This window comes from Alosa sapidissima, chromosome 17 (assembly GCF_018492685.1).
Source record: "Alosa sapidissima isolate fAloSap1 chromosome 17, fAloSap1.pri, whole genome shotgun sequence".
NCBI lineage: Eukaryota > Metazoa > Chordata > Actinopteri > Clupeiformes > Clupeidae > Alosa > Alosa sapidissima.
In genome coordinates, this window is record NC_055973.1 from 14,250,932 (window position 1) to 14,516,769 (window position 265,838).

The 265,838-nt window shown below is 44.7% G+C and overlaps 9 protein-coding genes across 28 annotated transcripts in view; 4 read left to right on the forward strand and 5 right to left on the reverse strand.

The window, feature by feature from the left end:
- Window positions 1-6,385: 6,385 nt before the first annotated feature.
- Window positions 6,386-36,061, reverse strand: vipr2 (vasoactive intestinal peptide receptor 2). Its single transcript, XM_042068557.1, has 13 exons — window positions 35,760-36,061; window positions 31,894-31,996; window positions 24,692-24,799; window positions 22,534-22,625; window positions 14,170-14,267; window positions 13,331-13,463; window positions 12,883-13,033; window positions 11,259-11,319; window positions 10,889-10,958; window positions 9,834-9,925; window positions 9,145-9,283; window positions 8,711-8,752; window positions 6,386-8,022 (listed from the first exon to the last, which is right to left on the reverse strand). Exons 1-13 carry the CDS (start codon window positions 35,799-35,801, stop codon window positions 7,849-7,851), a joined length of 1,305 nt encoding a protein of 434 aa, XP_041924491.1. The 5' UTR covers window positions 35,802-36,061; the 3' UTR covers window positions 6,386-7,848.
- An 11,311-nt stretch (window positions 36,062-47,372) lies between these two features.
- zmynd11 (zinc finger, MYND-type containing 11) lies at window positions 47,373-62,443 on the forward strand. 2 transcript variants are annotated; one of them, XM_042067108.1, is made up of 16 exons: window positions 47,373-47,518; window positions 49,076-49,205; window positions 49,441-49,600; window positions 50,610-50,633; window positions 51,887-52,048; window positions 52,283-52,360; window positions 52,672-52,764; window positions 53,105-53,192; window positions 53,538-53,593; window positions 53,723-53,800; window positions 53,941-54,059; window positions 55,166-55,382; window positions 55,945-56,013; window positions 57,993-58,304; window positions 58,685-58,870; window positions 60,217-62,443. In XM_042067108.1, exons 2-16 carry the CDS (start codon window positions 49,090-49,092, stop codon window positions 60,337-60,339), a joined length of 1,881 nt encoding a protein of 626 aa, XP_041923042.1. In that variant the 5' UTR covers window positions 47,373-47,518; window positions 49,076-49,089; the 3' UTR covers window positions 60,340-62,443. The 2 variants fall into 2 exon arrangements, with proteins under 2 accessions (XP_041923042.1, XP_041923043.1); XM_042067109.1 differs by lacking the exon at window positions 50,610-50,633.
- A 1,430-nt stretch (window positions 62,444-63,873) lies between these two features.
- On the reverse strand, window positions 63,874-152,178 carry dip2ca (disco-interacting protein 2 homolog Ca). Of its 13 annotated transcripts, none has more exons than XM_042067097.1 (39): window positions 151,776-152,175; window positions 113,252-113,323; window positions 109,857-109,967; window positions 107,818-107,943; window positions 105,841-106,086; window positions 103,687-103,812; window positions 99,758-99,892; window positions 96,617-96,736; window positions 96,210-96,407; window positions 93,861-93,952; window positions 93,407-93,517; window positions 91,716-91,839; window positions 90,712-90,821; window positions 89,550-89,652; window positions 89,291-89,355; window positions 89,089-89,182; window positions 88,608-88,727; window positions 86,541-86,655; window positions 84,853-84,992; window positions 84,204-84,340; window positions 83,491-83,699; window positions 82,678-82,792; window positions 81,761-81,962; window positions 80,680-80,780; window positions 77,969-78,049; window positions 77,580-77,703; window positions 77,177-77,298; window positions 76,848-76,959; window positions 76,506-76,615; window positions 75,395-75,525; window positions 74,253-74,421; window positions 72,761-72,931; window positions 71,844-71,873; window positions 69,437-69,498; window positions 67,846-67,903; window positions 67,687-67,761; window positions 66,770-66,944; window positions 65,768-65,891; window positions 63,874-65,503 (listed from the first exon to the last, which is right to left on the reverse strand). In XM_042067097.1, exons 1-39 carry the CDS (start codon window positions 151,852-151,854, stop codon window positions 65,251-65,253), a joined length of 4,848 nt encoding a protein of 1,615 aa, XP_041923031.1. In that variant the 5' UTR covers window positions 151,855-152,175; the 3' UTR covers window positions 63,874-65,250. The 13 variants fall into 13 exon arrangements, 12 of the variants coding, with proteins under 12 accessions (XP_041923031.1, XP_041923029.1, XP_041923040.1 ...); XM_042067095.1 differs by having other exon boundaries at window positions 80,671-80,780; XM_042067106.1 differs by having other exon boundaries at window positions 105,841-106,050; window positions 151,776-152,174.
- A 1,157-nt stretch (window positions 152,179-153,335) lies between these two features.
- On the reverse strand, window positions 153,336-173,525 carry larp4b (La ribonucleoprotein 4B). 7 transcript variants are annotated; one of them, XM_042067347.1, is made up of 17 exons: window positions 173,432-173,525; window positions 169,918-170,054; window positions 164,840-164,987; window positions 164,454-164,579; window positions 164,181-164,262; window positions 162,821-162,957; window positions 162,573-162,676; window positions 162,311-162,421; window positions 162,051-162,104; window positions 161,728-161,937; window positions 161,501-161,610; window positions 159,889-160,173; window positions 157,184-157,229; window positions 156,879-157,064; window positions 156,614-156,741; window positions 156,367-156,478; window positions 153,336-156,047 (listed from the first exon to the last, which is right to left on the reverse strand). In XM_042067347.1, exons 2-17 carry the CDS (start codon window positions 169,999-170,001, stop codon window positions 155,793-155,795), a joined length of 2,178 nt encoding a protein of 725 aa, XP_041923281.1. In that variant the 5' UTR covers window positions 170,002-170,054; window positions 173,432-173,525; the 3' UTR covers window positions 153,336-155,792. The 7 variants fall into 7 exon arrangements, with proteins under 7 accessions (XP_041923281.1, XP_041923284.1, XP_041923286.1 ...); XM_042067350.1 differs by lacking the exon at window positions 173,432-173,525 and adding an exon at window positions 171,867-172,397 and having other exon boundaries at window positions 161,501-161,607; XM_042067352.1 differs by lacking the exon at window positions 173,432-173,525 and adding an exon at window positions 171,867-172,396 and having other exon boundaries at window positions 159,889-160,146; window positions 161,501-161,607.
- Window positions 172,784-197,756, forward strand: LOC121688035 (cohesin subunit SA-1-like). The gene is made up of 34 exons (XM_042067345.1): window positions 172,784-173,045; window positions 180,098-180,295; window positions 180,446-180,569; window positions 180,680-180,832; window positions 181,732-181,828; window positions 181,925-182,001; window positions 182,119-182,323; window positions 182,526-182,677; window positions 182,794-182,867; window positions 182,968-183,091; window positions 184,248-184,346; window positions 185,963-186,042; window positions 186,153-186,260; window positions 186,791-186,905; window positions 187,518-187,635; window positions 187,821-187,924; window positions 188,166-188,258; window positions 189,091-189,180; window positions 189,641-189,844; window positions 190,003-190,073; window positions 190,171-190,258; window positions 190,349-190,429; window positions 190,717-190,809; window positions 191,051-191,225; window positions 191,554-191,693; window positions 191,785-191,886; window positions 192,045-192,193; window positions 192,306-192,434; window positions 192,582-192,787; window positions 193,947-194,121; window positions 194,708-194,824; window positions 195,046-195,172; window positions 195,274-195,354; window positions 196,546-197,756. Exons 2-34 carry the CDS (start codon window positions 180,267-180,269, stop codon window positions 196,567-196,569), a joined length of 3,804 nt encoding a protein of 1,267 aa, XP_041923279.1. The 5' UTR covers window positions 172,784-173,045; window positions 180,098-180,266; the 3' UTR covers window positions 196,570-197,756.
- A 3,801-nt stretch (window positions 197,757-201,557) lies between these two features.
- Window positions 201,558-206,475, forward strand: msl2b (MSL complex subunit 2b). The gene is made up of 2 exons (XM_042068225.1): window positions 201,558-203,057; window positions 203,872-206,475. Exons 1-2 carry the CDS (start codon window positions 202,916-202,918, stop codon window positions 205,578-205,580), a joined length of 1,851 nt encoding a protein of 616 aa, XP_041924159.1. The 5' UTR covers window positions 201,558-202,915; the 3' UTR covers window positions 205,581-206,475.
- An 11,999-nt stretch (window positions 206,476-218,474) lies between these two features.
- tnfsf10 (TNF superfamily member 10) lies at window positions 218,475-222,556 on the reverse strand. Its single transcript, XM_042067884.1, has 5 exons — window positions 222,351-222,556; window positions 221,469-221,615; window positions 221,160-221,205; window positions 220,936-221,055; window positions 218,475-220,170 (listed from the first exon to the last, which is right to left on the reverse strand). Exons 1-5 carry the CDS (start codon window positions 222,471-222,473, stop codon window positions 219,707-219,709), a joined length of 900 nt encoding a protein of 299 aa, XP_041923818.1. The 5' UTR covers window positions 222,474-222,556; the 3' UTR covers window positions 218,475-219,706.
- Window positions 222,557-227,745: 5,189 nt separating this feature from the next.
- LOC121688366 (neutral cholesterol ester hydrolase 1) lies at window positions 227,746-232,590 on the reverse strand. The gene is made up of 5 exons (XM_042067883.1): window positions 232,012-232,590; window positions 231,215-231,446; window positions 230,802-230,871; window positions 230,360-230,531; window positions 227,746-230,026 (listed from the first exon to the last, which is right to left on the reverse strand). The coding sequence occupies exons 1-5, from the start codon at window positions 232,147-232,149 to the stop codon at window positions 229,406-229,408; spliced, it is 1,233 nt and encodes a 410-aa protein (XP_041923817.1). The 5' UTR covers window positions 232,150-232,590; the 3' UTR covers window positions 227,746-229,405.
- Window positions 232,591-234,700: 2,110 nt separating this feature from the next.
- Window positions 234,701-265,838, forward strand: part of fndc3bb (fibronectin type III domain containing 3Bb) — a 54,796-nt gene continuing 23,658 nt past the window's right edge. Inside the window, 7 exon segments of the mRNA XM_042067783.1 lie at window positions 234,701-234,819; window positions 243,548-243,686; window positions 243,793-243,868; window positions 256,131-256,207; window positions 258,446-258,677; window positions 259,121-259,477; window positions 263,422-263,480. Of these exon segments, the coding sequence (XP_041923717.1) occupies window positions 243,576-243,686; window positions 243,793-243,868; window positions 256,131-256,207; window positions 258,446-258,677; window positions 259,121-259,477; window positions 263,422-263,480 (912 nt within the window). The 5' untranslated portion in view covers window positions 234,701-234,819; window positions 243,548-243,575.

Below are 265,838 nucleotides of genomic sequence, written 5' to 3' on the forward strand. Positions count from 1 at the left end.
AGCACTCATTAACTTTAGATCTGGAAAAGTAGAGAGACCAATAAACTGCGTCGGAAGCCTGAGAGGGTCTTAGTGTTGACAGGCAGACATCCAAATGACGTCTACCACACATACTGGAGGTAAGTTACTGTCCCCAAGCACAGCTGGATATTTCCCCCACAGCACACTCTTTCCTCTCCTTTCAGAGATAACAGTAAGGGCTCTTGTCAAAACCCATGAGTGCCTTGTGTCGAGAGACCGCTGCTGCTGTGTCTTACCCTGTGTTCCGACACAGAGTGGAGGCATAATTAGTTTGTTTGCTCAGCTATATTCTTTGCTCTTCTTGCCCAATCGGGTGCTTACAAGTGCTCCGTAAATCAGCTGGTGAACAGACTGCAGTGGGGTGAGGGAAGTGGTGTGTTGATGTTTTTATATTCAATTAGACGGTGTTCAGTGTCAGTACCAGAGCTATGGACTCTGCCCTCGGTACAACATGACTGGGCTCATTCATGAGCGGACGGTCGAGAGTGATCATGTTCCTTACCACACACACACACACACACACACACACCTCATGACCGTGCCCCATGACCATGCCCATGGAGAGGACAGGATCTGTCATGAGGACAGATATGGAGGTAAACAGAGTAAGTGCTCTAACCAGCTCATGTCAATGGGCCATTTAGGGGAGGGGCTAGAAGGGGAAGAAGCTGGATTTAACTGTATCTTTTTGGAAAAAAGTATGAGTATGTCTTTTTTTTAAATGTATTCCCTTTTTCACAGTGCTTCACAGGCACAGTGCTTCATATTTAATCCCTTCTTTCTTTCAACTCTATTTCTTCAATAAATTTCCTGTCTATTCTAATCAAAGAACACATGTCTGTCAAAGGTAAAATCTCAGCAGAAAGCGATACTAATACAGATCTCCTGTTTGGTGAAAGTCTAAGGTATTCATTATTTACGCTTTCTTGCAAAGTGTAAGGAGGCATAAAAGCATTGAACCTAGATGTAGAGCTGTGTGTGCTGCTGGTTAGATAGTGAGAGAGGCATTCTACTGGGGCGAAGCATGGTTTGGTAAAGAGATGAAACATTCAGTAGTGAAAGAGAGAATCACAAAGAGGCCTGGCAAGGGAGGAGAATCTGGATGGAGAATGGGAGGGGGGGTGGTGGTTCAGATGACAGGGTAGATAGAGGAGGAGGGGGGGTCTCCAAGCCTGGCAGCTTTGCAGCTCACATTTCTCCCTTTCTCATGTCTCCAGCTTTTCGCCCTCACAGTCACACTGAGCGACATGAAAGGAGCTTTTCGATGACAGAACGAGATGCAGGCGGCGGACCTCTAGGGGGTCGCGGTGGCGAGGTTCTTTTTCACGGAAGCTCAGTTTGGTTTGGACGTGACCGGCAGGTTCGCATTCACATCTGTGCCCTGTGTCTGGCCCCAGCCTCCAGGCCAAGCTGGCAGAGAGAGCTGAGGACACATCAGGCCCACCAGGCTGGGGGCTACATGGAGGATTTCCACTGATGAGATGGGAGTCTGCCCCCCTAGGTCAACCCTTCTAGTCAATCCTGGGTAGTGGCTGTGTCTGTCCTCACATCAAAACCTCACTGAGCAGCACAGTCCTGACAAAGAGACAAACTGAAGATTGGGGTTTTAGCACTTATCTTAAAGGGAACTGTGTGACTCCCTCATTACGTATAGCGATATTGTGTTAAAGAGCACAGTCTCTCCCAGCCACGAAATCAAGAGCAGGATTTTTCCTCTGATTCATGCCATTGAGGTATAGGGATTGGTAGGACTTGGTGAAAATCTCTCCAACAGTTTGTCACAAGCCACTGTGTGGATCTCAGATACATCTGGGGGTGACCGAGGAAACTGGGAGCTACTAGTCCTACCAGTGCTGAAGACGGCTCATTTAAAAGGAATATGAAGCAGAGTATACTGGGGATGCACTCCACTCTCATTCAAACATTAGAACACATGTACGTGCAGCCCTGGTCACATTTGAGAGATACAAGATTGGCATGCATTTATTCAAAACAAAACCCGGAATAATATTACCACGGACAAATCTCGCCATTCCCATGGGAGCATTATAAATTGAAAAAAAAACAAAGGCTGTGCTTTAATTAGACCCTGACGCGTAGGAGTGAAACAGAGAGAAATATATCTGATCTTAATTGGCATGCCTGGAGCAACATTACTTTCTCCTCAATGACTCCAGTCGAGGGCAAAGCTCACTCTGAGGTGCCAATGTCGAAAAAACAAATCAAGTTAAGCGCATTCTGATTATTGAAACACTAATTTTGATCTATTTCAAAAAAAGAGAGATGTAGAGTTTAGTGATAAATGATCTCAGTAATGCCTCTGAAAGAGACCCAGCACATCAGGAAAAGCAGAGACAGATATTTGGCGTCTATCCTATAGCACTGACGAAGGAGTCCATCTCTGGCACACATGTCCATTCAGGTGTCCTCATTTGCAGATTTGCATCATGGGCCACTGTTCCTCCAGTGTCTTCGGCCAGCCATCTGCTCACAGAGGTCTGTTTATGGCTTGACTGCTTTCCCTGACCCACCTACAAATGAACTTGACCAGGAACAAAGGAGAGATATAATTAAACGGCATGCATATGCCCTGCATGAATCTAACTTGCCATTCAAAAGACATGGATGGAACTTGGAATTATTCTTACAGTACATTCATGAATCCAATCTGGAAGAGCTGGGAGCGTACGGCACGATTTATTTTGTCCTTTCAGGTCTTCTGAAGTTTGTATTTTATTCACACGTATTTTATTCACACTCCGACAAGTGCTGTCTAGAAGCATGTTTATGAAACGTCTATGGGGGTGAATGTTGTCCTGTTCTTATTTTCTATTTTTGTGTGGGTATTTTTGACTACCCTCTTGGGGGAGGGGGAGTGTGCGGGGAGGACAGTGTGAGCAGCGATTGCTCTCTCCCCCTCCTGGTTGGAACACTCATTATTCAAGGTGTGTAGAACTCCCATCTGCTGCCAGCGGGTCTGCTTTGGCCCAGTCCATCTGAGCCCGCCGGACCTCACACTTCGGCCCAAGGCACCCCAATCTCTCTCTCAGACACCAAACATGACAAAGTATTTTCTGAATCAAACAGGCAGGCAGCTTTTTTTAAAACTTTGCCAATGGAAGTCTATTTGTTTTTTCTGTCACAGCACCCACCAATGCAGTTTTTCTAACGTTTCTCTTGGATAGTGAAACTGGCTCCTTTATCAGTGAGGGGTCTAATTGCCATTTTTCTCTTGGAAACTCACCTTGTATTGATTTCTCACCCTGACCCAGACAGCGAGGAGAAAGCCTCTGTTGCCTGTCAATAAAAGCAGATGGACTTGATGTTGCTCTCACAACAGCAATGATAGCAAACAGCACCCATTATCCTGCAGTCACCGCAGGCTCTATTGATCACACTGGCCCTAACATGAACTGAAAGGCAGCGTGCTGTGAGTGGTAGGGCTTTAATGACCGTATTAGAGGAAGTGCTCGTTGCGATGTGCCAGCATGAGCAGGCTCTCTCTAAGTGAGGACTGCCAGGCGAAGTCACTCAGAACGGAGGTGATTCAGTTTCCATTGTCCTCCGCTGTGAATTGATGAGTAACAACAAACTGAAGACCTGGTCATTTTAGTGCTGGAGAAATGCATACAGGATGGTAAAACTCTGTAGGTACACCTGCCGTCACTCATTTGGACAATGCATATACATAGAAAAATAAAGAAATATACAAAAGGGAAAGAACACAATTAACAAAACTGAAATAGGGTCAAAGGGATTAAACTAGATGCAGCAATCCATGAAGCGGAGAAGGTCTGCATGTGTGTATGTATGTCTGGGGGTGGGGGGGGGGGTTGTATCCTGCATAAGGTGCCACCACATCAAGTCCCCTGAGCCTCATCCCTCACCACACTCTCTCTCTTTCTCCTTCACTCACCTGCTCTTCCTCTCTGCCTGAATGACCACCCCTCGCTGTGTCACAGACGCCCTCACAGACGCCCTCCCTGTTCTCTCACCCCGTCACACAAGACAACTCCTGTCACGCCGAGGTACAAGTGCATCAGCCCAGACCCCCACACTCCTCCACATGGTGTCAACAACTTTAAAATGGGAGCAGAGGTTAAAAGTATCAGTCAGAGTCACTGAAGACTTTCTGCCACTATAGTCTCTGAACACAGCATCAGCCTTCTGCTCACACCAAACATTTCAAATGAAACACAGGTAAGGCTATTCCAACCTGACAGTCAACAAAGTTTTTTTTTCTCCAAGCCTCAAACTTTCATTTTTATTAGGCCTACCCCTCAGTTTAAGACTGATTTCTGGACCTCTTTGTGGATGTGACACTTTGTTAAGGAAAGGAAATCACATTTCACAAAAAAAGGAAAAAAAGTCAAATTAATTTTGATTTGTTTGTCTGATTTGGAACATTCTCCACCCTATAAAGCAAATTGCGGTTAAATGTGATCATTTAGTCATACATTTTTTGTAGGCCTCTATAATATTTTCAGGATAGGTCAAATCCAGAGAATCTCCCTCTATACAGTGCTCTTTTCAGACAAAGCTTGACAAAAATGATGAAATTACTGACACAAACCTTTCTGTTAATCTTTTAACTGGTCTATTCAGGAACTGTCAGACATATTGTTGCCTGTGCCAAGGAAGGAAATTATTCAAAGAGCATAAAGCTGGCCATCTGTCTCTCATTCTAATACACATGGTCAAGGGCAGTCCTGACGCATCTGTCAGCTCAGGTTAGCGTTAGCGGTCCCCTAGCATCTCTTCAATCAGCACAGGGCCTGAGGGGGGAAAGTTAGCAGCTAATTAAAAAGAAGTGCAGCATTTAGCCACGTTCAGCTAATGAATAGATACAACTAGATAAACTTTGTCTACCGTGTGACATCACAGAGTGAGTCATGCGGACCCCTGGTCTACTGAACATTAAGCCCAAAACTGAACTCGGCCAAAGACATTGGCAAAAATACAGAAAGGAGACAAGGTGATGTACTGGTCCCAAATCTCATCTCACAGTCTTGTAGGACCCATTGCTTACATTCAAGTCAGGTAGCCCTTGCAGGTGGACACTGTAAAAACAGACAGTATTGTCAGGAGTGTGTGTGTTTTCCCAGCACACAAGTAAACAACCATCAGCAGGGATGTTGCGTGCACGCGAGCAGAAATTTACCTGCACTATTTATAAGGTGGAGCATCAAAGCAGCAGGGGAATTAACAGGCTTGAAACCTCCTGACATGAGTCCCTTAGTTTACTCTGTCGCTTAAAACCCCCCTGCCCGGCTGCACTGCCACTCTGAAGTACAAAGGAAGCATTGGGCAAAGCCATTCTCTGCCAAGAGACTTTCGTAAGCCTTCTTCTATGCCAGGTAGAATCCTTTTCCACAATCTGGGATGACATAAGGTCGTCGTCTGCTACTTGGTCTGAGAATAAAAGGGCCATAGTGAAGCACATCAAAGAAGTTTTCAATGCCCTGGGTACTGAAAGGGCAGCTGTTGCAGAGTTAAGCCATCACAATAGACCCTGACTGTCCTAAGGTTGCCACCCGGACAGCTGAAAGAGCCAACTGCCATCAGAAGAAAGCCCCTTCATTCTGTGACAAGACATTTATACAGCATAGAAAAACAAAATAGGTTGTATTTTTTGTAGTTCATGTTGAGGCTTGTTGGTCAAAAAAGAGAACTGCTTAACTGCCACATGCAACTTGTGTTTGCTGGCCAGACAGAATCTGTGTGGTGATATCACGCAGTGATCCGCACTCTCAAGCAGTCAAGTCTGATGATAGATACAGAATGATATCTGAACTGTTTATTTTCTTATCATATCAGGGTATTAAGGTTGGTAAGCCTTCAAATATCCTGTATTCATAGTTAGAGAGCTGAAACTTTTTTTACTCTACTGAAGCACTGGCACATTGCCATGTGGTATTTTCTTCACAGAGACAGCAAGTAAAGCACATTGTCAAGAATAGAAGTATGCAAAAAGCTGAAAAATTATACACAGTAGTGCATGCGACAAAGCTGTGTGCATACTGTGCAGATGATACTGACTGGCATTAAATATGTTGGTTTGATTTGCGACACATAGACCATATTTGATCAGCCAACCTTCCAAAGGACAACTTCTGACAAGAACGCAGCCTTAAAACTTTCCCCATCTTCATTTCACTGACTGACTGATATCCAAGCCCTTCCTCATGCTGAATAAAATCCCTAACTGAACATGTCAAAAATGCTGACATATTAAAAAAAATATGCATAATGACAAACTGGCTTTTGAAGAGGATACAGGTCTCTTTCTAAGCCTGAGATTTTGTCACTGTATCAGTATCAGAAAAATACATTTGGTTTTGAGACCAAACAGACACAAAATAAATACATAATGAATCAACTTTTATTTCATGGTTTCCCTTTGTCTTTTTGCTAATATTAAAAAAATTATATGGCACAAAGATTCATTTAGATGATATTAAGACTGAACTTCATAACACTGTAACAAATAAACAATGCCAGAACTCCATGTTCCATGTAAAAGACCTTAGAGAAATAAACAAGCCTCCTAGACAAGAACATTTCCTACTGTATATACAACTCTGTACACACAATTACAATAATATCTTTTCTACAGTATATCCATCCTGTTTAATTAGAACAAAAAAATACACATGTACAAAAAAATGAAAAATACAATCACATGCTGTGAAACATTATCATCGACTAATGACATTCATTCTGTGCCCTCCATGAAGTCTTTTCCCATGAACACTGAGTTTACAACAGCAACAAAATAGAGAGCAGAATTTGAAGTTAAACCTTAGCATGGCTTGCATTTTCAGTACACCTTTGAATAAAGGTCTACTCATATTGTGCTTTAATGTGGCATTTAGAAATTAAATCCACCAGAGTAGTAGAAACTCATAAAAACACCAGCTTGTTTTTTTTTGTAAGGAAAGGGGGCAAATTAGATAATAATGTAATGCTGATATATGGGAGAAAGAACTTGTTAAATTTGCAGCGCTATCACTAACACTGTTAATGTATTTCTAACGATGACTCTGTAATGGTGTTTACATACAAGACCACACCTCAACAAAGTCTGAACAGACTCTCAGCATAACATAAAGGCATCACCTACACCACAATGCATTGTGTTAAATACTTTAGAGAAGTGTAGAATCATCACAAACACTGCAAGAATGTCATGGACCAGGCCCATGTCAAATATGTACAATATAATGGGCCTATATATATATATATATAACTGTTGACCTGTGGTGTTACATATATGTCAGTGTGTACAGTATAAGATGCATGAAATGTCTTCATCACCACATCTCCATTTGTTTTCTTTACATTCATGTGTGAGTGAGCAATAAATGCCTTGCCCTTTTATTGTCAGACGCCCTTTCTTTAAGATTATCAGCACACTTGAATACCGTGTAAACCCTAGTAAATGAGCTGCCTTGTCCCCTGTGTGACTTTTGTCTTTGATTTGAGCATATATCTGTGATATACAATGACGCAAACTTAATTTGAACCTAAATGCCACCAAGCATCAAGCCAGTATCAAAGAGGTACTAAAATAACCATATTAATCAGATCATCAAGCTTCAAGCACAAAGCTACTGTGACAAATACCACAGCAGTTGTGATGTAAAAGTTTGACATTTAAGCATGACCCAGAAGACAACGTTAAGACCAAATTCTGGGATTTGAAAATGAAAACCAAATTAATAGCACAAGAAGGACTTCACACTTTAGTCGGTTGTACCCCCCAGTAGAAAGGTCAGAGTCAAATCTCCAGGAGATGTCCGTCCCACTGATCCCCAAAAGTCCAGGTCACACCACGGTGGTCTCCGTCTGCAGGAAGGACTGAGCCCGGGTGTTGCGGCGGAACTGCAACACGTTGTCCATGCCGTTGCGGGAGATGGATGAGCTGTGCTGACGGTAGTCCTGGCCAACATAGCGCTTAAGGCACACGCTTCGCCACTTCCGCTTCACCTCGCTCTGGACCTGGGGCACGTGGACAGTAGGATACAAAACTCAAGAGTTGCCTGCAATGCTCAGCACTGTAGCCATGTCCTCCAGTTAGAATATAATGTGTTCAGATTTTATTCGGCCCTGAAGCAGATGGGCATTTCTGTATAATGAAGGTCCACAGGCAACACAAAGAGCCTGTCAACTGATCTGGGGTCAACTCTGAGGATGACTGCTCTGAAGAATTGGAGCTAGTATTGTTAGTTTCATTGCAACATTTAATGGCTTTTAACACTATGCACTGTTTTAAACTACATTTTAATCATCCATTCCTCATGTAACTGACATATTAAATCCAGTTATGGAGTTATGGAGCAGTGACGGAATGCTTATTATGTATGCTCACTTGGCATCTAGTTCTTTTGCTGTTGCTATGGGAACCCAGCAAACACAATTTAGCATGTACAATCATTGCATTAGCATTTAAATAGTTTTAAAATATTTATATTGTGACAAGTTCCTGGATGAAGTATCCTGACTTATGAGTGTATGGGTGTTAATTTTTAAATATAAACATGCCAATCCTGTGCTTTTAAAGGACTGAAGGTATTGTAATCGGGTCTGTCTGTCTGTCTGTTTGTCTGCCTGTCTGTATCTGTCTGTCTGTAGCCTAAGTCGAAATGTATGATGGCATAAAAGGAGCCTGGGTGGAGGAAGGGCTTACCTCACTGTTCAAAAAGCAGTACAGGGTGGCAACAACAAGGCCCTAGAGACAACAAAATCATTTATTACATTCATTCACAACAGAAGGATGACTGGATCTGGAAGATAAGATAAGAGTTTTTGTGAAGTTCATATTTACAAGTAGCCTAAGTGCATTCTTTTGCACACTCATTTCTAAGGGCTCTTCTTGGATCAGTTCAGTCATGCTGGTGGATATGGTTGGTAAGTAAGAGAGGGTCTCACATACTCCAATCCAATCATTAAAAGCCAAAGAGGGTTCAGAGGACTTGACTTACGTGGTAACACAGTAATGCTCCCAGATTCTCTGTAGCCTAATCTTTCTTTTTTGGGACTGAGTGCTGATAACATATCTTCTCACAACACACCACTCTGAAGTTTACTGCTAGGTGCAAGATTAGCAAGCTTTATCCTTACCTGAAATGATCCGACGCACAAGTCAAAGAATATTTTGTATTTTTCTATGGCTTCACTGTTCTTCTCCATGATGTACACAAACACTACGTAATGTACTCCAAATAAGGGAATCAACAAAAGTGTTGATTTTGCCAGCCTCCTGAGCAAAAAAAAAGATAATACAACAATGTAGACAGACTGCATGTTGCATGATGGATATTGAACCAGAACTTAATGTAAAAAATAAGTCGAAATACTGTACATAAATATCGAAGATTGACTAATTGCCCAATCAAGCAATAACAAAAGGTGTAGAAGTAACATTTTCACTGTGTGAAATTACCCCATCTCATTTACTCTGCAAGAGCACAGAGAACAATAAACCAGATTGCAAGCACTCAAGCTGTTTAGATTAATAGTTTTCAAAGAACAGCACGCTCCCTCTGTCTAAGTCTGAATACATTCCTACCCATTTTGAGGCTTCCATGTCAATGAAACATAGACAAAAAATAATTTGGGAAATAGATCAGCCTAGAAACCAAAGTGCTCCACATGAATCAATGAATGACAACTGGCAGTTTCAGCTCTAGACTTTTGGCAGTTTCAATTCATATGAGGGCACTCTGCACTAACTTCTATTGTTTAATAGCATGTCTGCGTGTTGTGTCAGTTTAGCACTATTATCAGACATGTAAATGTGAGGGACTAACTTGTACTGAGACTGATCAGTTCCTCCAACATCTGGACATCTCAGCTTCTGCACCAAGATCCGTATGATGCTGATGAAGAGGATAAAATTGATCTAATAAAAGGAGAAAAAAGCACCATGTTTATCACAATATGTATCATTATTTTCCACAGGTGCCATAATACATACGCATAAATATATATTCCTGTAAACATACAAACAATTGGTTGCTGCTTTCATACTCTTTAAAAGCACTCCCTGCAGTTTGCACTATGATAGGGTTCAATCACACCATTATGTGTCTTGACTTTATCTGAATGGATTGATGCTCTGCTTTGTATCACGATCACTGTTAAAGCTTCTGAGAAGGCTGGCGGGTCAAATGCAGGCGTAGGCATTAATTAAAGCTCGGGGAGATAACGGAAAACAGAGCGTCAGCTCGGAGGCTTTTTGTGGGGCAACACGGAGAGTCTCTCTCTAAAGTGGCCCACATGGAGCTCAGCTTGACACATACCCACCCACACACCTGCATTTATCTATTGTTGTCTCATTTATGAAAACACTATGAGCGTGGGGATGTGATCAGCTGCGCTTCTGACACTACTTTCATAGAGACCGTCTATTTGTGGGGTTGGGGGGGGGGGACGAAGCTCATGTCAGTGGACAAGTGCTGAAGTGTTAAGCCCATTAACAGAAGCCAATGCATGGGGGTGCAAACAACCAAAAATGACAACCACGAGCTTAGCTAGGTCATGTGATACCTTTCCCACTCATAAGCTTACAGTAATGTCCACCCTCGGACCTCAGCTGGTCTTGACAACAACATTATCCATCCATCCTCCAAACACCGACATTTCTGCCCATACAGTATGCAATGGCCGTGAGTACTGTATATCAACAGCAATCGATCACTTGACAAAAAAAAAACCTAAAAGATGAATTCACCTGCCCCGAAAACTGTTCTGGCAGGTTTATGCGAATGATAAACAGACATAGCACTCATTCCTCACACGAGGCATTCTGTTTAACAGTTTTGAGATTGGGGGACATAAACAAGGAGATATGGAGCACACTTACTATAACAGACGCCATAATGGGCCAGTTGATCACCCTCCAAGGGATGACTGAGTCATTCCATTCCCAGCACCTAACAGAAGGGGAAAATATGTCCAATATGAGAATAATCCTTTGTTCTTTCACATTGCTTGATTTTTGTTTGAGAAGTGTCTGTCAAGGGAGTACACTGTCTCCAGGACTTGCTGACACATTGGATCAGAGTGTCGAATAATACAACATCCTAGATGATCACAAGAATGGTATGCATCATGCAATACATGGATCAAAGCAGAACGACTGTCCAACAAGATTTGTTCTCCCTTTGTCTGTTCCCTGGAGTACAAACTAGCAGCAAAATATGATGGCATAAATGCTGTGCTCAGATGCTCACCCTGTGTCCTCCAGGTAAACTCTGCTGATGATCCATGCTATCACAAACACTGTGGGGAACCCTGAGGAGAAGAGCGCCACATCAGAGAGATGACCCATCAACATACTGAGAAACAATGACACCATTACAGCAGAGGTTGTGATATCAGCAACAATCCCGCCATCGCAGAGAGTGGCATATCTCTTGTTTGCTAAATTTCAATGAAGAGCAAATGACTTCCTGCCCAGGCTCCTGAATAAAACATTTTAAGGATTTAAGTGAGTGTGGACTTTTTTTGATCTTAGATTACTTTCTGTATATTGACTTTCTACACTACTTGCAGCCAAAGCTCCTACAAACTAAAACTAAAAGACTCACCACTTTTTGCTCCATTTTTGAAAATGTCATGGCAAAACTGATTTAGTTAACATTGAGAAAGTCCTCTGTACATCCCAACTAGAGCACTGTAATGGCACAGATAAGGGTGAGATATGAAGTGGTTGGTTTAGCAGAGCGCTTCCTGAATGATGAAGTTGTCCAATACAGTGTCCTATTCACAGAAGTAAACTGTGATCATTTAAAGGATGGCTGTGAACACACACACACACACACACACACACACACACACACACACACACACACACACACACACACACACACACACACACACACACACACACAGCTTTAAATAAAAACTGGCCCTTAACTGTCGTCAAAAATAAACCTGGTGGGAAAACTGAGACAACTAAATGAGCGGGTCTTTTTATTATCACTGTCACCATGAAAGGGAATCTTAACGAGGTGTTGATTTGATGCTCCTGGTGAGCCAAAGTCCACGCCAGCCACAGCAACTCCAATAGAAGCACTAGGAGAGCATCCAAGACCCTCATTTCTCTCTTCCTCTGGCAAAAGATTTTTTCCAGGTTAGATCGACAGGGGAAATGCCCCAGTGTAAAAGTAAGTGGTTGCACGGTACATGGAAACGAGGATGAGAGCTGTGTGTTTCTTGTGTTCTCCTAAAGGACAACAATTCCCCAGTGTGGAGTGTAAAGCAGAATGTTATGCAGATAGCTCTGGCTTTGTAGAGTGATTAAATCTTAAGTTGAAAAGACAGGGACACTAAGAGAGAGGGAGAGAGAGAAGTTTGTATTTGTGTGTGTGTGTGTGTGTGTGTGTGTGTGTGTACAACCAACAAAAGCCGCATTTGATTAATGCCATTTGATTGTTGCTCCTATCAGGATGAAAGAGAGAGAATGTGGAGGGATAGCCATCAGGGTGTGCTTCACAGAACTGGTAAACATTCTTTCATCTACACATCCAACAAGGTTAAAAGTCAATGCAAAACCTTTCCTGACAGGTTGCGTTGCCAAGTACTGATCTTGAGTGCTCTAATGACTGTAAGTGCTTTCAGTTGAGAGGTGAGGGGTTCAAAAAAAAAATACATACTAAAGACGGGAAACAGATTCATGGCACATTCAGGAGCAGTCGCTCAGAGGAAGTGAAAGGAGTACTTTAGGAGATACAGCTCTGTGTTCCAGGCACAGGCCCAAAAACCTCTCCACCACATCCCATCTAACGCTCGTCACTGAGGACACAGCTCTTGGATGGATTGGCTGGAAGTAAAAGTGATTTGGGCCAGACCTACCCCATCCAATGAGGAGATAGACGATGAAGTGTCTGTTCTCGGAGAAGATGACCATGAGCAGGGTGTGAAGGTACAAGCCCTCCACCAGCAGCCAGAAGAAATTGGCCATTACGAAGTAATGGAAAAACACCAAGCTCACCTTGCACCCAATCTGCACAGATAATGGGGAAAGGGAGAGATGGGGCTGACTTGAGTCCTATCAACACACTGACAACTCATGTAAATACTTACTACTGAGCGCTACATACTCAATACAATGTTTCACCTAGAGAGAGGGAGATAAAGAGAGAGCGAGAGAGAGAGAGAGAGAGGGAGAGAGAGAGAGAGAGAGAGAGAGAGAGAGAGAGAGAGAGAGGAAGAGAGAGAATATCTGCTCCATGACCACCATGATCTGATTTTGTAACAGAGGCATGTGTAGTTGTTGCCTCTGCGGGTGTTGGGGACTTACAAAGGATGGTTGCTCTGAGCAGTTCTCGTCTTCTGTAAACAAAATGGTATCCTTGGTCAGCACTGCTATGGCTCTCAGAATGAAGGAGAGGAAGAGGTTCAGATGGATGTAGTTCCTTGTGCAGTGGAGCTTTCTATAGACACACACACACACACACACACACACACACACACATACTGTATGATGCGATCTGAGAAAACCCTTCACATGGTGCAATTTTACCAACTTATGATTCTGATACCATCCTAGCAACATCCAAGATTTTTGGAGGATGGTATCCTGGATTTTGCTAGGAGACCGAGTACAGAATGTTGCTAGGATGGTATCAGAATCTTAAATTGGCACCATGTGAGGGGTTTTCCTAGATAGCATCACATATTTACAAACACACAGAACCACACACACACACAGACAACCACTCATCCACAAAACATAATCATCTTGTTAATGAAAAATCCCCACACCATCTCAACCAAGCAATCCTATTCTGGAGCTGCAGAGCAAAATTAATGAAATACATCATTCATCAAAACGGTTTGTTCATTTATGTGAACCCTACTGTAGCAGTGCCTGGCGAGATAAATATTATCAAAACAAGATAGTGATGTTTAATTCACTGTCACCAAGGATAAATAGTGGTGGGATGTGTGGGATATCCAAAAATACCAACAGGCACAGCAAGGCCAAGTATTTAATGATCGCCATTAATATCTGTCAAAGGCTCTTTTACTGTAACACTCCACAATGTGTCTGTGTTTATGTGTGTGTGTGTGTGTGTGTGTGTGTGTGTGTGTGTGTGTGTGTGTGTACAGAAACCATCTTCTTGTCACCATTCTCACCGGAACAGACACAGGATGGCGCTGCCAGTGATGAGGGCGATGAGGGAGAGGCTGTGGCCCAGCGTGTAGAGCGTCTTCACCACCACATAAAACACCAGCTGCGCACATGCAAGGGACACAGAGCAGAGGCCATCACCGAGCACTCCCAATAGGAGCCCCAGAGCTCACATTCACATCTAGCCATTTACACATGCTGCTTTTAAATGAAAGTGTCCAATAGGCAGATTACGTCTCGGGATTTGTGCTTATAATAGGTCAGTTAACAACCTTGAAGGGTCTGACTGCATACTTGTGTCACAGTAACTTAATGCCTCTACATATAGTATGCACATATACAGTAATGGTATCCTCTGGTTATTTTCTACTAAATTTCTCATGCTTTATTCAGAGGATGATCTACGGCTGTGAGGAAACCTATCTGATGGAGAGGCAACGTTAGGCCACACTTTAGTGCACATTTATTATCTCTCTCCCCAGTTTTATATAACTCATCAATCAAGCACAGCCCTTAAACAGTTTGTTGTAAATAAACACACAGTCTTAGTGTCTTAGCTAAAAGTCCCATAGACAGAGCTAAGCCTCTTCTGCGTAGCCAGATAACAATCTCTGAGCGACACTTGTGAAAAATTCCTCTCCTTACATCCTTACAGCAGGAATGAAGGAGAGTGGAGAGGGGGAGGGCGCAAGGGTTGTGTGTCTCTGTGTGTGAGTGTGTGTATGTGTGTGTGTGTGTGTGGTGTGTGATGAAGCTGAGAAATGTGCATCCTTCATAAACAGCATTCTTTACCCCTGAGACCAAACCTGGCACGGCCGTGCGCCGGACAAATCCAGGGCCGCATGCTTCGAGCTCCGCCTCAGCTAAAGAGCGCAGCGCCTGACCGAGCCATTTGGCCGTCCAGCTGGGCGCACTCCAGATGGACATTTATTTGAATGTTGTTTCTCAGTGTGTGTGTGTGTGTGTGTGTGTGTGTGCGGATGTGTTACTCTGTGATACGTCTGTGATGCTTCCCAGACATCAAATGTTATGCCAAGAGCTGTAGGTGTCAGCTTGGGAGAGTTCTGAGAGAAGCAGATATTTGAGGCCCGATGGACCAATCTCATAAACATAGTAGCCAAAGGGCTCCCTTTCTTATGAGCTTTGAGGTATTGGTATTTAGATGTAATATACCACAATCTACATTTAGAATCTTCATCTACAAAAACTGTCTTTTCCGACCAGACAAAAACGCATTTCTCATTACCACATCTGTGCCGTCCACGAAGAATGCACTCGAAAAGGCATTGTTTACGGCCTAAAAGAATGCTTCATATTTGACACAGAGCAAGACTTAAGGAAAATATAAAGCCGTGCTAACTGATGGAGATTTACACGTATCATGGCTGTACTGTATGTCATTTTCAGGTTCACCCAACAACACATCAGCATAAGACAGAAGCCAGCGCCCATCCCCCCCCCCCCCCACACACCAATTTAACAGACAGGAAGGATTGGAGGGGAAGAAGAATCATTTCCTTTTCCAGACACACACTTATACACTGGCAGACAAGTATACGTGGAGCCTCTTTGGAATGTGCTTTCAGGGATGCCCATGGAAAGTACCTGGAGAGCCTCACAGACCACAGAAGGTGACATTAAAACTGTTCTTAGAACAGTGGGCATTCAGCCGAGCCCTATTAAAAATCAAAGAAATGTAGTCATATTCTGACAAATTCATCAGCTGCTATACATCACGTTGGGTCATGTCCTGCTCAGTTTATAGTGCGAGGGCGGGCTGACCAAAACACTTTGGTGAACGCATTTCCTCCAAACCTAAGCAGCTGTAGTTTGACAGTAAACAGTACATCACCCGCTTCTCATAGGCATGTCTCCAAAGCTCAGATTCATACCACACATACTGAAACATGAGACCTCTTCTTTCAGACTCACAACACCCCAGACACACACACACACACACACACACACACACCACACACACACACACACACAATCACAGCTTCAAATAAAAAATATGTCTCTTAACTGTCGTCAAATAAACCTAGTGGGAGTAAAATTGAGACATCTGAATATTTATTAACACAAGCAAGCCAACACACACTGAGCTGTTTTTTGCGATGTTACAAAAGCATTAGTCATAGAACTCATCTTCCTTTATATGACTTCAATAAACTGCATAGTGCCCCTCTTCTGACCTGAAAGCTCATAACTCACGCTTCCTTAAAAGACCCTGGATTTTGTCACATAAAATAAATACAGCAAGGTTATATTATCAAAGTCTAGACTCATCCGTCCCCGGGCCCAGAAACACTGTCGACAAAGCAGGCAGGTCCTCACACAGTCAAACTCAGAGGTGGACGCAGTCGTGAAAAAGCAGGTTTCTGACCAGTCCGGTCCAATGCAAGGTCAGCCCACACAGACAAGTCCCCCGGGAGGGGAATTTTGTGTCATCATCACCACTAATTCAAAGAGACAATTCCCGAACAGGCTTTTGTCGGGAATGACCTCAGCTACTGTTCGCCTTTCCCCTTCAGGAAATTGCTCAAATGTTTCATTTCCCCCCGCACACAGGTATGGAATGAAAAAACAACTGGCTGCCAGCTCTTTTGCAGATGAACATCAGAAAGTAACCTCGCGATGGTCCCAAAGTGGAGGCAGTGTTGTCTCTCTGTGATTAAGAGGTGAAGAGGCCACATGCTTATTAACCCATTTCTCTCTCCTAAAAACAACTCAGACCTCATTCCTATCCCTCTGTGGGACTGTTTGGTGGTCCACACCAAAAAAGCACTGAAGCACCCACAGAAGTAGGTTTGAAAGTTTGTCTGTGTGTGTGTATGTGTATGTGTGTGTGTGTGTGTGTGTGTGTGTGTGTGTGTGTGTGTGTGTGTGTGTGTGTGTGTGTGTGTGTGTGTCTGTGTCTGTGAGTGTGCCTGTGTGTGGAGGATATTTGAAAGTGACATCATATGATTCAGAATGTCGATATATACAGCAAGAAACATCCCCTGCCATACCTCACTCTCTCATATAACTGACAAAGTCAAACTACATCTATACAGGAACACAACCATAAAGTTCTGTTGCAGAAAAAAATGGGACAAACTTTGCTCCTGTGTTATCAGCTTCTTGTCAGACAGGCCTCAGGTGGTGAAAATTGGGCGCTGCAATCACCCTCAATACCAGTGCTCCCCAAGGATGTATAATGAGTCCCCTGCTTTACTCTCTATACACTCATGATTGCACAGCTATACACAGCTCCAAACATTGTAAAGCTTGCGGACGATACAGTGGTCATAGGACTCATCTCCAACAACAATGAGACTATCTGTATGACGTTGAGGTACTGATATCTTAGTGTAAGGAAAACAGCCTAGAACTGAATGTCTCTGAAGCCAAGCAATTACTGGTAGACTTCAGATGGGAGAAGCAGAGTACTACATTATACTCCACGGGAGATCTATTGTGACCCAGTAGAGAGAGTGGGCAGCTTCAGATACCTTGGTGTAAAACTAAAAAAAGGCCCTGTAGCAAACTGACACCTTGGATGAACGAAAATATCCATGATCTAAAAAGATCATGTAGGAAAGCTGAGAGAACATGGAGAAAAACTAAGTTACAGGTTCACCGTGCCATTCTAAAAGAAAAAATTGCAAATTATAATAGAGCTATTCGGAATGAGAGGAGGAACCACTTCTCTAAGGTAATTGCTGAAAACAGTGGAAACTCTAGGGTGTTGTTCTCTACCATTGATAGGCTATTGCATCAAACACCTTTTGATACACTCAGCCAGGCATCCTCTCTAAGATGCGAAGAATTTGCAGACTTCTTCAAAAACAAAGTCATTTCTATAAGGGAGGCTATTGGTAACACAAGTAATATGTTTGATAGTACACCCAAAAACAGCCCCCCAAAATTAAGGTCCTTTAGCACTATTACTCAATCTGAGCTTGGTAAAATTATAACTCAAACCGGCTCCTCAACATGTGTTTTAGATCCAATCCCTACTACATTCCTCAAAAAAGTATATGATAGCTTAGCTCCCTTTTTTCTCAAGGTAATAAATACCTCATTAGAAACAGGTATATTTCCAACTGCTTTTAAAACCGCTGTTGTGAAACCTTTACTTAAAAAGTCAAATCTTGACCATACCAATCTGAGCAACTACAGGCCTATATCAAATCTATCGTTTTTGAGCAAAGTACTTGAAAAAGTTGTTTGTAATCAGTTAAATACCTTCCTCAACGAAAACAGTATCCTTGAAAAATTCCAATCAGGTTTTAGATCAAATCACAGCACAGAAACGGCTCTAGTAAAAATAGTCAATGATCTCAGACTAGCTACCGACTCAAACAAAGTCTCAATCCTTATTCTTCTGGATTTGAGTGCGGCATTTGACACCATTGATCATAGCATCCTAATTCACCGCCTTGCGAAGTGGGTGGGTCTCTCTGATAATGCTCTAAACTGGTTTCAAACCTACATTACTGGCAGATATTTTTATATCAGTCTAGGAGATCATGTATCTGAAAAACATGACTTGCCTTTTGGTGTGGCCCAGGGGAGCTGCCTTGGTCCCCTGCTATTTTCTCTATATATGCTTCCATTGGGAAACGTCATAAGTCAGCATAATGTAAACTTCCACAGCTACGCAGATGATACCCAATTGTATATCTCTGTGGAGCCAACTAACCCAGATGGCCTTTGCTCCCTCACTGCATGCCTAACCTCCATTAATCAGTGGATGAGCAAAAACTTTTTGAAACTAAATGATGACAAAACAGAGGTACTTCTGGTTGGACCAAAACTAAAGCGAGATATTATTCTTAGTAATCTGGGGAACTTGGCACACCAGGTCAAATCAAAAGTAACAAGCCTCGGTGTCATCCTAGATGCAGAGTTAAGTTTTAAGCCCCATATCAGTAAAGTTACTCAGACAGCCTATTTCCACTTGAGAAACATTGCCAAAGTGCGGCCCTTCTTAACTCAACAAGATGCAGAAAAACTAATTCACGCCTTTATCACTAGCAGGTTAGACTACTGCAATGCACTTTTCACTGGTCTTCCCAAAAAACATCTAAAGAAATTGGCACTCATACAGAACTCTGCGGCTAGACTTTTAACTAAGACTAAGAAGAGAGAACACATCACCCCTGTGTTGGCTGAACTGCACTGGCTCCCTATTTCCTATAGAATTGATTTTAAGGTTATGTTAATTACTTACAAAGCTCTGAATGGCATAGCACCTTCATATATCTCTGAGCTTTTAATATCTTATCAACCACAAAGGAAACTTAGATCATCCAATTCTAATCTTTTAATCGTACCCAAAGTGCTCCACAAACAAAATGGAGAAGCTGCGTTTATCCATTATGCCCCCAAACTATGGAACACCCTGCCTCTGTACATCAAGCAGGCGAGTTCAGTAAATATTTTTAAAAAAGATCTGAAAACATACCTGTACAGGAAAGCTTTTAGTTAACTCATCTTATCCTGTAGACTACATTTTCAGATTATTCTACATCTGCTACTATTGGAGGGCGCAGCCAGCCAGAAGCAGAAGGCCCCCCCTATTAAGTCAGGTTCTGCTCAAGGTTTCTTCCTGGAATATGGGAGTTTTTCCTTGCCACAGTTGCCATATGGCGTGCTTGTGGGGGGTAAGAGTCTTATGACAGTCAGTCTTATGACATGTCATTTTCTATATTTTTGATATGTTGCTGAGTAGATCATAAACAGCAAAGAAAAGTGATTGATAATGACTGACTGACTATTATTGTGTTACATGCTTCAAATGTAAAGCACTTTGAGCTGCATTCTGTGTATGAAAGGTGCTATACAAATAAAGCTTATTATTATTATTATTATTATTATTATTATTATTATTATTATTAACCATCTCTGAGGATCTTTTTGAGGATTTTCAAGGATCACACATCTCCATCCAACTGAAGCAAAAGCAAGACAGCGTCTGTATCACGTCAGAAGGCTGAAGAAATTCAGAATATCCACAGAGCTGCAGAAGACCTTCTAGTCTGCTACGATAGAGTCTGTTTTTTCTGGGAACATAACAACTTGGTATGAAAAATAGCAACTCTCAGGATAAAATGGCCCTGCACAGAGTGATAAAATGTGCTGAGAGCATTGTCAGGACTAAACTACCTGGGTTACATGACGTTTTCACCTGGCGTTGCCAGTCAAGGGCAAAGAAAATCAAAGAAAAGGACTGTCATTATCCTGCCTCCAGTCCCTCAAAGCCAGAACTGAAAGATTAAGAAGGAGCTTCTTTCCCCAAGCCACATGAATGCATAACTGTCCCAGCACTTTTCCTTTTTTTTATAAACCCCTTAAAACATTTACTCATTTTTTTTAACTTATTTATTTTCCCCCCTGCTTTTTGTTACTGTGCAAATATGCAATTGACAAATAAATGCATTGAATCTCTTGAACTTTTACAAAGATATCGTAAACGTGCTAATTAGCCTACCAACCATTTCGTTCGAAAATTCTAAAACAACGATTTTTTTAATACTTCAAAATAACATTTGATAACATTTTTCAGTAGCCATTGGTGTGTAGATTTGAACAAAATCTAGTTTGGTTACCGGGGCTTTTACTGCCTGAAATATCCGATTTTGTTTACCACGCTCAGAGTTTAGTGCTGGGCTGGTGGGTGCCTATTCCCAACCTTTCTCACTAAATAGGTCAAACACCTGTGATGTTAGGACAACAGTAGCAGGTACTGTATGCTCTAATATCCCTCATGGAAGTTTGAAGGCTACAATGAAAAGGGTAGTGGCTGAAATGATGAGCACAATTTGCTTCCACGCTACAGATCACCAATCTATACAGTACATTCTCGACATAGCATATGCTAATCTAGCCATTCCCCGATTTGACTTCTGCTAACAATGCCACTGACCCCGTTTGACTTATGCTAATGCAGTCACTGGTTGACTTCTGTGAGAGAAGAGTGATCAAATCAGTTCTCTGTTGGTGGAGACTAATCTTTTCATGCGATTAGAAATAACACAAGTCCATCATGTGTGTTAAGATCAAAGTGCTTAGGATGCAGAGAATCTCATTCATTCTCTGCCCAAACACACGCACGCACACACACACCACCACCACCTCACAGGAACACATGGGTGTTTTCCCAGGTTCAGAGTTCAGATGTTCAGAGGTGTTTTCTGACTCTATAATATATCACTTATAAAAAGCATGCACCTCCATGCCAGTCTAGTGGCAGGGGTTTATGCCTCGGTGACTTCATGGCAGCATGGCCAAAACCCACCAGAGGATGAAACTTCTAATTTCATGGCCAAATGACATTTTTTGCCTAAAACTTGCGAATGCTGTAAGATAATCCACTGAAGTAGAGAACCTCTAAAAGTTAGAAGGGAGAATTTGAAACTTTGCAACTTTAGTCATTATTGGAAAAGTTCTTTCATTTAGGGCTCAGCAGTTTTTTTTCTGCCTCCATGTCTGCAGGAAAAACTCACTTTTTTTTTACTGATTGTCCTTGTAACTCGAATTGCTCGCCTCATTGTCTTTCCTGCAGACACTGCGAGAGCCGGAGAGCCGAAGTCAAGACCCATTCTCACAGATGGAAGGCCTCTAAAAGGATCCCAATATTTAATGTGAGATCATTATCCCTGCATCGCATCTCTCCCCACCTCGTTATCCTTGTTTTCTCTCTCTTGTTCGCCCTCCCACTTTCTGTCTTCTTTCACCCATTCTCTCTGCTGCCCTCAAATAAACATGCACACACATACAGTACATGCACACACACACACATACACAAATACACAAACGTGCAGACATAAACACACACACACACACACAGACACACACACACACGCACACAGACACACACGCACACTGACATCTGGAGAGAGACATAAGTTAAACATTTCCGTTGAACCCTCATGCCCCACCTCCCACCACAACCGCCACTCCTCATGTTCTGTTTCTCCCACTCTCCATCTCTCTCAAATAACAAACACCCCCACTCTAGAGCCAGCCGTGCAGATAGTGGCCCAGACCCAGCGTTCCCCAGCCCAGGGGCCCATCTGGCAGGCTGAGGCTAGAGGATGGAGGCGCGTGTGTCAGACAGACACCTGAGGCTCCGGTCGGAGCACGTGATTCACACCCATGACACACGAGATCATGAAGACAGGCCAGCCGTCACCACATCTATTCGTCCAAATCCCCTCCAGTCACTCTTGGTCTGTAACTTTAACGGACCACAAGACAAGCTCCCAGACAAGCCATACCTTTCTGTTCTTCAGTGCCTGGCCCTGTTCCCACAGAACAAACATGAATTTGAATTTGGATGCAAGGATTAGATGTATGATGTAATGTACCTGGGCTTTTACCTTGTTGGATCGTGGCTTGTCCCAGCAAACACTGTGGATGCCGGGGTAGACTTCTGACCATCCATCAGAAGAACAGTTCCTGCTGATGTTTCCTTAGATACATAGAAACGACACACACACAGACACAAGGTAAAGCAAGGATGTGAGTAACTTCTACAAGTTTTTTGAAAAAACTTTTACAACAAATTGATATCTGTGTAATAACCATAGGCCTAGAGAGACACAGTTGAAGGCCAACTTATCTTACAGTCCAACTTCTCTTACAATGGTGAATTCAAGATTTTGCTCATTTGGCTGTTAAAATAACATAAGTCTTGAACTACATGCGTTTACAGGCAGTTTCCACACTGCTCCCAACTACATGTCCCAGTGCAAAAGAAAAGAAAGAATTAGAAATAATTGTCATGCTTCGCTCAGCCATCCTCCGATGAAACGCATAAACTCCCATGTATATTTCAGGGACAAGGGCTAATAGAGCTGAATCTTTAATGGTTGTGGCTTTTCCTGCTCTTCTAGGACCACCAATATTCTACATTCATCACGCAGGAGACAAAAGAGCATAGAGGACTCAGAAGCTGAGCAGCTTCAAAAGGACATGAGAAAGGAAAGAGCCAACATGCACTCTCTCTCCATCTCTCTCTCTCTCACACACACACATACACACACACGCACGCACGCACACACTCTCTCTCTTGCTCTCTCTCTCTCAAACAGAAATGTTCCCATGCACCTCAAAGACATACATACTACATACTATGTACAATCATATCACACTGATGAAATAATTTTCAACTACTTCACATGCAATCTGAATAGGGGTCCTGATGACTAACAACAGGTAAGCCTAAGGGAAGCTAGGTGCTATCTATTATCATCACATCTGCCTGCTGATCCAACACACATTAGCCCAGACATAATCTGAAACAGCATGGTGCTATCTTGATGAAAGCGCTGTCATTGATGCTTCGAGTGATTTGTGTTGTGGCAACAGAGTTGCTTTCTGTCGCCGTGGCAATGCAAGGACTGGCAGGCCTGCTCCGTCTTATCAGCCAGAACTCTTCCTATGTGAAGTGACACGGGCTGCCAGACAGACCGTCCCTGTTTGTCTCCAGAGGCCACTGCACTTAGCACACAGGTGGAGATTGTGTCTCATATTTGAGGCATTCTGAGAAAGAGCTGAGAGAAAATGTTTGAGGCAGATATCACTTCCCACATAGCTATGGCTCGACTTTACGAGTAACTGCCAAGCATGTCCCAGAGTACTACTGAAACTCGATAACAAAATATTACATTACAGTACAGTACAGTACAAACTGCCAGTATGATCTGTTGTTGTAGCTGTTCACATGGCAACAACTTCAACTGCATTATCTTAATTGATACATTAGGTAAGTAGTCGGTCCAGATGTTGTTTGCTAATTGGCCTAATTAACACTTGACTCTTCCAACAGGATGTGAGCCCGCTCAGCATGAGCAGGTCAGGAGACATAAATAGAAAGGATGGGGGGAGGATGGGGAGAGGGGTGGGCAGGGGAGCGCAGGGGAGTAGAGGGGGGAATGGTGCAGTGGTTTGGATAGTTGGCTTGTGCTCACGGGTCAGTGAGCATAGTATAGGAGAAGGGATGAGTTGTGATTCAGCCAAGTCTCTCATTCCACCCCTCACACATTGCCCATAGCCCATATACCCCAAAGACAGCAAATAGTGGTACTCAAAATAGAACGGTGATATTCTAAAGGTCAAACATGAATGATGAATAACACTGCAATATTCAACAGAAACAAATGCACACTCATGCACATTTATGATGGCATTCCTTTGGCATCTCATGGGAAAATATTATATAAATGTATTTGTTCAAACAGTCATCAATTTGACTTTGTCTGTTCTAAGTACCTTATAATAATAGCATTGATAATTAACAATGATGCTGTGCATTCTGATAAAGATTTATGAGACAAAATGACAGCAAAGATTTATCCTCCAAATCCATATATGGAATTCAAACGCTGTGCGAGGTCAGCATGTGGCAGGCTTTGATTTGAAAAAGCTCTGAGGTCCATTCCTCACATCACTCGATGACGACTTTATCAGCAGCAGGGAGGTTTAAGAGGAGAGACAGAGAGAGAATGCAAAGAAGGACGGGGCGGGAGTGTGTACCGTTTGTGCCGAACAGGTTCCTGAGCACCTCTGGGCAGCTGATGGTGACCACTTCGTTGACCTGCGCGTGCTGCCAGCACGAGATGTTATCCCACATGCCCCGGCAACCTGAAGGAGAGCTCAGCCCACAGGGACAAACAATCAAACAACAGCATGGCCATTACAGTTCTAATCCACTGAATTAAACCTCATGGTTCCTGTAAAACATGCAATGAAATCATCAACATTTCTCAATAGATAGATAGATAGATAGATAGATACTGTATTGATCCCCAAGGGGAAATTCAAGGTCTCAGTAGCATACAGACATCACACACAACATGCACAACAGCAGAAAAAGTAATATAAGTATATAAATATAAAAAACTCCACTGCACAATAGAGACAGTAGAAGATAAAACAATTAGCCAGTTTTGGAAGTATGCAAAAGCAGCAACTTGTGTTATGAAAATATGTGCAGGACATACTGTATTCACAAACTTGCCATTCCTACAACACACTTTAAAATGGAAAGACAAGCCCTCACTTTGGCAACAATATCGCCAGGCTCTGCCAACTGAGCTATTGTTGATGTTTGTAAGTTTTGTATGCTTTTTGGGTAGTTACTTTGCTAGTTTCAAGGCCTGTGCACACCGCCAACGCCAACTGTAACTATAACTGAAAAAAATACCATTTAAATAGCACTCTAGCTAATAAGAACCACAGCACACACATCGTAACAACAACAACATGAAGAATTATATTGTTAGGGGTCACAGTCAGCGTGATTTTGTGAACGAGAGAAACACTGAAAGCCAATTAGAATCCAACAAATATTTGATATCACATTAATGAACATGAAGAATTTTCCTGAAAGGCTTTTCTTATCATTGGTCAGAATGGATGCTCATATCATAGTTACAGTAGTCTTCATAGTTATAGTTAGCAGTGTAGATGGGCCTTTGGACCAGTACTATAAACTATGTGCCAAACAGAGGACCTTTCACTGTACTTTAATCAAGCAGAGTCGATTACAACAGGTTAGAGCAGGACACCTAACCAATGTAACCAACACTGTTTAATGGGCAGCACTGCTCTCAGGGACCCACTACGGATACACTGTCCAGCCCAAAGGTCATTTCACCTGAAGCAAGCAGCTGGACACCTTTAATTGCCATACACCTGGTGAACCTCCTCAGCCTCTGTCATCCTGGGAATAGGCCTGGAAAGAGCTTGCCTTATTACAAAATGTACAGTACTATATACGGTATATGGATGGACACTACCATGCTACTCTTCGATACCTTTTTAGTTTTTTTGTGTAACCTTTTGTGCAACAAATTTTAGAGGAATTATTTTAAAGGAAAACTTAGACTTTTAAGAAGTCAAAAACAAGTAGCAAAAAAACATGGCAACGGTATAAATTACCATCATGTTGAATTACATTTTCATGCCTGTGGAGGATATATTCGTCTTTCATTAACTCACAAACTCACCACCTACTTTTAAATAAATGGTCTGAGTGGTTTCGGTGCTGTGCTCCAAACCACCAAACACAGGATCACTCTCGGCAGGATTTTAATGACCTATTCAACAGTGTACTTAGCGCTGGTGCCCATTCTCCATCATGGGAAACTAGCAACTGTCATAAGGTCACAGATAACCCTGGGTGATAAGGCCTTCATTCATTAACAGATGGGAGGAAATTAGTTGAGCACATCTGGTGAATGACAACAACAATCTCTCCTACTTCTAAAGAAATCTGTTAAAGGTGACCATTTTTCTTTTAGGTAGCCTATTTTTTCTGTGTATATTAAGAATACATCTGTTATATCTCATCTAAATGTACACTGGGGTCTGAGCACTCATAAAGGGCATAGACACAAAACAGCTGCCTTGCAGTAATGTCACACACTGTCATGGGACGTACACACAATACAACATAAAGATAAATCTATCGCACACTTGGACACACTTGTGTGTCTAGATGAATCCTGAATATCCTGTGTGTCTAGATGAATTCAAAATAATCCTGAATAGATAAATATACATGCACAGCATTGGGCAGTGTTTAAAGCCTAATCTAAGACTGTTTGACAACCTTATCATCAAGCAGCCGAAATGTTGACGTACAAAACCAGAATCTCCTGGGAGTCTATCCGATTTAAACACACGTGATCCACTCCAGGGTAGATGTTCTGTGGCAAACACACATGTTTTAGCGCTTTTCTTTTCAGTTGTATGAGACACAACAGCTGTAAGTCTTCTCTTGAGCACTCCTCTTAGACTGAAGATGGCACAGAAACTAACCCACGCATGCCAGCCATTCTCTTCATTGTTACAAGCTTAGGACAAACACTTCTTTAGATGGGATAAACAAATTACTTATCAGAGACTAGTCCTAGGTTTACAACATTCTCCCAAGGGGATGCAACAAACACACACACACACACACTCACAATGAGTCATTGCCTACTCGAGACTTTAGTGGTCTACAAAATATTTGGTTGTTTCTCTATTTTCAAACCAAATAAGGATTTACATGTCAATCAGCCATGGGCCACACAGACATCCAATGCAGTGACATTCTTTGTACTGGAGCTGCACAGCTTTTGTGTGTTGCATTTTGCATCACAAGGACACTCAAGGGACTGCACTCGAGAGAGGAGTCTTGACCTTAGTTCAGTACAGAAGCCGTCGCTTTATTGTGAACACCCACTTTTATCTTGATCCTCAAAGAGCACACATCACTTGTTTTGAATCAATGAGAGCACAGTCATTGAGAAAAAGCAAGGCCAATCGAAATATATAACAGTCCTGGAGTTGACAATTGTACAAGCTATTGTCTAACATTATTTTAGTAAATTAAGACATGACAAAGCTGTGGAGTATGTGCAACAGTCCACTGTCTGTGTGAGTTATTTTCCAGCATATTGGCTCAGAGTTTAATGATTAACCACATAGCTCTCAATACAAATTTCAAGTTTTTGCCTGAAATTGCACTGTCACTGTCAGACTATTTACAAGGGCATGGTTCGATACATAGATAGATAGATACTTTATTGATCCTCAAGGGGAAATTCAAGGTTCCCACCTTCCCACCCTACCATCAAATGTTGGACCTCTATAGAAAGCTGAGAACCTCTAGTTTTCGTAGGAAACAGTCAACATAACTGTGTGATGTACTCACACAGAGTTACAGAGGCTAGAATATAGTTTTTTCTTTCTGCCGGATTACAAGCATCTCTGAACTGACCACATTTCAGCCCTCTGGGTCACTTGATATCCCTTAGAAACACAACTGAACCCTAGCACCAGGTCTTGTGAGGCTGTGTGCAAAAGTAGATCAATATAGAATGAAAATATGAGTGCTTTAGACCATTATTTGCCAAGGTATGTTCATGCGTTTTGTAAAATGCCTATGGAAACTCCCCATAGGACTTTTTGTTATCCAAAATGCATACTGACACTCAAATGCTTACTGCACATGAACCACTTTGTGTAGAAGCATAATCCTGGTCTCAAATGAAAGGTAACACTTTGAGGTTTCTTGTGGACTATAGATTGTATGTCAGGTGTTCTGATATAGACTGGCTACACAAAATATGGAATAATTACAAAAAAAGTATCTATTATTGAATTTAATTTGTTGGTTCAATGAGTGTGTATAAGATAAACTATACATCTGTACAACTAATATTGGATAATACAACATGAAGATTCAATTTCTATGGATTCTTGTGAATATTTCAGTACCCAATCTGTTGCATCTACTTATGGTGCTGCAGCTACACTGCAGCCAGAAGTCAGGGTAGCACCAAATGCGGAGGAGGGGGAGGGGGGCATTTTGGATCAAATTGAATTGAGACAGAATCAAATGAATCTGAAAATGTAAAGCACTATACAGATTGTACATAAAAATAGTATTTTTGTAATAGATTGTACTATACAGAAAGTACAAAAAAAAGTTGTCATTTTTGGATTCCCAAGAGCCAAAGCTTTGAAATGGTGTATAACATTACTATGCTACATAGCAATATGGTGCATACAATTGATTTAGAATGTTGGGGGGAGGTGGGGGAGGGGGGTAACCGTCCCGCCGGCGGGTCATGAGGGTTAAACTGTTGATTAATACACACACATAAGCTTTGACTCAAAATGAAATGGGACTCTTCTTTTGGGCTTTGAAAAGACTGTCAGCTGTGCTTTTAAATTCTCTTTGTTTCTGCTGTCCAGATGACCACATCAGTCTTTGTGGAGCTGCTCTTCTTAAAAGGAAATTCCGGTTTTTAGCACTTTAAGGCCCTTTTCTGGTTTGTTTTGGATGAACTAGAGTGGTGGACACCGAAATTTTGACGATTGGTCCTGTCTCGACTTTTCTGACTCGTTTTGAATCGCCTTTGACTGCTCAGGGTGGCTGCCAACAGGCATACTGTAGGCTACTCAAACATGTCCTAAAACAACCCTTAACATTCGTTTTCAAAACTGTGCAACTCACCGAGTGGTTCGTTGACTATTAAAAGCAAATATATCGGCGCAATGTATGATTTCCAGCCGTCTTATTTGCTAGGCCTATTGTGGAACTATTTATTCAGACACCTCACAACCGTGTATAAACTTCCGCTCAATATTTGAACCTGAAGCATAGACAGTGGCGCAGTAATATCAACGTGCAATAAGTCTTCCAACAGAAATCAATAGGATTTTACAAAATGGCAAATAAAACATGACAGAAACTGTATTTCGCTACGCTACTTGTTTTGGAACATCCACAAACACCACTAACAACTCGGTGAGTTGCACAGTTTTGAAAACGAACGTTAAGGGTTGTTTTAGGACATGTTTGAGTAGCCTACTACAGTATGCCTGTTGGCAGCCACCCTGAGCAGTCAAAGGCGATTCAAAATGAGTCAGAAAGGTCGAGACAGGACGAATCGTGAAACAATGTCGGTGTCCACCACTCTAGTTCATCCAAAATATACCAGAAATTTGACTCAAAGTGCTAAATACCGAAATTTTCCTTTAATGTTCACATTATATTTTCAGCATTCACTTGTTCAATTTCTCAAGGTTTCACTCCATGTGTTATTCTCTGGATGGTAGTGAAATAATCATGTTTCTCTTGAATGTTCTGTTGAACTAACATTTTGAATGAATTTATCCAACAGAATCATGTAAGTGAAGGGCCTAGGCCAGTGGTTCTCAGAGTGGGGTCCGTAAGCCATAGCCAAAGGGTCCACAAAATGATTTGCTTTAAATGATAAAGCAAATAAAAGAGTATGTATGCATAGTGCGGCCTCTCTCCTACTTTTCTTGTATGTATAACTATCCAGGCCAGCACTCTTAAAGTTTAGAAATAGACAAATTGAGTGAAGCCTGCTCCTATCCTCACTGACTACCCTGTGTTTTATGTCATAACGTTATGAATTGTTGGTAATTCCCTTCGGTAAAGTCTGCATAAATGCCAACTTTAAGGAAAGGGCTCAGAAAGTCAGCGATCGAGCCCTCATGCACTTCACAATGTTACAGTGGGACAGCCTTAAGCCCTCACGAATTTACTGGGAACGAGCATCAAAGTCTGCTAGTCTTTGACTTTGAAGAAATCGACTGGGCCTTTGAGATATCAGTGGAATCAGAAGTTCCATGTCACTTGATTCCTACAATGAATGCTTCTGTATACTGTGGCACAACTTATTCAGAATGTGTTATTTGTGAGCCTACCACTTTCACCCAAGAATCCAGCTTTGATGAATTTCATATCTCTGGTACATATCTACATAATTACTCACTTATTTGAGGATATACCAAATACCAAAACTTAACATACACAAGAGCAGAGCCGGACAGTAACAGAGTACATTTACTTGAGTACAGTACTTAAGTACAATTTTGAGGGATCTGTACTTTACTCGAGTATCATTTTTGGGGAGTACTCATGACTTTACTCAAGTACATTTGAGAGGCAAATATTGTACTCTTTACTCCACTACATTTCTATTCATAACCGTGAGTACCCATTACTACTTCTAAAAAAAAGGAAAAAAGAAAAATCTCAGAAACCCTCAATTTGTTGTTTCCCTCTCAAACATGATTGGATTGTGCAGGCACCATTGATTGGGACAGCCTATCAGCAATCACCTTCAGCTTTCCGCCAAAGTCAACTCAATGGTCAGAAGTTAATGGTAGTTTTCGCTTCAAGTGTTTCAATTAAAAATAGTATTTTGTATTTGATATACATATTTTAAATACATGTATTAGAAATACTGCCCATCCCTGGCAACATGGTAAAAAGATGAAAATGACTTGATTTTACTTTCAATTCCTTTTACATTCTCCAAGGTATTACCATTAACATTTTTCATAACTCCATGTAGGACGTTTCTGTACATAAATGTAAGCACTGTGGCAGAAGTAATGCAATATTTAGAAAATGTAGGCTACTCTTGTACTCTTGATACTCAAGTACTTTTAAAAACAAGTACTTCAGTACTTTTACTTAAGTAGACATCTGACTGTTGTACTTTTACTTGTACTTGAGTAAAATTTAGCAAAGGGTATCTGTACTTTTACTTAAGTAATGAAGCTGTGTACTCTGTCCGCCTCTGCACAAGAGTGCAAAGTAAAAACTTTGCTTAGGTTTGTGAGCTGTCAAATAATACATTTCATATCCTTTAATCATTATTCAAATCATCATTCTCACAATCTAAGCCATAGATTTCATTGTTTTTATTGATTTTCAATCACCCAAAATGAAAGTCAAGACAAATTTAAGGTGCAGTAAAACCTCTTGGACACAATCTGTGCATTTCAATTATCTCTGAGTCAGAATAGCAATCTATTTTATTCTGGGTGAGAAAAAAGAAACATAATTTGAAGAGACAAATTGGTGTCATGAAGACAAATTGTCCTCCCCAAATTGATCTCTTGAAAATAGTCCTCTAAATCGTAATACAATGACAAACAGGCATCTTCTGAATGAGACACAAAAAGAAAACAGAGTGAGGGGGTATGCAAACTGAATGGCAATATACTCATTACTTGTTTTCCATAAACTTCTGTTGACAAACTACACAATGAGTCCAATGTGTGTCTTTTGAAATTACAATGTCAATAGTTTATACCATACTATATACTAGTACCAACTATATACCATACACATGAAATAATTAAGTCAGTGCATATCTGTTTGTTAGCAAGTTGCTTTGATGTTTGTCGGTGCTCACCTTGGAAATTGAGAGGTAGCTGCTCCCCCAGTCTTCCAATGCATGCTTTCCCTGCTCTCTGTATTTCAGACATGAAGTGACACATTGGATGCTTCCCATTCACCTGCAACAGAAAAGGTCAAATGTCAATGTCACATGTTACCCACTGAATTTCTACTCACAGTGTTCACAGTGTTTATGACTTTTGCCCTTTTTGACGCAGGTCTCTGGGGGGGGGGGGGGGGGGTCTCCACATGTGGTGCCAGTCTGGTTGCAGAACTGAACTCAGAGTCAATGCGAAGGATTGAGAGTGACAGTGTCTGCCGCAGATATGCAGTGATCAAAGCAGCAATGCTGGCTGACTAAGACCCAGAAGAGGTTTCTGTGACTTTTATGGGATATGTTATATGTCATGGCATGCAAGGAAAAGGACATTGCAAAGCGGCTTGAATGAGAGTGCCTACCCCGCCCCCCTCCAGTCCCCCCTTACTCCCCCCCACCGCCCCCCCTCCAGTCCACCCTTACTCCACCCCCCCCCCCCCCTCCAGACATGAGCAGCGGCAGCCCATTACATGTACAACAACTGACATAAAGACAAACAGCCACAGTCCTGCCCTCTCTTGTTTGAGGTCAGCTTTTGACTTTTGAAATCACTGTGACTTTGTCTTTGCCTCTTTGGGTGAGAAGAAGTGGAGCCTCTGCCAGCTCTCGTTTGTTTTGATTGCGTCTTGGCATTTATTCCACAAATTTCCATTTCCTCTGCCCCTGCTCGAATCACACGGTATGCACAGCGCTGCGCGGCAAATTATAATAATAACTTTCGCAGTTTTCGCTATTCCTCAATTAAAGGAAGCCCTTCATTACTGATCTTTTTTTCATCTAGGCCTAATTAGGATTAGACAATGATCTTTGAAAGAACTCCTCTTGTAAGTGTCATGTTCTCCAATTTGATCAAGTGTGTAATGGTGTACAGTATGAGAGGTCCATTTTAATTTGTGTGTACATGTTGTCCCTAAATGTCCTAAATGAGAGCTCTCAATTAAGATGTCTTTGGAGATTACCTTCAACTCCTCACACCGGTCTCAAGGTTAATCCACTGCCTGTCCTCCCTCATAGCTCTTAACACACACATCCTGAGTGTCCGCTTACCCCCAAATCCAGTTTCAAACACAAACTTCACAGTCAACTTAACAAACGACTTCACAGTCTTGCATTTACAGAACAGAACCCTTTGGATCCTCTACTGTAGGTGCCGAGTTGAACTAGTGAAGTAGTGGTTCTTGAGAGCTTCTCTACGTCAGCTGAAAGAGGCAATCCATCCTCAAGTTGTGCTGGATCTACCTATTTCATTCTAAATGTGGCTCTTAAAGGCTCAAAATTGGATATGGTGTGAGAGTGGGGATGAAGTTCAGATGTCTTAGTGTTTCCAGAGTGAAAACATGAGAAAGGGAGTAGTTGCCAAAATTCTCCAGACTGAATCCGCTGAAGTGCGAGCTTGACTAGGATTGAAATACTCTTTCCCAGTTGCTGCAGGTTAGCTGAAATAGAAGCCATTAACTGCTGTGCTGTACAGCTCATCTGACAATGGTGAAAGTCATATATTTTGTTGATTATCGTATTTCACAAAACTCTGCTGGCTTGTGAACAAAAGCTACAAAAACTCCAGACAAAAAAGTCCATCTGTGATGTGTCCTCTCTATCTTCCCATAACCACACAAAAAGTGCAGCCACAAAATCCATCTGCTTTCTACAGACTAACCTGTTCCTGAGAGACATTTTCAAAAAGCCCATAACCCAATAAGAGAGAAAAAAGATGGAGAAACAGATAAACTATATTCCAGAGCAAACTGCCCAGATGAAAAGCACCAAACACAAAAAGAGATCCTTTAAAGATAGCTTTCCAACTCCTTTGCATTACTTACTTAACAGCATGTCAAACAGTACCAAAATGAAACAGGAAGGTTAATACATAGGCTTAGATGGAGTTCTGACCACTATTTAATTCACATGACATCTGGTACTTGTTTCATTTCTTGGGGTTTTTTTTTTAGCACTGCATCAAACAGTGTGTGCCAATTAAGCAGTCCATGACCTCCAGAATCCTGCTCCACCTCAAGAGGCAAGGATACTGCTAAAGTCTTATTAAAATGGCGGTATCAGAGATTGGGTTGTAAGACTCTGAGGCAAGAGATCTCCGGGGAGTCCTTGATGAGGTTTGTTTGTGTTAGGTTGCTGCAGATGAGAATTTGCTGAGGATTCTCTTGCCAAGCACAGTAGGTAGGACAAGTGGGTTGGGTATTTCTCATTACCAAAACAGCCACGCAGGCTCAAAATGAATCCCCTTCCCACCCCTACTGTAAACAGCTCCATGAGACGTGCGTACCATTACAGTATGCATCATGAAGTATGATGACGATAAAGGTCGGCTGATGGCAGATGGGTATTTTATTGGATGGAAGTAGAGAGCTCATGTAATTTTGCGATGATTCTGTAAAGATTGACTGGGTATTACATTTTATTTTCTTAAACTGGTAGTGCGTTTAAAAATAATTAAGCACGGCAGACGGCTACTCAGACATGATGTAGTTACTCTTGTTGCTTTTGATGGGGATCCCATCACAACACATCTTATGGGTAAGAGGGGAGGTTTTGATCCAGGGATAGAAAACACAATTTTAAGGTATTTATGAGTCTGCTGTTAAAACAGGCAACATGCAGATGGGATTGTATCATGCATAGTTGTTTATGGTGGATTACTCTCTGGGATTCCACTGCAATATGTGTGGTGTGGTGTTGCAGTTACTGTGCGACTGGGAACAGAACAATGAGGCAGAGAAAGAATAATTTAACCCCCAGACACCTCTCAACTGATAAACCACTGCATTCAGAAAATACTCTATTATAGGCATGAAAAGTTATTGAATACTCATTTAAAGAAAACTTTAGACAGGGTTACAGTATGTTCCACTACGAGATTAAATAATTCCTGAAGATGAACTTTATCTGATTATGTTTTTCAACAATACAGGCCAGAAGGGACTACTCGAGACCAGTCAGTTTAGGGTCTTTACACACAGACAAGAATTTGTATGCTGCACATACTTGGGTTAGAATATATTGGGAACCCAGTGTAACCACCCTGCATCTACATGCAAAAATGAAAATGTTCCATAGTCATTTGTCAACTGATCGGAAAATGAACAAAACAAAACATCTAGTAGGTTACTACAAATAGCCACACTCTTGGGATATGAATCTGATTGTAATAATCGTATGCTTTCCTGACTTTCTCCAGAACAAGTCTAAAGTCTTACTGGACTGTCACAACACGTTGGCCCTGAGAAGGTCTAGTATGGTATCCGACGGGTGGGACGTCCCTCCGGCCGAACACCTGGGCACCCCACTCGCCAGATGCTCAGTTCTCCAAAAACAAACGAATGCAAGTCGTGATCAATCGCGCTACAGGACTCAACTACACTGCTCGTTTATACATTCTATGAAGTCTCTTTCCACACTCGATCAACTCTATTTTGAATATAGATGTATGTAGTATTGCTTGACCCGAACTTTAAAAACGCGTTCAGTTGTGAAAGTCCATTTGCGCCTCCCGTAAACGCACACCCACACACATCACATTGTTAACTCAAACCTTAGTTTAACGACCATAACATTCTGAACAGCACAAAATCATAGCTAATTCTGATCATATTTTACTATAAACTGACCAAATTCAATTCAGTTTGAAGCTCAGTTTCAGTTCTTTATGCACTACTGTCTACGTGCTACTAGGCTATAATCCAAACACATGTAGCCACAGTTGATAACTAATTAAATAATATCACGATGTCCTGAAAGTCCACACAGAGTTATTTGAGGTATTTACTCACCATGGAAAACATCCAAAGTGTTAACAACACCGAAAGAGGCATCTTTATCTTTCGTCGAACCCAGAGCCCTCCAAAAAGTCATAGATATCCAAGTAGACAAAAAACGACTTCCAGTTATGGGGCTACTTCATGTTGGTCTCTATCACTCCCGAGTATACGAGGGGGGAAAACGATTCAGAACATTAAACTGTAGGGGGAAGATTTCTAAGTGCGTCGCAAGGAAACGAGTGTCTTTCAGATGGAAGGTAGCCTAATCCCAGCGCAGTCTCTGGTTTATCTCCTCCCGCTCAATCGTCAATCGCTCTTATGCTGTGCACGTCAGTTTGGCACCCTTTTTTTTTTTTTTAACTATTAACATTTAAATCGTGACAGATACAATTTATAGACACTTTTATATGCGCATTAATTTGATTTGTATATTAGCCTTATCTTTTCATACTTTCTCCCTGGAAGCGATGTTTTGCTGTTGACGCCCTTAACACAATGTATTAGCCTACAAATTGTTATAATTTGTGTCTTAATTGTCCATTTAATCATATAATCATGATCTAATGTAATAATCTAATCTAATCTAATGTGTCGTGGGTCTCGAAATCTCGATTCGTCTGGCATGAAAATGACTTCAGAGACCTTTCAATCCTCGCTAAAAATGTAAGTGCCGCTGAAGGCGGGATATCAGTGCTCATTTCCTTCAAATTCCTTCCAATTACTAAAGCCGTGGAGAAACAGATAGACTATTGCTAGGGGAAATTATGGGATCTGAAACTTTTGTTCTGAAACTGGCTGACACTGACATGCTGCATTGTGCAATCATGGTGGCCCCGAGGTTTGACTACAAATCACTCCTCAGCAATACTGACTGATATTCTGCAATCTAGTTTAGCCTACTCCACCTGCTCAGTACACTGCCAGCATGAAAACGTTTACTGACATGGGATGGACATCACCATGTTATCTGTGATTAAATATGCCAGGTCAGATAGATCAGATTTTGTGTTGTTTTTCTCAGAAATGAGAAAATAAGTGTGTGTGTGTGCATAGTTCGAATTACAGGGGGTACTGGGGGTACTATACCCCCTAATGAAGACCCAGTACCCCCCAAAGAGACAGAAATATTAGTTTTGGGGGGGTCAGATCATTTTTCTGATATTGTGAAAAAATATCATTACAGTTACAATACAAGTTAACTCCTATTTTCACTGGAGGAACATTTTTAAGCACCGTGGCGCTAGAAGCAACGGACATAGAGAACAACTTCAACTTCTCAACGAAGTGTCAACGTTGAATGACAAAACGCTAGGTAAATTCCTCCAGTAGGCTAAATTCGGTTTGCTGCTGACGTGCATGGGTAAATGTAAGTTGCTAGCAAATGTCTTGCTTGTTGAAAATGTGTTATTTTACAACCTTCATTTATTAACGTGTTTTGTTCTTTCATAGCTCATGTCACATCTTCATACATTGAATTACCAGTTTTCAGTAATGCACTTCAAGCATAATACTTATAGGCCTACAATACAATTTACACCTTTTACACACATAGGCCTACATAACATATTCTATGTCAGATTTGAACAGGTCTAGAAATACAGTGCTAAATAACGTAAATACAATGTCTGGAAGAAGTGTAGGCCTATCTGTGTTTGTGCATGTGTATGTGACTCATTTGTAGGATACTGTAGTGTTGATGATAACCAGCTTGTTCTGACATAGGTTATTGGACTCTATTGGACTGTTATCGCTCTATAGTTCTTCTGTGGTAGTAGCCTATGGTTTTTCATAGTGTGCTCCTAAATCACATTAAAGATTGCTCAGGTTTCACATATCTCCAAGTAATTGTGTTGATTTGACACTGACTACCATAGACTATAATGGAACATAATGGAACATATTTCATGAAATAGGCAATAGGCTTTTTGTAAAGGTATTACTTTTAATAGTAATTAGAATGGTATTTCAGTGCACTTAACTTCTAACTTTTGGGAGTTGATCAAAACAGTTCTCTTTTGGATATATAATTACAATGAGATATTCTGTAGCCTACTGATTATCAGTTTGTCGCATGTTTAGACCTTGTATGTGTGTTGCACAACACATGTTGCACTTGCCGATCACGGTGGGGATTGATATGGTAGTGGACCATGATGGTCATAGAAGAAGTGAAGGAGCAGTACCCCCCAATTATGGTGGGGTAATTCGCACTCTGTGTGTGTGTGTGTGTGTTATGACAGAAACAATGTCAGCCTCAGAGGTCCTGGAAAGAACAAAATATGTTATGTACAACCATGGGCCTAGGCCTCCTAGTCACTTACATTTTCTTAAAAGCTATTAAAAACTCAATTTAAGTATGAAAATGCATGGCATGACATGTCAATGACATGTGCATAAGATAAGAGAAAGGCTCTACTATGGTTGATATTCCATTCGTATGCACAAGCTTGCTTGCAGTGAACACTGTGATTGGTTGATGAGCAACAGGTCTGTGCTGATGATAGAGCATGCACTAAATGACGAGGCTACCACAAAAACAAAGAAGACTACAAGCAGATGCACTACCAATTGACAGAGTAGGCTACTTTCACACTGTTTTTAAATGGCATCTTTATGATGACACCTACTATCTGGCACACAACTTCACTGTCTCTCACTTGAGAAGACCCCAAACTCTCTTCTTTTCTTGGATTTTGAAATAAGTATGGTGTTATTTGATAATATGGCTATTTTAGGTCATGTTCATGAAGAAGGTAATCTATCCATTATTGTAGCTAAGCATAGCATAGTGGCCGGAATGGTATTCATTTCAAATCAAGAAGTCATATTATCCCCTTCTTCCCAGTTCTATCTTTATTTAGGTTACTTTTTTCAGTCAGTCTCTGATAGGCTGTGGTTTATACAGTACAGGCTACGTGAATTAAGGTGTCAATATATCAGGCAGAAAGCAAGGTTATAGCTTAAATTAGTTTAGTCGATTATTCTTTGACAAGTAAAACATTCCATGCCATGTTTGAATTTGAACTTGTGAGCACTGTTGCATCTTGAAAAGATATGCATATTGTAAGTTACGTGCAGGTGTAAACTGCAAACTACAAAATGAACGGATTCCGTTATTAGTTGAACTTTAAATTTAATATCAAATTTAATGATCAAATTATATCATTAGGAGGAAGCAAAGAAGTTAGAGTGTTACGTGAGGTTAAGTGAGATCTGTTGATTGTCTGTGTCTCATGGTCAATGTGTGATGCTTGATATCCCTGCACTCATAGAACAGTTTGTGTCTCTGTGAACCTCACAGACAAAAACAATGCATTCAGAGCACAAAAGTTTAATTATCGGATTTTGTTTTGTTCTTGTCAGAAATCCCCACACCCACAGCCCACTGTAAATGTGTGACAAAGTGTGTGGATTAGTTATAACAAAGAATTTCAACCTAATCAAGCCACAGAGTGTCTGGAAACAATGAACCCTGTTATACCGGTTTTCCAAGCTTGTATATAAATGTTGACTGTTTACTTAGGCCTGTAGAATTTATTTTAGTTAACAAAAGTATAGTTTGTGATTACATCTGTAAGTGATTATTTTGGACAGCTGTGAGTGACAAGCTATTGTAGTATAACAAACATAACATTATTTATGTTTTTATATGGGTGGGGGGGGTATGTCCCCCTGAGCACAGTTGAATATTGGGGGGGGGGGGGGGGGGGGTATGTCCCCCTCAAAGTATATTATGATTATGGCCTTGGTTCATGGCAGTCAGTCAGTTGGCATGTGCCTTCTGACATCAGCTTGCAACATGCAGTGTTTGTCAGATGACTATAGACTACCTGCAAGTGAAGGTCATACACTACCTGAAATGCTGATGCTTTTAAGACGCTTTTTAGTCAATGCTCTTTTAGTCAATCCACACGTGGTGGTTCTGGTAAAGTCCCTAATTCCTTTACTGGGATACTAAGTACAGAAAATCATATAGCTCTAGCCTGTGACAGGGCTTTGGTCAATACCATTTTACATCAGGGTCCCTTGTTATGCCCGAACATTGGCTGGTCTCATGATGAGGTAAGCTGAACAACACATGGCAGGTGGGACCTGCTCTTCTGGTGTCAATGACTTTCTGCAACAGCATGATTTGTATAGACCCTTTCAAGAGAGTTCCATTATCAGCATCATAGTTGGCCCCACAAGACTTCCTTTTTAACATTCCATATGTTATCTTAATGCAGAGGAAGTAGATTGGAAACAAAATAGAACGTTCAAGCATTGTTTTTGTTTTTATTGTTGAAAGGGTCTATACAATCCTCGCCCCTCTCCACATATCTGTGACTGGGCATCTGGTGGATGATATGGATCCATCTGACTCATGCACAGTGTGTTCTAATCAGTGTCTTGCAGCAAACAAAATACATTGTTGCATGACTAGAGATATTTATTGCTCTGTGGTCAGTCACCAGTGACACGTCTTCAGTGCCTTTAATCTTTACATAGAGGAGTTTTGGGGATGTTATCCTCCCCGAGGATGCTGCATTGCCAGTCATCACTGTGGCAGTCAAGGTCCATTACAGGTCAATGGCGCAACACAATAAAATATCAATGGTATAGTGCAGACATCAGACAGACAGAGGATTGGAAGCTGGCCCTTTAATCATGCAGGCTTTTGAAGGAGTCTGTCACAGCTGCCTGTTTTGGCTTGCAAACAGCATTCTCTTCCCTCTCCTCAGAATCATTCATCCGCTTTCCTCTGCTGCTGTTGCCGAGCGCAAAATTATACTCGGGGTGTCAGAATCAGCTCCAGTCTACTTCAGTCAGGGCTGCACGGAGAGAGGCACAACCATGTGGATAAGCGTAAGCCCTCTTATTGATGCATGGAGCGTTAGCTCCTCTGCCTCCGATGCCGCAGTGTTTATCTGGGAGAGGCTTTGTCTGTAGCATATGAGCTGTGTGTCAGATGGAGAGGCAGCTCCTTCCGTTTCGTTGGTGGATTGGTGTTTTCCACACCTAAGCATGACACTGTAACATACTGTTTGCACAGCTCTACAGGGTGAGGTGTGCTAACACAAAGTTTTTCATTCCAATTTCTTCCTCAGCCTTTCCTGACTCCTGACTGAGGTGCAAAGTATCTCAGGGCCTACCTTCTTAGGAGTTCACATTCCTGCAGCTTCTTCAAAAAGGGCTGAATGTGAGCATGTTTGAGTTTAAACTGTGGATTCCGGAACTCAAAGCACCTCTTTTTCAAAGTGATGACAATTTTGCGGTGGAGAGAAAACCCCTCAGTGTCCTTCCATAACTTTTTTTACTTCTCTTATCATAATCTTTATCCTCTCGGCTGCTGACACTAAGTTGTAAGCTTGGGAGAAAATCTGTTATTTTGATGAGAAATAGCATCTTCAGTGTTTGTTTTTTTCTGACAGACAGGTGACATGTTGGTATACTATGTGACTCAGCATATCGCCATTAGACTGAAAAACAGCTGTGCAGGGTGATGGTACTTAGAGTGAATCCCAGGTCTAAGCCATCTTGAACACATAATATTACACATAATCTGTCACTGTGACATGAGCACCACTTGCCTGGTGTGCCACATTACCATCTACAGTTTCACTGTCAGTGTGAACGTTAAAGGTATTTTAAGCTGTTCTTATCCAGTATCTTTTACATCTTCCTCAAAATTAAATGATTTCAGAAATGTGTTTTTTTAATTGCAACTCATTTAGCAGAAACAAAAACCAGACCTGGTGGCTGACACCTGACCCCCTCACTTCCCCTGGAAGGAAGGGTGTGATGCACCTGACAGCATCTAAGGTGACAGTCTGAAGCCCTCAGTGACAAACTTCAAAGGGCAGTGCTCACAGATGCATTGACAATCAATAAACCACAGACCTGGAAGGAATAAGAGCAGTTTTGATTTGCCTGAGTAAGCACTTATCTCTCAAACCAGATGCCGCACAGAGAAAAGACAATAATAGTTCTGGCTCACTGAAAGTGTTTCAGCTGTCTCTTGAGTTTATGTGTCACTTCAGCTTTCCCCTAGACATTTCATGTTATGAGATTTTTTTTTATCTACCATCCAAATAGTAACCTTAATTATGTGCTTGGATGGACAGATTATCACAGACAAAAATGGTCACAGACTCTAATCTAATGAATATTTAGTTGTCAGTGCATAATTGGGTGTGTCTTCTCATAAATATTCATACACAAATGCAAGTCATTTCACTGCACATAATTTAATTACATAGGACTAAATTGTTTGTGTTTAAAAAGAAAATTATAATATCTGTGACCAGTGAAAAGAAAACCACTGTGATCAGAGCTGCATGATAGCATAGATGCCACTTTTGTGCAACAAACTAAGGAAAGGACTGAGATATTAAGTGTATAACAAATGATTAGAAAATAAACTTCTGACATTAAACAATATTTTAAAAGGTTTTTCTCTAAAGCAAAAGTGGGTGGCACAGAGCAATCTTATGTATGAGATAATAATATCTGAAATTAGTTATAGCTAGGATCACCACGGTAGTCCAACGTGGTGTGCACCTCAATAACATGCAATATGTGCCCTTATTCCTAAATAGGAACTCATCTGGACATCAAATCTCTGTTCCCCCAGTTCCACAGCAAAGGTTCTACAGGATCACACTGACCTCTACTGGTGACAATGTGGCTCTCGCTATTGCAGGAGCATGGTATTGCATGGCTCTGACAGTGTGTCATGTTTTGCATGAGTGTATGGAATTGTTTTGAATGTGAATACTTTAATCTAACATTCAAATATGAGCATGTTGATGTTGTTTTACAAGAGACAAAAGATGCCATATTCTTTCATATCATTTTGGAGAGCTATAAGAGAGGCAAAATGGACTAGATTTTGCATTAGGGGTCAATAATACTACTTGATTAAGATAAATTGTTCATATTGAAATATTTAAATAATATTAAATGTGTTAACATGTGTTAGCTTATAGACTTCATATCAACTTTAAGAACCTTACAATAACTGCAACTTTGTCTGAGAACGTTTCTTAATGAGCCTATACTGTATGCCACCTTTCAATTGTCCATTACATTTTGTGTTCAAAGACATTTTCATTGTGGCATCTGTTGAGCTACTGTATGATCACCATGCCCAGGCCAGACTGCTTCCAGAGTCCATAATGGCTTCAGAGCTTTTAGAGAAGGCCGCTGAGCTCAGAGCAACCCCACTATCAGCCTTATATGGGATATGTGTGTCGGCAGTGTTTACTCATTTATACTCTCGTGAAAATATGGGATCTCCAGACTGGGACCATGCTCTCCTCAATGTTATGACATAGTGATGGCAACAGATTCCAGTATATGATACCATACTTGAGAGTGGGGATTATTTTGTGTTAGGTTAGCCAACATGTCTTATTCACTAACAAAGATTCTAGTCTAGGCAAAAAAAATCACCCAACCCAAAACTAATTGCAACATTTTTTTTTTTTTTGCATTCAGTTCATGGCACCATTAAATGTTCCACTATAACTGAATTAAGCCTATATTTTGCATTGTATCTCCTGGAGCATTGAAAGTCCCCAAGAGCACTGTAGCCTCCATCATTCTCAAATGGAAAAGTGTAACCAAGGACAAAATGGTCACTATGAATTCAAAGTTCAAAGTTCAAAGGAACTCTGGATCTCATTCATAGTGACCATTGGGTCCTTGATTACCTGTCTGACAAGGCCCTTCATCCCAGATTACTTAGTTTGTCTGAGCGGCCAGATCTAGGAAGACTGTTGGTTGTTCCAAACTTTTCCATTGGAGAATGATGGAGGCTACCATGCTCTTGCACTTTCAATGATGCAGACATTTTCTTGTATCCTTCCGTATCTGTGTCTTCACACAACCCTGTCTCTCAGGTCTACGGACAACTCACTCGACCTCGTGGCTTGGTTTTCACTCTGACATAAACCATCAACTGTGAGATATAAAGAGATGTGTGCCTCTCCTAATATTTCAATTTAAATTTTGAATGTAATATCACTTATAAAGCACCAAAACATTGCACATGTCTCATGGCACTTTACAGAGTGTTAAACAGTGTTCAATGAAATTAATTAAACAATGTTAAATGAATTCATTTAGGCAGAGGTGGACTCTGTACTACTGTACAAGCATCTCAAGGACCATTGATAGAAGTTCAATTGCAAGTGTCATAACAAAGGGTCTGAATACTTATGTAAATGAAATATTTCAGTCTTTTATTTTTTATAAATTTACCAAACACTCCAAGCACCTGCTTTTTGTGGAGTGTTGGGGATGTGTAGATTGATGAGGGAAAAAATAATTTAATCCATTTTAAACTGAGTCTGAGACAAAACAAAATGCGGAAAACTTGAAAGGGTCTGACAACTTTCTGGTTGCACTGTATATGCCCATTGGCATCAATATAACCCCATTTAGCGCATACACAGTACCCAGCTAGTTAAAAACCAGCTAAAAGGGTCATGATCCTAACGGATCAACAGCTTTACTCAGTGCAATATCATTCTGGGCATGCAGTGACAGAGACTTTATTGATGTCAGAGATGTCGTTCTCAGTATTATTTGTCAGTGTACCATGAGTTTGAAGCTGTTACTAGAACTGCATTGGGTTGCTTTAAGCCCACATTCTGTGGCTCTCAGTAGATTCGGTGGTTAGTTTGTATCACTTGACAAGTTCAGTTGTGACTTCTTGAGTACATCTTTGATACTGTAGGTATGCTATAAGATGTTACAGGCAGGTCAGCATAGTTGATTTGTTGATTGCAGATTTAGCCCTTAGATTAGCCCCTCATGTAATGATAATTTTGTTCTTGACAAAGGCTGTCTCTTGCAAATGTTACCTTGGCCACATGGACAGACCTATAGTCTGGACATCACCAGCTGGTCCATAGCCTGCTCTGTGCTTTCAGCCTTGCGCATGTGAGAACTCTCCCACGCCAGCAAGCTGCTGCTGTTCACTGAGGACTACAATAACAATCAGATGTGTGCTTTACTATAGCATTCACAACATTGTTGGCTACATACGTTTAAAACACAGTGCCAGCGAGCTACCACTGTTCATTGACCCGCAGTCCTGAATGTGCTTGTCCGTATGCTTGTGCAACTGTCAGACATGTAGCAAATCACTGGTCCCTGTGTATCATTGAGTGATGATCTCTCCTCTTGTCACCGTACACTTGCCAATGTTGTACCAATGTTGTTGGCTCTATTGCCATGATATTCCTACATCTCTGCAGACTCGCCAAACTCTGCTCGTGCTGTACTGTTGACTCACTACCTAAGTGGATGACAACCTGCCATTTGCTTCATTACAATATGTGGATATTACAGGCTCAACCTGCTAATAATTCTCTCTGTCACTTCACACTTGTCAGTTCTGTTTGTTTGTGTATTGCCTTGTGCTGACTTACTCTAGAGGCGAATGTGTATACACTTTGCTAAAGGTTCTTGGTGAACTATGTGGCCACAGTCACAACGAGGGCTGTGGTATATGTGTAGCGCGCCAAGTGAACTCGACTGAAAGAGAAAGTATGGTTATGTATACGTATGGTCTGAAGGAGAACATGAGACATTAACCCTTTCTGCCACATTGACTGAATCTGGCCAGCCGGTCACTTCAGAATGTTGAAAGAGGAGGAATATTTCACAGACACTGCCTTATAGTGCAAAAATATTTCCCTAGACGGGTGATTGGAGATTGGTTCAAATCGATAGCATCATCAAAGATGGACTTTTCATTGGTTAACGTCTCATGTTCTTTAGCAAACAGAGGTTATACGTAATGTATGTTTGTACAGCTTTAACATTTTTAACATGTTTCCAACCTCAATGAATGCTTCTGAATACTGTGGCACAACATATTCAACATGTTTCATTTTAAAACTTCATCTTGAAGGCTTAAATAACAAAGCTATGTTCCTTTAACACTGATGGTGCAATACTAAGTACACCTGAAGGCCTACTCTCAGTACATGCCACCTGTATAAGTATAACACAATCATGTTGAAATTACATGAATATTTCATGTAGGCCTAAGCCTAATCAGTTTTGTTGGATTTACTTGATCAAATTGGGTTATCACAGCATAAATCAATTTTGTAAACCGAAATAGAAATGCTGGACTAATTCTAGACATTTCATTCATGTGCAACCAATGTACATTTCAGTGAATGTGTGTGTCTCAGTTTCAATTAATCTAAGGACTTGTACACGGTTTCAACATACTTTAATATAACATTACTTTAGAATCAGCCCCTGTGTTTCCTTTTTTCATCTGTGTACTTGACCGTTCGATAGCTATATCAGCATTATTTGCCATTTTGAGGAGCCTATCCAGTATTTCAAAAAGGATTTGCTTATACTGTAGCACATAGTTGAGGCTGCATGGAAGTGGGTTTGCAGAGAACAGACTGGTATGGCAACTCTGTGGTCTCTCCAGCAATGGCCTACCCACAGCATGTGCACTTGACCTATAGTTGGATTCTGTAGCTATATTACATTACATTACATTACATTTAGCAGACACTTCTTGACCAAAGTGACTTACATATGTCAGCTATATTACAAGGGATCACATTGTCCCCGGAGCAACTTGGGGTTAAGTGCCTTGCTCAAGGGCACAACGGTGGAAGCTGGGAATTGAACCGACAACTTTCAGGCTACTACACCACTACACTACCACCGCCCCTTATAAGTATATATACTCTTTTGATCCCGTGAGGAGGAGGACATTTGGTCTCTGCATTTATCCCAATCGGTGAATTAGTGAAACACACACAGCACACAGTGTACACACAGTGAAGTGAAGCACACACTAATCCTGGCGCAATGAGCTGCCTGCATCAAAAGCGGCGCTCAGGGAGCAGTGAGGGGTTAGGTGCCTTGCTCAAGGGCACTTCAGCCGTGCCTACTGGTCGGGGTTCGAACCGGCAACCCTCCGGTTACAGGTCCGAAGTGCTAACCAGTAGGCCACAGCTGCCCCTATATCAGTATTATTTGCCATTTTGAGGAGCCTATCCAGCATTGCAAAAAGGATGTGCTTATAGCACATAGTTGAGGCTGCATGGAAGTGGGGTTGCAGAGAACAGACTGGTATGGCAACTCTGTGGTCTCTCCAGGTGTCTTCAGCAATGGCCTACCCACAGCATGTGCACTTTATTAAGGCAAAGTCTACTGGGAGTCAAATATGCAAGCATGCCAATTAACAACATAATCTGATAATGTAATGGATTTGATTATCATTTATTATTCTTTTGGTGAAAACTCCCCATGGCAAACACAGAGTGAAGCTTCATGTTGAATGTAGGCTAAATAGAAAAGATTGATTAAGGCTTATCTGTACGAAAATGAACCAGGCTATTTTATTGCATTTCTATTTGCAGAAGGCATGGTCCTGTTCATTTTAATTACATGAATGGAAGGGATAGCCTATAGTCATACCCTAGGTGTTCAAACAAGCAAATGTCTCTCTTGGTGCTTAAAAGCATAATTTACCTTAATAACATCACAATTGTTCTTTAACACAGATAAAGCATAGGCTATTGTATTGTATAGCCTAACCCGCAACTCTGCGTCCTGCCACTAGAGTTCCCCATCTACAAAATCCAACCTGGCTTATGTTTACCCCCTTGAAGCGCTGAACTGTGGCCGTGCCTCAACCATTATTCTGACATATAACTCCCGGAAATACAAATGTAACCAGCCTTGTTTTGAGGACCTGAGCGAGAATATAAGGCGGGGCATTATTAATCTATAAGATTTCGGTAAGTGTGATCTTCAGTTCGACAATTCGCTTTGAGGGAAAGAAAATAGCTACAACCAAGTAGCTGGTCCTGTTTTCAACTGAGGGAAAGGAGTAGCAACATGGCGTCCCTTCTGCTAGCAAGAATGTGAGGCGATAAGGGATTTCCCTCCAATCGCGAACATTTTTTACATGTCGAAATAGAACGATTCTGCCACAATAAACAAATGCCGAGTACAAATGTGAATCTATAAATGTCTGTCACCTCATAAAAGACCCTGATTGTAACAGTTTTATGTACACGTCTTTGCGTTGTTGGCGACAGAGCATAGCACAGGGTAGGGTAGCCTACGAGAAAGATAGTATCCCTTTTGTGTTTCCAAGATCACTCAAATTGCATAATGAATCATTTGGACCGAGGCCCTTCTTTGCTCAGAAATGTGCACACATTGCTTAACTCTTAATCCGTGAACTGACCGAGCACATATTGTATATTTTGAGAACAATGATGTACAATTGGTCCTATGCATAGCCCTCAGTCAATGCACCATAATGCCTATTCCCAATCCATAGGCTACGTGCAGTAGCCAAGATTATATGTCTGGCCTTAGCTCCTGGTATATTCTTTGTTTCTTACACTCCGCCCTGCAACATTGTTTCAACTTGGGCTACAATGTAACTGTAAGTTCGAACGAAGCGTTATTGTCTCTTTCGGTTGTAAAAAAGTAGCTTTACATTCCAGTGGTATGAACATCCTCACTAACATTGCGTTTAACATTCTTAGCCCTGATATTTATGTAGAAGTAGGACTACAGCTAACAATACTGGATGTTAAGTTTAATGTAAAGGAAAGAGCGGCTCATTAATTTATTTTATTGTGTCATATGTAATGGATTTTGTGTCCTAATGGCCTTGCCTGATGGAATGATATTGGAAGCGTGGATGTAGTTTTTTTGAGAACCAGTAGTCTCTTCCGGCGAGACTGAGTGGGTTGTGACGCGAATGCTTGCTCAAGCCGCTCTTTTTCGTGGCCTTCGCTTAGTCAGAAACTGACATTGTTGCCTAATTCTTACGGTCTTTCTCACGCTCAGTGGTAGAGGAATATTAGAGTAGCCTAGAGGTTTTACTGAAATTTAGAAGACCAAACACAAAACTTGTAAAAAACAATGCCATATGTTCCCGGACTGTAGAGCACTTAGAACGGTTAGCTTCTCAAATAAACTACACTAACTTCAGACAGATGACTTGTTCCTCAGCATTCTTCTCCACATGTGATTACTCCATGCCATTATTAAAACCTTATGCAGAAGAGAGGAAATGTTCATTAATTATTTATTTGGCATGAAAGGGCTCTCAGTGAGAAGACAATTTGTAGGTCATAGAATATAGACAATAAAAAAGGTGTATTGCCTGGTGCTCCTTTTGGAAGTGGTCGTGTTCATGATTAACATGACAATGCAAAATATAATCTGTTAAAAGAACTGGGTTTTTTTTATTTGATCAGTTGTTTGTGTCAAATTCAATTATGTTATGAAAAGCTTACAGATGCAAATTGTTGCCTTCCTTTGTGTCTTTTCAGTGAGCTGAAAAGCAATGGCGCGGGTGGTGAAAAAAAGGGCGGCCGACCCCAAAGTTGTCCAGTTTGTGTGGTCGGCCATTGAGGTTATTCGCAACCAGAAGCAAATTGCAAATATGGACAGGATTTCAAAGTAAGTCACAAAATCTGTTTTGTAGCGTTATCTACATCATACATAATTTGCACCCTGCTCAAGAGATGACTTGATGGTGGTACATAGAAGTGCCACAGAAAAACCTAGTTACCTTATGACCATGATTTAAGTTTAAGTGAGTCTGTGGGTTAAAGAAAACATGGTTACATGGTCTACTATGTACATTTCCAATGTGTGGACAAAGAGTGGAGGACATTTTCCTTCTTTTTCGCAGGTACCTGAGCCGGGTGTATGGGATGCATCCCAAAGAGACGGCCAGGCAGCTAGTGCTGGCAGTGAAGGATGGGCTTGTGGTGGAAACCCTCACTGTGGGCTGCAAGGGCTCCAAGGCAGGCGTGGAGCAGGAAGGCTACTGGCTTCCAGGGGACGAAATGGTGAGGCACTATCCTACCCTTCAGCGCTCTCGTCCCTCTGTCCTCACTAATTGCATGTGGGCCTGCTGGTGTGTGTGTGTGGGTGCAGCTGAAACACCGGCATCATGGACATGTGGGCCTCTCCGGCTGAACACAAAATGTGTTTCAGCTGTACAGTTATGTTGGTGATATTTGACATCACCAAATTCATTTCAGACCAGCGTGGAGTAGGGATTTAGCAAGTGGTATGATATCCCAGTACAGAGATTCTGTTTGTTTCCATAACATGGTTTTCAGAATATGCTTTTTCCCCTGAGGAACCATTTTTTGTGTGCGCAGTGTCCGGCCCTCTACTTCCTTCCCCATTTTACAGACCTCTGTCCAAGTCACATTCAGAAAAATGTTCCACCTCTTCCGCAACATACACATGCAAGAATAGACACAATTTCCATGACACAGTTTTTCAACTAAAGACTTTTAAATACTATAAATAAAGACTCTACATCACACATTTGGAAAGATTTGGTGGCTGTCATAAGGAACAGTGTGAAACTGTAAAGTTAAAGGCAATGTACTCCACAGTTACCTTCTATCAGTGCCCAGGGAAATTCCTCCTTTACACGAGAGCCCTGTCTCTCAAGAGAAAAGAAGGGTCAATATTGAAAAATCAGAAGCCTTTAGGGGGAACCATGTATTTTCTGTTAGTTGATATGGAGCTCCACTTATGAAATGTTATGTTGTCAGGCCAGGTTTTTCTAGGCAGTCTTTCTTGTCTTTCTAGGCAGTCATGTGTGATTTATACCTTGATTTTAGTTTAGATATTCAAAACAAGATGATATCAATGATTTGTGTATGTGTTGTGTCTGAGTAGACATCATGAGCAGAGGGCGTGTTGTGTGTGGTAGTTTCACGAACTCGCAGCACGTTCCCCGCCGGTAAGCGACCGTGTGGTCGGCACAGGTGTGTCATGTCAGGTGCATTCAGAGATTAGGATTTAAAACACTGTCTTTTGGATCACTTGCTATCACAGGAGCAGATGTCTGAGGGAAGCAAGGTATGTTTGGATTTTAATTTTTGTCGTTTTTGTTTTTATCTTTGTTTTGTTTTTGTTTTTCTTTCTCTCTCCCTCTCTACACTAACAAGGCCATCCCAGTAGCTTTTAGTCTGTGTGGTCAATTTACGGCACAGTTTTGGATTCAATGGAGCTTTTTAAAAAGTCTATTCTATTATTTATTCTGTGCACTGTAAGTGGGTGCAATTTCCAAACAAATCACTAAAATAATTAACACTGACGCATTGTATCCTGAAATAAGGTCATGTTTAAAAAAAAAAAAAAAAAAAATGGACTCAAGTTTCATTGAATTTCATCGCTGTGCTTTATGGGATAATCTCAATGTGCCCTCAACTCCTTCTTGGTATTATTACAGCTCCTGAATACTGTTGTTGTTTTTATTACTGTAAATATAATGTCTTAGATATCAACTATTCTGCCTCTTTGCAGTTTCCTTCTCACATATACAAAAGACGCTTTTCTTTTTTTTTCATTGTAAAAGTACAGTGTGTCGAAATGTGCAGTACTTTCACCTTGTATGTGGTCACAGGAAAAATTGTAGACTGTAGACTGAGTGCGCAAAATTCCCTCTGTGATGGGCATACTGTAGTTGTGATCAGATGTGGTCTTACTAATGGTAGTAGTTTGGGATGCTGTTGAAGTGTGTGTTGTGTGCACCTTGCATGCTGATAGTGGGGGACGTGGATGGGAGAGAGGAGGAGGAGGAGGAGGAGATGGGTGGGGAGGGAGCTTGTGTGGCATGTGAGACATTTTTGCCCCCCAAATCACTGTTTTCTCTCCGCCATGTGTACACCTTAAAAGGTCAATGGAAAGAGGTACCCTGGAGTGACCGTTCACCCTACTGTTTCAGTGCTTTTCATACACCACAATTAATCATGAAGTCGTATAGCATTTGATCATGTTAAATTAGCATAGATAAACTAACATAGTCTCAGGTTTCACTGGACTGTCAGGAGACGTGTATTTAGGTCTTCTGTAGTCTCTTACATACAGTACATACATGCATCAAGCTGTAGCACAGAATACAGGACAGGCAGCACATACATTAGGGGAGTCTGTGTGTGTGTGTCTGTGTGTGAGTGTGTGTCTGTGTGTATCCGCAAGCCTGCGTGTGTGGGCTCAGACAAGTTTGAATGTGTGTGTGTGTGCGCCTATCCACTTAAGTCGGCCATGCCAGGGACGCAGGGCCCAGCTGGCGGGAGGGTGGTGTATTACCCTGAGGGTCTGTGTTGCAGGAGTGGGAGCCGGAGAGCCACGACTGGTACTGCTTCGAGTGCCACCTGCCCGGGGAGGTCATGGAGTGCGACGGCTGCTTCCGTGTCTACCACATGCGCTGTCTGTCGGAAGAACACCGGCCCAGGGACAGCAGCGCCCACTGGCAATGTGTGGTCTGCAGGGTAGGTCAAGGCGCTGGACAGGGGTGGGTGTGCGTGTGTCTGAGGGTGTTTAGATAGGGTGGCTAATGGTTAAAAGTTCAAGACCGCAAAACTTTTATTCAGAAAAATCAACTGAAATCAAATTAACAAGTAAAATTTGCGGATCAAGTGCCCGGTTGGGCCCAGTCGTGCATGTAGACGGTTATGGATCAGTGACTGTTTGTTTTGACTTTCTTGCTCTATTGTGTTCTGCAGGGTAGCAAGAAGAAGAACTGTTCCAAGCATGAAATGATCACATACCTGCAGTTTATTGTTGGGCGAATGAAAGAAAGGGTGAGTTTTATAAGGGGTTTTCATTTCTATCAGTAGTTAAGAAGTATGAAGAAAAGATCTTTATTACACTGTATAAAAATTGTCTGTCTAACTGAGGAGTCTAAAGGCTAAGGAAGAAGACAAAATGTTTTGTAATTTAACAATAAAACGTCTCAATTGTCAACTAAGCCAAGTTAGTGACTTGTCTTTAACACAGGTAAAATAAAGGAGATGCATTTTATAGGTACCTATAAAATGAAGGTAGCAGGGTCAGAGTTAAAGCTAATGTTTGTCTCATGTTGATTTTTGCTTTGACATTTACCTCTCCTTAGGCCGTTGACCTTAACAAAAAGGGCAAAGACACAAAGCAGCCCATGTACAGAAGACTCATCCACACGCAGATGGAGGTGGAAAACGTTCAGGAGGTGAGGAAGCTTGGAACGAGAGCGACCGAGAGAATGAGAGAGAGAGAGCTGTTAAACTAAACATGATCTTTTCCACAAGAGTATGATCATATAGAGTTGGGGAATCAAAGTAATGAAGATATGTCACTACAGAACCCAAAGTCAAGCTTTGAATATTTAGCTCCATGTACTGAGACTGTGTTAATGATTACCTTTGCCCACACCCTGTTTATTTATATTAACGGCTAGGTTGTAGAAGGTAAGTTGTATGAAGCCTCCATCACATCTCTAAACAAGGAGGTAGTGTTTTAATGCCCTTAAGAAGCATAAGATGTGAAGCTGTGTTTTATCTCTTCTGCAGAACATCACAGAGGGTAAATACAAGAACTTTGAGGAATTTAAGGCAGATGCTCAGCTCATTGTCCACAACACAGCCATCCTGTTTGGAGGTGAGGAGAAGCGGTTCATCAGCAAATGAAAACTCATTTGTTATTTGTGAATTTTCAATTATCACACCACACATGTCATAACTGATTGTTCATTTGTAAAGCGACATGTCTGTTTCTGTGCATCTTTTTTCCTATCCCTCCTTTCCACTTCTTAAAAATCCTCTTTTCTTCTTTATTCAGTGAGATTTTTGTTCCAATTTCACTGATAAACATGTACTGTAATGTCCTAAAATTCCACCTAAAGTTTCACGCCTCAAATACACCTGTTTTTATGAATAGTAACTTTAGAAACCTATTTTGTTCTTGTGTGAGGGTTTGATCTGAAGTGGTGACTTTTGTTTACAGGGCACAGTGATCAGACTGAAATTGCTAGAATGCTTTACAACGACACGTGTCACGAGGTACGTTGTGAGTGGGCACACGATAACCAAGTCAGATAGAGCATTTTACTGTGACTCTGTGTGATTTTTCAGCTGGCGAGGGTGTGCTCTCGAGTCCAAATCTCTCTGTGTGTCTGCTGTCTTTTCCAGTTAAATGAGTTGCTGTTGTGTAAAAACTGTTTCTACCTCTCCAATGCGCGGCCGGACAACTGGTTCTGCTACCCTTGTGTGAGTATCAGCACTGTGCTGTTGTCTGACCCACTGGCTGGAACACACATCCTCCTCCAGGCTTGTCTTATCTGTCTGTCTGTCTCTCTCTGTCTGTCTCGGTGTGCCTCTGAATAAATGAGGTCCCCTTTATCCTCCAGACTCCCACTCATGAGTTGGTGTGGGCCCGCATGAAAGGCTTTGGCTACTGGCCAGCAAAGGTCATGCAGAAAGATGGGAATCAAGTGGATGTCAGGTTCTTCGGCTATCAGCATCAGAGGTGAGTGGTGGAGGATGGGCAGTTCCGGTGTATCAACATTTATCAACATTTCTCGAGCACATTTCCTACGCCAATGTGGTTGTCTATCTATTAAAGGAAAATTCCGGTTTTTAGCACTTTAAGTGGTGGACACCGAAATTTTGACGATTGGTCCTCTCGACTTTTCTGACTCGTTTTGAATCGCCTTTTCACTTCTCAGGGTGGCTGGCAATGGGCATACTGTAGTAGGCTACTCAAACATGTCCTAAAACAACCCTTAACGTTCGTTTTCAAAACTGTGCAACTCACCGAGTGGTTAGTGGAGTTCGTTGACTATTAAAAGCAAATATATCGGCGCAATGTATGATTCGTATTTGAACCTGAAGCATAGACGGTGGCGCAGTAATATCAACGTGCAATGACAGAAATCAATGGGATTTTACAAAATGCCAAATAAAAGACGACAGAAACTGTATTTCACTACGCTACTTGTTTTGGAACATCAACGAACACCACTAACCACTCGGTGAGTTGCACAGTTTTGAAAACGAACGTTAAGGGTTGTTTTAGGACATGTTTGAGGCGATTCAAAACGAGTCAGAAAAGTCGAGACAGGACCAATCGTCAAAATTTCGGTGTCCACCACTCTAGTTCATCCAAAAAAAACAGAAAAGGGCCTTAAAGTGCTAAAAACCGGAATTTTCCTTTAATCATTGAATTCATCCAGACATGCAACCACATCCACACATATGTGTCAAACAGTCAAATACCCATTACATTACATGTCAACAGGTGGGTAAAGGCTGGGACAACGGTACTTAGGAAAGTGCTGAAGAATGAAAGAAGTTGACTCTGTGATCATTCTAAATGAATGGAGGGTTCATAGGTGGCAAACACATCTTTCATCTTTCCTGGACCCTGTAGAAATTGCCAGGATAATTAAGCCTGGAGATGAAATTACCAGGAGATGAGATTACCATGAGATAGATGTATAGCAAAAAAATGCTTATTATTCACCACTTATTATTATTCAACACTGCCTTTGATTTGAGCAGAAACCTAATTTTACTCTGACTTAATCACTCTCAAGTCCTTTGGATAAAGACATCTGTTGGCGTTTGCCCCAGGGCCTGGATCCCGGCAGACAACATCCAGCCGATCACGGTGAATGCGCAGCAGCTGCAGGTGAAGCGCAGCTCGAGCTGGAAGAAGGCCTGCGAGGAGCTGGAGATGCACCAGCGCTTCATGACCGAAGGCCGCTCCTGGAAGGGCCTGGGCGACGAGCGGCCAGAGGAGCGGCTAGACGAGGCAGAGTCCAGCATCTCCTCCACCAGCAACGAGCAGGTATGGGGGCCACAGGCTGCTGCTGCTGCTGTGGCAGACTCCTGTCTTGGGCGCCATCTGGTGGCTGCTCGGTGGAATTGCACACGTGTTGTCACCCTTTGTTTCTTATGCTGCCATTTAGAGAATGATTACAGCAATTACGGGGATCTGTGTTTCGGCTTTGGCTTGGGATAAAAATGGGTTTTCGGCAGACGGCATATCTCTCATATTGCGGTGTAATTACAGAGTCCCGATTTATGCGCGGAACAGGATGAATTTTTTTTTATTAACTGAAATGAAGGGGTCATTAGTCACGCCTCCTCTGACGACTCAGTCAGGAATTTCATAGGCTGATCACGCTTAATTAAGCCCGATTAGAAAGATACGTTAGCCAAGCACTGTCGTCATCCCCGTATCTGAAATACCCCTGAATCCTAAATGTGATGACTAGTCCCCAGTGTAAATATTGGGTTGAATAAAAGAAGATGTGTGGGTTAAAGATGGTGTGTAAATGTTGTATATAGCAGAGACTTGCAGCGAGTCGTGACTATTTTTTCTCATGTTTTTTTTATGTGCATCACAGCTGAAGATTAACCAGGAGCCCAAGGCCAAGAAGAGCCGTCGCAATCAACCTCCTGAGCCCAAAGAGGAGGTGTGTTTGTGTGTGTGTGTGTGTGTGTGTGTGTGTGTGTCTCTGTGTGTGTGTGTGTGTGTGTGTGTGTGTGTGTGCATGCATGTGCGTGTCTCTGTGTGTGTGTGTGTGTGTGCATGCATGTGCGTGTCTCTCTGTGTGTGTGTGTGTGTGTGTGTGTGTGCATGCATGTGCGTGTCTCTGTGTGTGTGTGTGTGTGCGTGTGAGAGAGAGAGAGAGAGTGTGTGTGTGAGAGAGAGAGAGAGACTGTGTGTGTGTCTAAATTCCCTGATTATAAATGCATGTTTGTTTGCAACATGAATCTTTGTTTGTGTGCGTGATTGCTGTGATTGAAAGCTTGGCATGTCCTTATAAAACACATAGTTGCCTGAAGCAGAGAAGAAAATAACAAGAGAGAGTGTAATTTGTGAACTTGTTAAAATGATTTACAAGACATTGAAATGAAACTTACTTTCCTCTGTAAAAACCTTCATATATATAGGCTACTATATATCACGCTAATGCACATTCAGAGTTGACACTACTGTGTCATATTTCAGTTAATTAGCATGACATCAGGGTGACATCAAAAGGATTATGAGCAGTGTTTCAATATCCTGTTCCACCTCTGCAAAACGATGTCCCAGTCCCACCCGCGCCTTTCACATTTTTGCCTGATTTCATCTGTAAAAATCCACAGGTGGATGTTTTCACAGGATGGGGTTTTCAGTCCCACTTGTCTGCTCTCATGAAAATGGGCATTGCGTAAAAAATCATTAATCTTGCATCTGTTTACGTAACACATGGGTTATTTCCTGCAGCTCTAGTGCAGACACAAACAACATTTAGTAGAATCTCCTTTTATATTTCTATGAATGTATATTTATATTTATAATTTACATTATATACATATATGTATACAGTATATGTATGTGTGTATATATGTATAATATATACATTCTGTATGCATATTAATATTTTACATGAGTCCTGTGAGTGTTCTCCCACAGCTGCAGACTCATCTGTTTTCTTGCCACTTGCATCCACACTCACAACGATTAACAAAACAAAAAAATCAGTTTTTTAGACATTGTATGGGTGTAACCATGCATTCTTTTAAGGGGTGTTCCCCTCAATACTGAGAAAATACCCAGCTGTCCCCCTCAATATTATTCTTTTTACTGTGGAAAAATATGTATCACCGTGTATCAGCTGTCTTTCTGAAGGCATGAGGAAATAAGAACGTCAATTAATAATGTTAACGTAACATTAATGCTTGCATAATGTCATAATGAATGAACCAGCTGTGATTAGAGTGACAAGTGAACAGGGAAATGCGGAGAGTAAAACTGTCAAACATCAATAGCAGTCAGTCATTCAGTTTTGCCAGGAAATAGCTTTTTTTGCCTTCCGTTATAACAATAGAACCTATTATGAGTTAGTTGGGCAAAGATCATTATTTTTGAGTGGAGTAGGCTACATTCTGACTCTCATCTCCAGCAACGCAGTGGAGGTAGTTTAAATTAGGTCAAAGTTGCAATGATATTACAGCAACTTCAAAACCCCTGGGGATCAATAAAGTATCTATCTATCTATCCATCCATCCATCCATCCATTGACTCAAGTTGAGTTAACAATTTCCTTTTTCACTGGCCTGCTGTGACATGGTATTATAACATTAGTTTTAAATTGTGATATGAATCACGATTGCATGAGCTTGGAAAGATACAGTGGTAGCGTCGTGGCTGTGCGGGCGACTAATTTGCCGACGGTGTGACTACCTGTAGCATTAATAGGTTCCCGCTCAGCGCATATTGATAATTAATTTAGTGTACTTCTATTGCACTAACGAGTGGCAGCCACTAGAAAAAAAAGTCATATTTTTCTCTGTAAAAGTGAATTTCAAATTCAATTGCCCCCCCCAATATATATAAGGTATAAGGCCCCTGTACCAGTCACTGCCTTTTTAGTTGAATTGTTGGGTGATTGTCTTCCTCCAGGAGCCTGAGCCTGAGATGGAGGCGGTCAGCTCCAGCCAGGAGATCCCCACGGCGACGCCCCACCAGCCCGAGCGCCTGTCTGTCTCCACGCAGACCCGCAAGACAGGGCCCTCGTCTTCCTCTTCCTCCACCTCCTCGGGCTCGTCGTCCGGGCCGCGCATGCAGCACCGCGGCACCCAGACGGTGAACGAGAGCAGCTGCCAGAACATGTGCCACGACAAATACACCAAGATCTTCAACGATGTCAAGGAGGTGATGAAGTCGGAGAACAAGCGCGAAACCGAGCGCCTGATCAAGGAGGCCACAGAGAAGGTGAGGGGAAAACCCTCCTGGACCCACACAGGCACAATAACGATTGACAATAATCTACCGTAATTTCCCAACTATTAGCCGCGGCAAGATTTCTTTACCTATGAGCTTAATACACGGGGGCAGTTAATGAAAACAGTGGTGATTTAATGTGAGGTGATGGATGATCTGGCCAGTTTTCTAACTGTGTGAAATTCTCTGGCACAAGAATCTGTTGCATGCTTGTAATACTTTTTCAATCTTGTTTAAAGTCACAAGTACAGACAAATGCCATGACATTTTAATAACTGCATCTGCCTGGTGAGGGCAGATTTAAGAGCTCAGTGTCGTCTGAGATTATTCAGTCAGGCGTCTCATGTGGCCTGTTCTCCCCCCGTGTGCAGCTGCGGGCGGAGATGGAGGAAGAGAAGAGGCAGGCGGTGCAGAAGGCAGTGGCCAGCGGCCAGGCGGAGATGGACAGGAAGTGCAAGCAGGTGAAGGAGAAGTGCAAAGAGGAGCTGATGGAGGAGATGAAGAAGATGGTGAACCAGCACAAGCAGCTCATCTCCCAGACCAAGAAGAAGCAGTGGGTGAGTCACAGAGAAAAACATGAGCATGGTGATCACTGTCTCTGTGACATACAATAGTTGTTTCTTATTTAAGTTTGTATTGTGGTATTAACATAGCCACAGAGAGGAGTCACATTTAGCTTTCATAATTCAGAGCAGGGCTGTAACCAGGGTTGAAAAATTGTGAGATTGTGGATATGTTGCCGTTTACAAGAAGCAACTATTATTTGTATCTTTAATGGGGGTGGTGGTAAGTTTTTTTAATTTTTTTATCATAATTAAGTTTCTAGCTGTAAAAATATCTGTAAAAATAAATAAAAAAAACATAATTATAAGCGAATGTTATTATACACTTATATTCATTTATACATTTGGTTTTGATATGTTTTGTAGGCCTGCTATTATTGATGGTGTTGCCTACAGCATCTGATTTATATTAGAGGTATTGTGGGAAACATTAATAATATGAAAGAAATGGTCTAGTCCTCATCATGGCCAGAGGATATTTAACATGTTTCATACAATTGCCCATTCTTCAGAAGCTGTAGTTTTCTGAACATTTCTCAAAGATAATGGCATACCCATCATTGCTTTGTCTCTCTGTTAGTTCATAACCAAGCCAGATGCTGCTGCTAACATGCATCTGATAACACCATTGCTATCAGTAATTCTGATGTGCCGATGGTTTTCACCACTGATTTTGTGGTTGCCTTAGCAATGGGCTATAGACATTAGGCAGTATAGATTGAGAGGCAGTTATGTCTAATGCACATATTTCCTGTCAGAGTTACTAGAAGTAAACATGTGCCTCTGCCTCTGTGTTCAAGAAACCGTTGAACTATTTTTGCCTCTGGTGGTATTATTGAGATCACTGCATAGATAAGATGTGTCTGGCTTTGAGTTTGTTATGACTTGTATTTTAAAGAGCCTTGCAATAAAGAGCCAGATTGGCAAAGCGATAAGTAATCCAGGACACTAGCACTAGTGTTTAAAAGTCTTTTAAAGGTTGATTCAGAATTCTTTACTATCTTTGGGGTAAGTGGGATAAAATTAATTTAAAGTAGCATTAAGGAGTTGTGGTGAAAAACTTAGTATCCTAAACTTTGCGAGAACCTTAGAAGCAGTGGCACAGCTGGCTCTGATAAAAGCTTGTTAGCATGCTAACGGGTGTGTCTTGTACACGCAGTTGACAATCTCATTTAATTTTTGTTAAATGAGTTGTAAGACTTAACACAGACTTACCAAGACTTATCACTGCCATAATGCATAGCATCAGCCCTTCACTGGAACTCAGAGTAGTTGACAAGATTCCTTAAATGAGTGAAATGTGAAATGTGACGTCTTGATGTTGTCTTTGACTGCCTTAGTGCTACAATTGTGAAGAGGAGGCCATGTACCACTGTTGCTGGAACACTTCCTACTGCTCCATCAAGTGTCAACAGGAACATTGGCACGCCGACCACAAGCGCACCTGCCGCAGGAAGAGATGAGCCGCGCCGACTGCCCCGCCCCCACCCCCCCCCCCCCATCAACATCTCCCACCCACCCCAGGCCCCAGCCCTCCCAACAGCCCCCAGCTTTGCACGCCTGAAGACTGTGAGACTCATGACTGGGCAATTTGGTTTGTTCCTTTCCCACCACAACTCAACGCTGGCGTCCCCAGGCCCTGGGAGGTGAAGCGGCTGTTTTTAAAACCGTTTTAAACAACTATGTTGCTTTCAAAGAAACCATGGTCACAGGAGCGAGGAAGACCTTTTAGACATTTGTGGCGAGTGTGGACAAGATAGGCGTGTGGAGCATGGGTGAAACGGGCTCCTGTCCCATTCTTTTAACAGTAATCATGAAAAGGTGCAAATTCAACATTCAACATCTCATTAACCCTGGCTAAATCCCTTTACTCAATCTAAACAAGTTTTTTTTTTTTTTTTTCCTTTGCGAAGAAAAGTCAAATGCCTTTTGCTTGCCATAAAAGTAGTCGGGGAAAATTCAGTGCAAGATGATCTTTGATCAAATGTATGTGGGGGATTTATTTTAATTTTGTTGTAGGGTGGGCAATGTTTGCCTCAAACATTGACTTTGATGTTTGTAAAAATAGTATTTTTCCTAAATGGTTTGTGATCTCACAGTTTTGGGAACAGGGTGATGATGGCAGGTTAGTTCACCTGCCTTTAAAAAAACAAGCTAAAACAATCTTCCATGTCTGAATATGCACATTTCATGTCCCCATTTAAACATGAATTTTTTTTATTTTTTTTTTAAATTTAATGAAAATACTCTCTTTTGGATTCCATGACTGGAAAGATGTTCCGAACTGTTTGCTGAGGTTGAGTGTACAGTGATTTTATTTTATTTTTTAGATTTGTATAATACATCCTAATTTTAGTGTTGCTTGTGTATTCTTCCTCTGCTTGTGAATCGAGATGGTTCTACAGTTCTTTTTCTGTTCTAATTTTTCCTGTCAGGTCATAAAGATAAAGTGTGATTTTTTTTTTTTTTCTTCTTTTTTTTCCATCATGTTTTTTAAAAACTCATTCACTGATTACAGATTAAATCATGACAAAGTAGCAGCAGGCTGCGGGTGGACCAGTGTAACTGACACCAACTAGTAAATGAATGATTTTTAAAAAAAAAGAATTGCCCGTTTTTCTTTCTTTTCTTTTGGTTAAACAGTTGAATTGAAATTGATGCAATTGGATCATGTATTGGGCTACACGGAGAGGACTATGGCATGTGGAAACTGATGATGGTCACTGCGGCTCATGAGTCAGTCCGTTGAGGCAGAGCCATTGGGGGGAGGGAGCCAAGATGCGGGAACACTTCGGCTTGTCCATCGATGTTGCACAGGCTCCTCCGCGGGTGTCTTTAGTTTCTGTCTCTGTGTGAAGCACTGGGTGTGTGTCCGCTGTGCCTGTAGACTGTACAGCCAAAGGTCCCCCCCTGCTCTATTGGTTTCACTCTGCCGCCCACCCAACCCCAGACCACCCCATCCCACCCCTTGCTCTCCCACCTCACCGTTGCACTACATGTAAATAAATGTTTGCCACTAAACGTGAACATTTGATGCCGTTTGCACGTTAGTAGCATATGTACATTTCATGAATGCATTAACTATGTATTTTATAAAAGTTCAATCTGTAAAAAAATGAGTTTGTGATTTTTAAGGTGGGGAACTCTTTGTATTCCCGTCTGCATGAAAAGTGGGTTGTATATCTTTCTTTTTCTTTAAACGTTTCTTACTTTGGCTTTCATTTTGTTTCACATTTCCTTGATGTTCCACTTTTAGTTTTTTCTCATCTTTTTTTTTATTAATATATATTTTTTAATTCCTTTGGATCCAATCCACTTTTTTAAAAACTTTAAACAGAATTTCGTTAATATTTATGTGGGGAAGAGAAATGACTACTGAAAAGAGTATTCACAACCCACCAGCCTGCGACATGGTAGTAGCGCCCCTTTTCTTCCCCTATATGCATCTGTCTGTACAGTCTTCCCCCTATCTGACATTTCGCTGTGAGATTCCCCCTCTTGCATTTACATATGTAATAGTACTCTATGTATATGTACAAGGTACAATAAACATATCATCCACAGGTATCAATGCGTTTGAAAATCTATTTTAGGGTGTCTCTGCACGAGGATACAACATCCCGTAGTTAAGTCAGTAGATTTGCATCTACATTGAACGAAAATCACAGTTTTTACCAATCAAAGCACTTTATTGCACCATATTTTGTGAAGGTTGGCCGAAGCAGGCTCCTATAAAAGTGTCATTGAATACTTTTTATGTGTACAAAACAGAATTTAAAACACACCTGCACCATACAAAATAAATCTTGTTCTTTTTTTTCTTAAGCTTTTTTCTTTTAAATGTAACCAACAATATTTACAGACACCATGCAGACTCTCTCACGTAGTAAGTCTAGATTTCCAACCAAAGAAGGAAATAACGTCACAGGTCGGAAATGATGTGCACCTTTTTTTTTCTCTTTTCAAAAACGGGAAAACATTTCTGTATTTTTTTTTGTATGGGAATGACAACACTAATGCTATCAAACACATATGTTAAGACTTTCGTTTGTTGTCTTTTTCAACAGAATGAAAGAAAACATTTGCATTTTGACCTTATGGTTAGGTCTCAATCCAGTTCCCATACTTAAAAACTTCCATCACACTAGAAAAAGGGGGAAAATAGGAAACAGGGTTTTGACATTTTTTCATTTTATAATTTAGCTCATCCCAATGGCGAAAGTCACTGACTGCAGCAAGATCCCAATAATCAACAATGCCACCATGTTAAGTCATCCACATACCACAGAAAAACAGAATCTGGTTCACGGGAGGGTGACCAGAAGAAATGACCACCAGGTGTCTGCAATTAATTGTTGTTCCCATGACTGATGTTGGCTATAAAAAACACAAACAAAATGAAACTGATGTAGCTACACATACATAAACATTAGTTTTGCCATTGTTATTTCTTTTAGTCTTACCGAGTAGCCTTAGCCTACTATTCATCTTTGGGAGAACTGCCCTCTGTAAAGTGGTTATTTCAGATATTTCTTTCTTTAAAAGCCTACTGCCAAAAAAACCCTATCAATGAGAGATCTGGAGAGCTTTTGACAAGTAAGACATTTCCATATAATCATTGGTGAATATAGACCATGTAGCTACAGCGACATTAGACAAGACGTTTACATGCCACATGTCACCTTGACTACTAGCACAGTGATTTTGGAGACAGACCTGTGTCATAAATATCTTGGAGCTGCTGTATCTTGGATCTAGTAAGAATTACAGCACCGCATAATTCTGACATCTTTAAAAGATGCTATCAGTTCAACTCTGTTTTTTCCTTTCCCAAATGATAATCTGTTAACAGAAGCTAATGAAACATTTAACAAAAATGTAAAAAATAAATAAGAAAAATTCCTGGAAAAGGAATATACATGAAATGAGATGGACGGCATAGTGAAATCAATGATGGTTAAAACAGAACAAAAAAAAATTACAATCAGCAACTCACAGCATATGAGGTTGTGATGCGAATTTGAATTATGTAAAGCAGAGTGTAAACAGAATTCCAGGCACATTTTTAAAGATTCTTTATCACTCGATAAGGGCATAATGATAGACTTTTTCATCTAAAAGAAACACACACACACACACATAGATATTTTGACCCCAGCAACACACATTTTCTGTCTGCATTCATCATACTTTTCACCTTTTTAAAACATCTGGTTTATCATATTTCTCCATATTCATTGTAATTGGAATCAGATTGATATTCATGTCTGTGTGTAACTCTCAAAACTCACTTTTGTCTGTGACACACACCATGCAAGTGGGAAGTACTGCATTTGAAACTTTTCATTGGTGATTCCTAGGTCTTATTTTGTATATATATTTATATAGATTTGTATATATATTTATATTTTTACATATACTTGATGTGATACTACTCACTCAAGATGATACAATGCTTTGTTTTTTTTTATATTAGCAATATTTAATGAGGAAAACATGTTCAAATGTCTTCTCTCACACACTTCTAAAAAGAACAAAATAAATAAGAACTATTTTCTGTACATAATTACACAATATCAACTGGACTTTGTGTTTACCCTAAGCTTTGTACAATGATATTAAACATGGAGGAATCGAAAATGCAGGGGTCTTTCGCACCCCAGCCAATTGGGGGAGGGACAAGTACATTTAAAGAGATCAAAAATCAGAATGTCAAATTTTGCAGATGAATGGTTTCAACATACATACAGATCCTTTTTTTCCGTACCTCCTCTTCCATGAAAGAACCAAATGGGTAAGTTTTGCTTTGTTACGTGTATACTTTCAACACGCTACTTCAAATAAAACTACCAAACATAAAGTTACACAGTTTGCCACGGTATGTCGATATATATATATATATATATATATATATCTTTTTTCTTTTCAAAAAATACCCTTCGCCATTGACTAAAAATGAGCGAACGCCAGCAGTTACATTACATGAAAACAGCCACACACAGTTTGTTTGTTTTTTTCTCTCAAAAAAATAAAATGCAATATTCAAAACAAGCAAAAAAGCAAGTTTTACAACGGGGGGTTGGGGAGAGAGTTCTTCTTCCACCATAGAGAGGAAAACAGGAGCAGCCTTTTCTTTCTTTTTTTTCAAAGCCATGCAGTTCCCATCCAAGACCTGTCTCCTTTGAATATTCAACATTGCCAATGATCCTCTGTTCCCATTAGTTTCTCTTTGATAGGGTTTCTCTCTTCCTTTTTCTCTGTCTCTCCCCTGAAGAAGACCCAAGAGGTCATTTGCAGTCTTGCGTAAATAAAAAATAAACATACACACACCTATACTCATTCACCACACACATACACACACATCCATACACAAGCTACATGTTATAGGCCACATAGATGGGGTCCAGTTGGTCGGCCAGGAAACCATCCCGCAGGTGCATGCGCTGCTTTTCGCCGCGCGAGTTGATGGGGATGACGCCAATGTCCACCACCACCACCACACCCACGATCAGATAGTGCTCCTCTAGGACGGCGTTGGTCACCAGTGGCACCAGGTCCAGGGCCTCCTGCTCCGAGCCCTCCAGTTCCACCACCACCACCAGCAGGTTGGTCCAGGGAAACACCGCGCTGTGGATACACAGGCACATTTGACACGGTCATTCAGAAAGCTGTGCAGTTATGAAGATGTTCCTTGAGCTAATGACAAAATGCAGGATAGGGTCATTGATGTGGATCTCTGTAGATAACTTCAGACCCATTCAAAGAGTGGTCATACATACACCTGATTTTAGCTTAGTTCTAGAAATGTAGAAACATCAACTTTCGTTTCACATAACATGCATGTAAACCCTGATTTAAAATGTAATTGATGCTTTTAATAGAGGAACCTACCATTCTGTGATGCTCTTGTGAGTGCGTATGACGGATGTCTCGATGTCGATGGGGTGATACCTCATACCCCGCAGCTCCATGGCCTCGTCCAGGGCCCCGACCACATACAGGGCATCATGCCTCTCTGAGGGACAAACAACAGAAGCACACGGTCAGACTACTGACCACAGCGGATTAATCGTCCAACTTTATACGGTTTGCCTCAGCAATACCAAATGCACTTATCATTTTATATCATGCTCCTGAAAATCATTTAATCAGCTATTAATAAGGAATCAGCTATTAATAAGGATTGATTATTCGCTACCAGTAAAGAATCCTACACAAAATCAGGTTTTCTGATTTGAACTGACTTTACTGAATTTTAATCCATCAATATTCAGTAATTCAGGCTACGTGTGACCATTTATACAGAAGTGTACATGTAAGAACTGAATGCAGGTTAACTAAGAGCTAAATATTTAAACAAACAATTACATATCCAAAACCAAACACTGAACTACCACTCCCATTTATGCAGTCACATGGTCTGAGCTATTTACTGTGTGGTTATTTTTAGGATGATTGTGCTCTCCAAAACAATAAGTCATATCATCTTAGGTAAAGAATATTGATATTTTATCATTTAATTATCAATGTTCTCATAATAGGTCTAGAACACAAATGTAATCAGTTGGTACAGTAAGTGAGGGGTTGGATGACTGGGTGGAGAGATATTAATCTTATAACATAAAGCAAATTTGTTTGAGTTCTACTTGTAAAATGTGAGTGGCCTGGCTCCCTCCCACCCTTCAAAGTGCCCTAATGCCTTAGACATTATTGCTTCACTTCAATATGGTGAAGAGGGTTCTCACTGTTGTGAACTGCTGTTGGTGCACCTGCCTTTTTGTAAGTAATCACATCAGCACCATTTGTTCTGAATATTTTGAGGCTATCCTGGTGTGGCCTAATGTCATATAACTGCATGTCTGTTTGTATTGAGAGCATCACGTGCTGTGGTACCTCCACTGGCGTCGGTCAGCTCGGTCCGGCGCAGGAAGCCCAGGTAGCCGGTGCGCGCCCACACCGTCTGAGTGTCCCCGAAGCTGAGCCGCGAGGTGAAGTGGTCTGACTGGAGCGCCTCGTCGCCGTACACGGTGAAGTAGCCACTGCCGTTGTGGGCACTGTGTACCCAAATCTGATGGATGTAGGGGGAATATTTATGAGCATTTGTGATTGCATCTGGTCCATTTGGCTTTCCTCCAAAGTGACAAAAGTCGACACATAAGGGCTTCCCTGGAGAGACGATGGAATCGCAGTTAAATAAAGACATAAAGCTTAAAATACGGGCGTACTCAAACAAAGTGGCAGCAGTGATGCCAAGGAATGAGTTACTTTTGTGACCACAGAACAATAATCAGAGCCAACCAGCATCTGGGGAAACCTCAAGACTGCTGGCCAAAAGCAATTTGGTCCAAAGACATGAACACTGGACTTTATGGTAAAATCTGTGCCATATTTGGAGAGGAGTCAACAAGGGCTTGGGGGTTTGATGGGTGTGTCGGAAAGCGGAATGTAGATTATGGTGGATCAGACTTGCACACTTGACAAATTTCAGCAGATTATCAGACCCAATTTGTCAGGAAGCTGAGCCAGCTCAAATGCCACACTGTAGGGTGCTAAAACTATTAGGAGCAGGATGCTTCACATCAGGAAGAGTGGAAAACTTTACCGCCCAAATGGAATCGAGGACCTGAACAGCAGTCAATGACCGTTGAGTATTGATAACAATGTACAGTATAATATAATACAATTGAAATATTTTCAATATTTTATTAGACAACCAGAGCTAAAGGACATTACACCTCCTGCATGATGACTACAATATTTCTAAGAGACTGTGTGGGTCTTCATGATGTCAGACGTAAGCGCCGACTCACCTCCCCCAGGTGTGAGTCACCCAAAGGCCCTTTCGTCTCAGGATTGGCAATAATGATCCGAACACCAGGCAGAATCTGTGTGAAAAAAAGACCTGTTCATTTCTGAGCTCTCTGTGTTACTTTCTGGATGCCAGAAAAGTTCTGTTTAAAATGACTCACCTTTCCGGATTCCATGAGCGGTAAGCTGTGAGGTGATCCCCTCTCAACAAGTCGAACTCTGGATGGGAGAGAAAAAATCATGAAATATGCATCATGAAAAGCTTCTTTCTAAGACATCATTCCAGAGAAAAAAAGAGAGAGTTAACCAGGGTAGGAATTTCACGGCGGCCACGACGGCCATGGCCGTCGTAGCCCCTTGCGTTGGCCGTGAGGCCCCTTTGAAAATCAGAGGTTTACAGGCCACGGTGGCCTTGGTGCCCCCTTCTTTCAATATTCTGCTTTGCGTCCTACTAATAGCGATTTTTATTTAGCCTGTGGCCTGTCAAAATAATCTTAGCATTCACAGCACAAATTAATTTAGTCATTTACGCAGTGGAGAAAGTGGCAGCGCAAGAAAGAAAGTGCGTCCAAATTCACCCATTCTCATGTTGAACTACTCGCGAAGTAGCCTATTCATCACACGTATCACATGAAAGAGCTTTTTCTCAGCTTTTAAACGATGTTAGCCGATAATTGCTGTGTTGAACGGTTCGCGAGAAAAGTAAATAATATAATTCAATTTAATCATACATTCTACTGAAGGTTTTGCGTCCCATGATCTCCATACCCATTCATCTCGGTGTAATAGGCTACTTTACGAACCCTTCTTTTAACACATGACAACCCATATATCAGAATAAACAGGAGACCTTACCTAACACAAAGGTGTAAAGCAGTCCCCTGTACAGTTAGCCGTTCCAGAGTAATCCAGTTTTGAATTTGCAGTGAAGTTCGACATACATGGATGTCTCCAAATTTGGGCTTTAAGTTTTACAATGTGTTTAAATTGTTCAATACATGATTTCATAACAGGCCAAATATAAAATAAATGTTATATATAGCCTAGATATCTGTAAATATTAGATAGTCAGATGATTTACAGTTCTATGTAATATGTCATGTTTTCATTTCATGTTTTTGTAATGTTTCATACAGTGATGCAGGTCTACTGCAGTGAATAGGCTAAATACAACTTTGATAATTTTGATAGCCTACTATAAAACTACTAGTTAACTTTGGCCTTGGTGCCCTGACATGTGGCCTTTGTACCCCCCACCAAATATGCCCAACTGAAGGCCAAGTGGCCTTGCCCCCAGAATGGTGAAATTCCAAGCCTGGAGTTAACCCAGTGTTATAGCTGCCCATGTGTTCTGTGAGCTCAAAGTGCCACTGACGTCATGCACAGATCAGAGCATGGATAAACAAACAACCCCACCAATACCTACACTAAGGCCATACCATGATTCTGTAGTTAATTAGTGAATCATGCTCCAACAAATCACTACACTGAGGTGGTAGTTTGTGCGCCTGTAGTTAGTGAATGATGCTCCAACAAATCACTACACTGAGGTGGTCGTTTGTGCGTCTGTAGTTAGTGAATGATGCTCCAACAAATCACTACACTGAGGTGGTCGTTTGTGCGTCTGTAGTTAGTGAATGATGCTCCAACAAATCACTACACTGAGATGGTCGTTTGTGCGTCTGTAGTTTGTGCGCCTGAAGTTAGTGAATGATCCCTCCGCGGAGTGGCCATGTGAGGGGCAGCACGCACCTGTCGTGTCGCAGGGCTCGCATGTCCACAAACACAGTAGTCGGGTCCGGTCCTGAGGTGCCCTACAAACCAAGAGCCGCATCAAGCCACACATTAATTTACCTTCAGTGATAAATGAGCTTTACAGATACACAGGGATTCAGCATTTGAGCACAACAGCTGGCATTCCCAAAGAGCCTGGACTTGTAAATGTTGATTTCTTACAAAATCTGGGCATCACTTCCTATGAATATCCCCTTCCTCGTAGTGCACTACTGCAATGCCTTACATTCAGTGAGTAAGTATTATGCTTTTGCATTTCCATCAAATAAATGCTGACATATTCTTTGCAACTGCTGTCTGACAAACATGAGTATTTATTAGACACATGAATAGATTGAGAGCAGCCTTTTGTTAGAATACCCTACTTCAATTCCATGGATACCGTGTCAGGCATTTTAAATTCAGCCATAATGCCTCACTTCAGAGATATTCATGTGAAATGTTACCCAGCATTGCTTCAGCCCTTCCACAACACACTAATCAGTAGTAGTCATTAGTAAGAGGGCTTACTCAGGATCATGGCCAAGCCCACTGATCAACATGGCCAAATCAGAATCATCACAGAGCAAGACCGAATCACCAAAGCAGTAGAACAAGCCAGATACCAGCACAGGGAAAATACACAGCACTATGCACTATATATCTAGCATAGACTAATATAGTGTATATACAATATACATAACAGTGCAATGGAGGATGGAATACTATGTGTGAGGGCAGTGAAGTCAGAGGAAGAAGAGACTCATTTCCCTATCCACCAATCCCACGAATGACGAGCACTTCCGTCATTTCTGTTGTCTGGCTGGTGCAGTAAAAATGTTGAGTGGCAGCTCCAGAAATGAGAGAAGTGCATTTCACTCATGGGTTAGAGACATGTTAGTCACCTCCATTAAAAATACAAGAGCTTTTGTCTGCTTTGCCAGATTTCCAGGCTTGGAGGGCCTTCTCGTCACGCTTGTGATGGCAGCGGTGAAGCAGTGCTGTTTAATGACACCGTTGTAAACGCATTTCCACACCGAACTGGTGACTCAGCTCCAAGAGTCACGCCAAAGTCACTTCCAGCAAAGCAGCAATTCAGGTGATTCCCAAATGACTGACATCATCAGGTTCGGACGCCTCCGGCACACTGCAGAAGTGTCCTTGAGTTAGCATTTGTCCACCCAGCGACCACAAAGCCCCCCCACCTCTCCACACCTTCACCACACTATGCACCACCAGAGAAGCCTGCATGCGCTTATCCTAATCCACCCAGCCCAGCTAGCGCTGCTAACCCAGCTACAAGCAGCACGGATGTGGACGCTGGCTCAGACCCGGGGCAGCACCGGGTCGAGGCCTTGGCTCCCAGTGGGGGAGCAGCCAGCAGAGGGCTCCCTCCTGCTCCCTTCCCTCCTCCAGACCTGCAGCAGCAGAAGGAGCCTTCCGGCCCCACTCCTCACCCAGGGCTCTCCATCAAAGCCCACACACACACACACACACACACACACACACACACACACACACACACACACACACACAGAGTGTTGGTCCCCTGCTCCAACACCAGCCACCTACACAGCTGAGATATTAACGACCGCCCGAGGAGAGGTGACGGAATGGGAGCGCTCTGGGTGAGGCTCAGGGACCACAGAGGAACAGGCTCAATAACAGTGTCGCACAGGGCAACAGGAACACGTGGGCGCAGTGTTGTTTTCCGTGCGACACCTTTGTGCTTGGCCCATTTGTTTTTGGAGCTGTGCGGCTCGCCCTGATTTGTGTGGGTCTTAATGAGCTAGGTGATTGAGAAGGGATTAAGTCGTCCACCTCCTGGTCTGCTGAGTCATAACACCACCAGCTCTCTTCTATCAGCTGAGTGTGTGGCACTCAGCTGGGGTAATGACCGAGGTCACAAACCTGTTATCGCGGAGGTAGAGCAGAGCTGGCTCCTTCCACTGGGAGAAGGCTAAGCTACACTCTTAAGGAAAAGTGAATGGGCTGAAGTTGGGTCTGAACACTTCTGAATGTAGTAGAACCCAGATGGGACATTTGGGGCCTATATATTTCTAATAATCATGAGTAGAGGAACGTTTCCTTAAGAGGGTAGAGCTACACTAAAGCAGACTACCAACAGAATTAGGGATATTCTTCTATTAGTCCATTAGTCTATCAGTTGATTAGTCCAGCAGCCATATCCCCTTTGGTAGAAAACAAAGGCTACTTAAACCACCAACACCGCTAACCCCAGTCGCATAGAATGCATCTCACAATGCACTACAGGGTTCAGGCTCCCTACAAGCCCCCCCTGCGCTGTGGACTGAAGCAAAGCTAGTCAGCGCCCCTCATCCCGTAGCTGGCGGCTGGCTGGGGAACACGGGCGAGGCCTCCCTACCTGATCAGCAAGCTTCCCCAGCCTGTGAGGCTGCATCAGCAAGAGATATGATGAGGTGGAGGAGGAGGAGGAGGAGGGAGAGAAAAGAGTGGATGAGGAGGAGAGGGAGGAGGAGGAGAGAGATGGGAGAGGGGAGAGGGTGGATGAGGAAGGAGGAGGGAGAGGGAGAGGGGTGAAGATGACAGATGAAAAGGAAACATGAAAGACAGCATGAGGGTGGGGAAAACAAAAGCCAACAAAAAAACACAATGAATCAAAGAATCACAGAAGGAATGTCACCGGATGTCAAACAATAACAAACAGGAAATGAGATGTTTGTTTCCTCTGTTGATGCTTAAACATGTTTAAGAATATAACACTTAAATCACCTTCTGGAAAACAGTTATCGGTATGCCACCCTCTCAATGTCCTACTTGTAATGTAATCCATCACTGGAACCACTGAAAATACGGCATTTGATCATAACAAAAACAGTTACTTTTGAAATAGTAGCGACTGTAGTTCTTCCCTCACCCTGACAGAAAATGTCACAGGCGCACTGGTTAATGCCCAGTTCACCTGCTTAAACTCCAAATACACACACTGTCTCTAAAACGTAAAAGCTCAAAACATTCCCGATTTAGCAACTGGAAAATCCATGGCGGAATACAGTAATCCGTCCAGTCCCACATACAAGTACAAACCATGTTAGCCAAGAGATTACATCCCAATCTGTCTCTCCGGCAGCCCGGGGACAAACTGAGCAACCAGGTTAGGAATTTTCAAATACACAGAAACGGAGGAAATGTCTTCGAAGGGAACACATCTGATTCAGTCTATGCTATAAGGAGATACATGTAACATTGGCCAACAAAACACAATGTGAACATTTACGCGCACACACACACACACACACAGAGAGAGAGCAGAGTGCTGACCTGCAGACAGATGGCCAGGTTGACCCTGCAGCCAAAGGAGGTGCTAACAGCGCGCGGGTGGAGGCCCAGGTCTTTGAAGAGCTTGGAGAAGGACTGGGTGAGCGCTATCCTGGGCCGCTCCTCCGCCACCACCACACACGTCCGCACCCGAGACAGGTCCAGGCCACGCGCCTGGGGGTGGGGGGGTGGGGGTGGGGGGGGGCAGAGAGACAGACAGACAGAGAACTGGGGTTAGCACTCAGCTAGCAGACAGACAGAGAGACAGACAGAGTTTTGGGGTTAGCACTCAGCTAGCAGACAGACAGAGAGATAGACAGAGTTTTGGGGTTAGCACTCAGCTAGCAGACAGATAGAGAGATAGACAGAGTTTTGGAGTTAGAATTCAGCTAGCAGACAGACAGAGAGATAGACAGAGTTTTGGGGTTAGCACTCAGCTAGCAGACAGACAGAGAGACAGACAGGGAGTTGGGGTTAGCACTCAGCTACAACTCTCACCGTCAGGAGAAGCTTTATGTTCTCCCAAAGGCACAAGGAGCAGGATGCCAAAGAAGATTGGAAATGTAAGGTTTCACATGTGTAGTCCAATGTGTAGTCCAATTCCATTCCATGAATTTATGAATTTGTATGAATTATATAGCATGGCTTAATTTAGCTCAGGCTCAGGCAACTGATGCAGGTTTATTGATACAAAAATGAGCACATGAGAGTGCGAGACTTTGGATCTTTTCATTACTTTTCTAATCATATTTTAGTTTGTGATAATATTTATAGGGATAGAAGATTTGAGCTAATGCAGAAATAATCAAAACTCTCTGCTCTGCCTTGCGTTCTTTTGAAAAACAATGGCAAAAATATGCAATAACATCCCCCCACTGTACAATAAAAAGTGGCAGAATTAATACAGTTTGGGGGTGTCTCCCTCTCCTCTCCATCGATTGGCTCTATGGTAATAAACTGCACTCGGCTCAATAGTCTGCCATTAGTAACTATGGCGATGTGAACAAACTGAATGAAAGTAAATAAAACACATTTTTACAAGGCTGTCTCGCCAGGAGGCACGCTCGGCCTTTCTCCTGCAGCACGGGCCAGTCATTGCGCACTCTCAACTCTCCCTCTGTCTCCACACCGAGACGCACACCAGCAAAGGAACTGCAGGTCTGTCAGCAGAAAGTTTACTGGCACCGTCTGAAGAATTTAGGTATGTGTGTGTGTGTGTGTGTGTGTGCAGAAGAGCATAAAGGTGTTTTAAAGGTGCTGAGTGTCCAGGCATTTAATGATGTGAGATTTAATAACCAATTGCACACCGTACAACTGAAAATTGCCATTTTATGACCCGATTAATAGTCATGCTTTACATAGTTACATAGGTCACTGTGTACGCCTATGCTTCGACATGTATACACAAACTAATGAAAATCTGTGCATATGCTTGTGTGTCAGTGTCTGCATTTGCATGCATGTGTGTGTGTGTGTGTGTGTTTGCATACGCTACCTTAAGAGACTCGGTCTGCAGGCCCAGGCCCTTGGTGCAGAGCTCCATGACTGAGTAGGAGCAGAAGGTGTCCCTGACACGGAACTGACTGACGGCCAGCAGCCACAGGGCGGGGTTCACCTCCAGCTCCGAGGGGGGGATCAGGATGGACTGGTGCCCTGAGTACACACTGCACACGCGCCAACAGAGAGAGGGAGAGAGAGAGGGAGAAAAGAGAGGATGAAGCATACATATGTCAGTGCATTTGTGTTCCTGCATGTGCATGTGTGCTGAGATTGAGTGTGTGTGTGTGTGTGTGTGTGTGTGTGTGTGTGTGTGTGTGTGTGTGTGTGTGTGTGTGTGAGTGTGTGTGTGAGTGTTGGTCAGAGAGCGGGCACTTTAGATGAGATGAGCACAGAAGCATGGCACATAAAGAGGATTGACCAAAGAGGCCCTCTTCACAAATTGGTTAATAGGACTACTCGGACGTAAAAGACTTATCATTGATTTCCCACTTGTCACACCGGGTAGATCGGCAGATCGGCAGGATCAATGACAGCAGAGGACGTTTCAGCCTTGCATGTCTATTTTCTAACCCTTCACTGCACTTTCAAAGAGCAAAGAGGCTCTTCAACTGGCCAAATGCTCGGCTGTCTAGCTGCTTACTTTAGATTTCCAAAATGTTTCACAACAAGCAGGTTTCAACTGAACTTTCTGCACTCTTGAGGAACCATGTCATTTTGCTGTCACATGTAAAGCCCAGCAATGCTATTCTGCTGACATGGGTCTCTTAGCAAAGCTACTTGTGGGCAACTTTAGGCCCCATACATACTATACAAAAATGCAGCACTACACAATGTGACATGATATGGATAACTGTATAGGGGGATGACTGTCTACATCAGATTGCTGACTTCAGCTGCTCTGACTTCAGCTTCTCTCACCACTCAGTGGTGAGTTTTGGGTGCCGAGATTGGAGACTACTTGTGGGCAACTTGCCTTTTGGTGAGTAAAACCCTCAGGCTCCATACATACAAAACACAAATGGATTCAGTATGACATGGATAATTGTATGGGGAATGACTGTCCAGATTGCTGACTCCGGCTGCGCTGAATGATGAGGTGTGGTCGGTGAGCTCTGGGTGCCGAGCGTGGAGACTGACCTGCAGAGGCACCAGAGGACGAAGCCCAGGCCGCAGTAAGGGTCCAGGCAGATGGCCACTTCTCGCGAGGGGTAGAGCTCACACTGGAGCTTGATTGAGCGGCAGAAGGCACTGGTGGCACTGTGAGACATCTGAGGAAGGAGAGAGAGAGAGAGAGACAGAGAGAGAGAGACAGAAAGAGAGAGAGGGGGGGAGAGAAAGATATATAAAGATGGAAGGAAGGGAAGAAAGGATAGCAAGAATTTAGTGAGGAGTTTGGAAATGGAGAAACAGAAGGTTAGAAGTTGTGTAAATCTCTTGTGGACCAAAACAGCACACAACACACTCATGTGTGTTTTTGTACAAATGTACCTGTGTCTGTGCAGGTCCTGAACTATTCTCCAAATCCACTTAGGGGCCATTGTGCAGGCAAACAGGATAACTATGTAAATGTCTAGTAAAGATTGGCCAATTTCTTTGAAACATATTCAATTTGGGGGACATGTAAAGCGCTCAGAGGACCAGCATTTGCCAAGAGGGCTGGAGAACAGAGGACAGAAGCTGGTTTTACAAGACAATAAAAGCTCCCTGTTTTAAGAGGGACACCGGGGTTGCACAATTACTCCCCCCCACCCCCCTGTGGATAGCTAATTCACCCACTGCAGCAGCAAAACCAGGCCGGACTATTCAAGCACTCTCCCACCAAAGAAGGATTATAATGGCCGTGAAATATAAAACAGTCTCCTGCTCCTTTGACACCTGATAGCAGATATCCTGCCCGCTAACCATGGCGAGGTGTCTTGAGTGGGCGAGGGCTTTTTAAAGCCTTTTAGTGCTAAAACTGGCGGTGTTTGCGGAGGAAGCTGAAAGATGATTTAGTGGGGCCCTCATTGATTCCTAAACAGACAGCCCAGAGGAGGACAACAGCGTACGGGCTGGGAGGCAAAAACTACTCCGAGCATCTTCCATCTGGCACGTACTGTACACACACACACACACACACACACACACAGAAACATACAGTAAACACAGACATACCACACCATGCATACTATGCTTTTGCTCTTGTTCATATTCTTCCTCTCTCTCTCTCTCTCTCTCACACACACACTCACACTGACCCCCAGCTCACCTTTACTCCTGCTAGCATCCCTGTGGTGGACACACTGAAGTCCAGGTAGGCCAGCGTGTCCGGATTGGAGGGCTTGTACAGCTGAGGGGGCTTCTTCTTTGGCAGATCATCTAAAGGTGTGAGAGGAGAGTAGAGAGCACGCAGTAGAGGAGGTGAGTGATTAATAAGGAATTAAAAAGTAAATGGGGAGGATAAAGACAGAGTGAAGAATCCTTCTTAAAGCCTTGATTAGTTCAAATCAAATCAAATTACATGAATCATCTATTGTAATTAGTCTGCAAGGCAGACTCGGAGAGTCTGGAGACTGAGTGTGCTCTGGGTGAGTGTGGTGGCACTTGTCACCTGTTTCTAGGACAGGAGGCCACGTCCTGACGTCCACCGCAGCGGACGCCTCTTTAGACTTCAGCAACTTGGAAATCACCAGTGTGGTCATCACGCAGGACGACCGGCTCACCTGCACACACACATGCAAACACGTACATTATGGTACTGCACATAATAATCCAGTACAGTAGGTTAAAATTCATGGCAACCATAATTATGACCCTCACTTGCCTTACTTCTTGTCTAATGGATTCTTTCAAGATTTACAATCTTTTCTTTCACAGTTAACTTCTTTATGTTCCCTTATGTTCATAGCTCCAGTCCCTTAAACCCCTAAACAAGCTCACCTCCACAATCATCTTCACAGTGGGCAGAGTGGTGGCGATGTTCTGGGGGTGGGGTGGTCTGACCGTGATGGGCACGCAGCCGGCATACAGGCATCCGTAGAAGGCCGCAATCAGGTCAATGCCTGTGGGGACACAGCCAGGTCAAGTATGGAGACAAGATAATGTAATTAACTCAGCAAGAACATGACAATTTTGTCTACTCTTGACCCGCCACCTCTAGCCGCTTATTTTAACATTAAGTGGCTATTTTCACATTAAAGCATTGGTGCACTAGGTCATAGTCTTCCATTTGTTTTTCCTGAGTCTTTCCTGAGGACCAGGCTGGTCTGAGATGAGCCTGAGAAAAAGAGAGAGAGAGAGATGCTGATTGGACCAGCAGACGGGGAGAATGAGGTGGACGTACCAGGTGGATAGACCAGCGCCACGTGATCGCCGTCCTGCAGGTGTCCTCGCTCCATAAGCATGGCCGCGATCTTCTCCGCCCGCTTGTGCAGCTGCACGCAGGTCAGCGAGCTCAAGATAGCCCCCTGTAGAAACACACACACACACACACACACACACACACACACACATGCGCGCACACACAGAGAGAGAGAGAGAGAGAGAAAAGAGAGAACTTGATAAGTGTGACACATGACAGCCCCAAAGCGACTATCACAGTGGCTGGTGCTTTGGAGTGTGTGTGTGAGTATGTGTGTGTGATTGTGTGTGTGTGTGTGTGTGTGTGTGTGTGTGTGTGTGTGTGTGTGTGTGAGAGAGAGAGAGATGAGCGTGGCGGTCGCTGGTGTTTACCCTGGAGCTGAGCAGAGTGAAGAGGACGTGGTCAGGAGTGGTCTGCGCTCTCCACTGCAACACCTCCGACAGGAAGAGGAACTACAGGTGCACAACGGGGACAAAGAAAATCTCCCATTCAATTATTAAGGAACTGTGAACAAGGCAGTCTGCAGCCGGAATTCTGCATCCTGTACAGAATCTACTGAGGAAACCATCAGACGGAAGGAACTCTAGTACTGAGCAAAGGAAAATACACAGCAGGTGCAAAGTATTATTAATAGTCCAGACTGAAAGCATATGAAACACGGTATTGTTCAATTACTATGGTGACAGTATTGCTTAAATGTCAGAATATAATGGGAATAGTTTTTTGGATTTATAATACCGACAAAATCACTTATTATGGTAACATTACCAGGTATTCACCACATGGCAAATAGAAAACAGAAATCCATCAGATACCTAAACACTTGAAGGTTCTGAATTCATAAGTGCCAACCCACAAATTAATTCAGCAGAACTGTTGATTACATTTGTGTGTGTAAACTCGTAAACTGGGCATTATTTCTTTAAGCTGACATGCAGAGATATTAGTAAAGAGGCATATCAATTCCCCACTGGCATGCATCCAAGATCAACATACACACATACAGAGGATTCCACCATCTGTTTTTCATCGTCATCATTTGCTGGGTTAAAATAAACAGAACGTTACAGGTAACCACGGCGCCTTGCAGAATTCTGTCTCAGGGAATATTGCAAGAAATCGGTCAACGTAGCTCTGCCTGGAAAACACGTTCGGTCATTGCGCTGGAGGAAGAGGCTAACAACCATCACCCATAGCATCACCAGCAGTAGCTAGCAGCAGCAGCAGCAGTAGTAGCAGCAGCGTTCCCACTCACACAGAGGGCCTGATTTTCATGAATGGCTCAGGATGGATGGAGCGATGGAGATAGATAGATAAATAGATAGATAGATAGATAGATAGATAGATAGATAGATAGATCGATAGACGGATAGATGGATGAAAGGTTGCGGATGAGCGCAGGAATCATTAAAAGAGCAGGCTGGCAGATGGAGCAGACCTTATCGTCCAATCATCCACCACTCACGCAAGAGAGAGCGCACGCGCACGCACACACACACACACACACACACACACACACACACACACACACACACACACACGAAGATGAGAATGAGTGAGGGAGGTGGAGGGAGAAAAGACGGCATGAAGCATGAGAAGAGGCATGCTTGTCATGCAGGCAGGAAGAAGGGAGAGAGATGGAGGTGGTGGGTGGAGAGGCGGAGGTGGGTGCAGTTATTCCTGAGGAGTGGCTTGGAGAGGGTAGCACCACATGCATGCACCAATGCACCGCATCAGCCTCAGACAGCCAAAGCTCTGATCCGACACAGTGGGCAAAGGTGTGGATGTAGAGGGACACGTCTCTGTCTCTCTCTCTCGCACTCTCCGCCTGTAGGCTATGCCAGTGTTGTACTGGCATGACAAACACGCGCGCACACACACACACGCACACACACACACACACACACACACACACACACACACACACACACACACACACACACACACACACACACAAACAAACACACACACACAGCAACCTGAAATGGTAATGGATGGCAACTTTCAGCCTGAGAGGACAGAGTAATGAATTCTGTCACGGGCAAAGTTGTCATGACTGACAGCGGTGGACGGCAAATAAATAACAAACTCTGCAACCCAACGCGCCAGCCTTCCCCAAAACCCAACAACGCAGAAACAGACATCTGTACAGAGTAATTACTCTGATGTGTGAGTTCTGGACGATTGACGAGGAGGAGGGGGGGGGGGGGGGGGAAACTTCATCAAATGTCAGCGCTGCTTGAAAAAGTTCTGAAAAGACTGAAAGTCATTTTACAAGAAGGTGACAGGGTGGGCCACACTTTTTTTTCTGTGCCTGAAAAAAGTTTTTGAAGGCATTAATGTCGGACGCCATGATCCGAAGCCAAACTCCCAAATTGCATTACCTCAGAGTCCAACCCTCCAACCATCTTAAAAGGGACCCGCGGATAAAACATTAAAGCCTCACAGTCTCCATCTCCCCTGCCATGCCTGGCTACTCGCGGGGGAACAGGGGCTACCTGCCTCCGGCCGCCTCTCTGCCCGCTCCGCAGTCTCGTGTAATGACAGCTATTGATCGCTAAGATTAATACGCTAGCGAGGATCAGGCTAATGAGGCCGTCTGCGTACTTTCAGAGCTGACATTTGGATTGCGAGCGCTCTCCCGCTATGTCTCTGTCTCCTGGATACAGCAGTGGAGCCGGGGGGGGGGGGGGGGGGGTTAAAAACCTCCACCTGATTCTGTCAGATTAGAGGAGGAGAAAAAAAAACAACGCCCTTAAACAATAATGAGCAGTCTCGTCTCGATAATCAGTTCTGAGCTTTTTAAGGGAAACCCAAACAAAAGCCAAGCATGACACAAACAACCCCGAAAAATGCCATCCATCCAAGACAAAAGCGTGACCATGGAATCAAATTACGTGGGGAGAAATGTCTTCTTCCCACGACCCCAGAGCTATGCGACACATGTGGGTTATTTGCTCTGTGCTAATGGAACGTGATGAATGGATGGGTGGGCGGATGGATAGATGGATGGATTGCGGTAGGCTGAGATGGATGAATGAAAATCAGGGCCCCCGAGGTGCCACACACACACCTTCCTTGCCTGATCATTGTCTTCGATTTGACCAAGGTCTCGGCCACTGGCCTGAGCGATGCGCTTCCCCGACACCAGGTTCCCCACCATCACAGAGGCAGGTCCGATCTCTGCAGAAAACACACACACACACACACACACACACACACACACGCACGCACACACAGACACACACGCGCGCACACACATACGCACACGCACACACAGAGATAAACAACCATTCATAACTTTAATGACATGCACACACAGGCCATGTGCAAATGTGTACTAACACCATTTACCAATAAACTCACACAGCAGCAAACACAAAGTCACTCGCACAAATGCAGACATCCACCCCACTCACAAACATCCAAACCACACAGGTCCACTGCATATTTGGACAGCAAGTGGAATAGACTGAGGTTTGGCCAGGGCTGTGTGAGGTTTTAGTTTGGTGTTTATAGTTCGGGAAAATGGAGCATAATTAAATTAAATGTGCACAAGTGGCTCAGAAAAACCTGTTATATCTTTATGCTCATGCCACTTAGTGCCACCCACTTATAACCGACGTGTCGGTTTTTCAACAAAATCACACGAGACAGCTCCACAATGCAATGTGTGTCTCAATGCACTTCAATGACTATGGATTTGAAGTTCCCCAGACTGGCTATAAATACTGTGGCCTTATAAGAGCCGTAAACTAAACTGCACACAAAACACAATGAAAAATAAAATATAAGCAAAGGTCAACGACTCTGAGGGACACAATCACATATACTTACAGGTTCCCAAAACCACACGCACACAAACCGTCAGACATAAATGTACACACACATTCATCCACTCACAAAAAGTCACATCTAGCTACACATGCACAAATACGACCACATACCGTAATTTCCCAACTATTAGCCGCAGCTAATACATTGATTTTGCAAAATTTCTTCATTTATGAGGTTAATGCCCGGGGGCAGTTAATATGGTATTAATATGGTTTTCTTTCTTTTAACTTGCATAAAACACTGTCCTGCGGCTTATACACAATGCGGCTAATACACCGAAATTACTGTACTTGCATAGAGTGAAAAGCACATCACACAGCACATACCTGGCTGTTTTTGCCGGGGCTTGGGGAGGTTGGTTACGCAGGTGTGGGGGCACATGAGCACGTTGCAGGGGTGCAGCGAGCCCTCCAGGAAGAGCTGCTTGGTCTCCGAAAGGTGGATGCCCCCCAGCGGCGTCTTGGGCAGCGTGTTGGCCGGCACCAGGGCCAGGCAGAACACCCCCACGCCATGGATGCTGTCTATGGCCTGCAGAAAAGGCCAACCAACCACAGAGAGAGAGAGAGAGAGAGAGAGAGGGAACGAGAGAGAGAGAGAGAAAGAGAAGGCAACAAAAAGCAAGGGAACAGAAGAGAAAGATGAGGAAAGTGGAATAATGAGAGCGGTACACAGAGGAGCGTTTAGACTCTAAACTTTAGAGAGCGCAGGGGGCTAGGTGTAGGCAGTGACCTTTAGAGCAAACATTGCATGCAGCACTTTCTGAGCGGTGGGGTGAGGGGTACAATCACATTTACAAGATTAATGACCTACAACTCCACAGCTAAGTCAAACCATATGGAGCGGGGAGAAAACACCAGGTCCTGTGCTTTCCTGGCGTGGCGGTTTATTTTTAAATTCCTGCTTTGACTCCGGAAAAAAAAAAAATGCTGATCCCAAAACCCTGAGCAGGTCACCCATAGCCTGTCTACTAATTGAATCTGCAAAGGGGAATTTACTCAGTGCTGAGTGTTGCGCCTGTCTAACAGAGAAGAGAGGGATAGAGAGAGAGAAAGAGAGAGAGAGCGAGAGAGAGAAGAGATAGAAAAAACAGAAAGAGGCAGTGATAAATAGGGAGGGGGGCTGTGGATGCTAAGAGAGGGGCCGTCTCTGTAAATATAAATAGCAACTAGGCTCGACCATGGATGCTGAGATTGTGCTGGTAGTGGTGGTGTGTGTGTGTGTGTGTGTGTGTGTGTGTGTGTACCTGCAGCACGCGGCTCATCCACTGAAAGCTGTCCTCCTCTGTGGAATCTGGCCTCTGCTCAGCCACCACCACAATCCTCTCATCGTGCAGCACGGTCACCGAAAACACCGCTATCCTGTGGGCACACAGACAGAGAGAGAGAAAGAGAGGAGGAGAGGGAACGAGGGATACAGAGAGAACATAGATATAAAAGAAAGAGTCAGAAAAAAGACAAAACAAAATATGTCTAAACCTCTACCTAACCTGCATACTAGCCTATTCTTGCTTTTCACACCTTTTTATTCTTGCGTTGCACTCCCTTTTAGACAGTATCCATTCATGCGTGGTGGACATACTACATTTCCCATAATTACCTCCTCATTCACCCAACCAGGGTGTGCACTGTCTGACTGTGCCAAGGTAACGGGCTGCGCTTGAACTCTTTTGACCAGTCCACCCGTGCTGCGTCAGGCCAGCATGTTAATTATCTAATGATCACCCAGACAGTTAGTGCTTGCTGTAGCATCTGGACTAGGACTGTGGCTAGCTAATGACTTAGTCAATAATACTGTACCTCATGGGACCGATGGCCTGGGCTAGAGGGGAAAAAGGGCTGCATTCACATTATGAACACACTAGAGGTGAAATTCCTGTTCATGAAACAGCTTTGGCCTTTCAGATAATGATAAATAATGTATATGATATTGCATGAAGGCTTGCTCCTGAAAACTAATTTAAAAACGAATTAAGCTTTTGCTAATGTGTATCAGTTGTGAGCTGCAGTTACAGTTAAATAAGGCTGACCCCAGGTCAGCTTTGTGTCTGCTCCATTACCTGCCCCTGTAGACAAACTTCATGGGCTCCACCGCCAGCGCCGTGGCAACGATGTCGTCGGCATTGTGCCGGCGTCCGCTCACCACCATCAGGCCGTCCATCTTGCCAGCGATGAAAACCAGGCCGCCGGGCCCCACGAAGCCCAGCAGGCCGGTGCGGGTGAAGGGGTACTCACTGACGGGGGCGCCAGCACCACTCATGGGGAACACCTTGAGAGGAGGAGGAAGAGGAGGAGTCGTGAGGAGAGGAAGGCCATGAATCTGTGTAGGTTAAGACCTTATCATCATCTTGCCCACTTAGTGGTGTTTGATCTGTATATATGATACATATTTCTATAAATTCATTAATTTCTGTACATTTCATCTTATTTCTATTTTGTATCTATTTGGTAAGTAGCTACAGCTAAGTAAAAACAGAAATGCTTGTTTTGAAACCAATGGTATGGTCTTGAAAAATCATGCTAGATTAATTTTAGCAATCTAATGCCAGGCTCTAAGAAAGGAACATTTTCTGGCTGAGCCGCATGGGAAGGCCTGTGGCACTGTGAACTCTGGGGGACCACTTAAGCTTGATATAGCATGCGTTTGTGTTTGCCTGTGTGTGTGTGTGTGTGTGTGTGTGTGTGTGTGTGTGTGTGTGTGTGTGTGTGTGTGTGTGTGTGTGTGTGTGTGTGCGCGTGCGAGGCAGGCAATTGGACATAAACATGCCCGCACCTCAAACGTGTTCTTCGTCATGCCAGAGAGGCCGTAGTAGGAGGTTCCCGTGGCGATGGAGCACACGCAAATCTCCCCGATCTCGTCCGTTCGACACAGCTGAGGAACTCCCTCCGGCTTCACCACACACATCATAGCTGCAACACAGTCACACACGTCACTATCAGTAAGCTGTTACTTGTACACACACACATTAATGCTCACACACACATGAATAAGTAAACGCACATAGAGCATTTATATAAACATCTATGCATTCATACACTTTTCTCTTTTCAGAAGAGCAGTGAATTTTCTCTGAAAGGAATGGCCTGTTTCATGGGTGGGAGTGTTGAGTACTACACGATTAGATGGCTGAACACAGCTTCCACCGTAGGGTGTGTATGATTTGTATGACTGTATGACTGCATCTCCCAAAGTGTGGTTGCGCCAGGCTATTTGTGTGTGCGTGTGTGTGTTTGTTTGTATGTACATGGATGTGAGGTTTTTCTATTTCAGTGTCTTTATTTAGTACTGAGGGCAGAGTGGGCAGTGTATGGCATGGTGGTGCATGTGTATGTGCTTGTTCTGAACCTGCACCTGTTCATGTGTCTGAGTGTGTTTTGAGTAGGAGTAGGAGCATTGCTGTATATGTAAACAGTGGCCTAACCTCCTGGCATCACAGTGCCCACGTCCTGGACAGTGAGGACGGACAGGCGCTCCTCAGAGTCCACGCGGATCACGCCGTGACTCAGCCCGTTCATGGACAGGACCCCTCGACCCGGGGGCTGGCTGCTGTCGTCCGTGGGCCTGCCAGACCAGAAAGACAAGAAAAGACGCCATCGATCGGAACCAGTCACTCAAGAAATAAGCACTGCAGGCAGCCTCCAGGCAACATCACAGACGTTCCAACCACATCAACAAACCACGTCAACACATGTTGAACTCTCCGAGCTTGGGCATATGTGTGTGTGTGTGTGTGTGTGTGTGTGTGTGTATGTGCGTGTGTGCGTGTGTGTGCGTGTGCGTGCCTGGGTGTGGGCGTATGTCTGTTTTTGTGTCTGTTTGTCACAACCTGGTGTGCATTAAGGTCAGCGTAAAAGAGAGTGAGAGCGAAAAGTTTGAGAGAGGCATCGAGAACGGGGCTAGAGAGAGATTAAAGGCACAACAAGCTGAACTGAGCGCATTACAAAATCAGCACTGCTTTCCAAACAATTTAATACAACTTAGGTTTCCAGTGTGAACTCATGAGTGTGAGCCAGTGGAGGGACCATAAACCGCCTATTTGCTACATTCTCAGATATAAAGTGAAATGATGTCATCGCTGATGACAGAAACAGCATTAGGCCACTTTTATTGTTGGCAAAGCATTCTGGGTCTCGGTTCTCCTGTTCCGTGCCACGAGGGCCATGTTGGCAGGCACGTCGAGAGACAGAGCATCTTTTAATTAATTTTTTGGGTCCAGTTTAGTTTGTGTACACAAATACATAAAAGGCGGTGACGTCTCACAAGAGTAGAGCAAAAAGAAAAAAGAAATGAAGGGGGGGAAGAGAAGGGAAGAAAGAAAAAAGAAAAGTATGGGACTTATAAAAGACTGGCCAGGGAGAGCGAGACAGGACTAATCCAGTGGAATGAAAACCAGACGCCACACTCCACGCACATGCGTTTGATATGGTCACACTGAAGATACGTCAGGCCTATGGAGACGTGTAATTATAGAACCAGCGTAAGAAAATATTATTTTCTTGTAAAGGCTTTCTGGGGGCTAAAAAAGAGTGGATACATGGTGCTCTGTTAAGCGCTAACCTTTTGAGTCATATTTCATTTTTTTAGTTCTTCTGTTGAGCTTTTTTTTATCTCCAAGCCGCTGTCCGCCTACCTGTGTCTGATAAATATCGAGCGCCTAAAAACAGCTCTATCGAGATGACACATCTGTGAGGGAGGGAGAACAGAGCGATCACTCACAAAGACGTGTTTGGAGAGAAGGGCCAAGCCAGGAGAGCTGGAGGGTCAATTTAGTATTTTTATTCCATTCAGGAGGCAGGAGATGGAGTTCATTAGGGAGGCTGTTCATTACAACCAAGAAAATGAGAGACCTGAGTGTCCATAACTAACTGGAGTCATTTGATGAGAAGACTCAATTCATAACTAATTTTGTGTGTGTGTGTGTGTGTGTGTATGTATGTATGTATGTATGTGTGTGTGTGTGTGTGTGTGTGTGTGTGCGTGTGTGCTTGTGTGTGCATGCGTGTACAGTGGTCTCTGAGTCGTGTATTCATGGAAAATGTGTAAAGCGACTGAACACGTGTGATTGTGTGTGTGTGTGTGTGTGTGTGTGTGTTGACAGTCAGGACCCACCTCCTGATGGCTACGGTCAGGGCCTCCGGGGAGCTGGCACAGGGGCAGATGACCTCCGGCCGTAGGCCTTTGCTCTGGAAGACGTTGAGGAATGCATCACAGGACGAGATGGACCCTGCCAGAGAGAACACAGACAAGTCAGAGAGGGAGAGATGCTGAATAAATCTACTACCGGGACCGGGAGAATGTATAAAATGAATTAAAAAAACAGACACTAAGCGTGAGAGAGAGAGAGAAAAAGAGAGAATGATAGAGAGAGACAGAGAGAGATGTGGGGGAGGAGTGTAGGGGTAGGGAAACAGTGCATCTTTTGTCACTGCGGCCTCTGGGACTTTCCCTGGGGGAGCTCTCCTTCTCTCTGTAGCACGGCCTTGAGAAGGAAAACAACATGCGCTGCATTCAATTGGCATTGAAATGTGGAATTGCCATCCATGTGCATGTATGCAGGGTTAAACGTGGCCACTGATGTATGTGCGCGGTTACATGAGCTGCCCATGCTACGTGTCCCTGCAGCGTGACAGCTAGAGCACAGCGCCCTGACCACCAAGGTCAGCGGTTCAACATCGCCTCCGAGCATAACATTAGAGAACACACACACACACACACACACACACACACACACACACACACACACACACACACACACACACACACACAGCCATATAGTAGAATACATAAAAGCTATTACACGGTTCAGTATACAAGGCAATGGCCATACCACAGGCTCCATGGCTGGCTAACATAGGTGTCCACAGGGACTGGGTTTAACTGGGAATGAGTGGGATGGTTTGCATCACATGGGTAACTACAGGAGCTGCCCTAAAGAGACATGTGCTGTTCCTATCTAAAGGAGCCACACATCCTACACACACACAAAACAGCAGGACACCTTTGTCCTTCAGTCCTGCGGTAACGGTTAACTCAGTGTGTTTCTCTGTGTGTGTGTGTGTGTGTGTGTGTGTGTGTGTGTTAGTGTGTGTGTAGGGGGGGTACAAGGTCTGAGCTCCTTCTGCAGGCACAATGCAAAATGGCCTCTGAGCGTCATCGATCCTGACTCATCACCTCCCCTCAGGCGTTCTCCCACTGGCCCCCAGCTCGGGTTATATATAGCGTGCGAGTGTGTGCATGTGACCACACAACACACACACAACGTATACACGCCACGGAGCACACACATGGCTCATGCATAATGCCCAGCCATGAGAGCTCTCTGGTTGGCTGCAGGAATGTGAACAGCTGTTGGGAATACGGCCTGCGTTTCTTCTTGTCAGAGACATGCATACAGAGAAAGAGAGACAGAGAGAGAGAAAGACAGGGAGAGATAGGAAAAGACAAGGTGGGGGAGAAGGATCAAGGGAGGGGGTGAGGAGGAGAGAGGGAATGGGAGAAGCAGAGGCATAGAGAGAGAGAGAGAGAGAGAGAGAGAGAGAGAGAGAGAGAGAGAGAGAGAGAGAGAGAGAGAGAGAGAGAGAGGGGGGAGAGGAAGCGGGGAAACAGGATAGGGATGCTGATGCTGATGCTGCTGCAGAGAAAAAAACACCCCAGCAGCAGAATCAGAGAGCTAGAATAGAGGGGATTAGGACAAAGCTAGCGGAGCAGGGGAATGGAGACAGCAATGGAGAGAGAGAGAGAGATAGAGAGGGAGGGAAGGAGGTAGGGAGACAATCGACAGAGGTTGGGAATGATCAGACAGAATAAAACAGAAATCTTCTGCATTCCTCTCCTCTTCTACAGTACCCTCTCCTCTTCTACAGTACCCTCTCCTCTTCTACAGTACCCTCTCCTCTTCTACAGTACCCTCTCTTTACTTGTGGTCCACTTTAAACTACCATTAGCCTTGTCATTTCCCCATTTCTGCAATGCAGCTGTGCTTACTCACTCTGCTCTGTAAATAGGCACAATGAGGAAAGTGAGGTGAAGTGTGAATGACAGGATTGGAGTACCACAACACAGAGGAGGACACAGAGTGAGATCACAAGCAAGACCAAAAAAGAAGGAAAAGGAATAAAAGAGAAAGAGGGAGAGAGGGAGAGAGAGAGAGAGAGACCAAATGAAAGAGATGCTTACATGGGTTGGAACCATCAGCTACCACCAGCATCCGTAGAGAGGTCAGGTTGATGTCCCTCTGGTCCCGATGGGCCACCAGGGCCCAGTGCATATCCCTGGACTTCACACACGCCACTTTAGCTACACACACACACACACACACACACACACACACACACACACACATTTAGTCAATATAAGAGACAAAGGGCTTTTCCAGGCTTTAGGCAACACTTTTATTAGAAAGATGCAAAATGTAGCTATTCTATTTCAGAAGATGAGGCCATTATATGAGGGGTGTTTTTAATATACATATATCATTTGAGGATCAGAATATACACTCCACCACTGATACGATGTTATACTAATAGTTGTTAAGTGATTGATTTTAACTGACAACCTGATTGACTAATTGATTGATTGATTGATTGATTGACTGATTTATTGATTGACTGACTGATTGATTTGACTAGTTTGTATGTTGATGAATTGTGTGTCAGACCTTTGTATTGGCACACTTTCTGGATCCAGGAGAGAGGGTTGACCTTCATCAGGGAGTAGGGGATGCTGATCACATGCATCATATTCATGACGCTCTGTGGGACAAACACACACACATTACGCAAAATTACGCAAAATGTTCAATATTCTCTCCCATCTCACCCCTCTATGAGATCATTTGAGGACAGTGAGCAGAAACGTACTGTGAGAATGCCGTGCCACAGTCCTACGTCCTTCTTGAAGTCTAATACATTCACTATGGTCTCCGCTGGAAGACAAAGGAACATAAACGTTAGTATCTAGCGCCCACATTACATCTGTTGGCTTATTTCTATGATATGATATGGACTGAAAGCATTTGGACACATACTCTAGATATGGACTGAAATCATTTGGACACATACTCTAGTATGAGGATAGTTGTGTATTTGGTGTGCGTGTATGTGTGTGTAAGTGTCCTACCTTCCGTGTATCCACAGGACTGTGTGAGGGCTTGGCAGTGTGTGAGCATGGCGATCCTCATCACCGTCACACCCAGAACACTCCCGTCCTTACAGGTCTTATACTGTCAATCACAACACACAAGAAGACACAGTTTCACTCCATAGTCCCACAAGCAACAAACTTCACTCACAACTTAGTCATTTTCTGTGTATTAGCTGCACCACATATAAACTGCATGAGCTGCACCACATATAAACTGCATGACTGTGTAAATCATGTATTAACCGCACCCAGGTATTAACCACGAATGAAAGAATGAAAAAAAGAAATGCATTTCACATGCATCGTCCCCCCACGTATTAACCTCATAGCTTATTTATCAAAATCAATATACCTCGGTTAATAGGCAGGAAATGAGGGTAATCTACAACAATTTTACAGGATCACTGAGACCATGTCTTCAAGAACTCTAATATGCCTCATGTCTTTTTCACTACGGCTGTCAATCGCAAGTGTACTAAGTGAGCACACATATCCTTGCTGTTCATGGCGGTGCATCAGAATCCCCGTGTGTCAGATGCTTCTGCTAAGAGTAAACTCGCGTCTGCATGGCACTCTCCATTTACACTCCATCGGTAATGGATGGCCAAGGAGGTGGCCCACGCACACGAGGATCAATGCACAGAAAATGTACACGACGCACCGCGGACCCAAATATATCTATATCTAAGCACTGGTCTGCATCAGTCTTACAATTAACCACATGCTAATCATTCCCCAGTTCCATTACCTACACAAGCCTCCCCCTAATGGAAGCTATAGTATGCATGCCTGCGTCGATGCTGATAGCAACTATTGATTTCTAGCCATTCTCTGGTGCTCTGCAATCTTAGACTATCCCTGACATGAAGAATCGTAATAGAATTAGGTGGGAAGAGAGCGTATAGAGAGAGTGGTTGCTCGTGGACTGTGACGCGCTTGTCGGTAAGTCCTGGCTCGACTACCATACTGTGAGCGAGAGGAAGGTTGTGACTCTTCCCGAAACTGCCACCCTGATTCTGTGTGCTTGTCTGCTGTCGGCGAATGAAAAACAGCGCAAGTTATTCCCTCCTCTGCCCGAGCGCCCGCTCCTATCCACGATCCGCTTCATTAGGCTCGCCGCCACACGGTGGCTGTGTACCTCGATGTAGGCCGTGTCGTTGTTGGCGTCCTTGATGTGGGGGAACCAGTCTCGCGGGGGCTTGGACAGGTGTTTGGACTCGGTGACGAACCACAGCAGCTTCGGCCATCCTGTGTGAGAGCAATGGGGGGGGGGGAGAGAAAAAAAGGACACAGATGCGCCGTGAGCACAAACAAACACACACCAGCACCATTATGAAGCCAACCACCCACCCAGCCAACCAGGCAGAGCCTGAGACCCAGAGCCAGGCGGCCAGACACTGCTAAACCCCCCAGCTATTCCTCCATCAGGCCCCCCCTCCTCATCAGCACTGATGATGGGCATCTCGGTGATGTGATTACGTGGGCGGCGTAAGTGGGCACTGGCTCCCATAAGTGGTGGGGAGCAGAGGAGGAGAGCGCTAGCAGGGGATGGGTAGAGTAGAGCATCGCACCCCCCCCCCACACACACACACACACACACACACACACTGAGGAAAAACAAACTGCTCTCGGTCAGTTCTTTATCACGGCTGCTACAACAACTGTATTATAAAGCCATTACTGCCCGCAGCCAGGTCCACCCCACACACACTATTTATACTCCCACATCAGTGGACCCGAGATGAGGAGGGCAGAGGGGAAAAGAACGCTGACTGTCTTTGAGAATCCAGCTCACATCACGCACACACACACACACACACACACGCACACACCACGCAGGTCTATTCAACATACCTTTCATTCTCTGCCACGTAGCCACCCACACACACTCATACACACACATTCGCTTCGCTCCATATACTCACACACAAACAAACATTCTCAGCTGCATACTGTACCCACTCACTGCCTCAATAAACATAGCAGAGAATCCAGTATCACTCTCTCTCTCTCTCTCTCTCACACACACACAGTCTATAAACCTATAAACACGAACGTGACCTATGCACTATGTTCCACACGCATTTACGTATCAATCACATTTATTGCCATCTTGTTATTGTTTGTCTTGGCGAAGCTGACCTTTGAACTGTGGGATTTCCCCGGTGGGGCCCTTGGGGAGGCCTTTATGGCAGGCATCGCTGGTCAGTGCCACCGTGACCCCACAGCTCCCCAACAGGAAGCCGATCTGCTGACTCCCCGCATCCTACACAGCAGCAGGGAGAGAGAGAGACAGAGAAAGAGAGAGAGAGAGGGAGGGAGAGAAGAGTGAGGGAGAAGGAAAGAGATATCAGAATCCAACAGAGAGTCAGACAGTGAGAGAAAGAGAAAGAGGTAGGTCAGATACATAGAAAGAGAGAGAGAGAGAGAGAAGAATGGTGAGAAAGGAGAAAGTTTTCAGAACAGAGCAATTCATTTTTGACATGGCTGTAGCATCTACAGTCATGCAACGTGTCACAGAATGCACTCGGGCAGGACAGGGAGGTGTTTTTGAATGTGTTTGAAATTAGCACAGTTACCCTATGTTTCCATAACTGTGACTCAATGATTTTTTTCCTTCTTCTCTTTTCTTTTCCTTCATGGCCTCTACATAATACAGGCACTTTAAGACTGTTTTATTTTCCCCCTTCAGATATTTGCCCTCTGCTGTAATTGTCTGACTCACTCTCCCGCGACAAGTGTCCTCTTACGAAAAAAAAAGGCAAAAATAAAAGAAATACAGCTGCTTTTCGACTGGATGGTGGACAAAAATGTTTTATTGGTTTCCGAATCAAGCGCCGTTCAAGAGCAGAGGAAGCCAGCGAGTGTTCTGCCAGTTTTGAAGGAAGGTTCTTTCCTGGAATTTTTGGATTGAAAAAAAAAAAAGGTGAGGGACGAAGCCAAAAAAAAAAAAAAAAAAAAAAGCTTGACTTCCTTGCTTCCCAACTCAAAGCACACACAAGCATTCCAGCAGGACAAATGCTGATGACTACTGCCCAACCACAGGCTGACAGGCCAGACGTGACATTACACGAAGACTCCTACGCCAACATAGAGCCTAGAACCCATCCATAAGCCTTCCTTACAGCTGATGCAATACTCCCAGCATTCCCCATAAAAACAGCTCAAGAGAGAGGGGGAAAAAAGAACTTTCCATGAGGCCACGAAGATGCTTAACATCGGCTGTTAATAATAAATAAGCATGAATATTTTGTGCTATGGAGCCTGTCGTATTGGCATAAGATACTGTGAGCTCAAGATGTGAGAGGTACCCGGAGGGGAAGAATAGTGGAATGCTCTACCACTTGTCATCGAGACAGGCTCCAAAACGGAATTAACTCCTAGGCTGGCAGTATATCCATGAGTGTGTGTTTGTGTGTGTTTGTTAATGTGTGTGTGCATGTGTGTGTGTTTGTGTATGTATTATATTACATCTTTAATATTTGTGTCCCTGCACCACTTTTCTCAATGTAGACATAAATAAATGGTTAAAATGTGTGTGTGTCTGTGTGTGTCTGTGTGTGTCTCTGTGTGTGTGTGTGTGTGTGTGTGTGTGTGTGTGTGTGTGTGTGAAATGTCATGTATGTATATAATATATGCATAACAATCTACAGTATATGTGAATGTGCACTTGTATAGACACATGTGCATTGGATGTGTGTATACTATACTCTGTAGTGCTTTGATGCACTACTGCACAAAGACTCTTGCTGACATTGTTGTGGCTTGCTTTGTGGTGTCTGGTGGCACAGTGTGAATGCTGCCAGTGGATGTGTTATAAGTGGAATTCTCACCTTCCTCGTGAGCGGCACTTCGATTGGCACGGGCACCACCTCGGCCAGCAGGCAGCCATAGAAGGCCACCATGAAGGCGGCCGGGTCATTGTTGGGGAACACCAGGGCCACCTGCACATATGGTGGTGAGAGGACAGAAGCCGTGAGACACAAAGGGACTGACAGGCCAGCGAGAGGTGTGCGTGTGTGTAAGAGAGAGAGAGAGAGAGAGTGAGAGTGTGTGTGTGTGTGTGTGTGTGTGTGTGTGTGTGTGTGTGTGTGTGACAGATGCCATGAGTCACCACAGACCGATTAACCTCTCTGCCGGCTTTATGACTAGGTAGAATAAAGCCTCAGAAAGGTGCAAAGTCCTACTGTGATCAATAACACAGAACACAAACATTTTTACACTCGCCATGGCTTCCATCATTCCAACATCACAGAGATTATATATAGGTATCATGCAATGACTCACCCTATCACCAGGCCGGACCATGGGCTCTTGTTTGGTGCCAAGCTTGTGGAGAATGTTGTAGGCCACCTTGATGCTCCGGGACCAAAGCTTCCCTGTATAGGTTCAAAGTAGGAATTTTAGGTCACATGTGAAAAGCCTATACATCTGCCTGGGCTTCCATATTATGGTTTGCACTGAGAGACCACGGGTGCCTTAAAGGATTTGGGTCTGAAATAAGAATTCAGCTGCCACTAACAGGACTGGGCTGGTGGAATGGAAATAATACCAGAGATATTTTGGGGGGAAAAACACACACACACACTCAAAGGAGAGAGAGAAAGAAAGAGGGCACACAAAGAGGGAGAACCCAGCTGTGCACCAACTATGAAGTTCTTTACCTTGAGAACCCAGCTGTGCACCAACTATGAAGTTCTTTACCTTGAGAACCCAGCTGTGCACCAACTATGAAGTTCTTTACCTTGCAAGTCAAGAGACAGAGACAGGTGAAACAAACCAAGGGAACCCCCCCCCCCCCCCCCCCCCCCCCAGCACAGGTTTGGCACAGGGCTGCGAAACTCACGCGCGGTGCTGTCGGCCATGTTGGACACACACACACACACACACACACCCCCCCCCCCCCCCCCACACACACACACACACACACACACACACACACACACACACACATCCACTCCCTCCTTGGGACTGGAACATTAGCTGACGGCTGAGCATTAGGTGTGACATGACAGATCTCTCTCATTAGCCCCTCCACCGGCGCGCAGATCTAATCAGCGGCTGCGTGTGGATCTGCCCTACATGCTGCCTCATGCGTGGCCCACCACCAGCTGCAGAGTGCAGACCCTCCCCTCCTCACCGCCTCTCAGATCAGCATCGGCCCAGAGCGGAGATGCGCCTATCAGCCTGCTCCAAATCAGCACATTATACACTCCCCCGACACACACACACACACACACCAGGCCTCTTTTCCCGTTCAGATAGCGTGTCTGACCACGGCGGGGCCCGTGGGTCTGCGTGTTTGTGTTTTAATCGGCATGGATGGTGAGCGCGCGTGCGCACGCGTGATATCTATCTCTCCTCACGCCGGCGCGCGGCGATGAAAGTTAATTACTCTTTGACTTGGGTGAGGTTTTAATGAGGCTGACGGGGCGGGCACAAGTCCCTGTAGGTGGAGGGGAGAGCGAGAGAGAGAGAGAGAGAGAGAGAGAGAGAGAGAGAGAGAGAGAGAAAAAAGGGAAGGCAGAGGTGGGAGAAGTGAGGTAGAAAGAGAGTGCATGACAAAGGGGGTGGAAGAGAAGGAATGAGGGAGAGGGTGAGAAAGAGGGAGGGAGGGAAAAAAAGAGAGAGAAGAGAGAAAGAGAGTAAAAAACAGGAGCCCCGTTCTATTTTGAGACAAAGCCTCTGCCCACACAGCACATGGCACACTAAACAGCAGAGACACGGAGCACAACAGCAGCGGAAGCACCAGCCGGAGCCAGGCCCAGCCGCCTCACACTAAAGGAGGAGAAGTGGGTGGCCGAGAGGGAGACCGGTCTGGTCTGGTCTGGTCTGGTCTAGTCTGACGGAGCCGGAGAGACGGCTGTCCGTCGCCATGCCGAGTCCAACCCTCCGGCACTCCTGCTGAGTCAACGGCAGCAAAGGAGGAGGAAGAGGAAATGGAGGAGGAGGAGGAGGAGGAGGAGGAGGAAGAGGGTGGGTGGGTGGGATAGGAAGAAAGGTAACAAGTCCCGCCTTGGTTGAAGGGGGGAGCAGAAGTGCAGACGGTTGCAGAACAGGAGAGATGATCTCAGCGGTCTCATTAAAACAAACTCATCATCATCATCATCATCATCACCATCCATGGATTTCTCTCCCTAAGGCAATGGAGAAGTGTGTGCGTGTGCATGTGTGTAAGAGAGGGTGCGATCAACCGTTACCAACAGCTGGGAGAGGAAACACAGCACCCTTGCACACAGAGCATGGAGGTGGAAAACTCACTCACACCCAAAACACAGTCAGGTATACAGTTACACGCAAACACTGCAAACCCTCAGCACAGCCATGCCCTCACCCATGATGTCCAGCAAGGCACAGAGCTCCCCAGTGAGGGCACTTGGGAAATCATATGACTTATCAGGTAATTGGGTTTCCACACATTCAGTTAGTCAAGAACACAAACAAATTTAACCAGCAGTGCATGTTAAGGTGGGCTATGTTGACAACAGGTAATCACTGAGCTGTGTGTACATGCTACTAGTTGTACTAAATAGAGAGCAATGTTAGCATTTGAGGGTGCTATTGCATCAACATTAGCATAAGGCCTAGACTTCCATTAGCACAATAGCAGTGGAATTAGTGGCTAGGCTAGCTTACCGTAAGTGAGGACGTAGAGAGGCTTGCCATTGGTGTCCATAGTGGTGAGGCAAGGGGCTTTGGGCGAGATGGTGCCCCAACGCTGCAGGGCAGCCTCCAGGGATGGGGGCCAGTTGGTCACCACCCCCAACTGCTCGCCGCGCATGGTCAACATCTGGGCCCCCTCTGGCCGCGGCTGGTTGGGGTCAGGCTGCTGGACTGTTGTGCACCAATGCATTCAATACACACGTACGCAAGCACACACACACACACACACACACACACACACACACACACACACAAAACAGTTTATGAGTTTGATGTAACATTTCATAATCATATTATGAGGTATATAAAGCAGAGAAATGAGTCACTAAAAGAAGGCTAATGGAGAAAGCTAATGGAGGAGGCTAATGGCTAAGGCTAACCTTCGAGGAGTTCCTCAAAGTCGTCCACAAAGAACTCTCTGAGGGGGGGTCGTCTGGGCTGCTTGAGGGTGTTCACTAGCTGCTGGATCTTAGCGGACACTCGACTGCTCACTGGGACTCCTGAGGACACACACCATCAGTAAAGTCATTAAGGGTGACGTGTCCAGACACACACACACACACACACACACACAAAACCAGACATCAAACACTCACAAACAGATAAAACAAACATACAGCATACAAACAAACACACTCTGTACTCAATACAATATCCTCAAGCAGCTACATACTTGCTGTCCCTACAGCTCTCTCCCACATCCTTCCAGGGTTTGCACTAATACACAAATCTCTCTCTCACACACACACACACACATTTTAATTCTTTATTTAAATCATATTACAACAGACAGGATTCAAATATTTCAAGAGATAAGATAGGGCTTTGTCACTCAATGGTATTCAGGGGTACAAAAAACATCTCCTGCGCCATACTGCAAGGCTGCCAACTGTATAACTGCCGATATGGAGCAAAACTAGCTGTTTTGTTTTTCTGCTGGAGAGCCCTGCCAGCCTTAACCCACTGAAAACAAGATTGTGGACATGCCCCAAGCTGCCAAAGATCAACACAACTAGCTTGCATTGATAGCCTAGGTCACATAGTTTTGTCCGTATGTGTTGGTACTTCATGATTTTATCATCAAAAGCCATGTCCATGTAAAGATCGTACACCTATTTCAAGTATAAGTACTTCCCTTCTGTCTCGGTCTAAAAACACAACATCAGGGGTGTTAGGGATGTTACAAAACACATCAGTGGAGCTGTTAAACCATTCTGGCATAATACGCGAATGTTTGTACATGGTCACATTATCTGGAAGTACATCCTTAACAGTGCTAGCAATAAGGTCAACAATTCGGTCGTGGCGTGCAGTACATAGTACAGCCATTAACAATATGGGCAACTGATTCGAGGTGATGGTCAGAGTCTGAGTGCATTATACAGTGTGGATGGTGGATTGCAGGGTACTATAATGCAAGGTTGTATTTGGTGGGTAACACCTGCAGTCTGGCTTTGAAACAGAGGATGTCCTCCCCAACAGCGGCATTTGTAAACATGGAGTGTGTTGTGGCTTGTTGTGATATACAGTAGCCTCTGCTGTTACAGATGGGTCTGTGACAACTGCATCAGATGCCTGTGGTGCTGTGTGAGAGTTGTGTTGTGTCCATTCCAGTTTGACTGACATTCTGTTGCACAGATCATTTAGGTCCGGCCAGTCTGATCGGACTCCAAAGCCTGCAGCTTGTGTGTCCAGTTTCCCGCTGCTTTTCCTCCTAAAGCCTAGGAAGCTGTCCTGGCCTGGTTTGGCCAGAGGAACCTTCCTCTTCCAGAGGTCCAGCAGGAGGGAAGCTCTGGCTAGCTCTCTGACAGTGGCATCGTCATTGTTGAGCAAGCAGATGAGGTGTGTCAGCCTGGTGGCAGTGTATACTCATTCCACGTTTGGGACACCCAGCCCCCCCCTCTTTGCGTGAGAGGAAGATGAGGTCCCGGGTAGAGTGAGAGTTCAGCTCGAGAGTTTGGACGTTTGCAAAGAGGTGTTGCACCACCTCTCTGATAGTGTCCAGTTTCATGACTACAGGGAGGGGGGAGGAGTCGATTAGGTTGATCCTGTTCTTATAGGCATGGCATAGCTCCTGTACCTGCTCCACTCACCTGCAATGTTGATGTTATGGCCAAGATAGGTGTATGACTCATGGCGTGGGTAGACGCTCTTACTAACCTATATCTAATATAAAACTGTTTTCCTCATGGACTACTGGGATGTATGTGTATGATTGTATGTGTATGTAATGTTGTATGTGATGTTTTGTGTATGTAATGTTAAGTATGTATGTTATGGTCTCAGATGGTTACTGTGAATATCATTGTTTGTACCACTACCCTTTCATGAACCATGGGCCCCCACCTATAAGCTTTTCTAGCTTCTTTGGGGGACCCATTCACTCTACCCGTCTGTCTTTGTACCCATACTGGTTTACTGTAATGTTTGAAGTGGTATTGTGAATAAAACTCAAACTCAAACTCTGATGGGCTGCCCCATGATTGTGAAGAAGGGGGGTTTGTCCGATTTGGCTTTATACCAGCGGTTGCCACTGCTGCGTCGCTCGTATAGTGCTGCGCACTTGGTGTGTTTTACCTTTAGTACTAGCGTCCAAAGCATATCTTTCTCTGCTGCATTAACGATGGCAGTTACAACGGGCGCAATGTTTAAGATTTTATATTGCCATGGTTTGGCACAGGGCTGCGAAACTCACGTGCGGTGCTGTCGGCCATGTTGGACACACACACACACACACACACACACACACACACACACACACACACACACACACAAACTCAACACTAATATTTCAGTGTCTAAAACAGGTGAACAGGCAAAGCTCCAGAGTGGAGAGAAAAAAAGCACACAACCCTTTCCCTGCCAGCCTCAGCAGATGTACTCATGTTCCCCTCTGTTATGTTGGGCCATGTTTTGAGAAGCCAAGTTTTCATGCAACACCAAACAAATCTATCCGGCGTGGCGGCATCGATTGAACACATCTGACAAATGCAGTCAAATGCAGACACACCGAGGGGGCTTGTCCCCGGAGAGCAAATTAAAGCCAAATAAACGAGAGGTGGGATCAATGCCCTCCATCACAGCCTGATCTCCGAGGAGCCATCACAACAAATATCAGCTTTCTGTCCTGCGGAGGATGGAGCTGTCCGTCACCTGTCACCGCGGCTACCATCTCCTTCCCCCGCATCATGCCAACATCAACGATGACGGATGCATGCCGATCCTGGACTCCCAAAAAAGCGAGTTCACAAAACATTCTCATATAGAGCCACTGAAAAATGGTGGACTATCTATATGTGCCTGAGGCTGCCCTAGACAGATCCATACATCCATACATACAGTACCTCCATTTATTTACTTATACACAGACATTCCCAGACAGCTATACACAAAACAGATATACTGTACACCTTTCTTCTTTCACACAGAGACACACACACACACACATACACAAACAGAAACACACACACACACATACACAAACAGAAACACACACACACACACACACTACAGGTCCTCACCATCTCCGGTCTCCATGAGCTCGGCGTTGCCGTATTTGGGTGTGGTTCTGGGGACGGTGGACACCTGTGGCCTCTCCACCTGAGGCGGCAGCTCAGAGGTGTAGGTGGTGACGTCCGGAGGAGCCGAGTGGTTCTCTGTGTCACGGCAACCAGAGAGAGAGAGGGAGAGAGAGAGAGAGAATGAGGGAGAGGGAGAGAGAGAGAATGAGAAAGAGGGAGGAGGTAATACAGAGAAGGAGGTAAACAAAGAGACAGATAAAGAAAGGGAGATTTCATTTAACTCCTAGATTTCACACACAATCAGATCACAATTCACTGACCACACAAAGAGGATGAGAAGAGGTGAATGACTACTAGAAAAAAAAAACATGCACTGGGCCCGGAGGAATGGCTAGAGAGGTAAAAAGAGAGGAAGAGATGGAGCAAGAGACGGAGCGAAAGCGAAAGATAGAGGGATAAAACAGTGTTTTCAGGCGGCTGGATAATGACAGTCTCTTTCATTTCCACTTGATTTCCCTTGCCCCCCCCCCCCCCCCCCCCTGCTCGCCCTTCTTCTTGATTATAAATGTTCGGCTGCCGATGGTTCATTATTACCGTCTCAGTCCTCCCAGGTCCCCACACCATCGGGCCAAAGCCTTCTCTTATTGATGTTTCTTTCATGTCGGCTGCCATGGCCCTCGGAAAAGAAATATAAAAATCTCATCGCCATCCCGTTATGGCACTGATAACGCCCAGAGCTTGACAGAACGATAAATCGCAGCGCTGCCACCACTCTAGCTGCTGCCGCCACTGCTCCCCGTGGGCGACCCTCAGAAGCAGAATTTGGGAGGCGTCCTCTGTCCTCTATGGCTGGCAGGCAGGCGGGCGGGTGGACGGCTTGTAAAAACCCACACAGGTTGTGTCGCCCATTACGCGCGCACCATTACACTCAAATTGACCAGCTAGGTGAGAAATAACATTCGCTGTGCAATTTGGGATTTCGGGGGGACAGCACTGGGGGAATCTCAATGAGGTCTAGACGATTTCGGGGGGACAGCACTGGGGGAATCTCAATGAGGTCTAGACAACACCGCGTTTGGACAATAAAATGCAGAGGGGAGAGAAAAAAGAAACGGCCATGGATGGCGCAGACTCACCTTAAGGCTTGTTTGTTTGTTTGTTTGTGTCTGTGTGTGTGTGTGCGTGTGTGTGTGTGTGTGTGTGCGTGTGTGTGTGTGTGTGTGTTGTGTCTATGTGAGAGTGAGTGAGAGAAAAAGACAGCGAGAGAAAAAGAAAGCAAGCGAGAGGCTGTCCTGGGTACTGTTTCTGTGTTTGCTGAGATCACAGGTTTGGGACCGTGATGGCAGTGACTCATGTCGCTGAGATGGAGATGAGGAGGGGACCTTGGACAGGCAAAGCCAAGGTCATCCCACACTCTCCCAGATCCATGGCACCTTGGGCCTGACAGACTCAGACAGCCTTCATGAAAGGAATAAATTACTCATGAGGCTCACACGAATAAGTCTGTGTTGGAGGGGAGATGTCCAAGGATAGCTGCTGGGGTGTTTGTGTGTGTGTGTGTGTGTGTGTGTGTGTGTGTGTGTGTGAGAGAGAGAGAGAGTGAGCTAGAGAGAGAGAAGATAACTCGAAAGAAAAGAAACAGAGAGAAAGCAACAAAGAGAGATAAGAGAAGGGAGAGAGGAAGAGAGAAAGAGAGAGAGAGAGAGAGAGGAAGAGAGCTATCCTGTCAGTGAGTGCAATCCTGGCAGACACAGCCTCTGTGCGAATGTGACTCAAAGGGCGAGAGGCCTCAGGGGCTGGAGTCAGCCGGCTGCAGCAGCACAGCAGTCAGCGCCGCCCCACCTCCATCACTCAGGCCTCGCCTCTCAGGCCCAAGCCCAGCCAGAGCGCCCGCGTCCGCGGCTGAGCCACGGCTCCTTCACCAGGGATGACTGTCAGAAAGAAACAGCCGGCGGCTAGCTCCACAGTGTCTCTTACGCAACAGGACTGAAAATAACCCACCTACGTGACATGCACACGCACACACACACACACACACACACACATACAGACAGCCTTTTGCATTTATGCTGGCACTAATGTGAAGAAGGAGTTTCCTAAAAGGCTGGAGGGAGTTTGAGTGTTTTACTTGAAGGACAACAAAAGGGAGAGTGAATGAACTCTGCTGCACTAATGAACGTCATCTGTGATGGAGAGCTATCATGGCTCCGGGGTGGGGAGGGTTATGCATACAATACACAAACCTGCAGGGAAAAACAGTGGAAATGCTGTAGACATTTTAGGGTCTAGGGCGTGATATTCTCAATGCTACGCTATCAATGTCTTGACCCCAAAAGTAATGGATAGTATGTGTAAAGTTGATCTAATTGAACAAACCAGATTGCCAATATCGCAACATTTCAACAGTTGAAATCATCATGGCCCACATATTGACCAATAATATTGACCATTATGCACTTCCATTCAAATATGATATTATCTATCTGCTAGTGGGGCATGCTGTGGCTATCCGGCATCATATCCATTAATCTCAATCTTAATCATAAAGTAAAATTCCGGTATTTAGCACTTTGAGTCCCTTTTTTGGTTTGTTTTGGATGAACTAGAGTGGTGGACACCGAAATTTTGACGATTGGTCCTGTCTCGACTTTTCTGACTCGTTTTAAATCGCCTTTACTGCTTCAGAGTGGCTGCCTACAGGCATGCACAAACATGTTCTTAAAACAACCCTTAATGTTCGTTTTCAAAACTGTGCAACTCACCGAGTGGTTAGTGTTGTTCGTTGATTATTAAAATCAAATATATCAGCGCAATGTATGATTTCCAGCCATCTTATTTGCTATTGTGAAACAATTTTTTCAGACACCTCACAACCGCGTATAAACTTCTGCTCAATATTTGAGCCTGAAGCATAGACTGTGGCGCAGTAATATCAACGTGCAATGAGTCTTCCAACAGAAACTGTATTTCGCTACGCTACTTGTTTTGAAACATCAACGAAGAGATGTGTGTTTGATACTTGATTTCTGTTTAATGACTTTCCTAATGATTTCATTAGCGTTCCCCTAAACATTTAAAGCACGCAGTAACCAATTCAGGTCTTCAGCTCCAGATGGTCCTCTTCAAGCTTGTTTGGTCATTTGTTTGTCTGTTGATTAACTGCATATCCCAAAACAAACATCAGTGCCACCAGCAGCACGGGCAAACCAAGGCACTCCATCACGCTCAAATGTCAAAAGCCACTCGACGGGCGCAACATCTCATTTAAACAAACACACTGGCATGGAGGTGGAGGCTCAGCAAATTACAGTGACCATTGTGCCACTCTGATTGTGGTGAGGACGTGATGACTGACACATGTGTAGCTGGACAACACACACACACACACACACATATATATACATATATATAAACACACACAGACATAAGACAGCACGATGAATGAGGCATCTAAAAGCAGACCCTACAGACGAAATACCACACCCGTGTTTTCATAAGTCACCAACATGAAGACATTCCTTTCACAAAAACAACCAGAGAACCATCAAATAATATCTGATCACACACAGAACATCTGACTCAAAGTACAACAAGCAAGACAATGTGACTACTGTAACATACTTTTGCCGCTGTAGAACAAGAGTCACAATACTACCACTGCACATGACATTGACGGCTAACAGCAGCTCCACAGAGACACGCACAGAGACCAGCCCCACAGACACTACTGCCCCAGGGAGAGGGGCTCTTCACAGGCTACACACAGACTACAACACAGGCCACCTCCGGATGAGGGTGGGGGATGGTGGATGGATGGGGGAGGGAGAGGGGGAAAGGAGACCAAGGGGCTGGCCGGCACAGAAGGTGGGGAAAGGGGAGAAGGGTGGTGGTGGTGGTGGTGGGGGGGGGGGGGCATTGTGAATACTGACCATCCGACTCCAAGGGTGGCGGCCAGAGGAGGTCGGATCCAAACTCGCAGGAGCGACGCAGCGAGTTGCCGTTCTCCGCAACCCCGAACATGGTTTTCCTCTTGAGCGAGAGGTGCCCTATGGGCCCTGGAGAAGGGGTGGAGGGAGGGGGGGGAGGAGGGAGGGAGGGGGGGAGAACCAACCTTAGAGCCACAGAGCCCAGGCCCACAGCTGGGCAAACACTACCAACACAGGCACGGCACCAGAGAGGAGAAGGGGGGGATGGGGGGGGGGGGGGGGGTGAGAGAGAGGGAAGGAAGGGGACAGATGTCTCCCAAAATGGACACAGCCATGTTTACAGGTAGGACCAGGCATTATGGATACCGGTCCTCTTGCGATGAGGGGGTGAGGGGGTAAGGGGGTGGGGGGGTCGTTGGTGGTGGGGGGGTAAGGAGAGAGCGGAGAGGGGATTTGGGTTTCCATCATGAATCAGCTTCCTGTCATGAATGGGTCCTCCACACACACTGGCTTGTCTTCCTGTCCCAACTCCCAGAGCGCAACACAAAACAAAAGGCAGGAGGGTAGGGGGTAGTCGATGCGATGAGAACATAGCAATAGCCTATCAGACTATGGACTAGATCATTGCATCACTGCAGACAAAGAAAGGTGTGCCCTGGCAGGTGTGCATAGTCAGACCGATGCCCAATGGATGAACAACACCTCCCAAAATCGTCGTTGCCAAACGATTTTTTTTTTTCAGGACTGTTGGCACCACTCTCCGCGGTTTGTTTGTCTGCTTTTAGATGGTAGCGTAGCATGGACACACAGGAGAGGGAGTGTGTTAGTGTGCACATGTGAACATGCGTATGTGTCTGAGGCAAAATAAATAGTGGGGGAAAAAAAGGAAACACGCATCACTGCCTTTTCAGTTAATGTGATGATGAACCTTGACTGCTGGGTGCTGTAACATTGTCGCACGGTGGCTATAAAAATGCTGTCAGCCTGGACTCTTCACCTGAGCAGAATGCTAAACAATCCACCTTGTGCTGCACCTCAGTCTGGCTAGAAAACTCTGTAACTCTCTTTCATCTTTTGTCTCCTCTCTCTCTTTCTCTCTCTCTCTCTATTCCTCAGTCTGTTTGTATGTCTCTCTGTGTCTGTCTCTCCTTCCTTCTCTCTCCATCTCCAAAGGCAGAGCTGCAGATTGAGCACAGGCTTCCTTTTCCCTGCTGTGCAGTCTGTGTACACTGCAGGTCAGCCAGGTAGATTGATCTAACATCTGTCCAGTGCGCTGCAAACACTCCTGTCTCCTCGGCTCTTTCAGAATGAACTGTGAACCGTGGCAGGCAAAATGTGCGGCACAAGCTTGACTCAGAACTATGGCAGCAATAAAACCTCCACAAGGTTAAGCAATGAGAGAGAGAGAGAAAGAGAGACAGAGGGAGAGAGAGAGAGAAAAAGAGCGAAAGAGAGAGAGAGAGAGAGAGAGAGAGAGAGAGAGAGAAAGAGACAAAGAGAGAGGGAGAGAGAAAAATCTTTGGAGGGAGAAGTGTGTACACTAGCACGGTTGGGTTAGTGAATGTTAGCGGAGAGGAGGTGTTCAGATGTTCATGTCGGCATTTCAAATGACACACCACATGACCAGTCGGAGGCACACAGAGGAAAGCAAGAGGCGGCGGCATACGCCACAGATATAAAAAACACAGAGAGGTGGACAGGGCAGGGCAGGGCAGACACACAGCAGACAGGCCAGTGGTGGGCACAGAGAGCGGGAGAGGAGGAGGAGGAGGAAGAGGACAGGGACGGACAGCGAGAGACAGAGAGGACAGAGGCGGAGGTGACAGAGGTCAAACAACAGGGAATGGGGTTTACTGTCAAGCAGATACTTGAAGAGGGAGAAAACAGAGGAGAGAGGAGAAGAAAGAGAGGAGGAAAATACCTAGAAAGAAAGAAAGAGAGAGAGAGAGAAAGAGAGAGAACAGACCCAGAGAGAGAGAGAGAACACACCCAAACGGAAAAAGAGAGAAAAAGAGAGATAGAACAGAGCAAAAACAGAGAGGAAGTACAAGAGAGGATGTAGCAGTAGCCGAGGGCAGGTGAAAGAGGGGGAAACAGCCAGATCACAGCAGCAGTAATCGCAGGTAAACAGCAAGAAGAAGGTGGGTTTATATTTACCTGACTTGCCGACGTGCGTCTGGGCCAGGACGTCGGCGAGCCGGCTGGCGGCCCCGCTGCCCCCACTCTGGGTGGACGAGGAGGAGGAGGAGGTGGTGGAGCCCTGGTGGATGGCGCGGCTGATCCAGTGCTCCATGCTGACGCTGCCCTGGCTGGAGGTGGGGGTGCCCTCGCCCTGGCCGCCCTCCTCCTCCGAGCCCGAGGACGTGTCTGTCAGGGGGGGCAGAGAGGAGAGAGGAGAGAGTCCTAGTGAGAGTCACTCAGAGCCACTGAGCTGCCAGCGCCGCTGGTGGACAGGATGGACACAAACATACACACACACACACACACACGTACGTACACACATACATGTGCGCCTGCGTGCACACGCACATGCACACACACACACGCACACACACTGTGAGGACAATACGAAACGAGACCACACACTCACTGCAATATTGTAATTACTGCTGAAAAATACGGGTAAAATATTATTATGCAAGCTTCCAGCTGTCAGATTTCTTTAAGCAAATATGCCCACATTTAATACTGCTCTCCTCTCTAACAAATAGCATAACTGTAATATGCACTTACGTTATATTATGTTCATAATCCTGGCAAAGGCATCTAAATTTAGTGTATATATGGAAAGATTATAACGGTGTTACTATGAAAAGATTTCTCTCTATATCCAAGGCCATGGGTGTGAATGACTCATTTAATGCTCCAACCTGTTTATTTGGGTGTCTTAATCCTTGACTTGTATCTTTTTCATGATTTCATAACAGTGATAATTCCAATATGGGCTAAACCCAAAATTATGTAATTTCATTTCAGAAATATTTGTGTATCTCAGTTTTTAATGTCTATGTAACGCTTATTGGGATGGAGAAAGCTGCACTGACAGGAGTCAGTGGGTGTGAAGTTAAGAGGATTGGGAGTGAATCTGTGTCCATATCCCGGCGGAAGTGTGAACAGCAGACTAAGCAAACTTGCAGCGCTATGAACAAAGGAAAAGAATTTATCTATTTTAGCGGTGTGTTGGTGTGTTAGCGTAATCTGTCTGTTGAGAATACTGCATAGGATGAATGCTTCACAAGTTGTAATTACAACCACACATTACTGTAATGAATTCACAATCCCATACACAAACTATTCCTCCACCTTTCCCATAAATGCATGAGAGGCATTTAAATGTAGCTCTCATACATTAAGTTAGCATGACCGTTTTTGATTGTTACACCAAATCTGAAGACAACCCATCAGACAATTATAATTTCAATTTATTTGATGTGTTCAATCTGTTTCTCTGTATTATGGTATGCTAGCCATGACTGGAATGTGGGTCCCGTGTGACCAGTCCAAATTAGGCCCACATTGGCATATTTACTGGGTATACACATCATCAGAACCAAGAGCAACATGTTCCATCGAGCTATCGACACATACTGGAACAGAAGGTCCCTGTTGTAATTGTGACTGTTACATGGTAAAGAAGTGCCGCACACTCTGGCTCCATATGACAAGTCTTTACTAAACAAAATAAGTTTCGGCCTATAAGGCCTTCATTAGATTTTTCCTGCTGTCTAATGCAACCTGGGACTGTTACATTAACCCTAGCACCATGGGGCTAATCATAGCACCATGCTCTGTAAGCTGACCCAAAGAAACTGGAGCAGCAGTTAATCATACCTAGTGTAACTAGATGTCTCTTGTAACATAGGACTGTTGACATCGACAACAAAGGACTCATACACACATACAAAACAATCTCTCAGTAGTGAGGGGCACAGCACTGGTGATCAGACCACAGATGGAGATGTGGGTGGGTCTGATGGAAAAACGACCAGGGACACGTTTCCCAATACCATAGTTCCTAATTAAGTTAGCAACTTTGTTGGTTGCAATGCAATTTCCCATTGCCAACCTAACAGGTTAGCAACTATGGTTTTGGGAAACGCACCCCAGAGTAAGGGCTGGAGGGGTGAGGCTCACCTGGGGGGGTGTAGGCATCCATGGATGTCTGGACTACCAGCGAGCGGCGCTTGGAGGGCATGGGCACGGCCATCTTGCGCTCCTTGTGTTTGGCCAGAGCGGCCTGCACGGCCTCTGTGTGCACGTCTACCAAAGAAAGAGAGAGAGAGAGAGACGTGAGCATTCCAAAAAGAGAGAGAAAAAGGGATACAAAGGAGGAAATAAGACGGAATGTGACAGAGTGAACGAAGGAAACAGAGAAAAGGTTAATGAAAGAAAGAGAGTGAGAGAGTAATAGAGCACCATTAGACATAAGGGACAGGGTGGTAGTGGCGAGTCATGCTATGGCTCAGTCACCAGGACTCTGAATGAGAGAGTCAGTGATCAAGTAAGACAGGAAGAGAAGAGAACAGGACAGGAGAAGCACAAACGAGAGTGAATAAGCAGAGAGAAGAGAGGGAGAGCAGGACCGAGACCGACTGGACAGGGTGAGGAGAGAGGGGTGTAAGGAGGGGGTGCAGGTTGAGCGGAGCTGACCGCAGCCAGGGTACCACCTCCGGGCCGTATGGCCGAGCAGAGCCCACTGAGTCACCAAGGTGACTGGGCTCCTCTAAGAGCTCTCTGCAAGCAGGGGGGCACAGATCTGACGTTAGCATGCTGCCATTTCTGGCAGATTTATGCATGTGTGTGTGTGTGTGTGTGTGTGTGTGTGTGATAGAGAGAGAGACAGAGAGAGAGAGAGAGAGCAGTGTCAGACAAGACCCATGTGTGCGCTCTCCTTCCTCTCTCTCACACACACACACACACACACACACACACACACACACACACATGCTTAGTGAAGCCAGGCTGCTCACTGTTGGATGGCTCTACAAGTGCACAGATGGGCTAAGCTCACAGATCGCCGGATACATGAAGACTTGTGACGTGGCAAAAACAGGAGGACAATGGCTGACCTTTCTGATTGGCCAGCATCTTTGTCAATCCTGAATCACATCATGTGTGGGAGCATAGCTCTTACAGTAGGGCACATTTCTCATAATCCTGTATGATTTCAGATCACAACAAGAAAATGTAGTGAGGGCCTGAAGGCTTTGATGTATAGGTTGAGTTACTGACATATGGGGTATGCTATAGATAAAACCTGATTAAATATGGATTTGCTTCTGTTTTGGCATTGCATAGAGCTCTTTCCTGAGTCTTTTGTTTTCTTTCTTTTGCCACATTAATATAAAGAAGCTTTGTTTAAAGCTCAGATCAATCTGAAAGGGATACACCAGACGTTGTGTGTGTGTGTGTGTGTGTGTGTGTGTGTGTGTGTGTGTGTGTGTGTGTGTGTGTGTGTGTGTGTGTGTGTGCACCCCAATGTATGACAAATACACTCAAAATGAAATAGAGGTGTGAAGGTTTGCTGACACATCCATTCACATAAATTATAGTCTCAGGGCAGTTTAGCAACACATCAACACGATGGGAGGTGAGAAAAAAAGTGGAGAAATCCATAATTTCCAACCCACTCCGGCCCTCTTTTCCCAGCAGAAGGCAGGTGTAACTCTGAAGGAGGCGGCCTGACAGATGGTGTTATATGAAGCTTTGGGGCCAACAGAGAATTGCACATTGAATACAAGGCACAGACAAACCTCTGCTTCCATTCTACCCCGAGCGCTAATAATTTAAATAATTCTGTAGTACCACTGACATGGTCGCCGAGGGACGTTCTTTGATATTCTGTCTTATGAGGGGAAGGGACAGACTCTCTTAACTCTGCTAGATTTTCTCAAATCCTACTTTCCTTTCCTCTCCCGCAGGTAAGCAGTGTTGGAAGCACTCTCCTACAAATTAACTCTATCTGAACAAGGTTATATTCTCCAAGAGAATACACCTAATTGGCATTGTGGAATATGGGGTATATGTTAGGGTGTATAAAAATGCCTGTTTAATATATCTGTGGTATAGCAGTGGTGGTGGTATCAGTATATGTGATGGTGTGTATAGAGGAGTCTGTGGCGCTGGTGGACGGACAGTGGGCTGTCATCGGGAGAGGGTGCTGGGGGTCTCACCTGATCTGTAGCGCTCGTCTCGGGTGCCTGAGGAGCGCCGACGGTGGTAGCGGGAGGCGGAGGAGGGGCCCATTGGAGGCCTGCGCTCGTGCGCCATCGACGCCTCCAGTCCTGAGGGAAGGAGAGAGAGAAGAGGGAAGGAGAGAGAGAGAGAGAGAGAGTGGGGGAGAGAGAGAAGAGGGAAGGAGAAGGAGAGAGAGAGAGAGAGAGAGAGAGAGAGTGGGGGAGAGAGAGAGAGAGAGAGTGAAATGATGATATGAAGGAGGAAAATCAAATGTTTGAGTGGCGAGAGCAGAGAGATAATAGATGTGTGAGGAAAAATGAAAGTGGCACAGAATTGATACGGAGAAAATGCGAGAGAGAGTGAGAGAGAGAGAGAGAGAGTGAGGTAGAGACAGACAGAGAGAGAGAGAAACGACAAGGAGAAATAGTGTTACACAATACATTCCGGCCTGTCTCCTTTGATTAGGGGTCCATCCCATGCATCTCATGGGTGCTGTACTGACGCTGACAGAGGGACCAGCACACTGAGAAGCTTCGGCACACTAAAGCCCTTTTGCGTCGCCACTCTATTCTCCTCCCTTCTCTGCCCAACATTCTTCTGTTGTCTTCTCCTTCTCCCTTCCTTCCTCATCTCACTCCACATCCAACCTCCTCTCCTCGCCCTCCTGTCTCTAGGTTTCAGCATCTCTGCTGCTCTGTGCTATGCCATCCATGCATGTGTTTGTCTGACCAACAGCTGGTGTTGGCACCAAAGAGCAGCTCTGATAGCTCCTGAGTTCAGTATGCTTTGCATTCTTCTGCACCAGCACCTGTCCCCCTTCTCTTCTACAATTGTGAGCAAAAGGAAGTACTGCCCTGCAATGCATTATTACTGTAATAATCAGGTTTTTTTTAGAGGAGGTCACATCAAATGAAAAGCAAGACCATCAGGACACACTCAGAAGGGGACACGTGGGCCTTTATGGTCAGTCAGTAGCAGCGTTGACACAGCAGTGACTCCTTACCCTGCGATGAACTGCCTGACCCCTAGCTGACCCACCCTCCCTCCCTAAAAGCCACAGGCCTTCTAACCTCATGGCTCCAGACCAGCCCCTCCCCACTCCAATGATGGTGGAGCCATCCAGTCATTTCCACCAATCACATATTATTGAGTTAATGACCCTCGAGCGACAGCGTTCTCTGGCCAGACAGCTGTTGTTCTGGACGGGTAACCCGATACTCCCAAGTCCCTGAAAGACCAGAGGCAGTCGAGTCAGGTCTAGTCAGTGGAAGCGGGCATGGGCCTAGGCACTGCCCTGCCCTTCATACCCAGCTCCGGCTAGCCTGTGGCAGTGGGCAGGGTGGGGGGCGGCGGGGAGGTTGGCAGAGCGGGTTCATTATGTCTGTCTCTCTGGATAAAAATGCTCTCTCGCGCGGGTCTGGAGTGTGGCTGGCCCTGGAGATTGATTCTCCACGGTGGCAGAGCAGTCCGCGCTGTTGGAAATAATCATCTCGTTATTCACCTCTGATCCACCCCCCCCCCCCACCACCACCACCCCCATCCCCTCTCCCCGACTCCCTCCTCCAACGCATTTTAACCGACGCACTGAACGAACCCAAAGCCCACAGCTGCTCTCCTTCTTTTCTCCTGTCCTCTCTGGCACGACTGCAAACTCCTGAACTACATCATGATATCATCCCCCCCCCCACCTCCCCTCCCGCATCCACCCCCCTCTCCTCATTTCTGGCGGGCAATGACAGCTGAGGACACAGTTTCTGCCGTTTGCTGCTGCCTGTTGCTGTTGCCATAGTGATGTGCCCAGTGACGAATGCGTGGCTCATCAACAATGCGGGGCAACGTTACTGCTTCATTCTCGAGAACCTTCAGAAATGTCAAGACTACGACGGGGAGCTGACCACGAGGTGGTTGAAACGTTCGACAAAAAATAAAGGGGAACACTGTATCAGAATAAGAATCTCCAGACACACACACACACACACACACACACACATATACACACACAGAGCAGTTCATCTTCAAACGGCTAGGACAGTGTCACAGGCTCCAAAGATAAAATGAGCAATTACTTTGGCGAGGCTCTCTTCATGCTAATGGCCTCAGCCTGTTCCCATTAAGTTCAGCCTAATGCGATCTCGCCGTCTGATGAGGAGACGCCCGCTCCAACGCTCGCTTGGACGCACCGTCTCGCTAGCAGCCCAGGGCTGCATGGTGAAGACGATCAGACGCCGTGCATTCGGAGCTGAGCGTCAGTGCAGCTGATACAGCTCCATTTAAGAACAACTCATAGCCCATATTTGTTGTAGTCATAAAAAACAAAGAAAGTGGGAATAATTTCTGAGAGATGTACACTGTGAGTGTACAGCAGTTCCTGCAACCTTCAATTACAGAATAATGTATACCTACGTTTTAGGTCGACCTGAATCTGTTAAATCTACTTGAAAAGTGTCCAAAAAAAGACATTTGATTATGATATAAAAAATATATAAACATCTAACCACACAATAGTTAATCTCAGCAGAACCTCCCCCCCCCCCCCCCCCCTTAAATGCAGTGGAGCTTGAAAGTTTAAACCAGTGATGGGTTTGTTTCTGATGATGCGATCAGCATTGTGTAGTGTTTACATAAGGAGATGAAAGGCTGAGCACTATCGCGAGCCTCTCTCTGAGGGGAAGCCAGCCTGTTGTTTATGGTGAATCTGATGAGGCTCCTGAGGACAGAGCAGGAATCTCGCCTTTCACCAGCGACCTCTTTTTTTTTTTTTTATCTGCGCAGATTTTTTTCCCCTCTCGATAAACAAATAAACCAGGGCCAGGAAACAGAGGGAAAAAGAGCAAGATGAACTTCCTGTCTGGTTGTGAGGCTAGATGCCGCCACTGTGACTAATGCCTTAAGCACAGCTGAGCCGTCGTAGCATAGCAGTGGCTATGTGCCACAGGTGTAGCGCCAAAAAAGCGAACTACTTCTGAGCAGAGGAGAAAAACATCCCATTTTTTGAAGGGGCTCGAAAGGAGAGATTGGCATCAGGGAGGGAAAACAATCCTTCGGCTCAAATCTTAAGCTCTGGAATAGTGTGCTAGGAGGAAGCTGATTCCCTCTCCGGCCCACAGAGCCTCCTTCAGCAGTGCTAAAAAAAACTGAGGCGTAAAACCATCTTACTGTGCGAGACGCTAGCTTTCCCAATAGCATTAACACTAGCCTCCCACTCGCCATGTTTGTGGGTTTCCTCCTCTGAGAATGCAAATCTGTAACTTCAAAGCGATGATTTTTTTTTTTCTTCATGTAGATGCTTGATAGAACATCTGAAATGAGAAGATGTGTGTATCTGGGGCAGTTTGGAGGGTGGCAAAGGGCAAAGAAGGGGGCAAAGCTGAAACCCCCCCACAAAATTTACCTGGAGGCTGTGGCAGGTAGGCCCCGAGTAGTTTTGCCCTCTTCTTTTCATAGCCTTTCTGAGTGATATCACCTGCCAAAACAAGAGAGAGATCATGTGACTCTTGATATTAAAAGGGTGACAATATCAAAAATCCATGGTCCTTCCAGAAGCCCAGGGACCCTAAACGGGCCACACTGAGCTTTCTGGGAAGCTTTGCCTAAATAATGAAAGCAATAGAGATGCAATGAGGCCTAAAATGAGTCGTATTATGGTTTACAATGTTGTCTTTATTTATTCAATGTTGTCATTTATTTGACGTTACTCTACTGAGAGCATGAGTAATGAGGTGGCTATTTGTTGAGCCACAAAACATTTCAATCTCTAAGTAACCAGATGCTGGAAAAACAAAAAGGTTTGTATCTGACCACTTTGGCTGCAGAAACAGGACATGCATTAGACTTTAGGAAAAACATTGCAGTCTAACCAAGCTTTTAACTGTCCATTCACATTAGTGATTTCTTTTAACCAAGAAGGGTGGACTTCAGGAGCTCTAGTGGGGTACTAGTTACAGTACAGCTATATGTTTGTCTGTACTCTATGTGAAATCTTACCATGACACCAAATGAATGGGCTGCCTACTTTAACACAAATATGTACACTGTACAGTATAGCCCCTATTAGGCAATGATTATAAGATGGATGTAATCTCTAATGTCAAACTTTGCTTAAAAATCATCCAAAAGGTGATTTTTAAGCTACTAATAAACTATACTTATCATACCAGCAGCATGTAAACAGTTCCTCAACTATATTCTTTCATCTAAAGCAGGTCAAATACAACAGAAATGCTTTCCCAGCACCTTGCGCCAACAGCCTGTGCTTCCTGAGATGAAAATAGATATGCCAGTTCACATATAAACAACGTTATCAGTAGAGGAGTGAAATGAATGGGTGCAAGGCTACAGTAGTGGCATACACTAGGTAGCCTTTCTGACACATGGCTGGCATGTGTACATGGTCTGAATGGGAACGTGTGGGTGTTCGGGGAGGGGAGGAGGAGGAATGCCATGCACTGTGTAATGATTAATGCAACAGGGCTGTCTCTGTGACTCCTGTCACAAAGCATTAGCCATCCGGGCCTCCTCATTTTGAGGAGGAAATTGGGTGGGGGGGATTTGGTGCAGAACAGGCAGGCGAGTGGTGAGAGCTTGGGCATAACGGAGAGGGCATAATGGAGGAACATGCTGTGGCCCTCCAAACCCACCATCCACCCACATATAACCACCACCACTACCAAATACCTCTGTCCCACTGGATGAGCAAGAGGGGCTAACACCAACATATGAGTGTGTGTGTCTGTTTGTAGGCGTATGTGTATGTGTATGTGTGTATGTGTGTATGTGTGTGTGAGTGAGTGAGTGAGTGAGTGAGTGAGTGAGTGAGTGAGAGGGAGGTAGAAAGAGAGAGATTCGCTTTGGTTGGAATCCATTACAGTGATCAAACGCTCAAACGCCTTGTTTCATGTCTGATCCAGCCCTTTCCTTTTGAAAGAGAGAGAGTGTGTGAGAGAGAGATAGACATACAGAGAAAGAGAGAGAGAGAGAAAGAAGCATTGGAGAGAGCTGAGCTTTGAAGACGTCTCTCCACAGAGTGCCTTGTGGTGCTCAGGCTCCTATGATGATGAGGATGGAGATGAAGCAGTCGAAGACGCTTGGAAAATGGAGAGCACCGGGACGTCAGGCAGGTTTGAAAATAACAGCCAGCAGAGAGGCAGCCATGATTCATTTCCTCCACACCCACGAGCCGCCAATCAAACTTAAGCCGTCCTCCGTGCCTCTCCTCACTCCCTGCTAACCTTCCACTCTCTACCTCCGTCAACATTCGGTCTCTCTCTCTCTCTCTCTCTCCCGTAAATTCCGACACCTCTGGCTTTTGAGGTCCTGCGAAAGATTGCGACGCACCCCGCATGCAGCTGAAGGACGGAAAACAATCTCCCCTCAGACGGGCTGACGCTCTAAAGGGACTCTGGGAGGAGAAAAACAGAACCTGGGCCCAGATGGGCCTGACAGCAGCGCCTAAACCCCTCGCTGCCTCCAGAAGACTGCTCCACTTCACACAGATTAGTTAGGAGGCGCATCACGCAGCACGGCAGCATGGAATCCCCATTAGAATCCCTGTCAGCTACTGCAAGCATAAATCTATATCTGCCCGTACCCAAATTGAGCATTTCTACTAAATGCCAATGATGATAGGTAATGCCATATTGATGCTGAATCAGCACTCAACACACATTTCCTGGCTTCAGTAGTAAGCAGACAAAATCTTGATTTCGCGTAACGCAATCTAATGACAAAACCGAAGGCCTACAGCATGAAAAGAAACAGACTATGCCGTCCCCAAAAGTCTTAAGACAAGCACTGCACAACACATGCAATTCTACTGAAAACTCTCAAGTCGAGAGGCCTGCAAAATGATTAAATTACAAGCTGAGGTATGGCGTGTGCTTAGACAGGGGAAACCTATTGACTTCCACCTGGAGAGTGGCAATACTGAAAGAAGCTCTCTGGGCACTGCGCTCTTCCTGGGTATTGTGGCTCCACTCCAACAAAAACAATGAGCCTTACAAACATATCTGTGCTTAACATCAGGGAATCACATCTAATCCCATTTGGGAAAGAGAGAGATAGAGACAGAGAAACAGAGTGTTTGTGTGTGTGTGTGTGTGAGAGAGAGAGAGAGAGAGAGAGAGAGAGAGAGAGAGAGAGAGAGAGAGAGAGAGAGAGAGAGAGAGAGAGAGAGAGAGAAAGAAAGAAAGAAAGAAAGAAAGAAAGAAAGAAAGAAAGAGAGAGAGAAAGGCTGGGGGACTTCGCTGCACAGGTTGCTCCACTGTTAAACAAATCAGACGACAGGAGGCCTTGCTTCCATCCTGCAGTGTTTAGTCTTGAGATTAAAATGAGATGAGAATAAATGAGAGCAAATACCTGCAGCTATCGTTATGCTTGTTCCAGAGCTGCTTCTCCAGGAGTCAGCCATTCATCCAGCCAGACATAAGGCCTACAAATTCCTGCATCTACCATGAAGGGGTACTGTACATCTGGAGTAGAGGTTATGATCGCTTTAAAATGTCCCTGTGCAAAACACAATAAAATTTGACCTGGGTTTGACTCCATGTGTTCTTGACCACACAACTAATTCTGTCCACCAACTACCATTCCCTCACTTGTTCGTTTCCGACTGCAATAATTACATGTGTCTGTGTGTGCATATAGATGAGCTGCTCTCGGGTTTGTTGTGGTTTAGCCTCGCTCGCACCGAGTCTGTAATTTGCCGCACTCATCTGCGGAATTTACTCTCCATTCCGGTCCAACACATCATTTCCCTGTCCTCTGTGGATCACAGCGCTGACAGCAAAACACGTCCCCTCCTTCGCTTTTGTTTCCCCTCCCTCACTGCACTTGGTGTGCAATTAGTCTACGTGCTACAGGTGAGAGAACTCCATGCGTACTTGGGCTGTGGCATGTATAAGATCCCTGATTTACTGAACACACAAAATGTCTTAAAATGGGCTTTGGGTGGAAAGTGTCTGTTTCAGTAGAGGTTGTGTAAACATTCCTCTGTTTCAGTAAAGGCTGGGCAATGCAGAGACAGTGTATTATTGCTGTGAGCAATGACCTCTTACTGGTGTAAATATACAATGTCAATATGTTCAATCAATGTCATCTCTACAATAAGGCTGTTTCTAGCCTTCAATCCAATGCTTCCTCCCAGATCAGACTCTCCCAACCAGATACAACCACCAAGTACCAAGTGCTCTCACTGTTGTTTCTGTCTCTGATGTAAAACTCACTGCTGTAGGCATTGTATTGATTGGGTACATAACATATAGCCATATAAATAAACCTATAATAAATAATGTTTCAACAGCACTGGCATTAATTCATGTTCTTTCAAGTAGATCATTGCATAGAAAGCTATGTGAGCTATGTTTTAATTCAACAGGTAATTGGGTGACATAAGGTCATATCGTTCAAGATGCATTTACATCCATTGAATGTTGACTAACCTCGAGTTCATCCCAAAGATCCAGAGAACCCTATGTATTGATTTAGTAGCATTAGCATGCTTTTTACTGTATACTATTAAAAGAACACATTCAAAATGGAGAACATGGCATCAAGACATTTGTCATTCTGTGTGTTCTATCTTATGAATTGCTAATGGTATGCTTTCAAAGTCTTAGCAGGATGTGCTATTAAATGTATTCCACAGAGTGCTACGACACAGGAAATGAAAGCATCAGGTTAAAGAGAAGCAGAGACGACGTGTTTCTTTCGGCAACACGCTGAGAAGGTTCCACAACAGCTCCCTGAGGGAACGATGTCACAGGGCCACACGCCAAATCAGGCAGGATGCAGTGATGTCATTGGTTTCCTGTTTGGTGTGAAGTAGTATTCCACGTGGACTCAATCAGGGAGAGCCCCACTCTGGAAGGGGAGGGGTGTGTGTGTGTGCACTGGAGAATGGGAATGGATCTACTTGTGTGTGTCTGTGTGTGTGTGTGTGTGTGTGTGTGTGTGTGTGTGTGTGTGTGTGCACACATGTGACACACACATTTCTGTGGGTTTCTGTGTGTTCAACCTCCAGTTCAGCCGACAATACCACATTCTTTAAAGCGCACGACTGAGAGCTGAGGTTCATGAGATCATGCGACGTGTTTATACACCAACTGCAACTCTCCTCAGATCATCTGTGCGGCATGTGGGGGAGGGGGAGGGGGGGAGGTCAGGGACAATGAGCTGTGTGTTTTACCACCTCCAGCCCAACCAGATCACATTACAAAACATACCGACTAAGGGAACACAGGAGTTCTAGCCTGAAGGGGTAACTCTTGTTCATGGCAGTTAGAGCCGTTGTCTTTTGTTGAGATGAAAGGTGGTTGGCGGATTGATATTGTTGTTGTCCTATGCGATCCTCAACAGACGCACTTCAAATAGACCTTTTCTCAAGGTTGAAAATGAAGCCTCCTCACTTTTCAGTGAAGCCGACTAGGAGGTGATTTATGCTCAGAGACACAACACAGACACCCTCATGTCAAAAGAGAAGGACTAATAATGAGTGGTTCTGAGTGGGAGGGGAGTACAGGCTAGAGCTGCTGAATCTTTTCGAGCCAGTCCAAGCTCATCGCCAAGCGAGGACACCGTGTGTTCTTAACAGAGCCATAAAAGCATCAGCAGCATATCAAGCCCTACAGTACATTAACCGTTCAGGCCTCAGAGATCCTCTACCGTGTCAAATCAGCCACGCTTAAAATGAGATATGGCCGCTTCCCTCAAGAGGAGAGCGCATCACTCACCCCTGACCTCCGTCTAGAGCATGCTCAGAAAAGCTTTAGAAAGGGGCGGGATGACATGTCAATATCTACATCCAGAAAAAAAAAAGAGAGTGAGTCCTAGCCAGATAACAGGGATCGCTGGCTGACAGGAAGATGGCCTGTCGACAGTTTCAATTCTGACAGGCTTATCTGATCAGATACGTCCAGCATGTTGTGCACCACAGCACTGGGCTGTGTGCAGTATAAACACTGCCCCACCAAAGCATAACAGTGCGAGAAAAAGAAAAACATAATCAGCTGGATACTGTTCCTTTTTTTTTTTTTAACTACTTAGCACAGATGTGCCCAAAAATTTGGGAGCTAAATTCCACTAAAATGCCCTGTAAGAACAAGAGAGCCATGCAACAAAGGGAAAAGGTGATCGGCAGACAGTGACGAAAAGAGACGGTAATTATGGTGGTTGGCAGAGCAAGGGATGATAAGCAAAATGGAGAGAGAGAGAGAGAGAGAGAGAGAGAGAGAGAGAGAGAGTGAAACCTCGCCGTCAGCTGGCTCTGAGGAGGAGAGACTACTCAAATCCTGAGAGGTCCAATTGGAAGAAGGCCTTCATTCCACAAGGGTCGAAACCCATCCAAACAGCCCGGTTTTTTAACAGCCCTCAGTAGGAACAAACCCAGGCGCATCAGTAGGGTTTTTTACACCAGAGTGCGTAGGCCTATAGAGGTGCAATTATCGCATCACTTCAAAGTACTCAGAAACAGCCACATGGCCGAATAAATAGAGCAATTCATTAGCCGTCATTAAACAGCACGATGATCGAAATCATTAATTCTCCAGTGCTGTAATGGAATTTTTAGCAAGCGGCATCTCACATGCCATATCATTATGTGCCATTAATCATGCACCAGGTAATCTATATGGACTTTTTCCAGTGCTGGAAAACGCACAGGCTACATAAGAAAAGACGGCCTGATCAGTGGGGCAGAGCAGAGCGGCGCCGGCGCCGAGGAAGGCGCGCAGTGGGGATTAGGCCCCAGAAGCCACGCGTCGGCCCGGCAGAGGGACCGAGGGGCGCGGTTGCTCCACTGGAACAGCTGATATTGCAATCAGCTCTGTGCTTGCGCCCGGTGGGGACGCGGTGCCAGCTCTAACGAAGGCCTGGCGCGTGTGGCAGGCAGACGTGGCAAGCCGAGCGACGGGCCGGCCCGATAGACTTCTCACAGTCCCCCTGCAGCTGCGTCACACTAAAAGTGCTGTTAATGGTATGCTTTAATGAAATAAGGGTCAGTGGGACTGCAAACGCCCTGATTCAATTAAGGCAAATATAAAAGCTTTATCATGGAGAAATTTAAACATTTAATGTGTTCTGCCAATTAAGTTTTAGAACTGCTTTTTGATGTCATATCTTCATCCTTACAGAGGGAAAGTGCCATGACACTGAAAAAGTCAGGGGAAATTACTTCATCAACTTGGAAGAAAATAAGGAACGGCTCCAAAGAAAAATAAAAAGAAAAAAGAGAGAAAAACACATACTACCTCTCCAACTTCTATGGAAGGAGCAGTCAGCCTGCTGTGAAAATGTCTTACGGCGTAAAGCCTCTTTTCAAATCCAGGGTTACCACACTGACCTGTAGCTGTGTAATACCCCTCAGCTTAAGCTCAATCACCCGCACAGCATTTAACCAATAATAAAAGGTTGTAGGGCCTATCTCACTATCACTGTGGCTGTCTTACCACAAATGGTTTGTGCAATAACAGTGAATTGTGGTTATGATTGACCACATTTCATAGAGCAAACGAAGAAGTGAGAATATTTTCAAGATCTCAGCCTTTCCATAACTTGTCAATGTCAGTGGCGGTGGGGTTGCTGGGTCTGACACTGCCCTCTGTATCACTCTATCTAACCTGTGGTGGCGCCCTCACCCACCAGCTGGTGCCCTTTTGAAGGGTTCTGAAGCACCGCCTCTCAGCTATGTCACTCTGTCAGCAGGTAAAGAAGCACTCCTTCCTAGTTGGCTCAGGCTTCCCATCTGTCCGTGTGCTGCTGCGCACGTTCTGTGGGCTCCACCTGCCCGTGACGGAGTGCGGCCGTGGGAAAAGAAAAGGCGAGATTGCTATCTCGTCACACTTGGCTGTGCTCCAAGACAACAAAACAAGGAGAAACTATCCGCTCCTTCGTCTAAGAAGACAGGCTTGGAGGCTTTGATTCCATGTTGTGCCCCACTCTTGTTTTGTTTTAGGCTTGCTGCTGAACCCTGACAAGCACTCATCAACCACAGCGAAACAACACTCCAGTCGTCCCCACCCCCACCAGCATATACACATTCTTCCACGAGTGCTTTACATAACGGACCAAAGTACCAAACCACCTCTGGTTCCATTACTGGACAAAATGCATTCTGGTCAAGCAAGTCTATCCTGCTTTTGTACTGTCTTTTGGAGCAGCCGTGGCCTACTGGTTAGCACTTCGGACCTGTAACCGGAGGGTTGCCGGTTCGAACCCCGACCAGTAGGCACGGCTGAAGTGCCCTTGAGCACCTAACCCCTCACTGCTCTCCGAGCGCCGCTGTTGATGCAGGCAGCTCACTGCGCCGGGATTAGTGTGTGCTTCACCTCACTATGTGTACACTGTGTGCGGTGTGTGTTTCACTAATTCACGGATTGGGATAAATGCAGAGACCAAATTTCCCTCACGGGATCAAAAGAGTATATATACTTATACTCTTTATCTGGAAGTGTGGGAAACATCTTATCAGTTATCAGTTAGGCCTACTATTTGCATTCTGCTTTTTTGGCTCATGATTCATTTCAGTTTAATATATTTACAAATGTCTCAAAGTGTGTGTGCGTGTGTGTGTGTGTTTAATTTACATCCTTCACACCCTCTTTCCATGTTGAGACACATTCCTCTCCATAAACATTTTCCCTTGCATTTCCAGTGATGGACCTCACACCCTGATGCTTATTTGCATTTAGATGAGCTAGTTAACTCTGTGGCGCACCCCGTACCCCCATGGTGGTACGATCCAAATAAAATCCACTTTAACTGTTTAATTTCCAAAGAGCCCAGCCAGGCTGCACCACTCACCAGCCAAGACAGGGAGGGACAAAAAAAGAAAGGGAGAGAGAGCGAGAGAGAGAGAGAGAGAGAGAGCGAGAGAGAGAGAGAGAGAGCGAGAGAGAGAGAGAGAGAGCGAGAGAGAGAGAGAGAGAGAGAGAGAGAGAGAGAGAGAGAGAGAGCTTGGAGAAGAAAAGTTGTGATAAATCAATCCACATGGTGTTTCGCACAGTGAGTCACACAGACGGATGAGAGCGAGGTCTGAGCAGATGGAGGAATAAAAAGAGCCGCAAATCGAAGTTCACTGAGACTCTCCACCATCAAAGAGCAGCAGACTGAAAAACAAGAATTCTCTCCCTCTCTCGCTCTCATGGCAGAGAGAAAGTGGAGAAGCCACCGTGACACCTGAGGGAAACCTTTCGATTACATTTGGGGTAATGGACCTCTGATATGCAGATATAGACCTGGTTTTGCAGCTCATCAAACAGGCAAGAACGTGGAAAGCAGGGGAATTATGGAGGAAAATATACATGTGAAAGCTGAGCCGGTCTCGATCGACATTTGCATAACTGCAAAGCACAAAGGAGAGATGAATTGGTTCCACCTACAGAACCTGCGTCCCCAGTGTCGCCACCCAAACCCTCCATCCCAACCCCCCCTGGCCACGTCACTGTGGAGGCAATCACCTTAAGTAACGCACAAATCACCAAACAGTCCTCTTCATATACATTCCCCACAGAGAAACTATTGTTCTGGTTCTTACTGTGTACACACACACACACACACACACACACACACACACACACACACACACACACACACACACACACACACACACACACACACACAGTACTTCCTGTAGAGAGGTTGCTTGTTTCCTCCCCCCCCCCCCCCTTTTTGCTTCATGCCAGAGAGTACATCGTAAATCTGATTGCTGGTAATACAGGTTGATGCTTTTAAAGTGGGCGATCCTATTCAGACCAGCCATGGAGACGTGAATAATCGATGACCACCACGCTGCCAGCACTTTGGGGACCCCATGTTCCCTCCCTCCCTCTCCTGCTCTCTTCCTAAGGCTGTAAGTGGTAAGCTGGCAATGGGGCCCAAGTCGTTTTAGCGGGGGCTCAATAAAGCCTTCTAGCGGAGCGGCCACCGCGTACCTGATTCCGTTCAATCAAATGAAAACGCCAAGCGGAGATTCAATCAGCTCGGCACTCTGTTTGTCAACTGGGCCCGGGCACAGCGTGTAGTGTATGCAGCCTAAGTCCACACTCAGACCCACCATTCAAACAGCAGCCTCTGATGAATACACCCATGCCTCTCTGCATTTGGCACACAGGCACAGTGTCAGCTACGATCATACTCTTAGCAGAGAGAAATAGGGACTGGGAGCCACTGTGTGTGTGTTTGTGTTTGTGTGTGTCGGTACACACACAGGTACAGCCATCAGCACTCACATCCCTGCACACGCACGAGTACACACACTTGTACACAGTGCAGGTGAGAGTAATGGGCTGAGTGCTGGCGTATTGGCAAGGCATTGTTTTATTAACTCCACCGCCGCAGCAATAAAGGCGGCCGGGTGGCGAGGTGGCCCGGCAGAACACGGCCCCCCATCGCCCTGCCGCCCGCTCCAGGTGACTCACGCGCCCAATTGATTGGCGTCGCGGCAGACGCTCCAAACACATTAGGCACGAGCACTAAAGGCTGACAAAAATAATGAAAAGACAGAGCGAGAAGAGAAGAGGAGATGGAGAGAGAGAGAGAGAGAGAGAGAGAGAGAGAGAGAGAGAGAGAGGGAGGAAGACAAAGAGGGGAGAGATAAAAGGAGGGAGAGTGAGCAGAGGCATGCGGGGAGACAGAAGGTTGGTCGGGACGTGGCAGAGGAATGTGGCTGGCGTGGGTGGCCTTGCATAAGGGGTGACAGCTCATCATGGAGCTGAGTAATAATATGGTGACAAGGAGGCCATTATGAGCAAGGGCCGCACGGAGGAAAGGTTGCACGCTCTCCGACAGGGATGAGACGAGAGAGGAGGGGAGAGGAGAGGAGAGGAGAGGAGAGGAGAGGAGAGGAGAGGGGAAGGGGTCTCACCTGATCTTAGCGCTCAGCAAGGGGCTAATGAGGGGATGACGTGTGTGTTTATGTGTGTCTGTGTGTGTGTCTGTTTCTCTGTCTGTCTGTCTGAAAGAGAGGGAGCAACAGGAGGTCACAATCAAATGCTTCTGTAGTTCTCTCCCTCTCTCTCTCGACAAACACTTGGGACTTTTTTTCACAAAGGGCCCTGACGACAACACATTGTGTCTTCGCCTGTTACCATGGTGATGCCTCCCTGTCATCCTAGACAAGTAGTTTCTTAGCAGCTTAGGTCTGTAATGCCCTGCACAGTGGAAAAGGCACCTGTTCCTCTCTCTCTCTCACACACACACACACACACACACACACACACACACACACACACACACACACACACACACACAGCAGGACCTAGCTGATCCTGTGTGTGACTGATGCTGGTGTTGAGAGCAGGCCTGATACACCCCCCAGGTGAGCTTTCACAAGCCGTTTAGAGTCCCAGTGGGGAGTGAGCGGGCTGCAGGTCAGGGGCAAATTAACCCCCCCACTCCAAAATCCACTCCTCGCCAACAACAGCCCCACCTCTTCATATCAGCCCCTGCTAATTAAGATAATAGACTCTGGAGCATATTCACTAGTTTAATTACCCCGGGCTCCAGGGGGTGGGAGGGACACCGCTGATACCTGTCAATCACGCCGGATGCTAAAGCACACTATCGCTAAACGAAGAGGAGGAGAGGATCAGGATCAGCATGCTGGTGATTTATCTGGGCTGGAGAGGAGGAGTGAGGCAGGGAGGGAGGGAGAGAAAGAGAAAGAGTGCCGCCGCAGGGAGTGGATTTTGGTCTGGATTGGCGTCGGAGAGAGGGATGGAGGGATGGAGAGATGGGGCGCAGGAAGGAGGTGACCTTGACAGGCATTTACTCAACCTGCTGGCCACCCACACTCACAGCACGGCCACTGGCTACAGCTCGATCTCTCTCTCTCTCTCTCTCTGATTGTCACTTTACTCCTCTTTTTACACACTCACACTGCCCAACACAGTAGCACATAAACACTCTCTCCTAGTCTGTGTGCCTGTCACACTGAAAAACACACACACACACACACACACACACTCACTCAAACACACACAAACAATCAGTGAAATAACATCTACCTCTCTTAATGCCAAACATCGGCGGCTACAATTTGTCTTCTGACTGAGCGGACCTTCCTCTCCTGATCGCCAGCATCTGATTCTTCTTTTTGTTTGAGGTCCCTTTGTTAAACAAGCAACTGCAGTGTAGAGCAGGTTTATCTGAGTACGCAGATAAGCCTGCTCTACACTGCAGTTGGTCAGTCTTGGCCATCCTAGCTTTAACACCCTACCCTTAGGTGAGTCCAGCTCTCCAGCTATACGAGGGCGTGTGATCCTCTGCATGCGGAGCGCCAGCATCGCTCTTGGGCGCTGTGACAAGCATGAAAGCCTCTCCTGTGATGATTAAGAGCACACATGGGCCTCAGCCTGTGCTGTGTGTCTGTGGCATGTGGAGATGTGTGAGTGTGTGTGTGTTAGGTGGTCCTTATATGGGGTAAACAAATTTTTTGGAAATGTTTAACTCTCACCCCCTAAATGTGTTAGGATATCAATAAAAACACACTGTGCAACATTTTGAATTGTTCCCACAATATCTAGAGGTTGCTCAAGGCCATTTTTGCAGAAATTGTACCATTTAAGAACACAAAAAAAAATAAATGCAATATTATGTTTAATAACACAGGCACTGTGGTAGTGTGGTAAACAACATACAACATCAAAATCATAGAAAGAAACAAACAAACAAACAAACAAACCAACCAAAATCACTTGTCATGCTTGTATGACGTAATGACAGAATGTTGAACTCTAACTATAGTATAGTATCATCATATTGTACAGTTGTACACCTGAGACGTCCATTTTCACTATGGGCCAGAGGAAAGTCTCTATCTTATGGATTCTTGAGATGAATGAGTGCATCCTGAAATGCAATATCAAACAGGTCTCCTAACTGGTCTACAAAGGCCTCTACATTAGACTGCTGAGTCTTGGAAGTTCTCTTGGCATTTTTGTTGGCTTCTGCCATTTGTCCTGAAGTGTTTCCAGTTGTTTTATGGCATGATGTTGGGGACGAACGGAAATCCTAGCCTTGTCCTAGAATACCAAGACTTCTTTAATCACCGCTGTTGCACTTTCATGAAGTTTTTTTTCAATGTTTTATGTGATACCCTTGGGTCTGGCCCTTGAGTCATGGATCTGCTCGAGGTTTCTTCCTATATGTATCTCCAATTCTAGGGAGTTTTTCCTCGCACCTGTTACTCATGGGCTCTCTTTAAATGTTTAACACTCTGTAAAGCGTCATGACACATGAGTAATGTTTTGCCGCTCTATAAGTGAAATTAAATTGAAATTGATATTACAACACACATGAAACCTGCTTCTTGGAGGGTAACTTTGTTCCAGTTATTTCAGTCTCTTCTGATCCGAGTAACCATATAGCGGACTTGCTTCGTGTTGCTTCAGCCATTGTCTCAGTGTAATATTGTCTACTGTGCTTCATTCACATTGAAGTGTTCTTGCTTTGAAAGACATATCACAACTAAAACAGGAGTTGCTATGAAAATTGCTCACAACACCATATTATTGGGAAATACCGGAATCAGCAGATGAGATCAGCAAATCGTCATTGTAAATTTGCATGGACAATATGGAATTCCCATTTTAAGATTCATTAGGTGATGTAGGTAAAACCACCACATGTGGTCACCAATAATCAATACACATTGTCATTGACTGCATGGTCAAATAAGTCCATTGCTGTCATACTGTAAGCATATATTATTAAACAATTATACATGCTAGCACAATGCATCACATAATACGTGAAAAATCCCAAATATATGCACATTGCACAATATGTGTTAAACTTCAAAGGTCTTGAGCAACCTCTAAATATTGATAAAAATTTGCCCAATTGTTTTTTTTATTTATTCAAACATATTTGTGGGGTGAGAGCATGAACTTTTAAAAGTTAAAAAATAAGGACCACCCTAGTGTGTGTGTGTGTGTGTGTGTGTCTGTGTGTGTGTGTGCGTATGTGTATATGTGTGTGTAAAGAGACACATGCACAGGCAACTGTTCCTGCATTCCTTTAACTACAGATGGAGAGATATTGTGTGTGTGTGTGTGTGTGTGTGTGTGTGTGTGTGTGTGTGTGTGTGTGTGTGTGTGTGTGTGTGTGTGTGTGTGTGTGTGTGTATGTGTGCGCGTCGGATGGAGCAGGGCACACGAAGCGGGAGCACGCGAGAGGAAGCGGAGGGAAGGGAGAATGATGCGGTGGGCTGCAGCGCCGTCATAAGTCACGCGAGTAGCCCGCACTCTGCCACGGACAGCCTGAGACGGATGCAGCCAATTAGCACTGGAGACAGAACACTGCTCACCTCCCCACCACCACACAGGACAGAGAGAGGGACTGGGGGAGAGAGAGAGAGAGAGAGAGAGAGAGAGAGAGAAGGATAGAGGGAGAGATGTGGGCCTCCGATAGAGATAAAGTGAGTAATGTTACATAGATGACTGGAGGGAATCAAGGGGTGGAGATAAAAGGAAAATGAAAGTGGTGATGAACCAGGTAGCATTATGTGGCCAAACTGACAAATGACCATTCCATATGCCTCCTGTCCCGCTCTTTATCTTTCCATACTCACTCTCCCCCTCTCTCTCTCTCTCTCTCTACACACACGCACACACAAAACCTCATACCCAAAGGCAGCTATCTGAGGCTGAGAGGGCCGAGTAGAATGAATATGCTGCTGCTCATACCTTGCAGGCTAGTGTAATAATAGTGGTGAGCTCTCCAGCAGCTCTTTGGCTCTGGACATGATCCCCACACACACACACACACACACACACACACACACACAGACACACACACACACACACACACACACACACACACACACACACACACAGACACACAGACACACACACACACACACACACACACTCACCAGCCCCGTGCCCTGCCCCCTCCCCTTGCCCCCCTGACAACGCCTCATCTATTATTCAGCGGCTGAAATTTTTCCGACCTGTTGGATTATTTAAGCGTGGCACATATTTCTCCGGCCGCGCTCCCTCTGATCCCAAAATGTCACTTTTGGTCCTGCGCACGCTCCACAGGACTGACGGCTGAGGCCGCCCACACACACACACACACACACAAAACAGGAGTAAGAGAGGGCCCATGGGATAGCAGGACACACAAACACACACACACACACCACTCAGACACACTGACACAAAGTAGCAGCAGAGCAGGGAGGGCTGGGTGTGTGTCTGGGAGGGTCGAGTACTAAATGAGCAAATGCCAGAGGGCAGACACACACAGGGTACACAGACATCCACTGCCTCAGCCATGATGAGGTGTGTGTGTGTGTGTGTTTCTGTGTGCACTCATAATTTAGTATGTGTGTATGTGTGTGCCTGTCTCTGTGCGTGTGTGTGTGTGTGTGTGTGTGTGTGTGTGTGTGTGATAGAGAGCCAGACACAGTGCACTGCAGTCAAGCCAGCGTTCAATCTGATATCAATCTTTAAAGAGCCGGGGCAGTGGCAGACATTTCTGCTGCTGTGGACCTGAAGGGGCTGAAAAGCGCTGATACTGAAGGTCTGCCCCCCACATCTCCAGACAGCACAGCAACAGGACAGCAACCGCACGCAACACTACAAATGCACCCCCCCCCCCCCACCCCCCTGCCAACATGCCCTATTAACCCAACAATGGCTCCAACACACAAAAACACATACGATGGCCAAACCACAGATAAGGATCAATCAAAAGAAAGAAAAGGAGATGGGCTACCCTCCACAAGTAATAAAAAGATGTCCAATGAAGGATTCCAAAGAACTGCAGTGAGATGTGCTGCTGCTCTGTCTCCACTCTCTCTGGATGGGAGGCCAGCCGTGCCACTGTTAGCGTGTCATAAGTCTGGAGATTATAATTCTCCCCACTTCACTTCCTCTTTGCCTAATGGAGGTGAGTGGAATGATTGATCATTCAGTTATGGTAAGCAGCGCAACACTCACTGCCTCTCTCTCTCTCTCTCTCTCTCTCTCTTTCACTCCTTCTACTTCCCTCTCTTCCTCCAAATACTTGTCTCGAACTTCCTCTTCCTTGGGAGTTGATACATACAACTGTGCAAGTATGCGGGCCTTCAGGAGCGACAAAGGGAGAAATGGAGAGAGAGAGAAAGAAAAGAGGAGAGAGGAAGGAAAATCAGGGCAACAGTCTCCATGGCAACAGACAAGAGTTGCCCTCCGCTCTCCTCCACCCAGGTGGGGATGGGCTCATCGAAGGCTTCAGAACTGAAGGTGAAACCAATCCAGCGGCCCAGGGAACCCAGCCTCTGCAGTGAGTGCTGCTGACTCTGAGGCTCCATGTGTCAGGCAACCACTCATCATCCACATTTTAGAATGATCAATCTACAGTAACGTTATTGCACGACTGATACGAATGATAATGCAAACCATAGTAGGGTTTAATGAACTGCATTTGTCTTCCGATGTGGCTAATAATGTGCAGTCATGTGCACTGTAGTGTGAAAAAATAATTTTGAGCCTGTGCAGAATGTGATTTTTCATGCATTGCGTTTTCATATTGACACTGAATTAGCATGTGTACGTATGTACTGCGGTGTAAACATGCTGGTGTGTGTGTGTGTGGAGACCGATGCAGATCTGCTATATCACTCATGTGCATATGTTCCTGCAGCCTGCCGGCCATGGCACTGAATGGGGTAGCAGGATTTCCTGTTAGCTGCGCTCGGGCCAGATCCCTTCTAATCTGTAAATCTGCAGTAGACAGAGTCTGCCTCGCTCTCCAACATAAAGCCTTGCATTAAGCTTAGCCTGGATCGCGTTGGGGTGTCTGTATGTGTGTATGTGTGTGTGTGTGTGTGTGTGTGTGTGTGTGTGTGTTGGAGGGTGGGGGTTGTGTGTGTAGCGGGGCTGTTTATATTTCTGCACTTCTCACACGTTAAAAAATGGCACATGGGTGTGTATTTAAGTACCAGGGGCTGAGGTGAGGCGCTCCTCGAGGCGGCCTTCCTAGGGGAGGGTTTACGGGTTTGCCATAAGCGAGGAAAGGGAGGAGGTGGTGGTGGTGGTGTGGGGGGTGGGGGGGGGGTAAAGGAGGAGTGGAGGGAGAGGGGGGGGGGTGACGTTTAATCAGGTTAATGGAGGAGCAGGGATCAGAAGAGGTCTGCGTGTTCCTGTGCTTACAGGACTCAAGATTTGTTTGAGGGGGAGGCAGAGACGGAGTGAGGCGGGGGGGGGGGGGGGCTATCAGTTTCCTCTTGTTTTGACATGTGGCTCTCTCCATCTCTCCTGAGCCAAATCTCCCCCTCCATATTCCCTCTCTCTCTATCGTTCGCTCATCCGTTTTTGTTCCTTTTTCTGAATAAAACTAAATCACCTCCTGAGCACAGACCCTGACCTCAAGAGAGAACAGGGAGAAGAGCAGGGAGAGACAGAAGAGAGAGAGAGAGAGAGAGAGACAAAGAGAGAGAATAAGACAGAGGGTGAAAGAGAGAGAGAGAGAGAGAGAGAGAGAGAGAGAAAGGGTCAGGATTAAGCAGCTGTTTCCAGTCCTTTCATCCATTGTGAATACATACACTTCCTCTCTTTCTATCGGCTTCATTCTCTTCCATTCTCCATTCGCTCTCTTTCTTGTCATCCCTCTCTTTGCACTCCTTCATCAAGGCTCTTTCTTGTCATCCCTCTCTTTGCACTCCTTCATCAAGGCGGTGGCAGGTTGTGCTGGTGGTGGGGGAGGACTGACATATTTGGTTTGGAGCCCAGTGCATCGTGGCACAAACCACTCAGAGAAGAGAAGAGAAGAAAACTCAGAAGAGAACTACAGCCTCCCAGTCATTACAAATTGACTCCCTCTCTCCCTTTCTCTTCCCCTGTCACTTCCAGAAAGAAAGAAAGATAGATAGAGAGAGACAAAGAGAGAGAGACATAGAGAGAGAGGGGGGGGGGGTACAACCAATCTGGGTGCTCTGTGTTTGTTTTGCCGCAAACGCTGTGCAATGTGAGGCGAACTCTGGGATGTTGGGATATCAATAGCAAGCTATGTGAATGTGTACACACCCATACTGTATGTGTCTTGTTTGAGTGTCCATTTCATTGTGTGCCAAACTGTGTGTCACTGTCACTGTGTGCGTGTGCGTGTGCGTGTGCGTGTGCGTGTGCGTGAGTGTGTGAGTGTATGTCTGTGCGTGTGTGTGAGCATGCCATTATTAGAGTGTCGATACATCTGACTCTGTGTGTGTCTGTGTGTGTGTGTGTGTGTGTGTGTGTGTGTAGGGGGCTGCTGTGGCGCACCAGTCATCTCTGTCACCCTGCATCACATGAGGCCAGCTGCTGGAAGAAGAGGCTCTCTCTCCCCCGCAGCTCTGAAGAGCACAGACACTCTGGAAGAGCTCCATCACACGCTGGAGATATGCACACTGACTGCTCACACACACTCACTCACACACACACACACACACACACACAATGTATACACCCTCTGACCACTCCACAGCCTGTCACAGACAGAAGGGATCTCATTCTGTCATGTGCATACACACACACACACACACACACACACACACAGACACACACACACACTTGCCTATGTGTATGCAAGTGCAAGTGCACACTCTTATTGAAAGGCACGCACAGATACACACGTTCAAGTGTCCGAGGCCAGAAATACACATAGGAGTGCTAACACATTCTATTGCTGACAGGTTTGTGCACACACACATATACACACACTCTTGCTGACAGGCCCATACACAAAAACACACGTATACACACTGACACATTCTCATGCTGACAGGACAATACACACACACACACACACACACACACACACACTCACACTCACACCCACACGGATACACTGGTTCATCCTCCTGCTGACAGGTCAACACACAAACACAGACACACACACACACGCCTCCAGAGTTTTGCTGCGAGCAGCAGAATGTTCTTCCCTGTCATTCCCGTCAAAGCGCCATCGCTCACTTCCAGAAACTCTGGCTGTGTGCTCACACTCGGCCAGGGCCCAGACACACTCCTCAGGAGAACCGCCCGAGAGAGCGGAGCGGTACAGACACACACGCACACACACACACACACAAGGCATTCGTGACAAAGCGGCTGGTCAGCAACTAACGTCAGGCTCCGCACTAGTCCGACCTGTGTGGCCAGATCTCGGCCATCCATTCATTATTAACCAGCTTGTCTAGAGAGCCCGGCATAGAGGATGATGATGAGGGCCGGGAGGAAGTCCAGACGCTAGGATGATGAGGGCCGGGAGGAAGGCCAGACGCTAGGTCTGAGTCCGTCTGTAGCCCAAACACCTGGCTGCATAAGTGTGTCACACCACTGCTCTCATGGACACACACACACACACACACACACACACACACAGATGCCAGCACACAAGCACACACCAAACAAAAACAAAACGCAGTCTCCAGAGCCGTAACCATGGTGATAAACACACAGACAACTTTGTCTCTCTCTCTCTCGCTCCGCTCTAAAAATGGAAAGTAAGAGCAGGGGCCGAGGCATCTCATCACTAACAGACGGGCTGGGCGCATGTCCGTAAGCCAGATGGGCCCCACTGCTGTCCCCTCCAGCCTCTCCCCCGCTCCCTCCAGGCCTCCAGGCGCTGGGCTCCAGCCTCTCCCCCGCTCCCTGCCTCCAGGCGCTGGGCTCCAGCCTCTCCCCCGCTCCCTGCCTCCAGGCGCTGGGCTCCAGCCTCGGGCCTCCGCTGGATGCCTCGCTCTTTCATACACGGCCAGATGATCGGCCGGCGGCGCCTTAAGATAATTGGGTACTTCTTCCCAAAAACGGGCGTATTTTTAGACGGCCCGGGCAGGCGCTGGTGGAGTGGAACAGGGGGCCTTTGAGCGATGGCGGAGAAGGCAAGAAGCGAGCGGCACGGCAGCGCAACGCAGCGGAGCGTTTTGAGCGCGGCCAGCTGTTTCCTCAGGGAGATGAGGTCGACTCTACCTCTTCATAAACACGCTTTTGGCAAGGTCCCGCTATCCTGCCCTCCTCCCCCCTCTCTCTCTCTCTCTCTCTCTCTCCCTCCCTCCCTCCCTCCTTCACTCTCTCTCTCTCTCTCGGCGTCTCTCCCTCTCGTCAAGGAATGTTCTCTCTCTCCCCCTGGCTCTTAACATACCTTAAACAGACTAGTCAGGGGGGGGGGGGGAGGGGGACCTTTTCTCGGCTCTCCGTAAACAACGCTCCGAGGACAAAGGCTCCAAGGCTCCTCTGTGTCAGGAGCCGCAAATACTTTCAAACAACACCAGAGGCATTCAGAGCCATGCTGGCTGCAGAGGCCCTTTGGAGAGTCCACAAGCACTTAAAGCGCCACCGCCCTTAACTTTGCCCTCCTCAACTTGACACAAGGATGACTCCGCATGCTTGTGCACTAATCAAATACGAGTGTCAATTAAGGCCAGAATTGGTCATTACCTTCCATTTGACGTTAAGAGCTCAGACTTGGGCGTTTCTCATTAAATAAGCCTCGCTTCTAAATTACTGCCATTTGCTGGCTACAGTACAAAGCTCTTTCTTCTCAAACGATGATCCTGTTTTCACTGATGAACCACTGCTCTGAATGTAAATAACAACAACCAACCCCATTATGTCCATAATTAAAACCCTGGCATCTGCGTTCATTTGATTTCTTCATAAATGCATCTGTTTAAATGATGCGACTGTATTTAGGTCAAAGCTGTTGTATGGGGAGTGGGGGGGGGGGGGGGGGGGGGGCATATTTGCACTGCAGACTCCCTACTCCATAGCGCCTGAATGCACTGCACACAAAGAGACCTGCTGCTCACAAAACATAGATTTAATATCGGCCTGACAGCAGAGTACAACAGGGATATTATGGGAAAATATCTCTTTTCAAAAGGGCCGGCGTTCCACCTTGTTAACAAATAAAAGCCATTGTAGCATGGAAAGGGAGGGACTGTCACAAAACCCCACAGAATGAGACCCTCCTCTCTCTCCCGGTCTCTCTTTATAGCTCTCTTCCTCTGTACATTTGAATGTCACCATCTCCTTTGATGCATGTCAGTCAGGCATTCTTTAGAGCTCCTATTGGTGACACCGAGCAAACAACAGGTGCCTGGCTCTTTTTTTCCCCTCCAAACAAACCACACAAAGCCCTTATCCTTTTTTTGCTAATGAGTGCAGTGCTGACATGCACTAATACTTAATAACCCTCATCAGAAAACAGCTTAATCTCCACAACACACTACACACTCACAAGCTGCTTTAAACAGATGAGAGAGAGAGAGAAAAGAGAGAGAGTGAGAGAGTGAGAGAGAGAGAGAGAGAGAAAGCTGGCTGCCTGCACACTACCGCCATCCTCATCTGAATTTTCTCTCACACAGTCCGCTGGGAGACACCATCTTCCACTCACAAGAAAGTACAACGCACAGGGGAGGGAGTTGCCTAGCAACCGGCCTCCTGGAGAAAAAGGCAGCAGCGGTAGCAGCAACAGCAGCCAGCAGCAGAAGCAGCCATTTCTCATCCTCAGATTCAGGTCTGAAATCTAATAGCAGTGCCTGGGAGGGGGGGTGGCGGCATGAGGAAGAGGTATGTATACACACACAAAGTAACACTGATCAAATTAAATCATGTTTTTCCCGCAATTAATTAGGTACACCCCCCCCCCCTTCTGCCTTTTAGTTCTGTCGCTTTATGTGTGAGGGCTGAAGGTGATGTCACTGCCAGGTCAGAATCACATTCAAAGGCAGCAATATAAAGGATACAATCAGTCAATGACTAAATACTAAATACTTATATACAATATATATATAAAATAACACACAGCCATCCACTGACAAAAATGCACACAATAAGACATCAATCATCTCTCCATTGCCATCTTGACCTAAAAGCTCAGGGAGACAAACAAACGTGGCTTCAGGATCTGATCCATCAAATACCCAGAGCTCTCACTCTATCTTGTTCTCACAATCCAGCCCACAAGCCCCCCCCCTCACACACACACACACACACACACACACACACACACACAAACGGCTCTCTACATCTCTGTCATTCAGCCGAGTGATTGAATGGACCAACAGACGAGCCATGAAATGGATCACAAACAGGCCGCGGATGCTGCTGTTGTATGTGTGTTTTTGGAGCAGGCAAGGGGTGACTGGAAAGGGTCAATGGCTATGAAAGGCTGCGGAGAAGAGGTCAGCACAGGTCAGGTGGAGAAAGCCGCAGGAACCAAGGCTACCGTCTCGCAGAGTGCCAACAAAGCACAGTAGCTCTGCATCTTCCCACCGTAGGAAAGTGATGATGGTGCTTTTCCAATCTCCTCTTCAAATGTGCAATTCCTAAGCTTTTCTTCACCAGTGTTTCTCCTTCAGGCAAATTGGCAACTGAAGCCTAACTCAACTAGAGTTGGCCTGCTTTAGTCACAGTGGGCCTGCTTACTTGCCTATATCCTATGATCATTAGATCATTAGATGGCAACTGATCGAGAGTCAGTGCTCTGTACAGCATCAAATATGGTGTTTAAGTGGTCTTCTACTGCCACATGTTTTTCAAAATCTGCAGCCAGTGAAGAGGTGAGAGAGGTCAGACTGGAGACCGCTAGACTCCTAGACTCATCCCCCTCGTCTCCGTGTCCAAAGGGGGGTGAGTGGCCACGCCACAGCTGAGCTGCAAGCCGCAGGAGCAAGAGAGAAAAGCGCAGAGCAGAGGAACGCACATGTGAATGACAACAAGCCTCCTGAGAACACCCCTCCCTACCTCCATACACCCTGCTCACCCTCCATCCATCCATCCATCCATTCACCATCGACGCTGCCCCCCCCCCCAACCCCCACCAACGCCACCATTTATCCCGCTGTCGGGCTCGCTGCCACAGCCAATAAGACGAGGAATGTTCCCCTGCAGAGAAGACTGCTCCCGAGCACCCCCCCCCCCCAAAGACACTCACACACAGACATCCTTTGTCTCCAAACAACGTCAGATACCCCCTGGCAGGAGCTGATTCTCTGAGGCAGATTGTTTGGGCAGAGTTTGCTGCAGCCTCAGCTGGCTTCCGCACAGACTCATGACTGAAGTTTAGGAGTTTCACACTCTCATCATGAGAAAACCTAACCTAACCTAAAACCGTCTCTACTTAACTTCCATACTACAACTACAAAAAACAGCTGATAGGCACACTAACCAACAATAGCCAAACACTCATCAGAAAGCTCCAAGTACAAGCTTTCAGACCATTCTATGGAGTACAGGCTGATAGTCCCAATGAAGAGAATCTCTGTCTATACTACAGTTCAGACAGATCATCTCAGACAAGGCTCAAACCTGAGTTTTAGATCTGATCACTTGGATGCAACTTCAACACTAGCTAGCCTAATGGGACTCCTAAGTGCTGGCGTCCGAACAGCAAAGGTCATGTTATGTTTGGACTCAGTGAGTGTGCTGTGATGGGTACAGGGAGGTGAGGAGGAGCCAATCCGAGGGCCTCAGTATCGCAGCAGCACCGACACTGGGAGATAAAGACCCTCCAAATGTCAGCGCGCGGCACGTGGATGTGGCAGAGGTGCGGCAGGAGATGAGAGGGTCTGGAGAGCCTCCGAGAGCCAATGGCCAGATAACACTGATGGAATATTTGGATAGGGGAGCAGGGACAACCAGAGGGTGGGCCACATGTAAACATAATGCCCATATTTCCCACGCCGCTCACTCCTCTCCCTCTGTCTGTTCTCTCTTCTCTCTCTGTTCTCTCGCTCTCTTGCTCTCATTAATGTTTTTATTTTGTAGTATTTAAACACCAGATATTGTTTTAATAAAGGTGCGCTAAGCCCCCTCCTCTCTCTCTCACTCACCCTCTCTCTCTCTCTCTTTAAGGCTCAGGTACTAGCCAGGAAGTAATGTACCCAAATCCTTACTAAGGGAAGGCCAACTCTTAACCTGCAAAGCTTCAGTGAACATCCAACTGTAGCATAATTGTGGATATGTAAAAGTAAACGCAGTAAAATATGTACTGCATAAAAAAGGATAAGCTGCAGATGGTTGGCTGGGCCTCCAGGAAAAACCAAAAGGAATGAGAGAGAGAGAGAGAGAGAGAGAGAGAGAGAGAGAGAGAGAGAGAAATGCAGAAAAATTGTGTGAGAGCGAGAGAGAGAGAAAGAGACTGAGGGACAGGAGAGAAGGAGTTCTAAAGGGGGTCCGTGAACATGTTTCCTACACTGAACAATGACACACACACACACACATGTGCGCGCACACACTCAAGAGGGGTAACCTAACACCGCGAGAGTGCTGGGCCACGCCTGGCTGCTCTCCTAAGAGACACACACACGTATACACACACACACACACACACACACACACACACACACACACACACACACACACACACAAGGCTCCACTCTGGGCGGGGCAGGGGGTAATACTATCCCCACACATGCTTTGTGTGCATTAGAGAATGGGCTTTTCAGCACATGGGCCTATGTTACACAAGACTGGATAGAAAAGGTTGTTCATGTACGCTGTGAATGTCTGTGTGTATTTCAATAAGCTTGAGCATCTCACTGTATGCATGTATGTGTGTCAACAACTTGCAGAGCATGCCCCAAACCCCTTTGATACACACACACACACAGACACACACACACGTGCACATACACTCCCGCACACACGCACGCATGCACACACACACACGCACACACACGCACACACACACACACACACACACACACACACACACACATAGAGCATTTAACATGGCCGAGTGTGAGCACCCTCATCAGGCTAATCCCTAAGAGTTAATAAGTATCCAACGAGCAGGGCCAAGAGGGGAGGGGAGGGGGGGGTTGGAGCTGAAGCTGGAGCCGGGTTTAGGCTGAGCTGCATTAGTTTGGGGTTGAGGAGGGGATGTACTTTTGTAGCTCAATCTGCAGCACCACAGAGGGGGCCCCCTTGCCAGTGCTCATCCAGCCCCGCTCCAACCTCACGACGCGTCTACCCTCAGCTATTGTGCGCTTCCCCCACCCCCACCCCCACCCCCCGACTGACCGTTGTATGAAATGTCAGCCCAGCCCAAGGGTCTCGGGGTCGAGGCTGGGCATTATAGTGCGGAATGTGTTCCATATTATATGTTACAGGCCTTATTGTGTGGGCTCCTTCACAGAACATCGTAGAATCCAACACACCCCCATCCCCATCTCCCTCCTCCCCCACCCTGCTCTACCATTCTCCCCTCCCACACAGCCCATCTCTCATCCCATTCATCACAGCTCCTCTCTATTACATCCTTATTTCCACACTCTCTGTCTCCTCCTCATGCCAGGGACCCGGAGAGGACTAGTGGCTATTGGCCATGACAAAGGATTAAAAGCGGCTTAGTCTCTCTTTTGAGATTCAGGATTCTCTGCCGGGTTTCGAAAAAAGGGGATTACTTTAACACACACACACACACACATACATACACACACACACACACACACAGAAAGAGAAAAGGGACAGAGAAGACCACACTTGTATCTCTTGCTGCTTCCTGCTCTGAATGACGTCAGGTTTTGGTCAAAAGTCTGTTATCAAGTTTTCCTTTTAGTCCCCTCACCCCCATCCCAACACCACCACCACCACCACCACTACCACACACACTCTCTCTAGGACTACTCAAACCTGGAGGGCTGGTCCAGCTGTTCTTGTCCCCTACGGAAGCTGAGGAGGGACATGCCATGCTAGAGAGGAGCACCGTTAAGCCTATGGTAAGACAGACGCTGTCCTGGAAATCAGGACAGCGACAGATCGAGATCTTGGCAGAGGCCTCAGAAGTCCCATCACCCCCCCCCCCCGCCTCCACAGGCACCCCGCTGAGCGTCACCATCCTCTACGTCACGTCTGACAGTGCCAGGTGTAAAATACAAACATCTGTCAAAGTGCCCTTGCCAAGCACGCCTCTTTCCCCCAACAAGCCACCAGACTGTAAGGCTGAAGGCTACGAGTACTCAAACGACCCCATGAACCCAGTGCCGCACTCTTATCCTTTTAAATGTCTCACTAATGCATTCAGCACACTCAGGGCCTTTACACGGCTACAACTGTCGTGGGAACTAAGCCCCTTTGTCAGGTTAGTTCTTTGGCACGGCTCTCAGAGTGGCGCTGTTTGAGTCCATATGGGAACACACACACAACCACCAGGTGGGATTGGGAAGAGAGAGAAAAAAAAAATTCACTTTGAGAAGGAGAGCCAGAAGGAGGAGGAAGGAAAGAAGTGAGGAGGAGGAGAAAAAAAGCCACAGGCACATTTGTGGATAAAAGCCGGTTCTGCAATCTTAAATTGGCGCGCTGGTGCACGAGTGGCTGATAGGAGTGGCACTCGGGGTCCTTATCTCCCGAGTTGTGCGTGTGCTCCCTGCATAGCCCTCCGTGGCTAGATAAGCCCTGCATGAAAAGACCTGTGCTTTCATGCTACGCTGAGAATGAACACCTTAATTACTCCAGAAGAGAGAAACAAAGGGGGAAAAAAATCTGAAAAACTCTTAATGACGTCATCACTGGGCGAAACAAGCGATAAAATTATACAGAAGCCGGGAACTGCTTCTAAGCCAGTTGTTTCAAGGCCCTATAAGCTTCCCCTTGATCACTTTCCCTTTTGTGAGCACTGATCCATTAACAGGTTGGCTAGGTATAAATGAAGCAAATCAAGTGGCCACCATATTGATTTTCCTCTTCCGCCTTTTATGAAATCAGTGCTGCTGGAGGAGGCTGTGTGGTGGTAAAGGGAAAAGGCTGCCTCGGTGGAGGGTAGGCTGTGTGATGGCAGTTGGTGATACGACAGAGCACAAAAGGGCCTCAGTTCCAGCAGGGAGTTCTTCAAACTCCTGAAGCGTATCTTCAAACCAAACCCAACCAATCCCAAATGATCCAATATTAAATATAGCGCTGCAGTCTCTGGGGAATACAGACTGAAGATGTGATTCAGTCGTAGCCTAACTCTGTGCCAGCGGTGATGCAGAGGGCTAATAAAGCTAGCGTTTTCCATGTAAATCAACAAATTCACTTCTGAAGCCAGAAAGGCTATGGGGAAATAATGTCTTAAAACTTCATTTCTTTTATTCCTCGGAAAAAAAACCCAGGAAGACTCTTTTTTTTTTCCTTTATAATGGAATAGGGATAATTTAGGTCACGCTTTAATTGCAAATGCATATCTCTCCATTTCCTCCTCCACTCTCTCTCTCTCTCGCTCTTTCATTCTGTGTTTGTGCCGTTCCCCCTCCCTCACGAGCCAAAAAAACCCATGACTCAACGCAACGCAGACTCGCTGATGGCACAGCTTAGTGCGCCGGGGATGCTCGCGAAGCCTCCACGCAGAAACGCCTTCTCATGAGACAAAGCGCAGGGCTCTCTTTCAAGCCACTGCCTTCACATGCTCCTGAGGACTAAAAAAGGGCCTGTCACAGAGACACAGACAGAGAAGAGCAAGAGAGAGCGAGAGAGGGAGAGAGAGAGAGACGGAAAGAGAGGGAGGGAGAGAGAGAGGGAGAGGAGACAGGGAGAGAGAGAGGGAGAAAAAGAGGGAGAGGGAAAGAGAGGGAGAGAGAGAGAGAGACTATGAATAGAGTGCATTGTCATGGTAGCCCCTCTCTGTGGCCGTGGTCTCGGTGAGGGCCCTCTGGCTTCCTGGGCTGAATAATTAGAGTCGAGGCAGCGGCCTCCAGAGAGGCAGGCTGGGGAGCAGGGCAGCAGGCAGGCTCCCATGACTCATGTGCTTTCTATCTCTCTCTCAGTCTTTCTCTCACTCTCACTTTTTTTACTCCTTTTATTCTGCGTCGTCTTTTGCGTCATGTCTGTGACCTCCACTCTTTCCAGCCCCTCTCGTTCACTCGCTCACCTCTCTCTCCCTCCCTCTGCCTCTCTTTATCTCTCTGTCCGCTATGTTCTCTGGTTTTAGATCTCTTTTTTTCTCTTTCTTTCTCTCTCTCTCTCTCTCTCTCTCTTTCTCCATTGCCCACCCTTTCCTTCACTTTCTCTTTTGAGAGGCGCAGTGATCAGCCATGATACAGCTCCGGTCACGGCGAGAAATGAGATCCCTTCTGTGTCCCTCAGCCGGGGGAGGGGGGGGGGGGGGGGGGGGGGTGGTTGGGCGGTCGGCCGTGACGCTGTCTTGGATAACGACCCAACCGACAGGCTGCCAGCATCTGTCGCCAAATATCACAGAGTGAGCAAACGTCCCTCTGCGTCAGGCTCCTCCTTCCCCCTTTCTCTCTTTCCCTCTCCCTCTGTCTCTCTCCATTCCAACTAGCGCCCCAGCCCTTTCTTTTCCTTCATCTGTCTCGCTGTCTGTCTATCATTCAAAGTCCTTCATCACCGTCTTTTATTTTTCCGTTTTTTCGGTGTCCCTTTTTATGCACACATGCACGGCTGAACAAAATCTGAGAAGCAGCGGGGGGAAAAAAAGATTGTCCATGACTGCTAACGTTTTCAACAACACGTGCTGCTAGGTCCAAAAACACAAAGGCACATTCTTTCCCATGCAGGGGAATGTGAAATTGAAAACAGAGCACATCAGCCAGCCTTTTCCACCCACTTCCATTTTTTTCCCCTTCTCTGTTTGTGTCAAAGAAACTCAGGCCTGTGTCTTTAGCACTCCCCATGTTTGGATTACAAGAATGCACATATTGATCTGACAGTCAACAAATTACCAACGAAATACAACCTTCAGCAGAGGTCACATTTCTGGCCTGTGTCGCCATGTCTGGATCTCCAAGCTTGTGGATAACCATTGGGAAGGGTCCCTCTGACACACCCGAACAGAGTGGGCTTGGCAGCTCTCTTTCAAATAGCCCAAATTCTGGGAATACCTTTTTCTTCTCATCAATGGTCAGACATTCGCTTCCAGTTCCAATCGGTGTAGTCCCCAAGTATCCCACCTCTACCAAAGGCCTTGGGAATCAACACTAATGAGAATGAGCAGAAAATTGGCTCATTCTCATGCACACAAACTCAAAGAATCTATAGATCAATACCAAAGCATGGTTGCGTCATGGCTGGAACCACATCTGTTTTTGCAAAGGTCTCCCGGTCTATAGTCCTCTTTACTCTTTCTTTGGGGCATTATTACAGTTCCCCATCCCTGATGAAAGCCCTGACCAAAAGGTTGATCTTTGCTGAACCAACTGACGTTTGTTTGTTGGTGAAATAAGTGGGCACTGTCATTACCAGAGAGTGGGCGGAAGAGCATTGATTGGTTGGTAATACAGCTTCTCAAAGGATTGCTGATATAAAAATAAGTGGCATGGACTCCTCTACTCTCTCTCTTTCTCTTCCTCTCTTAAGCTTAGCTGAGAGCTGTGTCATACTAGGGGGTGCTGAGTGAAACCACCAAAACCTTGCAGAGGTTGCAGAGATCAAAATCTTCCACTCTGGTAAGTCCAGTGTTGGATACATAAATCTTCTTCTAAAACAGAACACCCCCAAAGCTCCATCGACCAGAGTTCCAACTGCACACCACTTGTGAAAACCAACACACCCTCCTAGAGCAACAAAGCCAACAAAATGTCACATCACAAAAGCAGATCTGAAAACATTGACCAAGTCAGGACTTCTCTCAGTGCTCGTGTGGGTTGCCTCTTCTGGGTGGAGGCAGTGTGGGTGCAGCAGAGAGGGCCCAGGATAAACCGAGCGCCCGACACAAGCACATTGTTCATGAGCAGCACTGTGATATAAACAGAGGGGCCGATTGAGCCCACATGACCACATTCCTCCAGAGTCTGCAGGGAAGCACTGGGATAGGCAAACTTAGGGAGGGGAGAGGACGCATGTGTGACTAGGAGCGTGTTGGCCTTGCCAGGCTGTGCAGTTGCACAGCTCAAGAGTGTGTGACCTGTCTGCACAAAGAGGTCATATATGACACCAGAGGCTCCTAACAGGGTCCTGTGCTAACCCCAACCAACCCACAGCTGCCCCACAGGGCAGGACGCGTATGTTACCACTGAATTCCATATGCAAGATGTAGCCATGCTGAGCCATGACTAGGAGTTCTGTACTCGCTTCCAAACTGAGAGAACCATGCATTACATACCAGTTAGAATGATAATTAGCTCTATAAGAGTGTCCAAACTTGCAATGGGTTGAATGTACATCAGAAATGCCTTCACAAGTAGGGGACACAAATTTGCTTTGCAAACTCTATTCTGACCAGGATTAATAAAGAATTAACCTTAACCTTAAATCTAATAGCATTTTCTCCAAGTGCTTTAAGAACATTTCTTGAACATTAGCATTTCAACAACTTTGGGTGGAATAAGACCATCAAGCTACAGTTGTAATGGCTTTAAAGTAGGCTAATGATTAACTAAGGATAATCCTATTTTATTGGCAGCAATTGGGTGGTACATCTAGGATGTTCTTCAGGCAGCATTTGGCTCAGATATCCTCCTTCCTGTTATACAGTAATTACTCTTCCACACACCCTTCATTGTGCTTCATACAGGTTTGACAATTACCCCCTACTGTAAGTAATGAGCAACTCCAGCAGGTCAAACAAATATGTTAAGATAAATGGCATGTCTATGCCTATATGAGTAAGACACAGCTACAGGAAGCTCCGTACAGAATTTCCTTAGACTAAGCTTCACTTCACTTTAACTGTCTCACTTCTTCACCGACACTCAATAAACCATCAGGGTGAAAGCTCCGTCTGCATAAACTCAGTGGCTTTCAATCAAACCTTCAGCACACACAAAAAAAGGGGGAAAAAAAAGAAACGAGAAGACATCTGCAGCTGTTAGCCACACAAATTCAACAGAGCTCTGCTGTTGCCTTGGTGGCGGCAACAGCACATTCTTCTGCTCCATGTGTTTGAAACTCAACCCCCCTCCTCCTCCACAACCACCACCAGGACCAATCCCTTCCCAATCGACACTCCTTCCAGCCTTGTGAAGTCATACAGGATGCCAGGTGTCTCCCTTTCCTATTTATTTAGCATGGCCACCTCTCTCTGTCTTTCTCTCTCGACGAGACAGACTGTGGAGAGGAAACAGAGCCTACACCTCATTGCTTGGCCATGGGGTCAAAGTTCACCCAGCGCTCCCTCCTCCCTCAGCATGTACAGGATGTGGGTGTTTGGGAGCATGCACATGACATGTGTGTGGAGGTAAAAGGCAGCTAGGCAGGCAGGCAGGCAGCAGCTGTGCACTCTGGTTTTGGGAGGGTCTCTGAGGCAGGGGCTGAGAGCCAGCTCACACCGAGGGGCCAGTGGGGACCCGGGCCTGAGTGGCTACTGAGGCTCAGCAGGGGCCCCGTCGACGAGGAGGGGAGAGGAGGCGAGGTGAGCTGAGCTGGACGGGCGGCCCGTCAGCAGCAAAGGGCCCTGGAAGTGTGAGAGCAGCCGGGTGTGAAATTGTTTACCGACTTTCTCAGAGGACACCAAGCTACTCTTAATAATTAATGATAACGACAGCGCACAATTACAGGTCATCGCCGTGTGTGGGGGGAGAGGCGAGGTGTTGAGTATGACCTTGGCTGTCTTCATAGTCTCTCTCTCTCTCTCTCTCTCTCTCTCTCTCTCTCTCTCTCTCTCTCTCTCTCTCTCTCTCTCTCTCCTCTCTCTCTCTCTCTCTCTCTCTCTCTCTCTCTCTCTCTCTCTCTCTCTCTCTCTCTCTCTCTCTCTCTCTCTCTCTCTCTCTCTCTCTCTCAGCATTGGTAAGATCATGAGGGAGTCCAACTCAGGTTGTTTGGGATGGTAGACTGAATTTCTGATACTATAACTGCTTTGCTATCCCTGGGCATCCTTCAAACAGTCACAACAAAGACATAAACAACAGAGTTTCGGTCTCGTAGGGAAAGAGCCAAGGGAAAAACCCTCACACATATTTTTTTCCGGGCTCAGTTAAAAGAGTCTTAGTCTCCAAGCCAGTGGAATTCACTGCATTCACTCAAGTATGTAAAATGCTCCAAAAGCAGGCAATTTTTAAAACATCTAAAAATAGCCATCAAAGTGTATCAAAGTGTATTGGGTCTTAACCTCTAACCTTTTGGAGGTTGTGGGGTCAGCGGGGAACAGTGATTGGATTAAAGACGGGACTGAGCAATCTGAAGGTCAGTGGGATGACATAATCCCTGTGGTAGCCAGCACTGGAAACAGCTCCATGGTAGCAGATTGGACTCAGACACACTCACACACACACACACACACACAAACATAAACAAAAGAACACACACACATACACACAGATTCACTTTCAAAGCAATAACACAGCCATTCTGCATTTTTTTCCCTCACACTGGGACTATTTTATGGTGCGTTCAACAGATGTAGTGCTTTCTCAGCACATTTCACCCAAAGATACAGAGGGAGGTCAGACAAGGGAAGGAAATCCATCATCTATCATTTTTTAAATCCCTTGTCTAGTGGCATTTGGAAAGAGTGCATGGACCAGTTTGGCCGCGAAAAACAGGGCTGTTTGGTAAATCTGCAGCCCAGAACCAGAGTCTGAAAGCCCGTTCCAGACAGACATTGGGGCTGGAGAGTTTGCGCTTCCCTCTATGACAGGGAGCCTGTCTGCAGGGGAAGGGGAGAGGAAATGAGGTCTTGCAAGGTGCTTCAACATCTGGCTCCTTTACTGTGAGGTGAATTTCAGGAATGACTCTCTTTTAGACCCAAGTCAATATTTAATTACCTGAGATGTTCAATGCAGCCCAATGTGGAGATATGCCATAATGCACACACTATGGGTGCAAGTGGCTTCACGCTGGAAACCTGGACTGTAAAATGTAGCATGTGAGCAGGCTGCATAGTCAGGGAAATAGTCTGACTTCTTTGTGGCATTTAGGAAATGTCATGCCTCATCTATAGAGCCATGCTGCTGTCTGTGATGCCACAACCCTCACACTGCTAGCCAGGGTAGCACACAACCTGAAGACCTGACTGCCAAACTTCCTGTCGGCTCTGATAAACGTAACACTCCTGTCGGTGTGCGAGTGTGTCCATGCATTTAAATGCCAGACAATGCAAAAACAGCACGATACATGTTATGGAATACCTGACATTCCCCACCCCCAAAACTGTAATGTAATTCCAAGGTCCCCTACTGTCGCCCCCACACAGGAAAGCAAACCTGCTGGTGATCAAAGCATCCTTTTAACTGCAGATCTGAAAGTGAGCTGACCTGAGCAGTCCCCACTGAGAAAATCAAGCCAATCGCAACAACACCGGGCTTCAAGGGAACTGAGATTTCTAAACAACAAAAAAAAAAAAAAAAAAGAGGAATGCTTTAAAAATAAAAGGGGATGATAACGAGATGGCATGACGGCACATTCCTTGTTGCCACGGCAGCAAACTGCTACAGTCGGCTCTCCTCTCCAGTGTTCAAGGCAGTTTTGTATTTCGTCTGAGAGACAGAGGGAGGGGTGGAGACATTTGGATAAGGAAACTATTTCCTCATGTCAGACACACACATATGGCCATACCATCACTAAGGAAGGACACATACTTTACATTCCTATGGGAGATGTGTTACAGCTTGGTCACTGTAGTCAAACACACACACACACACACACACACACACACACACACACACACACACACACACACACACACACACACACACACACACACACACACACACACACACACACACACACACACACACACACACACACACCTGTTGGCCACACCAAAGCCAAAATGTACTGAAATCATTCTTAGCACTCTGTCTACACTTACAGTAAAGCCCCAAACCGGATGCAAAGTGCCATGTGTTCTATAAAAAGGCAAATCATATCACACACATCCCTAATGCATTAGGTCTTATAATACTGTAAACACTTTACTGGACGTGTGCTTTTATTTCAGAGAAGCAGCTCTTTTAAAAGACTGTGTGTGTGTGTGTGTGTGGCACAGAAAGAGAGAGAGAGAGAGAGAGAGAGAGAGAGAGAGAGAGAGAGAGAGAGAGAGAAAGGCATAAGCATACTCTTCATTTCATTCAACATTCTGTCCATTAAGAGATCAGTGCGACTAAGAGAGAGGACAATGGCCTGGGCCTGAAATGGCACTGCAAATCTGTTCTTGCATCCTATAATAAGCACTAACACATTAGATGCATCATTAGAGATGGTTCAGTGGCGGACGGCACTGACAGCCAGGCTATCTCTCCTGGAAATCCATCTCCCAATACTTGACACCGTCAATGTGTGCTAAGACCTCTTCACTGTATACAGAGTTCAACACGAACACTGAAAAATGTTAAGATGACCGAGGGCAGGGTAGTCGTGCGCCAGCATCCCCTCGCCTGTGTGAGCGTCTCCCTGCGTCACCCTGGCCCCCTGATGAAAGGGGGTCTGACCACGGCCTCGGTAGATGTAGGTCACAGAGGATTGTTCTAATCCAAGCCCCCGGAGACTCTTCGTTTTACAACTTAAACCAGACCTCCTGTTAATGCGACACCGGCGTGTGAAACCTGATCCCCGGGCTTTACGCGACACTTAAGGAGCTAATGTTGATTTTGGCTTTTTTAACAATCAAAGGGGGCCTCTTCTCGTGGACACTGGGCCCCCAAGAAGGATAGAGAGCTGTTTGGGGATAATAGTAATACTATTGAGTTCAGGCTCAATTAAATCACTCATTCTCTCTCTCTCTCTCACACACACACACACACACACACACACACACACACAAGGAGAGAGCACCGCCCAGCTCACAGGGGACCCGTGAATCTGCTACGGAATGAGCCAATCACAGCCCCGCAAGGCTCATAAAAAGTAGGACACAAACCTACATGGAGGAAAACAAACATAAATGATGATGTCAAACACAATTGTGTGTAGAATTAAGTGAATTCCCCTTTATATTCCCACCAAGTAGCCTGTTTATTTAAACACTGATGTGTTGAAGGATGTCTTGTAAATCAGCTTAGGAATAACTGGACTTGCGCAATCTGGGTTTGTGGGTGAAATACGGATCAGGGAAAGTATTAGTCAAAGCACAGTTCAACGGAACTTGATGAGTCAAATTCAGCTGAAACCTTTGAAATACGGATAAAGATATTTTGTTTTCAGGTCATTATGTGGTAAATTAAAAATTAATCTCCCCAATGTCGCACAGTATTGTAAATATCACGACTGAACAAGATCAAGCTGGCTTGATCTGCGCAGACTCATCACTATGGCAACCACTGATTAAATGAAAACAAAAGGGACAGGGTGCTGTTGCTGCCCATGCGCTTTTAAACTCTGCAGTCTGATGGTAATGACATCACCCCTTTGATTTAAACATAGACAGACATATATTTGCAAACCCACACACACCCACACAGAGCTTACAGATGACTGAGTGACACAGAACTTCCGTCAGGAGATAAGAAGGCTTATCTTTCACTGGGTCCAACAGCTATTTATTACACACCGTGCTTTTGGCCCATTTCTGTACAGTTATGGGCGGGGTGCTAGCTCAATGAGTTTAAGTCACAGTGACAGGTGTTCCAACTGTCAACAGGTCAACTGCGCCCTCCTCTTCCTCTCTCACAACCACACACACTCACTCACCTACTCTTTCACTCACCCACTCTCTCTCTCTCTCTCACTCTGTCACTCTGTCACTCTTTCACTCTGTCCTCTCTTTGCTGTCCTCTCACCTTTTGTACTGTTGGCCCCTGTCCACTTCGAATCATGCATCATGTCAGACGGCAGCCACTGGCTCTCTGCTATGATTTACTTGCAATGCCAGGACCACCTCTGACGCTCCCCCCCCCCCCCCCCCCCCCCCAGAAGAGGAGGATTAATGGTGCCCTGTCACCTTTCTCAATCATGACTGGGCCGGTTGCACGCCCCCCCCCACCCCACCCTCCCAGAAGGGCATGCAAGTACTCACATAAGCACAGTCATAAAACACGACTCATGCCGAGACCTTGAGGTCTTCCGCCACATGCATGTGAGCCACGTGGGGCAGTGCAGTCCACGTCTTCCGCACATCCCTTGCCGTGTCTCTCTCTGTAATGTCACCGGTTTTGAACTCAACGGGCTACGGCTACGGAGCACGCGGCGGCTAGACTGGCGCTCGAGAACTAGCCAGCCAGCCAGCCGGGGACTGTAGAGAGCGGCTGCACGGCGACTGTACATTTCACACACTGCCGTCAGGCTGTCACTCGTCCATCAAAGGCCACTCATTACAAAGGCCCCCTGGTTCTACTCCGTAGAAACAAGTCCACACTGTTGGTGAATGACAGGTTGCAGCGACTGACATGTGCAATGTGCCGTGATGGAGAGGGAGCCAGAGAGAGCGCGAGCACTTTCCACCACACTTACCCAGTCCCAGGGTAAACTGTTCGTCCATCAGTGACCAAGCAAGGTAGGGTTCACTGACTGGACACTGGGGCAACAGGGCTTTTTAGCACCCTCACGGAGAGGGGAAACGAGAGTCAGGGTGCGAGTGTGCTTCAGGGGTTCCTATCCTCCTTCAAACCAAAAACTGGAAACAGCATGTAAGGAAGAGAGACAAAAGAGCCTATATGAGGCAAAGAAGACAAAAACCTAATGAGGCATGAAAGGCATTTCAATATAATTGTTCTTTTGTCCTGATGAGCACAAATATAGGTCCAGGTATGTTTTCTGAGAGAAACCTTCACCTGCTCTGTCATCACAACCTTCTGTTGTCAAGTTAAGTGACATAATCCACAATCCTCAATGTTAGTTGATATACAGCATGCCAATGAGTTGCCGTCATCAATTATTTAACAACCTTACCCACATAGTCCTCTGCATTCTGGTGAACTAGGGTGACTACACCTTTTATTGTTCATTCATTCGGGGCCCTAAATGAGAGGGACTTGTTGACATCATAGTTTACCGAGCTTTGGTGTCTGCTGACAGATTTTGGCAGGAGGAAGCCATACTTTGACCTGCATGAGACCATGTGATGTGCTACTCCACGGCTCTGATTTTGAGGAGACCATCAGCAATTGTCATGGCAATGAAGGGGTTATGTGGGCCGCTGCTTTGACTCTGCGCACTGGAGCACCAGATGCCAGAGGCCTTAGAGGATGTGTAAAATGAGGCCCAGATGTGACTGAAGTGGAGACTGCATTATGAGGGAAGATTTCAAAAAGCTGCAGGAAGTCCAAAAAGCGCTGATCCCAACACCCCCCATCCATCCCAGGCTCACATGTCTCACTGCATCTACTGTAATAAACCTGCTGGCATCGTTATAGTCCTCCATGAAGGTGACATGCCAAACATAACAAATAAGTAGTCAATGTAACATTATAAGCTGTATGCAGGGATATGTTTGGTCATATCTAATATCAGGAACGTATGCAATAAGTCCATGCTCTTTACTTGTAGCCTATTAGTATCAATGTCAAACAGCAAGGAATGATTCTATGTATCCTACAACCTATGCTCAAATAAGCTATTCCTCGGGACTGGTGATGTCATCATACTATCGAATTCAAAACCATTCAATATTCTTTACAGCACTGGCTTGTTCAGTTATCAATCTCAGACAACAAGATCTATATTTCCCACAACCTATGCTCAAGGTAACCCATTCATCAGGACTGGCGGTAAAAAGAACATAATTATTCACATTTGATGCGGCATAGGCCTATCTCTATCCGTGGAATTGCATCCGGAAAAGAAAACAAACTATTCTTCCCCATTTCATTGCAATGTTTTCATAGGGACAATTTTTCAGTTGCTTAGCTCGGGGCAAATGGTTTGCTAATGGAAGCCCAGGGTGAAGGACAGACGATGCCAGCCAAACGTCTTCATTTCGCTTCCGTCGTCCTAAGCGAAGGGTCCCGTCTGTCTGGGACGAAGTTAATTCAAAAGGAGTAGGCGGGACTGAACAGTCGCGAAAACATAGCATTGGGTTACATTCCTCATAGCCAAAAAAATCTGCAAATGGCACATTCACGTAGGCCTACAATCCTACACTAGAGCAAAACAAGCACTGGAGCTTGTGCTGATATAAAGGACTCGAGCATACGCTACGATACCATATTTGTGGCCTATTTGTGGTTGTGAGCATCAACATATCTTATCACTAATATATGGAGCCTACAGGGTATAGGCCTGCATGATAATTTGACAATACCCCCCCCCCACCCGAAACACAGTCCACACTCAAGCCTACAAACGTGAGGCCAAAACATCCATGGGCGTGCATGTTAAACAAATTCTGGTCCACTTAGGCTATCGCCTTAAATGGTTCAGTTCTGCACATAACGGACAATCACGCACAGCAGCAATGAAAAACCACTAGGATGACGGAACAAACAAAATACAGATTTGAGACCACTGCATTGCCTACCCTATGGAAAACACTGCGTTAGAATCAATGGAAAAGATAGACCGTATACGTAAACACATTTTAAGGCATTTTCATTGACGAGTGGCAAACGAAAAAGACAGAAAAATAGTCAAAGGTCCAAGGTTGTTTATGGCATGTGGGTAAGGCACGATTTGTCTGACAATCAGATTTTTGGAATATCATCGCTTATATACAGTCTGATCGACTGGGTTCAAATTTCTAAAATATTGCTAATGCCTTGGCACTATCGTCTTCGGAAGACCACTACTTTATTTTTAATGTAGACAATCTTGGATATCTTATAGTAGCCTAGTCATTACAGCCTGCATTCGAATCAGAATATGCACTGGGTCTCACAAGGAACTCTGAAATGGGCTACAACAGTCTCCAAGTCTTCGGTTGTTAAATTCAAGGTCAACTAAACGGTTTTAGACCTGTGTGCAATAAAGATGATGCTGGAGACAGTCGAAAGAGACAAAGAAAACTGATGACATTGTGTAGCAGGCTGTCGTCTTCCAACTGGATATTCTGTATTTGCTATAAAGGCAGTTTGAATGATAATTGCATTCAACATCTGGTGGTGGTGGTGGTGTTTTGGAAGGAGGGGGAGGGGGTAGGGGTGTTATCAGATATCCTCCGCTACGACCGCTTTTAGTTAAAAAAATTAATGATGGACGGTAAAATTAGCTTACCCTCCGATAACTCCAGCTCCAACTCAGCTAATCTGGCTCGCACCTCCAAAGGAAGGGGCAGCGCATCGCGGTCCGCCATTGTCCGTTTTAAAATCACTCTCGTCCTTTCTTCTTTCTCTCGCTCTCAACCAAGTCTTTCAACGCTGCCCTTTCTCCCCACCACAGAAGAACATAAGGGCAGAGGAGGTGGTCGTCCGAGCAAACCGTCGAGGAACAATAAATGCTTAGATATTTTTTCTTTCTCAGCGAAACCCCGCCATATCTGTGCGTCTCCTCTATTGGACTGTGCAGTAACGTCTTGAGTGCAATGCTGGGCTGTCAGTGCGTCGGTGTGGCTCGCCGTTCACAGCGGTGTTTGCGGCTCCTGCTTCTTTTACTGTCACCCTCGCATGACGCAAGGGGACGTGCGTTGTGCCATTACCAGACGAGGGCGCTACCACTTTCATGTGGCAGATTTGTTAGCCCTACTGTAGGCTACCCCATCCAACGGCTCCCTCCACGCCCCCACACGTGAGGGGTATTAACGGCACGGACAAGTCATTTCATTCGGACACAATCTGTTATAAAGGACAACATAGTCGAAATGCAGGCTGTGAATAACAACTAGTAGGCCTATGTGATTTCAGTTTTTATTCCAACTATTTATATTTAAAACAAAAACAGTTGCACCATATTGAATTACTAAACATTTCTAATTTTACTGTAGGTTCCCAAATCTTGAAGACGCCTTCTAAACTTCTAATAGTATTCCAAAAAATATGTTCAATCTATGGAATCTACCACGCAAGTGCCGCCCCCTTGTGGACACATTGGCTTTGTAGTGCCTCCTTAAGGACATCGAAGAGCACCAGGTTAAATGTTTAGTTGAAGGTCTTTCTGAAGATTTAAGGTACAGTAAGCGATGCTGGATGATGGATGCGTTTGCTTCTTTAGTAGATGCTTTTATCCAAAGCTATTATTCTATTACATTTCTTATTTATTATTCTATAACAATTCTATTATTTGAACCAAAGACCAAACCAAACACTAGAGGCAGCTCACTCCTTCCTTCAGTGAACCCCAGTGTCCGGTTATTTTGTGTTTATAAATGCTTGAGGAACAGGCCGCAGCCGCATGGTTTGTTTCCAGTTCACACGGCTAGATCTATCCGTTCAGTAAGTCCGTTGCTTTTTTCTTTCCTTTTTTTGCCGTTTTCAGAGAATGGAGAGCTAGCATACCGTCAGGAGATAGTCGCTGAATGTTACAAAAAGTGTTGTTAGAAATCGCTTACCCTCCCTTTAAAGGCACAGTCGATGATTGTAATCCTAATCATACACTTTTGGTCAAATTTAGTCATTTGTAGTGATCCGGTAAGTGTGCACTCCAACACACAGTACGGACTCTAAGGAAACAGTGGTTTTGTACGGAACCATAAAAAATTCTAGCCAATCAACACCTTGCTTCAGAAGCAAATTGACTGTAATAACAAGGCTGGTAATCAATAACCTTTCCCCAAAAACAGGGAATACACCTTTAACTTATTTGCTAAGCAGCAAGACAAAATTCACACGGGAACGTCTGTGGCATCCAATTCAGCATTGACATTTATTTTGATACATCTTTTTTTTCCTCTTTTAAACCAATGTAAGGGTACCTCTTTAATATTTTTTTTCTTTTCAAATTATTTACATCTGTACAGACATCGTACACACATCTGAGTGCACATATTTAATACAGTATCAACTATTTGCATTTACAAAAAAGAAAAAGAAAATCAAAGAACTGAATAAACAGCCAAATGAGATTCTTCCATTTCTTCCTTCACTTAATCCCAAGTGTGCTCTGCTATTTGGAGTTCGAAAAAGACAGAAAAGAAAATAGAAACTGAGCAAGACAAGGTGATAGGCTATGTGAACTTTTTTTTTTTTCTTTCTCCAAAAACCCTTGGGGTGGGGGGTATAAAGAAGGGATGAAAGCTAAAAGCTAAGAAAATAAAAATAAAAAACTCCAAGTGATTAGCTGAACAGTTAAGGCAAACGTCTTCTTTCAAGTTTAAATAAATTCAAGTTTTTAAATGGTAATTTCTTTTACATAGTGACCCTTTTCTGCACATTTTAAAAATAACTGCAAAGGGGCTGCTTAATTCAACCTTTGTATGGTTTCTCATAATAGGGCTTCAACCCTCCACTCCCCACCCCCTGCTTGAAATTTCAACCTTGTAGATCTGTGTGATTCATGTCACACAGCAAAAATGGCCAAACCTTGGTGTCTGTTAGCCCAAGAAGGAAAAGCAGGAAGATCAGAAGCAAGATGCACTGGATGAGAAGAAGGTCTTCAGAGCCCCCTTATTTGACAGGAAGACGTCCATTAGGAACCTGGCCGGTGGCGTTCTGTGGCCTGATATCGACTGAAGTTTGACTGGAACACAGCAACGAGAAGAGACCAACACTTGACAACAAGGCGAAGGGAAAATTAACGAAACCGATGGGTGACCACGGCCCACGAGAAGGGCGTGCTCACAAGCAGGATGGGGAACATGCAGAAGAAAGTGAAGGAAGAATGCCACTATGCACACAGTTTCTTTGCTTCTGTCAGAGTGAACACCTTCTAGTCCTGTGTGGATCGTTCGAAAATATTGGGTCGAGACGGACTAGTTAATGTAGGACATTAGGGTTTTTTTCTCCCTCCGTGGTATTTTTCCTAGGCTTCCCCCACGCCCAAAAACTTTGACAACACAAAAGAGGAAAACACAAACAAAAAAACACAACTTACAGAAGAAACAACCCATTAGCACCACGTCAGCATGAGTAAAAGACTTCAAGAGAACAGATGCCAGTTTCAACACAAGACAGAAAACAGGCTAGGCACATTAAACACACCCAAACTCCCACCCCACAAAACCCTGCTCTACCCTACCCTACCTGAGCCCTTAGCCCAAGCCCCCCTGAGGACTCATCAGTGTGCAGTTCTTTTGACTTCCACATAGAATTTTAAAAAAGAAAGAAAGAAAAGAAAAAAAAATACATAACAAAACTCAAGACAAAATGTAAGGCGCTCAATTAAAATTAGAAACCAAAAATTAGATACATCTTTTAAAAAAAAAAAGAAAAGAAAAAAAAATAATCATACACAGGACAATGGAATACTTCTCACCAGCTACTGTACCACGCCAATACAAAGGATTCAAAAGGTATTACTGTGTGCTGGTGCATTGTTTTAGTTTTCCTTAAAAAAGAAAAAAAAAGCGAGCAAATTCTCCAGTGCTGATTTGTAAAACGGTAAAAAAAACTGAGGGAAGATTATTTTTCCAGAATGTTTCAATCATGCAGAACATGGCTACAACACCTGCTTTCAAGGAAAATGTTGGACAAAAGTAAAAAAAAAAAAAATCTAAACCAGTGCTGCCTAACATCACCCTGGTTTAAAAAAAGGATTATATAAAATATATTTATAGAGATGTATAAAAGAAAAGTGTTCAGCACTAACCCAATTTCCACACTTCTACCACCAACACGTAGCTACATTAAAAAGCATTAGCTTCTTGCCAAACTACTCAGAGTACATACGTTCTATCTGTGCCAGTACTTAATTATCATTGTCCTTGAAAAGGGAAAAAAAAAAAAAAAAAAAAAAAAATTTCAAGAGTAGAGAACATAAACACACACTCACACACACAAAAAGAAAATGCCTCTGCACCCACAAGTGCTTCTGCCTCCAAGCCCTGATTCCAGTGACAAGCCGTCATGTATGCACTTAGGGGGATTGGGATTGCAAAGCAGCAGGGTGGGGGTGGGGGGTGCAGGATAGAGAATTGTCACTAGTGAGAAATCAGTGGAGAGAGCAGAGATAGTCTGAAATCAGGGAGAATGTGCAGTATGTGTGTGCGTATTCATATGTTTGTGTGTATGCGCGCATGTCTCTGTGTAGGGGTTATTAATGTTACAGCCCTGACACACTGGGGAGAGCGGTGGTGGGGGGGGGGGGGTGTTCTACTTCTCTCTTTTCCAGTCCTTGCAGGAATGGAGCTGGTGAGCCCCTTCAGGTGTGGTGCGCAGAGGAGGAGGAGGTTACGGCCTCAGTGCCAAGTCTCTCTCCACCCTCTGGCTGGGGCCTCCACGCCTCACGGGGGCGCACGGCAGGAGGCTTGGCGTCCTTGCTCTTGGGCTCGCCCGACTCAGGGGCCCGGATGTCGTCCCCGGAGGCCGGCCGGGCCTCTTGGGGGGTTTGATGCGTGAGGGGAGCCTCCCTTATTCTCTGGCAGATCTCAGCATAGCTGGGCTTCCGTGGCTCCTGCTAACAGAAAACAGCTCACTGTTACTGCACAAGGAAGATGGCTGGGATCCAGAAAGATTCAAGGTGGGTTCAAATTAATAAAGGGTAATGGATGAGAACATTTGGGTTGCAGCAAATAATGCAGTCAGAAAATATAATGAAGCACATTTTGTTTTTCATACCCTCTATTCGCTAGTCCTCTAGTAGGGTGATTTTTAAATAAGCACTTGAACTGAACTTGCAACCAATGACACTATGCCCCGGCAGTGGTTCTGAAACTGTGGAATACGACCGTGGGAGCAGTCTGGTTGCCAAGCCCTAGGTAGTCCCCTACCCTTACCTTAGCTACTGCGGTCTGCGGAGTAGGAGTGGTCAGTGACGGGCCTGGTGCCGCCGTCTTATCTGCAGTTAGTGGCTTGTCTTTGGGCTTCTCCAGTGGAGCCTTCGGAGTGCTGCAGACAGAAGACGACAGCTCATTTGAACCCGATGTGCCAAGCGCATGAACAACAGGAACAAATGGTCATGTGTGGGATGTGTTTTTGATGGGTGGCTGAAGCTGGTTGCTGGCGGTGATGGGTGGGACTTACTCGTGGGAGCAGGCTGGAGATGGGGGCGGCTTAGCGTCCTGGACAGGCGGGGCCACAGCAGGTTGGGGTAGTTCTTTGGGAGACGCCAAAGCTACAGAACGGCTGCTGACCAGATCCTTACTCACGGGCTGGACCAAAATAAAGAACACAAAAACAAAAACCCAGTAAGGTACACAACGTTCACACCAACAGCCAATACACAAACCAAGACAAATTAAAAGAACATATAAAAGACCACAGTCCACGGGGTGTGGATTTGGGATACCTTGTCTGTCTTAGTGGTTCCAGTGACGATAGCGGACAGTCTGCTCTCGGCGGGGACTTCTGCCTTCACCTCAGGCTTGAGCTGGCCTGCGGCGCCAGGGAGGGGCGGAAAGCTGGACAGGCCCAGTTCAAAGCTGGGCGAGGGGGCGCGCTCTGGGCCAGGAGGAGGGGACTGCGTGGTGGATCGCTGTCCAAAACAAACACACCCAGAGTTTAGCCCAAGAGATGGGCGAGCAGCACACTAAAAACACTCGCTCCACAGTGACACCAGAGCAAAAGCCTCACAAATAGAAGACACACACTTACTGTAAACTTGTCATCCCGTCTCTTTCTATTGCCATACACATTTTTCCTTTGAGAAAAGAAAAGAGCAAAATGTGAGCAAAAACTAAAACAGATATTAGAGTGATTACACAGCTCTACAAGGTCATAATCATAATATCCTTTAAAGCTGCAGTTGGCAAGTCTGACAGATTGAAGGAAATTTTGAATGTTTGCAGTCTCATGCCCCTCCCCCACTACCACCGAGCACCCCCTCATCGAGTCTGTGCTCATCAGTGCGCACCAGACTGCACCAGACTGTGATTGACAGTCAGATCTCACACAGCCCTGCTCTGATTGGACCAGAAGAACCGGGAAATAACAGGCTCTAGGTGGAGGTAGAAGTGCGGGTTTTTTCTAAAACCTGCTGATTTATGTTGTTCTGTTGGAGCAGTGTTGGCTTCATTGAATATGATCAAAAAAATCTTGCCAACTGCAGCTTTAAGGGGAACATGTCCCTCCCAAAATTCAACTATGCTCAAAATGCCCCCCCATATTAAGACATAAATTGTTATGAATTATGTTGTTAAATAAATTATGATCGTTATAAATTAGTACAATAGCCCATCACTCACCGCTGTCTGAAATAATCACATGCAGATGTAATCACAAACAACTGTTAACTAGATACATTCTATATGTAACAAGCCAACAGCCCATAGCATAGTGTTGTAATGTTGTAACACCATACCAATACTAACACAGGATGTGGCTGGAACAGTAACGTTAACATGGAACTATCAGTCAACTATAATGTTAGTCATCAGGGGCAGCCGTGGCCCACTGGTTAGCACTCTGGACTTGTAACCGGAGGGTTGCCGTTTCGATCCCCGACCAGTGGGCCGCGGCTGAAGTGCCCTTGAGCAAGGCACCTAACCCCTCACTGCTCCCCGAGCGCCGCCGTTGAAGCAGGCAGCTCACTGCGCCGGGATTAGTGTGTGCTTCACCTCACTGTGTGCTGTTTGTGTTTCACTAATTCACCGATTGGGTTAAATGCAGAGACCAAATTTCCCTCACGGGATCAAAAAAGTATATATACTGAATATCAGGAAAGTATTCCTGACCTGAACATCATGGAAAAAAATTACTAGGTACTATTCAGGTTTGCAGAATTAACTTGAATTCAACAGTTTAACAAATTAGCGTAGCGTGGTTATGATGAAACTGATTTAAGCACAATTTAGTACAACCTGGAAAATCATTGTGTGGTGGTCAATGTTGATATTGTGGTGGGCCACCACAAATAAGTCAATGTATGGGAAACACTGGCAGGGATAGTAGGTGGCATGGGGCATGGGGCATGGGGCATAGGTGGCATGGGGTGAGCGAGGAAAAGAGTGAATATTTCTATTAGTTACTTTCTATTAGTTACTGCAATTCAAAATTGGCCGAGTTAAAATTATGTCATAGCTTAGTCTAGGGTGCAGTTGTTTTGGTTTGAATACTGATTGCATGTCAACATGGAGCCATGGTAATATAGCCAAACGTCAGCCTACCCACAAGGACAAAATTAGAAGAAAGCAGAGCAAACATGCAAATGTTGCATGCCCAAATGTTTTTAAATAAAAAGACTACAATTAGCTTAACTTAGGCATCATTGTATGACTTATATTCCAATAACAATGCATATGGAGTTATGTACATATTATAGTTATGGTTGTAATTTATTAATCCCTAATACACGCCATTACTAATTACTAATGCTTAGATTAAAAGCATTAAAAAGAAAACAAACATTTCGCCCCATACACCCCAATTGAATGATGGACGAAGTGCAAAGTCTTAAGTTTACCTAAAGCTAATTTAAAGGGACACAAGGCAACGTTTTTGTGTTAATTAATCATCTTCGTAAGTCGGTATATGGTTAAATGACTCATTACGGGGCGAATGAAGGCTCTCTCGCCCGCCCCTACTGCCTGTAGGAAGAATATCCCACTTGCAAGTTTGGTGTATCCTACCCACCGACCGAAGCAGGATCAATTTACAGCAGAGGCAGGCTAACGAAATGCTAGAGATTGTTGCAAACGTGTGTATAATGGCAGAGCCGGTGAAGAAGCAGCGAAAACCCTTGACTGAAGACGCAAAGAAAAGGAAAAGGGCTTTAGACCGAGCGGGGGGGGGGGGGGGGGGGGTTTCGTAGAGAAAAAACAATCAGGCTTGCCTGGTGTCCCTTTAACAACTAGGCTAAATCAATTTACTAACACCATGTTAGGCTTAAGACCTTAAAGGGATACTCCACCATTTGGGGAAATACACTCATTTTCCACCTCCCCTCAAGTTAACAATTGAGTTTTACTTTTCTCCAGTTTATCCAGCCGTTCTCGGAGTCAGGCGATACCACTTTTAGCTCCAGCCTAAACGTGGCGATTTTTTAGACTGATTTGACATGGAACTATACTTTCATTCCAGCGTAATAATCTGCTGCAGCTCAAACTTGTAAGTTATAGCCTACGGGGACTATTTTCAGGTGCTGCGTGATATCACTGTGCTGCTGCGCCCATGGTACGTTCGCAACATTCCTTAGTTATAGCTGTAGTTATGATGCCATTAAGCCTCTAATGTTATTAATCTAATGTTACTGTTAGAAAAGAACACTTTACAGTGTATAGTTAAGGATACCCCAAAAAAAGAGTTTCATGATGGACAGAACAATAATTTGTTGGGCAGTTAAAATCTCAAGAAGTGGTTACCTGCCACGGCCAGCGCTGATGGAAGAGTTTGCCCCGTTAGGCTCCATGCGTCCACTGCCAACCTGCTCCCGGCGGGGGTGGGGGAGGCCAGTGGGCATGCGCGTGCGGCCAGGGCCCAGGGGGTGGGGTGGAGGAGCGCGGGCCCCGTTGGCCACGCGGTCTGCAGGGAAACTGGGGAAGGGGGGAGGGTTGTCTAGGATCCCTACACCTCTGTCCAGACCCAGGGTGTTTGATCGCACATGGGGTTTGTTGTGGTTTCTGCCCAAGGAGATGGATAGAGACAAACTATGAATGAACACAAATAAGACCAGTTTAAAAATAAATCAATAGAATTTAAAAAACACATCAGGGGCCTCATGTGCAAAGCTTGGGGCAATGCAGCGCAACAACATTAGTTTATCACGAGTCTAGGTCTTTATTTGCACAGCATATTGCGAAATGTGGTCTATTAAAAACACTTCAAAGTAGGTTTCTAGTAAATGGGCATGCAACATGCGCAAATACTACTAAGCTATACAACAGCCTACATCTATAATGAGAACTGTAGTCAGAGGAGATCAAGAATTAAAAGGAAATGTGAAACCTATTTAGAGACAGCGCCTACCGGTATATTTAGTTCCACGATTGTTGATGACTGGTTTATCAAACATTTCCGGTTTTAAATCTGTGATGAATGGGGTCGGTTTCACGCATTTTCCCATGCCTTAAACATTCACCAGGTGTTTTCACTTCATATCACCGATAGTTTTAATTAAAAAAAATACATATGGGACAAGATCATCCAAGTGAATAGCTAAAGCCTGACTAATAAGCACGAATTGAAGCCATTTCTCTTAGTGGGATTGACTGCATACGCTACTTTGACTTTCCGAGTAAGCATTTGCATTGTTCACAGTTGTGTGCAAATTATAGGCATATGATCTAGTAATCATAATGTTGTGGCAAGGTGGCCTGGATCAACTTTGTTTATTCTACTTCGGGTGTGCGATGCGTGGTCTCTTACTTGGGACACAATTGATTCAATTACTTTTTAATTAATGCAGTTATTTTGTAATGGTCCAAATGCCCACCAAACCCCATTATGCAAACCCTGTCACCTACTTGTAGACTAGCCAATGAATCTGCCACGGTGTCTGACCCTAGTAGCCACTGTCACGCTCTGCCACAACGTGCTCTGCCCATCTCTTGCCATTTCGTAGGATAAGAGCATTTCTACCTCGCATTCACTGGAAATAAACTTTATTTTTTAAATTTGATTATTTCAATTATTACATTTTGGAGCAGGTACGGATGGATCCACAAATGAGTTTTCATTCTTATTAATATTGCGGGATAGGCCATTTTGTCTTTGCGGAGGTCTGCGCTCTCGAGTGGCCTTCTACTTAGTGTGATTAAGGGAGGAGAGGGGGTGGAGTGTAATGCTCATGCATGTGCGCTTAATTTCATGTTAATTGGGATGTACAAAGAAAAGCGCGGATTGCTGCGTATGCAGTTTCATACATCTACATTTGTTTTTGCGTGCGGTACTTTCCAGGTTTTAGTAGGAATTCCACGGAAGTCTTTCTACATGAGGCCCCAGGAGAGGATTGTTCAGATGGCAGAACAGCGGTACCTGTTTCTCGGGGCGTACTGTCTTATATTAAGAGGGGATGTAGCGGATTTGAAGTTCGGGGACCCTGGAAAGCCATTGATGAAGCTTGGGTTTGGAAATGGAGCCACCTGCTGCATACAAACAGAAAGTCTAAATTAGAGAAATCAACAGCACAACACCAACAAAAAGAGGGGGGAAAAACCGAAGTATTTGCTGTTGAAGTAATGGTGCAAATACCGCGCACTCACCATGGTGGGATCCAAGTAGCCTTGTGTTGTAGACCAGCCTTGAGGGGCCACCAGTCTGTAGAGAGGAGGAAACTGTTGCTGTGCTCCATAGATGGGGGGCATGTAGTAGGACTGGTAGCGCTGCTGGACGTTAGCAGGCACCTCGACCGGCCGGTAGCCGTTCTTTGGCGCAAATGTGTTGATGGCAATGGCTTTGGCCTTTATGCGGGCCTACACAAGACAGAGGAAGAGAACTATCAGTCAAACATGCACTCTAAATGACAACACGGCTGAGCTGTCAAAACACACAAACAAGAAAGACATTTGGCTGGCTGAACAGTTACCTTGACTGGTTTTCCTTGAAAGGTTTTCACTTCCTCTCGAAGGTACTGGTATGCCTAAAGTAGCAAACATACAAGATATTGATTTATCTACTGGAACAAAATATGAATTGGATAAAAAATTCTGGCGATACGATACACATCTGGATACATGGGTTATGATTCAATGTATTGCAATATATTTCAATACTCTGCAAAAGGCAATATATTGCAATTTTTAAGTCTAATTTTCAAAAAACTGATCATATAAAGAAGACACTTACCTGTTGTGCATCTGCCTCAGATTCAAAGGTGATGAACCAGTTGTCGTTGTAGGCAAACTCACAGTTGATAAACTTGGGTAAGTTCTCACTCTTAAAGAGCGCTTCGACTTCCTGTGAGACCAAAACTGTAGCATCAGCAGACGCAAACTCAGACTGACAAATTACAGGCTTGCCACAGTAATGTTTTTTTGTTTAAGGAAGAGAAAATCCAGTCGGGAAATGACAGACAGACACAGACAGACAAAGATAGACAGACGCTTGCCTCCACTGGAGTGGCCTCAGGGACCTCCCTCAGGATGACGATACAGCGGTTCTGATTGGGCCGCACCTTCTCACCACACGTATCCACCTGGACCAGAGGCAGCGCTGGAGGGGGTTGCAACACAAAAAAAAAAAAAAAAAAAAACATTGAATAGAGAGCAAAGAAACCAACACAAAGCAGAGGTTTTCATTTACCAAACCTACTTATAATAGGTCAGTACTTGGCCACCAAGGTTGAACAATGCTTACATTTTAGAATGTCAGAGATGAGCTCCACGTCAGTGCTGAGCTTCTTGATTTGGTCCAGATTGGCCACTGTGACGATTGGCACGTACTGGTCACTGTCCATCTGAGAGATGAGGTACATGTCATTGGCGAGGTTCTCCCTGAAAGAGACAATTAAGCAAACAAACAAATTTAACAAACAGGCCAAAGAGTCGCCAGCCACTTTCAGTGCCCTCACAAAAAACATTCTGCTCCCTCCCTCCCACCCAAGGTCCACCCCAAACACATTCTTTAGCTCTCAAAAACAAAGATTGGGGTTGAACAAAAACACTCCCACAACAGCAAATTGAAGTCCCACACAGGCATTTGCTGCTACACATGCACAAGAAGCTGTACAAACAAAAGACTCTTTGCTGCGCAAGAGCCTTGCTTAAAACACCACAAAACAATTAAGGCAGAGTCTCAATGGGGATTACGACACTTCAATGGCAAAACAGTTAGGTGCCAGTTTTTGGGTTGCACAATTCAAGCCATCTTGATAACAGCAATGCCATAACGGGAAACAAAAACACGTCTTATCAACATAAATTCAAAATGTTTTTTTTTTTGTTATTGATAAACAGATTAATATAAATAATGATATACAGAAACCAAATCATATCCAGTTTCAGGTTCTTAAGATTGGATGATTATTACATATAGCAGTTTAACTGCAACAAAAGTAGTCACATTACACTAGAATCTGGTAACATATGTTGGGGAAACTTAAAACACCTGCTGTAAGGCTTTTTTCCCCCTTTTAAACTTTTTCTGCGAGATAATGGACAAATCAAAAGCACCAACAAGATTCAACTCCAAAGCTAGTGAGGTCTACTCTTCTTAGAAAGAAACAAACTAAAAACAAGACTAATTCACTTTTACACACAGGATAGTGTTTAGTCAACATTTAACACCATATAACTGAGTTGTTTGCATCAGGGAAACTACCCCACGTCACAGTAATGACCCCTTCACAACGTCACCAGCTAAAAATAAGAGGCCTTATCATACAATGATAAGTCAGGTATGTTAGATCCTTTACCCACAACCAGACAAGATGTAGAGGATATTTCATCTTATTGTCTGCCAAAATTATTTAGGACAAACATGTCTGCCAAATACCATAAAAATAAAATATATTTTGGTTTGTGTTCAAGTGAAATCAGGAGAATTGAATCCCAATTATTGCAACTACAGTGATTAATCAGGGAAACTGGGATTGCATTGACAATGTCAGCTGATCAGCTGAATTCCTGGACAGTTAAGCAGGAATTCTGGTAGTGTTAGTTTTCTGACTGAAATGGGTCTCAGGAGGAACATATTATCAGTAGTTATTTCCACTCACCGTGAAAGGCAGAACTCCAGCGTGGCCTTCAGTTTCTCCCGGAGATCCTCAGACTGGCTGGAGGGGTCAGCCTCACTCCCACCTTTTCAGGTAGAACATAGAAGGCACAGTGCTGAATTTCAACATACTGTACAACCACATTTAAAAGTGCACAATAAAGAGGTGTGTACATTTACCTTATATATTATTTCTACTCCAACAACATGAAAAAGTTTTTCATTCTAAAAACATTCAATGTGTAAGATGTTGCCATGTCCAGACTGTAGCCTGTACCTGCCAGGTTGAGCTGCTGTTTCGAGTCTTTGGCAGCACTCTCCATGTCCACGGGCTTGGCCGGTGTTGTCAGGGTGGCATCCATGGAGACTGTTGCATGCTGATGCTCACAGCTGGTTTCGTACCCTGGTGATTAAATCATATTACCTTCATGGTGATGCAATTAAAGGACCACAACTCATGCAAAGTGAAATTCGTTAAATACACATTATTTCATATTGAATGAGAACATAAGATAAGCTTGAAGATTTAAAATGGTTAACATGGAAACTGCATAGCCATCATTAATTCTTAAAATGATATAATTTCCATGTGCACCCATCAACAAATAATATGTGACATCCTTGCACAAATACAGTACACTGCTACAAAATACTATGGTTTACCTTCTGTCACAGAGTCTGCTGGGCCGTTAGTTGTATCCGGCCATGACTGCAAGGTGTCCGAGTAGGCTGTTCCAGAGGCCTCCAGGTTAGGAACATGATTGGCCCATGCTTTTGCATTCGGGTTAAGGTCCGACACCTTGGCAGACTCCTAAATTGACAAGATACAAGAATTTGATTAGTTCTAACTTCCACATCAAATGACAATGTATAACAATACACACAATAACAACTTTACATACATTGCCGATTCATAAGAAATTTGCGCCCATGATGGCATGGCACCCTTTTGACAACTTGCACCTGCATGCATGGTATTGTACAAACACATGTGATAGTCCTCCCTAATACTATTTCCCTTTATAATACTGATTTACATATAGCATCTAAAGCCACGATTATCTGCCAATGCTATCTGCTTATACTTACAAGTTCATCATAAGCACTCTGCCAGTCCCAAAGACAAGTACCATCAAGAGCCAAAAGGCTATATGAATGGGCTGCCATGAATGCCTGGAAATTCTTTAGTTCATCCTCAGTGGTTTCTTCACCATCTTCACCTAGGGGCGTGTTAGAGAAGTCACGTTCCCAAGCAGTCTCTACAACATATCCTGACGCTGGATCGGAGCAGGGTGTTATCTGATTCTCCTGAGACCACACTGGAAGGTACTGGCTAGGATTAGCATCTTCGTTGAAATCACATTTTTCAAGCAGGTTGCAGACCAAGTTGAGCATTCCTTGCTCACCTTCCGATTCATCAGTGCTGGTTGCAGTCTCTGGAGGGACTGCAAATGCATCCCCATTTAGTAAGTGAATCTCATAAGATGGCGTAGTGGCATTCGCATCCACTTGGTCTGGCTCCACATCTGAAACAAATGGCTGACTAAAGTCACTGGTTGTGATATCTCGCTCCAAAGCCACACTGACCTCAGATTCCGTTTGCATTCCGACTCCACGAGCACCAAACAATGTGCCACACATGCCAAGTAGGGGCCCCTTAAATATGTCAGTTGTAGAGTTTTTGCCTGTGGTATTCTCATCAATGGCAGCTGGCCACTGTTCATCATGTTGGAGGGGCTGGCTTATGCAACTCAAAGGAAGTGTTCGGTGCTCAACTACTTCTCCTTCCCCTGAATATAACAGACCTGGATGATTCAGCAGCTCACATTGTGGTACCTGACTCATTTCAACCAGGGAGTTTGACATGGTGACAGACAATGGGGACCTAGTGTCAGAGAGACAAAAACTGTTCTCAGGAAAACGGTCTATGGCAACTGGTGATTCTGGCATGTCAGACATTGACAAGGTACACTGGCCTTCAGGGGTCATGTCAAGGTTTCTTTCTTCATCATCTCTACAATGGTTCATCTGCATGCTTTTTGAAAAGTCTTCTGATAACAGGTTATCCAGTACCAGCACCTGTGGTGGTTCTGATGCTACACTCTTGAGATCCAAAACACTCAGATGACCTAGTTTCAGGTCCACTGGCTCACCAGGTTCTGTACACAGACTTGCGGGCGTCACAAATTTGTCCCTCTCTGTAGATTCCCCAGTACTATTAGGTTTGCACTGGTAGTTAGGCTGCATGCATTTCTGTTCAGAAAGCTGGTCACCAGTACTACAGTCCACTATAGAATTTCCCATAATTGAGGTGTCCTCTGCATGGATCAAACACATATTGCTCAGCTGAGAGACATCTGCAGGATGGACAGAAGAATGGTTGACCTGTTCCAGGAGAGGACATTTTTTCTTGACTGCAGGAATGAGAGGTTCATCCATTCCTTCAAGTTGGGAGGAACCATTGGAAAGGTCACCAAAATCTTCACATTTGACATTAATGCCAAGTTCAGAATGTTGTTCTTCCACTACAATTTTCTCAACCGAATTAGGGACAGAGGTGGGAATGGCATTGTCTATTCCTTCATCACAACCAGAGTTTTCTGAAGTTTCATCACTTTCAGTACCTACAATGGGATTATGTGAAATCGATTCCAGCAGTTCATCGCAAGGCAAACTTTGAGAATTCACAGGATTTTTCTGAGAATGAGAGGGGCCTAGGTCAATGCCTTCACTAGAAATCTCTGGTGTGACAGTAGGCACGGCATTATCTATTCCTTCATCAGAACCAACAGAGTTTTCTAACGTTTCCTCACTTTCAGTACCTACAAAAGGATTGTGTGGATGTGATTCCAGTAGATCACCACAAAGCAGACTTTGCGAATTCACAGGATTTTCCAGAAATAGACAGGGGCCTATGTCAATGCATGCACTAGACATCTCTGGTGTAACAGATGCACACTGTCCGTCAGTATTTTCGTACTGTTTAAGTTTTACACTTATATGCTCCTCAGTGGCATCACCTCTAACGTCCAAATTGCTATGTTCTAATGCTTCTTTACATTCAGTACTTACAACGGGATTATGTGAACTTGATTCCTGTAGTTCATCGCAAGGCAAACTTTGTGAATTCACAGGATTTTCCTGAGAATGAGAGGCGCCTATGTCAATGCATTCACTAGAAATTTCTGGTGTGACGCATTCACACTGGCTATCAGAATTTTCATACTGTTTAAGTTTTAAGCTTATTAGCTCCTCAATGGCACCATTTCTAAGGTCTAAATTGTCATTTGCACTCTCTGCTTCGGCCAATTGGTTGTGAGCTGCGTCACTTTCTTCAATGAATACATGTACATTTTTGGTGCCTTCTGTAAAGCAGCCAAATGCATGGCGATTAGTTTCTTCATTAGGTGACTCTCTGGCCACAAAAGACGGCATGTTCGTCATACACTCAACAACAGAGCTTGTGTTTGTTGAGTCATTTTCAATTTGTTTAACAGACATCTGAGACACAATTCCTGAGATCTGCAAATCAGGTTCTGGAACGAGCCCATGCAAACCAGCAAAATCATTATCACAAAGAAGCTCCAAGTTCTTATCCTTGTTGGAAGTAGAGACCCTGAGGCTGCAAGACTGCAGCATGTCACCACATTCAGAAGAAGCTCCAGTTGTATCTGTATTCAAAGCCAGCCTTGAGCCTTCAAGGTTAACATCAACATCATCCTCCAACTCAGACTCCACCTTTAAATGGCACGGCATTTCTGAGCGGAGATCTCTCTGTGCGGCTTCGGGCATGTGTGCCGTGCGTTCACTGTCCAGCTGCAAACTTAACTCAGGAGTGCACTGTGGCTGCTGTGCATGCTTGTTACTGGACACCTCATAAACACTAGTCGAGGCGTGCTGGTTTACAAGATGGCCCCTGCTGTGCTCCGCCACTGGCCATGACTCTTCTCCACCCAACTCACATGAAGACATCTGCCCCTTCCCTTCCAGCAAATCAGGGGAGGCATCTTCTGTAACCTCCATGAGAGCACCAGTAGGACATCCATCAGGGAGTAACGCAAGATGGTCTTTTACCTCTGGCTGGTCAGCAAGCACTTCATTCCGAGTGTCCTGATAGGGAAATGGGTTCTCATCTTCAACAACTGAAAGTTTACATACAGATTCTTTGGAAACAAATGTCTGAAGGAGATCAGGGAGAGCTGGATCATCATTGTGAGATACAGACAGAAATGGTACACTTTTGGAAGATGGAGTAACTGAAGTCGCTACAAGCTCTTGGGAGAATTGTTGGCAATCCAAAGATACAGATTCTTTGACTGGACAAGACACAAAAAACTCTACAGCAGAGGGTGATGTCTCACCACCCACTGTTATGGTTACTGGTGTTCTATCCATTTCTCTTGCAGTCTGGGCATGGGTCGCTACAACCTGCCCACACTCACCTTCCAGGTCATCCGCATCAATAGTACAAATACTATAGAAGCTTTGTGTTCGCGTTTTAAAACCTTGTTCTAAGGCAACACCAGCATCCAAACTACTATCTCCACCGTTGCACTTCTCTATAATATCAGAGGCTTTACGCTGATATGAGATATACGCACCAACTGTGGAATCATTTGCTGATTTTCCTATTCCCATTTCATGAGCTTCAGCTGTAACCTGACAAACATCCTCTGATGCACCATCCTTATCCAGTGACTCAACAAAGGCATCCTGTGAATTGACTTTATCAAAGTTAAGAGCGCCAGTGGAAGGTGATTGCCCAGGTAATGTTTTGAAGCTCGTCTCAGGCATATATAAACTCCCAGATTGTGTACCCTCCTTGAACCAGTTTGCCCTCATAACAGCATTTTCAGCGATTTTCCTTTTTACAGAGTTTGACATAACTCTCTCTGTACACGGCTTGATCTGTGGTCGAATTAATTTGATATCCGTGGCCGTTTTCTCCAAGTTTCTATCTCTTGATCCAGTATTTCGTCTTTCATCAGTGGACCTAGGTTTATTGAGAGAGGATTCACACACAACAGATTCGGTCCAAAGTAAACTCCCATTCTGTACACTGCTGCTGCATTTCTCAATTGGACTGAGTCTCGTGGACAAGGCTGCCTTGGTAATGCTGCTAGTAGTATCCACAGGGATGAGCTTGTTCCCATTTTCAGAGAGCTTCACGTCAGCCAGACCTTCCATAGCATGTGCATGTTCCCTCGTTCCTTCCTTAATAGGGGAGCCTTCAGGCACAGTCGACTGAAGAAGACCAGTCCTCTCACTGACTAAGTTTGGATTAACTTCTTTACTAAAACAGCAGCCCATTATACAACTACTAGAGAAAAAAATAACACTCTTTCGAAGAAACTAGTAAAAATTGGAAAGCGAAACTCCGCTCACTAGCTTCACCGAGAGAGAGCATGAGAGAGAAAGACAGTCGGTGCTCAAGTTCCCCCTCCCCTTCCCTAAAATAGCACATTTAAATTTGTGCAGGGGGTTCACATGGTCCTGTCACTCAAAAAATAAAGTCCCAACCCCCATGTGGGATTGTGTGGTGGGCAGACACACACTCTGCATGAATGGGATCAGCAAACTGGCAGTGTGCCATGGCCCTGAAACATGAATATTCCTTTTCACAAACCCTGTTACCAAATCACCAGACTAAAATCTGTGATAACTTGGCAACATCAAATCTTCTTTAGATTGGCCTCAGGTAAGACTAAATAATACATGAGGAAGTCATGGTCATACTGTACCAGAAGGGGGATGTCTTCCTTGGCTTCCTGTGCTTGCTGCACCTGGGGTTCCGCTATAACTTTTGCTTCCTGGTCCGAAGTCATGAGCTGTCCAGATCCTGGCTCCTTGCGGAGGACACTCTGGGAGACCAAGGAAGCTTTGAAGGAAAACAAAGTTGTTACACACGTGTGTGTGTGTGTGAGTGTATGTATGTGGGGGGAGGGGGGGTTCTACTATACTTACAAATAAATAGCAGGATTTACAGTACAAAAAATACGATTATCTAACCATTACAAAACTATTCTTTCTGTCTTCTTGCAAAATATATGTGCTTAACACATGAAACATGATTGAGCACAATCAAATTGACATCAGTTTTCTTCTTTTAAAGTACAGTTTTTCTATTCATTTAATTGTGTGAGTGGATATTCCAATTCACTTTGCAGTAGTCCAACATGTAAAACAATGTACAAAAATGTTCTAAAAAATAAATAAACAAAATAATTAAACAAACAGAAGGGTTCAAAGCACCGGGTGCTCTAAGGGGCACCCTATGGGGTGTGGCCATCGTGTCATTCCACTTAAATGCATGCACCATACATGCAACTGTCTGGTAGTCAATAAATGATTTTGCATTAAGATGGTGAAACTATGACAGAATTAGTTCACTTTTCAAACCTAACAGGAATCTTCACATATTGAAAAATGTTTAAAGTGAAAGAAAAAGTGGAAAATTGAGTTTTCGTAATCCCACTCTAGATTGTAAAACTACGATTGGCATTGCTTCTTCGAGGCAACTGGCTAACGTAATCTAGGTTGGACTAATGTTTTTCAACAACCAAGAGCCTACGCTACATCCTAACAGTTTGCCATTAATGTCATTTTTATACTAATAAGGTAACGATATCTAGCATGGCTGCCATGAGGAAATGTTAGATCAAGCTAGCCAATGTTGCCTGATAGGGTAGCAAGGTTAACGTTAGCTAGCTAGGAAGCTAGCAATCAAATTATGATGCATGAAATGTAGACGTCCATACAGTTTGTCAACTAACATCAAGTAAATAAGTAATTTAACAATATGTTAATTATGGATTTTGCATGTGCTAGACTATTTATAAACTTAGCTCAACTAAGATGACATGGTGGCTAAGATGACATTACAGCTGTCGCACAGAGCAACGTTAGTTAAAACACTCACAAGCTAACATTGGTTATCCTGGCTAGCCAAGTATCTCTGACGTTTGTCAACCAGCGCTTTAATAAAACATTCTGTAAACTAGCCATCAAGAAAGCTAAAATAACGTTAACGTTATAGCGCATTGTACTTGTGACTAATGGAATAGGGATACTCACAATAAACCAAACAAACACCCCCAAGATAACGTTATCGGCTATCTATAGCTAGCCACGATACCTGTTGGCTACCACTGCTAGCTAGTCAGTTCAAAAAACAAACTTGATAGTTTATGGTAACTTACTAATGTCCACTTAATAGGAGACCGGACTGTGCCGCCAGCAACCAAACTATAAGTTACCGAACTGTCTATAAACTTACTGTTGATTATGTTTTACGTTAGCGGCGGCTACAAACACGCCAGACAATGAGAGCTGGCCTTCACAGGGTTTACCATCCTGGACTCCTAATCTAGTATTACGTCGAGGATCTATGATAGCTTGCTAGCGATATCTTATTAAAGCTGGCTACATAGGTATCTGTTAGCATGCTAACGTTAGTTGGCTAGTGTAAGCTAATGGCAAACGCCACAGCAACAACAAAAGCTAGCCAATATTGCTTGCGTTCAACATATGCCATCGAGTAACTTAGCACGCGTTCCCAGATGATTGCAAGTTTGCTTGTTAACATGGTGATTTAAACAGCGTACACAATACAGACGTTTTCCGAAACACCGTCAACTGCCATTTCACTCTGATATTAGGATGGAAGACGTAATGTTAGTAGGCGACTCACCTGCCAGCTTTATCTCCACACGAGTGACTGTTTTGGGCCGCGTCGCTGGCTTCAGACAACTCGTCAAGTCAACCCGTTTCTCAAGATAACATTGCGAAACGGATAATCACAACCACGGAAATAACTGAATAAGACGTTACAAAGGCTAACTATAGTGTTTTGACAGTTGGATATCTTAAAACTATTTACTAGTTTAATTCATTTTAGACTACAACAAACACTCCTTCAACAAAACACGTCGCTACCACAAGCTTGCTAGCTACAAGTACAGCTAGCTTACTCGGTTACAGTGTCCGAGATGTTATTCTTCGAATTCGAGTAGCAATGTCAGTGGTGGTTGTATAGAAAGCACGAGATGCAGAACGTCTGGACTGTTCCTGGCTAAATCTCCATCTCAGGAGAGATCAAGCTAGACAGCATTATATCGAAAGCAAGTCCGTAATGCATCACCCATATCTTCAGATTCGCAATGCAACCATTACACTCGCAGCCAAACGAGTCAGCGAACTCCCGCCTCATTTTACTGCAGGATTTTTTCGGTTGGTCGAAATGAATTACGGCAAGCCGAATAGTCCATAAATACACGATACGAGCAATGACAGAGAATAACTTTTTTCTTACCAACGTTTGTCGAGCTTGTTGGTTTCCTTTTCTTAATTTACTTTCTCCACATGTAATCTACTTAAAAGTATCTCAATGTCTGCGATGTACCTGAATTAATGTGAGATTCCCAAAATAACTGCACGTCTATGAATAATACCTGCAAGGACCGCAACGATAACGAACCAATTGAATTATATTTTAATTATACTTCCAAAACAATGTTTGCATATCTGAAGTTAGACCACCCCTTTGGATCGTTACTGAAATTGGGAATTGACATTTTTGGATTATTATTATTACAGTATTTTTGTCCCAGGACGTGAATGAGATCTGATCAACTCATCCTTAACAGTGCTACATTGCTTTCAGTCCGCAAGGGGGCATTCTAACTCCGGTTTAAGGTTACGCCATTTCATTGTGGAAAATGCCACCAGATGGCAGTTTAGGATTGCTTCTCTCGTGAAAGGCGCGGTTCCGCTTGAGGTCCAATTTAATATAAAAAATACGAACAATTGCTATCATAACTTGATTGTATTGAGAAGGAAATAAACACCAGTGCTCAAATTATAGACTCAGGTAAGTTGTTGCAAGTTTTGTTCTTTCCGTAACCTTATGCCAGTCGTGCTGTAGCTACGCTAGTAAACCTCCATTAAAGATGGAGGACACAGAGGAGTGCGAGTGGGGGATGGGAATGCTAAAGCAACAGCGGCGGATATGCTTCCTTTGCCTGTTAGCATTGTTTTACGTTTCACTGTTGTTAGCTCATTAGCATGCAAGCTAACCCTAACAGTTCTGTGCTGGTTTCCGTGGCAGAAGAGTTTCGGTGGGGTTGTCACAATAGTTTGATCACTGTGGCGTCTTGATAAGATTGTAAGCGTGCATTAGTTGTGATACGCATTTAATGAAAGCTTTTAATGATCTGGCTGTTGTAAGAACTGGAGAAAACTAAAATTTACACTCACCAGCTAGCTTGCTATTTCCATCAAGCGCGCATGCAGTCCTCTTGGTGCTTTTCGGACAATCTTCCTGTTGCTCTTCCAGACATGTTGCAAAGCAGTGTTTTGATTGTGAATAAAATAGTTTATATATTTACATATCAGCCGCAACCAAAGTAGCTAATGTTAACTTAACGTTAGTTAACATTGTAGAATGGTTTAACATCAGCTAAGTTAGTTACTGTTGATTTACTCTTACCCAGGGGCAATGCGCATTAACGTTACTTCAGATAAAGTTGTTCATCTTAATACAGTCACTTTAATTCATCCTGTGATCGCATACTGTTTCGTTGCCTGTTGTGAGAGTAAAAAGGCATTAAGACTTTCTAATGTGTCTTATGTTAGCTACATGGAAGTGAATTTCTGTCTGTCTGTTAGTGGCGCCACTTTGATTCATAGTCCGCGCCTTTGCATTCCTCTGTCATTCTTTTGAGTTGCCTGAATTTCGCGGGTAAAATGATTGCATGAAGGTGGGAACGTTATGTTAGTTGGCCAACTAATAGGCTTTTTAATCAACGTGTCTTACAGAGCACACTAGTTACTTCCTTTGTGAAGATTGATTTTGTTGCACTGTAACGTTATTGCCTTGCATATTTTAGATATGTCCATTGCCGTAAAAGAGAAAACGATTAGACCAATGTACACATTATTTTGAAAGGCAGGTTTTGTTGTCACAAGGGATCTGTTAAATGTCTTTATATATGGGATTTGCATAGTACCATTATTTGGGTCTATTTGCTTGGTCCAGTATCAGCTGGGTGGTTGCGTGGTAATGTATGCATGTCCAGGCAGATGACTCATTAAATATCAAAGTGATATGTATTTAAGGTCACTGGTGTAGAGGAAGAGGTTTAAGATGAATAATTCATATATTTTATATATATATATATATATATATATATATATATATATATATATATATATATATATTAATCATGATGTATATTAATCGGGAGCATTTAAGGTGTTGTCTTTCCTTTACACTTGACCATGGTTGAGAAAGTTCACAAAGTCACGATGGGGGATGCCCTTTATCAATCAGGGACAAAATGTCAGGTTGATATTTCATATTTTACAGGATATATTAATCGGGGGCATTAAAGGTGTTGTTTTTCCCTTACCCTTGACCATGGTTGAGAAAGTCAGGATGGGGAATGCCCTATATCAATCAGGGACAAAATGTCAATTTCGAGCTGCCTGTGGTCTGAGTAACCACTACAGGGGAATCAGTAAGTGACTGAATCATGAATGAGTCAAAAATCTGGCCATTTGAACCAGCGTTAGCAAATTGTAAAGCAGAAATCAGTAAAGCTATATATAAACTGGCTTTATAGAGCATCAGACCATCGTTTCTTGATTTCATCAGTTAGAGCTTGGAATTTAAATTGAAATTAATGATCTGATCCACAGAGTTGTGTACATCAGTGTGGCAAAAAGAACGCCTCCACTGTAAAAGGCCTACTCCTTAAGATGACAAAAATGCTAATGTGTGCTGCTGAAATGGGCATGTCTTTATTGAGTAGCAGGCTATTATGCAAGTCAGCATGTCTCCTGAATATTCCATGAATGAATCAAGGTTGATATTTGGCTCAGGTTGATATTTAATTTTCACATCAGATTGTGTTATCAAAGGGAGTGGGGGAATCGCCACATGACTTTTGTGGTACTTGTAACCATGACATTGAATTGTCTTCCAAATAAGCCCAAAATCCCATGCTGCTCATCTTCATCTATCTCCTTTTTTGTATTTGCATCATTGTCTGGTTATCCAATGCAGCGGTAATTATGTGCTGAAGAGGCGATTGCATTGTGTTGGTGTTCCTTTAACACAGCCTCCCCACAGGCTTTCCCCTTTCTTGTGTGTGTGTCTGTAGTGGAATTCTCATGTACCCTCCTGACAGAAGCCCAAAAATCTGAGAAGCTCAGCTGTCAACAAGGAGAAATCTCCATCCCTGTTGTCCTTTGACTTCTTTGCAAGCATACCCCTGCATTGTGCATTGCATTCTTCTGAATGTCTTAACTCACTTTGTTTACCTTTCTGTTTGTTTGCAAGTGTGAAGCTTGTTTCTTTCAATATGGCGGTTGTGTGACGTGGTCAAATGTTGGGTTTCCATATTGTGTGTGTGTGTGTGTGTGTGATTCTTTTGAGAGGAAAGAGCATTCACATTGTCATTAGTAGTCTCTGCTTTAAAAAAAAAAAACAGTGCCTTTATTCTAAAGAAACACTAATTCAACATCAATTATTAACCTTCTCAAACATTTCACAATGTATTTCTGTGGGCAGCGATTTGCAGCTCCTTAATGGTCACTTTTGAATCTTTTATCTGTCATGAGGAATAAAATATGAGCATCACCAAAAGGCTTTTTTTCTCTGTGTGGGATTGTTTGAAAACCACTTTGCATGCTTAACATGTATTCCAGTAGGCAGGTGTTGCTATGGCAACACTCTTACTGTAGATCCAATGCTCTGCTCCCATTCCTTGATTTTTATTGGGTAGGTGCACAGAGATCAGCAATCATTGCTTTGCAGGTACAAGAGAAGTCTGTGTTTTCAATAGAAACCGCTATATTGGATCTTTGTGGACTTTTTGTTTTACTGAAGTAACTCGCGTTCACTAATCTGTGCTTTTGCAAAGCATTCATGCAAACCCACAAGGGTGTTTGCTCACAGTGTCATGATGTGCTCCTTGTCTTGGTGTATCGCTCAGAGATGGTCAGTGGTTTTAAGGTGGACTCCAGTCACCAACTGCCTTTCATTGTCGAGGGTTTAGGTTGCGTCAGGATGCTGCATTAGACCAACCCAAGGAAAGAAATCTAAAAATGGCAGGAAATGAACATCAATCATGACACCTTATTTGCTAAATATGACTCGTATGTCTTAGAACACTGGTCAACTTTCCAGGTTCACTAATCATCTTAGAAAAAAAATGGCTGATTGCATAATCCGGCTTAAAATCAACCAATACTGATTGATCCTTTTATCTAGTATTGTTAATAGTATTATAAATAGTACTTGATTGCTTTGTTGTGTTTTATGGTGTCAGTGTGATGAGCATCTTGTCAGTATGTCACACTTGGCTGAATCAGCCCAGTATCCTCTACCTTGTAGGAGCCCTTTGGGGCAGTCCAATACAAGGCCAGCTGGCCAGTCAACAGGGACTGCCCAGTCAGACTCTTCCTGCTCCTGCATTTCTCTTAAATGCTGATTGTGCTGCTTTGTCCTACTGAGATTTTCTTCCCCTCCCTCTGTTTGTCTGTCTCTCTCTCTCGCTTGCACTTTTTCGGCATGTCTAGGACTTTGTCTAGGACCATTGTTTGTGGGATCTTCGCCAAAAGCTGTGGTTCAGCAGTTCAGCCTGGTGAAAACAGTGGGGCATGGCCATTGCGTTGTAGTGCTAGCCACTCTTCTGCTGTTGCATGTTGGATTAACTTGTGCGTCTAAGAGCTAGGCGTGGGTGTTTGGGGGGGGGGGAGAGATATCATATTTTATGCATCTCCATGCCTTTATGTAGTAATGATGTGATAATGTAGTTGGGGTTAAAAACCTAACAGAAGTGTGGGGGTGGGGGTGGGGGTGGGGGTGGGTGTGTCTTGCTGAAGACTTAATACTTTTCATCGTACGTAGTCTTGTGATGGTAATGGTCTACAGATGGTGTGCGCACGTGTTGTGTTAACTCTGCAGATATGGGACCTCCTTACCATGGAGGTTAGTGGCTGGTGAGGGAGTGACTCGACAACACTGATGTCGAGAGACAAGCTCTGATCTATAATGCAGCAAGATTAGTGCTAAAACCTGTGGTGTGTGTGTGTGTGTCTGAGGGAGAAATGCAAGACTCAGTCTTCCCCTTTTGTCTCTCCTCCACAGTTCATTAAGAAAGGTGTGTGTGTGTATGTGTGTGTGTGCATTGAGAGCATATGAGACCATCTGTGGGTGAGTGGCAATGCTGAACTCTCTAGACAATTGCATCTATTTATACAGATGCCTTGGGCAGCCTCACATTGTCGGATCAGCCAGGTGAGATTTTGAAAAGCTCATAACCAAGGTAGTGGCTGCCCCTATTAATTCTCTTCTTTCCTTGTGGACTTCAATAGATTAAGTTGGGTTGACTTGACATTAATTCATCTCCTGTTGAGGCAAGACGCTGTGGAATTGTTTGAGGCAAGAAGCTGCTGAGCTGATGAATTGATTTTTACATTAGAATGAGTCAAGGTCATCTGTCTCCAGCCATTTATATTGCATGCTTGCCACCTTCCTAGGTTACGCCAGTAGTGGGTTGGACTGGCGGAGTATTCTTTCATGGCCGTTCTGATGGATCATATTCCATCACTCCTTCACTGTGTAAGTCTCGGTCTCAGAGAGCTGTGGGAATGAGGGAGTGAGTGAGGAAGGCAGTTTTGTTTTGTAGAGCATTATTTGTGAGAAAGGGTTTTTACGGATCTTCAGTATCCGTCTTCAGCTGGTCTCTCTCTTCGCTTGTAAAGGGAGCTACTGATCGCTGATCTATTTTTTTTATTTATTTTTTTGGTCACCTCTCTGTAAGGATCAGGCAATGAAATAGCATATAGAGAGAAACTGGGAATCAAATGTGCAGATTAAATCTGCATCAGGGGTAAATCATGAGCACTTTGTATAAAGTGTCTGAGCTTCAGTAGAAAATCACATCAAATTACCTGTGTGCTGATAGGTTATCCTGTAGTTTAGTGTGGCATGCTGGGAAGATGTGCTCCTCCTCCCAGACATCATGCGCTTCTGAAGCTGCCTCATCACATGCCCTTCAGTATCATTAGCTTTTGACCCTAAATTGAACCATGATGATGTCACTTCACACTTCCCCCTAAGATCAAGGAGCAGTAGGTACGGGAAAACCCCCAGTGTTGTAGTTCTCTCTCTTTTTCTTTTTCTCTCTCTCTCTCTCTCTCTCTCTCTCTCTCTCTCTCTCTCTCTCTCTCTCTCTCTCTCTCTCTCTCTCTCTCTCTGTGTGTATAAAATACTATACATACCCCACATAAACAAATATATCCCACTCATTCACACACACACACACAATTTCTCTGCCTTCACTCCATGTGTTCCCTGTCACCATTTCTTTTTTTTTTTTCTTGTGTTCTTCATTGCCATATCCTTGTTGTTATTTTGTATTTGTTTATGTAAATACAATGTATTGATACATTTAATTGTATTGTGATAGAATTGTATTTCTGTGCAAAGTTCTGAAATTGATGAACCTATCTACCGTCTGATAGGCTGGTAGACACACTTCCTCATATAAGCCCTGTTCTGAGATCAGCTTTACTGTGCTACGCTGCCTGGCTGGGAGCCGCCTGCACTTACTTCTTTACTGCCATTCCCTGCCATCCATGGTTACGTAATCACTCCACTGTTACATAACACCAGCGTCCCCTTTCAAGCAGTTAAGGGATAGCAAGTATAAATCTATCTGTGTAGACCCATATTTGATTTTCTTGACCTTTTGATTGACCTGGAAATTGAAGAGTGAGCGACTTCACTGGTGGGGATCCTGAAGTGGAGAATAATATCTGGTTTAAGCTATTGTAACCTGTTCATAACTAAATATCAAGAAACTTATTATAGTAGCTTTGTTGTATTTTTCGCACAGTTTTGTGCATGGTAGATTGAGAAGTTCCCCCCTCTGGTTGGCCTATACAGCATTTTTTGTGGTGTCAGCAAAGTTTGGGATAGGGGTTGGGGGAGGGGGGGATCCTCTCTGAACTGGAGTTGGAGCGGGAGTTTAGTGGCCACAAGTAGACCGGAGTCTCTAACACTCTCCTGGAGGTGTGGAGCCATCTAGTGTCAGGACGAACACCCCCAAAGCATTCACCTGCCATCCATGTGGCTGCACTGCAGCTCCTTCACTAACTCAGGAGTTCAAGTATCCTGTTGCAAAGGAACCGTCCGTTTCTGGAAGCAGTGGTCAAACCCATACTTTCCATCTGTTTTGTTTTTTTGGGTGGTGAGATCTGCGCTCCCCAGACAACTTTGGTCACGCACTGAGTCATTCATGTTTCTAAAGCGGGCCCTCCAAAAAAAGCTTTCCTAGTCTGCCCCCTACTGTTACCATGGTGTTGCTCCAAGTGTGTTTTGTCTGCTGTCATGACAGATTATATGAAATGACAATTTTTCACTGAACAAAGTAAGAGTTGGATGACATAATTAATTTCCTGTCTTTCTTTCAAGGGGAGTGAAATTTGTATCTGCCTTGCAACTGATTAGAAGTCTAATTCCTTTTGGTTGAAAAACTTCATGGTGAACACTGCCCCTAGTGGATGCCTATGGAGCCAGCCACGTAAATGTCGGTGTAATTTAATTAACTAAATTGATTCTTCTTGCTATTGTCCTCAACTCAACAACACTTCAAGTCAGCATGCCCCCTCCCTCCCCCATTTTGGCTTCAGAAGAGAAAATGCTTTATGCTGAAAATATGCTGAGTTATAGGGCAGTTAGTATTATTAAGTATAAATAAAGCATTCATGAAGTATGCCTAAAACGGCCTCCTCTGTTTTCTGTACACTGGTGAACTGCAGATCACATAAATACGGTTTCATTTTAGACCTGTTCAGATGGCATGTACCAATTTATTCTCTTAATCTGTTTTTTGGGTGTCCATATAACAGGCTATGACCTCATTGCCACGCAGTGACCCCGCCAGCCCAGCCGTGTGGAGCTAGAGTCCACTCAGCACTCGAGAGGAGAGCAGCCCGAGGCCCCACAGCCCCACGTCCACAGTGCGCCCTCCACCCTCTCCCACTCTACACACTAGCAGCAGGACAGCCAGGAGCGGACATGATCACCTCAGAGTTCCCCATCCTGCAGTGAGTATGGGGAGTGAGAGAATGTTAATTCTGGAAAAAAAAGTTAATATTGTTTTGTTTGGATTTGTTGATGCTGTTGATTGAAACTTTGACTAAAGAACTTGAAAATGTGTGTGTTTGTGTGTCTGTGCGTTTGTGTGTCTGTGCTAGGGACTCATCTAATGAGTCAGGACAGGGGGACATGGTGAGCCTGAGCACTGTGAGTGTCAGTGAGCTGGAGGACGCGGGGGAACCCAAAGGCAAGAGGAAGAGGGGCAGGCCAGGAAAACAAGCAGTAAGTCCCATCCACAGCATCTCCCACGCCTCCTATGACCTACCATCTTGCATACAGAGACTTTCACACACTGCCATGTGCACACTAACTGTATGTTGGGTTGTTACCAGGCGACCAATAAAAAGCCACGGAAGTCTCCGGTGGAGACGGGCCAGCTTGGGCCTCCCCGTGGGAAGAGAGCCAATGGGGTGGCCCAGCTGAATGGGGAGGGCGACCCCACCACACTGTTTGAAGTGGTCAGAATGGGCAAGAGTGCCATGCAGGTGAGTTTGCATATCTCGACTCAAATAAGAACACAGGGAGCACTGCGCTTAATGCTTGTTAGTATAAACAAGTCTAGATATACAGCAAAACACTTATGCATCTGCATGATCCTTTCATTAGCCACAAACCAACTGTTGAGCCGGGCCAAGAAAAGGCGATATTCAAGCTTATAGGTGATAATGGTCCGGGATTCACAACGCCAGAATTAAAAAAAAAAAAAAAAAACATTTGCTTCGCTATTCTCAGGCTGATTGCCCCTCTGTGGCTGGCTAAAAAAAGTGGAGTTAATTATGAACCACTCTGAATTTTATGGTAATTAAATATCCATGCATCCATGTTGTGATTTGAGCCAGTGCAATTTTGTATTGAAATCTGATTTAATGCAGGAGTGTTGCCATGTGGTTGTAAACCCAAAATGTACAGATTGTGGTACAAATGGAAATTGCTTAGCTCTTCTGCCCATGACCTAATTTTGGTTGTTTTCACCAATATTATGTTGGTTTGTTAGCCCACATATTAAACTAAGACTTGCTTTCATGTGCTGACCATTTATCGGTCAATTGCTAGTAATGTAGGCTTTGAAATAACATGAGTGACTATCTGACTTGTCCTGAATCAACCTCACCTGAGACCACCTGTAGCATCATTAAGCACAGGTTGACCGGAGGGTAAAGGTGAGGCAAGAACCCCAGGGACAGTAGCCCCGAGGAAGACCCACAAGGGCACAGCTAAACCCCAGAAGTGATAATGGGGAAGAGATTAGCCTTCACACACCTTAATTGCCCGACTTTGGCCTGACAGTGGGGAAGTGGTTTCTGTCAGGTGTAGGGTGCCATTAGGACAATGTTATGTGACTTGCCTTGATTTAATGATATCTATGCTCTTTGATCTCTCTCAGTCTGTAGTGGATGATTGGATCGAGTCCTACAAGCAGGACCGGGACGTGGCCCTCTTGGATGTCATTAACTTCTTCATTCATTGCTCAGGCTGTAAAGGTAATTTGTGTTTGAATGGAGCTTCAGAATTTGTGTATTGTTTTTGTTTGTTTTGTTTTTTTGTGTATAGTGGTTCTTGACATGAATCTCTTACAGGAACTGTAAGAATCGAAATGTTCCGGAACATGCAAAATTCAGAAATCATCAGGAAGATGACTGAAGAGTTTGATGAGGTATGCTTTCCCTACATGCACACATTGTAACCGTCTGCACAGTTGTGACTGCCACATGCGCTGTCAGTCTGACCTGTACAAATTGCTCAATCTTGGCCACCCCTCTGCCTCTCTCAGGACAGCGGTGATTACCCACTGACCATGCCAGGCCCTCAGTGGAAAAAGTTCCGCTACAACTTCTGCGAGTTCATCGGAGTCCTGATCCGACAGTGCCAATACAGCATCATCTACGACGAGTACATGATGGACACGGTCATCTCACTGCTCACTGGCTTGTCCGACTCACAGGTCCGAGCCTTCCGGCACACCAGCACACTAGCAGGTAATTATACACATCTTTCTTGACCACCTGAATGCTCTAGAATAAACTTAATTCATTTGGTACACGCCTTTACATTTCTTTTGTATATGTATAAAAAAAACTATGTAGGTGACTATGTTCAAAGCCTATGTATAGGGTTTGACAGGATATATGAAAGTAGAATGGCTTGCATCAGCGTAATGGTGTTCTCTTGGCCCTGTAGCCATGAAGCTGATGACTGCCCTGGTCAATGTGGCCCTCAACCTGAGCATCAACCAGGATAACACACAGCGGCAGTACGAGGCAGAGCGAAACAAAATGGCTGGCAAGCGCGCTAATGAGAAGCTGGAGCTTCTCCTGGAGAAGAGGAAAGAGGTGAGAGACCCCCTCCCCCCGTTTCTTTCATTCTGTCTCTTTATTCCTCCCTCTCTGATTCCACCGTTTCTTTTTGCGCTCTTCTCATGTTCCCCTGCTTTGATGTTCCCTGGCAGCTCCAAGAGAATCAGGATGAAATAGAGAACATGATGAACTCCATCTTCAAGGGTATCTTTGTTCATCGCTACAGGTATGTTGTGTAATGTACAGAGTGAATATGAAATGATTTCCCTCGTATCCTTTATTTATTCTCGGTTCTTGACATGTATTTATGAACATGCCGCTTACAGGGATGCCATCGCCGAGATCCGAGCCATCTGTATCGAGGAGATTGGTGTGTGGATGAAGATGTATAGTGATGCCTTCTTGAATGACAGCTACCTGAAGTATGTTGGATGGACCCTTCATGACCGGGTGAGGACTTGCATAGCAATACATTTCATTGTGTTCTTTATCAGATGTCTAAATCTTACAACAATAAAAAAAATACTAAAATACTATTACAATAGTCAGTATGTACTGTAAATGTGATGATTTGAGTAAGTATGACTTGTATCACTTCAAAGGATATTTGTGGAATCAGTCAACTGGTCCACTGTTGACACTTTGGCACAGATTTGTGTATGTGTATTCATAATTTGCCTGCAGTTGTTTTGCTCCTTTGAAATGTACTTCATTGGCAGTTCATGGAGAAAATGAGTCGGCCTCAGGATGATTTTGATTTGCGGTGTAGTGGAGTGCCTGAAAAACAAAATCAAGGTTTCAAGGATGGTTGCATGTACAATATTAATGATTTAGGCTAGTAATTAGATTATAAGTATCCTGGTATAATATAGTTTAAAACATTTAAAAGGTGGGGCATGATGGAGCAGCGGATATGTCAACGACTGACAGTCTGCCATTATGTCACATAAATAAACAAGTAAATAGATAAATCAATAAAGTGATGCAGAAGATGTTCATAGTTTTAGCATTTTATTGTGAGTGTCACATACAGTACAAGTTGTGTCTAACAGTAGGCTGCAGGGGTAGCTAATTAAGTTTAGGCAGTCCTCTGACTGGGTATGATTCCTAATAATCTGTATTACTGTTGTTGTTGTTGTTGTTGCTTGATGTTTTGAGAAGTCTCAACCTTTTAAATTTGGTTGTCAACTCAAGAGAAATATCAGAGTAAGCTGGGTTTCCTTCCAAATCATTTATATGCTTTAGGCGCAGGGCAGGGCAACTTTAACAGAAACGCCTAATAAAATCCCAACAAATGTTATTTGATGCAAATATACCTGTTTCTATTGACATTACTCACATTATCACCTTTGCCAGTCAGGCGTCAGGTCACCTCTCTATAGAAAGCTTATTTGACTTATAAGACTGTGAATTTCAAGCCTCTCCGGTCAATATTTGCATCAAAAAAGCTGAATAGGTACCCAGCTTAAGTCCAGCATTCAATTTTATTGGTTAATGGTTCATGATTATATCAAATTGTTTGGCCCTCTGTGATTTTCAGCATGTAATGTAAACACGAGAGCTTTCATCTGCTTACCCATGACTAATTCGCCTGTTGTTTGCTTAGCAAGGAGAGGTGAGGCTCAAGTGTCTCAAGGCCCTCCAGAATCTCTACACCAACCGCGATCTGTTCCCCAAGCTGGAGCTTTTCACCAACCGCTTCAAGGTACCCCTGCCCGAGCCCAACACACACCACAACATTTAGTTTCAGTATTTATTCCAGAGATATGTTTATGTCATCACCACACATATTTTGACTTTTCTTTTATGCATAGTGTTATGCAATGACTAATTATGACCGCCGCGCAGTGAAGCGGCGGTCATATAGGTTTAGTCAGAATTTATTATTTTATTTATTTATTTATTTTATTTTTTTTCGCATGCCCAAATTTCCGTCAATGATTCCCGGGACACTGAAAGACCGGGGTACACGAAACTTGGTGGGCATGTAACCCCACATGGATAGCATGGAACCATCGTTTTTCGTTTTGATCTGTAGCCCCCCCCCGCTGGACTGGACCCCCCGAAAGGAGGGTAGGGCAGACACAGTTTTCTGTGAATATCTCGAAAACCGTAGGGTTTAGGAGGACCTTTTTTTTTTTTGTATGTTGATCTCAAGGGGCCATGTCAACCCATTCCATAACCACTCATTTCATGTATAGCGCCACCTAGTTAAACACAAAAAAGTAAAAATGAGGTGTTGTAATTGAAGGTATCTGTGACCTAACATAGTCAAAACTGCACGAAATTGGAAGTGTAGGATCATTATGACACCCTCTGTATGCACGCCAAGTTTTGTGGAATTCCGTTCATGGGGGGCCACACAATAAATTAATTTATGTTACTATACACCAACTGGCCTGTAGGTGGCCGGAGACCGTTTTCTGTGAATATCTCGAGAACCGTAGGGCCTAGGAGGTCCACCTTTTTTATGTATGTTGGTCTTAAGGGGGCATGTCAACCCATCCCATTACCACTTATTTCATGTATAGCGCCACCTAGTTAAAAATTAAAAAGCAAAAAATTAGGTGTTTTCATCACAATATCTCTGGCTGACAAGGTCAAAACTGCACGAAATTAAAAGTGTAGGATCATTATGACACCCTCCGAATGCATGCCAAGTTTTGTGTACTTTTGTTCATGGGGGGCCTTACAATAAAATAATTTATGTGTACATTTAGTGACGTACACCAACAAGGATTCCCGGGACACTGAAAGACCGGGGTACACAAAACTTGGTGGGCATGTAACCCCACATGGATAGCATGGAACCGTCATTTTTCGTTTTGATCTGTAGCCCCCCCCGCTGGACTGGACCCCCCGAAAGGAGGGTAGGGCAGACACAGTTCTCTGTGAATATCTTGAGAACTGTAGGGCCTAGGATGATCATTTTTTTCCGTATGTTTGCCTCCAGGGGTCATGTTAACCCATTTCATGTGCACAAACAGATACACACACACACATACACACACACACACACACACACACACACACACACACACACATACATTCACAGTAATCATACGTATGACACATGTTTTGGTACTTGTTGTCTAGCAGATACCAGTGAGAATTGAGTGTGGATGATGCAATTTAGTGAGACAGTTAGAATCATATAGGCCTTTCAGCGTGATTTCTTTTTGTGGAAAAAATGTGCTGGACTGGGCGACGGTCATATTTTGTACCGCTCTGCGGTACATCTAGTTTAGCCACCTTTAGTAATATTAATATTGCCAGCATCGCTAACCCCTTTGGCTCTCACGCTTTCTCCTTCTCTCTCAGGATCGTATTGTGTCCATGACTCTAGACAAAGAGTATGATGTGGCCGTGGAGGCCATCAGGCTGGTCACTCTTATACTCCAGTAAGTGATCCTGTTCTCCCACTATGTGTACTGTCTGTTGATGTTCTCTCTGCGTTCCCCATCTGTCCTTCTGTTCTCCCGCTGATCCATCCCATGATGCTGTGTTACAGGGGCAGTGAGGACGCCCTCTCCAATGAGGACTGTGAGAACGTGTACCACCTGGTGTACTCGGCCCATCGGCCTGTGGCTGTCGCTTCTGGGGAGTTCCTGCACAGGAAGTGAGTGGACCGAGAGAATATGAGGACCTGAGGGTCTTCAGAAAGTTCATCTCACTTCACTTTTTTTTGTTTTTTTTCCAGTCTGGCTTAGTGTGATCAGGCTATGGTGCTGTATTTATTAAACTGTACAATTAACTGTTTTTATGCAGTAATGATGTTTGATGCAGTACTAACATTGTTTTCATTATTATTTAGTAGATCACAAACAAGTTATAGTTATAGTAGTTACATTGACAGTAGGTACATGTCATCATTACTCAACTTACCTTCTCATCCCAGTGCCAAGTTCATTTTCCCAGGGATGTAATGAGCCGTAATAATTCATAAATACATAGAAGAGATGCAGGGAAACCAAGGTGTTTTCTTTCTTCTTTTTTTTATGTAGATGAGCAGAATTCCTCTGTAACACCAGCAAAGTTGGGACAGTAATAGAAGTGAACATAGATTAGTGAGCAGATGACCCGGTCAGGGTCAGAAGTACTCCCAGAGGGGCACTGACTAAAGAGTAAGCTGGTGTTCTCTCCCTCCAGGCTGTTCAGCAGATATGACCCGCAAGCAGAGGAGGCCCTTGCCAAACGCAGAGGAAGGAACAGCGCCAATGGCAACCTGGTCCGGATGCTCGTGCTTTTTTTCCTGGAGAGTGAGGTAATGGGAAAACTAGATCAAATATTTACACTGGTCACCAAACCTGTCCTGTCGGTGACCTGCACATAAAATCTAACCAGACCAAAAATTGCACTAGATTTATCTTTGGGCAGTAGTTTGTGTTTTTATTTTAATTCAAGCATGGCTTGAGTTAAGCATGGCTTGAGTTCTGCATGACAACCTAAACCTCATTTCATTAATCAATACCAAAGCCTTCTCTAGAAATACTGCTTTTGATTCCCAAGTCCTGTAGGCTAAAGGATGGAAATGAAAAGCGTAACTTTAACAACTTAAACGGTCCTGTAAACAAGAATAAATGTGTTTTGGGTTTGTTACACCACCGAAAACGTAGCATTAAGTTTCAGAATCATGAAAAATATCAGGGCAAAGGTGCTGCCTCTCAACGGTCCTGGCACATATTTGCTCCAACCATTCTCTAAAGCTGCTGGTTCTAATTGACACAACTCTTCAGCCAGATAAATAAGCTATTTTGTGAAAACATCTGTGTGAAGTACACAAAATATGCACCTCGTGCTAATCTCTGATTTTGGTTTATGGATCTTTAAGATCTGAATGGATCATACTAACTAACATGTGGTGTTCCTCTCCTAGTTGCACGAGCATGCGGCATACCTGGTGGACAGCCTGTGGGAGAGCTCCCAGGACCTGCTGAAGGACTGGGAGTGCATGACCGAGCTACTGCTGGAGGACCCTGTGCAGGGGGAGGAGGGTGTGTCACACGTCCATATCACACGTCCCTTGCACTTTATGAGAAATTAAAAAAGGGTTTCTTTCTTTTCAGCTAATAAGCTTATATGGCCAGATCTAATTGTTGTATCATGCAGTATGTATTATGTTGTATGGATGTATTGGTGCTGAAAAGTAACAGTAGACTGTTGTTGTTGCTGTTGTTAGTGTTGGGAGACAGGCATGAGGGGGCCCTCATAGAGCTGATGGTGTGCACCATACGGCAAGCAGCAGAGGCTCACCCACCAGTAGGCAGAGGAACAGGGAAGAGGGTAAGCTCTTTTTCTTCCTCTCGGTCATCTCTTGTCACTGTCAACACAACAGAACACACAGAGGTGATCATGTAGAAATGTACTGGACTCTTGGGATGTACACATTCAAGTAACAGTACAAGCGAATCTTCTCAGTAATCATGAAATTCGAAATTGAATATCATTGAATTTTAGATCAGAAACCCACCATACTCCAGTCTGAGTATCATACCACTCAAGTGCTTTTGAATTCACCCCTCAGGTCCTCACCACCAAAGAAAGGAAGACTCAGATAGATGATAAGAATAAGCTAACTGAACACTTCATCATGGCGCTACCCATGCTGCTTTCCAAGGTAAAGTTTCACAACAACATATTTAACAGTGACTGCAGTCACACTAGAAATGTAAATCTTGAGCCTTTCTGTTTATTTGTGTAATTTGGCGTTTTTGAATAGCTGTTTATAATCGGGGAATAGTACAACATCAACATCCTTCACTCCCGCAGGTCTCATAGGAAAAAATGATTTTGGTCAGGGGGAACATTTGTGGAAAACTTTATATTTTCTATATATTTTCTCAATAAAGGGAAATACCAACACCTAATCATGGGGCTTGGCATTACTTCTACACTCCATCACGGGAGTTTAAAATCTGGAGACCACTTCCTAAAATTGTACACTAGAAGTGTGTCAAACAACTGCAACATCCAGCTTTAACTTCCACGTCTTACTTTTAGGCAGTGATTTTTCAATTCTCTCAGCCCCATTTTCATGAGAAGTTTGGATTAGTTTTGAAATGTAAGACTATATAAATCTTGCAATGGCTCCCACCCATGTTTACGCATTAAATTTGGCGCGTTAACAGTGAAGATGTCGCAACACCAAACTGCTGGCCTGGCATAATAGCCTGCCTTATTTGAGTGAACTGTAATGAGTATCAATGATGTACGTGTTGGTTAACTTGTTTTCCAATTCTTACTGTAATGATGTTGATACTGACCGTTATATAAGTTTGGTCATCTGTACAAACCTATTTAGCCCTCCCCTCTTTTGCAAAAGGTTGTTTGCTAATTGCACCAGGATACCCATATTTGGCTATAGAGCGAACCGTAGAGGTCCAACAAAAGCTATTACAATTACAGTGTTACAAATCAACATTCTAAGTCTCTTTTCTTCATCTCCTTAGTACCAAACAGATTCTGAGAAAGTGGCCAACCTCCTGCAGATTCCAACGTTCTTCGACTTGGATGTGTACAGTGCTGGCAGAATGGAGAAGGTATGTGGAACCTCCTTGGGCGCTCAGAGAAGAGTGTTTTTACGCATCCACACATGTAGAGTCTCTACCAATCAGATAAATCAGGTTTTGGATCTGAAATGATGACCATATTTTTTGGCTAACGGAAAATGAAATACCGGTACCTCTGTGAGGGTGAACTGGCAGGACATTACACTGTTCTTTTTGTTGTTACTTCATCCTAATCTACTTGGATTAATTTGCCATCAAAGTCTGGAGGGAAGGCTTGAAGATTTGCCATGTAAATCAGTTGAATCTCTTATGTGAATTTGGAATCTGGCGAACACGTGTATAGGACTTTATTGCGTTTTATTGCCTGCTCGTGTCTTCTCTCTTGTCTCATTTGCTCTTCTTCTCTCTCCCTTTTTTCCACAATGATAAATCCTGCTCTTTCCTCCTCTTTCCATTCACTCCTCCTCTCTGTGTCCCTCTCTCCCGGCAGCACCTGGACGGGCTGCTGAAGCAGATGCGCATTGTGGTGGAGAAGCACACGGAGCCGGAGGTGCTGGAGGCCTGCAGTCGCACGTACAGCATCCTGTGCAGCGAGGAGCACACCATCATGAACCGCGTGGACATCGCCCGCAGCCAGCTCATCGACGAGCTTGTCGACCGCTTCAATCACTCCGTGGAGGACCTGCTCCAGGAGGTGGGTGGAGGACCTCTCTCTGAGTGGGAGAAACTGATGAGACCCACATTGGCAGAAACTCTCTCTTTTCCTTCATGTCTTTTTTTTTTTTTTTTTTTTTTTTTTTTGGTCATTGATTGATGTCATTGATTGATGTCTGTATCTGTTTCATACTATAGGGAGATGAGGCAGATGATGACGACGTCTACAACGTCCTTTCCAGTCTGAAGAGGCTCACCGCATTCCATAAGTATGATTACTGAAACCTCTTAAAAGTGCACATGAGGTGTTTGTTTAATGATTGTAAATGTGTACATATTTACAGGAATTTTACTGTCTTCCTCTAGTGCCCACGACCTGACCCGATGGGACCTGTTTGGGAACTGTTACAGACTGCTGAGGATGGGCATAGAACAGGGCTCCATGCCAGAACAGGTAAGGAGGACGTGGTAATGATCATGGTTTGACTGGCTAGATAATATGATGGTGTTTTTCTAACATGTGCGCCCTGTGTCTTGTGCCCAGATTGCCACCCAGGCTCTTCAGTGTTCTCATTACTCCATTCTGTGGCAGCTGGTGAAGGTCACAGAAGGCGTGCCTTCTAAGGTACCCTCCAGTACATCTCCGTGCCTTGCTAATGCACTAATGAGTAATGACACATTTTTAGAAAACCAGAGACGCTTTGTAAGGTTTCGTCTAAAAGTCTTTTATTTCATTGCACAAACTATGAATAACAGGATAGCCAATGGTTAATTTTTAAAGTTAATCACATTGTTGTGATTGTGTGCATGCTACAGACCTCCATAGTTGACACTAGCTAACAGTGAGCTTTGTGATGTTTGTGTTTTCCCTCATTTCCTGTCCCTCTATCTACCTTCTCTGCTCATCCATAGGATGACCTGATCGCCCTGCGGCGAGTGGTGAAGTCTTTCCTGGCCATATGCCAGCAGTGCATGTCTAATGTGAACACGCCGGTCAAAGAGCAGGTGAGACGTCCTGTGCTGCAAGGCTAGAGGGAGCTGTAGCATGGAGACATCAACTCTTAGCTATAGTTACAGGGCGGACAGCCAACCCACTTTTGTTTCCACTTTTGTGTTTAAATGATAGTCAGAGACACTTGTTTTAAAGTCCCCCTTCTACTTAGTGGTTATCAGAAAATGGAGCCTACGGTGTTGTTCAGGGGGTCTGGCTTTGTTGATTCATTCTCTCTCTCTCACTCATGCACAGGCCTTCATGCTGCTGTGTGACCTGCTGATGATCTTCAGCCACCAGCTGACGTCAGGCGGTCGTGATTCATTGCTGCCGCTGGTCTTCAACCCTGACACCAACCTGCAGAACGAGCTGCTCACCTTCATCCTCGACCACGTCTTCATCGACCAGGATGATGAGAACCAGAGCATGGGTAAGGCCTCAACAGTCACCAGGGCTGCCTAAACTCTGGCTGTCACTCCAAATTCAGCACTGATGATCCCATTTTACCGTGAAGCTAACCATCATATGCCTTCAAGGGCCATGTGGCTTTCATCCTCCAGACTGGCTTTATTATGGAAAAAGTATTTACAAAGAAAAGTTTCTTTCTTAAATATTAGCTTTAAGGACAGTTTCTCTTTCTGTGCTGCAAATGCCAAATACTGTGGTTTTGAATTTTCTGCCGTACAAATCAAACATCTCACCCTCTGGTTTTGATAATCACTCTGTTTATGATTGATCATTTCAATTGTGACCTCCAGAGGGTGACGAAGAGGACGAGGCCAACAAGATCGAGGCTCTGCACAAGAGGAGGAACCTGCTGGCTGCCTTCAGCAAGCTCATCATCTATGACATTGTAGATATGTGCACTGCAGCTGACATCTTCAAGCACTATATGAAGGTAGAGTAGCGAGTGAGGGCAAACTGAATTGGTTGATTGACTGAATTGTGATTTTGATAACATGGATCTGGAAATGTTATTCTCCCTACAGTATTACAATGACTATGGAGACATCATCAAGGAGACGTTGAGCAAGGCCAGGCAGATGGACAAGATCCTGTGTGCCAAGACACTCATCCTCAGTTTGCAGCAGGTGGGTGGCAGACCATCTTGCTTGTGTTTCTGTTGTGTTATTGACACGGCAGACTCACTTGCCTCAATCTATATTTATCTTAGCTGGCCTTCTCACCTCCTAAATCTGCACGTTTTTTGTCCCCTGTCTCACTTTCTCAAATGTTTTCTGTTTCTCAGCTCTTTAATGAGCTGGTACAAGATCAAGGTCCCAATCTGGACCGCACCTCCTCCCATGTGAGTGGTATTAAGGAGCTTGCCCGTAGGTTTGCCCTCACCTTTGGTCTGGACCAGATCAAAACCAGAGAGGCTGTGGCCACACTGCACAAGTAAGTCCCTCTCAGTTCTACCACTGTGGTTAAGCCGGAACCTAGTGCCTCATCCATATTTCACATAATGGACGTCTTCACTGATTTTCACTGGTACTTTTTATTTTTGTAGAGATGGCATTGAGTTTGCCTTCAAGTACCAGAACCCAAAAGGGCCTGAGTATCCTCCCCTTAATCTGGCCTTCCTGGAGGTACTGTGCGAGTTCTCCTCCAAGCTGCTGCGGCAGGACAAGAAGACTGTGTAAGTGCTCAATACTCAATTCAGGCCCCAGAAATAATGAAGGCAAAAATTAACAAAATTATTATTCACTTGTGTTTTGAAAGATAGTCATGTGTGTGTGTCTGTGTGTGTCTGTGTCTGTGTGGGTGTGGGTGTTTATGTCTTTAGACACTCCTACCTGGAGAAGTTCCTGACGGAGCACATGATGGAGCGGCGTGAGGACGTGTGGCTGCCGCTCATCGCTTATCGCAACTCTCTGCTGACGGGCGGCGACGACGACCGAATGTCAGTCACCAGTGCCAACAGCAGCAGCAAGGCCAGCTCCATACGCAGCAAAAAAGGCCGGGCTCCCCTCCAGAAAAAACGCATCGATGGTGAGGAAAGATCTGATCAGCCCAAGCCTTGGGTGCTTCACCTAGTTCCTTCTCTCTTAGGTAGGGATGGGGATCACATTGGCAAGCGGCAGTGGCAAGCGTAACACAACGCTCAGATCATAATAAGTTCTATCTCGTTCCTAAGTAACACAAACGGTTTGCCTAAACTGACAATTGAATACGCTTGCGTTGTGCTTTTAAAGTTGAACCAAGTTCAACGCTCAGCTTGTTCAACGCTAGCGCTGCCACCGTTCCGCTGCCGAACCATAGAGAACAATAGGAAACCTGCCACTTGCCGCTGGTCAGTGTGATCCCCGCCTAAATCTGAAAGCTAACAAAGAGGACAACTCTTAGAGTGTCTCTTCAGTACTCAATAACGGTTATTTTCATTATTGTATGGTCTCACTTCATACAGTTTTCACTCATGTAATTAACATTGTATGTTTTGTATACATGTTTTTCCTGTGTACAAGTCAGTCAATGTTTATAGTAAAGGCCTGTGTCCACCAATCGCATTTTTTGTGGCGACGGCGCCCTCGATCTCATTTTCAGAGCGCTTCGGTCAAGTGTTTTTTTTTGTTGCTATGTTACCAAAATCTTCTGCCAGCACTTTTTGGAACGTTGTCTAATGCTAAATAACTAGATAACTGAAATGGCAGCAATCGTTCAGGACTCAGCTCGCTAAATATGACTTCGACCGACAAAAGGAGTTCATTTGGCATTACAATAGAATAGGTAATCCCTCTAGGCTTTATAATTTGCGTTCAGTTTGCAGCAGTGGTTTAATATTAGTCACAATTAGACATTAGGCCTCGGCTGATTGAGTTTTCCTCTGCCACTACCAACATTGTTGACAGTGTAGGTCCCACCCCTTCCTTGATTTCAATTGGCTAGCAAGAGAGAAGTGACATTGATGAGCCCAGCGCTGTTCTAAAAGCGCTCAGAGCACCACGGAAAAAAAACGTTCAGCGCCGAGGGATTTTTCCGCGCTGTGAACGCTGAACATAGGATTTGTATTTAAAATAGCTGCCGTTGGCGCAAAAAGCGCGTTTGGTGGATTCAGGCCCTAACAGAGTTAGCTATTCATCCTAAACTGTTGTTATGAGCATGCCTTCACTCAGTATTCTCCACCACCCCCCACCTTGTCTCCTTACCCCAGAGGACAGTGTTGACGGCTCGTGGATGATGCGCAACGACACGCTGCAGACACCAGGGGCACTACAGACGCCACAGCTCACCTCCACCGTGCTGAGGGAGAACCCACGGCAGGCGGCCGAGCACATACCCGAGCAGGACTCGTCCGAGGCTGGCTCAGAGCCGGACTACCTGCACAAGTACGGTCTCACTCTTACACAGCCCTCAGCAGGTTACCCTTTACTGTGAGAAGAAAAATTATAGCTCTTTTCTATTACAGTGGTATGAATAGCCACTGTACATTTTTGGCAGAAAAGTCACTAGTGTATAAGGTACTTCATAGATGATGACACACACATGTTGGAATGCAACTGGGGGCATCAAGCCATTAAAGCTGTCTGTTTTCCCATTGTGTGTGGGGCCACAGCCCTCTTATCTACTGAAGGCTGGTTGATACTTATTGATTACACAATGTAAGAAATATTTAGATCATTACACTAAGATGACTTTCTACTTTAATATTTGATTCGGGTGGACATGCCTTTCAATAACAGGTTCATATGTAGTTTGAAAGATAATTCAGTTACGTATCATTTCAGATTCACAAGTTCATTTCAGATGATCATTAGCAAGCCATTTCAATGAAGACCTGCTCCATAGACTTGCATACAGACAAATGCAAATATCTCCTTTGATTCAAAGCAGCAGTCTATCTGAATAAGTTCAGCTGTTTGATGTGTGGTTGTGTGTTGCTTGCATTGACGGAGTGGTACTTTCCCTTTACAGCCCACAGATGCAGATGTCGTGGCTTGGTCAGCAGAAGTTGGACGAAGCCAACCGGAAGGACAGAGGGGGCATGAATTACATGGCGAAGGCGAGGGGTGCAGGCGTCAGACCCTCAGTGTGAGTACGACCCAGCGACCACTTGTAAGAGGAAACGGTCATTTCCAGTAGAATCTTCTGCACTGTGCCGAATGTTGGTGCAGCTTGGCCTTATCAGATGTGACCGTTTGTGTGCTCCGGCACAACAGTGAGCCCTGCATCCCTAGGAGGGCCCGTCAGCTCTGTGTGCAGTTTGGTTTGCGCTTGCACAGCTGAAAATGCAATCTGCTTTCTCCTTTCAGGCGAGGCCTCATGGAGGACGATGCCGAGCCAATCTTCGAGGACGTCATGATGTCCTCCCGCGGTCAGCTAGAGTACATGAATGAGGATGACTCCATGGTTATTGAGGACACTATGGTCATTGATCTGGTAAGCTGGTATTCCTTGTTATGTCAACATTTCCTTTAAGTGTACAACACGTGGATCACGTGACTAGGAGAAGAGATCATATGACCATTTTCCTCTTTCAGCCACCATCTAGGAACCGGCGAGAGAGAGCTGAACTCCGACCAGATTTCTTTGACTCCGCAGCCATCATAGAAGACGAATCTGTAAGTCAAATACTGTTGAAATTGAAATCGGGTGTTTGCAGAAGGTCATACAAGAAATTGGCTTTGCCTTTTGTACTCCGATGTATAGATGTACCCTTTTCAGAATTGATAAAGGATTATGTATAGAGCTGTCAAAATAACACATTTATTTTGATTAATTAATTACATAAAGAATAACACGTTTAAAAACATTAACGCTGATTAATCACATTTTGTAGTGACCTTTGTCCAAGTGCAGTTCTGGCTACAGTGACTGAAGGAGGCAGACAAGAAAGCTCTGCTTGGTCCAGTGAATGGAACATTTAGCCTACGTTTAGAAAAACGGCCAGATGGAACTGTTGACAAGAGCATGTTTTGTGCGATTTCTGCAGTAAGGAATTACCATAGGAGTTTGTGAAGTCTAAAGGATCACCTCAAAATACCTGAAACTGATTGCTTTAAAGTCTATAATGTTGTTTTGGCTTTTCATTGACACACTGATCTGCCAAATTTTTTATTTAAATATTTTTAAAAATACGTTCATAGCAAAAATGAATGAATGCGATTCATTTAGATTAATTAATCAGAGTATGTAATTAATTAGATTAACAAAAATGTAATCGCTTGACAGCCCTAATTATGTTATAACGATAAATGCAACAGAGTAGAAGATAACCATGTCGTCACATTGACTGTTTAACTAGCATTATAGAAATAAGAAGCTCTTGAGATTAGCTAATTTCCAGTGCATCATTTCATCACAACTATTTGTCCTGTGTAAAGGGCCGTTCCCACCAGGAACAATAACTATAACCAAAACTATAACAATAACGATAAAAGCGTCCACACTGACCAACGATAAGCAAAGTCTCTCCTTGTGTTAATAAGTGATCTCCAACAATATCGTTCTTCATGTCGTTATCGTTATAGTTTGTGTAAACGTCGTCATTCATATTAACAAAAGCGATTTATTTTATTTTTTATCGTTATAGTTTTCATTCTTTGTGTGAACGGCGCTTAATATAGTTTAGTTTCTGTGATACAGACCACATGAAATAAATCTCAGTGTCTGTGAGAGACTGCAATATTTTTTTCCGATAAGTTTTGGAAATATCGTCCTATAAGTAACAGTAATAGTGGATTTATTGTTTGTGTGTGTTGTTAGCTGTTGTAAAGGAATAGAAGTGATGCTGGTGATTTGTTTTGATGCAGGGCTTTGGTATGCAGATGTTTTGAGGAAAGCAGAGAAAGTCGGAGACTGGGAAGAGATTTTCTACTTCAGGATCTGGTGTCTTTAAGAGGATGCATCAGTTAGAACGGACAAGACATGGTCTGAGATCACTGGCTTACTGACTTCTGATTACACCAACACTATGAGTCAAACTCCACATGCGATATCATTTTGTGTCCTCTCAACCTGCCCCAACAAAGTTCTGTTTTTGTTTTTTATTTTTTGTTCGTATTTTGTTGTTCATAGTATTTCTCAGTGTATTTCACATGTTGTACATAAAAACACAAAAATACTCCCATTAATCTTTTTTTTTTCCTTTCGATTATGTGCCTAATTGCATTTGTAACAACGCAGTAAATCCATAAATATCCAGCCTGTACATCAATCAAGGATTTGGATTTTATCAAATCCTAATTGCATACATATGCATTTTCTTGACATATCAAAGCTCTGTCTGGTGCTGGATATACGTGGCGTTACCCTTCTTTCTTTGACTCACACTGGATGTATGTTCACCCCCAATTCCTACAGAGATAACACACATCACCTATATCTTTTTTTTCTAAACTTTTATGTCCTGAAAGGGCTGGGGGACAAAAGACCCTGAACTCAAAGTAGTCACACGTTTCTGAATGTCAGGGTGACAGCAGTTCAGATCAGTTTTTCTCACACCATCAGTAGTTACTGCTTAGATATGCAAGAATTTGGAATTCGGATTCATTTTTCAACCTAATGCCTTAACAGACAGTATTTTTTGCATTTCATTAAAATTGAGCCGAAATTGAAGCTTAAATATTGACACATTGCTAAAGCAGGGGAAAACAACATATTGCCCCTATAGTACTAGACTGAAAGTAAGAAAAAGGATTTAGGACTTCTGGCTAACCTCTGATGGTTGGTCTTCTCCTGTGAAGGTTTTTTTTTTTTTTTTTTTTTATCTGTGAGTGGGGAACATGAAGCATGTTGCATTGCATTTTTGTGATTATGGAGTTTGGCGGTAGGTGACATTTGGTGCCTGATTAAGGCACCGCTCCTCGGCACAAGACTGTGGGCCCAGAACTCCTTATGCTCATGTTTCTGCACAATCTAACATGAGCAGTTTTAACAGGCATTGTTGCAGTTTTACAATATGCATTTTGAAAGCATTTTTTTTTCTTTGTAAGAATATTTTGAATAAAGCTATTTAAAAATATTTGTATGTTTCTGCTATGCCACAGAACTCAGGTGTTTATGTTGTTTTAGATGATCTATTAAACACACTTCTAAACCAGATCATTACAACTGTGTTAACAGTCACCATTCACAACATTTTCCAATTAAGGATGAGTGCTGATACGTGGCAGGTGGATTTGTTGGACTATGTATCTAAGTACCAAAGAATAATCCCGAAACAAATCGGAGGGATATGCAACTTGACAAACACACAAGGTCAGACATGTTCTGCTACAACCATCCAGAACTGTAGGAGATTTGAGATCAAATATGTGTGGTAATGACTGAACTAACATTTTACAACGAATTCAATGCCCTGTGAGGATGGGGCAGGAAATCAAACTCTGCAGGGATTGATGTTTACGTCGAGTAAACATCAAGTTGAGTGAAGAGTGGACTGGAACCTATGGGAACAGCCTTGACATTGCTCCCATCCACTGCCAGAAATTTACTAGCTTCTAGTAGGGCTTCATGATTTGAGGAAATTAATTGTGATATATTTATTTTATTTTTTTTCAAAAGTCAGCTTCAGTTAAATATTGCAAATGTCGCACTCCTGTTAGGAGAACTTCATTGTCTGTCACACATGGAGGACGACCTGATGTGAACACAACACTCGTAGATGAGACAAGCTTAACCATTGGGACAGGGTTGCCAGCTGCACGATTAATTAGGGCCCGAGCACCGAAGGGCGCAAGGCCCTATTGTTTTTGTAAGGATTATTATTAGGGCCCAAGCATCGAAGGGCGCAAGGCCCTATTGTTTTTGTAAGGATTATTATTATTCATTCATTCATTCAGTATTATTGTTATTCCATTTTTTTGCTTTCCTGTTTTTGAGGTGGTTAACATGGTCGAAAACTCTTGAAATTTGGCACACACGTCAGGTGTCACGCATCGCAGTTAGGTACAAGAGCTTGACCCTGGGCGTGGCCTAGGGACTCGCTAGCGCCCCCTTAGGTGACTGATCCCGTGGTTGGCAAATATTTTGAGGTGGTTAACATAATCGAAAAGTCTTAAAATTTGGCACACACATCAGGTGTCACACAAAGCAGCTAGGTAAAAAAGCTTGGCCCCGGGTATGGCCCAGAGACTCGCTAGCGCCCCCTTACGCCCCCTTAGATGACTGATCCCGTGGTGGGCATATACTTTCAGCTACACACACCAAATTTGGTAGGTGTCTGTATCTCCCCAAGATAAACGACTTTCGTATGTACAATGCATTAGCCACGCCCAACAGGAAGTGAAGTATTTGGGATTTTGTGCAGACTTATGTGTGATGAAATATGTGATGAATCATGATGCCAAAAGAGGTGCTTCCCATGGGTGAAAACGCATGAAATTTGGCACACACATCAAGTGATACAGTGAATAGACAGGGATAAAAGCTTGGCACCGGGCGTTTCCCAGGAACTCCATAGCGCCCCCTTATGTCACTGTGACTTGTGGTTGGCATATGGTTTTAGATACACACACCAAATTTCGTGGGTGTGTGTAACTCCCAAAAACAAACAACTTTTGTATTAACATGCCATTAGCCACGCCCACAGGAAGTGAGGTAATTGAGATTTTGTGCGTTGTGGACATGATCAATTTTAACGTACTCCTCCTAGACGGTTGATCCGATTCATGTCAAAGTTGGTATACATGTCGCCGAGATGTTCCTGATGATAAATTGTGGAGCTTTTTTTTGATTTGTTGTAATTTGACGAAATGGCGAAATTATTAATTTTAATACCCTTCCACATAAACAATAAATGTGTCATAATTCACCATGCATGGCTTGAAATGTTTTACATTTCACAGGTCATGGAAGACCATGTTAATGATAATATTCACATGCCCATAATGCATGTTTAGCATAGCGCCACCAACTGGCAACAGAAAGAATGACAATTATACTGATGTCATATGATCAATTTGAACATACTCCTCCTAGACGGTTTGTCAGATTCATTTGAAATTTTGCAAACATTATGCCAAGATGTCGCTGATGTTAAATTGTGAAGGTATTTTTGAATGTTGTAATATATTTGATATGATTTTAATATCTCACCACATAAACAGGAAATGTGTCATAAATCACAGTGCATTGAATGAATGGTCTGAAACTTCTCAGGTTAATAGATATCATGATTATGATGATATCCAGACACCCAATGGGCCTGCCTGGCATAGCGCCACCACCTGGCCAAGCAGGAAATGTGCCAGAAATGGAAAATGCCTTAAGTGATTGATCTGAAACTTTATAAAATATTGGATATCATTATTGTGATGATATTCACATGCATAATTCACAGGCCTAGCATAGCGCCACCATCTGGCCAAGCAGGAAATGTGCCAGAAATGCTCTATGCTTTGAATAAATGGTCTGAAACTTCTCAGGTTAATAGATATTATGATTATGATGATATCCAGACACCCAATGGGCCTGCCTGGCATAGCGCCACCACCTGGTCAAGCAGGAAATGTGCCAGAAATGGGCAATACCTTAAGTGATTGATCTGAAAGTTTACAAACATTTTGGACATCATTATTGTGATGATTTTCACATGTGTAATTTCAATGCCTAACATAGCGCCACCATCTGGCCAACCAAAAAGTGTGTCAGAAATGTTCTTTGCTTAAAATGAATGGTCTGAAATTTCTCAGGTTAATATATATTATGATTATGATGACACCCAATGGGCCTGCCTTGCATTAAGCCCCCACCTGGCCAAGCGAGTAAATGTGGCAGAAAATAAAATACAAAAACAAATAGCACACGCATCAAATATGTACATTTCAGAAACTCACCACATCGGTGCTTTGTTGGATTCTGACATGTCACGGGTTGCGGCCCGCAGGTGCTCGGGCCCGCCATTGCCGCTTGCGGCTATATTTGTCTTTACGATAAGTTAATTCGTTTACAGTTTACATTTCCATTAAATCCAAATCAATTGTGTGGCAGCAGCTCTAGCTTTTGTACGTGAGCATGCATTTGTGACCGTCAGCTGATTAATGTATGTTCATAGTGATATGTCATGCCAGAACATGTAGAAAGTCCATATGCCTTACCACCCTGTTCAAAACTTTGATATATCTGTTATGTGTAGCCAAATCTATCCATTCATTAGGCTATGGCAAGTGACCGAATTTATATTTCAAAGTGAAAGTTGAAATTGGTGTTCAGGCTTCGCCTGGAAATAGCAACACTAGGCCACAGTTTTTTTTGTTGTTTAATTTTTTAAGCAAGTAATGGAAGCGGCATCCGCCTATGACTTCAATTCATGTTAGGCTATATTTTTCTGAGATCCATGTGGTAGGAGCATTCGTTAAAGAAATAATTAGGCTATACAAGAGTGTGACAGGGTGTTCAATATAAAAAGAGCTGACATGATAAAAAAAAAAAAATATATATATATATATATATATATAACAAAACAAGCAACAATTGCACAGGCCTACTAGCTCTTATGCATTTGTTTCTGGTGAAGCATAAGAAACAAATACTATATATATTGTATATTTTAAAATACAGTAGTGGGTAAGAAATCAGAACAATGCCGTTTTATAGACTAGTATGGAATGCGTGAAAATGATCCTTATGAACGCAGGCTATATCTTAGCCTTTTTATTTTCCCTCAAAACAGCCCACGACACATGGGACAATATTCAACAGGAAGGAAGTGTTGCATCTTCAACTGATGCTGTGACTGCCTGTTTTGGTTTTTATATAATGTGGTGAAGAGTATTATCGCGAGATCTATCTTGAACTCTCGCGAGAATTGAGCACCAGCGCCCCCTCCTTGTGCTAATGCGGAGGAAAAGGGAGGGGAGAAACCTCCATAGCTAGCTCTAACAGCCTTTTCAAATACAAATACATTTCATTATCGCCTTGAATATTCCTTTTGATCGGAATTGACGTAAAATTGTTCATGGATACAATCTATGCCCACTTAAAAAGGCATTAACGTTCGAAACGCATCGAAAAAAGAGGCGAAACGACTGGATAAATCCAAAAGAAGAAAAGCGGCCTATTTTTGTTCCTGATATCCTGGAGCCGCAGCTCCACACTCGCGGCCGGTGTACAGACTGCAACCTATTAATCGCTCGTTTGTAGGGTTGTTTGCTGCGTTGTGCATGTCCTTCTCTGTACCTCGTGCATTTCCTTGCATGGTCAGTTTTTGTTTTGCTCGCTAGGACGTTTGTAAGCTAACCCCGTTTCATTGGGGTACAAAGGGAGAACTTGTACCAAGCGGGGCCTGTTTTGTTTTTGCATCGACAGCGCCATGAAAAGCGGGGGGCAATAACACATAAATTGTGCCTACGTTTGGATCATCACTGATTAGCAGAATGTTTCTGTATTGAATACTACCTTGCTGCTTTGCTGGACAATATCTCGTAAGACTTTTGGAAGCTAACTCTCAACAACGAAGCAAGGAAATGAGAACGAAACTATCTTCGAGCTCGGTTTGAATTTGGTACAACCTGCTCAGCACTGGTAATTGGAAGCTAGCCCTAGCTCGCCAGTTGAAGAGCGCCACCAATGCATTGTTGTTGAATTTAGACCTCGACAGCGAGCTGTTCATGGAATTTTATGCAAGACGATTGGCCGATTTTAATGAAGCAACACTTCATTTTTTTCTTGATATTTTATTTTGAGAATTCTGACTCATCGGAATTTGTTGACTATTAAGTTTTTCGATGATGATTCTTTGGGCACATTTCGTGCCGTGGAAGAGGGGAAAGCGATGAAAATGGACTGGCCATTATTGTGAGGATTTCCACTGTGCTTCCGAGTGCAGACTAATATGTGCGTGTCTATCAATAGCTATGCTCCGGAGCTAGTTTGTGAGCTAGCTATATCACATCGTGTTTCCTGTACATAACAGGGAATATTGACGTATCAGCATTTCATTGTGGTAACCAGATCTGCTATATTTATTTTTTTATCAATCCATGCTAACTGGCAGACTCGCATGTCCTGTTCATTCCGTGGACATTGTACTCGACGGTTTTGCGAGTCAGGTCCAACGCACCAGCAACACGACTGTTTGTGGACATTGAGAAGACACTTCGCTGGAGGACCTGCTGCGTGGTGCTGGTGCTGTTCGTTATTTCTCCCAGGACTGGATCTATCTAGCGCGAGGCTGCTGAGATGAACCCGGTGAATGCGACCACTCTCTACGTTTCAGCTTGTCGTTCGGTGCTGCAGTGCGATCCACGGGACCCCCAGGCTTTGGCCGAACTCTATAAGCTGTTACCTTTCTTCAGGCAGTCTCTATCCTGCCTGGCTTGCGGTGAGTATCGATTTGTTTTTGTCTATAATTTTTTAGATGTGATTAACGTTAGCCCTAGCATCCCGGCTAGTTTGACTTGACACGCCCCCATAGGCCGAGTAAATCAACACCGATTCTCCTTAGGATGCCGTGGCAATTAATTATACCCTTGTTTCAAATGTAAGCTTTAATGTTTTCACATTTGTTCATTCTCGGCCCACTGCTAACCAGCATATGTTTCATGGTCTATTTTTTTTAAAACGGTTAGTAAATAGCTATACCCACTATATTACATGAACAGCCAGTAAACATCCCTATCGACGTTCACATTATCAAAATGATGACGTACGTGCGCAATCGTTTGACATTTCTATGCATAGTCGTCATCTTGTCACCTCTGATACGTCGCGTGCTTTTTTGCAGTAATGTTATTTGAGTAGAACATTTGAAGTGCAAATGTAGCGGAAGTGGACATAGCTAATTCCGTGGGTTTGTTGTTGGCTCGAGACATTCTGCATGAAACCCTGTAAGAAAATACCTAGTGTTGCGTAGTGGGTTGTATTGTGACCATCTATTTCTTAGTTATTAGTCGTTATTATTGGCTTCATTACAAGCTGTATATGGAGTTTGCGTCCAAGTTACAATGATGCATTTGGTTTTTCATGTGCCTCCCTTAATTGATTATTTTTTTTCTTAACAAAACTACACAGAACTAATTAACTCGCTTGTTTCATAACATTAGCAAAACATAAATTAAATCATTCCGGCCACCCCTTATGTCTGATCCGCTCCAAAATTGACTAACAAGATTTTGATCTACTTGCTTCTGTTTCAGGGAATTTGCTTCAAGATCCAATTGCTCCAACCAACTCATCATGCCAGCACTATGTTTGTAAAGCATGCAAAGGCAAGAAGATGATGATGAAGCCCTCATGCAGCTGGTGTAAGGACTATGAGCAATTTGCAGAGAACAAGCAGCTGTGCATCTTGGTGGACTGCTATAGGAAGCTATGCGAGTACATTGCCGGTTCCCCTCTCGCCCCACACATCGCTAGTGCAGTTGGCGAGTCTCCGGACCTGCTAGCGATGCTTAATGATGGCCTCTCGCTGATTGAGGACTCGCCCACGGAGGAGTCAGACGTGGCCCTCCTGCTGAACCTGAGCCGCCTTTCCCCAGCACCTTCCACTTCTGAGAGGCACCCAGAAGAGGTGCAGCCTCCCCACCCACCGGCCAGTGAGGGAAGCGAGCAGCCCCTCAGCCCTTTGGAGGTCAACGGCCTGCAGGGCTGCAATGGACTCGCCAATGTAGACGAACTCGGTGTCAGTCTACCATCACCAGCAGGTGGCGTCCAGCTCACCGTGGACATTGAGGGTCCCATGAAACGGGACAAGTTTGAGGGAAAGCTGGATGTATCGGAGGCGGTGGCCGCTGCAGGGGATGAGCTGAGCCCCAGCAGCATGGACATGTGTGGCTTTGGCGAGGAGATCAAGCACAGTGGGGGCACGCTACTCCTGAGTGTGGAAGAGGTGCTCAGGACTCTGGAGCCAGAACCCCTCACCCAGGAGGACTGCGGCGCCATCCTGCAGCCCAGTCAGGACTCCTCGGGGAACCTGAATGGGCCGTTTGTCTGTTCAGCCAACAGCTCCACCAACACCACATCAACTGACTCCCCACGGCCCCTTCCTTCACTCCCATTAAACTCTTCAGAGGTCCTGGCACCCCAGCACCCAAACTCCCAACACCAACATTCGCACCCCTCCTCAGGCATGTCCTGCTCTGCTGTCACACCCCGAGTGCCTCGCTCCAGTCGCAAGCGCTCGCGCTCGGAAAGTGACAGTGAAAAGATCCAGCCCTTACCCATCTCCAGCATCATCCCTCTGGGAGCCTCTGCCCCTGTCGTTATCAAATGCGAATCCAAGGTGCCACCAGTGATGCCTCACATGGCGTCTGTTCCCAATGGTGGGGGGCTGTCAAAAGTGGGCAAGACGTTGGTAGTGTCCAACAACAAAAATGTCAAAAAGAGCCAGGACCATCATGGGCCCAAAAAGGCATACGCCAAGGCCAAACAGGGCACCCCAAAGTCCAAGGACAAAACAAAAGAGCGGACTTCCAGCAGCACGTCAATTCCAGGGAGCCCCACAAAAGTGGTTTACAAGAAGCCCCAGGAGAAGAAGGGCTGCAAGTGCGGCAGGGCCACTCAAAACCCAAGTGTTCTTACATGCCGCGGCCAACGCTGCCCCTGCTACTCTAATCGCAAGGCTTGCCTGGACTGTATATGCAGGGGCTGCCAGAACTCCTACATGGCCAATGGTGAGAAAAAGCTGGAGGCCTTTGCCGTTCCGGAGAAAGCTCTGGAGCAGACACGGCTAACCCTGGGCATCAACGTCACCAGCATACAGGTGCGGAACCCAAGTGCGAGCCCGGCCAGTGGTGTCCTGAACGTGACCTCGACCGCTGGCTCGCCTGTGCCCTCCTTTCTATCAGCGGGTTCCCACGACGACAAGGGATTTGATGAGGCCCTAGACATGCGGTTTGACTGTTGAGCTCTCCGCCAAGACAAGCTCACTCACCATCGCCCCCTTATTCCAGCCCAGCTCACACCTTTTTTTTGTTTTGTTGTTGTTTGTTTGTTTGTTTTTTACTTTGTGAGGTGGCACTGCAGAGGAGTCATGGAGGTGAAGCAGCCAGCGGAGTTCCACACAATAAGGCAGCTACTGTGGTTTTTGTTTCCAGTTCACATTGATTGGTAAAATTTATTAGGTATTGCTGAAGCTTGTGCCTGTAAATCACTTGTAACATTTTTTCGGTTGTTTTCTCTTGTTTTTGTCTTGCACTCTTTGGTAGACAAGAAATGAAGAGTTGTTACTGTAAGTCAAGAGGTTTCAGTTGGAGTTTTTATTTGCTGGTTATTTTTGAAAAAATTCTACAAGTGATCTACAAGGCACGATCTTTAGCAAGGAAATAAACCTGACCTCATTGTTGTGGGTCATGCTATGTGCATAAAGTGGAAGAAAGCATTGAGTTTGCAGGGTAGAAGGCAAGACCTGTTCATATGAAATGGTACCTGCTATGTCAGTAGAGACTGGTTGTATTTATATTAAAAAGAAAAAAAGACAAAAACTTTTTTGTACACAAGACTTAAAAAAATTCCATTTAAGAATACATTTTATGGTTTATTTTATAAGTTACATTAACAACATTTGCAGTATTTATTGGATGTCACCTAACATAGATTTTCGGTCCATCTAGGGCATCATCAGGATACCATTTCTACAGATGCAAATCACTGAGATGCAGTATGTTTCTGTCTAAATTATGTTGCTGTCCTGTTTGTGCTAGTTTATTTTTGCTGTCTCAGACTGTTTTCCTCCCTTGGGGCATTTAAATACCTGTAATATAAATGTAACATTTCCACAAAAAAGCAAAAACAAAAACATACTCTTGCTTTGGTGACTCATTTATGACTCTTTTCTGTTGACTGCCATGTCATCTACATTTCAGGACCAATTGCAACTGGTGCAGTGACATGTAGCCTACACATTTTTATCAACAGTTGAGCTGTAGGCCACACTTTCACAACCTACTGTAAACAGCTAAAGAACTGAAGAACAGATGGTGCCACTGGATGACTGATATAAGCGTCATTTAATGTCTGCAAATAAATGTGGTGATGGGTGGGCCTTTAGGGCGAACTTTCAGATTGACTGGAGATTTTGTGGAATGCACCATGAGTTTATACTTTCATTTAATTTATAAGAAGCTGGATAAGAAGTTAGTTCATGCTTGTGCTAATAAGAAGCAGCATATGAACATGGTGGTAAGTGTTAAGATAAAATGATGGGTAGCATGTCTCCTTAAAAAACCTGTTGACACCTTTAGTTGTCAGTGGCCTACCCCTGCTATACATGTCCTCAAATCTATTCTTGCTCTAATGAAATATGATTAGTGTGTAAAATCAATATGTATTCAGGTGTGTTAAAGCTAATTATTGTCATTGAGCGGGGTGTACAGAGTAGGCTGCATATGGATACATTGTACGCATGGCTGAGATAATCTTGGATACTGCTGCTGGGATGACAAATAACGTGTCCTTGTTTTTACACGTAAGTACCACAAGTCGGCAGAATAGCATTGGGAATGATACAATCACAGATGTGTGGGTCAATCTGCCAAGTCTGAGGCGCATGAAAAAGGCAATAGCTTAACATTTTATATAATCTTACTGGTAGGTGCATGGATATTTTCTACATATAAATGCGTTTTCGCGGCCAGGCCTGTTTGGTCACACGGCCTGGACTGATATAGGCTACAAATAACATATCACATCTGCATCATATGTTTTTTAAATCTAGCAGCTAGAACTGCCATCGGCCTGAAGGTTGAGCGCGCCCAGCTGTGAAAGTGGTGCGTTCATGAGGTCTGAACAATGGGAACGTTCTCAGTGATGCTATCGTTCTTCTGACTTGCAAGCGAATGTGCTTTACAGTCCGATCGAATGTAAGAAAATACACGGATGACAGCAAAGGTTAAACATAGCCTACGCACATAGGCTAATCCGAATTAAACGACATATTTACTCAAAAGTAGCCTTTGTCGTGAGGCGCTTGAACAAGCAACAAAAACCGGCAAATTTTCAAGTTCACATTGACATCGCTGAACATCAAAGTTCACATGTAGCCTAGCCTACTACAGAGTGACGACAAGTCTACTACTGGAAAAATTCTGCAAAATCTTTCCCAGATTTTGTTCCAACATGAGGTGGCGTAGGCCTACATGAAGACGCACCATCATCGCATTGCCGGTGCCCCACGTCCCAAACTGACGTGGAGGCTGTGCAGGTGTTGTTATTGTCGTTGATAATAGTTAACAATCGGTCTAAATTATATTTAAGTTTCATTTCATGACATTAGCTAAACCCAACATGGGCTAGGCACCTTTGTCCATATACTGAGGAGCCCGCTATTGGGCCCCTGAAGGCTCATGAGCCTATTATCTTTTTAGAGGTGGGATTTTTTTTTAGTGTTCATTTAGTTTCCCCATTACGGAGCCCCTAAGGGGACATTAGCGCATATATATATATATATATATATATATATATATATACACACACACACACACACACACCCTATACTATAATCTAGGTCTTTATTATGAGGACATTGAAGTCTTGTCATCTGTTCTGGCGCATGGGATACACTGATTTGGATCAGACCATATTAATTTCATTTATGAACAGAACTACAAAAATCTGGCAACTTTAAGGATATAGGTGGATGTACACAAAATGCAAGGAGAATGAATGTAGCCTATTAAACATAAGGAAAGAGAATGTTAGTTTAATTCTAGGAGAACTACACCTAACAGCCGCCCTTTCTAATGAACCGGAGCTCGTTGCTGACTGTGGCACTGTGAGCACATGAAAGTTTTGCGTGAGCACATGAACGTTTTGTGTGAGCACTAGTGTTAATTTTATCACCTATTTTTAATTTAGTCTTAGTCTTAGTCTTGTGACGAAATGTCCTTTTTAGTCTTTGTCATATTTAGTCATTCAAATATCATTTTTGTTAGTCAAGTTTTAGTCGACTAAAAGTCTCGTCATTTTAGTCTAGTTTTAGTCAAAAGAAAACTAAAGGTATCTTAGTCTTAGTCAGTTTTAGTCAACACATTTTAGTCTTTTTTATAACAAATTATTTCTGATTACCATTTGAGTCCAATAGTGTTTCACACATCTCAATTTTCCAACAACATTGTGTGTCCACAGGGCTACTCGTCTGTTATAATTACTCATTCTGATTTTTTGTCAGTCAGTATGTTTACATGCACAGGTAAGTCGAGCTACAGTTATAGCTCGGCTGGGATTTGACCATAGACAGTAAAAGATTTGACTGGACCACTGTCATATTCGTAGACCAGTGTTTCTCAAAGTGTGGTCCGGGGATCATTGGTGGTCTGCAAGCTATCCCAAGTGGTCCGCGAGCAGACGTGGTAAAATATAATATAGATGAGTTGTTTGCAATATAACTTGTATGTAAATCCAAACAGTTCGGCAACACTGTCTATGTAAGATATGCCAATTTAAATCATACAGTATGAATCCTCTGACACAATAAGCAAAGTGCAAAGACAATAAGCAAGGTGGTTCAGTGAGTAGGCCTATTGTGTAAACTAATTATAGGCTACTGTTGAAGTAGGTCTAATCTTTTTTTTTTTTTTTTTAGCTAGGGTTAGTTACAGTAAGTGGTCCTGAAACTGAAAAAGTTTGAGAAACACTGTTGTAGGCCAAACTATTAATGTTTTACTCCGCCTCGCTAGATGGCGATATGCGCCCAAACACAACACATTCCTCAAACAGACTCTCCATCTTAGCCATAGCTAACTTGCTAGCAAACTTTCCATATTAGCTTACTTGCTAGCAAACTTTGCATCATCAGTCTAACTAGATGAATAGTTGACATTAGCCTACATGCTGAACATTTTCGTATGGACATTCTGGGGGATGTTCATTTGTATGAGAGAAGCTTCAACTTCTGGGTATGTAGCATTGTGGCATAAAGCTTAGGTAGTTAGCTTGCTAACTCTGGCAGAAATCTCCAGTGTTCTTGTTCCATGTAGTTTCGTGTTGCAGCCACAGGGTTGCAGCAGCAGCACGTAGACTAGCCTCCAGGAAAGCTGTTGCGTATAAACTCATTCGGAATATTTTGAAAACATAACAGCTAGATATTCTGTCTTCTCATTTTGTAGACGAACATGAAGGGAGATTTTATCTTAGTTTTTATTTCATGCAAAACATTTTAGTCTCGTCTTTTTTCGTCAACAATAATGCATCTTAAGATAGTCTTTGTCAGTGTTTCAGGACATTACTGCCGTCTCGTCATCGTCTCGTCTTAGTCATGAAAAAAAAGGTCGTTGACGAACATATTTCCTCTCGTCTCGTCTGACGAAATTAACACTAGTGAGCACTTTTTTTTTTTGCTCATGTCTCCTTAGGGGCTCCGTACCCCTTCCCTCTCAATACTTTGCCGTTTTCTCGCAATAGTAGCTTTCCCTTGCAATATTTTTTACTTTGCAAAACGCAAAACGTAATCTATTGCAAGGGGGGAATGCAAAACTATTGCGAGAGCTCTAAAAATGTATTCCCACCATGTCCCTTTTGGGGCTCCGTACAGTGCTAGGTCTAGTAGGCTATGTTTACAATTATACGTTTATAATTGATAGTATAATGAAACGTTTGAAAAATAAAATTCAATGTAAACTCAAACGTTTCATTGTAGACCATGACATTGGCAAAATGGTTGAACATAGGAAATAACCTGTGAACATTTTCATAATGTCACCTTGTGAAAGGATCCCATTGACACCGAAACACTAAAAACAAATCACCAAAATCACGAACTTCCGAAACACCATAAACACAGGATCTAATCACAATTGCTTATCACTTATGCAGTCCACAGTGGCAGCACTGATGGTGACAGGGTTAAACAGATACCATGGACGTATGTCTTTGGAACAACTGCATTTAAAACCTTCATTTACTAGAAATATGTGATTTCTGCACTCCTGAAACAATTTGATAAGGTTAAATCGGTTGGGTTTACTGCACCAATTTAAGTTCAATTTCACTTCTGGTATAGGGGAGACCGCGGGACAGTTGCAACAGGGGATGGTTGCAACATGTCAATTTTCTCCAATCAGAAACAAGGTAGAGTGATGACACTCACACTGCATATGCTCAGTTGGATGCCCCCCCTAGCAGAGAAAAAGCAAGGAGATTCCTGAACTGCTCCAGGATTTATTGTAAAAAAACTGTTTTTTAGGTATGAAAGTATTTATTTTCTTGAGCTTTGTTTCTGTTAAACTGCTGTCACTGTTTTTGTGATTCAGCTCAAACTTATATGATTTAAATGAGTGATATGTTAACTTTAAGCTACTATGGTTAGCATGTGTCAAGGTCCCCTTGTTTAGCTAGCACATCAGGTTTTATCATGGCTGACAGGAAAGGGGACAGTTGCAACAACTGTCCCGTACAATGCATACATATGATAATATAAAATATATATTTTTAAAAACATGTTTTACATGACAATAGTCTAAATAAAAGTGAATTGCCTCCCAAATTGGTCCATTCTTCCTATGTCACTAAAGTCCTACTGTATTTTATATCAATTTCAATATTTGACATCTGCACATAAGGCCTACTCATCTAGACAAATCTATAATTGTCATCTAATCAAAGCTGGTGAATAAATAACACTGTAATATTATTATAACTTACATAACTTGTATTTACATACAAAAATAATCATTTTGCTGCACTGACATATATTGTAATATATTGTATTTTTAACATGTTGCAACCATCCCCAAACAATGTTGCAACTGTCCCCGGGCCCGGACAGAGTATACAACATACAGCATAACATACCTCCAGAATATACATGAATGTGAATACACACTGTCCAGCCACAGCAGCTCAGTAACATTGAACACTGCACCCTAGGGCCCTGGTAGGATTCAAGAGGGGGGAGATAAATAAATAACTGCACATACATTACTAGCTAAATACAGGTAAATAGTGAATCATTTAAAAGAATAAACTAGATGTACCGCAAAGCGGTACAAAATATGACAGCCGACCGCTGCTCAGTCCTGCACATTCTCTCCGCAAAAATAATCAGAATCAGAAAGTTTTTTTTTTTCTTTTCCACACGAAAAAGAAAATACAAGGAATTTGGTGAAATGGTGCAAGACACATAAGATGTATTTAAATACAATATATAATTAGCCTAGAAATCTAGATGCACCCTAGCAGCAGCAAATGTAATTTGCAGCCCGGGTAGTCTAGCAACTCTCCGCTGGCTTGGAAGCTGGAAAAATGAAACTTCTATCAGGCCAATCACATCGTGTATAGAGTCGGCGGCGGCTCCGTGTGAATTTCCTACTACTTGAAAAAAAAGATGGATGCTGCTGCTGGCGAACAGTGGTCTTTGAATCGTGACTCGAGTTAAGCTTTTTTTAAATTGGCAAAAGTTTGATCAACTAGCCAACTAGCTCCACTGGTAGGGAAATGCATGGGACTCATGAGTTGTAGCGCTATCCTATTGCGTGCAGAGGAAATTTGAAAGACAACCGTTTATCCCGCCCCTTGAATTGAGCAGTGCCAACGGTAAGTTCCCAGACCCTACATCTTGATGTGGGTCTGGCTCGTCAGGCTAATATATAATATAATATAATATAATATAATATAATATAATATAGGCCTATACATAAACAAATATGACAAAGTGCAGATGCAGGGACAAAAACACTATGCAGAAAGGGGGGCTATGTTTTGTTGAAGAGACCAATTGCAGAGGGGAAGAAACTGTTTTTGTGGCGTGAGGTCCTGGTCATGATGGACCGCAGCCTCCTGCCAGAGGGGAGTTTCTCAAAAAGACCGGGTTGGTAGGGGTCTGCAGCAATCTTTTCTGCCCGCCTCAGGGTCCTGGAGGTGTACAGACTTTGGAGAGAAGGCAGGCTGTAGCCAATCACTCTCTCAGCAGAGCAAATGATGCGCTGAAGTCTTCCCCTGTCCTTGGCAGTGGCAGCAGCATACTAGATGGAGATGGAGGAAGTGAGGATGGATTCTATGATGGTAGAGTAGAAGTGCACCATCATCGACTTTGGCAGGTTTAATTTCCTCAACAGCATTTGAGCACTTGAGCATACTTCTGCTCAAGAAGTACATTCTCTGATGCGCTTTTTTGATGAGGGAGCTGATATTATGCTCCCATTTCAGATCATGTGAGATGATGGTTCCCAGGAAGCGTAAGGACTCCGCAGTGTTCACTGGGGAGTCATGGAGTATGATGGGGGCTAGTGAGGCTGGATTCCTCCTGAAGTCCACAACTATCTCCACAGTTTTGGCAGAATTCAGCTCTAGATGGTTGTCACTGCACCAGGTTAACAGACTGTCAATCTCTCTCCTGTAGGAAGACTCATCTCCTCCAGAGATGAGTCCAATGAGGGTGGTGTCATCCGCAAACTTTAGGAGCTTAACAGACTTGAGACTGGAGGTGCAGTGGAGCAGGGGAGAAAGAACACAGCCTTGCGGGGCTCCAGTGCTGATTGTTCAATGATCTGAGCCATGCCTGCCCATCCATTCCTGTCAGACAGGAAGTTAATGATCCACCTGCAGGTGGGATCAGGCACATTCAGCTGGGAGAGACTGTCCTGCAACCTAGCCGGGATGATGGTGGGACAGCAGGAGGCGCTCGAATGACATCATGACCACAGAGGTCAAGGCCAAAGCTCTGTAGTCTCCAACGAGGTGGCATGTCTCCAACGAGGTGTTGAATATGTCGGTAAACACAGGAGACAGCTGATCAGTTGCTCTTGGGTGCTCCTTGTTGGTGCCCCCCCCCCATCCCAATCCTCCCCCACCTTTCTTATGCAGCCCTTGCCACTTAATCTACTAAACCCCTTTTCTACTGCACTTTTTACCTCCCCCCCCCCAAATGCACAAATAGGCTGACACCAGACATAATTTCACTGCATTTCTTACATCCAGTAACTATATGCATGTGACAATAAACTTCCTTGTATCCTTGTATCAGCACAGTGCTTCAGGGTGGATGGAGATACAGAGTCCGCCCCACTGCTTTACGGGGGTACTGCTTCTTAAAAACACTAGCCACTTTCAGACCTGCATGTAAGACCGGAGGTTCTGCGGATGTTAAACGGTTGGGCCGTATCTGAACATTAACGGCCATTTGGAAGTCCGAACTTAGCCGGCTGTTCTACTGCTCCCCACCAAGTAGCCTATATCCGACGGACATTATGTAAATGAGCTTGTGTCTGAACGAACATGCGGAGATTCTGTTCATGTGCGTGTTCAACCACATTCAACCTGTTCAACCACACAGAGATTCTGTTGACAGATCAAAACACAAAACAATGGTTCTGTGTCATCCTTGTGCGGCTACATGTTTCATGCACCCCGGTCTTTCAGTGTCCCTGGAATCGTTGACACAAAATCAGGAAGAAAAAAACTCTATATGACCGCATCTTCACTGCGCGGCGGTCATAATAAATAGGCTTCATTTTTATCTTACGTTATGGTTATGGTTGGTTATGGTTATGGGATTTTGCAGACGCCTTTGTACAAAGCGACACACAAATACAAAAACAACATAATATTTAAAATATAACAGGGAACAGATTAGAATGTTGGTCAAAATATAATAAAGAGAATAGCAATAATAAACAACAATGTCAATTCAATCAATAGCCTAATAAAATAAGCAATGAAAATGAGGGGAAAAGCAATAATAAACAATAATGTCCATTTAATCAATAATATAAAAAACAATGACATGGTAAGACTATATTAAGGAGAATATCAATAATAAACAATAATGTCAAATGAATCAACAGCCTAATGGAAATAAAACAGTATTATACAAACCATAACGCATAAGGTAAAGAAATTAAGTAAACTTGAATTATAAAGAATCCTTCCAACATTTATTGAAATCTGCTCATATAAACTTTATTCTCTTTCCTTTCTCTAAGTTGCTAAGTGGTGCTCACTGCGACATCAGAAATTTGAAATAATGTATGAAAAATCAACATCTCCTTATCATTCAACTAGGGGCAACATTTGAATGAGGAGCTGTTGTCATGATAATGTCAGTCATAAAAAGTGCCCTACACTGGCTAGATGTAAATGCTGTACAATTGTTTTGCATGGCAGGGTGTACTGTATAGTGGATGAGTAGTGTCAATGCCCATTGTCACTTATTTAGGAGCAGATAACACATGCAGTAGAGCTGGTATTAATGAGGCCAGCACACATTCTGCTAAACTGTCTCCTCCAAGAATGGACTTTATGCCATGGAAGGCTCTTCAACCAGCACATTTATTTCTGTTAGACTGTCAATAACGGCATCTTCTGCTATATTCTGCTCCTTTCATGTTCTCTCTGACACTGAATATCTTGTTTATGCACAGCAGGGTGACTCTTTATTCAACTTCGACAAACGCATAAATCCTTCAGCATTTTAACATGCTCATTCACAAGTTGTAACAACAACAACAACACGTCACATTGATATAGTGCTTTTCTCAACACTCAAAGTGCTTCCAGGGAACCTCACTACCACCACCTGGGTGATGCACGCCAGTCATTATGCGCCAGAACGCTCACCACACACCAGCTTGAGGTGGAGAGTGAGGGAATGTAGTAACACCCAACGAGGTCCGTGTGAACAGGTACGCTAAAACAATGCAGGTGATGGTCCACTGGTCCGCAGGTGATGGTCCACTGGAAATGTTGTGATGGTTGAAAAGCCTCCCAGGATGTGTGTGGCATGTAGGCAATTACCCTTGAAGTCTCCAACATAGCCAGTCACATACGGGAGTTTTTAAAGAGAGGGGAACTTTAGATATTTGCAAGGATGACAAAAGCATTACACTTGCCGGTTTTGACATAAGTATTGATTTAAGATGTGGAGGCATTCTCAATTGGACTTCTGAGGTCAGCTAGAGGTCATTGTCCTCTGTGGTATGAAATTTCCAAGCACAAAATTAAATAGGGGTGTATTTTTGGATTTAAATGTGATAGAAATGTAAACTAAACATGCTTTCCCATGTTTCCAGGCATGTGAAGCTCATTTAGAACATTAATATCACTCTTCATGGAGGTCAACTTCATGGAGTTGGTCAAGGTCACTAGAAAAAACTCCTATTAATGGCAACATGATCATCAACAAAAAACAAGTCCTGTTTTTAAAACCAGTTCAAAAGGAAATGTGTACTAACTGAACTAATTCTAAAATCACCATAGTACAATTACATTTGTTGTAAAAGCCTTGACCCAGGAGTATGGCCTTTTTGCTGGATGTGTTAGATCAGTTCAAGAAAAGTGAAGAATGCCATCCAGGAAGGCACATAACTGGTTGTCTTGTGTGGCATTTCATCTGAGAGTAAACAGAGCAGTTATGACTAATGAATAATGCAAGACAGTAACAACGCTGTAGATTGATGCATAGAATGGAATCTTGGGTGATGTAAGGTGAATGCACAGAACAGTTTCCACACAATATTTCTATTCAGCGAGCATTGAGCAATGCTGCATGTAAACTTTGTTTCTCCTCTTTGTTAGAGCAGAACTGATTTTACATTGACAATGACCTTTGTATCGGCCCCTCTTCTGTTTGTGGACTTCACGGACAGAGAATGGAAGAAGATAGCTGACTGCAAAGTCAAAGACCTTGATTGTCGGTGCTGGGCCTAGCCTATGATCAGGTCTGCAGGTGACTCCTTGGAGGTCATCTAATAAGAGAAAGTCCATCTAAAGCAATGCCATGTAGGACCAGCCAATTTACAGAATGACAAAAATGAGTCACCTGACATCCATAACAACAAACGGTGCAGTTCCACATTCAAGAATTCTGCCATATTGATATTGAAAGTTAGTTGTAGTGTAGTTGTGTAATGTGTGTAGTATCAACTGCAGCTGTAGCTGTTTTTAGACCACAGACCCTGCCAAACATTCTTGGGATTGAGACAAGAATTGAGACAGTCGTGGCCTACTGGTCGCTTCGGGCTTGTAACCGAGCCTTGGGTTCGATCCCCAACCAGAAGGAGCGGCTGAAATGCCCTTGAGCAAGGCACCTCACCGCTCCCCGAGCGCCGCTGTAGCAAGGCAGCTCACTGCTCAGGGTTAGTGTGTGCTTCACCACTATGTGTTCACTAATTCACAGATGGGATAAATGCAGAGACCATATTCCTTGTATACGTAAGTATACTTGGCCTAGAAACCTGATTTACATTTACATACATTATGGTCCAGTGGCACAGGTGTGGAAAGATTCAGTTGGGAGGGATTTAGGTTCTTGGTCTATTCCATAGTGACATGTGGCCTCGGGTGGTTGTTGCAACTGCAATTAACCGAAAGCCAGGTTTACTGTGTCCTTTGCAAGATCAAACAAATAGTTTGTGTCCAAGTAGTCTTATAGAGGAGATAATAACAGTGACATTTATGTGAACCCTTCAGTAATCACCATCATCAAAGCCTCCTGTCTGATTAACATTCTCTTGTGGTAATCATAATAATAAGTAACCATATTCATTTATACATTGACATATTTTACATGTGCATGCCAAAAGTGTTTGATATGGCCAGATTAATAACCATTGACCCGTGGTAAAGACAAATTGATTGTGTTCTCCAAAGCGTTCCAAGAGTTCCTGTCCAAGCCCTAAATTCTTTCTTCTGTCTCATGGAGCCATAGTGTTTGGCCGAATGTGCAAACTTTTGAGGAGACACACATGCTTGCTCTTGTCTCTAATGAAACAATTATTCAGTGGTTTGGCTTGGACCGGGGTCAGGGGGTATCCAAGTAACATATTCAGTGGAACTTGCCAGGACAGGAAGGCTTTGGCAAGGCTTTGTAGTGTTTTCGCCATGAACCGATGCCAGATAACATATGCCTCCCTCGAACAATTTGAGGAAGTCTGTATTATTCCTAAAATAATGCTCAAATGCTGCTGTACAGATGAGAGCCAACTTGAATAATGTGCATCCTCTTTGAATCAGCATATAGGCTACTTTGAATTCTCTAAATCAAATGATAGAATGCATCACCTCCCTTGTGAATTGTCACCTCTTTTTATGTCATAATTGGTCTTCCGATTTTTATTATTGCATAATGGTTTCCCCTCAGAGCCATAAAGGTACGAATAAGCCATCGCTGTTATATGATATAATATGTTACAGGATTCATGACTAACGCCATTAATGTTACGATGCTGACTGACTCTGGCTATAACAGTAGGCTACCGTTTTAACGTCTGCTGAGTCTACTGCCTACCAAGACCTGTCGCTGTTCAGTTGAAGTTAAATGATCAAATATTGTTTGATTTTGTGTCAGCTTTCAGAAGGAAGACATGTTCCTTTCTGGTCAAATTTCACAGCTTCTAAGAAAGGCTATTGTCTTCGTGTAAACCGAGTTTTGAACAGAGAAAAAAAGTTAGGATACCATTAGGCTACATGCAGGTTCTCCCATAACGTTATCGATACAGATCAATGCACCAAATCAGGGCGATTTTAGCGAAACAACGTTCCTGTGGCAGACTATCAAATATTGAACAATGGGATAACGTTTCATCATCACCTTTATTGATGCCTGAAATGTTGACATTGCTGAAATACAAAGATGTAGCCTACTGAGAGGAAGCTGCAGACAACGATGTTCAATGGGTTCAACTTGTCCCTTGCCTACCGGCTGGATGTAAACAAAGCTATAGAACCTAGAATACGTCACATGAAAAACGTTAATATGGCTCTGGTTTCCATGTTTCATACAATAGTACGTCATTCTGCAGCACACACAGAAGGTCTTTAATAAAATTCATATTGTATTTGTCTTTAAATAAACAGTGAGAACACAAACTTATTTAAGTCCAAACTTTATTCAACGTGTTTTGACAACATTAACAATAAACAAATTAACTTGATGAATGATAGTTGTTATGTGTGTATATTCACATTTGTGAAAGGACAATAACACCATCCATGTCCCCCAAGCTATTCCTTACTGATAACAAACTACAGTTATTGTTGGACTGAGATATAAAAGGAAAGAAATGTATCTAAACAATCGATTGAAACCAAAACAAAAGGGTTTTCATAGAAAAATATTTTTATTCCACATAATTAACAGGGACGAAGATCTCACAGTATTTGCACCCTTACAAACATTCAGGCTTATTAGATTTCCTTTACTGAGATAGAGCTAGGTAGGATGATGCTTGAATAGTGAACTAACATTTCCCTTGTAATATCTTACATCAGAATATGAATTCCTCAGAATCAAAGGCCTCAAAACAAAATATAAACAAGACATATCAGAGTCCATGATTTAAAAAAAAGTACATACTGGTTTACACATTATGAGCAGAGAAATAGGTACAAATTCACATTTTATTCCTCAACTTTAAAAAAGTGCAGCAAACTAATACTTTTTGTACTGCCACTGCATTTTGCATTCATACAAAAAGTCTTTAATCATTGCTACATATAAATTCTCTGCTCTTGGGACAAAAGGCAGACAGGAGAGGAAACACTCCTGGAAAATGAGCTGATGTCCGACTTTCCTGTTCTGCCATCACATCATCGTGACCCGTTCTTCTCCAGAACAACAGAGGGCAGAGCCTATGATCTCTCGCCTGCCCCACCCCCTGTCATCTCCGGTGGGGAGAGGCAACCACCTCAGCCCTTCTGTGGCAAGCCTGTTTCCACAACTTCTCGGCAAGCTCAGACAATTCCACAGTGTCTCAAGGAAGGGGTGATATACGAGTTGCACCCAAAGTTCATCTCCCCTCTCTGGTTCAGCTCCCAAAGAAGGTCTTCCAAACTACCAGAGGACTCACTGGTGTGGAGTGGAGGAGTGTGACTCACCTCTAAGTGCTTACAATCACCACTCTATTTGCAGTGCTTCATCTGGGACTGTAGTTCAACACACATTTACATCTGATCCATAAGCCTACAGCCACACAGAATGGCACCAGTGTGTCCATCACATTTTAGGGCTAGACAATCGACAACCTGTGCCAACCAGCTGGCTCATCCCAGTGAAGCTCAAAGCAAAGGCAGAGTCTTAGACGTTGCACAGCCAACATTACACTAGCTGACCAGGAAGGCCCCAAAGAAACTCGACTTCTCATCCATGTCAATCGTGCTCACGTTGCTGACCGTGACGAACACCCTATCCCCAGCTCCGAGCTGAAAGAGCCCGGCCTGGTAGATGGAGTACAGGCCGTACTCTGCGTCTCGGGACCAGCAGGTGGTCCGTGCATTCTTCATGAGCAAGATGGGCACAGGGTAGGAGCCCATCTTCTTGTAGACGTACTGAAGCATGGGCTTGCCCCGGACAGAGCTCCCGGAGTTCTCCCCGGCCTCCTCTTCGTCCTCCTCCTCCTCCAGGGAGGCCATGTGCCTGAAGTAGGTCTGGGAGTAGATGTAATAGAGACCAGCCTGTGGCACTACGAGCTCGCCGTCACTGAGCTGCACATTCTGGAGGAAGGCCAAACCTTTCTCTGACTCCCAGGACTGGATCTTCTGGCCATGGACCTTCCTGTTAGAAGGACCTGCAACATTGGGGCCAAAACAAGGCTTATTATTATGGGTACGGCCTGTCAGAAAAAAAGGACCATTGTTTAAAAGCTTGGCAGTAGACAGGGAAAGGATATAAGTTTCAAAGCCATTTCTCCAATTACATACCGGCTTTTCTACCTTTTTTGTTTTAGCCTAATGTGCAGGAAAAGCAAAATGAACAAAAAAAGAGAAATTCTTGGACCCGGATAGTAACTCCCATAGTTTTCAAGTTTCAGCAAAATCTGCATTTCCTCACTCTGACACAGCCAACACTTTCATAAATGCTGACTAGGCACCACTGCTGAGTGAGTGTTGCACGTTTTCAACTTTTTTAATTTCAGCTATCTATAAAACCATGAACTCCGAGATCTGGACATTAATCCTCGAAAGAACTCTGTGTATGTTGCCATGATAAAATCTCAGAATGAGTAAACACCAGCTAAAAGCATTCCTGTATCACTGAGTAGTCAGTCCTATTCTGAAAGATAACAAGTCTACTTTATTTGTAGAACACCAGCATTTGTGAACAATGAAGACCCTTATGGGTACCATGATTTTTTTCTTCAACCGCACAGAGAACAAACTGCTAACATAACCGTAAGAGCAAGGATGTATACAACCCAGTGGAGACTAAACATGAAGGAGCCTTATATAGACCACACTCCTCAGTGCCTTGGCTGAGTCTTATTAGCACCAGTTCAAAACAAAATGAGTAAATGCGTTTTAAATGATTGGAACTGGAAGGACTGGAAACCTACCTCTTAAATCTTTGTCTGTCTCTGGAGGCAAACTGCCAGTGACGTGAGCTGCAATCTTGGGCCGGGGAGCGGTCTCCTGGTCTTGGATTACCAGAGAAGGCAGCATACGGTTCACCTCATCTGGGAAGAAATTAACAATTATGTTAAATAGAAGTTCAACCTTCCAGATTGGAATTACAACCTGAGTCATATTGTGCAAAGTCATGAGAGGGTGATGCCAGTACCTTTAATTGCTGAGGTGATCTCCTTCTGGTAGCGGTTTGACATTGACTAGGGTTGGAAAGAATGGAAGAGTTTATTTATTCACAAATCCAACTGTAGAGAAATCTATCTAAATTAAACAGAAATGTTTGCAGTAGCCTATATTACTCCATTAAAAAGTCATTTTCATGAACAAACGCAAACGTTAAGCCCTGTCCAACCAACGAATTCCTCATTTAATTAAAAGGGAAACTGTATACTGGAGGTAAATGGATTCATTGTGCATCCCTTGGCTAGCTTTAGCAGATTCAGCACCCCAACGAAGTTGATACCTTCTCGATTAAGAAGTGCAGCTGTTGCGTGACTTGCCAGCAGGGGTCGTCTTTCAGGTCTGATGCGCTTGGATCGATACCCTTGATAGTTCTGAGGTTGGCGCGCATCAGGCATGATACGCTGCTTTTGGAGAAGGTTTCTTTCATCTGTAAATCAGGTTGAGATGTCGATTTACTTTCACTTTATAAGAAATCTGTAAGTGCACCTTTATTCAACAATAACAGACCATGTTCTGCCGTTACAATGGACAATGTTCAAAAAGAAAATATCCCACATTGTTGGCTACATTTTGATAACAATCTGGGACTATAACATAGCCTATAAAAAGGTAAAAATATGAAAGAAGCTGTGTCTGACCCAGAAGTATCATTAAGTAGGCCTAAATGTAATGACAAAAACTGTGACTAACACATTCTAATCCCTAATTTATCTCTCAAACAGGTAAATAAGCATTAAGTGGGCTTTGTTCAAGTAACCATCAAATCTGCCATTTTTGATCCACTCTCGCTGTGTGATTAAGCATAAAACAGTATTAATTTGAACTAAGAACCAATTCGTTGTGGTTGCTTAGTTCTTTTTAGAGTCCACTGAGCACCCTGTTGGAACATATCCAGTTAAAGTTCAAGGAGCGCTGGATCGGACGGTGCGCCTTGCAGAATTGCTGACTTTCCCCCACCTCATACAGCCTACTTTTCTTTGAAATGCAAGTTTATGGCCCCATATTGCGAAATTTAATGCATAAGCCATCGCGTTTACAAATAGACCCATAAAGACAGACGTCTTCAATAAAACACTGTAACTGAAAAGTTGCTGCTTCGGGAGAATAGGCATTCTTATCTGACACACAAGAACATGCTAAACGACTAATTCGTTTGTCTTACCGTCGTCAGGACGTTGCTGAAGTATATGAATGTCACTGCGACTGCAATTGTTTGCAAAAGAATCGCTGCCAACAGTAAAAGTCCGATATATTGCATAGTATGTGAGCTTGTCATATTGACCATCGCGTACGCTGCAGAGGTCCTAGACAAAAGCTGGAGATGAATTCTTTCAGTCAGTACATATGAAAAAACATGGAGGCGGAGCAGAGGTTGGCGATCAAGGAAAAAGCGAGCAGGAACACAGTCCTTTCTCCGAAACCTTGAGAGGCTGTCCCTGCTGCTGTTGGTAAATGACAGTTTCCTTTCACAGTAAACCCATACTTCAACAATTGACAACTCAGCACTAATAATCTGACCACCTATTCTTCTAAAAATCTAGAATTAAGATGTAATGTTTTTGACTCTTCCATTTATTTTGTTTTTCTGTTTTAAGATAAATACCATCATATCATTGTGGCCAAACTGTTTTCCATGCAAATGCATACACATTTACTAGAGCTCAGAAGTCGGGTTCTGTGTTTTAATATTTAACACATGGGCTAAATCTGATCCCCCCACATGAATGTCCAAGGGGGGGAATTTGGGCCCTATTGTTTTTCGCTGTTGTATTTTTAAGAGGTGGGGGTATTTTCGTCATCTGATTTATTGTGCTGAAGTGTTCAGTTTCTAGTCGACCTCTGCCCACAGCTTAGAGGGGCCTCTTTTGAATCCATCAAACAGGACAGCGCGAAAGCTGGCATTTCCCCTCCCTAACAGCCAAAAAAGGGAAAATCCATCCTGAAGAGGGAAGAAAAACAATCTGCATAAAAAACAGAGAACCCCCCCCCCCCCCCCCCCCCCCGCCTACTGTACACTACACAACTCTAAAGAGATCCACTATTCATCATCTGCTTCCAAGTTGATTTGACTGAATATGCAATTTCAGTCTCCACGGAACCAGAGCTGCAATTTGAGTCATGTTTCGCCTGTTCACAGACAGGGGAAGAGCATGATGAGGTGCGACAGGTATTAGTGAGCCATTTCATACAGGTTTTTTGTGGGTGTAATGTGATAGACGATGTGTTCACTCTACCCAGGGGCTAAACTTAGGGCCCCTAAAAGCAGGCATGTAACAGCTCTCCGCCACACTCACAAAGCCCTTGTGGCATAGTAACCGCTGCAGCATTGGACACTCAGAGTCCACTATTATTACACTGTAACATCAGTGTAAGATGTTCCAGACCCAACATCCTTATTCTAAGCAGATGTTTCCCCCCAACTCAATTCTGTTCATTTCAATATCTGGCTCTTTTTTCGTTGGAGGTGAGAGTTTTGTAGAGCTACACAGTTGTGCATTTTGGTGTGCAGGCAGGCGTGCGCATTCGTTTGGTTGTCTAATTTGTGATTTTTGACACGCAGGCCTGTGGTGCTGCAGAGGTGGAGCCGTGGACAGTTGCGAGCAATTTGCCAAATAAGTGCTCGGCCCAGCCTTGTTTGGGCCAAACATGTCGTGCTGCGATTTGATCAGTGGCCGTAATGAGGAGCAGATGAAGCGGCCACGACCCACAGAGCCACGCACTGAGACAGCCCACGCCCCCACATACACACACACACACACACACACACACTGAGACAGCCTACTCCCCCACACACACACACACACACACACGAGACAGCCCCCCACACACCCCCACACACAAACGAGTTCATGAGTCAGACTCACAGCCAAGTCCAAATCAGGTACTTAGTGTAAACCAAAGATTCCAATCAGGTCTAATTTTAGCAGTGCTTATCTGCTTTCACCAAAAGAAAGATACAAAAAAGAAACTACATATCACTGAGGAACCTGTGGTTGTTGAGAAAGCGGGGGGTGAAATACTGTATGAAAATGAAACCAGAGACACCTGGATTGGCCTCAATCGGTTGTGCACTGACTTGTTCTAAGATTTTGCTACAAGGAAATTATTGCACAATATTTCACTTCACTCCCAAATGGAAGATATGGGCACATAAAAGTAGATAACAATTGATTAAAGTGTTATCTAAACAGCTTGACCGTAAACCACATCTCAAACTCTCTTACAAGAACAAACTGCGATAAGATTAACTTTGGCCGAATTAACTATGGACACAGCATGAGTGGGAGGGTTTGGTGAATATATGACGTGTGTTTTTCTAAATACACATTGATATACTTTTTAAGTAAAACTCAGACTTAATAAAATATAGTCTATATTACTTCATGACATGGAAAAACAAATCTGATGATTTCTAAAAGAAAAATTAATCCCAGTTGTATTGCATTGCAATCCTGTTTGAAAAGAGAGGGAAGAGGGAGGGGAGGGGGAGAGAGGGAGAACACAATAGAGACCAAAGTTTATGCTGCAGCTCAAGTCTGATCTTGACTTTTCTCTCTCACTCCCAGTGCTCCTTTTTGTCTCCCCCCTCCCTCTCTTCTTCTCTCCCTTTCTCTCTCTCTCTCCTGTTCTCTCTCTCTATCTCAGTCAGCCAGCTGTGCTCGACCGTGGTCTCCACAGTCCTTCGTGTTGACATGACCCCCTCTGAATGGCAGGCAACCTAAACAATGCAACAAATAGAGCGGCCGATCTGCTCATATCTGGCACACGTATGCTGCAGGGGTGGAGGAGGAGAAAACTTTGGTGGAAAAAAAAGGTTGCGGGGACCAATGGGCAGGCCGGAAACTCGGGATTTTCCAGCAGCAGCCCGAGAGTTCAAGCTTGGCTTGGTTTGTTTTAGCTGACGCCAGGAAAAGCTCCAGCAGAGAATCAAACTCATCTCTTAAGGTGGCTCTTCCGTGCGGAGCCATCAACCCGCTGAGCGCACGGGGTCTCCACACACAAATTATGCTTCCTCTCTTGGGCTAACGGCTGTCTCGCGGAGCGCTGGCTGAGATACGTTTTTTCACCTCGTTAGATCGTTTTGAGAACGCTCAAACATATTTCTACGCAACACACAAAGTGATTTGTAGTTACGTCCTGAGAATTGCATCCTTTCTTTCAGTTTGAATGGAATCCAGGCCGTATGAATTAAATCCGGGTGCCCCCCTTATGTGATCTAAATCATACGTTAGGCAGTCAGAAAAGGAGTGGGAAGAAAGCCTTTTGAACAGGCTATTTTGGAACGTCTACTCATCTGGGTACTGTAACACAGGAGCACAATAGCCCATGCAGTCCATTTACTTTTTTTTTTATTAACTAATAGTTTACAACTACGGCGTTTAAAAGTAAACAGCAGTGGCAACTGTTGGGTTCGGGTTGGTTTGGTGGTTTTACTAGTTGACCAGTGCCCAGAGGGGCTTACCCCCCTCACAGTGCATGAGGACATGGTGAGGATTTTTTTTCTTGCGTAGTCTTGTTTTAATGCCTCATTTCACTTGGGGAATCAAGAATTTGGCTGGAAAAGAGGCCCCTGCTTGAGGAGGCCCAGCTTTTTTTATTAGGAGAAAAGTGGTCCTCTGGCATAAAGTGTCAATGGGGGCAGGAGGTAGGGAGGGAGGGAGAGGGACGAAGGAGACCTTGACAGCCAGCCCATGTTAACAGACAGGGAAGTGTTCAGGTCAAAACAAGGAGGAAAAGAGCGGTTGGGTCGCATGAAGTCATATATGAGCATGAGTCGTCCGACAGAAGGGAGATTCCCAGAGTCTGGTGGCGTATGACTAAATGAATGTTTCTCTGGTGGTGTACGAAATGTCTCTGCTGAAATCAATCACAGACTGTAAATGGTGCTTGCATGCGCTAAAGAATTGGAGGATACTGCTGTGTATGTGTGTGCTGATCCCCCCCCCCCCCACACACACACTTTCAAACAGATATGTTGGTTTTAAATTGGTGTAATTTCGTAATAGAGTACATAATTTAATATGGTCAGTTCCTGTTATACTAATGTGGCTTTTTAAACATTATTTCAGAGCTTGTTGTCCTCAGTCCAAGAGAGGCAAGTAAGGTTTTCGTCTTAAGTCATCTTTGCGGATACAAATCTGTGCAAGATGGAAGTCTTTTTTTTATTACCATTTGGCAGGCTCCAGCTTTTTGGGAGGAGAGACAACCAAAGACCAGTGGTCATCCATGGGTGGGGTCATGATAGATGTCCAGAGCTCTGAGTTAACAACATAAACACACAGATCATTCTGTCATTGGAGAGAGGGCCAAACGATCGTCCAAACATGATCTTTTTGCACTCTTCCAAACATCTGAATCTGAGTATCATCACATGGCAGTGGAGTGTAACACACTATAAAACAAAAGGCTCCATTAACAAGACCAAAATCATAGAACATCTGTGACAGATTGTCCATTGTGTCCGAAGTCTATATAGTCCAAGTGTCAAGGTAATGTGGTTTCTTGTCTGTGGGGGACATGACTTCAGACACCACACACTTGACAGACATTGTGGTTAATGAAATGGGACATAAATTATGCTTGTTTAGAACAATTAGTGGGCAACCATCTGTTTTCAGGCATCTGTGTCCCACAGCTAAACAAAGGTGGCTTTAGATAGACTCAGAGTCAGCGTCTACATGGCTCCTGTGTCATCAAGGAAAGAAAACGAGCTCTGAGGACTTATAACGAAATCCCCTTGTTCACTGGAGAAACAAGCATATCTCTAACTGTGTGGCCTTAAAGTCAGGAAGCTCAATACAATGTGAACCCAAGTCAAATGATAACATTCTCTTGCACGAGTGGTATGTGAACTTTCACATGCACACACAACTCAGAGGGGTTTGTTTTCTTTAGCAATAACCACTGGGCCTCAGTGGGTGATTAATGATTAACTCTTTGACTTACTGAGATGTAACTGTGATAACGCCTGGCATAGTTTGACCTACCCACCAGGTTCGGCATGCCAATACCTTCCTCAGGGTCAATTACATCAAGTTAATGCAGAGTATTATGTTTCGTGGCTGTTTGGGCACGTTGACAAACTCATCTTCATCTGTGTGAGATTTTTGGAGATCAGGTTTGGTCATGTGACTTCACCCTGCCACACTCAATTTCAGAGCTGTTTGACATGAAAACATCTCGCTTATTTCTCGGCAGAGCTTCCCTGTCAGGGCACAAAAAATCAATGAGGAACTGTTTACTTTCTCATTCTATTCTCAAGACATTTTATTATTTTTATTGTTCCATTGTAGTCTGGCAAACTCTATGCAACAATAAATGTTTGGTCTGAACTGGTTTCAGGCCAGTACCGTGAAAACCATTTAAAGAAAAAGTTGGAATCATTTTGCGTAAAGTTCATGAGTACAATGACCAAAAAGTTGATGTAAGAACTTGTATTACCAGCATCCTGCATTTGTCTTTTACAGCAAGTTTCAAGGGCCGAGGGAACAGCTAGAAGAAGCAAAGAGTTAGAGAACAAGAGTGACATCTCCTGTTGAAATGACACGATGCAACAATTTCATGAAATTCAAATTTAGTGGTTGCAGGGTAACACACAGTAAAGACATTTAATGACATGAAACATTCAAGTGAAATGGAATAATCAACTTAAAACGCAACAGTTACATTCAGTGTAAGAACAACAGAGAAAACAAGTCATGGAAGTCTGAGAACTTATGGCTCATAATAACACATGTTTTGGTCCAGAAACATTTGGTTTAAAAATGTGGGAATAGTCCATACCAGTGGAAAACTTCAAAACCAAGAAAATGAAAAAAAAAAACAACAACCACAAAGTCTTGCCAGAAAAAAAAGGATGAAGCAAAATGAGAACAAATCAAAACCCCTGAAGTTGCTGAACCATCTCCTCCTCAGTGCTATTAAAAGCACACTCCCCAGACGTAGTGTTTGACTAAGAGCTAAGATAAAGACCCACGCTGCATTGTGGCTGTCTCTCCACCATTATACATAAATACAGAGTGCTGCCGAGTGAATCACATGCTTTCGCCAGAGGTCTCTCTGGTGCAGGCCAGCGTTACTGCACTGAGTGCATTCCTTAGCGTTTATCTCCACCAGTGGGCCTCTCCTCTCCTCCTCTGGTTCATACTAACCCCCCAGATAGAGCTCCAGCTTACGTATGTTGTCACGCAGCAGACTGAAGCATGTTCCTAAATTGATCCCTTAATGAACTGGTCTTTTTGTTGGACTAATATTAGCAGATAATAGTAAAGCAAAGGGGTTTACTATAAGGTTATGTCAGATCATTACATAATTGGATTGACAATTCAACACGAGCAGAGAAAACAAAAACAGAACATAGACCTAAACCATATATTAGATATTAGTAAAATTTTCAGTTTATCCATAGAAAAATATAGAATAAATGTTGAAAAATCGTTTTGTTCAGACTCAGGTGCCCATTTTGGCATTATCCAGTGTCAAGCATATTACAATTCTTCTTCTTAATCTAAAGAGATAATAACATATAATATCAAGTGATTGTTTCTTTCATAGTGGTTATTCCATATACATCATTCAAGTACAGTAGGATTTATCTGGTACATAGATACAGCAACATTCACTCCAAATCCCTGTCTTCATTGTTTACAGAGTACTGTCATCGCCTACTTTTCACATTATTGTACAATGACAGTAGTTATTTGGTGATGATATACTGCTGCGGTGGTCCCAGAGACATAAATTCTGATAAAAGCTTTGCAATATATCATATTTGGCCTTGTGCTTTGTGCGTTTAGCAGTATTAAAATAAAGTAAAGAGCACATGCCAAATAAATGGTCTGGCTTGTTCCAACAGTTCACAAATCACAAATCATAAAACAAGCCACCCAGTGCCTAAAATGATGAATTGCATTGATATATTGCACTAATAAATAAATTAATCTCAAGATATTAAAATGTGACATTAGGTTTTAAACCAAACCTTATTCAAAAGGTTACAAGCTTACCTGTGCTTTAAACCTCATTCAAAAAGTTACAAGGTTACAAGTAGTGGATACAAGCTTGCACAAGTGGAAACAAGTAGTGGATGCAAGCTTGCTGTGTCACAGAGGGTCAATTTTGAGTTAGTATGACATGTAATGACACAATGTACTTTTTATCAGTCTAATCATTTGGTTAATCACATCCTCCTTTCTCTCATCTACATTCTCTGGTCACTTAGAGATTTTCCTTCAACCACTGGATGTAGTTCCACATGCTGCGCGTTCCCACTGAGAACTTGGCAGGCCAGGAAGAGAACACCATGCATCCGTGGAAGCCGTCCTCATAGTGGTCCCTGGTGACCGCGACGCCTGCCTCCTCCAGTCGTTGCGCATACATCAACCCGTCGTCACGCAGCACGTCGTGCTCACACGTCATGATGTAGGCGGGTGGCACCGCCCTCAGGACCTCGTCCTCCGCCAGCAGCGGAGCGGCCCTGACGTCCAGCAGAGCTGGCAGCTCCTCCACCACTTGTGCGCTGCCGTGGGCAGGGGATACTCGTCGGTAGTCCTTCCGGAAAGCCGGCTGGAGCAGATGCATCCAGTCCACCCGTGCCCTGACGGTCTCCGGTACCTTGGTCAGGTCCAGGGCGGTGTGGTTGTTGGCCAGCAGGAGAGGGACCAGGCTGTAGCTGCCGTTGAGATACTCCAGCCAGAAGCGGGCCATGACAGGGCGATACAAGATGGGGATGTTTCCATTCTGCTGATAGGAAGGTGTGTTAAAGTCCAGTGCTTGGAGCACAGGGTAGATCAGGGCCTGCACCTTGAACTTGGTGGAGGTTCTGTTATCAGCTGCCATCTGTTTCAGAGGAGAAGAGGATTAAGGGATCCCTCACTGACCTTGAAGCATCCACGCTTGTGCAAATCAACTGAAACAAATCCGTAGCCGTTCGAGAATGGACGAGAAACTTTTTCCATTAAATCCCAGCTAAGGTTTGTCTCTTGTCTTACAAGGGTCTTTGAAACACATTGTTTCTGAGTATCCCCCACCCACCTTATGACCACAAATTCATATCACCCTTCACATTTTGTTTCAATTCATTAACACAAGGGGTACATACATGTGTGTGTGTGTGTGTATGTGACAATATGATAGTAACAACCGGCAAACACACCGACTCCCTTTCCATACCTGTTGGACCACAGCAGCAGCCAGGTTCCCCCCAGCACTGTCACCTGAAATGGCCACCCTCTTTGGGTCCACGGAGTACTGCACCAGAACTTCGGGCCTCAGGAAGAAAGTAGCAGCCTTTAGAGCATCATGGTACTGCTGGGGGAAGTGGGCTTCTGGGGCCAGGCAGTAGCTAACAGTGATGAAGAACAAAACAAAGCACAGCAATGACATGCAATACAGCCACGAGGTGTACCTCACGCATCCACACAATCCCAGCAGCAGATAGAACGTTCTCATAGAACATGCTACAGAATGGCACTGACCAAGGGCTCACAGACAACACTAATTTCTATGAAGATGAGTATGTAGGAAAACATCCACAGTCTGGACACTGGTTTAAAATGTAGTATCACTCATCCTGATAGCTTTGAAGAGTATCAAAAGCAATAGTAACACTTACTCAACAGATACAATGACTGCATCCAGTTCTTCTGCGATGTTCCTGCACAGCAAGTCATACGACCGCATTCCTTTCACAACATAACAGGTTTTAGATTAGGTTAAAAACACAGAATACACACTACAAGCAACTGGTCTTGTGACAGCTTGCTGTGTAATTAAAATGTTTGAGCTTTGGGTGGAGTAATGCAGCTAGCAGGAGTGCCATTGTGTGCCATTGGTCTTTAAAATTGAAGTGATTCCAATTTGTTGTTCCAAACAAACTCAAGGATGTGCGTCAATAGATGTGTGAGGGTGTGATTTGATTCAGGGCGTAAAACTAGATGAGCCAGTAATTTTAAACATGCACTAGTAAGAGTAAGAAGCCACACACACACACACACACACACACACACACACATAAACTCTACTCACGTCCACTACCCATGGCCCATCCACCTCCATGAAAGTACACAACACCCCTCTTCAGATGGTGCTCCTTCACTTGTGTGGTTGGTTCAAACACACGAGCTGGCACACCAGCAAAGGAGGTGTCGGTCACCCGTACCGTGTTACTGGACTGAGGACCCTTCACCTCCACTTTGGTCACAAAGTAATTGATGACATGGATGTGGTGGCTGAGGCCAAGGTCATGAGCCAAGTCCCCCTGTGTGTAAAGAGAACCATAATAGTAATCCAAACCAAAGGCCTTATCTAATTATTGTCAAGAAATGTCTATTTGTATAGCATTTAACATGTTATACACACGAGTTAAATCGAGTAAGCAACATTCTCTTGATTTGGGGTAGCAGTTCCCTCTGAGTAACATCTCATACTGCTTTGTGGAGTCACTCATAGCACCTGCCGTCGAAGAGATTACACACCAACACTTGCTGTAATCGAGATTTTGGTTGACAGTGATCTGATCTGGCAACAAATTACCTAGGAGGACCGTAATTATCGAAAACTTGAACTTAATTGACCACTGCCCAGTGTAATGCACAAACAAAACAAACACAAAAGAAAGTGTATAGCAGTTGGTCGTAGCCTAGCCACGGTCCATGTCCCACTAAATCAGAAGCGTGACAATGGTTAACAATTACATGAACCAACCTTTCAATCACTCAATCCAGTACTCTGCTGGTGAAGACGCATTAAGTGAGTCGTCATGCAATAACAGTAGAGACTGACTTAGCCTAACTGTAAATGGCAGTAGTGCAGCAGTGTCTTACCATATGCATGAAACTCCGGAAAACAGCATCCAGAATCATTAGTTTCCATGGCTCACATATAGTATTAGGCAATGGAAGGTAAACATAGTACGCAGCTGCCACTGACAATAACAAGGTAGCCGCGAAAAACGGCTTCATTTTCAGAATCTCAGTGCAAAACCAGCCTTGATGGAACAAGGCGTTTCGGTAGCCAAACTTAATTGCGTGCTGCGCGTAATGCCATCTGAAGCCTAGAGTCTTACGTTATGAAATCTGACAGTACATTCAGAATAAGAGTCCTTGGATAGTGTAACAAAAAATATGATCGACGTAGGCACATTGAAAGTTACATTTGCGGGACGATGAATCAAAATAATGATATTGATGTGGTGTTTAAACTGTTGACGCTTTTTTGAGCCGTTTGCGTAACCTCGTGTTTTGCGTAAGGTGTTTTGTAAGCGTGCACATGCACACGTGTCTTAAATAATAATAGGCTAATCTAAAAAAAAGTATTGGGGCCTACCTACGTCCGACAACTAACCTATTACTGGTAACGTTTAGACTTCGCAATAATGTTTCACCTAATTATCCCTGACCCTAAGCAAACTGAAATAGAAATCAGGAAATCAGGCCATATTTGTTGCTGAATAATGAAGTGTTCCTTTTATTTTGAAATTATTTGGGTATGGAAGCGTGAGTGGAGTGCCCACCCACCAAGTAGGATGGGCCTGTTCTGACCATTGAGAGCATTTGTTTTTATACTGTGACATGTTACAGTAAATCGCTGAGGGGGCCCTATGGGCCCTTAGGTTCATCATATTTGGTGCATATCCTGCCCTTCCCTGCCAAGGACTGATTATGAACATGATATAAATGTATTATTTGGTGTAATTGTTACGTCAATGCTATGTGTATGGTAGGCTATTTAGGTCAATGATACTTAGGTCTTTTTGCTGAGTGAATGCACTCTGATTTTGATTGTTATTAAGTAATAAAATAGTAGCAGTGCTCGTATCTGTTGCCTTGTCTACTACTGCCTAACAAAATAGTATGGGGATTCGACTTGATGCAAAGTCTCTGCTTGATGTAGCCGTCTGCAGCGGTCTGTAGCTGACTACATGACGTATGCACAATGCCGGGTAACGGGTTGAAAACAGAATCTCAGAAATAATCACGTTATGCAGTCAGTTTAGACGGCTGCAGGCGGCTACATCAAGTCGAATCCCCTTTTGCTTATACGCGTGTGAGGGGGTGCGTCATCGTAACTAAGATCTACCTTAATCTGCACATAGTCGACTGGTTAGATTAACACAGTGTCAACCAAACGTTATAGGATAGTTCTAGTGTAGATGGCTCAGTCGCAGTTTATTTGGGTTCAAGCTGACATAATGGTGGAGAGGTCTACGCTTGGATTACTTCTAATCACCACAAGATGTCACTGCCGACCTATGCGCGCCCTGGCACTTCCAAAGCTGTCATCATTGTACATTTCTTATTGGGTAGTTAGAGAAGCGCAACGACAATTAGCTGGGTCCTACATTCCCAATATAACTGCTCCCACGGAAAGTACTGATATGAGCCTACCCGTTGCATCAGGTTCTGCATTACTGAAAAGTACCCAAAACATGCATATGGCAGAGGCATTTCACGGACCATAATCTAGCGGGCAATTTTCCCTAATGTAGTTAATCTCGTAACTTTTTCTTCCATAAAACATCTGAATATAGCCAGAAAAAAAGAGGACGTGACGTGAGAGATAACATTTAACGTTATCTTAAAATCTGAAAGAAAAAAAGAAATTATGAAATTATGTGAAAAAAAAAAAAAAACACATACAAAAAAATGTGTGTGTGTGTGTGTGTGTGGGGGGGGCAAATAAATATAGAGGCGAGAAAAAAAGAAAAAATATAATAAATCTGAAGGCGCGTCTGGTATGACTCCTTAATCTGATCAGAGGCTGTCTTTCCTCCTTGAAGTGTGGAGGTTCACATCTGTGCAGACGTCACGCCTAAATGCAGCTGTGCGGAAAGTAGGGCAAACACCACAAATGTGTGCCTGTGTGTGGTTAGTATCCTAGAGCGCGGGCGTGAGGGACGTGAGCCGTCTTGAATGTGCAGTATGGGAGCAGCAGTGTCAGTCGCGTCGCCATCCTTCATGGCCTACCAATACCTCTAAATCACATTGAATGTCATAAAAAATGTGCAAATTAAAATGTGCATATCATAATGGAAATGGGTGTACTCTTGAACATGTCAGAGACTGTATTTGTAATTCATCTGGATGCAATGATTTCAGTAGTTTGTTCCCTATGTAATCTTTATATAATGAAAAATTATCCCTTTTTCAGCCAATTCCCCACTTTAATCTGGACTATTTTTCAGATATGCCTAGGCTTTTCCCGCAGTAGAGGGTACTCCGGGTTTTTCTTATAAAGCTTTTACGCAAACAATATCATGAGTTGTTTAAGACCTTTCCACAAAGGGTACCTTTTTATTTGGGTTTTCAATGTCTAAGCTATGCTTTATGATAATAGAGACTTAAAGTTAACATACAAATTCCCAAAATAAATTGTATTCAGTCTTATAAATGTTATCTATTTCCCTAGGATCTCCAAGAATGGGAACCACAGATGTGGTAGGCTACTTGGTATTATACGGTAGAAATGGGCATGACTACTCCCCCATGTGCGTTGACACATAATTGACATGGCGGAATCCCACACTGGCTTGGACCGTGGTAGACGCTGCAGTCTGGGAATGGCTACATTGTGATTCTAGATTGGGAAAAGTGGATAAACACCTTGATCGTCAAACATTTTGTAATTCAAAGGTAAGAAACATGCGTTGTGTTGCTTTTCGTCGTGGTCAGTGCTCAGAGAGTTCATGTGACCTTTATTACTTTGAAAGTTACAAAGTTGCAGAAAATTGCTGGGGCGAGAAGACGCCGGTTGTCTGCCTGGATGGAAATAGGAAGTATTGGCTTTTAGTGGAAAACGAAAGTTTCTTAGCTCTCTATTGGCGCATTCGTTTCGTTTTTAACTGGGTGTTTTGCATTGACTATTACATGCAGATCTTCGGGAATATTTAACTCTCTTCTATCGTGCATCTTATACTTGATATTGTCGTTGTTAATTTGTTTCCTTAAACGCTTTGTGTTGAGTGTTGTGCGTCAGAGTTTTGGAATTCAATTGCTGCAGCAAGAAATCTTACTGACAACTTGTATTTTCTTTTATAGCCTACTCTATACTAGATGTGAGCTATGTTTATACAGTAGCGTTTTGGACATGATAACAATGCTTCACTTGTCGAAATTTCTGGAATCGGAACCTGATCGGTGTTGCGAAACTTAGTCTCCATTCTTTATCAAAACCAGTGCTTAGGCCTATTTGTAAATTAAGTTAATCAATTGCACTTATTAGACTTATAACACCAAAAGTTTTCATGGGACACTGGAGTCAGAGTTGACACGTCAAATGCCCCTCTATCGGGTTTGCCTAGCCTATAAGGATGGCGTCCAGCCAAATGATTAAAGTGCCGTATTGGCTAACCACCGGACGAGCCATGAGACAGACATCATCTCGAGTGGCTTTGCCGTCATGGTTAAATTGGTGTAGTTGGCAGATCTCTTGATATAGGATTATCGATTTAATCGATTAACTTAATCAGATGTCTGACATCACAAATAGGGCAATAGCTTACAGAGCGAAGTCTGAAAGAATGGATAATTAGTCTAGATATGGTTGATGAAGTCGAAACGGCGTTTGTATTGGGATGTTGTTAACGTTTTTCAGGAGTCTTTTGCTAAATCTAACTTCCATCTCGGGGGCTGTTTTGAGAGCGCGAAATGTTCGCATAGGCAGAAGAAATCTGATCCCAAATATATGACGTCAGATGAAATTCCAAAGGGAGGGAGAGGTGAACCGGACTGACTCTGGTCTTGAACTGGAGTGCTATTTATTGTTTTGCTGAATACTGACATCACACCTATATTATTGTCAGAGTAAATTTGTAGACTGTCATACGCACGAAGAACGCCTAGTGGTGCAATTAAAAGTGCGTCTGCGTAGTTTGTGGTGAATAACACAATGGGTAGCCTATTTATAGGCCTATCTGCCTATTATTTTGGAGCAAGTAGAAAATAGAACTGATTACGGATGAGGGACCAGAGTCTTGCGCGGTTGTCAGGTAGAGTACTTTTCAGGTTGGTGACAGACAGTACCCCCTTTGTTGCCTTTTTTGTCTCAGCTGTAAAAGAATGCCTTGCATTCACGTAATTCGGTGTTATTTTAGTGCTTGCGCAGTTGTCTGGCATTCACCCCCTCCCTCCAACAAACATTTCCCTCCCCCCTTTGGACCTCCCTCCCAACCCTGGAAATGACAGGAATGTTAAGCCTCTGGTGTTATAAAATAGCTCTATTCTTGGGATCAACTGCCGTTAATATAGCGAAATCACCAGAAATTCCTCACACTTTACCTCAAAACTATTTTTGAACTGTTGAGGACAGTAATATTAGTGATAATTTCCCCTGATTATTTAATCATCTCTTTTGACATCAAATTAAACTTTTAAGAAGATCTTTCACAGTGGTTTGAACGTTGATCAAGTGGGAAGAATGGCCTTCCCCTCTTTACCAGTGTTTTGCACCTGGGTTATTGTCATCCCACAGCACCCCCACCCCCATTCCTTCATGCCCCCACCCATTTCTCTGGGGTCACAGATTCCCTGCTGTGTCGACACTTTGAAGTGTGCTGATGTTATCCACAAACACAACTGGCTGAAATCCTCTGACATACCTTTAATTGGGAAGAAGTCAGGCATTGTGACCCATCTGTCTGCATTGATCCCAGCCAGGGATTTAAAAGAGTGTTTGCTAGCTGTCATCATTGAACCCATGCTGATGTTGTATCTGTTATCGTTAAGCACAGCTACCCCTGCAGAGCTCACTTTGTGGTTTGGGAGATTTTTTTTCTTTTCTCTACTTTAAAACTATTTGCACATTGGGAGAAGATTATAGCATTGCAGTCTGGTATATTTTTGATGGCATCACATTCACATCCAGATTAGTACAGAGCAGGGACATGGTACATGGATGTAGAAGCTATAGAATATTATTTTATATTATTGTTTCTGGACAGATTTGTAATTTAATATGTCCAACCTATGTCTATTGTTGGTTCCATATTATTAGTAAATGGAATTTTAGACTCTTGATGGTGACATACCAAAGTATACTTATTGTTGAGGTGGCACTCTGCCAACTAACCATCATCGTATATAGGCTAGTATACTCCACAGCATTTGCATTCATGTTTGTGTGCATCTTTACCGCAAGTCGATTTGGATATGGGGTCCGCTACATTGATCAATTGCATAAGTGTACTTTGTTTTCTGGCAGTGATTTAAAACAAGTAAATGTGGGCATGAAATGTTGGACTTTCAAGGATAGTCTATGCGGACCATCTTCGTAACGAAATTGATGTTATGCGCATTGTTCCAGGACCCAAACGTAGCCACTGGAGCCTGCTTAAGACTTCAGGGAGAAGAATCTCAACCATTTGCTGAGCTGTCCCTGTAGGCTTGCTGCATCCATAGCACACAATGAATGCATTACGACCCCCTGTTGCAACAAAAAGAGGCCGGATTGGGATGGGATGATATCTTGTCTGGACACGTCTTGCGTTGAAGGAGACTCCCTGATAGGATCTCACCGCTCACTTCCCCCTCTCTTGTAAAATACTCAATTGCAATGCAGTGGGCCCTCAATGTGAACGACCCTCCTTTTCTTTTGGGTATTTGTTGATCTGTTTTGTTTTATTGTGCTCTTGTTTTGTTCCCAGGGTACCCAGTGGGTAGACTAATGTTTTACCAACATCTTGAAGTGAGTTAGAGATGGGCCTTGCAGGGTGCATTGGCTCTCAAGGTGTTTTGAAACCAGGCATAGTTGGCTAGTGAGGGAACGAAGCATATGTGTGGATGTGACGACTTATGTTTTTCATCTCCGAAAAGCCGAGGGAGCTCTTTGAACTGTTTGCGTGGCAGATCGGAGGGGGGCTGCCCTACTTATGGTTTAGCCCCTGGATGGGAAGTGTTCTCTGCCCTTATCCGCTCTGACGGCCTAGGAGAAACATGGAGCAAATCAGCGGTGTTTGGGCCCCCCAATAACACCACCCACCCCTAACCATTCCAACCCCTTTCCCCTTAGACTCCAGTTAAGAGGACACGTGCACGCATACACACACACGCATGTGTGTGTTTTTGTGCACAAGACAATCACTGCCACACACACTCACACACTCACACACACACACACTCGTACACACACACACACACTCTTACACACACTCACACACAAAGACCAATTTTTTTGTAAAATGTAGTTTGAGGCCCGAATGAGGATCAGGAATTTGACCTGTTGACCCCCTAAAGTAGGAAGGAGAGTAGGGGAGAGGGGGAAAGAGGGCGCGCGTTACAGGGGCAGTGTGTGTGTAAAAGAAGGAGGAGCTAGTTAGCGTTTTCAACACATAAACTCATCAGATGTCGGGCTGGTTTAGGGGAGCAAAGTTGTGTTATTTCTTTAGGATCACAGATGCTGCCCTATGGCCGGCCACTGCCCGTGGTGGCCAGGATCCCCCTGGGTGCTGACTGATGTGTTGACACAGCTCCTGGAGAGAGGGTCGTCACTTGGGCAGGAAAACGGAGCCTTTGCGTTAGGAAAGCGCTCAAGCACAGGCGAGCACGCTCTCATAGCTTGTGGCCACGTTTTTCTATTTTGAATTGCATAATTACATGATGTGAAATTTAATTTGAGCCTGGCCACATGATATTACTTAGCCTGATTGTTCATCGAAGGCAGAGAGGTCCCTGATGGAGGCAGAAGTCACAGCCAGTGACATGTTATGATGTGATCAGCAGCATTTGCTTTGAGGTTTTTTTCGCCAACAGCTGCCTCATCCTACATGTCTTTCTCTGCCTGTTTTTCTTCTCTTTCTCTATCTTTCTCTCTCTCACTCTCTCTCTCCCTCTCTATCCCTCCCTCCCTCTGTCTCAACACACACTACTCAGTCACTTCTTCATCCTTCTAGTTCAGCCTGCTAGTGTGTGGTCGTTTGGACGTTGCATCCTTTCCGTTTTTTTTTATTATTTTTTTTTAATGTTTTATTTGCGCTGAATGACCCTGATACATTTTCCCGTCTTGTTTTGAAGGCAGAGTATGATTCATGTGGAGAGAACAGCTTGACCTGGTTTAGATGCGCTGGGCCTCCTCGTCTGGCGATACTGAATGCTCGGAGGCTGGATCGGGTTTCAGCTGCAGCGGCTGTGGAAGGGTGGGGGGGTTACGCAATGCCAGAGCCTGTTCCTGGGAATCCTCTTGTCTCCGCTCTCGTTTTCTTTCTTCCTTTCTTTTTCCCGCTGTGCCATGTTTTGTTCCCCGCTCTCCTTCACAACGTCCCACGGCATTGTTTAGTCGGATAAGAGCTAGAGTTATGCCCAGATGGGGTTTCAGTGCCCTGCAGGGGTTTCAGTGCCCTGCAGGGGTTTCAGTGCCCTCCAGGGGCTCTGGGCTCGCCTATGCCGGCCTGAATTGTATGTGGATCTGGGTCGCGCCCTGGTACATCTTCATTAGGTAACACACCTGCAGTCAACAAAGCTGGTCCGCACGCTTCTTTGGGGATGGGCCTAGGTGTAGCAGGTCAGGTCACGCCATTGCATGAATATCTAGCCATGGCCTTGGCTTTAAACCCGCAACAAATCCTCAACTCAACCCCCCTAATAAGCTTCCCCATGCGTCTGTCAGCTGTAGTCCCACATCCACATTGCTGCCCCCCCCCCCCCCCCCAACCACTCACAGTTATTTTCTCCGCCAACTCCACATGGTTTTCCAGACGGGTGAGGTCTTATCGGCTGTCTGGTTCCTGTAGTGGCAGGTAAAGTCGGTTGAACATTTAGCCACGTCAGCCCAGCTGCATACCTGTCGGGGGCTTTCTATTTCCTAGCTGTCAGTTGAGGTTTAGCTCTGTCTGCAGGGTATATAAAAAGGAATTTTTTTTTTATCTGTCTGCTTCAGGGGGTGACGAGTAGAAAAAAAAAAAGAGGGGGAGGGAAGGATGGAGGAAGGGATATTTTTAAAGACGTGATTTCATCTCTCCGGCCGATGTTGATCCGAGAGGCAGACGTGAGTCATGAGTGAGGGAGAGGGAGGGAGAGGGACGAATGGAAACGGTGAACACTCGGAGAGGTGAGAGTTTGGGCAGTGCAGGGAAAAAAAAGCAGACGACTGTCTGTTGAGCAGTAGTGTATGAGTGTAGGTAGAGGTGTGTGAGAGGGCCCAGCGGTAGGTTTGCTGCTGCACGAGGGGCTCTGGAGGGTGCAAAGGGAATGAGGGTGGAGAGGAGAGAAGTACAGAGGGAGAGGCTCAAAGAGAGAGATTTCTAGAATGCAAGAAAGGGTCTCGGAGAGAAGGAGAGATGGGGTGGGGGTGTAAAAAAAGCCATGGTTTCAATGGTTTCCCCCAGTTTCCTCTTGTGTTATTACATATCATTAGGTGGATTATAGGGCCCGTGCCAGACCGGCTCCCCATCTGAGCCCATAAAACTGCCAGACGTGCAAACAAGTCTTCTCTCTCCTTTTTCTTCTGGGTTCTGTCGTGCAAAATATGACTTTGAGGAGTGTAAAAGGAGAATGGAATGACAAGGTGGGCTTCAGGAGAGGAGAAGTGAGGTTTGGTCGCTGTTGTGTGGCACGATTATGCACATGAGGTAGTTTCACAGCTGATTTCTGATGAGGCCCAGATGGTGTCCCCAGGAAACATGGCTGAACGAGGGTCGCTTTGGAGAATCACGATTTAAATCCTGCTGGATGTATCAAACACACACTGAGCTGAATTGTTTTATTGTTGTATCTAAAAAAACAAACTTAGGTAAAATGGCAAGGAAGACGCACAGGAGGTGTTCATAAAGACTTGGAAAGCTAGCATTTTTATGTGCGGTTGACATACTGCACATACCTCAGCCAAGTGAATTAGTAGGACACTTTCCTACAGCAGACCCAAGGGCGGAAAAAGCAGTGGTCTCAAGTGGACCTTTTTAATTTGAGTTGCCTTTCAAAATTGCTCCTTGTTATCTCCAAAGCAACGAAGGAGATGCTGTTTCCAGGGCAACGGTTGTTTCCATAGTGTTGTTTTGGTTGTGTGGAAGGCATGCGGATGGTGCTGTGGGTGGGAGTGTTGGCTTGGGGGGAGAGAAGGAGGGGGGGATGGGTAGAGAGAAGGAGGGGGGCATTAGGGAAGTGGAGAAACGCAGGCAGAGAGCAGATCGTGGGGGTCAGTAGGGGAATAATCTGGGGAATACCCTCATAGGAGCTCTGTGTCCAGGGCATGAAAGGCCCCTCTGTCTCAGTGGCAGGCGACACACACTGTGACGCAGTTATAACAGTATGACCCTGGAAGGTAGGGGGTCTGGCCTTTCTTTTCTCCACTTCTCCTTCTCACCCTCATCTTCTCGAGAGTGCTCCAGCCTCTTGGAACGTTTCTCTTGGAACGTTTCGGCCCTAAGCTCCTGAGGAATGACGAGAATGGCGGGGTGAGTGAGGGCACACTGGAACAATCCCTGGGTAAGACCGGAGGAAGAGTTGGATGTCTGCTCCCCCAGGGAATTGACCTGTAAATGATGTCGGTTAATGATCACAACACATTATGTGTCAATGGTCTTTGCTCCACTGGTTAATTACAGGGCTACCATCCTAACCTGTGGGAGACAATAAGAATGAATGGAATGGGTTCTACACTGATGGATGTAAAGCCCAAGATCTCAAGTTGACCTTTTTCACCCTAAACTCTAAATGCATCTAAAGGACATTTGGCACATTTGGTAGTTGGTGAGTGGGAAGGTAGGTCTCTACTGCCCATGGTCTTCACAAACCCTCTCTCTCCTCTCCTGTGAATTTGTCGTAGTCCTCACTGCCCCCTCCTGTTCAGCAGATATTCAGCTGGCCCACGGTGCTATGTGAGAGAACGACCTTAGGGGTTTTACCTTTTCAGCTAGCATTTTGTCTTCAAACAGAGAAGCCTAAAGGTTGTACCCTCATCTGTTACATCGGTGGCCTTTCCTTGATGGGTCAGACATCTTCCCTTCCAGACATATCCGCTGCCTTTCAGCTTGCAGGCACTGCTGCACTGCACTCACAAGATTTTTGGCAAAGGAGTGGACAAAAGGCCAGAGTCAAGTGGAAAGCTAATCCCTAAAATTTTAACATTTAATTAGAAACACAGACAGCATTTGTTTTGGCCAGGTTAGCCCGATCTGTTCCATTGATAGTGAGGTACGCGATTGCTCTTGAGAAAGAATTGTAGATGTGTTATAGTTTACCGGAAATTACTCATAGTTTATGCGGAAATGACTCAAAACTTAGCATGTAGATGTGGTTTTGTTAAAAAAAAGTCTTATCATTAAAAAACTGAGAGCTGTTGAGCTTTGCTGTTGTTGATACACTTGCGTGAGACTTGAATTCTGCAAGTCAACCTCTGAACGGTCGTGAGTCATCAGGGTTTAAACATGGAAGTTGCTCTGACCTTCCTGTGACCTCTGAAACCCCAGTGTGGGACCTTTCCATCCATCTCTCTGACTGGTCCGAAGCTGTAGTGGCTCCAGTCAGCTGTCCTAGAGGAGATGTGAAGGCCGAAGGGCAGAGAGCATGCAGACAGGGACACACGGGGGGCGGGGGCGGGGGCGGGGGGGGGGGCATTACTTGTGTCTCTGCAAGAGGAACTGTGTCCTTTCTCACTGTACACACATGCGCTGCCAGGAGGGCTTCTTACTTGAGCTTTCAGCACCAGTGGCTCCCATCTACTCCCACTGAAGGAAGTTCACCAGGAGGTTGGGATAGGTTTAGCCCAAAGTGCTGACTCTGCTGAATCACTGAAGGGCTGCCAGGTCCCCCTAAATTAAATCTTTTATTAATTTCCGCCTTTGATTTGATTTTAATGGAGCCATCAGCCCCTTGTCCTATCCCTGTCCTTCTGCCTCTGCCCCTGCTGGAGCTGCAGACTGTTTGGACTTTCCAGGCGGAAAGCATCTTTCTTGAAAGAGCAATTGAGAGGAGTAGCTCCCGCTTGTGGAAAATCGCAGCTCCATAGGCTCCTTGTTATCCCCCAGCAGTGCAGGCATGCAGGCTTCTCCTCTTACTCCTTCCTCCCCCTCCCCCTCCCTCTCCCACCACTCCCTCTCTGCCCAAAGTCTTCCAGCTGTGTGGGGAGAAGGAGCCGGGCCGCTCCATAACGCCGTTTATACACACATGACATCATGCCTGTTCGGATTACATCATCATATAAATGCTGGTGACATCAAGATGATTTCACTCACTTTTAACCCACTAGTAACCTTCAGTGAGAAGAAAAAAAAATGTGTGTGTATGTGTATGAGAGAAGTTGTTCTTTAACATAACACATTTTGTGTCATTTTTCCATGGAAAATTGTACATTCTCAATGTTCAGGTGCTCAATGTTCATCTGCTCTGGTTTTGCTCAATCAGTCTGATAACTCTGCATCCATTTGCCCCACAGAAAGGTGGTCCTGGAGAGGTCTCCATGAATGTACGTCACAATGATGATGACGGACCAGATGCTGGACCTTCCGCCGCCACTGCTGAACGGCGAGGTTTCTGTGATGCACCCCATGATGAACGGGGACACGTCGCAGCAGGTGAGGACACAGTCCTGTCACTCCGTGGACCTCCAAAATCACAGCCTCACTTCCTCCTTATTGTCCTTCTGTTTGTATGTGTTTTGACTCAATCTCTTTTCTGCAGGTGATCGTGGTCCAGGTGAACCCAGGCGAGACGTTCACCATCCGGGCAGAGGATGGAAGTCTGCAGTGCATACAAGGTCTGTATCCAAAGCACACACCAAAACAGTGCGACCCTTCCTGTGGTCATGGCAATGGCCATCAGGGCCTGCTCTGCTGTGACATCATCTAGTTTGGCCTTGGCCTAAATGGAGACTCGATGGCTAGCATTTAAACAAACAAAAAAACGGCCTCTCAAAGAACCACATCCCTAAATCGTGCTAAATTGGCTCTTCATAAAGCACTTTTAAAGGCTGGCAAGCCCTCCCTTTAAACGAGGGCCGTGCTGTGCTACTCATGTAAACAAATAAAATTTGGACGGGCAGAACAGCTGACCGCACGCAATGCCGCTTGCTTTGTTGCCCTGCCCTCGCGACAGCTTGTGCCGAGGGAGCCGCCGTTCCTGGGATAATTTGATTTCTCTCGATGAGAGTCGCAGATTTGCCTGCGGTCGGCTAGCCCAGGGTCAAGCAGGACGAGCCAGGGGGAAAAAGTGCAGTGAGTTCACACAGCAGCGCGGAAACTTGCGGACGTGCCATTGAACACTGTCATAGCGTAATATTCGAAAGTTGGTCCAAGATCCACCTGGATTGTTTGATGTTCTAACCTCATGTATGTTCTTGTGTGTGAGACTGAGTCAGTGCCAGGTGAGCAGGAAGTGTCTGATAAGCCAGAGCTCTTGTTTTGTTTTATTTTGTTAATGTTGACTTTTCTCTGAAAAAGTTGCTGATGGCTGTTTTCCCAGGGCAGGGCGGAGTACAGTGAGCTGTGTCATTTTTTGCCGGCTTATCTGTTAATTCAAACATGTGCCTCAGTGAGACAGTGCAGGGGCTTGAGGGGAGCAGATCGATGTGGTCGCTCAGAACTGTCATGCCTTTGTGTGTGTGTGCGTGTGTGTGTGTGCGTGTGTGTGTGTGCGTGTGTGTGTGTGTGTGCGAGTGGGGGTCTGGACTGGTGCGCTAAATGGTCAGGAATGTCCGAAGCTTGCCAGTGCCCGACCAACATGTTCCTATTGCCACCCGCGCTCCTGCTCTTGTAATAGTGGATTCCATCTTCATTACTCATAATAATCTTGCCATGCATCGTCTTGCTACTGGTCCATGGTTCAGTGCGTAGGAGCACTGCGTCAATTGGGTCGTCATGGTTTTTTTTTTGCACGGTTCCCTGCCACCCCCTGCACCCCTGTCTCCTGGGGCGACAGTCGTCCACACGACCCTGGACCCCATCTCTGGCCACTGGTTCTGGAGCCTATGACGGACAGCTAGAGGAATGGCAGTGATGTAACACCAGCCTTTTTTCCCCCCTCACAGGGTTTTATGAGTAATGATTGCGCCGTCGGATTGCTCCCAACTAGACTCTGTGTGGTCCGGGAGCCAGAAGGGGCCAACGCTACAACCCTGTAATTTTACACGCCACAGTTCCCATGTCATAAAAATATGTAATAATGCATGGGTACACCGACCAATGTGCAGACAGGCAAACAGACACTCGCACGCTAATAAAGCAGACTTTTCACGGGAGGACCACAGAAACACACACTCCCCGGCACCGACTGGTGTACGTTTGATTAGATGTTTAGTTTTAAAAGTGCTGAATGAGTATACAGTCCCTTCTTTTTAACCTGCAGAGTTCAGAGATCAAAACAATGCGCACTATATTCCTGTCATTTCCCTCTGCAGGCCGTGTTAATATTTTTCCTGCTGACTCTACACAAACTCACACAAATTACTCTCTCACACACACACGGACATGGTAGTCACGCATGCACGCGCCACTCATAAAAAAAAAAAAGGCCATTTTCCCAACCCGCAGCATTTAAGATGAACTATGAGCCCCAGAGATGCGGCGGGGGAGATAGCGGTGGCGTCTCAGTTAATGCCCTGCACATTAGCAGCCAGGCGCAGAGCAGCCGGCAGGCCGACTCAGGGAGAGGGAACTACAGGAAGCGCAGGGAAGGAATGTGAGGCTCCCTAACAAATCACACCTGGTTCACTGTCTCTGCTTGCCAGGTGAATTGAACTGCAAGCTGAAAGCAGACATCTCTCTTTCTTTCTCTCTCACACTCTCTCTCTCTCTCTCTCTCTTTCTCTCTGTTTCTCTCCATCTGTCTAGACCAAAAATTATCACCTCAAGTGGAGTAGGTTTTTTTTTAATTGTTATTGTATTCACTCATGGCTGATATTGGACCACCATTATGTCTGACATTTGGTGATGAAATCACAATCAGGTTGCACGTGGCTGCATGAAACAGTAGGTCTAAATGTCTTAACATGTTCGGCGCTCTCTGTGATCGGATCACTCTGAAGTCTCAGATCACACTGGAACAGACTCATTCAACCAGTGATGCTGCAAAAGGATTTTGGCACTGACAGGATGTGTGTGTGTGTGTGTGTAGAATTTCAGGTCTCTTTGGTAGTTACAATAAACAGTTCTCCTTCATCAGTAAATGTAAACATTATTGTTGTTAGTAAACATGAGTCTCTACTCTCTAGTGTACGGGCTACTTTTAACCTTTTGCTTGAAGTAAACCAGCCGTATGGCCGAGTTGTCTGTTTTGGATTCACTGGCCAGAACATAATGACTTTGTTGCATACATTTTAAATACAAATGCTGACTGATGAGGATGGATTGAACTGAGGCAAATGGTAAAAGGAAGGGCATTTTAAAAGGAAGGGCATTTGGATCTTTACCAAGTCACAATACACGCACACGCACTTGATGTGACTTGTAAATGCAACCCAGCTAAAGTCTCTCCACCACCACCACTCCAGATAGGAAACTGGAATTAATCCCAGGTGTCTGGGGGCCTTGGAGTCGGCAAGGAGGCTCTGCCATGAGCCTGGCGCTTTGGCTTTGATCTGGCACCAGGAGACTCAGCCCCATGACGGATGGCTCAGGGGAGCCAAGGATCTCTGCTTTTAACAGCACATAGTAGAAACTCAGCAGAAAGGGGGGGGGGGGGAGGCGGACAACATGGACCCTGCTGTCTTGGCTCTGTTTTGCTGTTTAAAGCACTTGACCGACACCCAGGGGCCTGTTCCACTGGAGTGGACTGGACTGCCAGCCGCTGCCGTGTCGAGTCGAGTTGTGCGAGTTTAGTTGTGTGCTCTCGTCACTCTCGGCGAGCTGATGCAACAGCCTGTCCGGGATTGTTTGGCTTTAACCAGGTGCAAGATGGAGTGGAGGAGGAGGAGGAGGAGGAATGCAGTCAAGGACCCAGAGGCTCTGCAAACATAGACTGGGAAAGCAGGGGAGAGACAGACGAATACACACACACACACACTGTGGAGCAGCGTGTGCAAGTATGCCTGGCTCAGCTGGAACTGGAGGCTAGGGGATAGGCGGTGGAGATACAGTAGGACGAGGCAAGGCTACAGCCTTGAGACGGGGAAAAGGTTTTTGTAACCGTTCTCTTTCTTCCTCCTCTCCTCTTCCCTATTTTCTCCTGCTTGCCATTGCTTTCCTCTGTTGAGCTCCCCTCAGACCCCCCCCCCCCACTCTCTCTTTCTTTCTTTCCTTTTCTCTCACTCTCTTTCTTCTCTCTCTCTCTCTTCTTTTCTCTTCTCTCCTCTTTCTCTCTCTCTCTCTCTTCTTTTCTCTTCTCTCCTCTTTCTCTCTCTCTCTCTCTCTCTCTCTCTCTCTCTCTCTCTCTCTCTCCCCCCCTCTCTCTCTCTCTCTCTCTCTCTCTCTCTCTCTCTCTCTCTCTCTCTGTGCTTTTTGGTCTGGGCTGCAGTCTGCCCTCTTTCCTGATGTGGAGGAAACCCCCTCTGCTCCACAGAGCTCTAATTCCATTCCAGTGAGTCACTGCGCTGAGGAACAGTGGATTTTTGTGTGCATCATGAAGAAACGGAGAAACGGAGAGAGAGGGAGAGAAGGAGGGACAAGAAACAGACAGCGATAGAGCTCAAGGAGGTGGGGGTGGTGGTTGAGATTGAGTGGGGGAAAACAGAGAAGGAGGGTAGGGGAAAGTGAGAGAGAGAGAGAGACGAATGGTGTGGAACTCGCCCACGCTGTCTCACACACGTCCTTGCATTACTGTGTGTTTTTTGTTTGTTTGTCTTTCCTTCTGTCTCCCTGTCTGGCTGGAAGAAAGGTTGTCGTGCCACCACCGTTCCCCCCTGAAGGTCTTTTTGAGTGTAATGTTGTTTTTTTAATGTTATCTTTTCACCCCCCCCCCCCCCTCCCCCTTTATTCAGAGGAAAGCGTTTGCCGAATGTTTCTTTCCTGCTGGCGCTAAAGCAGGCAAGAACATTACACAGTATAACATTCCACCAAATGGTTTTCTTTTTTTCCTTCTTTCTCTCTCCCTCCCTCTCTCTCCCTCTTCCTCTCTCTCTCTATTTCTCCTTTTCTTTTTTTTTCCTACCCCTCGGCTTTCTTGCTGACCTACTATTTTCAGGCCCCGCTGTATCCTGCACCCAGGGCTGAGCGTGCCTTTATGGGGCAGTGGCTGAGTAAGCGGAGCCTCTGGTTCCAGGGCAAGAGAGAGATAAAACAACAACAAGGGGCCACGCTCAGAAACAAACCCAGAGCCCTCTGACGCTCACCGCTGTGCTCAAGGCCCCGCCGGCACTCCCCGTCTCAAACCTCGCGCACAGAGTGACTCAAGTTGACTTTCAAGGAAAGTGAAAACATTGCAAGATCCTATTAACACTAGGGCTCAGTTTAGCCCTCTCCTCTCACCCGGTGGAACAGGAACCGAAGGGATAATGGTTTGAAGTTCTAAGGGATCCAGTGGTTCCCAAATGGAGATGATGGGTGAAGAAAAGCTGCAGATTTGCAACTTGCGGCGCTTATAAAATCAGCTCCGAGTGTGAATGCCGTGTGGTCTCTGGTTTGTGCTCTCTCGAGCCAAAATGTATTTAAATCACAGATTATACCACGGCAGTGCAAGTCTCGGTTTTTGTTGAAACACGATCGCACATTAGGATTTCTTAGAGTGGAGGTTGCAGACAATGGTGGCATTTGTGTTTGTATTTATACCTGGCAGACAGGCATCTTCCTGACTGCACTCATTTGTTGTGCATGTGTGTGTGTGTGATGGATGCATTGAGCTCCAGGTCGTATTGGAGCAAGGGAAAGTCCTCCTTTCATACTCAGCATGTCGGTGCAGGCCCGACTGCCTCTTATCCTCCAGTACAGGCTCTTTCTCTCCCTGTCTTCCTCCCTTCCTCCCTCTCTCTCTCTCGGTCTGTCTGTCATTTCTTTAGTTCTTTCCTGGCTTTAATGCTTTTTTTCTGTCCTTCTGTTTCTTATTCACTCTGTATCTATATTTTCTCTACTTCCTCCTTATTCTCTTTCTCTACTACATCTCTCCTCTTTCCCTCCCTCCTTCCCTCCTCCACTTCCTCTCCGCCTCACCCAGACAAGGGTCAGAGCACCTAATGAGCGTCCAGCCACGGCCCAGCAGACGGCAGGCCATGGCAGGCAAGGCCGGAAGCTGAAGGGCAGAGGGCGTGTGCATGCGTGTGTGTGTGTGTGTACACACATGCAGGAGAGGAAGCTGTTTGGGCCTCTGCCTCAGATGTAGGTCAGTCCTTGGAGCCCTGCATGGGGTCTTGAGGAAGGGGGAGCATCTGGTTCTGTTCTGTCCTGTACAGTGATGATCCTGCTCAGTGACCCCCCCCCCCCCCCCCCCCCAAACACTCACACACACCCCATACACACCCAAACATGTCTACACCCACAGATGAATTCCCTCCCCTGCCGTGACCCATTCACAAGCAAGCGTGATGTCTACAGCTTAGGCATCAAGCCACATTTTGCAACAGTGACCCAGCTCCTGTTGGGGCTGTGGTTTCCTGCATCCGTACCTATCTTTGTGGCATTTCCCTGGGCTGTCAGGTGTGAACACGTCAGCTTCTGTTTCATTAAGTCGCGGCTGTGGGTGTGAAGCAGGTTTCTGTGTCACCCCCTCTGTGTGTGTGTGTGTGTGTGTGTGTGTGTGTGTGTGTGTGTGTGGTGAGTTTCAGCTGCCTTTTCTCCCTTTTTTAGCCAATGATGTGAAGACTGGTAAAGAGGTGCCAATGCAGAAAGAGTGAGAGAGAGAGAGAGGGAAAAATGGAGAGAGGGGAGTGATGGCTTCTCGCCTTCCTGTCTTGCTGTTTGCTCAACTGTCTGGGAGCATGGGACACGATTAGTCGGCCTGGGTGTTTAACTGCACCTCCCCTAAACTAACACCCTGCATCCAAAACCATGCTGGGAATTCATGTCTGGGTCACCCCAAGGTTCAAACCTTGCATGCACATTTTTCTGAGAGTGAGAGTATGTGCATGTCAAGGAAGTACAACATGTGTGCAGTTCAGACAACATACATTCATACATTAAACATACATTCTCTCTTCCAATATTCAGGTAGAACAGGTGTGTGACAGTTTAAACATTTCTGTCTTATGCATTTTTATTCCCTCATTCTCTCTCTCAAAGTTTCTGGATAAGCAAAAAATGTGTCCGGCACTATAGCATTAAAGTCTAGCTGTGCTGGAAGACTTGACCACAGAAGATAGCAACTCCTAGTTTGTCTCCCCCTTTTGTGGTTTGCTTTACAAAAGGCCCTTTGCACACACACACTCGAGCTTTGGCAGTGCACAGGCTCTTTGTTCTGTGAACACAGGTTCACTCTCTGTGTCTTGGGACTTTTTGTGTGCTAACCTTCACTTCATGCACTTAATGCATGGGCTTATTTCCCCCTCCATGCTTGTTAAAATGTCAGTGTCCTTTCAGGTTGGATTTTTACAGAGGAAGAAAACGTTGCAAAAAGTTGCAAAAGTTACGTTTCTTTCCGGCCATGTAAAAATCAGACCGGGAGCTTCTGTTTTTGAGATGACCATTGTGCTCGACTCTTCTCCTCTACAGGGGGGAATCAGAAGGTTGCTATGGCGTTGCCAAGTAATAGTAATAAAAAAAAATCATATTTGTAGAAGCTCTGAAATATGCAGAGCTTGGTCTGATTTATTGTGCCTGAGACAGGCTCAGGCCAAAGCAATCAATCTCAGGGAAGATGGCCTGGGGAGCGTAGAAATGCAGACAGTCCTCCAGCGAGCCATCCACATACTGTAGACCATTAGACTGCACACAGAGAATGGACTGGGTTTTGGGAGCTGGCTGTGTTTATGCAATGACTGTTTACAAGTGCATCAGCACTGAGATACAGTAGTGTGCGTGTGCGTGTGCGTGTGTGTGTGCGCACTTGGTTTAGGCTGGAGAAGAGTCGGTAGAGCACCTGATGTAACTTTCAATCATAAGCTCAAGTCTCTCATGTGAATCCACAGGCTCATGTGATACGAATCTTGTGATTGGCTACCTCGATTTGGTTTCTGTTCCTCTGGAAGTTTATTTCTCTGCTCCACTTTGGTTTTGGTGACTTCCGAAAGGGTCAATGGTTTCTGTGTGTGTCTTTTTTTTGTACGACAGGGAAAGTAATCTGAAAAGAGAATTTAACAGAGCGCTCTCTGAAGGTTTTGGAGAGTCTGTTGGGAGTGCAGTGAACGTTTCGTTGCTCTGGTGTGCTCCCTCATTTACAGTGAGCTTCTTTTCTCCGCTCTGCCGAGTGAAGTGTGTCAGGAGCGCCTGCCTGTCTCTTACATAAGCATGAGGAACTGGCCAGCGTGCACAACGAGGACGGCCAGGAAAGCTTTCTCCTCCTCGACCCAACCCCCACCCCCCCGCCCCGCACTCGCTCGCCCTACAAATATTGTTATGGTTACGCACCAAGGCTGCTGATGTGTCGCGACCGCCGCAACACCAGCTGTGTGCAGAGGCCGATGTCATGGCGATGGAATCAGCTTAGGCCGACGTCTGAAAATGCGAGGGCTGCGTCTCGTCTGTCACGGCCAGAGAAAGAGACATATACACACACACACACACACAGAGACACACAAACTGGCCTTCTGTAGTGACAATTCTGATCAGCTTCGGCGTTTAATAAACACCCCTGCAAGTCCATGATGGTGCTTTTGAGGAAGCTCAGATTTCCCCCTCGTTTGGACTGGCGGAGACAGGCTGTGTTTACGGCAAGGACAATGGGCCGTACAATCACAAACAGATGATAACAAAGTTCCACGCAGCTCAGTCTGCTCTCTTCTCTCTTTTCTGTCCTCCGCTAACTTCTTCTCTTCCCTTTTTCCTCCTCCTCCTCTTTCTGTCTCTTTAGCACTTACGCCCCGCCACTGTAGAGGACTTAAAAGCCCAAGGAAAGCAAACGTGGATGTGTGATTACATATTTTGGTAGCTCCACCATCAGACTTGCTTTCCAAGGAGAGTGTGTGTGTGTGTGTGTGTGTGTGTGTGTGTGTGTGTGTGTGTGTGTGTGTGTGTGTGTGTGTGTGTGTGTGTGTGTGTGTGTGTGTGTGTGTGTGTGTGTGTGCGCGCGCGTGTGCGCGTGCGCGTGCGCCATGGGTGTTTGTGATTGAGAGAGGGATCAAGGTAGATTAGGCTAGTCTGAGCGTCCTGTGGGTCTCTTCCAAGGCAAACATGTGGTGTATCTCTGCGAGACAGTCGTTCGTCGGGCTCTCCTGTGAAGCGACGCTGGGGAAAAACAAGATGAAATGGCAGAAAGTGGACCTATGAGTTTCCTGTTGTTCATATGGGCAAATCCAATCCAGGGGGAGGGGGCGGGGGCCACTACACCACACCACACCACACCACACCACAGACTCACGTGCTCGCTCATGAAACACACACGCGCGTGCGCACACACACACACATGTGCTCATTTTCTCACATATGGAAAAAAACATACAAAAACCATATGCACAGTGCAAAAACCCTACAATAAACATACAAAAACCATATGCACAGTAATTTCGCACAGTAATCACACACACACACACACACACACACACACACACACAGACATAGACAGACACACACATACGCACAAAAGGAAGCTCACATGCTCTCTTGCCTACACATGAGGCAATCCATCCACACTGAAAGCACGTGTGTGTGTGGTGCTCCACACGTGCGCTTCCATACATCTCACACAGGTGATTGCTGAGCACACAAGCAAATGTGCAAATCCCTGTGTGTGTCACTTTGATTTGCAAACGCTCTACCCTTCTCTGCATTCTGGGTTCCTTGGTGACCCTCAAATCTTTCCACAAAACATTCCTTCCAAAAACATCCATCTCGCTCTCTCTCTTTCTTTCTCTTTCTCTCTCTCTCTCTCTCTCTCTCTCTCTCTCTCTCTCTCTCTCTCTCTCTCTCTCTCTCTCTCCCCCTCTTTGCTGTCTTTCTTTGTTTCTCCTCTGTCGTCTTTCTGTCTGGCTAAGCCAATCTTCCCTACTAAATTAGTGGATTTTTCTTAAGAACCCATGGTTTTGGGAAAATTGCATTTCCTTTTGCCAGTTTTATGTTTGTAGATCTATATATATATATGCGCACATATATACTCCCATCCTCAAAGCCTAAGCCTCACTCTCCTCCATTGGAATCCTCTCTCTCTCTCTCATACACACACACACACACACACACACACACACACACACACACACACACACACACACACACAACTCTCTTTCTGTCTCTCACACACACACACATACACACTCTACTCTATCTCTCTCTCTCTCTCTCTCTCTCTCTCTCTCTCTCTCTCTTTTTTACTCTCTCACTTTGCTCTCTCTTTCTCACTTTTAGGTTTTCTCAAATTCTCAGTCCTCCAAAATCCTCAGTTGGAAAAATGAAAAAACCCAGCAGTAAAGGAACTATTGGCAGCCATTTTCCACTGGGTTATCAAGCATCGATGCCACATGTTTAAAACACACACACACACACACGGCCCACCCACACTTTTATTCGTGCAAATTAGAATGTGCAAACACAGGTATGTGCACACCAAAATACCCCCCCCCCCCCTTCATATGACAAATACATGCCTGTGTGCGTGCTCTCGCTCTCTCTTTCTCTCACACACTCACACACACACACACACACACACAGTGATGCGTGAGCGGTGTGGTGTCAGCTGTGAGCAGCCGCCTCCTGTGGGCCTGAATGGGCCGTGTGAGGAATCCTGCTGCCCTGAGAGCAGGCCCCTGAAGAGGGGGAGAAGCCTTCAGTCAGGAGCACAAAGAGGGACTTGTTCTGCCGAGGAGGCCCCACCGACTCAGCAGGCTCCTGGGAAGCCTGGCAAGGGAGCAGACTACCCCCTGTCTCGGTGCTCTCTATCCCTCTCACTCACACATCTTTCTCTCTCTCTCTTTTTCTGTAGCTCTCTGTAGCTCTCTGTCTGTCTATCTTTCTCTCACTCTTCTCAGTCGTCTTTCTTTCCCTGTCCTCTAGTCTGCTTTCTTGCAAAACTTCCCCTCAGCTCTGTGTGCGTTTGGCTCCACTCTTTTATTTGTCCTTGTCTGTGTTTTTATTTTTCTTCTTTTCCTTCTTTTTTTTTTTTCTGCAGCCCATTTTTTCGTGTTTGTCAATCTCAAGCCGTTCCCTGTCTCTTTTTACTCTCTCCTTTCTCTCCTCACACTTTCTCTTCTCTGTCATTTCCTCTGACCCCCCTCCTCCTCCTCCTCCTCCTCCCCCTCCTCCTTAGCCCACTGCCCCTCCTGTGGAGTGGGTGGAATGCTGGTGTTTGCCCAGTGTCTTGGTGGAGAACTGTCGAGGGCTCTGTGCTAGCTGCTCCCCGCGCGGGGCCGAGCACCGCTCTGAATAGGGCCTCTCATGCTGGAGAGGGGAAGGCTGGGCTGGGATGCAGCCGTGTGGGCTCAGGCAGCCCGCACAGACGCCCCTCCACCCACCAACCCCCACCAGCTCTCACTGTCCCAGGATTAGGCTCACAGGGTGGGGGTGGAGGTGGTGGTGCTGGTGGGTGATGGGTGATGGGTCTCTGAGGTGGCATGGGTGCATACTGGCATACCTGTGGCAAGGCCCTTTTTCCCCAAACCTGCCCAAAGAGCAGAGGATCACTGTATTTTTTTTGTTGTTCATTCCTTTTTGCATTAGCAAGGCAACGACAGATAAATATTTGAAGCCTTGAGGCTACAGGCATGTGCTTGCACCAGACCCCACTACATGCCTTCATGTGCATGTCAGAGACCACCCCCCCCCCCACCTCACAAATACTAGCCCTTTTCAAACTCAGAACCTCCTTGGTGCCCTGCTTTGCATGGCACATCAACACTGTGCCATTCAGGGATTGAGCTGAGCGTTGCACCAATCCCATAATATTACTGGCCAAACCCCTCCCCCCCCCCCCCCCCCGGTCAGTGGTTAACACAGCAGCGCAGGCAGCCGCCACCTCCTCCTCCTCCAACAGTAGCCCAGGGGCCTGATGGGAGCCGAGGCCTGGCGGAAGGACTGAGATCTACTGTAAAAGCCATCAGAGCCGGCGGCTGATTTATGGCTGCGTCGCTTAGCGGAGGCCGCCGTGCCGCTTCCCCACCGGGAGTTGCAGGAGCTGGGGCTGTGGGCTGGGCTGGGCAGAGGGCAGCGGAATGTCTTAAACAGCTGGAGATCAGACTGCTGGAGCCCCCCCGTAAGAAAGACCTGTGGATTCGTGTGGGGGGTGGGGTGACAGGAGGTGAGCAGTGTATCTGGAGTGATCTGCGTTATATTGTGGGGACTTCAGTTTTCTGACCACAAACACTGAACAAAAGAGCGAGGCCTGACTGAGTCCATAAGGCCATAACTCAGTTTTTGTCCTCTCTCTCTCTCTCTCTGTCTCTGTCTCTCTGTGTGTGTCTGCCTGTCTGTCTGTCTGCACCCCAGCTGATATCTCTATTTCTTCTGGAGGATGAGTGTCGGGCCATGGGGAGGTCATGGAGACAGACGGTCAGTTTATTTAACCTGATGTCACCAAGTCCGGCTCATTCCGCGGTTGGAGGGCAATGAAAACTATGTGGCAGAGGAATAGAGAAAGAGATGGAGAGAGGGAGAGAGAGAGAGACAGATGGAGAAAGCAAGAGTGAGGGAGATGAGAGTGGAAAAACAGACAATGTGTCTGCTGTTGTCTTTAGAAGCGGAAGGATTACACCGATGAAAAATGATGGATTTTCTGTGTCTGTGAATCGGGAGTTGGACAGCAGGTATTGTGGTTACTTAAGCCGGCTTCGATCTGCTATGCTGTCATTAAAGCAGATGGTTACTCATTACTGATTGGCCTGAGGGGGAGATAGATGGCTAAAAGGTTTGCTGCGAGAGGGGCACATCTGTTTTTCAATTTTCAGCATTAATACATCCAGAATATTCCACGGTCATTTCGACTGGGGACAAGGTTGAAGGGGTGGGGCCTGTGGGCGTTTTTTTTGCACTTGATTGACAGCCGCCTTTTCTCTTCTGCTCTGTTTTTCCCTTCCACAGGGCCAGCTGAAGTTCCCATGATGTCACCCAATGGCTCCATCCCACCAATCCACGTGCCCCCAGGCTACATCTCCCAGGTAACGGTCCTGGAATGGTCTTTTTCACTGACAAGTTTTGTACACACACACACACACACACACACACACACACACACACACACACATTTAGGGGCATAGACAGGCATGCACACGTTTGTGCATGTGAGGCAACTGGAGCTGCTCTGTAATTGTGACAGAACCTTTCTGAGCGGTGACCGAGAAAGGTCAAGCCCATTGGCATTTCAGTAAAAAGGTCAGAACACACAAAGAATGCAAGGAAAGAGAATAGTGTGTGTGTGTGTGTGTGTGTGCGCCTGCCTGTGTGCCTGTGTGTGTTCGTGTGTGTATGCGAGGCAGAAATGATACGAAAGAATGACATCCCACACCCCTGCACTGTAATCCGGCTGTCAGAGACACTGGAAAAGGCTAAGCCATGAGGTGGAGGTGGTGTGTCTTAACGTGTAACTGCAGCGAGAGAACCTGCCTGCTCCATCCAGTCCCATCCAGTCCCATCCAGTCCCAGATTCTTCAACAGACTCGACCCCACCTTACATTCAAGAACGTTCCCAGAACTTCCCTAAAGTAGTGAGCCTTATCTCATCCAGATAAGAGGGCCAATAAAAGACAACAGACGTTAGAACATGTGGATGGTTTCACGGTCCGGAGAGAGGATCTTTTTACTTCTCTGCCCTCGGGACAGATTTAGACGACTGGGTGCTTTCCTTCAGGATGGACCACAATAAGAAAGCAAACAAAAAAAAGGCAGATGAAAAAGATGAAGAGAACAAAGGCATTTTTCTCCCTCAACCACTAAACCGCATGCCAAGTGTGTTTGCTCTGAGTTAGCATCTAGGCAGTTTCACCACTCTGGCCTCTTGGACTGGTCCCCTGGTCTCCCCAAGGCCCCGAGAACTTGAAACGGCATCCCAGCCCACCCCCCCCCCCCCACACACACACACACTCAGGGTTAGCTAAGTCAGGCATGACGTCACTGGCCTCACCTCTGAACCCCACTGCCTGATCCACGACTCAGGAACAGGCATGGCTAAGTGTTGTCACAGGATCCATGAAAAGAGGTTCAGCCACCCCCCCCCCCCCCCCCCCCACACACACACACACACACACACACACACACACACACACACACACACACACACACACACACACTAGCTCAGTGGTTGGAATCCCTGCTCCATGCCAGCTCCAGTCTGATGCTGTCCGTCTGTTGTATTTGCGCCCCCCCCCCCCCCACCCCTCCCGCCTGTTGAGAAAGGAAAGTGCTACAGATGTCTGTGGTCTGGTCAGTAATTGTTGGCATGCCAAACTGTGAACGTGTCCCCATGTTATTGGAATGGGCGAGTCCGCAGAGGAAGACGTGAGGGAGATGGAACTCGAGGGAAAAGTGATTCAAAGAATGCATTCCTGGTTTCATAAGTTTTAATATTACTGCATTTATTGTAAAGCGTCTCAAAGTAATTACATATCTTGAGCAGACCAGACCAACCGTCAGAGGGGTGGGGTGCAGGAAAGTACTGTAGATACCAGGAGAAGACATCCTTTCATTAGATTAGGTCAAGGGTGAGGTGATTGTATCAGCTGATGGGGACAAAGCAAGGACAAGTACCAGGTGGACACTGTCTGCTATGAAGTAAACAAGATAAGAAAACTCTTCTTACACCCAACTGGAAAGAACCAGAAAAACCCAAGGCTACACAGTTTTGCATATATTTTTATGCATGATAGGAAGATGGATTCCACCAATATAATTGATCCTGCTCGATGCTGATTGGCTAACAGGTGTTTTTAGGGATGGCGCAAGAAGGGGGCACTTTTCAAGGAAGGGCCAAGGGGTATAAAAGATAGGCCTCAGCCATCCATAGGTCAGATCTCATCAGGGGGCGCCATCTCACCTTCACCCTATTGCTTGACGGTTGGTCTGGACATTGTTTGGGCTGTACTATCACTGCAATACGGTGAATAAAGATCCACAGTCTTCAGAGATCTTTTGTCTGCATTGTCTCCTTCGGACGCCTTGTTCCAGAAGTGCCAATTAGTAAATAGTTTAGTGTTAATTGTTAATTGGATTCGGAAGTGGACATTTTCCACGACATTACCCTAGACTTTGTACAGTGAAGTTGAAACCTGAAGTTGTCTTCCTGCATTCCCCGTTTCTTTTCTCTCCCCCCTTGTTCTTTATTACTTGATTTGGACCTTTTCATCCCTCCCTCTGTTGTCTGTTCCCACCATCATGCCATCTTTACGTTTGCCCTTTCCCAGGTCCTGGAGGACAACACCGGGGTGCGACGTGTGGTGGTGACCCCCCACTCGGAGTGCTACCCCCCGAGCTACTCCCCGGCGCTCTCCCCCACCCACCACATGCCCCCTCCCTACATGGCCCACCCCCACTTCATCCCTGCCTCCCACACGGCCTACTACCCCCCAGCCAGCCCGGGGGACGTGCCCCCCCACCAGTACTACCAGCACCGGCTGCCCCGCCTCTACACGGACGGTAGGTCCCACGCCCTCCCGCTGCCCGGCCTCTGTTTTTCCTGCAGTATGTCAAAGCTGAGCAGGGACATGCAAACACAGTCCGATGATTAGTTGCATCGCCATATTGCAGACCATACTTATTGCAGTACGTCATATGAGATGCTCCTGTAGTTCAGCCGTCTAACTCACTCGGGTTTGACTCCCATGAATAGCTCATCTGTAGAGGTTTGGAGGTGAATCCATGATCTTCTGGTTAGCCTGAAGATAGCCCTAGCTTGCACTGGCACCACAGTTTAATCATGGCTAATGCAAGTGTGTCTTTAGCGAAGGGTGTTCTCACTGGGTTATCGAAGGGTGAAATCATTTTACACCATGATGGTCTCTCATTCTCACCTGACCTGACTTTGACCTGTGTCCCATTGCTCTCCTTTTTGCTCTTCCATATCTCTTTGCACTCCTCAGACATCATCCACAACATCCACTACAACATGACCTCCTACATCAGCCGAGGGGAGGAGGCCTACTGCAAGCCGCTGCCCAAGAAGCCGAAGGGCCCGTCGGAGCGTCCCGGCGGCCTCAACCGGGTCAACAGCCCGCCCTCCGCCTACAAGAGCGGCTCGGGCTGCGGCGCCACGGCCAACGGCTACCCCAAGAGCCACAGCGGAGCGGGCAGCACTGGCAGCAGTGGAGGAGGAGGAGGAGGAGGAAGCCCGGGGAACAAGCGTCCAGAGCGCAGGTCCAGGGGGAGTCCCAAGAGCACCGACACGGAGCAGCAGCAGCAGCAGCAGCAACAACAACAGCAGCAGCAACAGCAGCAGGGTGAGTGTCTGCAGGCCAGGTTACACAGGCTTACTGTATGTGCATGGTGTGGAAGCTTATGAGCCTCTACTCAGATCTCATAACAACACAGAGCGGCCAGTAAGCCTAATGTATCTCCTTGCACACATGCCCATTATGAACAAAAAGCGTCAGCCAAATGTAATGTAATGTAATGAACATAAGGGACTGTGTGCGTGTGCATGTGTGCGCGTGCGCATGTAAGGTCCCCAGTGCTGCCAATCTCTTTCGTTCCAAAACAATGAATGTGTATTCAGTTCCACCTCAGTTGAGTCAGGCATGCAAATAGAAGTTCATTTGAGTCACCAAATGACTAAAATGACTGTACAATTTTACAAATGGATCTCTGTGTATGTAAATGACTAAGGCCATCATTTAGCACCCTGCCTAGTGGAACGTTGCACAAGTCCCCTCCTCAGTCCCCCGAGTGTTTTCCCACCAGTGTTTGGAATCAGATGTGCCACCCAGATGAGTGCCAAATGAGGGCGAATGTTTCCTCGCCTCACACCCAGAGTTGCGTCAGAGATGCAGCCAGTGTGAATAACAGCATCCACCCTCTGCACTGAAGGAGAAGAATCATGAATTCTGTCACTTGCTCACTGTGTGCTGGCTCTGGCTTTTCATGCCCTGTTTTCATACCCTCTTTATTTCCGTTCCTCTCCGTTTGTCTACATCTCACCTTCTCTTGGCACCAGCCTCTCTCTCTCTCTCTCTCTCTCTCTCTCTCTCTCTCTCTCTCTCTCTCTCTCTCTCTCTCTCTGAGTAAATTAAATACCAAACTTGCTTTTTTTCTCTCCTTCTCTTTTGAATGTTAAGTCCAGTACTCCTCCTCAATAATGTTCCCTCTCCCTTTCCCTTCCTCTCTCTCTCTCTCTCTCTCTCTCTCTCTCTCTCTCTGTCCCTCTCTCTGTCCCTCTCTCTGTCCCTCTCTCTGTCCCTCACCCGCCTTCTCCACTAGTTGACTCTTGTGCTCCCTCTTTCTCTCTCTGTCTCTCTCCATTCCTCTCTCTGAATAGTGTCTCCAGTCCCCCCCTCTGTCCCTCTGTCTCCATCTCTCTCTCCCTCCCTCTCACTCACTCTCTCTCTCACTCTCTCTTTCCCTCCTTCCCTCTCTCTGTCCGGTGCCTCTCTGTGAGGCAGTGGGCCGATGAGAAGAGTAAACAGAGCCGTGGCCACATCCTGCGAGCGCTGGCTGGCTGGCTGGCTGTCACCCGGGCTGGAAAAAGGCAGAGGGGAGCGCATTAAATCAAACCCCACGCCGTGACCTCCCCCCCCCAGGCAAACCCTGTGGCCTGATCTTGTCATTCATCCCCCGTGTCGGATGGAGAGCGATGGCACTGGTGTGCGTGTGGAAAAGCAGGAGTTGTATGATTTGTGCTGCCCTATCTCTCCCTATCTCTCCCTCTCTCCCTCTCTCCCTCTCTCTCACTCACTCACTCACACACACACACACACACAGTATACAAACAGTATGCACACTGACAGATTATACAGGCACAAACATATGTACACATATACACAGTCTACTCACACTCTGAACTCGGGTATACACAAATGCATGGAGACCCACTCACAAAGGTGCACACTGTAATATAAAGTTTATACTCACTTGCACTCCCACTCAACAAATGCACAAACACAGTCTCTCTCTCACTCACACTCTCTCACTCACACACACACACACACACACACAGTCACACACACAGTCAGTGTCCTGGGTGATGTTTGTCCACGTGGGTGGCTGCCTGTTGAGAGTGTGTTTTCCTTTAATTAATTTGGGTGTTGAGCATCCCGAAAGCTCCAATGGCTCTCAAAGCCACTCTTATCTGTCCTCACCAAGGTGTGTGTGTGTGTCTGTGTGTGTCTGTCTGTGTGTGTCTGTGTGTGTCTGTGTGTGTCTGTGTGTGTCTGTGTGCGCGCATGTCTGTGTTTGTGGGAGTAGAGAAGGTCTAGCCAGTTTGTTTTCCCCCCTACTTGCTATTCTTTTCACTTGTGACTGTATTTTTGCTCACATATTTCAGCGGCCATCTGGGAACCATATAAAAAGGCTCTTTTCGGCATCAGCATAGCCTGTCAGCTGCATCGAAACAAAAACAACCGCACTCATGGATGCCGGTCACAGCACACTGCCTGTGTGTGTGTGTGTTTGTGTGTGTCTGTCTGTCTCTGTGAGTGCAGTCATTCGTGTGTGTTTGTGTGCGCAGGTACACATGCGTGGGTTAATTAATCCCCCACAGCTTTGAGAGTGTGCAATTCTCGTAAAAGTCTTTTTTTCCAGTAAGTGCCGTGGTCTGCCCCCTTTGGTGGCCATGTGTGCAGCCAATGCCCCGGCGTCTGCTCCAAAGCTGCGCGCTTCCTCCTGCCATCCGACGCAGTAAGGGAGGGCCGGAAGCGACGCGCTCCTCGTCGTCACCGCCTGTCGCCCGGCTCTTGAGTGTTGCCTGATGAGTGCCAGGCTGAGGGGAAGCTGGCAGAGAAGGCACCTGGAGAATGGTGACTGCTCCCCCCTGTGGTCAAATAGCGTAACTGCAGAGCCACAGGTTGCAAGGGGCTAGAGATCCCAGAGCCAAAATGGGAGAGGTGTTCATGTAGGGAACATGCGGTTTCCATAAGTGTGTGTGTGTGTGTGTGTGTGTGTGTGTCTGTTGTCCTCCATTTTACTAGCCCTCCTCTCCTCTTTTTTCCCTTCTCTCAGGACTTTCTTTCCTTCTTTCCCCTCACTTCCACTTTCTTCACTCGTACCTTTTTTCTCCTCTTTAGTTGTCCTTTCCCATGACTCTCCGATGCCTCGTCTCCCCGTCCTCTGCAGCCTGGTTGCTCAGCAACCACAGACCATAATGAGAGACAGACCTCTTCCTGTCTGGAGGCGTGCCTCCGCAAATGGCGACGCAGCGCCGTGCCGTGCCGTGAGCGCCGTGCCAAATTAAAAATACCAGAAGCGCCCCGTGCCATCATGGCTGGCCATCGCTGTCCCCTCCTCAGAGCGGTGCCCAAGTCACACAACAGCACTTCTACCCCACAAAGGAAGGCAGGCAGGGAAAGAGGGGGAATATGGCGTACATCAAAGCACGATGTTGCATGATGTTGAACTCTGTGCGCCTCCCCGTTCTTTTACTGCTAGTGTTTATTCCCTTCAGTGTTGATTTGGGAGGGCCAGCTGGGCTGGTGACCTCGGGAGTCAGTGACTCAGTTGGGATGATTCCCTGATTCTCCTGATTCCCCTCGTGTGCAGCCCTGAGCACCTCTAAGACTCCTGTGTTGCCATGAGCAAAAAAGCCTTTTTTTTTACTGTTGGTCTAAAGCAAACAAACCCAAAGTGGCAATGTGAATGGGGGCTTTTGTTTTTCCTTGTTCGAGCATAGACTGTAGTTTATACTACACCACCCCCAAACACTTCATCTCCCCCCACCGACACTGCAGTCTCGTGTTACGAATGCTGCAGCACCGTTTTGGTGGGGTGAGCAGTGTGTGTGTGTGTGTGTGTGTGTGTGAGAGAGGCAAGCCACCCGCAGGTCACGAGTGGGTCGCGTTGCCATGACTTCATCCCAGTGGTGAGTCATAGCTGTGTGCCTGTAGGGAAAGGCCTCACCCCCCCCACGACCCACCATACACACACACACACATACACACACACACCACTAGCCTCTTGCCTGCTCAGCACCACCCTGCTTCACACAGACAGCATCATCTGTCAAGATGTCAGACTCCTCAGATCTTTTTTCCCTTTTCTTTTTTCCCCTCTGCTGTTTGATGTGAGTGAGTGTGTATATGTCTCACGTCTGGATTTTAAAAGCGTCTTGGGCATGTTAGATAGGCATAAAACCAGGACCACATGAGTAAAATACTGTGAGCCTTCAGGTCTTGTGCCTTTTATGGTTATGTATTATTTAAATGTTCTCTTTTTGCTTCTTTTCATTTCCCTCCAGATCATAATCTAGAGGCCCGAAGAGTCCAAGATATGCTCTCAGGAATGGACAAACCACAGGTAGTTGCACCATCATATTCATCAAACTATTATGAGAATCTAACTAAAATATGGATACTGGGTTCCCAGGATCCTTGAAATCCTTGAAAGTTTGTGAATTTGAAAAAAATTCAATTTTCAAAGTTTTTGAAAATAGACATAAATGGTCATTGAAAGTGCTTGAATTTGTAGATATGATCAAAATAGTTTTCCCCCCTTCATAAAATCACTCAAAGCCCTGAAAATTACCAAAACCAAATTTGTTTCTAGCACTAGACATCGTCTTCACTTAGCTTGATAGATATTACTGATGCGTTTAATTGAAACAAGAACAAAGTGACCAGGCAAAAATTATTAATTCCCTGACATTTTATCCTCAATCGTAGTGCAGTGTGGAATCAGCATAGGGTCAATGAAGTGGGCTACTGATTGGTGCATGATGGGCTTGAAGTGTAGCTGGATTGTGTTTTCTAATATTCAAACAATATGATCATTTTATGTCTGAAACGGCATGAAACAATATTTTAGCCACTACAATTTTCTACATTTTCTCAGGGGAGTAATCCCCAGACTCTGACACTTTTTTCTTTCTCGCCTCCAAACATAAAACTGTCTAGTACCACTGAGTGCAGGGTCTCCTCAACTTTCTCAAGGGCCCATCATATGGCTCCCCCCGTTACAAGGCTTAATCGGTGAAAACCAGACTAAATTATCATCATCAATTAAATAACACTCAAGCAAGATTGGCAATGTGTTCTGAATCATCTGCTTGGACATCAGCAAAAGCTGAGTACTGTACCACGGACTGAATTAGTGCCACATTGATAAAATCAACTTTGATCCATATTTTATAAGACCGTGTAAGGGGTCCTTAAATGTGAGGGACAAGGACCTAGAAAGTCCTTGAAAAGTTCTTGAATTTGACATTAAGGAAAGAGTGGGAATGCAATTAATATTTTATCATATTATATACATACTGGAATTTATGTTCAAATTAAGATGTTCTATGGTAGGATTTTAATGTAGTTTCTTCACTGATGGTAAAACTTACTGGACACCATGTGACAAGTATGTTAATGTCCTGTAAAGACATATCCTTTTTACAAGGAATTGGAAAGCATAGCCAACATACAATGCTTGGCAGTACCATGATGGTACAACTAATCTATATTCTCCCCTTCTGATTGTTGTGTTTGGTGCGCTAGTGTTTGTAATTATTGAGCCTGTCCACTCCTAGACAGCAGGTGGCAGTAGGGCTTTATCTATTGCCCAGCTGTATGCTTGTTGTAACTGTGGTCCAATCCCACCTCCTCAAGTCATTTAAAAAAAAAGACAAAGTGAACATTTTCTTAATCACCACGGCACCTAATCGAGAGGGTAATGAAATTCATTAGCGCCTCACGAGGTTTGTTTCTGTGGGAACATTGGGGCCTCAGAACAGAGAGGGAGGGAATAAGTGGAAGTGCCTCTTCACAATATCAACACTCTCTCAGTTTGGCTCTCTGCCAGTAGTGTTGTGTTCCCTCCCTGTGTGGGATTTGACCTCAAGCACAGAACCCAGTGGGTCAAGGTCATGCACACTCACTTTTTTTTTTTTTTCCCCCCCCTGCGATATTTATTCAGTTTCACCATTGGGTGTTGAATGCGAGTGGTCAGAGCTGTTTCACCTACTGGAGTCCAGCGGAAATGAGCTTTCTTAGACCCCCTCCATACCTCCTGATATTCAGCTCCCAGTCCTGACGCACTTCACCTACTGCTTACGCATGATCTAGACGTGCTGCTGGAGTGTCTTGTTTATGTGACCGTGCAGCAGACATCCATGAGTGTGGCAGAAAAACACACCAAACGGAGAGAGTGTGACTGTTCCTTGACCACAGGCCTTATCAGAATCTGGCTGTACTTTTCTCCCAGCGCTACTGTGACTTCTGTGAAATCAACTCTTGAGTGTAACGCTGATTGTGTGTCAGCTTTGATTCCAGACGGGGGAAAAAATGCTTCCATGGCCATTTGTGCACACTTCAGGCTCAGATCAGAGGGGTTGTGTGGCGTTCCCGAGGAGCACTGAACGTGCGGTCTCCCTCATGGCATGCTGTCATAGGGAGAGAATTCATTACCGTGTCACTGGGGTTGTCTGCTACTGTTCCCTCTGCGTCTGCGAATCTCTCCATCAGCAAGTTGTCACAGCCGCCAGCTTTGTGCCGCCACCACCATCTCTCTTATCTATGCCAGACAGAGGCGCGTGTGTGCGTGTGTGTGTGCGTGTGTGTGTGCGTGTGTGTGTGCGTGTGTGTGTGAGACACTCCAAGGACTCATCGTTGTCCCAAGTTCTCCTCTGAGTGATGGTTGGGAGCTTAATTTACCTGCCCAAAATCTCCCTCT

What these genes read in the sequence shown, in the direction of transcription:
- tnfsf10 (XM_042067884.1), bottom strand. Translation starts at nt 222,473, where the DNA reads ATGGTCAATATGACAAGCTCACATACTATGCAATATATCGGACTTTTA. An exon ending in GATCACCTCAGCAATTAAAG is followed by an intron (nt 221,056 to 221,159) that starts GTACTGGCATCA and finishes ATTTCTTCCCAG; the next exon opens with ATGAGGTGAACCGTATGCTG. An exon ending in GACAGACAAAGATTTAAGAG is followed by an intron (nt 220,171 to 220,935) that starts GTAGGTTTCCAG and finishes CCAATGTTGCAG; the next exon opens with GTCCTTCTAACAGGAAGGTC.
- larp4b (XM_042067347.1), bottom strand. Translation starts at nt 170,001, where the DNA reads ATGACTTCGGACCAGGAAGCAAAAGTTATAGCGGAACCCCAGGTGCAG. An exon ending in AGCAGACTCTGTGACAGAAG is followed by an intron (nt 164,580 to 164,839) that starts GTAAACCATAGT and finishes TTTAATCACCAG; the next exon opens with GGTACGAAACCAGCTGTGAG. An exon ending in CTGGAGTTCTGCCTTTCACG is followed by an intron (nt 162,958 to 164,180) that starts GTGAGTGGAAAT and finishes TGTCTCTTTCAG; the next exon opens with GGAGAACCTCGCCAATGACA.
- vipr2 (XM_042068557.1), bottom strand. Translation starts at nt 35,801, where the DNA reads ATGCCTCTTTCGGTGTTGTTAACACTTTGGATGTTTTCCATG. An exon ending in GCCATCCTGTGTCTGTTCCG is followed by an intron (nt 13,464 to 14,169) that starts GTGAGAATGGTG and finishes GTGTGTCTATAG; the next exon opens with AAAGCTCCACTGCACAAGGA. An exon ending in GCTCAGAGCAACCATCCTTT is followed by an intron (nt 13,034 to 13,330) that starts GTAAGTCCCCAA and finishes TTATCTGTGCAG; the next exon opens with ATTGGGTGCAAGGTGAGCTT.
- zmynd11 (XM_042067108.1), top strand. Translation starts at nt 49,090, where the DNA reads ATGGCGCGGGTGGTGAAAAAAAGGGCGGCCGACCCCAAAGTTGTCCAG. An exon ending in AGGTGGAAAACGTTCAGGAG is followed by an intron (nt 52,765 to 53,104) that starts GTGAGGAAGCTT and finishes TCTCTTCTGCAG; the next exon opens with AACATCACAGAGGGTAAATA. An exon ending in AGACCAAGAAGAAGCAGTGG is followed by an intron (nt 58,871 to 60,216) that starts GTGAGTCACAGA and finishes TGACTGCCTTAG; the next exon opens with TGCTACAATTGTGAAGAGGA.
- LOC121688035 (XM_042067345.1), top strand. Translation starts at nt 180,267, where the DNA reads ATGATCACCTCAGAGTTCCCCATCCTGCA. An exon ending in TCATTGCTCAGGCTGTAAAG is followed by an intron (nt 181,829 to 181,924) that starts GTAATTTGTGTT and finishes AATCTCTTACAG; the next exon opens with GAACTGTAAGAATCGAAATG. An exon ending in GTGCTGGCAGAATGGAGAAG is followed by an intron (nt 189,181 to 189,640) that starts GTATGTGGAACC and finishes CTCTCCCGGCAG; the next exon opens with CACCTGGACGGGCTGCTGAA.
- LOC121688366 (XM_042067883.1), bottom strand. Translation starts at nt 232,149, where the DNA reads ATGAAGCCGTTTTTCGCGGCTACCTTGTTATTGTCAGTGGCAGCTGCG. An exon ending in ATGGGCCATGGGTAGTGGAC is followed by an intron (nt 230,872 to 231,214) that starts GTGAGTAGAGTT and finishes ATGTTGTGAAAG; the next exon opens with GAATGCGGTCGTATGACTTG. An exon ending in CTGCTGCTGTGGTCCAACAG is followed by an intron (nt 230,027 to 230,359) that starts GTATGGAAAGGG and finishes CCTCTGAAACAG; the next exon opens with ATGGCAGCTGATAACAGAAC.
- msl2b (XM_042068225.1), top strand. Translation starts at nt 202,916, where the DNA reads ATGAACCCGGTGAATGCGACCACTCTCTACGTTTCAGCTTGTCGTTCG. An exon ending in TCTATCCTGCCTGGCTTGCG is followed by an intron (nt 203,058 to 203,871) that starts GTGAGTATCGAT and finishes CTTCTGTTTCAG; the next exon opens with GGAATTTGCTTCAAGATCCA.
- dip2ca (XM_042067095.1), bottom strand. Translation starts at nt 151,854, where the DNA reads ATGGCGGACCGCGATGCGCTGCCCCTTCCTTTGGAGGTGCGAGCCAGA. An exon ending in CTACCTGCCACAGCCTCCAG is followed by an intron (nt 109,968 to 113,251) that starts GTAAATTTTGTG and finishes TCCTTCCCTCAG; the next exon opens with GACTGGAGGCGTCGATGGCG. An exon ending in CTTTGAGGAACTCCTCGAAG is followed by an intron (nt 96,408 to 96,616) that starts GTTAGCCTTAGC and finishes GGTGCACAACAG; the next exon opens with TCCAGCAGCCTGACCCCAAC.